The sequence below is a fragment of the Talpa europaea genome, assembly GCF_964194135.1.
Source record: "Talpa europaea genome assembly, chromosome: 6".
Taxonomy (NCBI): Eukaryota; Metazoa; Chordata; class Mammalia; order Eulipotyphla; family Talpidae; genus Talpa; species Talpa europaea.
The window spans coordinates 45,857,121-46,145,478 of NC_140072.1; the positions used below are offsets into that span (position 1 = coordinate 45,857,121).

At 46.5% G+C, this 288,358-nt stretch overlaps 5 protein-coding genes across 5 annotated transcripts; 2 read left to right on the top strand and 3 right to left on the bottom strand.

The window, feature by feature from the left end:
* Positions 1 to 8,742: 8,742 nt before the first annotated feature.
* SH2D6 (SH2 domain containing 6) lies at positions 8,743 to 15,060 on the bottom strand (the record flags this gene model as incomplete). Its single annotated transcript, XM_084234823.1, has 9 exons — positions 8,743 to 8,859; positions 9,451 to 9,609; positions 9,764 to 9,847; positions 10,086 to 10,144; positions 10,590 to 10,614; positions 10,942 to 11,020; positions 12,830 to 12,893; positions 14,214 to 14,346; positions 15,031 to 15,060. 9 exons carry the CDS (start codon positions 15,058 to 15,060, stop codon positions 8,743 to 8,745), a joined length of 750 nt encoding a protein of 249 aa, XP_084090949.1.
* A 24,590-nt stretch (positions 15,061 to 39,650) lies between these two features.
* On the top strand, positions 39,651 to 47,382 carry CAPG (capping actin protein, gelsolin like; the record flags this gene model as incomplete). The annotated part of the gene is made up of 9 exons (XM_084234824.1): positions 39,651 to 39,673; positions 39,865 to 40,037; positions 40,131 to 40,285; positions 40,474 to 40,641; positions 42,560 to 42,709; positions 43,068 to 43,160; positions 43,614 to 43,746; positions 46,570 to 46,658; positions 47,243 to 47,382. 9 exons carry the CDS (start codon positions 39,651 to 39,653, stop codon positions 47,306 to 47,308), a joined length of 1,050 nt encoding a protein of 349 aa, XP_084090950.1. The 3' UTR covers positions 47,309 to 47,382.
* A 2,860-nt stretch (positions 47,383 to 50,242) lies between these two features.
* Positions 50,243 to 65,707, bottom strand: ELMOD3 (ELMO domain containing 3; the record flags this gene model as incomplete). The annotated part of the gene is made up of 11 exons (XM_084235769.1): positions 50,243 to 50,445; positions 51,044 to 51,171; positions 51,377 to 51,453; positions 52,693 to 52,823; positions 55,278 to 55,400; positions 55,644 to 55,767; positions 57,273 to 57,364; positions 58,320 to 58,388; positions 62,193 to 62,262; positions 62,747 to 62,824; positions 65,654 to 65,707. 11 exons carry the CDS (start codon positions 65,705 to 65,707, stop codon positions 50,243 to 50,245), a joined length of 1,149 nt encoding a protein of 382 aa, XP_084091895.1.
* A 2,871-nt stretch (positions 65,708 to 68,578) lies between these two features.
* Positions 68,579 to 79,940, top strand: RETSAT (retinol saturase; the record flags this gene model as incomplete). Its single annotated transcript, XM_084234599.1, has 11 exons — positions 68,579 to 68,756; positions 71,131 to 71,313; positions 71,913 to 72,154; positions 72,666 to 72,867; positions 73,303 to 73,500; positions 74,621 to 74,740; positions 78,554 to 78,692; positions 78,865 to 78,974; positions 79,051 to 79,217; positions 79,423 to 79,582; positions 79,801 to 79,940. 11 exons carry the CDS (start codon positions 68,579 to 68,581, stop codon positions 79,938 to 79,940), a joined length of 1,839 nt encoding a protein of 612 aa, XP_084090725.1.
* A 17,909-nt stretch (positions 79,941 to 97,849) lies between these two features.
* TCF7L1 (transcription factor 7 like 1) lies at positions 97,850 to 242,728 on the bottom strand (the record flags this gene model as incomplete). Its single annotated transcript, XM_084235615.1, has 12 exons — positions 97,850 to 98,769; positions 100,440 to 100,515; positions 101,556 to 101,663; positions 101,740 to 101,899; positions 102,560 to 102,703; positions 103,442 to 103,525; positions 103,821 to 103,923; positions 104,620 to 104,752; positions 115,955 to 116,038; positions 241,994 to 242,121; positions 242,345 to 242,408; positions 242,492 to 242,728. The coding sequence occupies 12 exons, from the start codon at positions 242,726 to 242,728 to the stop codon at positions 98,336 to 98,338; spliced, it is 1,755 nt and encodes a 584-aa protein (XP_084091741.1). The 3' UTR covers positions 97,850 to 98,335.
* Between the last annotated feature and the right edge of the window lie 45,630 nt (positions 242,729 to 288,358).

Here is a 288,358-nt window from a genome sequence, read left to right on the forward strand (position 1 = left end):
TCTTTAAATTTATGGCCCAGTCCTTTGGATGGACATCCCCACATTGAAGTTAAACAGCTGCCCTTCTAATGTGTCCATAAATTAAACCACTCTCCATTTCTCCAATCTCTGCCTCCCTTTACCACCTGAAGGAAACCAGGACTAGCATTAACAATGTTGTCCTTGGTCCTGGGATGTTTGTTTTTCCTAGTGGAATGGGTTACTTTCCCTTGGTTGTCCTTATCTCTGAAGCCTCCCAAAATTCTTCAGAGGTCCCCTCCTGCACTGTCCCTAAAACTGCCTAATTTCTAGCTTGCCCTGTGCCTCACTATGAAACTATCCACAGCCTCTGCAGCACAAGTTCCATCTCCGGCCTATCAAGGGAGCTACCAACATAGCGCAGCAGACCTCTCCTGTCTCACCTGCTGCTCCCCTCAGCAGTGTATTTCAGTCAGTCTGCCTGTTCTGTTCCCCACTCTGTCTCTGGTGAATCCTCTCACCCTCCCACACCTCTGGCCTGTACCCACTTTTTGTATGCATAAATAAATAAATCTTTGGGGGGAAAAAAAGACTCCCAATTCTGACACTTCAACTCTTTGGCCTTCAGCTGCTTCATCTAGGGTCTCCCTATGTCACACCACTGTCACTAGGATCCTCTGAGGCACTAATTAATGAAGAAGACATTTTGTAAAATGAGGCACACATTTACCATGTTTTGTTGCTATTACATGTTATGTCATGATTCTTAAGCTCTTAGTAAATAGATACTGAATGGATCCTCATCCTGAACTGATGATGTCTCAACGACCCTTGAGAGGGTCATAGGGCCTGGCATGGAGGTGACAGGAGGCCAAAGTCTACTCTTCTAAGGGAGACTTCTCAGGATTTTTTTTATCTTTCCCCCAAGCGGAAGGGGACTGGCATGGACAGAGCCTGAGAGTCAAAAGGTGCCCAGGTCCTCCACTTCCACTTCCCAGGTCCTCCACTTCCCCCCTCAGGGCAGGGCTCTGGGTCCCAACACACCTCAAGGCTGTCCTGGCAGGGCAGTGAGGTTCAGTGCTAGCCCAGTTCCCAGCAAGGCCTACTTGCAGATCCTTAAGGGGTCTTGCTCTGCTTCTTGGAACCAGAGACCCAAAGCTACAGACCTAAAGCAGAGGGAGAATGAACTGAACTGGTGTGTTCTCTAGGACGGGGTGGGGTTAAGAAGCGCTGAATGCCAGAGACAGGCTGACCTCACCAACCCCTGGCCTTGCATCAGCTGCAAAGCTGGCTGCCAGTCCCTGGGAATTAAGCAGAAAGATCCCAGGAGCCTCCTGGCCTTGCCTCTTTCTCTCAAAGAGAGGGTGGCAAGGAGCAGGCCCATCTGGGGCTCCACAGGCCCAGCTGTCCCAGCTCCCAGCTTCCCAGGCAGTGAACAGCCTGTGTAATCAAAGGCAGGCAAAGCTGGGGGCCTTGGGAGATCACCCAGGCTGCCCAAGGTCTCTTGCTGGAAGCTTTCCTAAAAGTGACTGTGTCTCCCAAGTAGGTCTGGGGACTTTGGGGTTGGTTTCTCTCTGACCCCTGACATTGCTACCTTAAAAAATGACCCTCCACCAATAGCTGTGGGGGCTCCAGACACGGGCAGGAAGCGTATTCTAGAGTCTTCCAATGTGGACTTTCATCTCATGCTTGACATATAAATGATTCATCTTAGGGTTGACTGTGACAGAAAGCTCACAGGAGAACTCCTGGTTTTGTGTTCAGGATTTATTGCAACTGTAAATATGCCTCCTCTGCCCTTTGATCCTCTTGGAATGCAAAAGCTTCTGTGTGCAAGGGAGAGGAGTTTTTCTAAGTATAAGTGCAATTGCAGCTCCCCTTTGTCTTTCTTCTTCTGGAAACTTCTCAACAAGGAGATGTGGAATTTAGGGGTGCTCTGGAGAGAACCCAATCACTCTCTGACCAGTGATCTGTCAGCTTCCTGCTCCAAGCCTATTGGGCTACTGCCTGCTGGCAGAACTGAGAGCTATAGACAAAGGAAGGAAGACCCTAGAAGATGCCAGAACAGAGAACACAGGATGGGGGGCAAGAACAAAGAGTTCATGGGGCGGGGAGACCTGCAGCCGCCCTAACCTGTAACTTGGGGAAATAGAACACAGCTGCCTATGGCTCCTCACCTCACGTGTTCAGGAATCTCAGCTATCACTGTTCTGTCAGACCGCCCATCTCTTTGGTCTCTTTCCAAGCTCTCCCCACATCTAGCCCCCATCCTGTCGGTTGTTCTTGGGTTTTTGTTCCTCATCTTTGCCCAATCTGTCCTCCTAACCCCCAGGCCCACATGGAGCCTGCACTGATGCTCTCCTTATCTCAGGACAAACTTCAGGCTATTGAAAACCCACGTTTGCCTTTATAAGCTGTTTCTTCTGGGTTATTGTTTAATCCACAGGGCACTGCACAGGGGGTGGATCTCCCCAAGGAGTATCTAGCAGAACTCAGGCAAAGAGGCAAACTTTGTGGGACTGATCAGGGAGGGGCTGGAAGAGGGATGGAGGCAGGTAGAAAGTGTGGGGGGCAGGCCAGGCTGTGAAAGAGGTATAGCCCAGCGCAGGTTGTGCTTGCCCCAGATCCTGACTCTCTTGGAATGTTGGAATTGGGAAGACCCTTGGAGGCTCTCAAGGGTCTTCCCCTCTCATGGGGTCTAGCAAAATCAAGTGACCTGAAAGTATAATTTAATATAAAAAAAAAGGGGGCCTCCCCGGGTGGTGCAGCGGTTGAGCACTGGGCTGCAAAGCTGCCCGCAGCCTCTGTGGCACCGGTTCTATCCCCGGCCACCGCAAGGGTCCCACATGGCGCGCAGATCTCTCCTGCTGCACCCACTGCTCCCCTCAGCAGTGTATTTCGTCATTCTGCCTGCTCTGCTCTCCCCTCTGGCTCTGGTGAATTCTCTCACCCTCTCGTACTTCTGACTGTACCCAGTGCTTGTATAAATAAATACATAAATCTTTTTTTTTTTTTTAAAAAGGAAGACTTTGATGTCCCATTAATGAATGGTCCCTTTAGTGGAATAATTTTGCTTCAGGAGAAACTCAGAGTGGAGTTTCTCTCTCTTTCTCTTTGTCACCAACTGGTAATGTCATCATTGTGGCCCAAGGGTTCTCTGAAGACCAGTTTGGAAACTTTGAGCACCTGAAGTTACTTCTGCTCCTCAACCAGATTTGCAAAGTAGAGAAAGGGAACTTCTGGGAGACTTTAGATAAAAGCACTCTAAACAACGAAGTATCCCCACAAATGGTCACTGTAGCCTAAGGAAAGCAAGCTCACAGTTGCTGAGTGAGGGGTGCAGGAAGGAGCTCTGCCAGGGGGCTCTGAACTGAGGAGAAGATCTACTCCTGCTGAGCAGACTAGGTAGGTAGATAGAAGGGGAGGGAGGAGGAGAGAGGTGGGTGGTTGACTACTCGCACATCTTCGGCACTTGAGGAGAGGTCTGGGAGTACAGATTCTGTGAAGACAGTGAGTGCGCTGGCTGGCCCGTCTTGATAGAGAAGGACTATTTCATGTGTGCTGATTAGAGGTGCTGAGGGACTGGAGTGACAGTAGGTATGGAGACGGAATGGGATACTAGTTTGGTGCCTGGCACATAGAATGTGCTCAATAAATGTGTGGATGAATAACCAGAATGTGGGGTGTAGTTAATGGTGAATCCAGAGCCAGCCAAGCAAGTCTGAATTCTGGTTGTACCACTGCTCTGTTCTTCAGAAACAAAACCTGACATCCCTGAACTTCAAGGACACAGTGTCTGTAGCAGACAGAGCCTTCTTTACAAATCTCAGAAGTCATACTCCCACAAAGTGAAACCAAAAAGAAAATTCATAGCTCACACAGCTAGGAGGTGCCCCACAGGACCCAGTGTCCCCAAGACTTTTTCTTCCTTGTCTTTGTCTGACTTCTGTAGATAGGGAGGCCTATCTTCTGGAGATAAGGTGGTCGTTTGCAGCCCAAGCTCATAGTTAGAAGGAGGGCTTTTCTCTCTCAGCATCAATATACCCATCCCCGAGGAGGCCTGATGAGCCCTGCTTTGGGCCTAGCCAGACCTAGGTTCTATGGTGACAGAATGGGTAATGATCCTAGGACCCGGGCGATGGGAAAGTCAGGTGGGCATACAAAATAACAATCACAGCACCTACAATGCCTAAAGGTTACATGTATTTGTGAAGGCATGATGGGGAAGAGCCCCTGAAAATAGAGCATACAGGTGGGAACAGAATGGGGTTTGGCCTAGTTATAATTAGGATTCCTGTTAGCTATCAATCATTTTGCTCTACTAGAAGCCAGGCTCTGGTCAGGGTAAGTATATGTTACATATATCATTTCTCACGCTCACAACCACGCTTCAATAGGTATTATCAGCCCCATTTCAAAGGTGAAGAGATGGAAGTTAATGTCACCCAGGGAGTTAGTGACTGAGCCAGATTCAAACTTGGGTCCTTGGGGCTCTGAGCCCATATTTTCACCCAAGGTCAGGCTGCCACTTTAGAAGCCAAAAGCTCACCAATGGTTTGTAGTGCACGCTTGGAGCCCCAGCAGGTGCAGTTCAGCCTGGAGGATAGCCGCAGCTCGCATGCCCTTCCCGGCTGCACACTCCCTCTGCTCCCATGTCCCACAGAACCATCGAGGGCAGTGGAGACAAGCAAATCACGCTGTAATTCATGGGCTGCTTCAGCAATGACATTTCTCCAAGATTTGATCCCTCAATTGGTATCCTGCCTGGAATTTCTAGTATCTAACTTGCTGAGTAAGAGGAAATAAAGAAGGGCTGTTTGGAGGGACACTGACATGGTGAAAAACCAAAGGATTTCATCTCTCACCTGAATTTGGGAAATATCTAGAGCCCCTAAATGTTCTCCCTAGGGGCTTCAATGCTGCTGTTCAGCCCAGTAGGGTGATCCTTCCATTGATAAACCATCCTTCCTGCACTGACTGTTCACAGGTTCAAGAGGGTCCCTTTGCCCACAAACATTATGAAGCTCTCACCTCTGCCCCTCATACCTAAAAGAAACTTGGGACAATAGGATAGGGAATGAACCACATGTGGCTATTTAAATTTAAATTATCAAAAAATTCTACTCTTCAGCCACACTAATCACATTTTAAGTACTCAATAATCTCGTGACGAGTGGCTGCAGTAGTGGACAGTGCAGATACAGAATGTTTCAATTATCAGTGAAAGTTCTACTAGATAGCGCTGAGTTGGGCTTTTTTCTTACAAAGGAAGCCCTGATCGGCTTCCCTGGTGGCACAAGGAGTTAAGCACCGCACTATGAAGCAATCTTCAGCCTCTGCAGCACGCATTCGATCCCCGGCCTGCCAGGGAGCAACTCACATGTCTCTCTCCTGTCTCGCCCTGCTGTTCCCCTCAGCAGTGTGTTTCAGTCAGTCTGTTCTGTTCCGCACTCTGTCTCTGGTGAATCCTCTCACCCCACCCCCCACATCTCTGGCCTGTACCCCAGCTGTTGTATGCATAAATAAATCTTTAAAAACAAAAACAAAGAAAGACCTGATCAAGGAATGTTATCAGATTTAGAGGAATCCAGGGTAGACTCAACCCATTCAATGCCTCTTTCCACAAATATTTGGTACCTACTGTATTCTAGGCTCTGAATACACACCAGTGGTAGCAGTTGTTCCTTTCCTGGGAGTGAAGAGGCAATTGCTAAGGAGGGCCTAATCCCCAGTTGGGGATTCAGGAAGGCTTCCTGAAATGGGGAACATCTAAGCACTGACCTGCAGAAGGAGGATGCACTCCCTAAGCTGAATTGCTCCCCAGACTAAGTCCTTTTTGGCCCTGGGTCACTGACTATCCCTGCTGCTAGCTCTGTTTCTCTTCTCTTTTTACCCCAGGGTGGGAAGAACAGAAGCTAGTTCCTTGAAATTAGTCCCCAGCTGGGACCAAGTAGAGACTCCCTGTTAATGCCATTGTAACAGGGTGGTCCCCAGGAAAGGGGGAGGTTCCCTGCCCCACCCAAGGGAGGGTGGAGCTGAGCAGGAAGAGGAGAAGCTGCAGAAGAGACTGAGGAAGGAGCAGGATGGAGCCTAGAGACACGTGAAGAAACTGCGCTTGTCTTTTGGTCGTGGACTGGGTGACACAGATGTGAGTGAGACCCGTGGGAAGGTGACAATGGCAGCTTTTGTCTTGATTTTGATTTTGCTCTTTTCCTTCCGGGCTTGTCTGGTTGTTTCTGGCCCTTTTCTGTGGGTCCCCACTGGAAGATGCTTTAGACTTGTGGCAGGCTTTGGGGCCTTGTTCTGGGCCGATCCATTTGGATGGAGTTTTACCCACGAGGGGATGGGTAACTTTGGGTGCTTCATTTAGAAACTAAATTCTTTGCCTAACCTGTATTGTTTCCTAATTAAAGTTCCTTCCCATTAAAGTCTCCTATGTTTTGTGTTAATGCGGCGGATGGCAGAACCCATTTAGAATAGGCAGGTTTGCGGGGCTTGGGCTGCCCCTCTCCCTGTCCTATAACACCATGAACTCAAGAGCCCTGTGCTATAGGGCCTCTGCATCCCTCCTCTCCCTCTCCCCACACCCCCAACTCCAAGGACATATGGCCTTAGGGCTAGGTGAATTCAGAGCTCATTAAAAACAACAACAACAACAAAAAAAAAAACCGGTCCTAGGGTCTTTGTTGGCACAGGGTGGAGGGCTCCACAAGAGAAGTCAAACCTGCAAATCTGGTAGGGTGTGCAGGAGTATGATTGTATCCTGAGGCCCAACCCAAGGTGAGTTCCCCACCTTCCAGTCCTAGGAGTGTAGAGGAGAAAGAAGGGAGTGTAGAGAAGGGCCATCCCATCCAGGGCCTAGAGGGAGCCAGACAGATTAATAGAGCTGAGGGGGGTTATCTTGGGGTCTCCTATACCCCAGTTTCTGCTAAAGCCCCCAGCAGCTAATCCTTTCTCACATAGCAGCACCCACCCTACTTACCCCACCCTCTGCCAACTGAACCCATCCTGCTGCCTCTTCCTGGTGCCCTGGCCACAACCCTCTGTGATATGAAAGTGGCCATTCCCCTGTATGATCATTTGGGAGAGAGCAGCTAGAGAGCCATCAGTGCCCTCAGGCCCTGCACTGTCTTCTAAGTTTTACAGGGAATGCCCCACTGAAGGCTCCCAACCACCAGCTAACTGCAAGAGGACTATTATCTTCGCCTCTGCTACAGTAATTACGGTTTGGAGAAAGTAACTTGCTGGAGCCAGCAGTGATGGAGTCAACCAGCTCTGGCCAGCGTGTACCAGAAATCATCAGGCTTCGCCCTTGCATTTCAGTGTCCCTGGGGCATGCCCTCCTCGGACACCCCCCCACCCCCATCGCTGCTCTCTCCAGGGCTCCCCCAGCATCAGCCTTCGTAGGCTCGGGCGACTTCCTGCCCCACCAGGGTCTGGGGTCGGATGGGCCGGGGTCTGAGCCAGGGCCCAGGCTGGGGGTAGGGTCCTCCGTGCCAGGCTGAGCTCTAGGAGGCCGCAGAACAGCCCTTTGTTTCTCGGAGCTCGCAGCTTCTGCGGAGTCACGGTCACATGGCGCTTCCGGCACGGGGTGTTCCGGGCGCCCAGCCAGGCCGGGGAGAGGGTGCCGGCAGGGGGACGCTCCGCCCCTCGGCCCAGCCGGGCGCAATTCGCCTTCCTCGCTCTCCCGCGCGCCCGCCCCGCCTGCCTGCAGCGCCGGCCTTCTGGGAGCCCCAGTCCTGGATCCTTGGCCGGGCCTCCCAGGCTACGCCCTGTTGGGCCAATCTGCTTCTTGTGTTCCACTCCACCACGGCGCCGTCCTTAGGTTCTGAGCCTGGGACTTGTGCGTCCAATATCCACTTGTTTCCTGGGGTTCACCTGACTCCCCTGCCCTACACATCCCCCCAGTGCGCAGTCAGGCTCCTCCCGCCCAGGTGGAACACTGTAAGGTAAATTGGCGGTGGATTAAGAACTTAATTAACTCCGTTTTCATCATTTACTGGGGTAGGACAGACAGACAGCATTGAGCCCTCCCTGCCAGGACACCCACAAAGAAAACCAAACCAGCTAGGTCTTCCTTCCAGGGACCCTTTAAGGGCAAAAGGCTCAGTCAGGGGGCATGAATGAGGTTTGCCCTTCCTGCCCTGGTCTGGCCACCTCTGCTCTGCACTTCCATCATGGAAATAGCTTTGGGACATCCTTTTCCCCTTAACACATCTATGCCCTGGGATACTTGAGAAACCTTGGAGCTAAACGCAGGCTACTGCTTCTTGCAGTCGATTCCACAACTCATTCAACGAACATTTATTGAAAGTGATCAACATGCAGGGTGACCAAGTCCCTCCCAGATGCCAATTCTGTTTTAAGCCCCCAAGAGAATGAGAGGATTCTCTCTGTGTGCAGGCAGTGCTGATGCTGTCCCCCTGCCTCTCAGCTGCCTTGAGGAGCTGGCCGCTCTAGGCCACCACTAGGTCTTCCTCCAGAGTGGCTTGGAAGGCTGCTCTAGAAAACAGGGCAGACACAGCCTTTCCTGGAGCCTGGGACTGGGGAACTGGCCTGGAGACGCAGCAGGGCCTGCATTCACCCAGGCTCTGAGTGAACATGGGCTGGGGTCTTGGGGACCCTTTCTGTCTCTGGGCAACTCATACTAATGCCTCCATGGGGGGCTGTGGGGACTGGGGCAGGGGGCGGGATTGGAGGGGCAAAAACGTGGCAGTGGAAAGGAGGAGACAGCCCGAGGAGCAAACTATGGAGCCAGAGTAGCTGTGCACATCCACTGTGCGGTTAGGGCTTAATGGGGAAGAGCAGGCAGGTGAACTGCCGGCTGCCGCTGTGTCTGTCCACCAGGGGCAGGGGGTGCTGCGTGTAGTGCTCAATCATGGCGGCCACGGAGGAGAAAAGCTGGACAGGGAGAGAGGGGATCAGTGAGTTTCCTGAGCCTTATGTGGAGAGAAACTTCCTAGAGCTCTGGCAAGGACAGACATTTTTCTAAATATTTTTTTTTCCCTTTTGCCTCATGAAGCTCCCCTGCCCGACTCTGGGCCTCCTGTGATTTTGCTGTGACTGCAGCCACGGGCATGTTGTAGGCCAGCTTCATACTTCCAAGGCCAGATGGAAATAACTCTGGGGCTGCGCCTCTGCTCTGGTCCTTTAGCTTAGGAAGCTGAGTGTGGGTGACTAGTCTGTTTCTTGTTCTTGGCACAGACAGCAGTCTTCACTACCTGGGCCTCATCGTCCTCCCAAATGGCTTCATTACAGCACAAGTGCCTCCACCTGGGTCCATTCAGCCTGAGCCATGCAGGAGGGGTACTCCCCAGAGCAGACTTCTGAAGGAGTTCAGGCTTCTGAAGGAGTTCAGGATGCTGACTCCTGCCACTTCCACCCACTCCAGAAAAAGAGAGTCTGGATTTTTCCCTTAGTAAGTGCTCCTGGCTCCACCCAAGGTACAGCTGTGTGCACACCCACGACCCTTCAGGCCCCTACAGTACCTACCTCTTCGTGGTTCCTGCCCTCTCGGCCCAGAGCATAATGGCGCCCACCATCCAGCCGCCGGATGGGAACGTTGAAGACCCGGCCATGGAGAAGCACTGCCAGGGTGAGGGTTTGGGAGCCATGTGGCTCTGAGCTAGGGCGCACGGTGTAGGCCCCATCCTGTGAAGGAGACCCCAAGCATCAAGTTTATCTTTCAAGAGACCACCTGACAGCTCTGACCACCCACTTTGCCTGCTGCTCCCTCCCACCCCGCCCCCCAGCCAGCACATAAGCAGAAGTTTCTGAGAAGGCACAAGGGTCTATTGTTGCCCACCTTTTGGAATCGTAGCAGGACATTCTCGACAGCTTGACGGTCGCAGTTCCCGGAGTACCATGGTTGATGCAGCAGACTGCTGTCCTGTGTAGACACACAGCCACTCAGAGACGTGCCAGGGCATGGGGGCGGGGAGTGGAGAACCCCAGGTTGCAGATATACGTGTTCACGTCTGCCTTCCCCAGACTGACTCCTCAGAAGCTGATCAAAGATGCACCCATGCCTGGATTTCAAAACCACGCCTGGTGTCCCCTGCAGTGGTGGACACGGCCCAAGAGAAAATCCCAGGCCTCCTGCCCAGTGTTCTCCCACCCCTCCTCACCTCAGCAGCCGAGGTGCTCCAGGTGGAGGCTATAGAGGAAAGAGAGGATCTCATTCCTGCTGCAAGAAGCAGATCAGAGAGTTAGCATGGAGGGAATTAGGCAGAGGAGGTCTCCAGCCCAGCTGTGGGGGTTCAGAGGGCACAGGCGGGTGCCTACAGGCCTGAAGCCCAAAGTATGGTAGCCAATGCTTTCTCCTCTCCAGGTCTAGGACTCACCAGCGAGGTCACGCACGACCTCCAAACAGGCAGTGTTCTTGAAATGTCGCCTGAGAGTTCCCCGCTTTGGTGAAAACCCTAGAAAATGCCCAAAGAGGTCCCTTCAGGCCTGCTCTTGGCTTAAATCAATGCTGGAGGCTCGCCCTCAGCAAAGTGGGGCCTGAGACTGGGTGGGACTCTGTGGCCTGCAGGGCTGTGAGTCGGGTGGATCCTGTGGCCTGCAGGGCTGTGAGTGGGGTGGACCCTGGCATGACTGCCTGGGTTCATGTTGAGGATGCCTGTACTCACCTTTCGAGGTGGCATTCACTGCTCCCTGGGACACAGGAGGTCTGGTCAGAAAAGACTTGGCCCTGTAGGTCTGCTCCCCTGAGCCTTAAGTCCCACTTTCCCCCCACCTCTTCCTCCCCCACTCCCTTCCTCTCTTCCTCCCTTCCCAGCAAACTTCTCCCCATCCGCCAGCCTCTTACATTCTTATCTTCTTGGAGCTGTACCATGGCCCTGTGGGGAACAAAATGGAGAGTAGAACTTAAGGTGTTATCTCCTCCTCTTCTCCCAGAATCAGGGCTGGGAAAGCCTGAGTTGGTGCTGTCATGCGTGTGCCCTCATGCTCTCTCACACACACACTTGGTGGGTCACTCACCTGGGCATCACTAATGTCCTTGGCATAGTGGCTGGGGGTATCAGAACTGGGGAGCTCGGAGTCCGAGTCAAAGCTGGGACTGAAACAGAGAGGGCAGACTGGTCTAGGTACCAGGCAAAAAAATCCATGTGGGCTTGGGCGGACTGAGGATAGCTGCAGGGTCTGCTAATTCTCTGCAGCTTGGACTTTTTAGGAGTCCATACAACCAGCTGGGAAGCCCACAGAGCCCTTGGTCTAAGGGATTAACTCCCTTGTGGGCACAGTGTGGGCCAACCTGGATCAGAAGTGGAAATGCAGATATCCATGGGGTGTCTGAAGGCAAGTATGTGTTGGTGAGTGTGGAGAGAAGACAAGGGAAGAGGATGGAGCCAGGAAAGGAAGTCAGACTATGGGTAGCTGAGGGCCTTAGGGCAGGATGGATCTGAGGTGGGGGAGGTGTTCACCTGGACTGGGCTCACACTCCAGGTAGATGTCTTCATCGGGTTTCTTTCGAGAGTCTGGCACCTGAAGTAGGGCGGGGTATGTGGTCCCCAGGGTTTGACAAGTGAGTAGGAGAGATGAGGGGCCATCACTTGGGGGCAGGGGAGCTATGGGTACCTCACTCTCCCCTCATAAAGGGTCCTCTTTCTGGGAGCCGGCTGGAAGGATGAAAACTGTTCCTTTGCCTGGGAAGGGCACCTCATGAGCACCTCCCCTTCTTTCTGGGGTGACCATAGGACCCAGCTCTCAGAGAATGTGGGTGTCCAGGAGGAGCTCTGGGTGGCACCTTGGGGAGGACAACTGGCTTACACCCTGGCAGGGGCCTGCGGCAGGCAGAGGGGGCAGGGGTCTGCTTTGGGCCTTTCTTCTTGGTTTCAGGGATATTTCCTGTCCTTCCCACAATGCCCTACCCCCACAACCAGACCAACTTCTTTGCCAGAACCCTAGAGTGTGAGGTGGGGAATGAAGGGCCACTCACCACTTTGGCTGGTGCACCCAGTTCTAGAAGGAAAAATCAAACCACTAGTCATGAGTAGGAAGAAAGGAATCCAGTGACACTTAGGCTGGAAGAGTGGCACATCCTTGGAAGTTATCTGAGGAGATCCTCATAGTCAGGAAAAGGCCATGCTCACCCCTAGTCACCTTACTTCACACCCCCAGTGGTGTTGCCTGTCTTGATTTCATGACTGATTTGCCAGGCATGGCTCCAAATGACTTTGGGCTGTTCCAAAACTCAAAACCACCCTCAAGGTCATGAAGTTTACCAATCACTGAGCGTAATAAAAATGAATGTGCCTCAAGTTAGCTTTTGATCTTGGATTCTTTGATTTAAGGAGGGGCGAAAAGCTCCCCCTTCTAGGTCCATTTCATACAAAAATATGCTGCCTGGGTTCCCTCCCTGTTCCAACATCCTTGGTTATAGTGTCACAGGCCTCATGGCACTTAGCATGGAGGAAGTCTCTGGACAGTGGTGGCAAAAATAACATGGGTGGACTCAGAGGTCCAAAAGGACCCCTTTGATTGGGGATGACACTCGGATGCATTTCAATAGTGAAGGTCCTCCAGGCAGTCCAGGCGGCCCTTCAGACCTGTCCATCCTGGGTGTCCCTCGCCTGACCACAGCTCATGCAGAAGGCACCTGGGAATCAAGAATTCTGCTTCTGTGTGACCTCAGGCAAAGCACTGCATGTCTCTGGGCTTCCTTCTCCTCCTCCCTGCCTTAGGAAGGCTCAGCAGGTAAAAAGTGAGCAAGGGCTGGGAGAGTCAGGGACCAGGGAAAGCTTGAGAGCAAGGAGAGATGCACTCAACACCATCCTGAGCTGCTGGGATTCCCTTCTCAGGCCAAGGAGTGGGTGGGTTTCAGAAAGAGAGTGAGTGGGCCTTAGAAAGAGATGGGACATCCCATCACCTTGCCTCCCAGAGGGCTGTCCAGGCTTCACACGCTCCCTCAGGCTTTGCTGCCTTGTCTTCATCTGTGGGCACAATGGGGCAGTGAGGGAAAACCGGGTTGGGGGTGGGTAGCGGTTATGGAGGGAGAACCGACACAGCAGGTGGGCAAAGATGGTGGGGTGGGAAGCGGTGGCTCTGCTTATATCTATGAGCTTCAACCACCCCCCCAATAGCACCCCACTAAAACACTAGAGTTAATGAACAAAGGAGGCAACTCTTCCGTGACCTCTATTCCACGGCCTCCATTCCGGGACTCTTCCTTTGTCGTATTCTTTCACTGTTTTTCTTTATATTGTAGTAAAATATAAGACAAAAGCGGTAACTTTCCCAGCCCATAACGGGGTCACCGCGAGGGTGAGAGCTGGCAGTGACTGACAGCTGAGAGGGACCTCACTGTAGGCAGAGAGGGGTCTTCTCGCCCAGGGTCCAGGGAGAGGCAGCTGGGCCTGTGCCTCACCCCCACTCACCCACCCCCTTGGGCGACCTGAGCGAGGCTGGGGTGATGCTGCCGGGAGAGGGGTTGGCCAGGGTCAGCAGGTGGGAGGAGCGACAGCTGACAGGGTTCCATCGTCTGACTGGCAGGTAATTTTTCAGCGGCCTTTGGGATGCAGACGGCGGGAGGGGGTGCGGAGCGGGGTTGGGGGGAGGAGCCTTCCTAATGAGGTGCCTCTTAGATTTATTCCCTGGGAATTGGTGGCCTGGGGCAGAGCAGGTAGGGAAGGGGGCACTCATGGGGAGGCTGCTCACCGTTGAGGGCTGTGGTGCTGGTGGTGACCTGGTTGGGCCCAGAGGGCCAGGGAGGTCTGGAAAGAACCCCAACATTGTGGGTCGGTGGGTTTCTCCCACGGAGGTTACCATTTTCCTCCCGCCCCCCACCTAGCCTCTATTTCCTCCTCCCTTCCTCGCTCTCTTCCCCGCCTTCTGGCTTCCCGACCGCCCAGTCTCCATGGCAACTGGAGGCGGCCAGCTTCCCTGCCCCCACCTGGCCGCACCCCAGAGTGTGTTGGTGGGACGCCTGCGGCAGCCCCGCTCTTGCTCTGAGAGGGCTGGGATCTCCGAGTGGGCAGCCAGGCCCTAGGGACCTTGTGGGGCCTTCAGCTTTCCTGCTGTTACCCTGGTTACATCCCCTTCCAGGCGCCTCTCCCCTTCCCACTCTCTCCTAGTCTCTGCTCCTCCTTTTCCCCCCACCCTGTCTTTCCCTCCCTCCTTTACCATCGCATTCTCCTAGGCCTAGAAGCCTCAGCAATGCCAGCTGAGGCCTCCGGTCCCTGCACCAGAGCAGACAGAGATAGGAGAGGTAAGGCCAGCGCCCCCTTCTCTTGTGGGGGCCCTCCTGCCCTCACCCAAGTACAAAGAATCCTCCTCAGTGCCAGGAAGGTGGGCAGGAGCTAGAGTGAATGTCAGGGCCTCACAGGGGGGCAGTTCATATTCATCCTCGTCAGCGTTTTCCTCCTGCTGGTCCTTCTGGAAGGGGTGCTGCGTACGATTATGGAAGAGCTGTGGGACTAGCCCAGTAGTGGTGGCTGCCTCATCCTGCCCCACCCCAGGCTCAGCCGCTGAACTTACCTTTTGTCTCCAGGATCTCTGGCCATGCAGAGGAGATGGGTAGGGGGCATCTTCCTCCCAAGCTGGAGAGTCTGAACAAGAGACTTGAAGAGACTCGCTTCATTTCCTCCCAGCAACGTCCACTTCTACCATGCCTTGCCCCTCTCCGCTAGATACTAACCCATCCACACTCACATATTGGGACTCAATGTTTCATTCATCTCGCAGGGAACATTCATAACGGGAATTTCTAACACTGAAATGCTTAATATTTCTAAGCAGGGCCAGTGAGGTAGACATTTTGGAAACAATGGAGTCTTCCAGCAAGCTGCCTGTTCCACTGAGTCTCCCATCCATGTACCCCTAATTCTGACTACAACAGGTGGAAGACCTAAGCCCCAGTGACTTAGTAGAGCTGAACTACGATGGGCGGGAGGTATCCAGATTACTCGGGAGGGGGGCTCAACTTAGAGGGAACCCCATTCTGTTGGGCCCCTCTTACCCGCTGTGTCACTTACCTACATGTCTGGGGGGTGGAATGGGTGGTGGCCCCAACCTGCAAGCAGACTCTAGTCAACTCTGCCCAAGGGGCCCTTGAGTTTGTGTCAGCCAGACACTGTGCAACTCCAGGATGTCCACATCCATAACGATGTGAATGGCATCCTCTGGAGTGGTGGGACAGACTGGGACCAGGGAAGCCAGTGGTGGGATGGAGGGGTGGGAGGATGTGAAAGGTCTCACCAGGTGGGCAGGGAGGGCTTGGCCTGAGCCAGCAAAGCTCGTAGGATGACTGTGCCCGGGAAAGGAGTGGGGGAGGCAGAGGTAAGAGAGGGAGAGGAAGGCGGAAGGAAAAAGAGCCTCAGTACTCACCAGGGCTTGCTGCCACTGTGCTTGTCCTGGAAGAGAGTCAGAGAAGGGAGTAAGTGGATGGTCAGTGCAGCTGAGCCCCCCAGGAGTGGGCAGTTCTTTGCACCTGGGCTGCCCCAGACCCAGCTCTTACCATGACCACGGTGAAAGAGCTCTGTGTCCTGGAGCCCAAGCTCTGCCACAAATAACCTGGAGACAGGGCCCTATTGTTCCCATCATTTGCATCTCCCAAGCACCAGGAAGGTGGGCCTGTTGTGGCCTCCACCCCCTGACCAGCTTCACTCATAGCAATTCCAGGGTCTAGTCCCAGATCTCCCAACATTGCCTCCCACAGCTTTGGTCTCTAATCCCTCTGTGCACCCCCCTCTCCTTCCCTAGAAAGAAGAGCTCTCCCCTACACATCCAGGCCCAAAAAGCTGCACCAGGGCTCAAAGGTCTCTTTAGCAATCTGATCCATGTCCCCTCTTCCCAGAGACTCAAACTTACCTCAAGACCAGCTAGATCAAGTTCTTTCCCAACTCCCAGAAGACATGACATTAATTAATGGGCAGATGCAATTAAAAACAGGAGCTTGTCCTTGCAGCACTTTTTTTTTTTAAGATTTATTTATTTATGCATAAAAGAGCTAGTGTGTAGGCTGGCAGTGTGGGAGGGTTAGAGGATTCACCAGAGACAGAGTGGGGAGCAGAACAGGCAGATCTACTGACATACACTGCTGAGGGGAGCAGCAGGCGAGACAGAGAGATCTGCTGCGCCATGTGGGTTCCTCCCTGGCTGGGGATTGAACTTGTACTGCAGTGGCTGCTCACAGCTTCATAGTGCTGAGACTTAACCCCGCGTGCCAACAGGGAGGCCCTGCAGACACTTTTCTTAAACTTTTTCTGCCTGCTGTCATTTGCTGGTGAGTGGTGATCAGTTAATGAAGGTTCAGAAATTGCTTTGATGGTTCCTTTTATGATGGATATGTTTATTCATTCAGTAAGTATATGTCGAACATTCACTATATGCCAGACACTGTTCCAGGTGCTGAGATGGCTGTAGGAAATTTAAACAGGCAGGCATTACATGTGTCTTGCCTCACTGGGTTCTAACAATAGCCTTGTGATACAAGTACAGGTATCCTCCACTTTTTTTTTTTTATAAAAGATTTATTTATTTATACAAGAACTGGGGTAGAGGCTAGAGGCGCCAAAGGGTAAGAGAATTCACCAGAGGCAGAGCAGGATGCAGAACAGGCAGATTGACTGAAATACACTCCTAAGGGGAGCAGAGGGCGAGAGAGGAGAGGTCTGCCATGCCATGTGGGTATCTCCCTGGCTGGCTGGGAATCGAACCCATGCTGCAGAGGCTGTGGACAGCTTTACAGTGTGGCGCTCAACCTGCTGTGCCACCGGGGAGGCATTCCCCCACTTTTTGAAAGTTCATTTAGCTACTTTGCTTTTATGAGAGACCTACATTATTAGTACTTGTGTTTGCTAACTGAAAGTAATCCAAAAAGGATTTTTATGGTTAAAAAAAGAAGAGTTCAGTTTCTTTGCTTTAAGGGTAAGCTGAAACACCTTTATAGGAAAACTACTTTCATAGAGTGGGGGAAACCTGTGCTAGCTTTAACCCTGCATTTCAAATGAGAAAACTGACTATATTCATTAGCTCCCATCATAAAATACTACAGACTCAGTGGCTTAAACAATAGAAATTTATTTTTTCACTGTTCCGGAGACTAAAAGTCCAAGATCAAGCTGTTGTCAGGGCTGGTTTCTGGTAAAGCTCTCTTCCTGGCATATAGACAATCAACTTCATGTAGCGTTTCTTCTGAGCAAAGGTGGAGAGAGATCTGTGGTGTCTCTTCATTAAGGACACCAGTCTCACAGAATCAGGGCCCTACCTTATGACCTTGTTTAACTATTTTTTAATATATGTATATATTTATTACATCATACCCGTTTAACTTTATCTCCCTAAAGATCCTATCTCTATGCTTCAACAATACAGGGGTTAGGGTTTCAAAAGAGTTGTGGCCATATTCTCACTGGGGGCCTGAAAAATTGAGTGATTTCTTCCAGATCACATAAGTAGTAAGTGTTGGAGGTAGGGTACTACCTAAGGCCTGCCCAACCCAGAGCCTGTGCACTAATCACTGAGTAGCCTATGCCTCATCTAGGATTGGGTCCTGACCTTTAATGGGTCAGTGACTTCCAGATTCTCTGTTGTTTGAGTGAATTTTGGAACTGTGACCTCTGAGAAGTGCTGTTAAAGAGTTGTTGTTTGTCTGATTAAGCTGAAGAACAAGGGCCTCCCTGGTGGCCCAAGGGGTTAGTCTCAGCACTATGAAGCTATCTGCAGCCACTGAAGCACGAGGTCGATCCCCAGCCAGGGAGCTGACACACATGGCGTAGCAGACCTCTCTTGACTTGCCCGCTGCTCCCCTCAACAGTGTATTTCAGTAAATCTGCCTGTTCTGCTCCCCACTCTGTCTCTGGTGAATCCTCTCACACACCCCACACATACACCTCTGGCCTGTACCCCAGTTCTTATATGCATAAATAAATAAAAATAAATCTTGAAAAAAAGGGGGGTAGGAGCCCATGTGGTGCAGTGGGAAAAACAGAGCCAACAAAAGCAAAGACACAGTCCAGGCCTGGAGTCAGAGCCTGGGTCTACTCCCTGCTCTCTATTCCCTAGCTCACCTTTGTTCCACATAAGGCAGAAAACTTCCTTCACCCAAAGGACCTCCTAGGGGCCAGAATCAGCAAGTCAAAGTCAGCAGGAGGATCTAGACACCACCCTAACTGCAAACCCCAAACTGAGCAGGTCCCCCAGTTCATACTGCCCTTGCCTCAGCCACACCCTCCCTCTGTTCAAGGCTTTGCATAGGCAAATGCCAGGGCAAGGGTAAGCCACAGGGGCCCAGGTAGAGGTGGAATCCATGCCATCTGGGGGGAGGCACTGACCAGGACAGATCAGGGAGAAGGGGAAGGAAGGAGGCCTGCTGCATGGCTCGGTCCCAGCCCAGCCTGCCCTGCAGGACTAGACTTCATGTTAACTGCACAGGCTGATTTGGACATCCTTTCTCCGTCTTCGACACAGGAATGCTTTGTGTGTAACCACAGTCCCTTGGGATGAATTCCTAGAAGAGGAATTACTCAAAACTCATGCTTTGAAGGTATCCGTGCCCCACTGTCTGCATTACCCGATGCCTGTTTTGTAGTCCTTCTACAGCACAAGCGATTCTCTACTTTCCAGATCTCAGCTACCAATCTTCAGTGAGGACATGTCACCATGTACAGGCCCAGGGTAGTCTAAATCCATTCAAATGAAACAAACAACTTGATAGAACAGTGTTTCCCCTGTTTGCATGATCATAAGAATCATTAATGAACTTGTTAAAAGTTAGATTCCAGGGCCTCCCTGGTGGTGCAGGGGTTAAAGTCTCAGCACTATCAAGCTATCACCAGCCAACTGCGGCCTGAGTTTGATCCCTGGCCAGGGAGCTAACCCACATGGCACAGCAGACCTCTCCTGTCTCGCCTGCTGCTCCCCTCAGTAGTGTATATCAGTAGATCTGCCTGTTCTGCTCCCCACTCTGTCTCTGGTGAATACTCTCATCCCCCACACCTCTGGCCTGCACCCCAGCTCTTGTATGCATAAATAAATAAATCTTTTAAAAAATTACAATAGGGGCCTCCCTGATGGTGCAGGTGGTTGAGCGCCGCACTGTGAAGCTGTCTGTAGCCTCTGCAGTGTGGGTTCGATCCCGGCTGGTTGGCGAGAATCCCACGTGGCGAAGCAGACCTCTCCTGTCTCGCCCACTGCTCCCCTCAGCAGTGTATTTCGTCAGTCTGCCTGTTCTGTTCCCCACTCTGTCTCCAGTGAATCCTCTCACCCTCCCGCGCATCTGGCCTGTACCCCGGTTCTTGTATAAAAATAAATAAATCTTTAAAAAAAATACAATAAATAAGTCTGAGATTCCAGGCTTTCCCTATGATCTTAAAAAGTGGATCCTCAAAAAAAAAAAAAAAAAACAGACACACAGATCAATGGAATAGAATGAGGCCCGAGAAATAAATCCACATGTGTATGGACAGTTGATCTATGACAAAAGAGCCAAGAGTATACACTGGAACAAGGGAAGCCTCTTCAATAAATGGTGATGGGAAAACATGACAGCCACTTGCAAAAGATTCAGGCCACTATCTCACACGATACACAAAAATCAATTCAAAATGGATCAAACTTGGGTGTAAGACCCAAAACCATAAAATACATAGAAGAAAACATAGGCAAAACACTTCATGACACAGTCTTCAGTGATGTCTTCGCGTATTCATTTCCAATAGCAAGGAAAACAAAAGAGAAATAAACAATTGGGACTACAGTAAAGCAAAAAGCTTCTGCACAGTGAAAGAAACTAATTAAAATGAAAAGACACCTTACTGAATGGGAGAAAATATTCACATATCATACATGTGACAAGAAGCTGTTATCAAAGATTTACAAAGAATTTATACAACTCAACAAAAAGCAAACAACCCAGTTTAAAAACAGGCAGACGTGTTAAATAACACTTTTACAAAGAAGACATACAGACGCCCTACAGTCACATGAAAACAATGTTCATTGTCACTTATCATGAGGGAAATGCAAGTCAAAACCACCAGACAAAACTTGTGATACCTGGGCCACCCTGGTGGAGCAAGGGGTTAAGCACAGCACTGTGAGATCTCTGCAGCACAAGTTCGATTCCCGGCCAGGGAGCTAACTCACATATGACACAGCAGGCCTCTCCTGTCTCTCCAAGTATTTCAGTAAATCTACCTGTTCTCCTCCCCACTCTGTCTCTGGTGAATCCTCTCAACATCCCACACCTCTGGCCTGTACCCCAGTTCTTCTATGCATACATCTTTAAAAAAAGGTGGGAAGGGAGAATTTTCTAAACATGAAGTTAGAGGCAAGTGGTAGCGGTGACATGTTGGCAGGCATGGCATGAGGGGGAGGGGTGAGAAGACTGGGAGTGGAGATGAAGATCTTGTGGAGGGTAAGGGAGTCCTCAGGACATGTTTAGCTGATCAGGAGGTCTAGGAGAGATCCTCTCCTAGGGGAGAGGCCTGAGGCCACTTAAATTCTGTCTGTGATTGGACAAGGTTCATGACAGGAACAATCTGGAAAGAGGGCAATTGGTGGTAGGGAGAAGGGGCCCTCTGGGCTGACCAGTGAATACTGGGGCTGGTTAGCACAAGCAGGAAAAGACCTCTCTCCTCTTCCTGGGCCTGCTGCCCTTTCCAGCCTGCTGACTCAGCTTATTCTGGTGGCAGCTGTGATGGGTAATGAAGGGCCAACATCAGAGGAACAACTAAGCTTCCTAAGAGGAGTCTCTGGCCGCTGTCCTTTATTGCTGTAGCTTCAGAGGTTTGTGTCAGACCCTCCCTCTACCTCCCACAGAAAGGGAACACAAAGCCTAGGGTGTTATCTCTTGGTCTTTTCTGGAAGACAGATCATTAGCTTTCATCAGATTCTCCACTGGAGACTGACTCCTGAGGGCAGCTTTCTTTGGCCCCTGGCTGGCTCGCCCCTGCCTCCCTGTGGCCCTGCCTGGGTAGTGTGTCTCTGTCCTCCACACCCTGTCCTTCCCTGTTCCCAAAGCTTTGCTCAGAGCTGACCTGGTCATGTCACAGCTCTGCCTGAAACCCTTGAGCAACTCCCCATGACTCCCTGACTGGACACCAAATACCTGCTGTTCTTTGTAGGATCAGGCCCCTCCCTACTTCTTCAGCCCCAGCTCCTCCATGTCCCATTCCCCAATCCCCCACTCACACTCACCTTCTCTCTGGAGTTATGCCATGATGGAGTCCCAGGTCCCAGGTCCCAGGTGGCCTATTTTGCACCATGTTGACTTGAGGAAATTTCAGTTGGGAGAAATTCAGATCTTTCTTCAGCCCTTAGCGAAGATAATAATGAGGTAGGGCGCTCAATGCAGAGCAAAACACAGTTAGGGAAAAAAAGAAGAAGAAAGACAAAGAAAAGGAAAAAGGATTTTTTTCCTGGGCCTCCCCGGTGGCTCAGCAGTTGAGCGCTGGGTTGCGAAGCTGCCCGCGGCCTCTGTGGTGCCGGTTTGATCCCCGGCTGCTCCCAGGCCACCGGAGGAGGGTCCCACCTGGCGCGCAGACCTCTCCTGCCGCCCGCTGCTCCCCTCAGCAGTGTACTTCGGTCCTTCTGCCTGCTCTGCTCCCGCTCTGGCTCTGGTGAATTCTCTCACCCTCCCGTGCTTCTGACTGTACCCAGTGCTTGTATAAACAAAACAAACAAACAAACAAATAAATAAATAAAACATGCCTCTATTAAAAAAAAAAAGGATTTTTTTCCTATGTATGTTATATTCCCAAAAAATTTCCAAAAAGGGCCTCCTTGGTGGCGCAAGGGGTTGAACACTGCACTTTGAAGCAATCCACAGCCTCTGAAGCACGAGTTCAATCCCTGGCCGGCCAGAAAGCAACCCACATCGCACAGCAGACCTCTCCTGTCTTGCCCGCTGCTCCCCTCAGCAGTGTATTTCAGTCAATCTGCCTGTTCTGTTCCCTACTCTGTCTCTGGTGAATCCTCCCAGCCCCTGCACCTCTGGCCTGTATCCCAGTTCTTGTATGAATAAATAAATATTAAAAAAAAAGAGAGAGAGAGAAGTGTTGGGTGGTCTCAGGATAACTGTTACTAGGCATTAAGAAGAGTACTGCCAGGGCCTCCCTGGTGGCGCAAGGGGTTAAGCACCACACTATGAAGTAATCTGCAGCCTCTGCAGCATAAATTCAATCCCCAGCCAGCCAGGGAGCAGCCTACATGGCGCAGCAGACCTCTCCTGTCTTGCCTGCTGCTCCCCTCAGCAGTGTATTTCAGTCAGTCTGCCTATTCTGTTCCCCAGGGCATGGAGGAATCCTCTCACCCTTCAAACCTCAGGCCTGTACCCCAGTTCTTGTATTCATAAATACATCTTTTAAAAAATTGCCCATCCATTCATCTCTGCAACTGGCAAGCTTTCTCCAGCTATGAATGGGGAAAGACACTGCCCAGCCCCCAGGTGCCAGCCCTCCCCGTCCTGGCCAGTTTTATTATGCAGATCACCATAGCTTCCTAGCTGTCTAAACTTGATCCATTAGCCAACTTTGGAGATACTACCCAAGCGAGAACCCAGGAGATGTCATGTTGAGGGGAGCGAGAATAGACTAGAGGAGGCAGGATGGCGGCAAACACATAATGTGACATCGTTTTATCCTCTCCTTCTAGTCTTAGATGGGCTCCTTATCTGGGGGCTGTGCACTTGTGGATCTTCTGCAGGAACACTAGAGCCCCTTCCCTCCCTCTTTCTTTAGGCCACTAACCTCTGCAGGAGTCCCAGACTGGGGCAGTTTCTCCACCCACCCCAGGCTCTCTCTCAGGGTTTTAACCAAAATTAAATCTATAGGTTTATTTCAGAGCTACACTGTAGACTTCCACGCAACTGTAAGTTCTATAAATGAGCAGTGACTGTTTGGTCCCCAAATTCCAAGTGCCTGGCCCACAGCCTGACACATAGCAGGCTCTCAAAAAATATCTGTTGTGGCTGCTTGTTCAAATCTGAATCAAAGCCCCACCTCCCTACAAATATCCTTAGTTTCTCCTCTGTGAAATGCCATGGTTTGTCCCTTTCCTGCCCAACGGGACACCAATCAGCAGGCCTAGACTAAGCAGCCTGAGTTCATGTCCCTATTCATTTGCAGAAAACAAACTCTCCATATGGAGCTGGATTACTAAACTAGGTCTTCTCCAGGTGCTTTGGACTGGCCTTGCCCAGATGAGTGTGGAGAGGGGCATCTACTTCCTCCCTGCTCACTAAAAGTGCCCCAACTAAGCCGGCTTAGGCTTGTTCCTTCAGCTCAAAGCCTCAGAGCCAGACATCTGCTAATCCTACTGCTTCCTGTCTCTTTCTGGTGAGTGGACAGGGTACAGAAATCAAGCCTCGTTTTCCACCACCGCCTTGGGAGAGGCTGGGCAATGCAGCTTGCAGAAGTGTCTCCATCCACACACCCTATTCTTTTCTTGGTGGGAGTAAAGAGCCCTAAGGTCGCCCTTCCCATCTTTACCAATGGAAAAACAGACCAAAGCGGAGATGTATGCTGGGTCTTAGATCAAGGCGAGCTAATTCTATACAGAGGACCAAAGCCAATAGTTTCCCTTCCCCCAGATCCTGGTTGCTACAGGAACTCGAGCAGGAATCCCGCGTGAAAGAGCGACACCTGGTGGTACAGAGAAATACAGCAGCCTGTCTCTCACCCAGGGCAGGCTGACAGGAAGGGAGGGATTGTGGGGGACCTCCAAAACAGGTTTTAATTATCCGGTCACCCATGTAAAGCCCTTGTTTCAAAATATGCAGAAATATGTGAAGTCCTATACAAATCCTTTTTAAAAAAATATGAAGAAACAATAAAACTTAAAAATTCAACCATTAATAGTGTTATTAAAACAAGTAAATTCATTTATGATTTTTAAATGCCAGTTTTAACAAACTTTTACTGAAAATTCATGTGCCACAATATGTGGCCAGTACAGATGCAGATACTTCTACTACATATGCAGATAGGTAGTTACTGAATCCCTACAAGACCCTGAAGGGAAAAGAACCCATTTGGGGGTGCATCTCACCATTAGCCACATTCCCTGTAATGACCTAGTAGCACTGACCTGTGACTGTGCATTCTGTGGGCTGGAATCAGAGATAGGCATTAAATGTTTTTTGGCACATGTACATAGGGCAAGTCACACAGGCTCTTACTGACTCAGGGGTCTAGTGCTAACTCAAAAAAACCAAAAAACAAAAAACCTGGGTGCCTTATTAGAAATACTTGGGAAAACAAGCCTTTGAGAAATTCCCAGGCAGAAGTGGGCATGCTTGGAGACCACCTGACCACTCCTGAGAATGGAATCTGAATGATCAACTTTGAATATCCTCTCTGGAGTTGTTTCGAACTGTTCCAAGATTAAATGGCGATTTCTAGGAAGTAGCTGATTTCCTTCTAACACTGAAGAATGAAATCTCACTGACATTATATGGGCATGGCCATACCTTCATAGGCTAGTATTTTCCTAACTACCTCGATGAAGAACACTCCAGGTAAAACTCCTTCAGAAAGTGTAAACTTTGAAAATGGGGTGGAGACAGAAAGTCCAATTGTGTTGCTGGCCACTGTGGTGTCACTGCTCCCAATACAGGTGTAACCTGAATCCTCACTTGGGAGCCAGAAATCAGCTGAGAAGAGGCCTCAGGGGAGAGACTGCGCTGGCCCCAGGAGTGTGGATCTAGTTGGGCCTCAGCACAGTTCATCCCATCCAGCAGGCTGGACCAAATGAGTTCCTGACTTGCACTGAAGGGTTTGGGTAAGTCCCTTCTGTAGCGCCTCAGCGACTCCTTGCACAATGTGGGAATTTAGGACACGAGTTCTGGCACCTGACCCTAAAGCATGAGCAGAGCACTTGGAGAGAGAGAGCATAGGGAAGGAGAGTGCCCTGGTTGCAGCCTCACTCTGGCCCCAATCTGCGGCCAGAACCGCCTCTGAACGGCTGAACCTACATCCCAGAGCGTGGAAGACCCAGGTCTTCCCTGGGGCTTCTCCATAGACTTGCAGACTACACAGGCGCCCTAACAGGCTTAGTTCTGTGTCACGGTCCGGGCCGCTCCTCCTTTAGGGAAGAGTTCGTTCAGGGTATAGCGGAGGGGTAAAAAAAGAGCACCCGGCATCCCTCCCAGGAGGGGGGCCCAAGGCTCCATCCACCACCCTCTCCCCTGCAGCCCAGCCTAGCTGGGAGGGCGGAACAGGACTCAGATAAGCGGGGGAAGCCTCGGGCCGGCGACTCCACGATCGAACAGTGGGTGCGGGGGGTTGCAGCCAGGGAAGAACCTCCACGGGTTAGAAGCGGAGTCCCGGCTCCTAGATCGCAACCCCACCTGGTCGGGGCTCCCTCCTCTCCAAGGCCCGCCCCGCAGCCCGCTGCCGGCTGGGGTTTGTAGTTCCTAGGGGCGGAGCCAGCACGGCCGGCGCGGCCTGGTGCCGGTGGGTCGGTGGGTGGGTGTGTCCCGACGTGCGCTGGAGCGTCCCGGGCCTCCTGAACTCGCCCCCGAGGGCCCCCGGACCTGGGTTTGCCATAGGGGTCCCAAGCCGCAGCTCGAGAACCCCCGGCACCGCCACCCGCTTGGGCTGGGATTTGTGGTTCCGGCTGAGGCTTGCGCCTGGGCGGGTCGCGGGGTGGAACCCTGGGAGGTTCCTTATTCCACGCTTTACCCTGAAGTATCTGTAGTGGCTAGTGTGGGGCTCAGCTGCCGACGGGCTCCCTTTGCCCTTTCCCGCCTCCTCTGAGATGTGTCTGCAGGCTCCTGGAGGGACAGCCTCTAGTTAGGCAAACAGAGGGGCGAGGGGCGCGCTCTGGCCGGCCCTCCACCGTCTGGGGCCCAGTGGCCAAGTCAGGGCCGAGTGCAGGGCAGGCGGGAGAGTAAAGTTCTGATTGAAGACTTGCCCTGGGAGACCCTGGGCAAGGCTGGGATGGATAGATGAGGGTCCGGGGGCCATTTATTCAATAATTTGTGTCTGCTACTAATGTCTGTTCTTTCAAAATGAACAGACCTGCGAGTAGAAACTGGCCACATAAAAGCAGATTACCTTGCAGGGTTGACAGCTAAGAGCTTTTTACTGACAAATTTGGCAGCCCTGCAAAGGAAGTTCAAGTAGGGAGAAAAGCTCTTGGGGCCCAGAAAACCAAGAAATGGGGCGACCGTGGTCCATGGGGTTGTTTTGAGGATCAAAGAAATGGTCCTTGGGCTTTGTTTGTGGGTGGGGCTGGGGATGTTTTGTAAACAGTAAGTCCCAGGACAAGGGTGAGGTATGAACTGGAAGCCCTGGGGGAAAAAGCTCTGGGCTTTTTCGAGTCTCACTTTAAGGGGGAGCATTGAGGATCTAATGTAGTGACTATATAGTAGAGTCTGTAACATAATAGTGTCAGCAACACTATTATGTAGTTGGATTTTGCTAAGAAAGCAGGACTTAAATGTTCTCACACACATTTTTAATTAAATAAAGGGAAGGTAAACTTACTGTAGTTAAAATGTCCCCATTGAGAAACTGAGAGATAGGTAGGTATATGGAACCTCACTATACTATTTTTTAAAGTAGTTTGCAAACGGGTCAGGGGTGGTATTATCACTCAAAAGCTGCAAAACCCTTTTGATTTCTTTGTTGAAAACTATATTGAGTACACAATGCGATGTTTTTTAAATACATTCAGAGTTGTACAACCAACACTACAATCTAATTTTACAACATTTTCATCACCCCTCCCACCCACCCCTCAAAAAAAACTTGGGCCCTTAAGCAATATCTGAAACCTTCCATCTCCTCTAGCCCCAGGCAACCACTAATCTACTTTGTGTTTCTGTAGATTTGCCAATTCTGTACATTTCAAACAAGTGAAATGGTGTATGTGGTCTTCTGTGACTGCGTTCTCTCACTTAGCGTGGTAATTTAAAAATTCATCTAGATGTTCATCAGTACTCCATACTATTTTTATAACTTCTCCATTTGTCTAAAAAAATTTTTTAAGATATATTTATTTTTGTACAAGAATTGGGGTGCAGGTCAGAGGCGCAGAAGGGTGAGAGAATTCACCAGAGACCAGTGGGGAGCAGAACAGGCAGATGGACCGAAAGCATTGCTGAGAGAAGCAGGGGGGGAGACAGGAGAGGTCTGCCTCACCATGTGAGTATCTCCCTGGCTGGCCAGGAATCGAACCTGCGCTGCAGAGGAAGCGGAGAGCTTCACAGTGCTGTGTTCAACCCGCTGCACCACCAGGGAGGCCCTAAAATGATTCTGAAATAAAAACTTTTTTAAGCATTGTATCTAGAGAGTGAGCAGCGGTAGTCCTTACCAGGACTGACAACTGGCACTGCCATACAATGTACAGCCAGCATGGACCTTGAAAGAGGAGGATGGAGAGCAGGATTGTTTCCTCCCAGCTCCACTTCAGGAGACTTGAAGTGTGGTGAGGGTTGGAAAGGGAAAAATGGAGTCCCACTACCAGGCTCTGCCACTTACTAAGGTGGTTCTGGAGTTAAATTATTTTGACCTCACTTTGCCTCCATTTCTTTATCTGTAAAGTGAGAAAGGGTTAGGTTAACTTTAGCAAGTAAATGGAAGGATTAAACAACAAAATTATAAGAATAGACAGTATAGTGCCAGAATTCAGTTGTGTTAGCAATTTTCATGACCTTACGCAGTGTTCAAGACCCAGTGTGATGCTGGTCTTGAGAGGGAAACAGCTTGTGTTCTCCCTGGGAACCAGTGCCTCTTACCCCAGTCACCCAGAGTCACCCTCTCTACCACAGAATGCTCCACCTGAGCTCCTGGACTGCTTATTCATGTTGTAGTGGACAGATCCACTTCAGCAAAGTGTCACTGTCCTGGATACCTCTGAGGATCCAGCTGTTATTAAAAACACATCAACAAAAATTTTTTTTTGTTTTTTGTTTTAAGATTTATTTATTTATACATACAAGAACTGGGGTACAGGCCAGAGATCTGGGGGTGGGGGTGAGAGGATTCACCAGAGACAGAGTGGGGAACAGAACAGGCAGATCGACCAAAGTACACTGCTGAGGGGAGCAGTGGGTGAGTCAGGAGAGGTCTGCTGCGCCATATGGGTAGCTCCCTGGCCAGCCAGGGATGGAACTCGTGCTGCAGAGGCTTTGGATTGCCTCACAGTGTGGTGCTTAACCCCTTATGCCACCAGGGAGACCCCAATAAATTTTTGAATATTGAGTTTAATTTTCTAAATAAACCATCCAGACCCCTGGCCATTCCTTAGAGTAAGTAAAATCTAGAAAAAAAATTATATAAAGATTAAATTTAAAGATTAAAAGCCTCCTGAGTCAATGCCTTCAAAGAATTACTTTGGGCAATTTTGAAGTGGGAATTTTTAGGCACCACAACAAATCCCCATCAGCATCCCAGGCTGAGGAAATGCAAGAGCTCTCCCTGTACCTCCGGAATGGAATCAGAAAACTGAAGGGACTCCCCATCTAGTGCCTGCATTTTGCAGACATGAATCTGAAGTCCAGGGAGGGCCATATGGCAGGCTAGTTAGAAGCCAGGTCAGGAACTGGGTCGGGGAGAATTCTTTGCAATTTCAGGAAATCCTTAGGTCTGGAAATCAGTCCATAGCCTGGGTCCATGGACCCAGAAGCAGAAAGCTGCCCAGCTTGAATGGCCATAGATGTTGGCCAGAGATTAAGCAGCCACGCCTGGAAATCAGTGTCTGATGTCCACCTACCCTAGTTTCTTTCATCCAGATGTTTCTCATAGAAGTGGAAGATTATTAATAATAATCGTATAACACCTTCCATGTGTGTCCAAGTGTTTATTCTTTACAAAGAGTTTCCCATTGATTCTCTCACTGAATCCTCACAATCCCCCAAGGTAGAAAAGCTGGAATCCTTGTTCTCACTTCACAAGTGAGGCTTAGAAATTGACACAACTTTCCCAAGGTAACAGAGACTAGGTAGTACTAGTAACATTTTTCTTGAGTGCCTATTACCTGCTGTGTGTTGGAGTCACCATGATGACCTGACATAATCCTTAAGGATGAAAGTGCTAACAGCATGGTGGGAGAGGCGCAAGTGGAACACCATAAAGAGTTTGGGTGAGGGACCTTCCTAGGAAGGTGGAAGTTTTTTATACTGAAGATGTGGATTATATAGTTGTTTGCATATTTTGAAACTACGGAACTTGTGATTTGTGCATTTCATGCAAATTTTACCTAAAAAATGGGAATGTTCTAGGAGGACCATGCTTAACAGGGCCTTGAATGGGGCAGAGATCCCAGGAGGGCCAGAGAACAACTAGGTTCTTCATGGATACAATTCCAGCCTTGCTGGTCGGGTGCAGCTGAAGAGTTTTCAGCCTGGAGGTTGTAGACCGGGATGGCCCAGTGGCCTTAATGCCCAGACCACTTGGAGAGCACGGAGGGAGGCAGGGATCACAGTATGTTCCAATGGAGTGATATTTAAGCTGAGTCTGGTGAGCAGTTGGTCAGGGGAGAGTGAACACTGGAAGGAGGGTGTTTTCTAAGCATTCCTCAAGGGAGTGTAGTTGCTTAGCTTTGCCTAGATGGAAAGGGGAAGCAGGCTTTGAATTGCTTCCCTTCCCAATTCAGATTGACTTGGTCACATCAGTGGACCTCAGAGAAACTTATGCCGGTTGGATTTTCCAAAGCAGCTCCCCCTAAAAGGAAAAAGCCTTCTCATCACTGTGTCAGGAGGCTGGGCCTTGATTCTTTTGTCAGATGACCTCTTGCAGGGGGTTTGCCTGACACTCATGTACTCTCCATTCAGAAGACAAGGTGGAAGTGTGGACCATTTGCTGTCTGACACTCTTCCTGAAGACCTGGCCTCCTGGGGTGTAGACTGCTGGCTGGCAGTCTAAATAAAGGAGAGAAGCGTGAGGTGTGGCAGGTTTAGCAAGGGCTTTGAAGCCAGACCAGTCTTGGTTAGAATACTGGTTCTGCTACTGAACTGGCACTGTGACCCTGGACAAGTTACCCTCTCCGAGCCTCCCCCAGACATCTTCATCTATTAAGCAGAGTCATGATGGTAGGTGTGAGTGTTACAGGGCAACCCGGATATGAAATGGGTTGCTAACTCTGGGACAGCCTTTCCCCCTAATATGCTGAATGAATGAGATCAAGGATTTATCAATCGAATGGACTTTGAACTGTTATATTCTCGCCAAGTTTTCCCCGTGCTTAGTTGTGGTTAGCCTCCCCAATACCTGCCCTAATTCTAGGTCTCTTAGGTTGCCGGCGTTTTTCCCAAGAGGGAGAATTTCGAGGGGCCGGCTCAGCAGCGCCCCCAGCCGGCTCAAGCCTGCCGGGCCCCTCCCTCTGACTCACAGCGGGAGGCCTCCACTCACTTCGGGGAGGGGGCGGAGAGCGGACGAGAACCCGCGGAGCTACAGAGCCAGGCGTTAGCAGGTAAGTAGCGCTTTGGGGTCTGAGCACAGGAGCGCCCCGACTCCACCTATGGGGATCGGAGGGGTCCAGCTGGTCCCCGTGAGCTTCTTCGAGCGCCCAGTTCCGCACCTCCAAGTTTCGCTCCGCCTCAGGGGTGCACTGGCGTGTCTAATCATGTCTCCCCGTCCCGTAAGGAAGGGCGGGTCTGTGCTTAAGGAATGCTTAATTTTACAACATTTTGGACAAACTCTGGGCATTCCTGCTGGGGGAGAGAACAGAGGCAGGGGAAAAAATGTGAATGTGGTAAAAACAAATTTTAGGGGCTGGTTACCCAATATCTTTAGTTGAGTTCCTAGGAGCTTGGCTGAGACTCCTAGATCTGATCTTTTGTTTCGCTCTTAATTTGCAAACCTCTTCCCCTCTGAGCGATGGGGCGGCCGTTAGACGGGCGGGGCTCAAGAGTGAAGCACCGAGGCTGCCATTCTTCCCGGTGCCCTCGACTGGCACGCAGAGCCTGGAATCGAACAGACACCCTGGTTCTGCATCGCTGTGACCAGAGTCGTGAGCGTGGGGGGCTGGGCTCAGAGGGGTGATCTGTGGTTTAACTTTCCATTCCCACTTAAACTGTGGGCTTTGCTTCCTGAGATGCTGGGTACATTTACTGGGGTTCCCTAGCAAATTCTCAATATTGGGAAGTGAAGAAGTCAGATTTATTGACTGTCTATTATTTGCTCACTAATATACCACCTTATTTAGTCTTCACATTTATCTTTCTACGCATTTTATAGATCGGTACAGGGAAGCTCCAGGAAGTTATTTGTCAGAGGAAGCACAACTAGTAAGTAATCAATTGGTCCAGCTTTTTCCATGCTACCAGCTTATCAGCCCAGCCTCTGGTTCTTGTAGGGACAGATCCTGCTGGAATTTCAACCCAGATTACCCTATTTTTAAGGCCAGCAGCTGGGTGGTAGAGACCCTCAGATACCAGTCAGAGTTTGTTCTTTAAAGAGAATATTTAACTTCCTCTCTTGCTCCGGTTCAGAAATTTTAACACATGGATTGATTTAGTTCCACTTTCTGACTGTTGCCCCCTGGGTGGGGACTTGACCTGGAAGGTTTATCACTAGCCAGCCTCTTGTCAGCCCGGGACAGGGCAGGCCTGCCCATGTCCAGGACAGGTGGACCAGGGTCCCTCTGAGGAGCCGTGCTTGTGCGACCAGTTTGTCCTTGGGCATATGACTCTGCTTCATCCTTCTGTGTGGATTCAAAAGGGAACAAAGCCTCCCATGGTGTGTGTGACTATGGGCATACCATTTGTGTTCCCAGGGACGCAGAATCCTCTGGAAAGCAAGCAAATATACCAGACTAGCTCTAGGGTCCTATTATGTGATATAGGCAAGATGGTTGCCCCTAGGTTGAGCCAGATCCATGCTTATTTTTATTGTTTTTTAAAAAAGATTTATTTATTTTATGCATACAAGAACTGGGGTACAGACCAGAGGTATGGGGAAGGGTGATAGGGTTCAGCAGAGACAGAATGGGAAACGGGACAGACAGATTGACTGAAATACACTGCTGAGGGGATCAGTGGGTGAGACAGGAGAGGTCTGCTTTGCCATGTAGGTCACCTCCCTGGCTGGGGATTGAACTCCTGCTGCAGTGGCTGCGGGTAGCTTCATAGTGCTGTGTCTTAACCCCTTGGGCCACCAGGAAGGCCCCTTATTTTTATTGTTGTCCCTATGGCACCAAGTGCCCAAGACTGTGTGGCATTAAACATCTCCTGAGTGGGAAGCTGACCAAGAGTAGACTGAGAGGCATTTGACATGTAGGACACAGCAGAGAATGTTTGCTGGGCTTCAGTTCCCCCTTAGCAGTGAACTTAAAAAAAAAAAAATCAAATGTATGCATTCTGGAGAAAGATGAGTCAGGAGGAAGAAAAAGTGGTGCAGAGGTAGTGACCCTACCCAGGAAATGTGACTAATCCAATGAGACCCAGAGCTGGGCAGATGCCTGAGGCTTCTGAGTGGGGAACAGGGCCAATGGAGGCGGTCCTGCAGCTGTCCATGCAGGCCCCAACCTCAGAGATGCTGACTCTGCCCTGCAGCCATCTGAGGCCACTGTGGGAGGGTGGCCTCCAGCCTCCCTGTGGGTGCCTCTGAGGAGCCAGCCTGGCAGCACCCACTGCTGGCCCTCCAGACTTGCCCTCCTCCATGAAGGTCTGCCCAGCCTCCCAGTCCTATCCACTCCTTCCCCCAGGACAGGCCCTCAGCTGGGCTGAGGAAGGAGTCCAGGGGTGGGGCAGAGGGTGGGGCAGCTGCCGTGGAGTCAGAGAGAAGTGAGCTGCTGGGGTGGAGTAGAGGAGAAGGAAACGGAGCCTGAAAAGCAGAAGTGGGAGGAAGAGCTGCAGAAGGTGAAAGTGGGAGGTGACTAGGGCCTGGTGGTCCCTGTGGTGGGCCCCTCTCAGGTGGGCAGGTGAGGGCCTGGCTGCCAGGATCCACAAACAGAGATTCACATTTCTGGAAGCCACTTTGTGCAGGAATAGTCTCCCCCAAGCCCTGTCCTGGCAGCTTGTGTCCTCCTTGGGGACACTGACTGAAGCTGTCAGCTGCCCAGTAGGTGGGTTGTACTGTCATCTGCAGAGGAATTCCTGGGGCAGGGCTTGTCCTGACTTGTGAGAGGTGGGGCCAGACAGACCGTCTAGCAGTGGTCACCACACGGAGTGAACAGACTCCTGAAGGCCCTCAGCCAGCCCGGAGGAGCATTCAAATTTGAGGATGCCCACCCCCAAGACAGGATTCTGTTGTTGTTGGGGTTCAGATGTTGGGGTTCGGTGAGTGGGGTTTTTGGGTCCCTCTGATGAATGATTTAGCAGCATACAGCAAGTTTATTAAGAAAAAGGGAGAGGGGACAGTGAAATGCCTGCATGGACATAGGTGGGCAAAGAGCTGCATTTTCAAAAGGGCAGGGGTGGCCTCATGTATTATTCTTAGGTGGAATTTTTCATTGTTCTTGTGGAATTTCTCACTTTACAGTTAAACTGGTTTGCTGTTAACCATTTTACCCCCACCTCCGGTTCTTCTCCTGGTGTTTTCTGCTGTTGGTTGAAGGCCCACGCTAATCACCCCTCTCTCTAGTCTAGGGACCAGAGTCGGGGTGCTGGCCTTTCCCAGCAGGCTGGCCTCTTCAGCAGTCAGATGTTTCTGATGCCACCACCAGCCCCAGGGGGATGGAGAATTTTGTTAGGGATGTAACACAATTTTCAAGGTTCCAGGAATGCAGTTGGAGCTATTTAATGGTTAATCATGAGGAGTAGGTTCAGGGAGTGTGAGTCAGTGATTTAACAGTTGTCCCTAAAGACGGAATACAATTCAGGGGCCTTCTTAGTTGCACAAGGGGTTTAAGTCTCAGCTCTGTGAAGCTATCTGCAGGCACTGCAGCTGGAGTTTGATCCCTGGCCAGGGAGCTAACCCACATGGTGCAGAAGACCTCTCCTGGCTCACCCGCTGCTCCCCTCTGTCTCTGGCGAATCTCTGGCTTGTACCCCACCTCTGGCCTGTACCCCAGCTCTTCTATAAATAAATGAATAAAATAAATCTTAAAAAAAAGAGGGAATAAAATTCAGTGATTAGAGTTTAATTCTGCTTATGCCTAATTTTTCTTTTTTTGGTTTTAAGATTTATTTATTTATGCATCAAGAGCCAGGGTACAGGCCAGACGTGTGGGAGGTGAAAGGATTCACCAGAGACAGAGTGGGGAACAGAACAGGCAGATTGACGGAAGTACACTGCTGAGGGGAGCAGCGGGTGAGTCAGGAGAGGTCTGCTGCACCAGTGGGTAGCTCTCTGGCCGGCTGGGGATTGAACTCGTGCTGCAGTGGCTGCAGACAGCTTCATAGGTTGTTTCTTAACCCCTTGTGCCAGAAGGGAGGCCCCTATTTCTAAATTTTCTGCTCTAACTTTCCATCACTGTGGTTGTAGATGGTTGAGCAGGAATGATTTGGGGAGAGGGCAGGCCATACCTAGTGTTTAAACTCAAACCCAAGTGATTCAGTCTTATTATTTACAAATTCAGCCAGGCCCTTGCTGAGTGCCCAGTAGGGGACTGGGAGGGAGAATGAAGGTAGAGCAGGGGAAGGGGCAGGAGCCCTACTGGGTGTCAGGGGAAGAACTGGGGGTGGAGTCCCCACCTCTGGACCCAGGTCCTGGGAATGCCCACTCCCTGGCTGGGAGGATCTGGTGTTTCTAGTAAAAATCCACGCTTTATTGTGGAGAGCAGTAGAGGTTATTTTACGTAATACCTAGGGGCCAGTCAGGACTGTCAAGTGAAGGGACCTGTTGGCGACTAGTGAAGCAGGGTCTGAGGAGGGCAAAGATACCACTGAAGGCTTTTGTCATTCTGACAGCTGCCCAAGCATTGCCTTAAAGGTGTGCAAAACAGTGAGCCCACCTGTCCCCGTGTGTCCTCAAAGAAGGCTCCTTCCCATCAGGGGCTTGGGCTGCTCAGCAGGGCCCACATCCCTCTTCCTATCCCAAGTCCTTTGACAGCCTGGTTGGATTTCTTTTTTTTAAGATTTATTTTTATTTATTTATGCATATAAGAACTGGGGTGTAGACCAGAGGTGCGGGGGTTAAGTAGATTCACCAGAGACAAAGTGGGGAACAGAACAGACAGATCTACTGAGATACACTGCTGAGGGGAGCAGCGGGTAAGACAGGAGAGGTCTGCTGTGCCATGAGGGTAGCTCCCTGGCCAGGGATCAAACTCAGGCTGCAGTGGTAATAACATGATAGTGCTGAGCTTAACCTCTTCACCACCAGGGAGCCCCCTGATTGTATTTCTAGCCCTTGCTTTCTACCACTGGGGCTGCTTGGGCATGGCCTAGCCTGTTGAAATCCTGTGCTATCCCTCAGGCTTCTTCTGGTCTATTTGGAGCCTAGCAGGCTCAGTTAATCAAACTGAGCACCCACAAGGTACCAAGCACAGTGAGGGGTTCCAGCTAGTTTCAGAGAGGCAATATACAGTCCCAACCCAGAAGGCCCTTAATCTTTATTTTTTTAATCATTTTTTAAAATTAATTTATTTATTTATACAAGCACTGGGTACAGTCAGAAGCATGGGAGGGTGAGAGAATTCACCAGAGCCAGAGCGGGGAGCAGAACAGGCAGACTGAGGATACACTGCTGAGGGGAGCAGCGGGCAGCAGGAGAGGTCTGCGCACTGGCCCTTAATCTTTAGTAGGGGAGGTGGGCAGGCCTATAACTTACACACTATGTAGAGTGGGAAAAAGCAAAGGTTTTAACATAAGAGGTAGAGAAGAGGCTGCCTTGTGGGGTAGTGAGTTCCCTTTCACCAGAAGCATTCCAGAAGAGATTGGTAAGCAATACCAGTTTTTAAAGATTTATTTTTATTTATTTATGCATATAAGAACTGGGGTGTAGGCCAAAGGTGTGGGGGATGAGAGGGTTCACCAGAGACAGAGTGGGGAGCAGAATGAGCATATCTACTGAAATACACTGCTGAGGGGAGCAGCGTGCAACACCGGAGAGGTCTGCTGTACTATGTGGGTCAGCTCCCTGGCCGGGGATCAAACATATGCTGCAGTGGCTGCTGAGAGCTTCGTAGTGTTAAGACTTAACCCCCTGCACTACCATGGTGGCCCCCAGTAAGGAATACTATTAAAGGGATTTCTGTACTGTGGCTATGTGTCAGGAGGTAAATGAGGAATAGAACTAGACAAGCACTCTGGCTTCTTCTAATGCTGACATCTGTGATTCTGTGACATGCCTCGCCGCAATGAAGACATCTCTGTTTCTATGAGGGCAGCCAGGGTGGAGAGCTAGAGCGATGCAGAGCAGGCAGCGGAGCCTTTCACCAAACCACCACATTGACTGTAACTTCCGTTGTGGGCTGCCTGACCTGAGCTCTTGTATCAGTAACACACACCTAGAATAGTAAAGCTGGCAATTGGCCCTCTTGCTCATGCCTTTTCTTCCCCTTAGCTCTACTCTCTTGGGGCCTGAGTCTCGGCACTTCAGACCTGAGTCACTGTGGCTGCCTGGTGTAGGGGATGTGGGCACAGCATGTGACGCTCTGTGGGATGGAGAAATGTCAAAGGCTCCCTCCCCCAAACTCCTTCACTCGGGAAAGTGTGGTGCCAGAAAATGCCTTCCTCTATTTTGTGGGTTAGGAATGGAAAAGGAGAGTCATAATTCACATGACATCTCTCATCATCCGTTAGCACTGCTCCTGTGTCTCTCACTGCTTCTTACTCAGACTTTACAGTCTCTGCTCTCCCCTCCGTCCCCAAAGATTGTTCTCCCTTCCTGCTTCCTCAGACCCCAAGAATCTTCTTTTCCTCTTCACCCTCAAAGTCTCCTCAAGGACCGTGCCCACCACGGGACTCACCTTACAAAACAATGCTGTTCAGCTACACAGCATGAATTGTGTTGCAATGATTAAGGGTGTGGGCTCTACATTTTAAGCCCAAAAAAAGAAATTCTAGGGCCTCCCTGGTGGCGCAAGGGGTTAAGTCTCAGCACTGTGAAGTATCAGCAGTCACTACAGCATGAGTTCAATCCCCTGCCAGGGAACTAACCCACATAGCACAGCAGACCTCCCCTGTCTCGCCCGCTGCCCCCCTCAGCAGTGTATTTCAGTTGATCTGCCTGTTTTGTTCCCCACTCTGTCTCTGGTGAACCCTCTCACCACCTGCACCTCTGGCCTACACCCCAGCTCTTGTATGCATAAATAAATCTTTAAAAAAAAAAGGAAATTCTACTGCTGGAAACACAAGAAAGAGACGGGGCATGGGGTCTCCCCATTGGCACAGCAGTTGAGCGCTGGGTTGTGAAGCTGCCCGCAGCCTCTGCAGCGCCGGTTCTATCCCGGGCTGCTCCCCGGCCACCAGAGGAGGGTCCCACTTGGCGCGCAGACCTCTCCTGCCGCCCGCCGCTCCCCTCAGCAGTGTACTTCGGTCCTTCTGCCTGCTCTGCTCCCCGCTCTGGCTCTGGTGAATTCTCTCACCCTCCCGCGCTTCTGACTGTACCCAGTGCTTGTATAAATAAATAAATAAAACTTTAAAAAAGAAAAAAAGAAAGTTCCCCTCTCTTCCTAGTTTGTGAAAAGTTTTAAAAAATTAGGAATGGGGCCTCCCTGGTGGTGCAGCGGTTGAGCGCTGGTTTGCGAAGCTGCCCACAGCCTCTGCAGCGCCGGTTTGATCCCCGGCGGCAGGTGAGGTTCCCACATGGCGCGCAGACCTCTCCTGCCGCCCGCTGCTCCCCTCAGCAGTGTACTTCGGTCCTTCTGCCTGCTCTGCTCCCCGCTCTGGCTCTGGTGAATTCTCTCACCCTCCTGCGCTTCTGACTGTACCCAGTGCTTGTATGAATAAATAAAATAAATCTTTAAAAAAAAATCAGGAATGGATATAGAATTTTGTCAAATGTTTTCCTGTATCTGTTGAGATGAATACACACAACACACACAAGCATATATATATATATATTAGTTTGTTACTTGGATACATTGCCTTGACTTCCAGATGTTAAACTAACCTTGCATTGCTGGGATGAATACCACTTGGTTGTCATGTTTTATCCTTGTATATTATTGAATTTTATATACTAAAATTTTATTAATTTTTTTTGGTTTCTATATTCATGAGGGATATTGGTCTATAATTTTCCCCTGTGTGTTATTTATCTGGTTTTGTTATATCTGCTGCCAGCATAGGAAGAATTGGGGTAAATTCCCTCCTATCCTAATTCCTGGAAGAGTTTGAATAGAACTGGTACTATATCTTCTTAAATAGTTGGTAGAATTTACCAGTGAAGGGGCCTCCCTGCTGGTGCAAGGGGGTAAGATGCAGTACTATGACGCCACCGGTAGCCACTGCAACATGAGTTCGATCCCCAGCCAGGGAGATGACCCACATGGCGCAGCAGACCTCTCCTATCTCACCTGCTACTCTCCTCAGCAGTGCATTTCAGTGAATCCTCCTGTTCTGTTTCCCACTCTCTCTCTGGTGAATCCTCTCACCCCACACACCTCTGGCCTGTACCCCAGTTCTTGTATGCACAAAATAAATAAATCTTTTAAAAAAAAAGAATTTACCAGTGAAGCCATCCCGACATGGAAATTTTTTGGGGGGGAGAAGAGAGTATAAATGTATTTTTTTTAATAGATAGTAGACCTATGCAGGTAATCTATTTCTTCATGAAAGAACTTTCATAATTTGTATCTTTGAAAGAATTTGCTCATTCCATACAGTTGTTGAATATGTTGACATAAATTTTCATAATATTCTCTTTATTCTTTTAATATCTACAGAATCTGTAGTAATTTATGTCTTTTCCTTTTCCTAATTAGTTTGTCAAGAGGTTCATAAATTTTACTGATTTTTTTCTAGAAAACCAACTAATTGATCTTATCTACATTTTTTTATTAATTTCTCTCTTGTATTTATTATTCTGATTATTTTGGATTTTTGGTTTTAATTTGCCTTCCCTTTTTTTTATATTGGACTCCTAAATAACTGATTTAGACTTTTCTGATCTAAGTAGTGTTAAGCAACAAAAATCCAACCACATTCATTTAAAGCTGTAATTGGCTATATTAAATGATTCATGAATCAGGCAGCATTCATCTAGCAGGTGGAAAGGAGCTCCAAGGGACTATAAAAATGTGAAGGTTTTTAAAGGCAAGACAAGGAAGTCGTAAACAGAAAAAGATTATTCAGGCCTAGGTAACCTATCTATGGGGAATGACAGGGACCTTCATGACAGATTATCTCATCATTGTTTGAGAAATGGAAAGGATTACTTCAAGGGTGCTGATCAAAAAACTCTATACCAACTGGTTAAGACAACCTTCCTGGGCTCATCTTTATTGGGTGGAGGGGTTAACCTGAGGAGGTTGTAAGTGCAATTAAGTTAGGTGTTAAGTCTTGGTGCACTTAGCCCAACTGACTCCCTTTTAGACCTTTTGTTTCTTTTTAATAGCAGCTATTGCTTAAGAGAGCTACACCCCAGATTCATACAATGCCCAAAGAGACTCCTGAAGTCACAGCAAAGGAAGACACTTGTCCGGGGGGTCAGAGACCTGGCTCCCACCAGCTGCTCACTAGCTGAGACTTTTGAACTTAGTCTCTCAACTTCCCTGCCTGCATAATAGAACCAGGGATAATATCCTCTTGGGTCGCTGGAGATGAAGTTGTTGATGAATTTGAAAGCACGTGGCCACCTGGAAGGTCCTCAGTGTGAAGGGTAGTTGTCATATTTATAATAATAATAATAATAATAATAATAATAATAATAATAATAATAATGTTTTTATCTCTTTCCAGATCCAGAGACAGCATGTACTCACCCACCTCCCCGAGGTAAGCTGTGTACTCCATCCCCTTTTACCTTTCTCCTTCACTTCCATGGTGCCCCTCCTGTACCCCTACCCTGCACTGTCAGGTTTCCATAATACTATAGTCCCCAGACCTGCCCAGGTCTGCCCAGGTCCCTGCACTTGGGTCAACTTCTCATGGACCAGGACCACTGCCAACCCTCTCCTCTTCCACAGTGATTCTCCATTCCCAGCCTCAGTGCAGGATCCTGGCCTGCACGTATGGCGGGTGGAGAAGCTGAAGCCAGTGCCTGTAGCAAGAGAGAAGCAGGGTATCTTTTTTACGGGGGACTCCTACCTTGTGCTGCACAATGGCCCAGAAGAGCTCTCCCACCTGCACCTGTGGATAGGTAAGGGAATTGGGGAGAATGGGGTGGAAGCCTTTCCTGGGCAGGGGCCAGGGCTGCACAGGTTTCATGGGCCTTGCCCTGCCACCTTCCCAGGCCAGCAGTCATCCCGAGACGAGCAGGGGGCCTGTGCCATGCTGGCCGTGCACCTCAATACCTTGCTTGGGGAGCGGCCTGTGCAACATCGAGAGGTGCAGGGCAATGAGTCTGACATCTTCATGAGCTACTTCCCACGTGGCCTCAAGTACCAGGTCAGAGCCCATCTCCCAGCACCCTCACACTGAGGCTTCTCTCTAAGCCCCTACCTTCCAGCTGATTCTTACCCAGGTACCCTTGGGGCTGGGTCCTCCCTGTCTTTCTGCCTGTCTCCCAATGGGATGGGGTGTGCAGGGCTCCATGCCTCCCGTCAGCATACTCACACTGGCTGTCTGTGCTGCAGGAAGGCGGAGTGGAGTCAGCATTTCACAAGACCACCCCAGCGACTGCCCCAGCTGCCATCAGGAAACTCTACCAGGTGAAGGGGAAGAAGAACATCCGTGCCACCGAGCGGGCACTGAGCTGGGACAGCTTCAACACTGGGGACTGCTTCATCCTAGACCTGGGCCAGGTGGGTAGGCAGGTCCAGACCGAGCCTCTGTGTTGGCACTCTCTTTTATTTATTTATTTAAGATTTATTTATTTATGCATACAAGAGCCTGGGTACAGGCCAGAGATGTGGGGTGGGGGTGAGAGGACCCACCAGAGACAGAGTGGGGAACAGAACAGGCAGACTGACGGAAATACACTGCTGAGGGGAGCAGCGGGCAAGTCAGGAGAAGTCTGCTGCACCATGTGGGTTTCTCCCTGGCCCAGGATGGAGCTCATGCTGCAGAGGCTGGGGATTGCTTCATAGTGTGGTGCTTAACCCCTTGCGCCATCAGGGAGGCTTGGCACTCTCTTTTAAAAGGCAGGAACAGGAGGCCAGGGAAGAGAGAGAGCGATGGAAAATCTGAATGCTTATTCCAAGTGGGACCACTTCAGCCATTAGAAATCATTCCTGCACTTGTAAGGGCAGAATCTCCTTGGGCACCCAGCCGTTGTCTAACACTGGAACCTACTGGCTCCTTTTCTTGGTGCCTTTGTAGCTCTGAGTTAACTGCTCATCACTCCAGACCATTCATTAACATATGAATGGTCTCATCCATTCATTCGGTGAATCTATGATGTCTGCTTAGAGCCAGCATGGGGACCACAAAATTGCTCACTCTGGGGAAGCCACCTTGATGACCTGTCACCTGCTGTAAAATGAGGCAGGATGTAACCAGGGTGCTAAGAGTCAAGTGGCTTGTGCTGGGGGAGCTGGGGATAGGGAGGATCCTGCTACTCTGTGCTAAACCCATTGTCCCAGGAAGGTGTCATATGACTAGACCTTTACACAGGGAAATTGTCATTCCAGGTGAGCTGAGTCACTGGGATGGGGAAAGGTGCAGGCATGCCTTTTGAAAATGGAGAAGGGTCTCATTTGATGGGGCCCCGGGGTGGGAACTGGAGCAGTGGGAATGAAAATTGCTGAGGGTGAGATCCAGGTCATGAGAAGACTCACTATCTGAGGAATCTAGATGCATCTTGTCCTGAGGACTTGGGGCAGAAGGTCAACCCAGGACCAGTTTGGAAGGACTGGAAATGGTAAGATGGAGGAAGGAAGATCAGCTCAGGGGAGGCGACCATGTTTGCACCTGGCAGGGGGTGCAGGAATGAGATACAGGACTCAAGGATGGTGTTCACCATTCATTCATTCATTCAATAAATATTTATTTTGTACCTAAATATATGGAATCTGTGCTTTAGCACTAGGCATACAGCAACAAACAAAACAAAGCAAAGCAAAATAGTCATACCCTAATAAAACTTTCTGGTCTAAATTATAAACTAGATGAAGTTTATTTTTTTAATTTATTTTTTATTTTTTTTTAGAGGCATGTTTTATTTATTTGTTTGTTTGTTTGTTTGTTTGTTTGTTTTTGTCTATACATGCACTGGGTACAGTCAGAAACGCGGGAGGGTGAGAGAATTCACCAGAGCCAGAGCGGGGAGCAGAGCAGGCAGAAGGACTGAAGTACACTGCTGAGGGGAGCAGCGGGCGGCAGGAGAGGTCTGCGCGCCATGTGGGACCCTCCTCCGGTGGCCTGGGAGCAGCCGGGGATCGAACCGGCGCCGCAGAGGCCGCGGGCAGCCTCGCAACCCAGCGCTCAACCGCTGCGCCACCGGGAAGGCCCATAGATGAAGTTTAAATATAGGCCATGATGTGGAGAAAAATAAAGCAGAAGAGAGATGGGCTGAGCGGAGAAGTACTCTTGAAAGCACTATCACTGCCATTCTCAGAGAGGCCTCTCCTGCCTTCCTGATTGTCTTGCCTCAGGGGACAGTTCTTTGCCCACCTCCTCCACCCCTCACACACACACACACACACACACACACACACACACACACACACACACAGCCCAACAAGCACTGCCTCTAACCCAAGCCTCCCGACTTCCCTTCAGAACATCTTCGTCTGGTGTGGTGAAAAGTCCAATATCTTGGAGCGCAACAAGGCGCGGGACCTGGCCATGGCCATCCGGGACAGTGAGCGACAGGGCAAGGCCCAGGTGGAGATTGTCACTGATGGAGAAGAGCCTGCTGAGATGACCCAGGTTGAGGGGATGTTGGGGTCGGTGGCTGGGAGTCTCTGATTGGAAGCCCTCAGGGAGCAGCCATCAGCCTGGAGGCGGGGGCATGAGGGTGGTGCTGGAGACATCTGTGGCTCCTGGCTGTGGCTGGCTCATAGGGTATGTTGGTGGATTTAGAGGACAATGCTTCTCTGGGTGGATGGACCAATGGCCTGGCAGGTGAGGCAGGCTGGGCCGAGCCCTCATTCACCTCTGCCCAGTGCCCTTGTGCAGGGCACAGTTTATCCCGCTAGAGGCAGTGGCCCTGGGTATGATGGATTGGTAAGATCTAAGGCAGGTGCTCAGGAACCCCTGGAAACCTGTTCTTCCCTGGCCTCTGCAGGTCCTGGGCAACAAACCCACTCTGAAGGAGGGCAACCCTGAGGAAGACCTCACAGCTGACCGGACAAATGCACAAGCCGCAGCTCTGTATAAGGTGGGTGTCAGGGCCTGCCCTGTCGGGGCAAAGGGTGGGATCCCGGTGCATGTAGGGCTGAAGGGAGAGGAGAAAGCAGTGGGAAGGTTGTGCCAGCACCAGGGCAGTTTATCCAAGACTTAAGGAGAGAGGAGAATGATAAGTGGATGATGTCAGGTGCTTCTGAGGAGATAAATGCCACTTCACAGCTGCCCCATTCTTAGAGATTTGAAGCTGAGGTTTACCTTTTGAATCCTTTGTGTGTATTTATAATTTGGAATTGATTTGGGCTTCTGCGCTGCACTGAGGGTCACGTGAGGTGTGGGTTGTTTCTTCCCTGTTCCCATCTGCTTCTTGGGCCTAGGATAGTGGGTGTGGGGGGGCACGGAGGAGCCCTACTCCTTGGGTGGAGGTTAGGGCTGCATAGGGGGGACCAGGTGGATCTGGCACTGCCCGTTTTCTCATCACCTCCAGGTCTCTGATGCCACTGGACAGATGAACCTCACCAAGGTGGCCGACTCCAGCCCTTTTGCCTTTGAGCTGCTAATATCTGATGACTGCTTTGTGCTGGACAATGGGCTCTGTGGCAAGATCTACATCTGGAAGGGTACGTGTGGCTTCTCCACTCCAGCCCGAGACCCAACGGCTCTTCTGATTTTGACAGGCTTCCTAGGGGAGGGCCCAGGTGTCTTTTCTTTTTTTAAGATTTATTTATTTAAGTATACAAGAGCTGGGGTATAGATCAGAGATGTGGGGGTGAGAGGATCCACCAGAGACAGAGTGGGGAACAGAACAGGCAGACTGACAAAATACCCTGCTGAGGGGAGCAGTGGGCGAGTCAGGAGAGGTCTGCTGCGCCATGTGGGTAGCTCCCTGGCCAGCCGGGGATGGAACTTGTGTTGCAGAGGCTGCGGATTGCTTCATAGTGTGGTGCTTAACCCCTTGCGCCACCAGGGAGGCCCGGGCCCAGCTTTCTTGACTGCTTCAAAGGACAGACTCTGGGAGCCCAGATGCTCTGGAGTCTTGTGACTGATGGTTTTCTCTTTGTTGTCCCCATCCAGTAAATTCTAGACATGCCTCATACTCTAACATGCCTCAGAAGCACCCGAGGGCCTGTTGAAATAGATGGATGATTTCCCCCTCCCCCACATTCTGAATCACTAGGTCTGGGGTGGAGCCCTAGAGTTTCCCTGTCTAACCAGTTCCCAGGACTTGCAGCTGCTCCAGGAACCAACCATATTCTGAGGACCACTGTCCTAGATCCTCCTAGACCTTCAGGGCTGCCTTGTCATTCTCTGCCCATGTCATTGTGCCTTGGGGTGACAGATAAATATTAGATAAATTAAATCTCACTTTCCTTAGTGACTAGTGAACTTGTGGAACTTGTTTTTCCCAGGGATTGTGTTGCTGAAAATAGAAAGACTATTGTACAGGGGCCTGTTGGTTTGGTTTGACTGAAAATGTTCAATCAAAGTTCTGAGTCTCTGAGTGATGGTGGGAACCTGGTTATTTCTCCATGGTTGTCTTTTCTGGATTATGTCAACCTCCCTGTAAAGTATACATTTCTTGAAAGTAGGAACCGTATTGTCTTTGGTGTCTTGATGAAATAGCATTTGTTCAAATAAATATTTGTGGTGTCAACCAAGGCCAAGAAAAATTCCTAGCCTCAGTTTTGTCAGAAAGATAGAGAGCCTCCCTGGTGGTGCAAGGGGTTAAGATGCAACCTATGAAGCTCTCTGCAGCCACTCAGTGCAAGTTCGATCCCCCACCATGGAGCTACCCACATGGTGCGGCAGACCTCTCCTGTCTTGCCCGCTGCTCCCCTCAGCAGTGTATTTCAGTCAATCTGCCTGTTCTGTTCCCTACTCTGTCTCTGGTGAATCCTCTCAGCCCCTGCACCTCTGGCCTGTATCCCAGTTCTTGTATGCATAAATATTTAAAAAAAAAGAGAGAGAGAAGTGTTGGGTGGTCTCAGGATAACTGTTGGTAGGCATTAAGAAGAGTACTGCCAGGGCCTCCCTGGTGGCGCAAGGGGTTAAGCACCACACTATGAAGTAATCCGCAGCCTCTGCAGCATGAGTTCAATCCCCAGCCAGCCAGGGAGCAACCTACATGGCGCAGCAGACCTCTCCTGTCTTGCCCGCTGCTCCCCTCAGCAGTGTATTTCAGTAGATCCGGCTGTTCTCTTCCCCACTCTGTCTCTGGTGAATCCTCTCACCCCCCACATCTCTGGCCTGTCCCCCAGCTCTTGTATGCATAAATAAATAAATCTTTAAAAAAGAAAAAAAGAAGAGTACTGCCTTGGGGAAGGGCTGGAGCAGCAAGGCAGGTTTGTCACAGTTAAAGGGTGTGTGTGTTCTACTGACCGGCCTTTTCCTCCTGTCATGTGACCTTTCCCCATGGAAACCATTTCAAACAGAGGGGGGGATTCCCAGACACCCACGGAAACATACTTTACCCCAGAGAACCAAACTGTGTTGGGAACAGAAACCAGAGGAGAAAACAGGAAACTTGGGAACCGGGCAAATACCCCCAGGGTAGCTCTGTGTCACAATTCATCAGTTAACTGAGCTAACCTGGAAGCAATGGTTTTTCACAGCTTGCCAGGAGAGCAAACCACAGTTCACAGCATTGTTTCCTTGGAAAAAAATGCCTTAAATTGGAGCATAGCTGGCGTTGAAAGGAGAGTCTGTAGGAGAGAATGGGTAGTTGTGGCTTCCTTTCCTAAGCTTAGTGGGCACAACCAGAAGGCTGGCTATCTGGCATTATGAGAGAAAGGTCATAGTAAATTACACCCTTTGGTCCTGTTTTGATTTACAAAGCAGCTTGATAACAGTATAGATGAGATTCAAGAGGCAGGTGTCCTATGTGTGTCTGGGGGCTGCTGGCTTTAGAATCTGATGCCAGGGACGGCACTAATTCTCCCTGATATTCCTGGGGCCTTGGTCTGAGCAAGTTTTGATCATTAGAGAAGGCAGAAGAGCCATTTTTTCATCTGATTTGGAGATGCCGGGCTGGAACTCCTCAAGGGACTACTTTAGACCTCCAAAGACCTAACTCTTCAGCATCCTTAGCACATCCTGGTTCATGTATTTTCAAAGTTGCCAGTTATTCTGCAGATCCCCTTAAATTTCCTTGAGTAAAGAGGGATATAGGCTAGAGAGAGTATCTCCTCTTTTAAAAAAATCTTCCTGGGCCTCCCCGGTGGCGCAGCAGTTGAGCGCTGGGTTGCGAAGCTGCCCACAGCCTCTGCAGCACCGGTTCGATCCCCGGCCGCTGGGCGAGGGTCCCACATGGCGCAATAGACCTCTCCTAACGCGCCTGCTTCTGTTCCCCGCTCTGGTGAATTCTCTCACCCTCCCACGCTTCTGACTGTACCCAGTGCGTGTATAAATAAATAAATAAATAAATAAATCTTCCTTTGATCCAGGGCGAAAAGCGAATGAGAAGGAACGGCAGGCGGCCCTCCAAGTGGCCGAGGGCTTCATCTCCCGCATGAAATATGCCCCAAACACTCAGGTGAGGACACACCCAGAATCCAAGCCCTCCTCTTGGGGCTCCTGCTGTGGTCTGATAAACCCCAGACTGGTCAAGAGGGGCAGGAAAGCCTTGGGGACAGTCAGGAACCATCAGGCCTCCTTGCTAGACCCACCCAGGGTGACTGGCCTCAATTTGGCAAAATTTGAAAAACACTTATTTTTAGAAGGAAGCTGGGCATCACTTCCTTGAAACCTGGGGCTGGGTGTGTCCTTGAATAGTTCATGCTCCTCCTCTGGGCCTCTGTCCCTAGCTCGCACCAGGCCTTCTTGCCCCCAGCACTATTCTCTACAAGCCATTCCAAGGGGAACTGATAAGGCTCATCTCTAATCAGTGCATCTATCCAGCAGAGCACCCTGGTCCTCGGAGCAGCCTGTTTTCTCGGCCAGTGTCTCTGTAGTCTTCTCATCTCTTGGCTCATCCAGAGGACCATCTCTGGCCTGGGCAGCACGAGGACTCAGGCCTGATGCCGAGCACCTTCCTTGTGGCTCCAGCTCTCCCCGTCCTCCCTGACACAGATGGAGGTTGCCGCCGTTGAGCCAGACTTCTCCCCTCTGTTTCTGCAGGTAGAGATCCTGCCCCAAGGCCGCGAAAGTCCTATCTTCAAGCAATTCTTCAAGGACTGGAAATGAGGGCGAGGATCTCCCTGCTCTCACCTCCTATCTACTGGCTCCTCCTTCTCCAGCTGCCCGGTCAGTGCTGAGGAGTCCCCTTCGATGTTCAATAAAAAAGACAAGAGCTTTCCCGGCTCTGCCTGCACTACCTGCTAATTCTCACTGCCTCACCTTTTCGCCTGGGCTCATCCCCGTGCTGGGATGGAGTAGGACACAGATGACAATTCTACAGTCTCCAAGGGGCCAGAGCTAGTTTGTGTGATTGAAGCAGAGGGGACAGGCGTTCCCTCGGACCTGGCAGGTACTGGTGTAAACCCAATAGGGAGGTGGCACAGTGCCAGGTGTCAGGATCGATTTCAGCCAGGGGTTCAGTTCGGTCTCACATTCCCAATGGGGAGATGGTTGTGTGGCAATGGGCTTGGGATGCCTCTCCACTCAAGCCAGTCTTTCCTCAGATGCCCTAATAGATCATTCCAAGGCACTTTCAAATGCTGTATACTTGCTGAGCCAGAGGAGGACGTTTTACTACCATGCAGAAATATGGCTTCTTATTTCCTCGGCATGGTGCCTCACATATTCATCCTACAGCATAGGGCTGTAGGAAATTCACCAACTAGTGTTGAGATTCATGGGGTGTGGTTCTCATTATACCCCAGTTTGATCATGGGCAAATAGTTTTTCTGAGTCTACAGCCTTAGTTCACCTTGTGGAATGGGGTAGTAGATAGCTAATAGGCTAGATAGCTAAATAGGGGGAGAATGGAATAGTCCCAGAGCAGTCCCATCTGGAGAGCATGACTCCAGGGGATCAAAAGCAAGATGGAAGCTGTGTAAACTCGGGCCAGAGCCCCTGAGGCCTGGCTGGGCTGCCGCCATCCTGATCTACCCTTACACTGGAGCTAAGGGCTGTGTGACTTCTCTCTGACACCCTGGATGCTTCCATCCCAAATGAAATTCTGATTGAGAAGATTTTGTGCCAAGATGCATAGAAAAAGAAATCAGAACCTCTGAGTATCCTTCCTTCCCTTTCCTCCAGACTCCTCCTGGCCATTTACCTGACAGTTGCTGAAAGCATCTACTGGATGGCTTTTAAAAGGGGAGAGTAAGAGCTGTACTCAATCCATGGTTCTGACACCTTTAGGGTTGTGAAGAATTTTAAGTGTCCCACAAAAGACCTAAATAGGACTTTCCCAAGAAAAATACAGACTTAGATTTTTGTATCTACTTGCAGAGGGTTCTAACACCCCCACCCCCACCCCAAGCAGTCTATCAGCAGAACCATAGCTGAGTTCTCGGACTGTTGGTGTTAATGTGCCAAGGTCTGAAGCTATGAGCACTGTTGTTGGAGAAAATTACACAGAGAATGACATGGGAAGGCTCTTGCAGAGGCCATTGGCCTCCTCTCCAGCTAGAGATCTGGGTGCATGCTCCCTGGCTGGACTGCAGGATGAGCATTCAGACGGGTCTGATGAGTTAGCCTTTCGTCTCAGAGCAGGGAAAAGGGATCTGTCACTCTGTCACCTCCACGGAGTGGAGGCTGACCTGCAGCCTTTCTCACTGCATCTCCCTGCATTCCAACTCCACTGGAGCAGTCATCTCCCTGCCATCTCTGTTGGTCAGCCAAGGGACCCATCAGAAGGAAGTGGGGTAGACAAAGGATTAGTTCAGTTTGGGTAAAAATGACACAAGGCAAGTTGCAGGATCCACTATCAACACCTTGAGGCATCCTGCTGACAGCAGTTGAGAGTTCCTTTCCATTTTCTGGGTGATCATCTGTTGTCACCACCTCCGTGATGGGTTCAATGGGTCAGACTTGGAGAGGCCCAAAGAAACTAGACAATGGTGTTCCAGGGCGCAGTTCCTCCTGTCAAGAGGACAGGAGAGCCTAACAAGTCTCACCTGCTCCCTGCTCAGCCTATCTGCCTGGAGACCCTTTTGTGACTGGAACAACAAAGTCAGCTTCCCCAGGAGCAAATTGTAGGAAACATCCCATGTGGACACCTCACACGAGTAGATCTTAAGAAGAGCCAGGGCATCTAGCCCATTGGTGAGAATGTCAAGGAGTCTGAGGCTGCTAGGGCAGGATGGTCATAGGGTGAGCCCAGCAGGAGGTTGGCTAGGGCAAAGCACCTTTTCTCCTGGAGCCCAGAACCAGTGCCATCACCCAGTTGCTATGCCTGGCTGTCATCAGGCCCTGGGACAACAGGGTCACAGAGAACTGCAAAGCTTGTCTTGGAGGCAAATACTTAAGATCTTGAACCCAATACAATTTTATTCAAAAACTGCTGGTGTGTGCATATCTGCTTTCCCTCAAGCAGGCCAGAAACCCTAAGGGGAAATGCACAACTTCCATGGGGCAGGAGGACTGGTGAGAGGTGAAGGTGGGATAAACACAAGGTGGGATGGGATCCTGATGCTGGCCCTGTGGATGGAGAAGGCAGGCTCAGCTGCAGTCTCAGTTGGCTTGCTCTGGTTGGTGCTGCCCCCTGCTGGTTGCTGCCTCTACTGCCTTCTTTTAATTTCTAAATACATAGACTGTCCTATAGACATCTGGGGCCTGACAGCCCTGTTGCCCAGGGAGTCAGAATTCTGGTGCCTTTACTTGGAAATATCCTTCAACATAGGGATATATGCAACACCCGGGGGAGGGGGCATGATCCACTTGCTTACTGAGAGGTCCTGGAAGGCAACTCTGTAAGCTACAGTCCAACTAAGATTAGGGCAAAATTCTCCTTGCTCTGGAAGCAAGACTGTGGGGAGTGGATCAGATCACCACCCCCAATGTCTTGTGTATAAGGGTCCGTGGCTCCCCAGACTATGGTCCCTATGTCCCTTCAGCTGAGACAGGAAGGGAGTTGGCCCAGCCAGGGTACTCCTGACATGGTTTGTCCTGTGCCTTCTGAAAGCCCCAGTGGTCCAGCCTTTACGTCTATCAGTCAGCCTCTGGGGTTGGTCATATCAGCCGTGTGCCCTCCGATGAGTGTGGCAGCAGGTCGCACACACCTGTGAACGTGAGGTCCTTGGAGTGAGAGGCTTGTGGCCCATTGCTCTTCTGTGCGCCTAACAAGGAGGCTTGTCCCTTTGATACTCCAGCCAAGTAGATCTCCAGGGTTTTAAGCAGCCGTCTTGGGCTCTTCTTGGCCAACACTTCCAAGTCTAGGACAGAGAGGATGGGGGAACCAAGTGTTTGTCGGGGCTTTGAATTGCAAAATAGTAAGGGTCTAAAATCTAGCAGCTCTAGGGAGCAACCCCAGCCCAGATGCCATGTCACCAGTCAATCCTAACAAGATCCAGGTCTGCCTTGTCCACTGGTGAGAATGTGCAAAGAGTCTGGGCCCACTGGTGCAGGATGGACGAAGGGTGAACCCAATAGCAGTTTGGCCAGGGCAGAGCGCCTTCTCTCCTGGAGTGCTCACCAGAGTGGGAGACTGAGGAACCAGGTGCAGCACAGGGACCACATGCTCACCTTGTTCAGTGGAATCTCAACTTTGACTAATCAATCCAATAGCTAGACCCAGCTTTGGATTCAAAAATACTATCACCAGAAATATAAGTCCAGAGGGAGGAGAGGGGATAGCAGGCTACAGAGGCTGCATGGATGGCAACTTTGGGAAGCTGGAGCTTGACAAAGTGTGCATGGGGGTTAGGCGGGAGGGCACCACAGGCAAAACCAGGCTAGCAACCATGCTGAGATCCTTGAACTTGGGGGCACTAGGAGTTCAGGAGCTAGGCCTCCCCAGAAGAAAAAGCATACCTTTGAGGACAAAGCCTGAGTCGGAGATGGTCTTCTGCTGTGTCCTCCAGACATGTGCCAGACGGAGGAAAGTGGCAGCGTAGAAGCTGTTCACCACCGGGATCACCTTCTGCTGCCGATTACACTCCCTGCGGGACAGGGGAAGGGACTTGCTCAGCAAGGGACCAAGGATGGCCTGGTGGCCTCCCGCCCTATTCCCCCAGGGGAGCCATTTCCCTTCACGTCTGAGGTCAGGGTTGGAGGAGAACTGGGCTGGGACAATGAGGCAGGGTGGGAGAGAACCAGGCTGGGGGGGGGGGCAGGGGCTCTCTAATTAGCAGTGTGGGGGCTTACCTGGAAAGACACTCTTCCCTTAAGGCCTGGATTGCGATGCGGGTGATATTCACAGACATCAAACAGAAAGGGAATTGCTGGAATGGAGGGGGTACTGGGTCAGTGGCAACCCCAGCTCCTGCCTTCTGTGTTTCCTGTCCTATACGACCTAGCAGTACCCATGGGCAATATGGCAACCACAGCACAGAGGCAGCAGCCAATATTATTGATGCTTATAGTTAATTTTTACTATAATCTTCCCATCTTACAGATGAGGAAACGAGCCTCAATGACCAGGATTCCAATGGAGGTTAATTCACTCCAAAGCTGTGCATACCCTCTAATCCTCCAGACCCATTAGCCCTCTATAGCCTACACCAGACCCACCCTGGATGCAGCCCAGGCACCATGTCATTCCCTGGGTTACAGATGAATACAGAGGTGTGAGACTCAGTTATCTAACTCTACAGGTTCTTAGCAGGGCCTCTCTCCTTTTCTAGGTTCCTGATTATTTAACAGCTTGTAAACACTTCTTCCAAAATCAGCCAGGGAAGGTACAAGGGTTCACCCTTGACTTACTGATACTCCCCATCTCTCATTAATACAGAGGCCTGAGAACTGGCCCTGCAGGTCAGACTCCAGATAAGGGGCTGCATGGGGACAAGTAGGGGTGCCTCACAAGCACAGGCCTCAGAATATGGGGTGTGCTGTATAGCTTTATTTTTAGAATAAAAATTGTTCCTCCTTCTTTAATAACAAGAAACCAAGAAATGAAAGGGCTTCTTCCAGGGAATTTGCTGTTGCACATATGCAAGGACACCCACTCAGAGGGACATGGAGATCAATGTGTTCCTTGGTTTAGAACATGTCCGAGTCTATTTATCTCATCTGCTTCCTTATGAGAAGAAAAATCCATCACATTATGATTTAGAACTGTACCTCAGGATGGCAGCAATTCCCCATATTTAGTAATTTGAATTAATTAAACATTAACTAAAATTAAAAATTCATCTCCTCAGTCATTCTAGTCACATTTCAAGAGTTCAACAGCCTCTTGGGCTTAGCAGCTAGTATTGGACAGCGCAGATAGAGAACATTTCCATTACTGTAAAAAGTTCTCTCTGACAGTGCTGGACCAGAAAGAATCTTCTGGCTCTATAAAGATTTTTCAGTCTCCCATGACACTCAGTTCTACAGCATGACCAGACTACCTATTAGTCATGAGTCTCAGCAATCAGAGGTATCTACCCATGAGGCCCTCTGGCTGCTCAGGAGCACTCTGTACCCAGGTCCTAGCCCCACAGCCCTCTCTTCTGGCTTCCCCACGAAGCCCCCACCTGGATATGGTGGTGAGATAGACGGAAAATCTCCTTGGCCATCAGTAAAGTCTTTGAGTCCATCACCAGGTACAGCAGATGCAGGAGGGCAAGGAAGCCTGCCCCTCTCAGATCTGTGCCTGGATTTGCTCCTGTAACAGAAACCATGAGGAAAAGTAGAGTGATGGTGAGAAATCCCAGATGAAGCTCCCATTCCCATGAGCTTCAAGGATTTTGTTACCTTGGTTACTGGCCAAGTGGGGTGCCTAGATTTCCACCCTTCCCTGGTTGTAACAAGGCATTCCTTAGTGCTACCTCAGTAGTGTCAGAGAAATGAGGAGCTGGGACTTTGCCCCTTCCTGGTGCTAAGGAGCTCTCCACCGACTCTGCAGTATCAGTGGACACTCAATGGCTACAATAATGAGGCACCCCTGCCTCTCCCAGGCAGTGGAGGCCAAGTTCTACCCCCATCTGGCATTAATGTAGTGACATCCCCCTTTACCGCTGGCTTGGTGTCAGAAGAGGCTAAAATAGATGATTTAAAGAAGATCTAGAATGTCATTGCATAATACCAAAAATAATCTGGATACAACTGAAAAACCACTTGTTAGTGGGGAGGGAGCACAATGGACTATGGTGGTGGACTAGGGGTGTTTTGGTGGAGGGTGCAGTGTGGTAACACCACCTGAGGGGGGAGATCCTATACTTCTAAAATAAAACAATGATATAAACCAGTGTTCCTCAATTAACAAAAAAAAAAAAAAAATCACTTATTACACCAAGAACTAGGAAAATCTCAATTTAAATGAAAAGAGACAAGTAACATTTCAGAGCATATCAACGCTGAAATAATAAAGGTACTAGATTTATCGACAAGGATTTTAAAGCAGCTGTCATAGGCAGAATAATACCCCCACGTCCCTCAAAGGTGTCCATATTTTAATCCCCAGAACCTATGGATGTTATGTTTCTTGGTAAAAAAGGGAATTAAGATTGCAGATAAAATTTAGATTGCTGATCAGCAAATAGGGATATTATTCTGGGTTTCGTGGGTGGGCCAAACATAATCAGGAGAGTCCTTAAAGGGAAACAGGGCCTCCCTGGTGATGCAAGGGGTTAAGACTCAACCTATGAAGCTAACCACAGCCACTGTAGCACGAGTTCGATCCCCAGCCAGGGAGCTACCCACATGGCGCATCAGACCTCTCCTGATTTGCTTGCTGCTCCCCTCAGCAGTGTGTTTCAGTCTGTTTGCCTATTCTGTTCCCCACTCTGTCTCTGGTGAATCCTCTGACACCCCACACCTTTGGCCTGTATTCCAGTTCTTGTATGCATAAATAAATAAAAAATAAATTAAAAAACCTATTGTAGCTCAAAATGGCTTTGCAAAGTAATTATAAACACACTTAGAAAAAATGCAAAAAATTGAAAACTTCAGTAGAGGAATATCAGATACACAGAAACAAAAAGAAACTTTAGATCTAAAAAAATGTAACAACTAAAATTAAAAACTAACTGGGTGGGCTCAACAGAATAGAAACAGAGGAAAGAAGCAGTGAATATGAAGATTAAGTAATAGAAATGGTCTACTAATCCTCAACAACAGAGAGAAAAAAACAAAATAAAGCTTTAGAAATCTATGGGCTATAAGAAAAATCCCCCCAAAATGGGTAGAGTATCTGGGGCCTGTGGAACAATAATAAACATCTAGCATTTATGTCAAGAGAGCCCCACAAGAGAAAAGAAAGCAGAACTGGAAAAGGTAGTTGAAGTAATAAAGCTGAAGATGAGGGAGTTCAAAGGGATTTAAAGGTGCTGATACTGACAGACTTCTAATTATGAGCACAGTTTGTTTTTCAAATTAAGATTTATTTTCCTATTTTGTATGAGTACAGTTTGTATGACACTGAAAAAAGAGTAGCACAATCCCAAGACAGATGAAATCATTTCACTTCACTCAAAAAATAAAACAAAATTTCCTATTATAAGAGGGAAAAAGAGGGGCTTCCCTGGTGGTGCAAGGAATTAAGACACAGCACTATGAAGCTATCCCCAACTACTGCAGCACAAGTTCAATCCCCGGCTGGCCAGGAAGCTGATCCACATGGCGCAGCAGACCTCTCCTGTCTTGCCCGCTGCTCCTCTCAGCAGTGTATTTTGTCAGTCTGCCTGTTCTGTTCCCCACTCTGTCTCTGGTGAATCCTCTCACCAACCCCGCCCCCGTAAATCCGGCCTGTACCCCAGTTCTTGTGTGCATAAATAATGTTTTTTTTTTTTAAAAAGAGGAAAAAGAAAAAACTAGACTCCAAATCATATCACTCCATTACTGCATCTCACTTACAGCAGATGTTTCACAATGGCCCACAACGCCACAAGTAAGCTTTCCCCCTGTCACACTCTCTCCACTTCAGTTACACCCTGCTGTTTCTCAGAGTAAGCATGCTCTATTTTAGGGGCTTCTGCAATTACTGTATCTTCTTCTGGAAGGAACCTCCAGCCCCTTCCTGTGTTGTGGTGCTGGCATGGCTAGAAGGGGACTGTCTGGACTCTCACTAGAGGCCTGGAATCAGGGCTCAAAGGAAAGATGAGCCATTCCTCTCTCTTACCTTGAAAGCCCAGATCTTCCCAGTGGTCTCCATGGAGGGCACAGTCAAACTTGGAGCCAGTCAGCTTCTTGTAGATGGTCTGGAGGACTTGGCCATGCATTGGGTCTTGGCTATCCAGGCCACCTGCCCCAAAACATACCCACATTCTCTGTACAGTGGCCCCTCTGGGTTCCTCAGAAAATAGATCAACCAAGATAGATGTGTACAGTGTTCAAGGCACCCCATTCTCCCACACTTTTATACCCTTCAGCTCTTGCTCTCCCTCCCACTATGGTACATGCAAGAGACCTGGCTCTGCCTCAGGGTGGGCAAACATGTTCTCTGCCTGGCCGTGCAGCCTGCCTCATGGCAACACCATGTACTCACACTGAGCAATGGTCAGGACCAAGTCCCTTTCCTCACAGAGGCCCTGATGGAGCTTGGGAGGCCCGAAGAGGCGGTGCCGGAGGGCAGCAAGCCCGGTCCTTCGAATAGTTGGCTGGATTCTTTTCTGGGAAGGAAGGTGCAGGTAATGAAAGAGCAGTGTTAGAGTCACCTCTTTGGTGAACTTACTCTTAGGCTCAGTACAGGGATCATTCTTGGGGAAAGTAGTTTCCCCCAACCAACTGGCTTGTCCTGGGCCCGCTGTGAGAGGGCGGAAACTGTGTAGCATCTGCTGCATTTCTGTAGACAAGCTCTTCTAGCTCCCAGGTTCTTTGTAAGTAGAAAAAGATGTCTCCAACGGGCCTCCCTGGTGGTGCAGGTGGTTAAATCTCAGCACCATCAAGCTGTCACCAGCCACTGCGAAATGAGTTCAATCACCGGCCAGAGAGGTGACCCACATGAGCAGACCTCTCCTCTCTCACTTGCTGCTCCCCTCAGCAGTTTCTCTCAGTAGCTCCACCTGTTCTGCTCTCCACTCTGTTTCTGGTGAATCCTTTCACCACCACCCCCCAACCTCTGGCCTACCCCCCAATTCTTATATGCATAAATAAATAAATATTAAAAAAAAAAAAAAGGAAGATGTCTCCAAGCATAGGCCTTATAAACCAGTTTCTGCATTTGGCCCTTTTGGGCTTTTCCAGAACTAGCTAGAACTGACTAGTGACTGACTCCCAAAGAGGCTAGAGATGGCTAGCTTTGAGGACCACCCCCACCAACACCACCATAAAGTCTGACAAAAGCCAGGGCAGGTTTCCCAGGAGGACAGCTTCTACCATTTGTATGTCTGCCTTGTATCTATGTAAAGGACATACATTATAAAGTACAGTAGCCCCCTCAACTTTGAGGGAGAGAGGCAGTGGGGAATCAGAAGATGAGTGAGCATTTTTTGGAAGCTAGGTACCTCTGAGAAGTGGCTGGAGCCTTCTGTCCACACTACAACCGGCATTCCCTAAGCCAGCTCATGCTTCCTTCTCACTGCTTGGGGCTATTACTAAGCTCTTAGAATATTTTGATTTTGGTAGCTGCTGACTCTCTGGGCTGTAGAAACCAAAATGACTCCTATTTTTTAAGCCTCTAGAGTCATGTTTTAGTTTGAATATCCAAAATCACATTCCTCTATATTTACCACTGGTCCCTCAAGATGCCTCAGAAAGCTTGCTAGCTTTTATTCTCCTCAAAATTCCTTCTTTTTCCAACCACACTTATTTTTAAAACTCCCAAATAGCTCTGGTTCCTTGAGAGAATGGAAGATTTCCCCACAGTCATATCAGTCACAATATGATTCCACACCTCTGCCTCCCTAGGAGAGAGGAGCAGGGACAGCCACATGGACCTCTGTATGACAGGGCCACAAAAGGTCTGGCGACACAGTCCCAGAAAGGTCACCAGGGCACTGCATGAAGCATGGGTCCTCGGTCATCCATGTTTCTGTGTCCCCAGATTTCTTAGATGAGAGGGGGCCCTCAACTGGAAGCTTCCATCCTGCTTGCCCACTGTCCCATCTAGTGGGACAGAGACTTAGATCCTGGGAAGGTACTTTGCTTGAGATCCCAAACCTCCCTGCTGTCATACCTTGAAGGAGGAGAGGTCCACTGTCTGGAAATGCTGTAGCGCCTCACTGAAGGAGATCAGCTGTCCAGGCTGGTCTGAGCTTGTCTGATTTCCTGTGGCAAAAGAAAAGACACTCAGGATTTGTAATGGAAGTCATCCTGCCAGCAAATGTTTGCTGAGGGCCTTCTGATTGTCACCTCTATGCCAGACACTAGCTTCCAGCTACAAATATCAGATACCTATAGTCCCAACCAATCCTCTTTGAAGGGGCTGCCATAATCTGCCGGGCTGACTCCATTTTAGATCGGGCTGTCCAGAAACTTGCTAGGCTGACTTTTGCAGTGAGTAGGCACAGCTCTGCCCTGCAGGGTATTCCTAAATTCCACTCTTCTGTGACGGGGCAGGTCACTACCTGGAGTTGGTACCCATGTAGGAGCATGGCACTAGTTTAAGGGCCTGTCCTACCTTCTTCTTTGCCCTTCCTCACACTCTGGGCATGAAATCCTCTCTTCATCTTTTGTTACAATCCACAGGGAATTAAATTATCAGTTAGCAATATGGGTGATGGCTGATATAGTCCACTGTGACACCTCTCTAGAAGCTCAAGTAGGGACTAGACTAGATCTGGCTCCCAGTTCTATCCTTCTATTGCTCCATCCAAACCTCTCAAGAGTGAGAGACAATTTTCAGTCTCAGAGTCTTCTGCTCCTATTACCAGGGACTGTATAATGAACAAGCTACTTAACCTTATGTAGGGGCCCTGGTTCCATGCTTCATCCTAATCTCTTTTCCCCACAGAAGCTGCCCCTGGATAAGGTCCACCTGCCTTCTTTCAGGGTTGGGTAGATGCAGCCCTTTCTCCACGGCATACATTCCAATTTCCTTCAGAGATAGAATACAATCATCTTTGGATTTGGAAAGGAGATTTTATTCCAAATCACATAGCTAAAATAAGAAGACCCAGGAATTCTGTCTCCTAATGCCAGAGTAACAGAAACATCAGCCACACACGTGGATGGTGCCTTTACGCAGCTGGGTGGATGGCGAGAGCTCCATTCCTGCCGTTACCTGTCTCTGGCAGGATGTTGTCCACGGCCTCCCATTCTTCTTGGGCTTTGAGCACCTCTGTACTCACAACTGCAACAGTGAGAAAAGGAGATTCTTTGAGATGTAGGTACATCTGGATCTTTGCTGCAGCCCCCAGCCTTGTCTGCCTACCTTGGGTCTTGTCGCCCTCCAACACCCTCTTCACACAGCTGCCAAGGTGACTTTTTTCTTTTTTTTTTTTTTTAAGATTTATTTATTTATACAAGCACTGGGTACAGTCAGAAGTGTGGGAGGGTGAGAGAATTCACCAGAGCCAGAGCGGGGAACAGAACAGGCAGACTGACGAAATACACGGCTGAGGGGAGCAGCAGGAGAGGTCTGTGCACCATGTGGGACCCTCGCCGGCGGCCGGGGATCGAACTGGCACTGCAGAGGCTGCGGGCAGCTTCGTAGCCCAGCGCTCAACCACTGAGCCACCAGGGTAGGCCCCCAAAGTGACTTTTCAAAAGCAGATCTCATGTCATCCCCCTGCTCAAAACCCTCCAGGGATTTTCCACAACTCTCAAGACAGAGCCCAGACTCTGCAGCATAGCATCTAAGTGCCTCCACAATCTGGGTCCTGCTTCCCTCCCTAGCTCTGCCCTGGGGCATACAGGACAGCTTAAGGTTCTCCTACCTCCAGACCTTCACCAGCTTTGCACAGATAGCACCCCTGGTGCCAGCACCGGGTGCTCTCACCTTCACTTCCAACCCCTCTGCTGCAGGTGCTTCTCGCCCTTCAGTTAACCCTCACCTGGACGCCTCCTCTGAGCTCATTAGTCCAGATTGGGAGCCCCTCCCTCCCAATGCTTATCACAGTGCCTTAACTTCCTTTCCCACTGCATAGCAGTTAACAGGGCAGGTTCTCTGGAACCTAGTGCAGCACATGTTTGATGTGCTCAACAAATGTTTACTGCGTAAACAAAAGCACTCACACAAAAGGAAGGTGAAGATGTAGGGAAAAAAAAAAAAAAGCAACCAGGTAGTTTCTCTAGCAACACATAGCCCTCCTCTCCAAACCACAACCGCCCCTTTTTAGTTCAAACTGCCAGAGGCATATCCTGTCACTGGCTTTTCTGATTCACTACAGAGAAAGAATATCAACAAATTATGAGAAGGATAGAGAGACTTCAGTTTAATGCCAAAACTCGTGACTTCTCAAGCCTCAAAGGAAAAGTATTTTAGGACAGTTGCACTTTGCCTTGCAATCTTGGCTGAGGACATCACATGACAACAAATTGCTTTGAAAGCATACTTGCAAATTCGATGAAATGCCACCCGAAAAACTCATAATACTATGGCTAAAAATGAAGAGAAAGCTGCTGGGAAGCAGTAGAGAACAGTTACTGAAAGCACACTCCAGAAGTTAACTGCTTGTGAACCTCTCATCTCCGCCATTTCTTAGCTGTGGTTTTTTTTGGCAATTATTAACCATCTCTAATCACCATGGCACTGTAATGAACTTGGTGTAATAGTTCATCCTCTTACAGGGCTACAGTGCTCAGAGGTCAGTACTCAATACATGTTGGCTGGACCCCTGTTACTGATACAGGTGTGCACTGGGGTCCAGCAGGGCAGTGGGCAGCTTTTTTTTAGCAGGTGAGTCGGATCTAAGGTCCTAAAGTTTGGGCCTTTAGGAAATTCAATCTCACAAGATCGAAACTCTGGGTGGATAGCAAACACTACACATCAGGGCTTCCAGGATAGATAATTTCAACAGAATACAGAACCCTGACCTTAGAAGAAAATAAAACTTAATTCTAGCATGTTGGACCTTTGGGAGATGAAAAGGAGGGCAGAGCGGCTGAGCGAGGAGTGGAATACACCAGTGAATGCTCATTATGATGCTCAAGAGGAACTCCTCGGCTTTCACCCTCCCACCTACACCAGCTTCACTGATTGGTCACCCTTTAGATGCTCGTTACTAGCCTCTGACTCCATATTTCTTTTTTTTTTTTAAAGATTTATTTATGCATGCAAGAACTGGGGTACAGGCCAGAGGTGTAGGGGGTGAGAAGATTCACCAGAGACAGATGGGGAACAGAACAGGCAGATTGACTGAAATACACTGCTGAGGGGAGCAGCAAGTGAGTCAGGAGAGGTCTGCAGCGCCATGTGGGTAGCTCGCTGGCTGGGGATTGAACTCGTGCTGCAGTGGCTGTGGATAGCTTCATAGGTTGCATCTTAACCCCTTGCACCACCAGGGAGGCCCCCCTGGCTCCATATTTCATCCTCACTGTAGGGTAAGGAAAAATGTCAGGCTTTTCTGCCCTCCCGCCAGCAGGATAGATGATGGATCCTGCGGTCCTGAATGCATGCCTGATGGCGGGCACCTGGAGTAGGGTGTGGGCATAGGTAGATGGGATTCACCTGGACTGAGACTGGGCTTTTAAGGGCGGCGTCACAGGGATGCCAGAAGAAGCCGAGGAGAAGCTGAAAGAGAAGCTGAGAGAGAAGCAAGAGCAGCAGAAGCTGAGAGAAGGCCGGGGAACCCAGAGTGAGGACCTGCTGGGGGCTGGGAGGTCTGCCAGCCTACCGGTCCCCCAGCACCCCTGCTGCCATGTACCTGCTAAATCCCAATAAAAGCCTGCAAAAAGTCACTGAGGACTCTGACTCTTCCTTTACCGGGTCTGCATGGGATCAAAGAAAACCTGCTCAGTGGTCATTCCTGCCTTTATACTCACCTACAAGCAACTTGGTGAGAGACTATGAACCAGGAGATTAACCTCACCAGCTGGGGTAGAGGCACTTGCTGTGACAGCAGGGTAGTCAACAGAGAAGGCCTCAGCAACTAGCAACTGCAAAGTGGTGCCTAAAAACTGGAGACAAACATCCAAACCATATGGAGTGACTTTCCTTCCTTTTGGAACCAGACAGACTCTTCCAACTCCTGAAGATAATCCTGACATAGCTACTAATTTACTCCTGATAAACAGAAGAAATTGCAGACAAAACACAAATCTTTGGGGTAATAAATACAGCTCATATTAGTACCGTTCTTTATTTTTTCCTTTTTTTAACTGCCTCCTTTATTTAGGCTCTCCTCCATTAATGTTATATAACACTGCTGATTTATTTAGTCAGCCTATTAATTAAAATCAGCTGAAAGTATCTGAAAACAATTGACATTGTTTAGTATGATGAAAAATGTCTGGCAAATAAATGTCAGTTGTGTTGAAGTATAAAATATTTTGGCATTTAAGGCAAAATTGCAAAGAAATGTTGAGTTTGTCATCACACAGTAAAGACAAACTTCCATTAAAAGAAACTGCAGGGGGCCTCCCTGGTGGCACAAGGGGTTAAGCTTCAGCACAATGAAGCTATCAGCAGCCACTGCAACAGGAGTTCGATCCCCGGCCAGGGAGGTAACCCACATGGTGCAGACCTCTCCTGACTCACCCGCTGCTTCCCTCAGCAGTGTATTTCAGTCAGTCTGCCTGTTCTGCTCTCCACTCTGTCTCTGGTGAATCCTCTCACCACTACCCCTGTATCTCTGGCCTGCACCCCAGCTCTTGCATGCATAAATAAATCTTTAAAAAAAAAAGGAACTTCATAGGCTTCCAAGTAATTTTTCTACATTAGAGTATTTTTTTAACAAGCCCCATATTTTGGAGATTACCTTTTTAGTGTGCAGAATTTAAAGAGCAATACATTCCAAAGAGCACTCACTGTGACTCACATTCAGAGTGCTAAGCATTTACATTATCTCATTTAATTCTTATAAAATGATAAAGTTACTCTCATACAGATTCTAATACAATCCCTGTTTTATAGATGAGGAGAGTGAGGTTAGAAAGATTAAGTAACTTGTTCAAGGTCATGTATGTTGGGTGAGAGTCCTGAAGGGAACCTTACCGCCTGGCTGCCATCCATTAGCTTTGGTTGTAAGGGCCTGGAGGACACCATGGTTCTTCAACTCTGAGATCTGTAAGGGCAGTTGACCTTTAGTGACAGGGAGGAATCCACATCCCTCCACCCACAAAAACATGACAAACTGTTCTGCAAGTCCCACCTGCCATAATGAATGTCCTTGAAACTGAAAGCCAAAAGGATCTAGTCTTCCCTGTTGGTTGATTAAAGCCAGTCTAAAAAGAAAATCACTTGGAAAACAACTGTGATGTATACTTTGGGGACACGGGGACAAGTGTATGCCCTCCTTGAATAGTAAGCAAAACATACGACTCAATTGAGACTGTGGCACAGTGTGTATATATATATGTATGTGTGTGTATATATATATTCCCCCATTCATTATAACAACTATCTTATTAAACAAAGGTTGTTTTGCATGTTTGTCCCTCGTGCTGAGGCAGGGTGGACACTGGCCAGGGTCCCCAATGCGTGGCACCACACAGCAGCCTGCAATAAGCTTGCAATGCAGGAGGAACTGGGGTGTGGGCAGTACGTACAGGAATTCCTCTGAAAGCCAGAAGAGCACTGTTGTCCTTGTCATATGGTGGAGAGCAAGTGGCAGACATATTTTCAGCCTGTAAGACAAATCAGAGTCAACCTCCCAGGTGCATATCAGCCTCCCAGAGGCAATGACAGCTTAAATGTCACAACTTTTCTAATTAACCAAAAAAAGATGAACCAGAGAAGTGTCAACTGCAAGAAATACTGTAAAGGGATACTTCTGTTTAATCTGATCTTAATAAATACTGTAAAGATTTAATGTTCTGGCCTTCCTTGGTGCACAAGGGGTTAAGTATCAGCACTATGAAGCTATCTGCAGCCACTGAAGCGCAAATTCGATTCCTGGCCAGGGAACTAACCCACATGGCTCAGCAGATCTCTCCTGTCTCACTTGTTGCTCCCCTCAGCAGTGTATTTCAATAGATCACCTGTTCTGTTCCCTGCTCTGTCTCTGGTGAATCCTCTCACCCCCTACATCTCTATCCTACACCCCAGCTCTATGCATAAATAAATAAAAATAAATCTTTGAAAATCAACTAATGTAGGTATCTATGTTAAGGCTCTGGAATTCTAGATTATCCTTTTGTTCTAATTCCTCCTACATATTTTTGCCAAATAATACTCCTTAAACACAGCTGAATGATTTCTCCATACCTGAGACATAGAATGGATGCCTAAACACACCACAGCTGCAAACATCTCCATAACTAACCTCTCAAGGCCAAGCATTATTATTTCCCACTTCAATCAAATAAACACACTTGCTCCTGTTTCTCTTCTCTCTCTTTTTTAAAAAGATTTATTAATTTATGCATACAAGAGCTGGGGTACAGGCCAGAGGTGTGGGGGGCGAGAGAATTCACCAGAGACAGAGTGGGGAGCAGAACAGGCAGAGTGACCGAAGTACACTGCTGAGGGGAGCAGCGGGCGAGACAGGAGGTCTGCTGCACCGTGTGGCTTGTTCCCTGTCTGGCTGGGAATCAAACTCGTGCTGCAGTGGCTGCGGATTGCTTCATAGGTTGCGTCTTAACCTTTGCGCCACCAGGGAGGCCCCTGTTTCTCTTCTTATCTCCATCCCTTGGTTCATGTGGCTTTCCTCCAGAGGTCACCCTCACTCCTCCCCCTTCTCTGTGTCTTCTGGTCCCTTCAAAATAAGTTCCATCTCCTCAAAGTGGCTACCTGACAATGCGGGGCTGCATGGGCCTCCCTTGTGGCCTAGGAGTTAAGTCTCAACGCTATTACTGCTACAGCCTGAGTTCGATTCCCGGCCAGGGAGCTGACCCACATGGCACAGCAGACCTCTCCTATCTTGCCCGCTGCTCCCCTTAGCAGTGCATTTCAGTAAATCTACCTGTTCTGGCCCCCATTGTCTCTGGTAAATCCTTTCACACCCTCACACCTCCTCTAGCCTACACCCCAGTTCTTCTATGGAAAAAACAACAACAAAAAAGCAATGCAGGGCTGCACTAGTCTCTCACTTACTTCTCCAAGCTCCAAAGCCCATGTGGATGTAAAACAAGTTTCTCTGCAAGAGGTCTCTCTCCAATCAGGCTCTGCTGCTTTGAGCATAAGACCTTATATTTCCTACCACCATCAGCATAGTACTAGGCACAAAATGTGTCCCTGTCAGTCGAAAATCATCATGCTGTATGATCATCTCAATGATGGAGGGAAAACATTTTACAAGGCTCTGGAACATGCATTTATGAAAACAACTCTCAATTAAATGGGGATAGAAGGATTATAGCTTAACATAATAAAGCTATATATGACAAACCCACAGCTAACATCATTCAGTAGAAAACGGAAAGCTTTGCCTCTAAGATCAAGTAAAGACAAGGATGTCCACTCTCACCACTACTACCTAATATAGTAGTAGAAGTCCTATCTGGAGCAATTAGGCAAGAGAAAGGAATAAAAAGAATCCATTTTCAGAGGATATGATATTTGCAGAGGGTATGATAATACACAGAAAACCATAAAGACTCCACTAAACTATTAGAAACAATAAATCAGTATAGTAAAGTGCCAGGCTACAGAATTTATATACAGAAGTCTGTTATATCCCTCCTTTACCAAGGAGCTTAGTTTCTTTGATATGATTAGAAATGGGACTGCTTTCTTGATTTCTTTTTCTTCAAGTTCATTCTTTGCACATAGGGATACATCACACAAAAAGATGAAACTAGCCCTATCTCATACCATAAACCTATAGAGTGATGTATCTTAATTATTTAGCAATAAAACTAGAAAACAAAAGATATGTTCTCAAAAATATCTGATGATTGATGTTCTGAACAACTCCCTGCAGGGACTGTGTACACAGGACTCACTTCATCCTTCCTTTCCTCTGCAATTCGGTCCCTCCAGGTGTTCAAAGACTTCCCTCTGGAAGAACAGTTCACCTATCTTAGTACAGTGAAGAAAACCTTTCTGGACTCCCAAAGCAAAACTTCGCCCCATTTCTGGCCACTGATTGTGACAGGCTCCATGTAAGACTATTTGTGGGCAAGGTAGGCAGAAAGTAAGGCTGCCAGGTTGACACAAATTCATGACACTGAACCAAGAGTCCTGAGGATAATCAAGCCAGCGCAGGTATTGGACAAAGAAAGGGCCAGTGATGTAAACAATCCAAATTAATGAATTACAGGTTTCTCATTGAAATTCCCCTCCCATCCAAGCAAATCCAGAATAAAATCCCATGACACACTTAGAAAATAAGCTACTAGGAAAGCAACTGACCCAAAGGTGAACAGAAGCTTCTAACAACAAAAACAACTACAATGAGGGCTTTCCAAACATTTCTAAAGCTCCACATTCTCTTGAAAAATTCTGTCTTATTATTACTGTTAACATATATCTCAAACCAACACATTCTTTCCCAAATAGAAGTGCTTACTTACCTGTCCATTGCTTAATTCTTTCTCCTTACGGAAAGAGCAAGATTCTTCATTCATGACTCAAAATCATTTGTTCAAGTGAGCTTTGTTCTGGGGCTGTTTTGAATAACATCTGAGATCAGGAGCTAAGGGAAGAAGCAGAGCTCTACCTCTGCCTTCCTTCTTGGCAGTTATTCAGACTAAAAGCAAGAAAACAGTCCCTTTGTGCCATCACCAGGGTAAAGAAGGTTTCTATGAGTATTGAAAGAAGTCCCTGAGGTCTCTGAAACCTCAGCCCTGTTTAAAAAAAAAAAAAATTAAAAGAAAGCTGGTTTCATCATTCAGTTCTGGCTTTGTTGAAAAAAACTGACTAAAAATCTTTAGGCATGGGGTCTCCCCGTTGGCACAGCGGTTGAGCGCTAGGTTGCGAAGCTGCCTGCAGCCTCTGCAGCGCCGGTTCTATCCCTGGCTGTTCCCCGGCCACCAGAGGAGGGTCCCACATGGCGCACAGACCTCTCCTGCCGCCCGCTGCTCCCCTCAGCAGTGTACTTCGGTCCTTCTCCCTGCTCTGCTCCCCGCTCTGACTTTGGTGAAGTCTCTCACCCTCCCGCTTCTGACTGTACCCAGTGCTTGTATAAATAAATAAATCTTTAAAAAAAAAATCTTTAGGCAGTTATAACATCATTCTGGCTAGATAAACTAGCTAAATGCCTACCTCTTACTACCCATGTTACTGGATATAAGAAGGGGACCCCGCAGGAGTCCAGAGCTGGAGTCTCAGTGTCTAGAGGACATCAGTACAGGGATGAGGTTAATAGGTGGCACCTAGGTGGCTGATTTTGGCTGACCAGTTCAGTTTTGTTAAATGCAACACAATGCCTTGTCCTCCTCAATTATCGCTAATATTGTACATGTGGCAGTTGTCTCAAATGTTTGGCTAACTCTAAGACTTTTTTTTTTTTTTAAGATTTATTTATTTATGTGAACAAGAGCTGGGGTGTAGGCCAGAGGTGTGGGGGTGAGAGGATTCACCCCAGAGTGGGGAACAGAACAGGCAGACTGACTGAAATACACTGCTGAGGGGAGCAGCGGGCATGAAAGGAGAGGTCTGCTGAGCCATGTGGGTAGCTCCCTGGCTGGGGATCGAACTTGTGCTGCAGTGGCTGCAGATAGCTTCATACTGCTACGACTTAACCCTTTGGGCCACCAGTGAGGCCCTAACTCTAAGTCTTTCATCTCAGGAATCCAACTGAGGAAAAGTACAACTAGACATTACCCTACCATGGAGGACCTGGACAGCACAGATGCCTGTCATAACAACAATCTGGATCATAAGTGGGCAAATGGCCCCCACACAACTACAGTCATACATCACTTAGTTTTCTTAAGGAAACTGAGGAAGGAGGGTGGCCTCTCCATGAAGTGAGCCTTCCATTATGGGAATATGATCTGGATTCCCTAAGAACTGGCCTCCGGTAACAAAATAGTCTTTGTCAGATGTCATGATCCCTCACTCCAAGAGCAGGAACACCTCCTTCTAGCTCACTGTAATTTAGAGGAGAAGGCAGGGACCCTCAATCACGGCACCTAAGAAACTATTTCATTCTCTCACTTCTTTTCAACATCTCCCTTCTTTTCTGTCCCTCCTCATAGAACTCCATAACAGCATACAACAAAATATACATGGGCCAACTTTGGGAAGGTGACAGGCAGACTAACAGCAGAAAGGTTCTTGTATTACTGTGTGTGAAGTGAATCAAGCAGCACAGAAGAGTGAGGGCTTCATGCACCTGTGAGTGTCTCAGTTCTGGCTGGAGAAGCTGGGTCTTCAATAGGGGCGGTTACTCTCTGTATCAGAGAAAGAAAAGAGCAAAAACAGTCGAACAAGCAAGTACTAGAAGTTACGAAGTCACTTCTACCAATTCCTTAGCGTTGCACTTGGAAATGTCTTTCATGTAAAGATGGATCCTTTTCAAACCAAGCATCTATGGTACACCCATTTTAGTCAAGGAGTTACATTAGGGATATGATTTTCCAAGTGCTTGCTGAAGCTTCAACTCGCTGAATAGGTATTTAATCTAGAAACTCGGTTCATAGCTTAACTACAAAAGCACACAAAGGTAGGACAGTCCGTTGACATTTTCCTAAGGCTTCTCGCTGGGCGACTCCCCTTCCTCTCCTAGCCCCGACAGAGGGGATGCCTGGGGGCTCAGTCAAAAAGAGGGGGTGCTACCAGGCCCCCGCTGCAGACAACGCCCCGGGTGGAGGGAGAGTTTAGGGGGGCGCCGCGGCCAGAACGGCTGGCCACTGGGCGGGCTCAGGGCCAGGCGCTGGCCGGCTGTGGGGCGCAGCGGTCTAATCCACCAACATGCCCAGCTCCACGGGGGCTGTGTGGGGGTTCCGGCCCGAAACGTCCTCACGCTCGGTGTGTGAAAGCCACGAAAGCAACTCGCCTCCGGCCATTCGGCGACTCGACCGCAGAGCGCGGACCAGGACCCACGTCTCCCGTCTCCCAGTCGGGATTCTCTCCCAGCCCCGCAACTCTCAGCCTCGCCTCGCTCCAGGGCGATCATTTCCACTCCACATCCGCGTCCCTCTGAACCCCGGTGCTGGCCGGACTGGTCCCCGGAGTTCCGCGACCGCGCTCAAGGAGCGCGGGCCGGCCTCCCCCGCGCATGCGCACGGCGCGCCCCGCGCGGCCGCCCGGCCGGGAGTTACCCCGCCCCCCCCTCCCGGCAGGCAGAGTTCGCGCTGCAGAAGTACGAGGAGCCGGGAGGGTCAATCTGCGCCGGCGTCTAGGCTGCTGGCCAAAAAGCTCTGGCTAACCAGGAGTCAAAGCTGCCTCCCCTTCGCGCATGGGAAGGACAAACTAACTAACATTGCAGAGTTACCGTCCCAGAGCTGGGCGCCGTCGCCGTGCACCCGCTCCCCGGGCCCGCCGCCGGCGCGATGTGCCTTCCGCTGCTGCTGCTGCTGCTGCTGAGCGTGCTGCTCCTGGCGACCCTTTGCAAAGTTTACCTAGGACTCTTTGCAGAGAGCTCCCCCAACCCCTTCTCCGAGGATGTCAAGCGGCCGCCCGCGCCCCTGGTGACCGATAAGGAGGCCAGGAAGAAAATTCTCAAACAAGGTCAGCTGGAGGGACCTTGGGAGTGCGAGGCTGAGGTTGGGCATCCTTGTGGGTTTGTGTGCCCATTCCAGGAGGGGGAGCCGCTGCCGGGCCCCGGCTAGTTTCCCCGTTTGTAAAGTGCAGGGCGGGCTTCCTTGCACGTGAAGATGCCCACTGGATGTCCAACACCGGTGAGAACATTCACCTGGGCAGGTGCTAGGAAGAGTGATTCCGTCCTTAGCATCGTCCTTGGAGTGCGGAGGTCTGGATATAGCCAAATCCCACCAGCCCCAGCGGTTGAATGAGGCCTCGCACCCCTGGAGAAGTAAGAGATGTTTCCCCCACTTGTTTCTAGGACCTTAACTTTTCCATTTGCCCTCCCACGTGGGCTCAGGGACATGGGAACGCTGCACAGAGGGGCATTATGTCCATCAAGTGATGGATGTGGTTGACCCTGGTTGTAAAACTGACTTAACAGGGTGTCTCAGACCCAGAATCCGCTCTTCCATCAAACGGATTACTTCTGCTGTTATCTTTAAAGTTTATTTTCGTCTTCCTTCTGAGCTTTAAGGAAAGTTCTACTGCTTAAAAAAAAAAAAAAAAAAGCCCTTCTTTAATCTTCAGGGTTCCTCTGGTAATTTTATACTTCTGTGTGAAAAGTCTTTGCTATGCAGTGGAAGACCAGTACTTGGGAGATCAGAGTTTTAGTTTGAACTCTATCACTATTTTACTGGAAGCCATTAACAAGTTATTTCACCTATCTGAGGTTATCTGAAAATGAGATGACTAGTTTAACTTTTCAAACTGGTTGTGATCTATTAATGGGTCATGAAATCAGTGCAGTGGATTGTAACTAGCATTTTAAGATGCAGTAAATAGAACACAGCAGGGGCCTCCATTGTGGCACAGGGGTTAAAGACAGCACTATCAAGCTATTGCCAGCCACTGCAGCACAAGTTCAAGCCCTGGCCAGGGAACAATCCACATTATGCAGTAGACCCCTCCTGTATCGCCCGCTGCCCCCCCTCAGCAGTGTATTTCAGTAGATCCGGCTGTTCTCTTCCCCATTCTGTCTCTGGTGAATCCTCTCACCCCCCACACCTCTGGCCTATACCCCATAAATAAATAATGCATAAATAAATAAATCTTTTAAAAATTGTAAAATACATAAACATTTAAAAAATAGAACATAGCAGACTGTATCATGCATAGTTCTGATAGGTATTGAATAGTGAAACTTCTGTTTCAGGCATCTATACTACATACTTATATATGTTCTGGGTTCTGATATAAAATGCCCTTTCTAAAAATGGTTGAAAAGTTAAAATTTTCCAAGTCCTCTTTGCAGCCTGAAAAACTCAAATCTTTGTTTTTTCTGGAGTGCCCTTTAAAGGATGAATCTTGTATTGGACGTGCCCATATGGCACCAGGTGCTGTCCAGTTATATATTGTTTATGTGCTGCCTCCTTAGCCCTGCCTCCAAACTTCCTCTCTGCAAGAACAGGGCTGTGATTTCTCAGAGCAGCAGCCTCTGTCCTGCCCAAGCTTCTGCATCAGGATCTTTTTTTTTTTTTTTAACATGTCCATTCCCACACAAAATTAACTTTTATTGTGTGATAACATGGAAGATCTACTTTCTGAACAGCTTTTAATTTCCACATATAAGTAAAAACATACAAAAGCTTGCATTTTTATAATACTTCACTGTTTTAAAAAGATAGCATTTATTTTTTTTATTTTCATATCAGCACTTTATTTGTTTTTTAATATATTTTATTTTATATAATTCTTACATCATTTTTCATTTTTGCACAATGTTTGTGTTTTCATTTTGGTTATATTCCCCATACGGGTTCCACCCCTCTTATTTTGACCCTAATCCCTTCTCTCTTCCACCCCTACCCCCGTGTGTCTCTGGTTTATACCACCAGGCTGTTCCCCTGCTGCCTGCAAGGGCTGTTTTTTCTGACAGTAGCTTATGGATGGAAAGTCCCTGAGCCAGCGACCTGCCCCATGGCACTCTCCTCCCTTCCCCAACTCCTGTTTTCTCCCTTCCCTAACTGTGTATTTGCACTTAGATTTCTCAGTTTGTATTATTGTCAAGCTTCTGTTTTTGTTCCTCTAGTAATTTACTGATTTCTACTTTCTTTGAAAATTGGGAAAATCCCCAGGTGCCTAGTGGCTTTGGTTAAATCAGTTCAGATCAAACTAAATCTCTGTTTAATCTGCCTGGCTGGTCCTGAATATCTTCCAGGCTAAATGTTTGCAATATTTTTGTTAGCAGCTCTGAACCAGTCTGCTCTAGAGTTTTCTTGCATTATAGAAACTAGGAAAGTCTTCCTTGCTTTTTTGCTGCCCTTGCTTGAGAAGCCCAGCTCTATTCCCTCTGTTGCAGCTTTTTCAGCCAGCCGGGTGCCAGAGAGGCTGGATGCAGTGGTGATTGGCAGTGGTTTTGGGGGCCTGGCAGCAGCAGCAATCCTAGCCAAAGCTGGCAAGAGAGTTCTGGTGCTAGAGCAACATACCAAGGCAGGAGGCTGTTGTCATACCTTTGGACAGGATGGCCTTGAATTTGACACAGGTAAGGTTTATGTGAAAAAGGGACTGGAGGACCTCTCTGATGGCGCAAGGGGTTAAGTCTCAGCATTATGAAGCTATCCGCAGTCACTGCAGCTAGAGTTTGACCCCCAGCCAGGTTGCTGACCCACGTGGTGCAGCAGACTTCTGTCTCATCTGCTATTCCCCTCAGCAGTGTATTTCAGTAGATCTGCCTGTTCTGCTCCCCACTCTGTCTCTGGTGAATCCTCTCACCTTCCCCCCACAGCTCCTCTGATCTGCACCCCAGCTCTTGTATGCATAAATAAATACATCTTTTAAAAAGAAAGAAAGAAAGAAAAGGGACTGGAGCAGCCACTGTGGGCTGCTACTGATCATTCTGTTGTTTGGGAAGCTTCATCTTCTCTCTCAGTACCACTTCCTTTGTCTGACAGCCACACCTGTCAGCTAACCTGGCAGGGATTTAGTGGTGTCTGCTGCCAAACCTCCCTACAGCAAGGGTGATTATCTCCCTTCAGGTGTAGACTTGGCCATGTAGGAACACCTTCCACCTTGCTTCCTTGTCCACCTTTTCAGGGGTCAACCCCCATCCCTATGATGCCTTGTTTTTCTGTTTCCCGACAGGAATCCATTATATTGGGAGCATGGATGAGGGCAGCATTGGTCGTTTTATCTTGGACCAGATCACTGAGGGGCAGTTGGACTGGGCTGCCTTGTCTTCTCCCTTTGACATCATGGTTCTAGAAGGGCCGAGTGGCCGGAAGGAGTTCCCCATGTACAAAGGAAAGAAAGCCTACATTCAAGGCCTCAAGGAGAAATTTCCCCAAGAAGCAGATGCCATTGACAAGTACATAAAGTTGGTTGAGGTAACATGGACATCCTGAGGTGCCCCTGTTTATGACCAACAAGGCTGACCTTCTTCATTTTGGAATGACTGGTGGGAGGCAGAAAGGGAGAAACAACTGGTCAGTCCTGTACTCAGGCCCCACCAGAGCTGACCTGTGTGCCCAGCTGGCTCTTGTCTCTGGAGCCTGGGCTCAGCTGCTGCCATGCTGACTCCAGCCTCCAGGGCTTCACCCTTCTCTCTTCCCAGAGTAGGCTGCCTTCCATGTGGTCAGATCACTCTCATTTTTTTTCTTCATTTGAGATCACATTGGGATTTTTCAAAAGGAATTTGGGCAGAAAAGCAAAAAAAGCACTCATCTGATTACAGAATGGGAAAGACTCAGTGGACAGATTTTTAAATATCTTAACTCAGCAAAGTTCAGCCATCAGTCAGTGTAACTGGGTCCTAGGCTTGCAAGCTGTTGGAATGGTGATTCTGCACAGTGGTGCTTGAGATGAGACCTGTTCTCCCCTGCTTATTTTCTCCCCCAGGTGGTGTCCAGAGGAACCTTCCATTGCATCTTGTTGAAGATGCTCCCGTTGTTTCTGGCTCAGCTTCTCAACAAGTTCGGCTTGCTCACCCGCTTCTCTCCCTTCCTTCGAGCATCCACTCAGAGCGTGGCTGAGGTCCTACACCAGCTGCCTGCCTCCCCAGAGCTGCAGGCGGTGCTCAGCTACATCTTCCCCACTTATGGTGGGTACTGGCTGCTGGAGGACGAGGTGCTGCCGCCCTCCTGACTCTGTCTCTTTCTGAGCCTTCTTGGCTGACTGAAATGGAGCAGCATAAACCCCAGGCCCTCTGAAGCTTATGGATGAGAAGTCTGTCTACCCAGCTGGATTCCCTGGTAGAAATTCCCTTGGCCTTTGCCCTGGATGATTCCTCATTTAAACCAACACTGTCCTCCATGCTATTGGCAGCATGGCTGCTAGAAGGGAGGACATTCTTCCTGGTCCCGACTTCTGTAAGATACCCTATGTTTCAATGGAACAGGCCCTCTGGCTGGCCTGAGTCCTGGGGATCAAATGGGTCCTGAGAGAGGCAGATTCAGGCTGCTTGTTACCTGACAGGGGCCAGGTTACTTTCTGAATAGGGTCGCTCTGCCTCATCATCCTCTTCTTCCTCCTGTAGGTGTCACCCCCAGCCACAGCTCCTTTTCCATGCATGCTCTGCTGGTTGACCACTATCTGAAAGGGGCCTTTTACCCCCGAGGTGGGTCCAGTGAAATCGCCTTCCACACCATCCCGGTGATTCAGCGGGCTGGCGGCGCTGTCTTGACGAGGGCCACTGTGCAGAGTGTGTTGCTGGACTCGGCTGGAAAAGCCTGTGGTGAGAGCCGGGTATCATGTGTCACAGTCCCTGGGTTGCGGTGGGGGAGCCCTGGGTGCAGAGATAAGAAAACACTGAGGGCAGAAAGTATAGACAAACCAACCTCCTCACAGGTGCTCTTTCAAGGCTAGACTCTGCCCCAGGGCAGGAGTCTGGGGGTAGCCATCAGTCTGGAGGCAAAAAGGGAGCAGGAAGTGTAAAGGATTGCTTGGTCTCCAAAGGACAGCATTTAATCATTTATTCAATAGATTAAAATATTCATACAGTAATCTGTGATCTTGTGTGTAGGGCTGTGTCCTTGTCATCTTTATGTTTATAGATCTTAGCAAGTTATAAAGACTAAATGTTTAGTCACTAAGTGACTGGTGAGATGAATGAGTAACCTGGGCACACCATGAGGAAGTGTGCAGGCAGGCAATATGCCCTCCCCTCTGCATGCCAGGAGCTCCTTGCCTGGCTCAGGTTTTTTGCTGTTACCTTTTTTTTTTTTTTAAGATTTATTTATTTATACAAGCACTGGGTACAGTCAGAAGCGCGGGAGGGTGAGAGAATTCACCAGAGCCAGAGCGGGGAGCAGAACAGACAGAAGGACCGAAGTACACTGCTGAGGGGAGCAGCGGGCAGCAGGAGAGGTCTGCGCGCCATGTGGGACCCTCCTCCGGTGGCCGGGGAGCAGCCGGGGATCGAACCAGCGCCGCAGAGGCCGCGGGCAGCCTCGCAACTAGCACTCAACCGCTGCGCTACCGGGGAGGCCCCCCTTGGAGGGTTTTAAAGAGAGTGTTTTGAACTCTGACAGCAGTAAAGCTGGACCTGGATTCCAATGGGAGGCTCTCAGCTCTTGGCTTTGGGCTTCTTGTGGAGGCTGTTGAGTTTGGCTAAAGAAAAGATCTCCCACATGGGGCGGGGAGGAATAAGGAAGGTGAACACAGAGTGTGTCCTGTGGAGCACCTCAGGGAGTTTCACGCTTCAGTTTTGCCTGGGAGCTTCCTCCCTGGCCCTGGCCGACTGGGTGCCCGGGTCTGAGAAAATGAAGCATAGGCTTAGAGAGATGTGTTAGGACTTGGGCTTTTCTCTTCCTCCTGGAGTGCGCAGACCCTCAGTCAAGCTCTTATGCCTGCAGGGGTCAGTGTGAAGAAGGGTCAGGAACTGGTGAACATCTACTGCCCCATCGTGATCTCCGACGCTGGACTGTTCAATACCTATGAGCGCTTGTTGCCAGAGAGTGCCCACTCTCTGCCAGGTAAAGACTGGGCTGCCTGCCCTCTTTCAACTTCCCCAACTTGGGCTCTCTACAGCCAGCGTGCTCAGCCTGCATGAGGCTTTCCCTTTGTCCTTCAGCAGAAAAGGGGAGAACATTGGTGTCACATCAGTTTCCATTAAGGCCTGTGTTTGGCGGGTGGGAGACAACTTCCTTCCGTCTCGTCATCCCCAAAGACCCTTCCATCATTACTTCTTTCATTCTTGGAGTATTTCCCCCTTGTGACCTCACCACTTTTCCTTCCTCTCTTTTAAGTTTCTATTCCTAGTTGCCCATTCTCAGTTGCCCTCGATCAGAGATCATCTTTCTAATAGTTAATGATGGAGGGCAGAGTCCTTCAGGGACATTTCCTTTATGTTCTTTTCATTACGTTTGTGGTATGAAGCTTTTTTCCTTCCTTTCTCACTTCTTTTGAGTAGGGAAGACAGGTCTGACATATCTGTGAGGGGAGCAAATGCTGGCGTGGAGAGGAGAAGCTTGATCTAACTGTTGTGTGCCTTGTTTGGGACCAGGTGATCTTTTTCTGCCTCTTTCAGGAACCAGCACCTTACTGGGGTGGGGCTGCAGGAACACCCTTCTGGCTCGCTTCTATCCTTGAGCCCTGGGCTTGAAATTTGGGACTATGATGGAAATAATCTGCTCTAATAGGCAGTGTCCCAAGAGAAAAACCTGGTTTTGTGGAGGGGGGGGGTAGGCATATTTATTGGGTGCCTTTGGTAAGTGTATATGAGAAGCTTTGCTCTTGCATTGCACTTGAATCCCATAGCCACCTGGGAGAGAGCGCACATTATCCTAATGTTTACGGCTGAGACACTGAAGCCTGTACAGGCAAAGTAACTTTCCACGGCCAACCAGCTCAAAGTGGCAGGCATGAGAACAGGGGTGGATCTGGCCAGAAATCTGGGCTCTCGGCTTCCTGTGCATTTTGACATTGGACCTTCCAGGAAAGGTGTCGCTGAAAGGGTAGGAGAACAGGTTAGCCCACAGAGAACAAAGTGGCTGAACCAAAGATGGGTGAGAAATTACTATTTTGAAATGAACTTTGACTGTCATGTAACTAGAAGCTGCTGGTGTAATCTGAGGAAAGGATCTGACTGGCCAGGATGGCACCAATAATCCAGGAGGGTAAGAGAGGCATCTAGATAAAGACCTCTGGCTGGGGCGGGAGGTGAGAAAGGAGTATGCAAGATGCAGTTGGGATGGGAACCGTGAACTTTAATGGAGGAGACTGGAGAGCTGTGGAAAGAGCTCTAGTCTATCCCAGAGGCCAGCCTGTGGTTTCTCTCTGAGGAGCTGGGGAGGTGGGTGGCAGAGTAGTTTGGGAGAAGAGTGAGGTGCTGGACTTTCTCATGAGAGAGAGGGAGGGGTGGGCAGTTAAGGTATAAGGCATCTTTCAGGAAAAGGTATGAGATGTGTCCAACTGAAAATCAGCCTTCCTGTCCCTTTGCCTCACTTAGCATCTGCTGCCAGCGAAGGCCTCCTCCTCTCCGATTGGGTGTGCTCAGTGGGGTGAGGCAGAGATTGCCCAGTGGCAAGGTAGTGGGCAGGGCTGGGTGGACCAACAGACTTGACCTTTGGCACTGTCCGCCTCCCTCTCTCCCAGGACCTCTGAACCCTGACATTGTTCTCGGGCAGGTCCCGGTGTCCCACCCAGACCTGCCCTCTCCCTGGGCAGCCATGCTACAGAGTCACCTTTCTGTACATTCACCAGAGGAATCTTTTCAAAGCTTACACCTTCCACTGCTGTTATGTCTCCCATCAGGGACCAATTGCCCCCTCCTTCCCCTGCTTATCCCCTTTATTCCCAAGGGTGGGGAGTTAGATGCTGTCCCAGTTGAATCCCAGTGAGACATTACAGGCAGTGGCAGCACTACCACTTAACTCAGAGACCCGAGGTGCTGCCACTCCTGTCTGGAGAGTTCTCATAAATGTGCATACTTCTCAGAGATGGGAACCAGCTATCTGGCTTTTGGGACGGGCAGTGCCAGTTGGGCTTGAGGGTGCAGGTGGGGTGGTCAGGCGGAGGGAGGCCTTGTGAATAAAAGCACCTCTTTAATTCCACTGCTGAGCCTTGATGAGGTTATGGGGGATGGTCTGGAGGAAGTTTTTTGAGTGGGGAAGAACGGTCTGACAATATTGGTGAGGGAAGCTAAAACTGGCAGAGAAAAATCTTGATATCATAGTTGTTGGTTCTCAGGGTGATTTTTCCTGCCAGGTATATAATTCCTGGACTCCTTCCTTCTAGCTAGGGAGAAGGAGAGGTGCTTGTTGGAGGTAATTGCTTTTCTAAGGGGCCTTTGAAGACCTTGGTTTCATTTTTGGGGCCCTGGTTCTCTTTGTACTCGTCTACCCATCCTAGAGGGCGGTGTCAGCAGTGTGATCACACCTGGATGCTGAAACCCAGGTGACAAGGCTTCCTGTGGCTTCTGAGCAGTTCATTTCTTATTTCTTATTTTGGCTGTGAAAACGCACGCTCCCCTTCCCTCCTCAGTGTGCTCTGCTGCCATAGCTGGGTGTTTTCAAATCATATGCCCGCGGTCGCATTATAATTATTATGCCCCCTTTTACTCTCAAAGGCTTGTTTTGGATGATAAACTGTTGATAATTCTGTTCCCCCTGACCTTAGCACTCAGTTCTTTGCAGTCTCTATTCGGGGAGCCACCTTTCAGGGAAATCTCTTTTCCACTAGTCAGGGATCACATCTGACCCCTTGTAATATCCCCAGGGCCTGGCTGAGTGTTCAGCACATAGGCCCTCCATAGGCACCCTCAGGCAGGTGCTGGAGATGGCCCCAGGGATGGGTACAGAGGATGAGACTTTGTGGGAGAAGTTTCCAAAAAACTGGTCTGGGGTCATCGTTGGGAGGTGGGGACCCCTGCTGTTTAGGTCCTGAGGACATCAGGTGTCTCACAGTGGCTGCCTCCCTCCAAGGTGCTGTTCCTCCGTCCTCCCCAGGGCTGAATCTTGAAATGCTCAGTACCAGTAGTGCTCCTTGCATTTGTTTAACTGCATTGTTTACCATTTTGAGGCCTTGCATGGATGGTATGGCACACTAGGCACACTATGTTCACTCATCCAATTGCTTGTATTAAATACTGAAATCAAGGCTTATAAAAAACTACCATTTACATGTGTGGACCTTAGGCATCCACTCATAACTTAAAGGCATTAAGGGGGCCTCCCCAGTGGCGCAGTGGTTGAGCACTGGGTTGCGAAGCCGCCTGCAGCCTCTGCAACACCGGTTCGATCCCCGGCCGCAGGGCGATGGTCCCACATGGCGCGCAGACCTCCCCTGCCGCCCGCTGCTCCCCTCAGCAGTGTACTTTGTCAGTCTGCCTGCTCTGCTCTCCCCTCTGGCTCTGGTGAATTCTCTCACCCTCCCGCGCTTCTGACTGTGCCCAGTGCTTGTATAAATAAATAAATAAATAAACAAACAAACAAATAAATAAATAAATAAATCTTTAAAGGCATTAAGGGAAAGATGACTGCCTGCAAGCACCTGGAGCCAGCTTAGGGAAGCTGGGTGTCATCTGCTTCTAAGGGTAACCAGAGCAGAAGTAGGTGGAGGTGGAAAAGCAGGAGTCTGGGATTTTGTCCTTCACTGGCAGGAGAGTGAAGAGCAGACCCTGCCTGGTCACTGTGGGGAGAACAGCTCTCAGAATGGCTCCAGGGCAGCAAGGCTGCCAGCTGAACTGACAGGCTGCAGATCAAGTGAGGCCTCCGGGTGGCAGCAGATCTCCCAGGACTGGAAGTGGCTGTCTCTGGCCACAGCTCACAGGTGTGACTCTCTGGCAGGTGTGAAGCAGCAGCTGGGGATGGTGCGGCCAGGCTTGAGCATGCTCTCTGTTTTCATCTGCCTACGGGGCACCAAGAAGGACCTGGGTCTGGAATCTACCAACTTCTATGTTTATTTTGACACAGACATGGAAAAGGCATAAGACGTGTTTGTGTGTGTGTGTGTGCGCGCGCACATGTGCGTGCGTGTGAGGGAGGATGTTAGCGTGGGCCAAGAGCCTATGCACCCCTTCTTATCCCCCTAATGCTGGGGGAAAAATAGGAGATGGGGATGGGAGGAAGTGGGTGAGAATTGCTCATTTCACCCTCAGGATGAAGAGTTACCTCTCGATGCCCAGGGAAAAGGCTTTAGCACACATTCCTCTGGTCTTCATTTCTTCCTCATCAGCCAAGGACCCGACATGGGAGGACCGATTTCCAGGTGGGCTTAAGGTGCTGGGAGAGGAGGGTTCAGCAGTAGTGGGGCAGCAGTAGTGACCCCAGGTCTGCATCCCCAGGGCGGTCCACGATGGTCGTGCTGGTGCCCACTTCCTATGCGTGGTTTGAGGAGTGGCAGGAGGAGCCAAAGGGAAAGCGAAGCAGTGACTATGAGACTCTCAAAAACTCCTTTGTTGAAGCCGCGATGTCGGTTGTCATGAAGCTTTTCCCGCAGCTGGAGGGAAAGGTAGGAGGAAGACCGTGGTTGTGGTGATAGCTCTGTTGGTGCCATTGCTACCCTTTCTTTGGGGCAGAGAAATTACCCTGAGGTAACAGCTCCAGGGAAGGGCAGGGACCCGTGCAGGCTTAGTCAAGGACAGTACAAATGGGAGAAGAGACAGGGTCTCACCGTTTCTGTTCTTGTCCCTTGGCTGCTTTTTTTGCCTCCTCAGGTGGACAGTGTGGCTGGAGGATCCCCACTGACCAACCAATTCTATCTGGCTGCTCCCCGGGGTGCCTGCTATGGGGCTGACCATGACCTGGGCCGCATGCATCCTTGCGTGATGGCCTCCATAAGGGCACAAAGCCCCATCCCCAACCTCTACCTGACAGGTACATTGATAATCTCAGACCCTGGGTCTCCTGACACCCAAAGTCTTCTGGCCCTGCTGTCCCTTGCAACCTCCCATACTGAGCTGAGATTTCTGGGCAGGCTAGGGGCCTTGTTTCTGAGCTGTCGTCATCTCTGGGTGACCCTAGTATGGACGGATGAACAGCTCTTGCCCTCCCACGCCCCTCTCCTCACTTGGGTCTCTACTCTTGTCTCTTAGGCCAGGATATCTGCACCTGTGGGCTGATGGGGGCTCTGCAAGGGGCCCTGCTGTGCAGCAGTGCCATTCTGAAGAGGAACTTGTACTCAGATCTTAAGAAGCTTGGCTCGAGGATCCAGGAACAGAAGAAGAAGAATTAGTTCAGTCAGGGATGAGTCAGAGGATTTTGCCCAGTGCTTGTGGGCACAGCCCCTGACTTAACCATAATGTCTTTCTACATTAGTGCCTTGCTCACATAAAGTACTTGTAATTTGGTTTTAATTTCTGAATAGTGGCCTTATACACAAGTCTAGCATAGATCATAGTCCTTAGACTGAAGCTTTCCCACCTGATGAAGGTGATAAACTCACAGTTTTTCAAATATGCCATCCCTACTAAAAGACCCAGGGTGGGCTGCTGATTTAGATAGCCTTAAGGTCTCATCGAGCAGGGCTCTGCATTCCACAGCCACACCTCCTTACTCTGAACAAATACCAGGTGGACAGACCCTTGAAAGTGTTGGCGAGCTGAAGCAGGTTGGTCCAGTTGTCCCAGGACTTCCCTCACTTACTGTTAGGGCTGCGTCACAGGAGTTCTACACTGTTGAAGAGAAAGGGTACCTAGTGAAGTTTCAGTCAAAATGTGGAGATGGTTTTGGTTGTAGTGCCTAGTTTCAGAGGCTTTCAGATCCTGCTTTTGCTGAGTTTAGTGGTTGCTCCAGAGGCTGGAGAAATGCATGACACAATCATTGTGATTGTGGAGGCAACGGAAAGATATTAGTGAGGTATATGTTAGAAGACAAGGACCAGTTCATATACAGCCAGGCCCTAGGTTCATCTTCCTGGTGATCAGTGGCATCAGGTACTCAGCACCCCAGCACCCAGACAGCCTCCATGTCTGACTGCAGGACACATCCACAATATACAGGGAAGGGTGATGGGAGCAGTTTGGGAACAGAACTGGAAAGATGACTTCACTGGGGTAGAAGCTGCTAAAAAAGCATCCCAGACTACAGGTACAGCAGAAGACACATACAGGGAGATAGCAGAGGCCCAGCTACCTCCTGCACCTAGAACACCAGGACTGCCTGGTGGGAAGGAGAAAGAAGAGGGTTAGAAATCAGTTGACATGAGAAAATGGAAAGCAATAGAATATGTGCAAAGCCCTGGAGTGGCATTTTCAGTTTAGTGCTACATTTGGGGATTAGATGGGAAGATGAATGAAGATTGACAGAAAAAATGCCCTTTCACTTACTTTTGGCCTTATTTTAATGCAATATTAATAAATTTGATAACTATAGCTTTAATATTTGAAATTTATTTCGGTTTCTGCAATGATACAAAACTACATCAAGATGGCATTCATGGACGCTCAGTGAAACATTATGTACTGAAAATACTTATCATTAGCCCAAAATAAGCTTTAAAAATTATAGTTAAGTTACAAAAAGCTGAGAATATAAAACACTGCAAAACAGTGGCAATCTAATAACCAGGTAAACAAAAAAGGGAAACAATTTCAACAAGCAATCATTTTGTTAATAGTAGACTTCTACATTAAAGGAATATTTATCGAAGAGTGTGAGGAGACAGATTTTGCAGGCAACCTGAAACCCTATACAGCTCAGACCCAAGGCCTTTACACAGGAACTTCTGAATTGAGATAGTTAAGAAATTCATGTGACTTGTGGAACCTGCTGGGTTAAGATTCTTGGCTCTGGATGTATAGTTAAATTAAACCTGAAAATCTCTTCCCAGGATTTATTTAAGCAAGGGGATACCAAACACAACCTTCCCAGCAAGTTTTCAGAAAACAACTGGCAGAACTACAGGATCTGGGATATAGCACGCTCCTCACTGTTCAAATGCTTCAGAACACATGCAAAAGGCTGGCTTTCGCCACGCAAGCAGCATTATGTATCAAGTTACCCTGTAAAAACAAGGGGTGGGCTTCTGCTTTTTGATTTAAATGACATAAATTGGAGAAGAAAATGAGAATCACCATCAGGGGAATTTTGGAGGTTTACAATTCCATCACTGAATAGTTCATTAAAAGTCACCACGGGAAAAGAAACCTCAGAATATATATAGCTAGTTGTCAAGTCTTTCCGAGTTGTCTTAGCCTTTTAGACAGACTGGCCTTCCACTACCCCAGGGTCCCAAAGTGGACTTTCATGGCTCCCTGTGCACCACTGCCCGCCCCACCCCCGGCTTGCCCAGTGCCAGCACACCCTCATCCACACACAATCTCTAGGAAAACTTGCTATCTTTAAAAAGATAACTACCCAGAAATCAAGTTGTCCTTTGGTATGAGAGATGTCCTTGGTTCACTCTTCAAGTGAAAGGTAAATTCTATTGTACTCTTTCAGCACAGGAAATGATACTTCACAGACACTCAAAAGGTGGAGCTGTGTGGATTCATCAATATTCAGTTCTACTTGGTGCAGACCCTCTTGGTTCCTGAAGTCAATCTTTTTTCTTTTTTAAAGATTTATTTTTTATTTATACAATAGCTGGAGTACAGGCCAGAGGTGTGGGAGGGTGAGAGGATTCACCAGAGACAAAGCAGGGAGCAGAACAGGCAGACAGACCTAAAGCACTGCTGAGGGGAGCAGCGGGCAAGACAGGTGAGGTCTGCAGCGTGCCATGTGGGAATCTCCCTGGCCGGCCAGGAATTGACCCGGTGCTGCAGAGGCTGCGGACAGCTTCATAGCACTGTGCTCAACCCGCTGCACCACCGGGGAGGCCCTGAAGACAATCTTTCTTCCTGCGCTCTTCATGAGCAAAACCTACCAAAAAGGGACCGTAGCCAGCAGCCAGCAAGAGCTGTGTGAGAACTCAATTATGTCACATCCTGATGTCCTCAACAAAGAAAACTTCTTTGCAAGAATAAATTGAACTCCTGAACTACCTAGGAAATGCCACTAGGCTGGGCAGATGCAGAGAGTGCCTGCTAAGGATGCATCCAAAGCAGCTTAGTTTTCTTGGTGAGACCGGACAGAGACATCAGATGCTGATTGCCTTATTATCTGAAGTTCAAAAATGAGTAAGTGGCAAACTACTGGAATAGAATGGAAAGAGCCAAATGGGGTGGGGGAGTTAGGAAGGTACATAGGAAAACTTGAGCTGGGCCCTGAAGAAATAGATTCTGGGAAGGCAAGGCAAAGAGGAAAAGGCAGTGCATTCTAAGCAAACTGCAACCATGGGACACCTGGGACCAGAGGGCATAGCAAGAGCAAAAAGCAGCGGGGTCTAGGTGACACCTGACAGGAGGGCACTCTGGCTTGGCTGGGATACAGAGGAAGACAGGAGAGTGCCAATCTGCAGAGTCCTGAGCACTAAAGCATCTATAAACTGGGTTCTCTAAGCTATGAGAGGTAGTGAAAAAAAACTTTAGATAAGGGCAAGTATTTTTTTTTTTAAAGATTTATTTATTTATACAAGCACTGGGTACAGTCACAAGCGCGGGAGGGTGAGAGAATTCACCAGAGCCAGAGCAGGCAACAGAACAGGCAGACTGATGAAACACACTGCTGAGGGGAGCAGCGGGCAAGGCAGGAGAGGTCTGCGCGCCATGTGGGACCCTCCCCGGTGGCTGGGGATCAAACCGGTGCTGCAGAGGCCACAGGCAGCTTCACAGCCCAGCGCTCAACCGCTGCACCACTGCCGAAGCCCAGGGCAAGTATTTTGAAAAGAGCAATCTGGTCTCTCTGCACACCAGAGATGAGCAGGAGAGCCAATCTGTGGCTCCTTAAAAAAAAAAAAAAAAAAAAAAATCACAAAAAACCCAACACTCAAAAAAGAAGTGACGGGAATGTGGGTATAGGACAGGAAAACAAAGAAAATGGGAAGGAAGGTTGTAGCTGAAGATATTAGAAGAAAAAAATGTATAAGACTTGTAACAAGAGAAAATGATAAAAGCTTGCAGTTTGGAGTTGAGATGATTAAAGAAATGAAGTTGAGAAGGGTGTACAATAGCTGGAAGAAAGAAATCCTGTTTTGGTGACAACAGGACAATCAAACTGAAATAGCACACAGGACTGGATTCTTTGGGATGCAGGTCAAGGATAAAGGCTTGGGAGTTACAATAAAAAACAGATGAGTTTCTGAGGAGACAAAGGAATAGCAAGATCTGCGTTTGATAATATGACGAACAGGATGGTTCTTTCTTCAGACTTCTTCAGTAGCACAGAAAAGGCAAAGAGTTCTTAGAAGCCAGGAAAGTTTGTCAGAGAAACCAGAAGAAGGGAATTTCAATGTGGAGGGTAAGTATGTCTGTCAAGAGTAAGACAAAGCCTTGAAAAGAGCCATTGGATTTGGTGTTCTGAACCTCTGGAAAAACACCACTAGTAGAAAGATAGGAACCAAAGTAGGTTTATGAAGGTTATAAAGAAAATAAATGGCAAGGCAATGGACACAACTTACTGGAAAAGCTGAGCAGTAAAATGATTAACAAACAAGATGGTCAGGAGTGGGGGAAATTTGGGCATGCACGAAGGCAGAAGGAAAGGTGCTGTTGTAGACAGGCACAAATAGAAAACATTAGAAAGGAGGCCAGGGAGAGAAAGGAGACAGAAGGGAAAAAAGCAAAAGGGTCTTCCTCAATGGTAGGAGAATCTGCGAGAAGATTCCCTCCGATTGGAGGAGGTATTAATGGTTGGTGCACAAGTAGAGTGATGGCAAGGACCATTCATTCCTTCATCTCCACAAAAATGTTTATCCTCCCCCAAATGGAAATCTCAACTCAAAGCCATGCGCTGTTTTAAGCAAGGGGGAAGATAATATGACAAACGGATGGACCCTTCTTCAGACTTCTTCAATAGCAGAGAATTCATATTCCCCTCACCGCCTGCATTCCTTGTATTTCCCTGAGATCAGTGATTCTCTTTTATTTTTTTTCCAGAAACCACTTTCACTACGCTCACTGTAACTATGCATGACTAGAACAGATTTAAGACATCAAACAACAGCATTATTCAAGATGCTACTCTGTTATACCTGGGGAACTCTCAATTTCTTGAATTTTAAAAAACCCTGACATGGGATAGGAGGAGAATTTTTACTAATTGTCCTTGGCATTTTATATCATACGAGAGGACCACTCACTAAATTAAGGTAAAACAGTTGGTGAGAAATGTTTTAGAAAAGTCATTCGAAGAAACTGCAAACTCATACCAAAACCCTTCTACAAGTTTTTTGCAAAAAGTTCCTATTACAGTTGCACGTATGGAAGAACATAGCATTTCAATAGTAGTAACTGTATTTTTAAAAATCTGCAATGGGAATAGCGGCTTTACAGCTTTACTCCCACGACCCTCAAGTTCAGTTTTATACTCAGTATACCAAATGGAAGTTGATTCACTTTGTCTTCATGAATATGAAAATATCAGAAAAACTGTGAAGAACATATGCTAGATGGGTTGCAGGCAATAAAGCATTTTTTCCAACTGCCATTTGGTTTACTGCTGAGGCCTTTGGAGAAGTATGTGTTCACAGTGGCCCTCTGCCCATCAGTATTCATCTTCTTTATCATTTGCAAGGCATATCTCCCCAAAGTAAGAGGCCTTGGCAGAAAACACCCCCACTCTTCTCCTGGGCTTTACAGATGTTTTGTGCTGAGTGCAAAACTATTTTCAAGGGTTAACTTTACTACAAGGCCCAAGAGAGGGTGCTCAGCAGTAGTAGCCTACTAGGGCTGGGGTCTCCCTTTGGTCAGAGCTGGGTTCCCACTTGTTCCCTCCACTCACACTCAGAGGTGAAAGGGTGGAAAACACCACCATAAATAAAGGGAACACAAGAGTGCAAGGTCACCAAAGTGCAGGTGCAAAAACCAAAAGTCCCCTGCCTCTGTCACCAAACTCCAGAGGAGGGACTGTCTCTTAGGTCACAGTTTTTACTCTTCATTTCTCTTGATTTAGAAACAAATCAGCAGGCAGGACAAGGTTCTCAAGAACAGAAAGATCAAATCTGAAACGAGAGCAAAATGGTCCATTGGTAAGGTTCATCTTTTTTCAGAGGAATTACTTTAATGCTAATTTGGGATGGGGGAGGAAGGGGGAATACCTTATAGGTACTGCAGTTCAGAGAAAAAACTCAGTATTAAGACAAACTGACCCTCTACCTTATGATCAGTAACTAATAAAAAAAAAGGACAAAAATTATATAAAAACTCATTTTGAAATAAAACAAACACTAGAAAACTAGAAAGTATATATTTGGTGGAGGAGACATGGCAAGCTTGTTTTTTTTTTAAAAGATTTATTTTTATTTTATTTATGCACACAGGTACTGGGGTGTAGGTGTGGGGGGTGTGTGTGTGAGAAGATTCACCAGAGACAGAGGAGGGAGCAGAACAGGCAGATCTACTGAGATACACTGCTAAGGAGAGCAGTGGGTGAGACAGGAGAGGTCTGCTGTGCCACGTAGGTTAGTTTCCTGGCTGGCAGTTGAACTTAGGCCACAGTGGCTGGTGATAGCTTGACAGCTCTGAGACTTTAACCCCTGTGTCACCAGGGAGGCCTGAAACTTGGTTTCTGCTCTCTATCATTCCACATAATTTCAAGTTGTCTACGTGGACTTTTTTTTTTTAAAAAAGATTTATTTATTTATTTATTTATTTATTTATTTATTTATTTATTTATGCAAGAACTGGGGTACAGGCCAGATGCGTGGGAAGGTTCATCAAGACAGAGCTGGGAACAGAACAGGCAGACAGACGAAATACACTGCTGAGGGGAGCAGCTGGCACGACAGGAGAGGTCTGCCGCGCCATGTGGGACCCTTGCTGGCCGGCACTGCACTCAACCACCTGCGCCACCAAGGGAGGCCCACTTTTTTAATCAGAAAAAAATTGTAAGGAGGAAAAGTCCTAAGAGTCATTTATCTAGGAAAGTACTAGGTCAAGGGCTCCATTGTGAAACTAACCTAGTAGGCTGTTAGCAAAGTTCTGACTGCAGTGGCTTACTCTGTAGCTGATAAGAGCTGCACAAGTGATTTGCGTTCCCCACAGGAAGTCTGGGGACAACCCACATTTAGGTAGGTTACTAACTACTCCTTATCAGTGACTTCATTGTCACCGAACAGAAAGGGGAAGGAGAGCATGTGTTGGCAGCAAGGCAGGGGGAAGACACTGTCCCACTTAAGCTGCCTTTGGGAAAAGCTTACTCAGTTCCTGGTGCTACAAGGTGGAAAGGGAGTCTTTACTGTCTGGCAGAGGCCTCAGCTGGCCACACTCAGGAAATCTAGAGCCCAATGCTAAGCAGGGCTGATCCAGGGTGTTGAAGGCCTGTATGTTTCGGGATTTGTTCATTTGTACTACGTGTAGTCTAGTGCTGTGATACAGAAAGTGTGTCAGCAGCAGTGAGCATCATCTGTGTAGATGCACATGCTTTATCCCATGCCTAGAGAAATCAGATTTTGTTTCTTGTCACAATTCCCAAGGTGATGCATATGCCTATTAAAATTCATGAAGTGCTGCGGTAGGACAAAAAGCGCAGAACAGGAGCCTAAGGTGTAGCCATCAGATCTTGATTTTGCCATAAATTTGTAATGGGAACTTAAGAGGAAAAAAATCATGTTCTGGGCCTCAGTTTCCTCATTTGTCAAGAGAGAACTGTTGCAGAATACCCAAAAGTCTACTTTGTGACCTGAAAAAAGCAGGGGCAATGATAGCAGCATCCCCAAATCAGCTGCTGTTGCTATGCCATGCAAGCCCACCACGAAGCCCACATCCCATCTCTTTCCCATGGACCTGGTTCTTCCCTCCTTACCTTCTGGTCCAAACGCTGATAGTCACCAGACTTTGGCCGTCGAGTGACTTTGGATCGTTTTCCTTCCAGAACAAAAGCAATAATCTGGGAAAAGCATAAAGAAAGTGATTAACAAGTGGCTCTCTAATGACCTATTTGTCTCTGAAATATGAGGTGGTCACCTGGTCTACATTTGTTAATGACCCTGAGGGGAAAAAAAACAATTCTCCCTCCCCTTCCCCAAGGACGCCTACTTATAACAATTTTAAGGATGACAGGACCTAGTTACATCAGAATCCCTCATACTGCTAAACAGGAAATGACAGACAGAGAAGGGCTGTTCTGGACACTAGCTTGTGGGAGTCTGTATAATTTACTCCAGGCCACTCAGCTGAAGATCTACAGACTCTTACTCAGGAGCTCCAGGCAAAGATATCTCCTCCCTTACTTATTATAAACATTAAGTACTTTTTTTTTCAAAAGACTTATTTATGCATACAAGATCTGAGGTGTAGGCCAGAGGTGTGTGTGTGTGGGGTGAGAGGATTCACCAGAGATAAAGTGGGGAGCAGAGCGGGTGAGACAGGAGAGGTCTGTTGCACTATCTGGGTCAGCTCCCTGGCCAAGGATTGAACTCATGAGACAGTGGCTGGCGATAGCTTGATAGCACTGTGTCTTTAACCCCTGTGCCACCAGGGAGACCCTGCATAATTACTTCTTATCTGCAGATGTACTTTCACCTCTCACTTTGCTTCATTTTAACTTTACCACTTTCATTCCCCTAAGGTTACTCTCTACGATGAACACTGGATATAGAATAAGGAACACACCAATTAACTCACTCCTCACTGACTATTGTGAAATGAACTCTTCAATTTTAACCAGGCTGGACAAACAGTACACCAAATTCTTAGGTGTCAACAGGACATGACATAATTTTGTCATTAGAGTGATTGCTAAGTGAGAGAGATTACTTCGCAACAAACGCTGCCAATGAAGTAAAAGGTGAGCAGATCCTTACAATTTCTGACTTTTCTTCTAATCAAACTCACTGACTGCAGAAGGCAGTCAGTCCCTGGGTTCTTTGATGTCGTTAAAGACTATGTAACTGAAACAGCTTTCTGCCATTGGAGATGGAAGTTAAAAACTTGGGGAAGGGGCCTCCCTGGTGGCGCAAGGGGTTAAGATGCAAGCTATGAAGCTATCTGCAGCCACTGCAGCACGAGTTCCATCCCCGACCAGGGAGCTACCCACACGGCGCAGCAGATCTCTCCTCACTCGCCTGCTGATTACCTAGCAGTGTATTTCAATCTGCCTGCTCTGTTCCCCACTCTGTCTCTGGTGAATCCTCTCACCCATCACACCTCTGGCCTGTACCCCGGTTCTTGTATGCATAAATAAATCTTTAAAAAAAAAAAAAAAAAACTTGTGAAAGGAAGTGAGAAGCGATGCACTGTTTTGAGAATGGAAATGGGAAAACAAGTGCTCACTGCTTACAAACTGTCAAGTTCTCAGGTTCTCTGAGGCCGTGAAGGATCTAGTTCAGGGATATGGGAGGAAACCCCAATTCAGGTCAGATTATAATAGTGTCCTAACATGGCACCTATGTAGTAGCAGAGGGCACTCAGAGGAAAAAGGTAACATAAAATGAAAGATTTAAAAAAACAAGGGTAGGGCCTGCCTGGTGGCGCAGCGGTTGAGTGCCAGGTTGCGAAGCTGCCTGCAGCCTCTGCAGTGCAGGTTTGATCCCCAGCTGCCGGGCGAGGGTCCCACATGGCGTGCAGACCTCTCCTGCTGCCCGCTGCTCCCCTCAGCAGTGTACTTCATCACTCTGCCTGTTCTGTTGCCTGCTCTGGTGAATTCTCTCACCCTCCTGTGCTTGTGACTGTACCCAGTGCTTGTATAAATAAATAAATCGTAAAATAAATAAATGACCTCAGATTTCTGTAATATATAGTTTCCAGTGTAAATGTGTAATTAAAAATTAAAAAAAAAAACAAGGGTAAAGAACTATAGTAGGGTCTGAGAAAAAACTCGTTTGTTTTAAAAATCTTCTAGCTCATAGGCAGATGGATAATGGATACTGGTCCATATCCATGCTCTCAAGGTGGAGGAAATCCCATTTCTTAAGGCAACATTTTTTCCTTTATTGAGGTAACATTGGTTTAAATGATTCAGGTTAATAGGCTTACACCTCTTCAGATGTATGTTACCACACCACCCCAACCAAAGCAACCATAGCCCTTCTCTGGACTTACCTTGCGTTTGTTGTGATAAGCAATGTAGAGGCCAGCTACGATAATGGCTGCCGTCACCAAGTATGCAAAGAAGTGGCTGCTCTCTGCACTGGCACTTCCAAGATTGTCTTCGTAAACATCATTTTTGTCCATATTCATAGAATTCAAAAGTGTCCCTTCACGGTTCTCACTGGAGGCAGGGTCAGGCTCTGGGTCACCTTCAGTCTCCTTGAATAACACATCTTCAATCGGTTCTGAAGATTTACCTTCTCCCTCATGCTGGAGTGACGTGGAAGAACCCTCTTTTGTGAACTGTTGCTCGGTATCCAAGTTGCCAGGACCATTTTTCAAGGACTGATGCTCCTTAGCCAAAGTACCAGATTTGTCTTCAGTGGTCAGGCGCTGTTCCTTATCTGACTCAGCAGGGTTGTGCTGGGTGGTCTGCTGCGGGTTCTTCCCGGACTCCGCAGGGTTGTGCTGGGTGGCCTGCTGCGGGTTCTGCCCGGACTCGGCAAGGTTGTGCTGGGTGGCCTGCTGTGGGTTCTGCCCGGACTCGGCAGGGTTGTGCTGGGTGTTCTTCTTCGAGTTTTTCCCCGACTCGGCAGGGTTGTGCTGGATGGCCTGCTGCGGGTTCTGCCCGGACTCGGCAGGGTTGTGCTGGGGGGCCTGCTGCGGGTTCTGCCCGGACTCGGCAGGGTTGTGCTGGGTGGTCTGCTGCGGGTTCTTCCCGGACTCCGCAGGGTTGTGCTGGGGGGCCTGCTGCGGGTTCTGCCCGGACTCGGCAGGGTTGTGCTGGGTGTTCTGCTGCGGGTTCTTCCCGGACTCGGTAGGGTTGTGCTGGGTGGTCTGCTGCGGGTTCTGCCCGGACTCGGCAGGGTTGTGCTGGGTGGTCTGCTGCGGGTTCTGCCCGGACTCGGCAGGGTTGTGCTGGGTGTTCTGCTGCGGGTTCTGCCCGGACTCGGCAGGGTTGTGCTGGGTGTTCTGCTGCGGGTTCTGCCCGGACTCGGCAGGGTTGTGCTGGGTGGTCTGCTGCGGGTTCTGCCCCGACTCGGCAGGGTTGTGCTGGGTGTTCTGCTGCGGGTTCTGCCCGGACTCGGCAGGGTTGTGCTGGGTGTTCTGCTGCGGGTTCTGCCCCGACTCGGCAGGGTTGTGCTGGGTGTTCTGCTGCGGGTTCTGCCCCGACTCGGCAGGGTTGTGCTGGGTGGTCTGCTGCGGGTTCTGCCCCGACTCGGCAGGGTTGTGCTGGGTGTTCTGCTGCGGGTTCTGCCCCGACTCGGCAGTGTCGTGCTGGGTGGTCTGCTGCGGGTTCTGCCCCGACTCGGCAGGGTTGTGCTGGGTGTTCTGCTGCGGGTTCTGCCCCGACTCGGCAGGGTTGTGCTGGGTGGTCTGCTGCGGGTTCTGCCCCGACTCGGCAGGGTTGTGCTGGGTGTTCTGCTGCGGGTTCTGCCCCGACTCGGCAGTGTCGTGCTGGGTGGTCTGCTGCGGGTTCTGCCCCGACTCGGCAGGGTTGTGCTGGGTGTTCTGCTGCGGGTTCTGCCCCGACTCGGCAGTGTCGTGCTGGGTGGTCTGCTGCCGGCCCTTATCCGATATGCTGGAGTTGCGATCCGCGGTCAGCTGCTGCGGCTGCTCCTCCAACACGCTAGAGTTTTTCCCAGATTGGTGATTCTCATCTAACTTGGCGGAGTCTCGGGTCTCAGAAGACTGCAAGTTCGAGGTAGACTGGTTGGGATTTCTAACTGAAGGTTCATCTCTCTTCGGCCTGACAATGGGGATCGAAATGTCATGGGCTGAGGTGTTCAATGCGGCTCCTGAAACGGAGAAACCAGTTGGCTCTGGAGAGACGCAGGCTACAAGGAAACCCTCACAGCTAGCAGATACCGAGACGGGCAAACGGGGGTGTGGGCGATGGCGAACGGCGGGGTGTAGGACGGGGAAGAAGCGCGCTCAGGTGGCAATCAGCCACGGCGAGGATGGTGGTTCTGGGGGCGAGAGTGGGATTACTGCGGGGTGTTGTGGGTTTAGGGAGGGGGTTTTACCGGCAGCTCCAAGGCTCAGCAGGACCAACGCAACCAGGAACCGCATCCTGCACAGACTGCGCTTCCGCCCTCTGCAATTCTCGCGAACTGTGCTCGCGGGCTCAGCGCTCTCGGCCCCGCCCCTTCCTGCGTACGTCCCCCTCCCGAGCGGCTCCGTCCGGAAGAAGCCCCGCCCACGCGCGGGGCCGCTGTCGCTTCCCGAGCGGCTCCCTCCGGAAGAGGGGCGGGGCTTGTGGAAGGCCCGCCCACGCGCGGGGGCCGCTGTCCCCTCCCGAGCGGCTCCGTCCGGAAGAGGGGCGGGGCTTGGGGAATGCCCGCCAACGCGGGAGCCATGTCCCCGCAAGCTGTGGCGACCTCGGTGAATGACAGCGCCTTGCGGTTCCCAGTGGAAGGCTGCCTGCCTTTTCCTGGTTTCTTTGCTCCACAACGGGCGCAACAGGCTGTCATTCCCCTTTCATCGTAGAGGCGGGACTTGAGCTCCCCGACCCGCAGGCGGCACCGAGGGGGTGACGTGGCGGGCCGGGCTCCTCTACCTCCCTCCGCCGCTCCCAAGTTTACCTTCTCCTCTTCTCGTGGTTATTTCCCCGCAGCAGCTGCACACAAACACGCTGGGGTCGGTCTTTCCCTTCTGGAAACAGAAACCCGTCACCTTAGTCACAGGAGCCTTCCAATCTCACCTCTTTTCTCTCACGATTTCGCGGGAACTGCCCTCCGAGGTCGCCCAAGAGCTTTTCTAAAAGGCATGCTTTTGTTTGATCATAAAAATGACTCCTGTTCACTTAGAGAACTTAATGAAAGTATACAATAGAAAACAAAATCTATGTCCCACTCTTTAGGGACAGTACTATGTTTTAGTATATGTCTTGCAAACATTTTTTTTGATTGGGTAATACACTCTAATGGTTCAAAAAATGGAACCTATACCTTCAAAAAAAGGTAGAGGTTAGAAAGTTCTTTCTCCCTACCCCTCCACAGGTTGCCACTTAACATTTACTGTGCTTCCATCTGGTGTTTTGTTTTTGTTTTTTAAATAAATACAAATGTCTTGTTTTCCCTTCCTTAATGTATTTTCTTGGTTTTTGTTCTGTGCATATTCATTTGCTCCCAAGTTGAAAACATTGAGTAGTTTCGCATCCCACTGCTTAAAATTACTGTTATATTTATTTGTTAATTGTTGCTTGAAGTCGTTTTATGACCACTTGCTTTATAGACTGTGATTACAGTGATTAAAAAGTGTTAGTCACAAATTTAATGGAACATGCAATTTAGTGGTGCATTCAATCAAATATTTACACAGTTGTGTGCATGTGTGTGGCATTTCCAAGAAATGAAAAGCAAGAAAAGTACAGAAATTATGTGATCTGTTGAGGAACGGCCCTTTATGCTGAGGTTGGGAGGGTGTAGGTATTTCTCAGTGGAGTTTGAAGGAATGATTCCTGGATGAACATATAGCATGTGTTAAGACCTGGAGGTACTTGGAAACCTGGTATTTTGCGTAAATCTGAAGACTAAGGATAGGATTTTGAGATAACAAAGATCAAGGAGAGTGATTGGGGAGCCAGAGGGAGATTACAGAGTAAATGATCAGAGAGTTGTCCATGGAAGGAAGGTGTGAGAACCAGGTTGGGGTGAGCCATAGAAAGTAAATTTGCTTCTGGTCTTGTGTTTTAGATGACACTAAAGTGTAAATGTTGGCAGGGGGTGGGGGGGGCGGGTTACTGAATATGTGAGCATGGAATTCAAAGGTGAAAATAGTAACTATTTTCTAACAAATGTAAATATGTCCAAAAGCATGCTGGTTAATGGTTTAATTAAAAGTATTTTATGAATTGCTCATAAGTGTTTATTTTTTTTTGACAGTTCCATTATTATTAGAGATCTGCATTATTTTTAGCTTTCTACTCTTGGTAACTGCTATTTATTCAGGTAATGACTAGGTACATTTTAAGATGTAAAGAAAGATCAGAAAGATTAAGCAGTTTGCTTAAATTCCTCATGTTATCTTAACCCAACCTTTGATAGCAGTGAGTAGTCATAATCTGCCAATTAGCTAGGAGAAAAATATTTCTTAACTGTTGTATGATATTTAGTACACAAGTAATTCACATGACTGAGGGCAAGTTGCTAAATTGATTTAAGTAGCTTTCTGTGTCTGTAAAGCTGGAAAGATCCCAAACTGTCTGACCTATTGAAGGACTTGGGATCTCATATTCCCAGGTCTTCAATCCTCCAAAACCCCTTAATAAAATGGTTTGAATTCCTCCCCCATTGCTTTAATTATCAGCTCCTTCCTTATGAAATGGGAATAAAAGGATTGAGAAAGAGATAACACATAGAGTATTTAATATAATTCATAGCATAGGATTAAGGCTTTCAAAATTTATTATTATAGTAAATATGTTAATTATAGACAAATTAAAAAAAAAAGACTAGCCAAAATAAGAAAATAAAGCCTGTGGTCCAGAGCTACTACCATGAATATTTTGTTGGATCTTTTTTATAGGCATGTACGTGCATATGATAGATTAACTGAAAATGAAGTAAGTTACAAAACCATATCTATAATTTTTACCTTGCTGATGTCTTTGTAGCATTTAGAATTAAGACTAGGCAAGTGAACTAGAGTCTCCTCTGGGACACTGTCATCTTGTTTTCCATGGTTTCTTTACTCAACATTCTTTGGGGGGGGCTTCCAATTGTTAGAGAACCGAGTTTCTAGAGGGAAAATGTGAAGCCATAGGATCAAATACAGCAGAATGGTGAGAGCAAACTTGGTTGTAGTGAGGTTAAGTAGTGAATGGAAGGTAAGTAGAAACTGCCTCTTCTGCAAGTTTGGAAGGGCATTCCTAATATGGGAGAGAATCAAGTGTTTTTATTGAGGGAAAAAAATCATTAGAGAGCATGACCAAGCTTATCAAACGGAGTTGATTATTGACAGAACAAGGTACCAAAGAAAGAGGGATTGGAGCCTATGGGGGATTAAAGCAGTTGATCTTGGGTTGAATCAGAGTTGACCCTGAATCCTATGGAAAGGCAGTTAATTAGGTAAGGAGGTGGGAGATCAAAATAAGAGATTTCATCTCACCTGAATTTTCTTGATAGTCTTAGAGGTTGGGCAGTCTTTGAAAGGGAGAAGATAGGGATTAAATTGAGGGCTTCCGAATGGTGAAGAGTGGTTGAGGGAACTAGAAGACAGAGTTGACCAAGGACACATGTAGTAAACACTTGAGTAGCAGGTGAGCGGTACTGAAGGCCTGGCTGAGCTTAGGCACCACTTATCTATTGTGGCACCTATTTCAGCTATGTGGGTTTTCTCAGGCAGTACTTCTACCTGGGATGGAAGTAAAGAAAGCAGATGTTAGAACTACACCTAATTTAGATCAATTTTGGTGTAAAGAGATGATAGGAGGTCACTTTAATAAATCCTAAAATATCCTTGTACCTTTTCATGATAAAAACACTCAAGCAACTAGGAAAGAAGAAAACTTCCTCAACCTGAAAGTACAGAAACATCACAGCTGACATTAATGGAAAAAGACATCTGGGTGCTTTCCCAGAAACAGACAGTGATGTTTGCTCTCACCACTTCTATTCACCTTTGTACTGGTATTAGCCAAGATGATTAGGCAAGAAAGAGAATATAGGGCATCCAGATTGGAGGGACAAAATAAAACCTCTATTTTTCAGATGATATGATCTTGTATATAGAAAATCCTAAGGCATTCACTAAAAGTTTATTAGAATGAGTTCAGCAAGTTTGTTAAATGAGATCATAAACAAAAATCAATTTTATGTGGTTATACATTTACAAGGACAATTAAGAAACAATTCCTTTAGCAATAGCACAAATAATAAAATCCTTGGGAATAAATTTAGTAAAAGAAATGAGGGGCATCCCTGGTGGCACAAGGGGTTAAGACACAGCACTATGAAGCTATCCGCAGCCATGGCAGCTCCGCTCCTGGCCAGGGAGGTGACCCACATGGTGCAGCAGACCTCTCCTGTCTCGCCCGCTGCTCCCCTCAGCAGTGTATTTCAGTCGATCTGCCTGTTCTGTCCCCCACTCTGTCCCTGGTGACTCCTCTCACTGCCCCACCACCTCTGGCCTGTATCCCAGTTCTTGTATGCATAAATAAACATATCTTTAAAAAAGAAAAATAAATGCAACATGTATACTCTGTAAACTATACAATATTAAATAAATAAATTAACATACTTTTCAACAAATGGTGTTGGGACAACTGGCTAATAAGTATATGTAGACACGTTCAACATCACTAGTATTAGCTAAGTCAAAATTACAATCATACCTATGTGAGTGGCTATGATGCAAAACCCGTAATAACATGTTGGTGAGGATGTGTACATACTGGAACTCTCACCTATTGCTGGTACAAATGTAAACTGTTGCAGCTGCTATAGAAGAAATTTGGCAATTCCTCAAAAAGTTAAACATAGACATACCATATGACCCAATTCCACTCCCAGGTAGGTACCCCAAAGAATTGAAAACAGGGACTCAAATATTATGCTGATATGTCACTGCTCATAGCAGCATTATTCACAATAGCCCAAGAGCCCAACAGATGAATGGATAAACACAAATGGATTTATACACACAGAGGAATATTATTCAACTCTAAGGGAATTCTGATAAATGCTATTATATGGATCAATCTTGAAAATATGCTAGGAGAAGTAAGCTAGGAAGGAAAGGACAACTCATTCCATTTATATGAAATATTTAGAATAGACAAATTCATAGAAACAGGAAGAAAAGAGGCTGCCAGCAACTGGGGAGAGGGAGAAATGAGGCACCTTTGCTTGATTATTATAGAGATTCTGTTTGGAATAATGAAGTTTTGGAAATAGTGGTGATGGTTGTACGACACTGTGATGTTAATATCATTGAATTATAAAAATAGTTAAAATGGTAAATTTTATCTTTATTTTTACCACCATAAAAAAAGGAATGAATCACTGACAGATACTACAACTGGGTGAACCTTGAATATAATCCGCTAAAAAAGTGAGACTTACAACTTGGATTATTTCATTTACTGGAATGTTCAGAATGACAAATTCAGAAACAAAAAGTAGAGTAGTGGTTGCATAGGGCTGCAAGGGTGGTGGGTAGGGCAGGAGGAAATAAGGGTTACTTTTGAGGTGATGAACATTCTGAAATTGACTATAGTGATAATTCTATGCTAAAAACCATAGAATTTTAACACTTTAAGTGGGTGAATTGTATGTTATGTGAATTACATCTCAAAGCTATCACCAAAAAAAAATTAATTGCATTCTTAGATACCATGCAAAGTAAACACAGGATGCCCCTCACATCTTGGCAATTATTAAAAAAAAATTGAAAATAAAAAAGTTCCTTCCTTTGGATCTCAGTTATCAGGAGTGACTGGTCTATGTACATTTGAGTCTGGAAGCTGGGTTGGGTTTTTCTAATTGCATCAAACATGTATAACACCCTGCTCCAGTAAGTGATGATCTTTTTCTGCCTCTCCACAGAAATCTTTCACAGGGCTTGGCATGAAGTTGGGACTTGATTCAACAAAAGGACTGAAACAATCAGAAAAGGTTTTGCAACTGCAATTTTATTTTCTTGTGTGAAAATAAACAACTGGGAGTTTAAATTGCTCCAAAAAAACCCCATAAAAACAAAAAGAAATACACACAGAAGCATGTGAGGTGGTGGGGAGGAGGGTCTTTAGAACTTTGGCAGATTGTGCTAGCACTTACCCAGGGGACAGGAGCCAGGCCTAGGAGCCCGGTCCCATCTGCCATGCTGGGACCATCAGGGAAAGATCAGATCTCAATTGGTAAGGGGGTGGAACACAGACTTCTTCGAGGAGGAAGTGGCAGGCACACACCTTGAGTCCCTTCAAATGTGGGGAAGAACCATTTCAGAGAACTTCTTTCCCTACTGGAAGCTGGAGACTGGTGGGTCAGGGCTCACTGAGGGGCAGGAGATGCTGGTGGAGAAAAATCAGGCAGAGCTGGCTTTTCACATGGTGACAGCCTTACACTGGGCAGAGGACGAAGGAGGCAAAGAACCGATGGAATTGAGGAAAGGAGAGAAAACTTGGGCGAGATAAAAGTAAATGTCCAGCAGTGGGATCTAGAAGAGGGACAGACAGGAACGGCAGCAGTGGCCAACATGCGCACTGGGCAGGACATGGTGGGCATGGGGAGCGGGGAGGGGGCAGGAGGAACAAGAGGTAGAGAGATGGGTGTCTTCTGCCCAGGTCCATCCACGACAGCACTTAGGGGAGAATAACACACTACTGTTCAGTTCTCTTTCTTTTAAAGAATTTTTTTTGTTTGTTTTGTTTTGTTTTTTTAAAAAAGCCTTAAGATCAGCTACTGGTTACATCTACAAAATGTAAAGTGCTGTTGTTACCAGACACTTTACAGAGCAGTCCAGAGTGGTCAAATATTGACCAATAAAGTTTCTTTTTTTTTCTTCTGAATCATTACTACTCGATGAGTCACTTGTCAGCCTGCGTAGGTCAGGGGGCAGCTTAGTGGGCAGACTTGGTGACCAAGGAAAGAGGCTGGGCCTGGAGTACTGGCAGGGTCTGGTGGGCATGGAGTGTGGCTGGGAAAGTAGGAGGAGAAGTCAGCAGAGCTGTAGGCACGGACCCGATGGGGAGGGGTCGGGAGAGGAGGGGTGGCTGGCTACCCAACTGGCCAGAGGTGGTGGCTGCGGCCTTAGCCGACAGGAAGGCAGCCGAGTGGAGAGCCAGTTGAGCCCGGGTCTCTGGTTTGGTGGTGAGGGAGAGGGGCTGGGCTTGCTCTGAGTGGGTTGCAGCAGGAGCAGCTGGTGAGGCCAGGGCCGCAGAGGGAGTGGCAGGGGAGTCCAGCATGCTGCCATGGGAGGAGGCAGGGCTGTCACAGGGCTTCTCCGGAGGCAGGTACTGAACGCATGGCTTCTTGCTTTTGGAGGCCAGAGTCCCTGGCAGGGGGAAACACAAGAAAGAGTAAGCAGCCAGTAGCTCTGGGTAAGGCAGAGGCTGCAAAAGAGCCCTGGTTACACATATCCTCTAGAAACACCCAGGGAGGGGAGAGATGACTTGAAATACTTCTGAGGCTTTTCAGACTAGGTGACTGCACTCAGAGACCTAGCGTAGAGAAGAGGCACTGCCAAAACGACAATGGGTCTTTGACTTGGGGAAAACAACTCTGTCTAAGGCTCCTCATCCTCCTGCCTTTATCTCATCCTTTGTGGGCTGGGTCTCTATTTGTTTTAAAATTTGGAGTTTGTGGGGGCCTCCCTGGTGGCGTAGGAGGTTGAGTGCAGGCTGTGAAGCTGTCTGCAGCCTCTGCAGTGCGGGTTAGATCCCTGCCGGCCGTGGAGATACCCATATGGCACAGCAGACCTTTCCAGTAGCACCCGCTGCTCCCCTCAGCAGTGTATTTCGGTCAGTCTGCCTGTTCTGCTCCCCACTCTGTCTCTGGTATATCCTCTCACTGCCCGCCCCACCCCCCCGTACCTCTGGCCTGTACCCCAGTTCTTGTATAAATAAATCTTTAAAAAAAAATTGAGGTTTGTTACTATCAGAGAGGGTACAGCACCTGAGTAGGGTGGTACAGATTTTGCATCATATACACATTTTATACATATTTTACTCATGTGCTTATAGGCAAATGAATATATAAATTATATAAATACTGCAAAGAAAGAGACGAGAGTTTCAATGGTATCAGCAGCTCTACGCTCATTCTACATGAGGGCGTGGACCATGAGGGCGTGGACCCCTCCCTTGTCACAGCAAGCCTCTTTGTGCTAGGTGTGATTCTGGTGTAAAAAGATATAGTCCAGGGCCTCATTGATGGCACAGGGGTTAAAGTCTCAGCGCTATCAAGCTATTGCATACTACTGTGGTATAAGTTCATGAGTTTGATACCCAGCCAGGGAGCTACCCACATAGAGCAGCAGACCTCTCCTGTCTTTCTTGCTGCTCCCCTCAGCACTGTATTTCAGTAGAGCTGCCTGTTCTGTTCCCCACTCTGTCTCTGGTGAATCCTCTCATCCCCCACACCTCTGGCCTATACCCCAGTTCTTGTAAGCATAAATAAATGAAAAAATAAAAAAGTCTTAAAAAAAAAAAAAGATATAGTCCACATTTTGGGCACAAAATGCCAAACCTGAACAAACTATTTCTTTTGGTGTTCAGCTGAACAGAATTAGAGGGAAACAATTCTACTGGATTCACTGAGTCTCTAACACCATCTTCCTAAGGGAATTTCAGAGATAATTTCCACTAAATTCAGTTTTTACCGTATGTATTTAGAACCTACCCTCAAATCAGTCACAGCACAACTAAATCAAATAGCACTTAGGCTTCGAGTCAGAAAGTGCTGGAAGAAAATCCTGCCTCTACCATTGACAAGCAGAGTGACTGGGAAAATCCTTTTACTTCTTTGAGTCTCTTAATTTGTTATCTCTAAAAAGGGGGCAATAATAACATCCATCTAAGTATTCATGAAGCTCCCATGAGGCTGCGGTTCTAAAATTGGCGGCTATTACAACACAGTTAAGATCACTCCTGGCCATCAGAGACCCGGGGACAACGTGACAGTGGGAAGGAGCAGCAGAGAGACTTTGTCCCCCTCAAAACTCACCCTCTGCCTCTTGAACTTGCTGCTGGGACTGTGTCTGCGACAGCTGCTTTTCTCTCTTCCTCTTCTTTTTCTTACCCTGAAAAAATACAGCCAAAGGAAGTGGTAACCAAGGACAGAATACCCAGCTTTTCAGGGAGATACCCAGATGGGAAGGTGGGAGACAGGATGTTGCCCACATTCCTTAGCCCTCCCAGGGGAGGGTGGCAGGAGAAAGGAAGCCACCCAGGGACTTTCCCCTCCCCCAGGGGCCTCAGGAGCAGGCAGAGTGAGCTTCCCAGACACACCACTCTCCTTTGCCCAACTGGAGTGTGCGGGGCCTGCTGGGAATGGCCTTGTCTTTTCCCTTTTTCTTTTGATTTGCTTTTCATTTGTTTCCCTGAAACATTGACTCTTGATTTTTTTTTTTTTTTTTTTTGAGGAGACCCAGGGCCAACAGAGAATCTAATGCAGTTATGAATCCTCTTATCAGAACATACTCAAACCTGCCCATTCTCAGAGTTTTTTTTTTTTTTTTTTTTTTTAAAGATTTATTTATTTATTTATACAAGCACTGGGTACAGTCAGAAGCGCGGGAGAGTGAGAGAATTCACCAGAGCCAGAGAGGAGAGCAGAACAGGTAGAAGGACAGACGTACACTGCTGAGGGGAGCAGCGGGTGGCAGGAGAGGTCAGCACGCCATGTGGGACCCTCGCCTGGTAGCCGGGGATCGAACTGGCGCTGCAGAGCTTCACAGCCCAGCACTCAACCACTGCGCCACCGGGGAGGCCCCTTCAGAGTTCTTGATGTTTGCCCTGAGGCCCATGCTTTGGTCTCTGTGCCCCAGATTAAGCACCTGTGGCTACAGACACTCTTACCACCAGTGCTAGCACATGCCTCACGTTGCACCCTGAATTATGGACTCAAAGGCCGGGCCCAGGTCAGTAGGGAGGGGCACGCACTTCAGTCTGTCCTCAGGACACCAAAGGCATTCCTTGCTGACCTGAGAATTAAAGTGCCTTCCTTCTTATAGAGAGACTTATATTATAGACTTCTTCCTGGCCGAAGGGTCCTCTGTAAATGTGGCCACCTTCCTTCTCCCTCTTACAGAAGCTGCCCCTAGGCTGAGCGGGCACTTACATAGTTGTCCCGGGCTGACCAGGTCGGGTAGAGCTGAGAATGAAGTTGCCGCTCCTTGCGGGCCAGTTCGTAATACTTGGCCTGTTCTTCACGGGACAGGTTGTGCCACTGCAGGGGAGAGGGTCAGAGCCATGAGTGCAGGAACGCTGACCACCACGGCCCTCAGGCTAAGGGCAGCTCTTACCTTTCTTCCCAGGATTTGGTTAATGGCTGCACTTTCCTTCAGGGTGCACTCAGCCACCACCTTGGCCCTCATCTCCTTCATATACAACATGAAGGCATTAAGAGGCTTCTTCACGTGGGGTTTCTTTTCTTCTTCCTTTTTCACCGTGACTGGTGATTTCCTGGAAGCCATATGGCTGTAGGTTAGCATGTGTCAGCTGTCACCCCACTCACCACACCTGCCTCCCCAGGAGGCTTTTAGAACCTGAGCATCTTCCACAGGGAGTTCCTAATCTCTCAATTATGCAGGCCAACTTCAGTGGCAAGGTAACTTCCTGACAGAGGAGCAGGGGTGGTGGTGGGAACTGGAGTGCACAGGCCCCAGTTGATAAGGAGGAAGGGGGCAGGGCACTGTCGGCAGAAACAACAGGGGCATTGGCAGGGAGCCCCCTCAGCCATGTGGCACTGATCTGGCTTTCCTGCAGTCTCTATGGCCCAGTGGTCAGAGCACAGGCCTCTCAGCTCTGCTCCTACCACCCCGCCAGCGGCTGCCACGAGACTGGGAGGAAATCCTCCTTTCTGAATCTCATATTTCCATGTGTAATGGCGGGAGAGGGGAGGAGGGAAACTGAAAGCTTTCTTGGTTCTCCCTTTAGCCTCTAAATCCTTGACTATAAAACTTTCTTTAACATGAGAAAAGATGTGTGGGTTTCTGAGAGGACGAGAACAGAGTCAAAGGGAAAAGTTCCCAGAGGACATCACTGAGGGAGGCCGTTGGGCTACCAGCTAAATGCCTGTAGGAGACGCCCCCACTCCCCAAATCCAGGCTGCCCATTACTCACGCGCTCACAGCCGGGCTCAGGCTGGGGGGTGCAGGCTCCTGCTTGACAATAGGTGACACGATGGCGGGGTGGGGGATCCCTGAGGTGGGTAGACCAGGATGGGCTGGAGCCACCATATGAGGGGAGAACCGACTGGAAACCAGGCTAAGTACCGGGTGGAAACAGACGACAGAGCAATTTAGCTAGTGCGTGTCTCCCAGCAGAGGCCATGGGTGGCTCTCCTTAAGGGCAGAGGCCAGCAAACATCCAGCCACGGCAGAGTCTGAGGAACAGAAGGCTGTTTGCTGGCCTCGATGGAACCAGGTTTAGGAATCTCCAACAAATCTCCCCTTCCCCCACAAATGCACAGGGCTCTTCTATCTGATGCTGGAAGTGGTAGGATAGAAAAACACAAAAGTAGGGGTAGTGTGCCAGAGGCTGGGGCACGTGAATGGAAAATAAGGGCTTATGCTGTGGTTTCCCTTCCTTTGTCATTGGAGGTACGGCTGTACCTGTTGGCTGGAGCTGGGCCCTGCAACAGAAAGGCCTTTTTACTGTCCTCTCTCATGACCTCAGTTCAGGAAAACTTAAACTTCCATTCTCTGGCTTGAGCGTGAACGACTCAAAATGCTTCAGTGTCGTGAAGTCTAGCATGTGAGTTGGGGTACATGATGTGGCAGGAGGGTGGAGTGTGAGCGTCTGGAAATTCTTCTCTTAGTGAAGTGAGAAAACAATGAGCCTGTGTCTCCATCCTGAGCCTGGGGCATGCGGAGGCGCCTCAGCAGGGAGAGGTGGGAGGAAAGGTGAGGGCGAGCTGGTTAATGGTGAGAAAAGGGAAGGAGGCTAGAGAAACCACCCCCTGCACTGCTGCCTGGTGCTCACAGCCCCAGTGCCAGGACCCACCTGGACATGGAGGCGTTCATGGCGAGGGCAGGGTAGGGGTGCCGGAAGCCACCGGGAGGAAGGGAGTACATGGGCTGTCCTTGCCTGTAGGGAGCAGGAGCAAGGAAGTCTTGTTAGCATACTGGCCAAAACGGGACTGGTCAGGACAGAGAAGGAGAGGGGGTTGGGGGGGGGAAGATGAGAAACACAGGGCAGGAAGTAGGACGAGTTGGGAGAAAGCTGCCGGCGGAGAGCAGGGGGGTCTGAGTCCTGCTTTGGTGGGAGGTCGCTGCCATGGCATGGGGGTCCGTACCTAGACCCCGGGGTAGCCTGGAGGTACAGAAGGCAGAGCTCAACGTACAGAAGGAAGGAGGATAAGAAAGGTCCAAAGTTTCCTTACTGTGGAACGAGCCAGCCGAGGGGATGGGGGATTTGTCCGACAGCTCCAGGAGAAAGTGGATAGTATGGAGACAGCTCAGATGGGTGAGGGGGCCGGGGGATTCCTGCTTCCAAAGAGAGACATATCAGTTCCCTGGCCCTGCCTTAACACCTGAAAACGTCAAATGGGAGATTCCTTGCCCTGTGTCCCCAGTGTCTTGGGGTCTGGAGACTCTTTCTTTCGTTAGCCCGCCCTCTGTCACCTTCACAGCTCACTGCCAGCTGGTCAGGGACAAATTCAGTGAAGGCAGGACTTGTACAGCTTCTCTCTGGCTACCTGGACCCCATTTCTACAGGTAAGAGTAACTCCCATCTGCTTGTATAGACGTTAGCACCATCCAAGAGGGGACAGGAAATCTTGATGTGAGGGGCACCAGATCCCCCAGAGTTTCTAACTACTACTCTAGAAAACCTGCCTCATTCATAGAGAGATAAACTCCAGCTTTCTAGCCCACATTTGTCCTCCCTATTATCTGTAACATCCACTGACTGATTTCTCTAAAGAAGGTCCCCAGAATACTCTGAGCCATGACTGCTCTGAAAATTTTATGAACTATGGCTCCCCAGGGTGGACAGGTCTGGTGGGTAAGTTAAAAAAAAAAAACCCAATAAAAAAAGCCAAGTCAACCTTCTGCTTTATAACTGTACTTCTAAGACTGGAACTCAGCTCTGCTTGATTCCAGAGCTGTCACGATCCCTGAGAAAAGCCATCCCCCACCCCTGCCCCTGCATGGGGTCCAGCCTGAGGGGCAGAGACTCACCTGTCTTTGGATCGATCTCTGGGGAGAGGTGTGTGGGAGGGGAACCAGGGGAGAAGTGGTCGTTGCTGTAGGTAATGAGGGGCGTCAACGGGTGCATGTGATGTGGGTGCTGAACAACAGGAACCTTATTGGACTGAAAGACAGAGAGAAAATAGGGACCATTGACAAAGTAATAACAGTAAAGCCAGTTATTATTTACGGAGTCGAATATGTGCCAGGTGTTTTCCCTGCAACACCTCAGTCAGTTCTCAGACAGCCCTTGAGAGAAGTGGCAGTCTACACAGCAGACAAAGAACCAGCCAGTTCTTTATAGAGATTATACCCATCCTGTAACATATTCTCTTCAGAACAACCCAGCATCATTTCTTCATATACACAGTATGGTAGTACAGGCCACAGGCTGCTGAATTTTAAACCATGCTCTGTGTAATCACGGGGAGTTTAAAATGGTTCAACACAAGCATTTTCCAAATAAGCTTCCCAGAAAGAGTAGTTCTCAAGCCTGAGTTGAAACGGGGCAGCAGGGGAACTGTCATCACCAGACCGCATCTAATCTATTCTCACATTCAGGTTTTACAGAGACACAGCCCAAGATCACTGAAAACACTTCGCTGACCTAATAACTGCATTCATTTAAAACACCAGTGAATGTAAGGAATACCATTATTTTTATGTAACTACTAAGAAAGATAAAACACTGGCATGTCATTGATACATCCTGGTTTCTGAGATGCTAAAATGGAAAAATACTGCATCTAGAATTGTAAAATGAATTAATGTGTTTTAAGCTAACCTGACTCAGTAAAGATCTTTATAATAAAAAGAACTAGAATGTATTGAGCTATACTGTACTATAAGTACAGGATTATATTACTACCTAGTCCTTATTATAACCTGGTAGAGAAGGTCTAATTATCTTCATTTGAGGGGTGAGGAAACTGAGCTCAAAAAGATTAAGTGATTTAGCATGAAATGCAGAGCTGGTAAATGGCAGACTGGATTCCTGTCAGTATTTACACCTCTAGTAAATCAGAGTACTTTCTCTTATACTACCTGCCTCCCCAAGAGTATATTTAACAGAGATAAGACAGACTTTTTTTATCTTCAAAATAAGGTAAATGAGTTGTAAATGGAGAGAGATTTATTTTAATGAGAGAGGTGTAAAAAGGATGATGATGTGGAAACAGTGCAAGGGCTAGGATTTCAACACTGCTGTCTTCCCATTTTGAATTTTTCATTTCAGATTCCACAAACTTTTTTCCCCTTTCATACGTTGCCTATTTGATGCTTATGATGCAAACTCTGATCTGTATATATCCTAGGTATCTGTGTGCTGACAATAGTGTTGCTCCAGTTTCAGGAGGCAGAAAACTGGCCTCAAAAACGGGTTGCTCCCAGAGCTGCAGATAGGAAGGCTGTTCATGGGCACAACCACCAGGAGGCGCTGGCAAATGGCTGGGACCTGCTGGGGGAAATGACGCAGAGCAACTTCTCATATTCTCCCTGCTGTGGGCTTATTTGATGTACAACCATTTCTAAAAAAAAAAAATTTTTTAAGTTTTCACCTGTTCCTTTGCTAGTTTTTGAAGCTATCTCCACGTACATGAACATCCAGTACAAGTAAGAGTATAAAAATATTTTTAGGTCAGATTTCTGGGAACCAGGTACATTTAAATGATAAATTTGTCTAAAGGGTAATATTTAGTTTCATAAAAGCAATAGGATTATTGCTAAAGTGATAGTAAATGATAAGTGATTTTTTATAACTAAAAAATAAACCATATGACTTAAAAATATAATGAACCCAAATTTTCTAGGAAAGAAATACAAATTGTATTATAAAACATTTAGAAAATAATCACACCAGCCTAACCCAGTCACTATTATTATTTTGGTATATATCCATCCATTCAGACTTCCTTGTTCATTTGTTTCTTAATTATACTTATGTCATTTATAACCATCTTTTAAATTAAACTCTTTTCAGCTTTATTAAGGTATGATTGACAAAATTGTAGGAATTTAAAGAGCACATGACAATTGGACATATGCATCTAGTCATCTTAAAATATGCCCATGTGTTGTTGATTTTAGCCTGCTCAGAAGCTGGCAAACAGCCCTGAATGGGTGGCAGTTAATTATAAAACAGGCAAGTGTGAGTTAAATTTTAAAAATGAAGGTATCTTCACTTAAATGTTCCGGGAGTTTTGTTGATTCCCGTTAGATGGCATCTTTGTGTAGAAAATGGACTGGGAGGTGGTGGGTTCGCAAAGAGAGAAAGGCCAGCTTCCCTGGGCAAACTGGGAAGGTGTGGCCTCTGGGACTTATAAATGAGAACTTTCTTTAGGGATGATCAGGGAAGGTTCTCCTTGGAAGCTAAATCCTAATACAAGCCCCCGCTCTTTCTCCTCACCTGCCCTCAAGGGCGGGATATCTGCCTGTAAACTCAAGCCAAGGGTAGGGACTAGGGATGTAGGGAACATCTCCTCACCTCTGAGTGGATAACCCTGCACAAATAAGACACTAATGAAGGCATGGGTGTTCACCAGGTAAGGCAGCCACGCTGGAATTCATCAAAAGAACATCTAAGAGCCATCTCGGTTCTGAATGTGGTCCAATCACACCAAGCCAGCTGTCCTAGCTCAAATGTTTCCCATCCAAACCAAAGTTCTTAAACTCCTGGCCTTCCAGGAAGCAATGTGTCCTCGCTCCTGCTGTTAAGGACTTGCTTTCAAGCTCAAAGTGGGCCAGGAGCCACATGCCATGACTGCAGCCTGAGCAGCCACCTTTCCACAAACCACCCCCACAAAGCCTGCCTCCCCTAGCCGCTTCTCTGAGCAACTTCTTTGAGATCCTTATAAGGGCTTGTAGCTCAGGTAAAGAGCTTTCACACAGTGGCCTCAATCTTAAAGCGGTCACTGACCAGCTGACATGCTGCCTGGGAAAGATGCTTAGAGTTTTACTGGATCACTAACAGAACCTGATTTTATATATTTAAGAAATTTGTCTTATTCACATTCAACTCTGTTGACTGACAGAAACAATCTTCTGTTATGACACCAAGAACATTCTCAAGAAACAAAGCTTCAATGTGTGGCTTGGGGGAAAAAAGAAACAGAAATTGTTCCTAAAACAATGTCTATAGATGAGATCTAAGGTTCAGAGGTCAGCAGAGAACTTGTTGGCTTAAGGCAGAGATACCTGCCGAGAATGCTCACCTGCAAGGGAAGAGCATCTCCCGGGGGCTTTCTGCCGCCAGCTACAACATTCAATACATGATTTTTTTTTTTTAATAAATTTTTTTGGCTCTCAGAAGTAACATTTTTTTTTTAAAGATTTATTTATTTATTTATACAAGCACTGGGTACAGTCAGAAGCGTGGGAGGGTGAGAGAATTCACCAGAGCCAGAGGGGAGAGCAGAGCAGGCAGAAGGACCGAAGTACACTGCTGAGGGGAGCAAAGGGCAGCAGCAGAGGTCTGCGCGCCATGTGGGACCCTCGCTGGGTAGCCGGGGATTGAACTGGTGCTGCAGAGGTTGCCGGCAGCTTCCCAACCCAGCGCTCAACTGCTGCGCCACCGGGGAGGCCCTCAATACATGATTTTAAAATTTGATTCTAAAATCTGGGACAGGCCAGGCCTTCTAATTTTTTTTTTTTTTATCATGGGGCTCAATAAAGAATGTCAGCTTTGGCAGGTTCATTTTTGTTTGCACTTTTCTTAGCAGTTTTTCCAGTCAAATGTTGCAATCTATTCCAATTTAATACATTTCCTTATGGGTTGTTTTAGTTTAAATCTAAGGAATCTGTAGATCCAAGTAATCTGGTGTCGAGTAAACTGAAGTAGGTGCAAACTTACAACCAAGTGAAGTCCCTAGGGAGTTTCCCTCACATTTCCTAAAGATTAATTTTTTCCTACCCTATATTTTCAGATTAAAACATATACATGTTTTAATGTATATGTGGGTCACTTTTCTCCCCACCCCCACATGTGTGTACCTCAATATAACATCTGTGCCTGCACTCCTCTGAAGATAACCACGTAGATTCATTGCTCAGCTTCTTGGACAGAGAAAACTTTCCCTGCAAGTATCCCATTCCAGGTCCTAGAAATTCTTCTGTATTTTCTCCTTCCTACTGCTGTACATTGACAGACTTATCACTTAGATAAATATTTCCTTTCCCTGATGAAAAGCCATCAAATACTGGAAGAGATGGACCTTGTTTGCAAGGCTTTCTCTTTGTTATTCTCATGCCACCGCTTGGGCCTCTTCACCATTTGTTGGCCCCTGCCTATGAAGCACCCCACGTCTCTCTAACTAGAAGGAGCTGGCTAGTTGTCTGGTATGGAAAATAAGGTTGAAGGGTTTTACATATGACAGAAACAAGGGCAGATAGGAACTTAATTAAAGTTGGGGGGAAGCCCCCCTTTCTTTTTCCACATATGCACACCTCTCTAACAGACACTACTTTAAAGGCAGAATGTATGCTCTCTGTGGATTGTGTCATCCTACTGAGGAAATTGGAACAAATGGCTCATACACAGGCTTTTTCACTTGCTGAAAGAAATGGAAATTCACACTTTTACTTACTGGAAAAATGTCTGTAGAGACTGTCTACATGGCAGGACTGAGTTGGGCAGCCAAAGGGGTAGAGGTTGATAAAAGCAAAGATGGGAAGAACCTGGATCTCCAAGGACATGGCCGAATTGCTGAACTAACTGGTTCAAAACAGATTTTAAGCACAACAAGTAATATTTATGTTGCCACAACTATGATGTGCCAGGTGCTGTTCTAGGTAGGTCTTGTGAATGCCCTAGAGACTTTTGTCTATTTAGATAAAAATACCTACCCTCACAGTATTTGTATTCTAAATGGAGAGACAGACAAAATAAGTAAGTAAATAATAGCTTAGGCAGTGTAAGTGCTAAGGAGGAAAACATCAGTCAGGGACAGTAGAGAAGAAATGTATGGGGGGTGGGTTTTAAGTTGCACAGGTTGACCAGGAAGAAATGACTTTGCGTAAATACCTGAGGGAAGTGGGAGGTGGGATGTGTAGATATGTGGGGCAAGAGCATTTTGGCAGAAGGAACATCAGTGCAGTGACCTTGAGGTGGGCAGCATGCTCGGCACGTTTGAGGAATCCCACGGAGGCCAGTGGACTGGAGCAGAGATAAGAAAATGAGGAGACGAAGAGCTATGTTAATGTATTAACAAATATTTTCTGAGCTTGTGATAACAGGACAAGCAGTGGACTACAGGCTATGAGAGATGTAGAGATAAATCAAGAGTCTGCAGAGCAACAGAAGAGATAAAATGCTCGGGGAATTGGAATGCACTCCAGGTCCTTCTTAGCAGTGGTGCATTTTTGAGGTCTGCAAATTGGAGTGGGCATACAATTCTTGGAATACATTTTTGCTTATCAAAACTTTCCTTTCCCACTGTTTCCTGCATAAAGAGGGCATGGAAGAACCCTGAGGTTACCTTTACTTTTGTCCCTTGGGCACTGCCTGTTTCCTGCATAGATGACTGTAAGGAAAAAAGCCTTGCAATTCAATTTGTTGCCAGAATGTGTCTCGGGGAATGCCAATTTTCATGGAATTCAGGTGAGCTCGTTCAATCTGTCAATTCCAGTTTTTGTTCATAAAGCCCAGCTTAAGTTTCTTTTCTTACTGCCTTTGGTTGTTTTCATTTGTTTGGGTCTCTTCTTCAGAAACACTAGCTGTAGATTAGTTTTTTGGTTCTGCTTCTCTGTATCCATCGTTTTTTTTTTTTTTTCATCAGTGTTGTCATACACAGGTTTCACTGGTCACAATGCCTACTCTGCTCTACACTACGATTAATGAGCGGGGAGATGTAAAAATTTCAAAAGGCCAAACCCCAGTGGCAGAAACTAATGAAAGGAATGATGGCAGGAGATAACCATCAATACCTGCCCAAATTAGTGGGTGAAAGTTTGATAAGAAACAGGACACGTACACAGATTCTAAGCCTTTTCCCAGAGCACCTATTAATTCCAAAGGGAAAAAAAGGTAACCATGCAGTGGAAACACATGGCAGGAACCAGCTTAACCAAGTGATCAAAGCAATATCACCAATATTGGGACAAATGGACATGATAGCTAGGCTATCTCCCAACGGGATGTGCTGAGGACACCACACTGGCGCGGTTGTGATCTCAGTAAACACACACAAGCTGAATCTGACCATGAGGAATCAGCAGACGTAGTCTGCAAAATAGCTGGTCTGTGCTTCTCAAAAAAGGTTGAGGTGAGGAAAGATGAAGCTAAGGAACCCTGCCAGATTAAAGGGACTATAGACAAAGCCGGTAAATGTGACGTGTGATCTGGGCTGCACTTGGCCAGGAAAACAGGGGCTTTAAGGGACTCTATTGGAGCACCTGCCAAACTTTGAATAATATTGTGGTTAGCTAACAATAGGAAAGATAAATTTCTTGATTTTGACAACTACTGTGGTTCGCTTTGTTCTTGAGAAATTCTAAAGTACTTAGAAGTAAAGGTATGGTATCTCCAATGTAACTCTCAAATTGTTATAAAAAACAAGTGTATGTTTGTGTGTGTGTGTGTGTGTGTGTGTGTGTGTGAGAGAGAGAGAGAGAGAGAGGCAGACAAAGCATGGGGCAAATTTTCTGAATTTGAATAGTTTATGGGAGTTCCTAGTATTTTTCATCAATTTTCCATTAAGTTTAAAATTATATCCAAATATCATTTTAGTACAGAAAGTTAATACTGTGTACTAAGATTTGAAATTAATACCGGAAAACAGAGAAACAACAGGCTATATGATGAGTTTTGGGGTTTTCTGGATCTCCCCAGTATACCGTTGAAAAGCTGGAGAGGTGATGTACAATTTTCAAAAGGAAACTCGAATTCCTCAGTTACTTGAGAACTGGCATGCTAGCAAAGTCTGACTTCTTAGCTCAAAGACAGGCAGCAAGATAGCCACTGCTCAGAAAGACAGCTTGTGGGCATGGGCTTCAAGAACAAAGTCATAGGCGACGAAGCCCTGCAATGCACCTCCCAGCGAGGCCGAGTGCTAAACACTACAGCTGCCTATTGGCTGTTATTGAAGGCAGCTTTTGGTCATCATCTAGAAAGCAAGTCACAGATGCGTGCATAAATACACAAGCAGAAAAGAGGGGAATGCAATATAAAAAGGTTTGTGGGGGCCTCCCCTGGTGGCGCAGGCAGTTGAGCGCAGCGCTGTGAAGCTGTCTGCAGCCTCTGCAGCATGAGTTCGATCCGGGCCGGCCAGCGAGATACCCACATGGCGCAGCAGACCTCTCCTGTCTCACCTGCTGCTACCCTCAGCAGTGTATTTCAGTCAGGCTGCCTGTTTTGTTCCCCGCTCTGCCTCTGGTGAATCCACTCACCCTCCCGTACATCTGGCCTGTACCCTGGTTCTTGTATGCATGAATAAATAAATCTTAAAAAAAAACAAACACAAAAACGCTTGTGGATTGTAGGATTATAGGTCTTTTTCTGTGTGCCTTGGTATCTCCCCAAGTATTCAGCGCAACACATGCCTTAATTTTAAGGGTTTTAAAAGAGAGTTTATTAAAAGAAATCCTCGAGTAGAGGGAACAGACCCAAGGGTTAGAGGGACTTAGAAGGGCATCAACCTTTTCCCCATCCATTTATTCTTCCCTGCATTCAACAAATGCTCCCGAGTATCCACTCTGCCAGGCACCGTGACAGGTGCTGCATGAACAAATGTGAACAAACCAGATGTTACTCCTGTCTTCCTTTGGTCATATTCTGGATGTGAATATACTTGTTTTGCAATGCTGGGCATAAAATCCAAGTAATAACACTAACTCCATCCCCGCCCTAGTCCCGTCATGGCCTGTTTATACACACTTCCTTGACATGAGCTTCAACATGACTCATGAAATATCTGCAAGGACGCAGGCTGTTTCCTTCACTTGCCCTTCTTCCAGGCAAACCTCATCTGAAAATATTTTATTCCTGCTTCTACAATAAATTTCATAACCAAGTATTTTCATTTTTCTAATAAAAAAATCTGGTGGCCAAACCTCCATGACTGGTTCTGGTAGCCTGAGTCCTGCTCCTCATACCTCCAGCCTAGAGAAAGTGGCACCCGGTAAACTGGAATGGCCTCCAGCTCCTCCTTCCCCTTTGCTTCTGATTTGCTATTAGGGCAAAGCATCTCAATTCTGGCGGCCCCTGAAAATCTCCTGGGGAGCTTCAAAAACTAAGAGACCAGCCGTACCCCAGACCAGTTAAATCAGAACCTTGGGGGATTAGCTGCTGGGTTCTATGCATTCAGTATCTTTATTACCTTTGCAACCTGTCCATTTGCATTGGCACCTGATTCCAGCCCTCTTCACCTCTAATGAAACATTCCCTCTATTAATAACAGTGTGGTGGCAGTGGTAAGCACACACTTACACGACAATGCAGCAGCTCATTTATTTTCACAACTCTATTGAGGTCAAGTTCTCTTCTCATTCCCAACTTACAGATGAGGAAATCAAGACAAAGAGAGATAAGGTAATTTGTCTGAAGCTGCACAAATAGAAAGAGGCGGCGCTGAGATCCAACCCTCTGCATGACAGAGCCTCCGACACTCGCATCACCCTCCCAGGCATCGCAGGTTTTGTTCCTACATACATGGATCTCAGAAGTTGGAATGAGACGGTTTGACTTGAAAATTTTAAATGGTGCTCTTCTCTCCACTGTAAAATTTCAAGTTAATATTAAGTTTTCCTACCATAAATGTCCCTTAAGCTTTTGAGGCATCTTTTCACTGTTCTATATTAAAAGGCAGTAGGATGCATACAACTTATTAGAAAACTATCTGTTTTTTTTTAAATCTACTAGTATCAGTTGTTCCTGGTTCTCCATTCTCAGACAAAGCAAGGACAGGCTGAGTACCAGGCTGAGTCAGCAGCTGCCCAGCACACATCTGCAGAGGCCCCATGTTTGTCCAGCAGCTGGAGCTCTGGTGTAGAACTTTGTTGAAGGCTTTGAGGGGGAATAGCTGGCTTACTGCAGAAAAGAATCTAGAAAGAAAATGTAAGCTTAGAGAGGATGGAGAATGGACACTGTGCATTCCTGTCCTGGGAGCCAGTGGAAGAAGGATACAGGAAGCAGAGGGTTATAAATAAATAGTGTCGGATGTCACCAGTGTTGAGAAAAAGTAGACTGGATAAGTAATTGGACTTGGGTTTTAGATGCAACTGGATAACTGAGCCAGAAGGTGGAGATATTTCAGCCTAGCTCTTGTGTGAGATCAGCAGTGGCAACCAGAAAGGAAACAGGATGATGCTCATAGGAGGAGGAGGGTGGACAATGGCCCTTTATTTTATTTTTCAGAGATGGATTGCTCTGTGCAACAGGAAGGATGGGAAATTCAAAGAGTACATGGTGCTAGTTTTGAAGGGAACTCGCTTCCTCTAAAAGGAGATGGAGATTTTAGACAATATGCAGGGAGAGGATGCATGGAAGGAAGGAGGGAATGTCCTGCCATTTCGGCTCTCCTGGGGGGACTGTGGGAGGCCACAGGATGGGTGGGGGAAGCAAAGACTTGAAACAGTTAAAGAGAGACAGCTGTGCTGGAGGGGAAAGCAGGTTTGTGGTGGCTGGATGCAGGATGCCACCCCCTCCACCACTAGAGGGCGCCTGCACCCCACGCTCTGCCATCCCAAATGGGAGCCTGCAGAAGCAGAGCCACCAGCGTGGCCTTCTGGGATGCTGTGCCAAGGAGTGCTCAGGCCTTGGGGACCGGCCACAGAACCTCTCAAGGGCAGCCGGCACTGGATGGCTGGCTGGTCGTGCTGCTCACTTTTCCCTACACCGCTCACTTTTCCCTACACAGTCACCGGTCTCTCCCAGAGACTGTTCCAGAGGGGCCATGACAACGATCTGAGAACCTTGCTTGACACTGCTTTGAAAACCACCAGGGCTCTGCCACTGCAAGCTGGTCTCACAATTATCGACAATTTTCCAGCCTCATGTGTATCTCCTCAACGAGACTCTTGAATTTGTAGTGAAAAATCACTACCAGGGCATCTTAAAATGTCCTGAATAATGGGCCTCCCCGGTGGCTCAGCGGTTGAGCGCTGGGTTGCGAAGCTGCCCGCAGCGTCTGCGGCGCCGGTTCGATCCCCCGGCTGCTCCCCGGCCACCGGAGGAGGGTCCCACATGGCGTGCAGACCTCTCCTGCCGCCCGCTGCTCCCCTCAGCAGTGTACTTCGGTCCTTCTGCCTGCTCTGCTCCCTGCTCTGGCTCTGGTGAATTCTCTCACCCTCCCGCGCTTCTGACTGTACCCAGTGCATGTATAAACAAAAACAAACAAACAAATAAATAAAAGCATGCCTCTATAAAAAAATAAAATAAAATAATTAAAAAAAAATGTCCTGAATAAGATGAAGTGCTATCCCTCGGATTTGCCTTAAAATAACCCAGTGTGGTGGGAGGAAACATTTGAAATTTATCATAAGAAAGTTCCAAAATCATAACTATTCCCAGGTCTCCTTGTCCATAAAATGGATAGGCCATGCCAGCTAGGGTGTTTTCTAGCTGCACCCACTACGCATCTGAGTCTTACTCACGCCCCTCCCCCCATGAGCCTGAGAACACCAGTTAGCTTTGGGGAGCGTGGTTTTTAAGGCAAAGGGTTATCCCAAGTTCCCAAAGAAAGTCCAGGGCAGGAGGATGCAAGGTTCTGGAGCGTCTCTCTCATCTGCCTGCGACCTCAGCCTGTTGCACGCCAGAGGCAGGTGAGGAGACCCGTTCAGGACCCACTGCTCCTGCCTCCTAGGGGATCAGACCTTCCTTCTGGCCATGTTGCCACAGGGCTTGGCAGAAAAACTTTGACTGCTGCCCCACAGCGGTTTTGTTTGCATGATTTAATTAATTCTTTCCTATAACATCCTGTACAGAAGAGCCTTTTCAACTGCTGCCTTGACGCTCTGAGGGAAGAGTGGAGGCAATACTGAACAAGCTCCGACAGGAGAGAAGGGCGAACACGCTGCCCAGGTGCTGGGGCCAGAGGAGATCCACAGCAGCAGGAAGGGCCGGCGCTGCCATCTGTGTGGAGCCGGCGTTTCCAATCACACAACATCCTGGGTGGGTGGGTGTTAGTGTGAGAGGTAGGGAAGCGCACGGTAACAACCTACTCACTAGTCAGCAATTGGTAGCTGAATGAACCACCCTCAGATGGACTCTTCCTTGCTGTGCTCGCACATTAAGGCAACACCACCAGACCCCATCAGCTTCTGGAAGGTGGAGGGAAAGCAGTGACATGGAACAAGGTGAGTGTCTCTTCAGCCCCTTCAGGAGAAACAGACTTACCAAGTGTGCTGGGGATGGTGACCTGGTGTCCTTGACTGTGGCGCTGGAGGGGACATCCAGGAGAGGCCATTTCATCTGCAGGTACTGCACAGAGGACAGAAAACACAGAGCTGGTGAGAAGAGGCCTCTAGAGTGCCTGGAATAAGGAGCTCTGGGGTTGGGCTGCTGGGGGTTCATTAACTGCACATGCTCTTTACTACGTCAATGTCCAGCTGATTATCACAAAGTAGAACACACACCTGTGATCACTGCCACCACCAGGAGCCCCCTCTGTCACTTGGGGTGGACAGAAGGGGACACATGACCACACCACCGAACAAAGTATTCAAAGAACTTATCAGTGAGGATCAAGGCCTCTGCTGTAACCACAGAACAAGCAGGGACCAAGGTCCCAGGGGGCAATCCTGCCCCATTTCTTTCCAGAGCTTACAGCATCATTCACAACACTCCCTAAGCAATACCTCTCCAGAAGCATCTGGTGAATGAATGAGAAAACAAACAAAACAGAACAAATCAAAACAAAACTATCTGCCTGACACTCACAGGGTCCATATTCAAGGACACTGAACAATAACCTCCTTATGTTTCTCAATGTGAAAAGATAATCCAGTGCCCTACCTTCTCCCATGCTTATTACAAAAAATCCAAACCAAATGGTAAATCCATGCCCCCCTTAAACAAAAAGCAGATCTGGAGCCAAGTATTCATGGGTTCTGATTCTCACTCTGCTGTGTGACCCTGGACAAGTGTCTTAACGACTCTGGGACTCTTAGCCTTTAAGGCAAGGCTATTATCACTAATTTTACAGGTTGTTAGAAAGATTAGGGACAATGTCAAATGTTGAACTCAGTGCTTTGCATGTGGGAGACATCTGACAAATGGCAGCTATTATTTTCATAAGCAAACCATTAGTCTTTGCCAGGAGCAAAGCACACATGTAGGCTTAGTGTCAACACTGATACGGTGCTGCTGGGCAGCAGACCAACTGCAGCCTCTGGGCAGGATTCTTGAGGCCGCTTTAGAAAATAAAGTTTCTAATAGATGTGGTGGCTCCAGGAAAAATTTCGTAGACAGAAGTTTTTGAATCATCCCTCCCTCTAGTCATTCTGTATCGGGAGGGGAAAAAAAAAAAATCATGATTTAGCCTCCAGTTATGTGCACTAATCAGGGGCTCTTCATCAGCCACAAAAATAAACCAAACAGGGCCTCCCGAGTGGCGCAGTGGCTGAGCGCTGGGTTGCGAAGCTGCCTGCGGCCTCTGCGGCGCTAGTTCAATCCCCGGCTGCTCCCTGGCCACCGGAGGAGGGTCCCACATGGCGCGCAGACCTCTCCTGCCGCCCGCTGCTCCCCTCAGCAGTGTACTTCGGTCCTCTGCCTGCTCTGCTCCCCGCTCTGGCTCTGGTGAATTCTCTCACCCTCCCGTGCTTCTGACTGTACCCAGTGCAAGTATAAACAAACAAACAAACAAACAAACAAACAAATAAATAAAACATGCCTCTATAAAAAAAAAATAAACCAAACAGACAGGGACTGGGCTTACAGAAAGGTGTCCTCAGGCAGCAGTAATCACCCAAGGGCACATCCACCAAGGGCCAGCAGGAGTAAGGGCCAGCAGGTGGGATGAGCCAAGCAGGTCTGGCTGTGGGAGGTGGGAAGAACGGGGTTCTGAGAGCCCCATGAGTGGGGACAGTCTTTCCACTCTGGGCCCGCTTGCACCCTGCACCCCACCCCTCATGTGCACTCTTCCCTGTGTCCCTGACCTCTGCTGATCTTATTTCTTCCTCCCTTCTTTCCCACCGGCACAATCTCCATCCCTACTCAGAGCGCACATTTCCCAAATGAACTAACTGGGATTTAAATCCTTTTGGCAAGTTAAAAGCACTGGACAAATATTAGTGTCATTAGTTAAAATTCATTTCCTCTGTGAATAACACTTGTGGCCCCCAGCAGTTTCCACATCATTTCCATCCACATAACTATCTTTGCAAACACCCTGCTATTGTAAATAAAGGTGTCTGTCCCCAGTTAGCAGATGAGGTAAGGGAGGTAGAAAGAGACTATGGACTTGTCAGCATTCTGAGAGCTGGAACCAGAGCTTTGGTCTTTTGATCCAAACCCTGCATTTTTCATTTAGCATGAGCTGAGGCTTTCCAGGGCGCTCTCTCTGGAACATGCTACTCCCCAGTCCAGCCTCTTCTTTGCTGTGATGGGTTTTCTCCTTCCTTTTCTCCAGCACAGCATGGCCACCCAGAGGCTGACAACACACACATCCCGAGTGCTGCTGGGGTGGCCATGAGGTGACCAGCGCTTACAGTCATGTAAGCATTTACATGATGCGTGTGAACATCACACGCATTTCTCTAGAAGTGACCATGTGATCATTTCTGCTTGTTTTTTTAAAAACTAAACACAATCACAAATATCAGGTGCAAAAGAGAAGTGTCCCCAATTCACCTCCCTAATATTGAACACTATAGAAGGGTTCCTAAATCCATTAACTCTGCCAACATCTGACTCCCTGTTTAGACATGAGACTCATGCTGAACACTCTACATTCATTTTTGTCAGCTTCCCAGGGGTGCTGTGAGATCATATGGGCTGGGGAAGTGAGCTGAGTCCTAGCTGGGGACTGTGCTGACCCTGAGGGTTGTTTGGTGGAGCTGGCTTGGAGGATTCCAGTACAGGGGTTGTCAGCCTCATGGTGGCAGGATGGGCTGGAGAGTGCTTTGTTCTGGGGACTGTCCTGTGCATTATAGATTATTTAACAGCACCCCTGGCCTCTACCTATGAAATGTCATAGGTCTCCTGCCCATTGCTGATGAGTAAAATCATCTCCAGATTTTGTCAAATGTCTCCCAGAGGAACAAAAGTGCTTCCTGGTGAGAACCATGGCTCTAGTGGCTGAAGAACTGTGACCCAATACACTCTGGAGCTGCAGGAGGCTCTGTCTGCCTTGTACTGTGGCTATCAGGTGCAAACACACACATGAACACACACACACACACAAAGTAGGGAAGGGAGGGCTTTTAATAACGGCTGTCATTTTGGTTTGTCTATCATGCTTAGAGTTTTACTCTAAGAGTAAGGAGCCTGGGTATCTAGAGGGAGGAGACCAGACTGACCTCTTCTCCCCTTAGTGTCCACTCTCACTCAACTGGCTTTAACTGAGGCCTGGAAGCTGGGAGGGTGGGTGAAAATCTTCAGCCCTGTTCACCAGTGCAGTCTGGCTCCTTGCAGATCTCTGTCAAACAGGTGGGGAGAGTGGTCCTCCCCTGGCAGCGCAGTGGTTGAGTGCTGGGCTGTGAAGCTGTTCGCAGCCTCTGCAGCGCCGGTTTGATCCCCGGCCACCGGCGAGGGTCCCACATGGTGCACAGACCTCTCCTGCCACACCCGCTGCTCCCCTCAGCAGTGTATTTCGTTGGCCTGCCTGTTCTGTTCCCCACTCTGGCTCTGGTGAATTCTCTCACCCTCCTGCGCTTCTGACTGTACCCAGTGCTTGTATAAATAAATAAATCTTAAAAAAAAAAACTGGGGGGCGGGGGGAGAGATGGTTCTGGAATAGTGTGCATCCTGCCCCAGCCACATGGGGGAGTCTTGGGGGTGCAAAGAGGAATTCATCCTGAAAGGTTGGGGGGGGGAAGGCTGTCCTGTTCCCCTTTCTGCCTTTTTAAGATTTGGAAACAAGTGAGAGGATAGAGGTGAGGGAAGAACTCTAAGACCCTGGAATCCCAATCAGTTTAGCCGTGAAATACCTCTAGACTGCAATTTCAAGGAAAGGAGCATTCTAAGGCACAGTCCAGCTTCCCAGAACCATGAATGAGGGTACAAGGTGCCAGCCACAGCCCTTGAAACCCTCCCTTACCTCAGCACAAGGAATTTGGAGATGGCTAAACAATTCTGAATTCCTGGGTCAGGGCCAGCCCAGTGCTGAGAGGAAATAAAGCCCTTCTTGGCTGTCATTCTCATGTGAGGCCAGCACCATCATCGCCCATGGCTAATCACTCATTGGTGGGAGTGTGTCCTTGGGGATGAAGATGTGTGGCTGGGCCTGGATTCTTTGCATGGTAGTGGCGTGCGGCAGATTAAAGCTGCTGGTTTCTCCAAGCCCAATATGGGCTTCATCCAATTGGCTACAACTGGCTCCTGACCAGTGATGATGGCTGGGCTACAGTCCAGCCACCTCCCTCCCGAGGGATGCACATTGGAATGGAAAACATGGGATTGGGGTGGGGGTGTCAATGCAAATGATGGCCAGGCATAGCGGTAGAACTGACTTATGGGAGGCCGTTTATGGGATAACTGTTCTCTTCTGCTGTTCAACAAGAATAGGAAAAACCAGTCCCGAATGGGGAGAACTACCATCCCCGATTTATAAATGCCACTTAATATACTGTTGTGTGTCGTGACTCTGAGACAGGACAGACAGGCAGAATATAGGAAATGCTTTTTTGGGGGGCTGGGGTTCCACGGACACTTGGGGAAGCTCTGCTACTGTGGTTTGCAGGTGAGGGTGAGGCTACGGTTCAGAACCTGTCTTTCCCTTCTTGAGGAAGGTTGGTTCCACCCCTATTTAAAACGTTTTCACCACAGCAAGAGTGGAATCCTCTCCAGTGCTACCAAAACAGTTCACTTGTCACTGCCTTGCCGCATTCGTGACATGTATATATAGCGACTGATTTTCTTCAACTTGCGCCCCCAGGCTAACCCTGTTTGGCCTTGGTGGCTTGTTCATTCTTGTGCTACACTGTGGAATGCTAATCACCAGTGTTTTAAGGTGCTTTTTTACTTCTACATTTCTAAGTAGGAGTGAACACGTTTTCTTTTTTGTGTGTGATATCGTTATCAAATGTGGCTATCAGTGTTATTTTGACTTGTTTATTTATAAGGGGGCTGCTCCTCTTTTTCTTAATGTTCTAGGTCCCTTTTGACTTCCTGGGCTCCTCTCCACTGCATTCCCAGAGGGATCCCTTGGCCAGGTAGGCTGTTTCCATTGACTGGGGTGGGCCGATGTTGAGAAGGTTCCTCTGAAGGGTGCTCTCACTGGACAGCCAGAGCTCCTTTCCTGCAGGGAGGCGGAGGATTGGTCCTACAGAATCCCCGCTCAGCTCCAAGACTGTGCAGCAGATTAATTGCAGCTGTGCCCTGGAATTTCCCCAACATACAAATCTTCATGATGTAAAACAGCTGGGAGGAAATCCCAGCATGCCCTGGACAGAGGCAGAGCTGCCAATGAGCTACGGAGATTAACCCTCCAACTCCCAGAAGGTAGAGCAGCCCCTCCCCCAGTCATACCCACCCTGTTCCATTTGACTAGGACTCTACAGGGCTCTTGGGAATGGCCACCTTTGCCCCACTCACACCACTCTCACAGAAAACCCTTAAAGCAGGGTGCAAGCAAGAGAAGCCAAGCCATAAGGTACAGAATCAACAGCCATAGTCCCAGCAGCAAGAAGACAAGTCATCTCTAAGTTTCCCAGGTGAAAACAACCCACCCCAATAGAATTCCTTCTGCTTCTCGCTATTGGTGGGAGGGACAGGCCTAGTGCCCTGAGGGAGAAAAAAGGCCCTTTTCTCTAGCTTTCCTTTCTCATGGTTTTTATGCTTCAGCAACCGAAGTTCACCAGTTTAGATGACCAGTTTTTCCTGCCTTTCTGGTCCCCCAGAGCCAAGTCCCTTGAACATATCAGAGAGAGGGTTCCCCACACCTCCCAATCAGTGCGGAGTCAGGTGACTATATGGGCCACACAGCTACTCAGGAAGATAGTTTAGAGATGCAAACCCCACAGTGCAGAGAGCTGTCCACCAGGCAGCAAATATGACCCTGAGCAAAATGCTTTTCACTTCCTTTCAAGGTGATTTTTCTTCACATGAAGAGTGGCATCAAAAATGAAAAATGTGAAGAAGCTATCCATTTTCTCTGAACTCTGCATTCTGTCACAACTGGAGAGGCAATCATTTCTTATCAGAATGACTGCAATGGCTTCCCAAACTTTTAGAGTTCAGACTTGTAAAAACTAACCTATCGGATCACTTTCCTGCTTGACATCCTTCCCTGGTAGGTGACTGAGAGGAAGGGATAAGCCCCCAAAAGCACCAGTTTTTTGAGGCAAACTATCCTTCTATCTTTAAACCCCAAAACCAGCTGCTTGAAGTTCTAACTATCCTCTGAATGTGCCATGTTGCTCAGCGGGTACCTGGCCTGGTATATTCTTTTTTTTTTATTTAAAGATTTATTTATTTATGCACAGAATAAGTGGGGTACAGGCCAGAGTTGCAGGGGGCAGGGGTGAGAGGGTTCACCAGAGACAGAGTGGGGAGCAGAACAGGTGGACTGGCTGAAATGCACTGCTGAGGGGAGCAGTGGGCAAGACAGAAGAAGTCTGTTGCGCCATATGTGTAGCTCCCTGGCCCGTGATCGAACTTATTTTGCAGCAGCTTCAGTCAGCTTCATAGGTTGTGTCTTAACCCCTTGCGCCACCAGGGAGGTTCTGGCCTGGTGTATTCTTCGCACATGGGAAACTCCAACCCCTCCTTCAAAACCCAGCGCCCAGATCACCTTACCGGAAAAATCTCTTCCAGGCCCCCATAAGTCCATCGTTCTCACCTCCATGGCCGAACTGGGCTTGGGGTTCCCAGGACATTCAGCATGCTGTGTTCTTACTATCTATTGGGTTGTTGGAAAAATCACAATGCATTTTTGCATAAAAAAACAGAAAAAATACATCATGACTTTCTGAATAACCAATATTTGCCCATTCTGGCTGTCCTCAGACTGAAAGTTCCTTGAGGGTCACCGCTGCAGCCCCAATTCCTCACCCAGAAGTCAGCAATCATGGGCCTAGACTCTGTTCCTACCTTGAGCTTAAGAAAGTTAATCACCCCTAAAAGCCCTAGTTTTCACACTGTAACACTGGGTTTTCCAGTCTCTTCAGGAATCCTTTAGAGATGTGGGATGCATACAAGAGTTCTTTTCACTCTTGAACGACTGGTTCTCACATTAATTGGTTTAGTATTGCCAGGAATTTGTAAATGTAGCTTGGAGGCCGTGATACCCAACTCTGCCAGTTCCTGGGGCCTGCTTAAGTTCCTCTATCTTCTGTTAAATGAACATAATTGATCTAAGTTTGAAAGTACACGAACATTGAGCAATGAATTCATCGGCAGAGAGACAAAAACTTTCCTAAGTAGGAATAAAAGTTCAGGTTCTAGAAGTCACTGAAGAAGAGAAAATGAAAGTATTAGGGGAACTGGTTCTTAACATGATGGATTAGATAGACAAAGTTCTAGAGCAAAAGTATGGAAAAGTTTACATTCTCATCCCTAATCTTCTTTTCCAAAGATGAGCAGTTTCGTGTCTGCTTAGCGGGCAATGCACTCACGCCAGACACTCGCCCACTCTGTTCTGCTCTAGTGTGGGCGGCTGGGTTCCTTCCTGAGGTTTGGTTGATAGGTGAGTTGTTAAAAATACATCCAATTAATAAATCCCTAACACCCTAAAAGAAGCTACTTTTCCTTAGAAAATTTACTTAACACCACATTTTTGTAGTGTTTGAAACCAGTGAAGTGACTTTTTTTCTCTCCTCCAGAGCCGGTTGCATTTAGTTAACAAATATTTTTGGAGCCCCTCCTGTGCACAGGCAATGGGGGATGCCAAAAATATTCCATGACTGAATGATAAATACAAAAATAAGAATGAGTTGGTTAGGTTTCAGTTTCCCCACCAACACCTACCCTGGATCACCCCCAAATTCCCTAGATGGTCTCAAGCTATTCTCTCCCCTCCCATTTCAGAGTCAGGCAGTTTCCCTATCTGACTTGACCAAAGGTTTGTTTTTAAAGATTGGCATTCCCTCCCATCTGTGAGACTATCTGCCTGGCCCCCACTGTGGCCTCTGCCCTGCGTTTAGACATTGGACCTAGACCCACAATGCAGGGTCATGGCCCAGGTGCGGGTTCCAGGTCTGGCCTGCTGGTTGACCTCGGGACCTGTGCCAGCAAGCTTGGGCAGCGGCCCAGGTTCCAGGTCCTGGTCAGCAAGGTGTTCGACCTTATACTGGACCCACAAGTGAGGAAGGAGACATAGTTTCAGAGTCTGGGTCCTGGCAGCTTTTAGAATTAGGACCCAGGCCCGCAATGCAGAGCCGAGGCCCTGGTGCAGGTTATGGATGTGGCCGGCTCTTGTTCACCTACATGTACTCGATCATCTACACATATCAGAGTTGATTTCATATGGTCAACCAAACAGGATCAACTAAACAGCCTGCAGTCATGCACAGGCCGCTGCTTCCCAATCTTCCACTGCAGTGAGTAGCTGCAGGATATATTTCCAGCTACGAGAGGAACTGCTAGGTTGGGGGTATGCAGATTTAGGTTTTGAGAAGTATTACAAATTTCTCAGTCTACACCATCAACAGCAACACAGGACAGAGCTCGCTTCCCTAACCCTTGCCCACAGTGTTATCAACCTCAGTCATCTGCCAGATGAAAAAAGTAGCTCTGTAGTTTCAACTGGCATTTCTCTCATTTCCCTGTGAGGCAGGGAATTGTCACATGTACAAGGAATGATTTGACTGATAGAAAAAAGGGTGTGTGGCCAAGAAGTGGGTTTACAGGCCTGGCTGAGCCACAGGGGAAGGATCCCAGACACTCCTCATAGGTTCCCAAGACCGTGCAACCTCTACTGCATTGAACAGCAGGTTTGATTAGGAGTTGTGGGCACAGCCTGCGGTGGAGGAGTAGGTGGGAGAGCCCAGAAAGCTGCTGCTGCTGGTGGCCAGGTGAGCAGGGAGCCAGACAGTCCCCTTCTCTACCTCCCTCCTTTTCCTCCCTGTTCTTTACAGAGAGGCCTCCACTTCCTCATCACCTTCTCATTTATTTCTTAGCACGGAAACGTCTGGCTTCTATTCCAGTCTCCCTTGCTGCAAGGCCACTGATGATTTGAGAATGAAAATAAAGGCAATTGATCTTTTATTTGCCAAATCCTCCAGGCAGCTCTCTGGCCTTGGCTTACTTGGCAGCAGTGGGGAAACACCTTGCCTGCCTGGAAGCCCCTTCCTCCCTTGCCGCTACGCCTTCAGGCTGTGCTCGCCCTCTGCTTGATCTGCATTTATTGACCAAACTGTTCAGGGAGAAAAGCCAGTTGGAGAGTTGGGAGGATGGTCATCCAAAGGCTATCACTGGGTTTTACCATTTCAGTCAATTTTCTTTCTTCTTTGTGCTTTTTTGTAAAATTTTATAATGACCATTTATTGTAGCAATAGTGAACAAAGCTATTAAAAGTAACCCTACATTAATTATTTTCATTCCTGAAGCTGTACCTTCAAGTTCCCCAATTAGAACCTCAAAATCTACTTAATGTCTTTAGACTTCATTCTGTGGTCACCAAATTCTGTAGATTCTAAGTATCTTTCTAGATTTTGGGGAGTCAGGTCCCCCCTATTTCATGGCTGGCCACTACAACAACCTTGGACTTCCTCGGGCTCACTAGCCATCAGGCACTGGGACGGAGGCCTGGATTGAAGAGGGCTGGGGGTGGGCTGCAGGTCACTTTACCTCAGATTGACAGAATAGCTGTTGTCCATATCAAAGAACAGGTGGTAGAAAGAAATTGAGGGGCCCCAAATCCTCTTCCAGTGTCACCACCATATCCCCCTCCCTCCCATCTCTTGCAGTTGACTTAGGTTTCTAAAACCTAAGACCTTGTCAGCAGGTGGCTTCATCCTTCCAGAAGTGCCTGCTTATACTTACAGAATTGACTGAGTAGAAATCAGTACTGAGCCATCCATAAATGTTTGCAGTGGCTCTTTATTGTGTTTAATATGCAACAGGGGAGATTCTTTTAAGTAGAAATAACTAGAATGTAAGTAGGCAGATGACAGGTTTAGAGAAGAGAGGGATTGTTGTGGGAAGGATTCTCTTGGCAAAGCTGGAAGTCTTCATATAGGAGGCGGCATGTGAGTTGGGGTACACAGGCAGGATGACTTCGGCAGTCATTTTACTTTTAGAAGCATTTAATATTAGTTATCTCATTTGATTTGATTTTACTAATCCCAAGATACAGATACAGGGGAGATTATCATCTGATTCATATTATAAATGGGGAAACTGAGCCTGCTGGAAGCTTCTGGAATTTTTTTTCTTTTTAATATTTATTTTTGTAGAAGAACTGGGGTGTAGGCTAGAGGTGTAGGGGGTGGGGGAGTGAGAGGATTCACCAGAGACAGTGGGGAGCAAAAAAGGCAGATTTACTGAAATACCCAACGGGCGAGATAGGAGAGGTGTGCTGCACGATGTGGGTTAGTTCCCTGGCCAGGGATCAAACTCAGGTCATGGCAGTGATAGTGCTGAGACTTAACCGTAGACCACCAGGGAGGCCCCTGAAACTCCTGGATTTACCCAAAATCATGAACTAGTTGACATTCGAGTTGGCACTAGAGCTTTATGATATGTCTCAAGGGGTACGAAGACATGCTTTTTGTCCTCTAGAACTTCAGTCTCATATTGAAAACTTAGGATAGCATATACAGGGCTCCAGTGTGCTACCCTGGCCCCCGCAGCGGTCTACTGCAGAGGCTGCTAATAGATTCTGGCCTGTTAATGTTGGGTAAGACTCAAGAATCCTCCACACAGTTCACGGCGCAGTCACTGACAGTGGGTTAAAACTGACGTGGGAGTTGCCGTCTATTTATTCACTTTGACTTAAGCCTGAAGGTAGATACAGCTACTTTGGCTGGTGAGAAAGAATGAAAACTAGTCCTCAGCAACATTTCTCTCCTGGCTGGCACAATGAAGAGCTAAGTTCCTAGACGGAGGTGAAGGAGCCACAAGGAATGTGACCATGACAGCAAAAACAGTAGTGACTTGCAGAAAGCCCATTGACCGAAGGCAGGCCTGGGAATTCTGAAGTTTATGGATTTTCCCCTGTGGGAGGAGAAGCTGGAAGGCATCCCAGGTATTGAGGAGAAAGGAAGCAGGATCTGTGTATAATCAATGGGGAACAGGAAGTGCTTATCTGGGGCCAGTAAAATACACAAAAGAACAGCCAGGCGGCCTGGGGCTTCACGGGCCTCTCCAGAACCCTTCTCTATCACCCCCACAGGCCCAGCCTAGTTTTGTGGGACCAAAGTAAATAACTCCTGGGCACCAGGAAATGGGAAATGTCTGAAGAGGCTGCTCAATAGGTGGGCAGTTCTGGGAGAGATCTCTGACCCCACAGGTGAGAGAAGACTAAGAATAAGGCCACAGTAGTCACTTTTCCATGAGGTCATCTCCTAATTAAGGAACCTAAGGTATCCTAATGTGTGTGCAAATGTGTGTACACGAGGGGGTTAGTCAGTGATAGGGAGCAACAAAATGATTCTTCATATTGACGCGAGGACACAGGAAATTAGGACAATGGAAGGTTTAAAAAATTAATTGCAGATGGTTTTATATATATTATCACAACACCCAAATTTCTGTAAGTACTCTTCATTTCGTGAACGGGTGGTGCAGCTCCTTCCCAATCCCCATCTCAAATCTATTAAAGAACACCTATTTTTTTTTTAGGATTTAAACTATTCATTTTAATAGGCATATATACTTAAGAGGCATATGAGGTACACACACACACACACACAGAGGAAAACTTTTTTCTTGGACATTGTTGCTTACACTGAAGCTCCATTTTTAAAAAGTAGGGGAAATGTGAGACAATTCGAAGAAAAATAGCAAGTAAATAGTATAGGCACAATGTGGCAAAGATGATGCTAAGTAGTTTGAAGAACACTGTTGTAGAATCACACGTGTAAAGTCATCTAGAGGGTACAGCAAATTATGTGGGAGGCTGTCCCTAGAACCAAAAGAGGTTCTCACACAAACCCAAAGTCAAATGTCCTGAGACACACCTCTATTTTCTTTCCAAATGCTTTTCACCCAGACCTACCATCTTCATGCACTTCCGGGCCAAAACTTCAGAAATCTTACCCGCCCTTCCCCACTACTTGCTGGCTAAGCCCTGTCCACTGATCGCCATATTTTTTCCACCTGGCGTCTCGATGGCTCTGTAACTGCTACTCATCTTGACTCAGTCCCTCCATGTCACTCGCCGACCCTGGCCCCCTGACCTTGCTCATAGCTGGCCTCCTGGCCTTCCTCATTTCCCCTAAGCTTCCTGCGTACAGGAACCAAATCTTAGTAGTTCCTTGGGTACCCACAACCTTTGGCACAGCATGTCATTTGTGAGAGGTACTTATTGACTATTGCAGGGTATATTAGAGTAAATTAGTGATGCAAGGGCTTCTCCCTCTAAGTGTTGCTTCCCAGATAACTCTAGATGGAAATGTATCCAAAGGACAGAGGAAACCAGTGATGCTCCTGAGGTTGTCACCAGAAATCCTAATCTCACTGGCCTTGGGTGAGAGTAGTGGTAACACAGCTGTCCAGGAAGGTAATGGGTCAGTGCACTGTCAATACACAGCCTACCAGCCAATGAAGAATGAATACAATCAGACTGATCAAATCAAACATTCACTGACATTATAACTACTTGCCACTATTTTCATATTTCCCCCTATGGTTTATACATTGATTACCAAAAGTAAGCAGACTCGTCCCAGCTCTTCTGTAGTGGGGTGCCATGGGGCTGGGATGGTGAGGCTTAGCCAGCTATGGGATTTAGCATTCCTGAAATTCATATTTTGTTTGATATTAGTATCAAATCAGGCAAACAGATAAGTAGATGCAACAGCTAAGGACAACAATCTGTAGAGCATGGTAAGCAGGTTTCTTTAAAATAATATTCACTGATCAGCTACTTGTGCCGTACAGTATACCAAGTCATCTCCATGTGCCTTTTTTTTTTTTTGTGGGACCCTCGCCAGTGGCCGGGTTCGCCACCATGGGAGGCCCTCCATGTGCTATTTCATTCAACCCATTTAAGAGTCTTCTATGTTGGGCTTCCCTGGTGGCGCAAGGGGTTTAGCACCGTACTATGAAGCAATCCGCAGCCTCTGCATCCCGCCAGCCAGGGAACAGCCCACATGGCGCAGCAGACCTCTCCTGTCTCTCCCACTGCTCCCCGCAGCAGTGTATTTCAGTCAGTCTGCCTGCTCTGCTCCCCACTCTGTCTCTGGTGAGTCCTCTTGCCACCCCCCGCACCCCTCATCTCTGGTCTGTACCCTAGCTTTTGCATGCATAAATAAGTAAATCTTTTTTTAAAAGAGTCTTCTATGTTGACACTATTACATCCCCATTTAACAGATGAAGAGACAAGGTCCAGAGAGGTTATGGGTAAGTAATTTGTCCAAGTCCTGTCTCATTCCTAAGACCACACTCTTAACTCTTTTATTGTAATTCATGCTGGAGGAGAAAAAACCACACCACTGCTTTAGTGGATCCTGGCTTTTCTCAGATAAGGTCACTCTGAGATTAAAACAACTCTCATATCCTAGCTCCCGGTGTAGAAGAGCTAAGACAGAACAAGTTATTTTTTTTTGTAACAAACATATTAATATATATATTTTTATACTTAAAATATATATGCTTAGGGCCTCCCCGGTGGCGCAGTGGTTGAGCGCTGGGTTGCGAAGCTGCCCGCAGCCTCTGCAGCGCCGGTTCGATCCCCAGCTGCTCCCTGGCCACCCCGGAGGAGGGTCCCACATGGCGTGCAGACCTCTCCTGCCGCCCGCTGCTCCCCTCTGCAGTGTACTTCGGTCCTTCTGCCTGCTCTGCTCCCCGCTCTGGCTCTGGTGAATCCTCTCACCCTCCCGCGCTTCTGACTGTACCCAGTGCTTGTATAAATAAATAAATAAATAAATAAATATTAAAAAAAATATATATATGCTTATATATGTATTTACTTTCAAATTGAATTATAGTTGACATGTAACATACTAGTTTCAGGTGTAAACTATGGGGGGAAATATAAAAATGACTGGAGTTTGGAGAGGAAATATTACCCTAAGCAATTCAATATTATGAATGCCAATTGGCAGAAATCATGTAACACACAACCAGAAAAACACAGCAATTGTATTAACCATGATTTCATAGGGAGAAACATTCTGTGTGATCAATGGCTCTACACTGCCCCCTGGTGGTTCTCATGCACACACCGGAAGCGGGCCAGGCCAAAGACTAGCAGGAACAAAGACTGTGGTTAAGTATATTTGTCACATTGGAAACCACATCAGGGAAAGGCCTTACAAATCCCAGAGGCAACGACAGCAAATCCCAGTGTGTCAGGCAGCAAAGAACATCCAGGGCGATGCTCTTCCCCAAGCAGTCGAGGAAAACCTCTGGGCTCCACTTCCATTTGTATACAGAATTGGAGATAAAGAAGTTATAGCTTAGTAACAAGTTAAATACTTTCATTCTGTCAAATAGGCAAAAGTTTTCCCTTCTATAATCAAGAGGGGCACATTTTCATATCTTGTTGCTGGGAGAGTAAATTAGTAAACCTTCCTTATGCAATTTGGAGGTATGTGTCATGTCTTCCAAAGGCTTACCACCCCAAAGAATGTATCCTAAGGAAATAATTAAGGATGTAAGCAAAACAGAGCTGCAAGAATACTCAATGAGGAATTGTTTTAATAGCCGAAAGAGACTGAGCAGTCAAAATACAATTATGACACCTGAATTTATGAAGTTGAATACTTACAGACATGGCAAGGTATTTACTATATACTTTTTTTTTTTGGTGGGACCCTCGCCGGTGGCCAGGGATCGAACCGGCGCTGCAGAGGTGCGGGCAGCCTCGCAACCCAGCGCTCAACCGCTGCGCCACCAGGGGAGGCCCTATTTACTATATACTCTTAAATGAAAAAGCAGGGCACAAAGGAAGTGTAGTTTTCCACTTATGTAAAAGGTAGATCTTTACATGTGTGCTCAGGAGTGATCTGGCAAGATATGAGAGGTGAGCTGGACTTAACTGTGGATGCCAAGATTATGGGTGTTTTTTACGTTTTTGGCTAAATATATATACAAATATATGAAATGGGAATGGCTTAAAATTTTCAGTTGAGGTACAGGTGACATATATTAGTTCAGGTGTACAACATGATGCAGTAAGTCTAGACATCTGCCTCCAGATATAGTTACATAATTTGGGGGAATTACTTTTTCATCAGAAATCTTGAAGACATAAAACCAAACAGGGACAAAAATCTCAATAAAATCTATGTCCTAACCTCCAGTCTCTCCTCTCATTTCTGAACATCTAAGTGCTATATTCCCTTGATTGCTGTTCATTCCTGACAACTCTTCCCCAACTGTCCCTTTTAGGGCCTAAAAGAGCCACTTGGGACTCTAGCTGGTCCCTGTCAACTGTGTGCCTTTCCCCTGCTGGGAATGGGTCCACTCCACAGGACTTGACTTTTGACACACTCCTTCATTTCTTTTCCTCCCTGACTGAGCACAGATGGGGACCCCAGAACAGGAGGATGGTGCCATTTTGACCAGAGGGCAGAGATAGTAGCCATAAACCAATTTGCTGGAGTTGAGGCCTTACTGGACATCAGCGCTGCCTGAACGAGCATTAAAAACAGATTTCAGTCCCCATCCCCATGGTGGCTGAACTGTTCTGGCAGGGGAGGGAGGGCTGAGCATCCATCTGTTTTAAAGCTCCCCAGGTGATGCTAATGTCAGTTCAGTTTCCCCACTCCTCCTCCCCCAGTAACTTTCTGCAGTTTCTACCCACTCCTTGGGCTCCTGGTTCAAAGACGCCCCAAAGACACCCTATCCCTTTTACACTTATTCCCCAGGGCAAGCTGCCACTCACCTACCCATTCAATATTTTTTAGGGCTACTGTATGCCAGGTCCCATGGGCTTGCCCCTGCCTAAACCCTTGCCCAGAACACTTTTTGCAGAGGGATGATTTACATGGATAAGACTGAAAGTGTAAGTTTCTGATAAATATGGAGGACCCACAATCCAAGAACAGCTCTTGCAGGGTTTCATAAATGAGCCACAGGCGGTCAGATAGGAAACACCTGTACCGTGCTTCCTGCTGGGGTTATTGGGCAAATTCACACTGAAACCAGTATTCCCTTAACATTGGTTTTACAGTACATGCCTTATTTCTGGGTTGGGAGAGGGGCTGCCATGCATTCCCCAACCTCTCTAATCAGATGGAGGGCTTGGTCTTTATGGAATGTCAAGCATCTGGGCAAGGCTAGATGGGTTGGGGAGGGGGGCGCATTTCAGAACACAGAAGCCCTGAAAACATTTCTTGACTCTCATGTCATTTCCCGAGTGATCTGGTAGCACACCAACTCTAGGCCTGGCCTGTGCATTAGGCTGGTTAAAGAACTTAACTTTCACAAGCAGCTGTTTGGGGAGCGGGACAAGGCCTGCGTCTGATGACCCCAAGATTCCACTTGGCTGCCACTTCCTTCCTGAGGCCCTGGTTCCTGTCCACTGACTCTGAAAGGCATTCACTGAATTGAGTGACAACTCCATCTCCATGTCCCAGGATCTGTGATGCATAGAGAGCCACACAGGGGAAGTGTGGCTCATCTGAATGCTTTATTTTAAGTTCATTGGCCAAATTCTCTTTTTGACTCACCTTAATTTCCTATGTTGGATTCCCAAATGCCCCAGATTATGTATCAATTCCTTGAGGTCAGGGCAGCGCAGAGTCATTCCAACACACACTGAATTAAACTCAAAGTCACGGTGTGAATGGGTCATTAATGTCTTCCTCCTCAATTTCCATTTTTCTTTCTCAAACAGAGAAAGTCAGCGTGGTTGGCCAGAGTCCCACAGTTGAGTGGATCCCTGTACTGCTGCCATTTCTCCTTATTAGTCTTTTTACAAAACCCAAAAGCACCCTGTTGTCCCTTCAACTCTGTCTGATGCCTTGGCCCATAGCAATCTGGCATCAAGTCACCGACGTGGTTCTTGTTAAGGTCAATACAGACCTAAACACCAAATCCAGTGTCATTTTCAGGTCTTTTTCCCAAAAACCCCCTCAGCTTCGGAGACATCCCTTCAGCTGGTTTTTCAACTTACCCCCTCTTGCACTCCTCAGTGTCTCAGACTAGTCCTCCATGCTGGTGATCCCAACCTCCAGCCCCCTGCAACCTCATCCCCAGCTGCCCACACGGTGAGTGCTCTCATCTCTGCGTCTGGCCCTAACCTCTCTTCTGAATTTCTCACCCCTCGTTTCCAAATCCTCCTTCTCCACCTTGCCACAGGCAACCTAACCCAAACATCCATCAAAACCCAGCACTCATCCTGCTTCCTAATATCCAACACACCAGTATTCTTTTTTTTTTTTTAAAGATTTATTTATTTTATTTATACAAGCACTGGGTACAGTCAGAAGCACGGGAGGGTGAGAGAATTCACCAGAGCCAGAGCGGGGAGCAGAGCAGGCAGAAGGACCGAAGCACACTGCTGAGGGGAGCAGCGGGCGGCAGGAGAGGTCTGTGCGCCATGTGGGACCCTCCTCCGGGGTGGCCAGGGAGCAGCCGGGGATCAAACCGGCGCTGCAGGGGCCGCGGGCAGCCTCACAACCCAGCGCTCAACCTCTGCGCCACCAGGGAGGCCCCACACCAGTATTCTTTTGAAAGTAAAGGGAAACATTTTTCTCTTGTTGACTGAGGTAACGTTAGCTTAAAACCCTGTATATGTTTTAAGGGTATGGACTCGAACCTTTTCCCACACATGTTACCACACAAAGTCCACCACTAAAGCAACACCTACAAAACCCTCTACCACAGTCCTTTGGGTCCCCTCCACCCCTAATAGTCTCAGTTCAACAGTCAAACTCCAGGGATTTATTTTGCTGGGTTTGTCTGTTCTAAAGAAGAACATTTTTAACAATTATACAGGCTGTGGTAGTTAATTTTCACGTGTCAACTTCCCCAGAATATGGTTGCCCAGATATTTGGGCAACATTATTCTGGGTATTTCTCTCAGGGTGTTTATGGATGACATTAACATTTGAATTGGTAATACAGTAAAGCAGACTGTCCTGCCTAAGGTAGGTAGACCCTATCCAGTCAGTTGAAGGACCAAATAGATAAAAGTTGACCCTCTGCTGAGTAAGAAAAAATTCTTCCTGCCTCATGACCTTCAAGGTGGGACACTGGATTTTTCCCCTGTCTTTGGGTACTCAAATTAAAATATCATTTCTTTCTGGATCTCAAGCCTATTGGCCTTCTGGCTCTCCTTGGTCTCACTCTTTGGCCTCACACTGGAATAACACCATCATCTCTTCTGGATTTCCACGTTGTGAACTGACCCTTCTGGTTCTGTTTCTCTGGAGATCCTTAACTAAAATATCAGACAACTGATACAAACCAGGACATACGGCCACCCCAACTATTACACAAACTGAGGGGTAATTTTGCTATATCTCTTTCCCTCACCCCTACATCTGACGGGGGGGGTGGGCAAGGCTTGCTATTCTAACTTTCTAACTCTGAAATGTCTCCAATTGGTCCCCTCCTCTATTCTCACTGGATCTCTGCAAAAACTTCTAGCCAACCTCTGGCCTGCAGCCCTTCCCCAGGCCAGTCAGTGCTTTACGCTACTGAGGGTGTCACTGTGGTACTGAGAGCCCCAGCGGCTCTCCAATGCTGGCAGAATAAAGCCTGCCTGCTCAGTGGGCACTAAGGCCCAGACTACTGTTCCTCTCCAGACACCTGGCCCCAACCCACAGTGCCCTCCATCTACGGTCCAGCCACTCAGCCAGGCTCTTCTGAGCATTTCATTGTCGGTGGCCCTGACTAACTGACTGAGCTTTTTGGCAAAAGGTACGGGCAACCGTCTCCTGAGGAGACCTCAGTTCTTCCCAGTTGCATCTGAAAGGTGTGTGCTTATCCCTATGTACATGAGAGAGACAGAGAGACCCTTCTTGTACAGCAGGCCTCATAGTGCTGGCTGTTATTTTTGGAGTTCCACAGTCACTAGCTGGCCCAGGTCTGGGTGGGGAGAGGATATGTGAAGCCACAGCAGCGGCAATTACTTCGCGTGACTTTGCAGCTCCCCACCCTTGGGAGTAGGGCTTGCTCAGTTCCTGGGTAGTGATCCCGGGAATCAGCTAGAGGACTTCCCTGAGGATGATGTTAGGTACCAACTCTGGGCAACAACCCAGACTTTTTTTAAAAAAAGATTTGTTTTATTCATTTATGCATACAAGAACTGGGGTACAGGCCAGAGGTGTCAGGGGTGAGAGGATTCACCAGAGACAGAGTAAGAACACCCCAGACTATTGCTCTCTAATTGCTTTCAGGATTCTCAAGAGACCCCATGGTTGCCAAGTTCCCCCAGGTATATAATGACTTACTCTTCTGGGTATTTTTTTTTTTTTCTTTTCCCTTTAGTTAATATCTTGGGGAAATAAAATCTTTCTGGGAAACTTCAAACCTGGGTCTTTAACCAGTCCTCGAGGCATACAAGTTCTTTCAGGCTGCTCCTTCCTTACTCCACTAGCTTATCAGAGGCCTGAGGGAACAGAGAGATAGCCTCAGAGGAAGCAGTCCCAAGCTCATACTCTATTCTTTTTAGCATCAACCTCATCTACTTTACTCACTCTGAGAGCTTAGGGAGCTAATGCACATCTGTCCTTCTTACACAACCTGTGAAGACACATGGGTGCTGGTGGAACCATACACCAGCCCCCACGTCACAATGTCCTTCCCTCCTTCAGGGATGCGTCAATGGCTGACCTTTCAGCAAGTTGGCTCCGTGGGCCAGAGCTCATGTGCCTCATCATCACAAACCCACACAACACACCCTTCCCTCAGTGCCTGCAGAGTGGCCACGCCACAGCCGCCGGGAGCCCAGAAGTGCGGCTTGCGTGATAAGGCTCAACCAAATGCCCTCACCTGTGGGCCGGTGGCCCTCTGGTGTTATAGTTCACGTCAATGGTGAGTTTTAGAAGTAAATTTATAGCTTTGCTAATGTAATTCTAGTATTATTAGAAGTAAATTTATAGCTTTAGCTTGGGAATACACATGCATTAGTAATAATTCCTTAAGCAGCTGAGAACGACAATCATGCTCCTGTCTATTTGACTGCTTCACAGGAGCTATAAGCCACAAGCTACTCGTTAGAAATGGCAGAAAGGTTATTGGCAAGAAGGGTCTCAGAAGATGTGTGCAGGGCCTGTCCCAGCAGAGATGATAACTGAAGATGAGCAAATGCTTAGAAATTGTAAGGAGACACCCCGACCCCAACAGAACCACTTCTACGTCCTAGGGTGAAGGCCCACTGTTTTGGATTTTGCTATTGGATAGAAAGGGTTGAGGTGATCCTGAGCTTCCTAAAGGCAAGAGGATTTTTTTGTTTCTTTGCTTTGATTTGTTTATATCTGTCATACAGGTCACAGCACAATATTCAACATTTGTTTGTTACAGGATCCCTGAAACATATTTCAAACAGGTATGAACAAAGGGCGGGGCCCTCATCGGAACTTCACATACAAAGTTTCTTTAGGGCCTCCCAAGTGGCGCAGTGGTTGAGGGGCTGGGTTGCGAAGCTGTCTGCAGCCTCTGCAGTGCCGGTTCAATCCCCCACATGGCGCGCAGACCTCTCTTGCCGCCCCCTGCTCCCCTCAGCAGTGTACTTTGTCAGTCTGCCTGTTCTGCTCCCTGCTCTGGCTCTGGTGCATTCTCTCACCCTCCTGTACTTCTGACTGTACCCAGTGCTTATATAAATAAATAACTCTTAAAAAAAAAAAAAAGTTACTTTAAATGAAGCAGAACATCAATATCTCTTCTTTGGTTTAAATTCTAGCATCCCTACCTGTAAAACGAGGGCAGAGCTAACTACTTGGCCGTGTCTAGGACTACATGTGAACATGTATATGAAGTGCTGGATCCTGTTAGTCCTTGATAGCCACTAGCCATCATCACCATTTCTTCTTGCCTATGTTTTTTTTTTTTTTAAAAAAAAGATTTATTTATGCATATAAGAACTGGGGTACAGACCAGAGGTGTGTGTGTGTGTGTGGCGGGGGGGTGGGGGGAGGAATCACCAGAGACAGAGTGGGGAACAGAACAGTTGAACTGACTGAAATACACTGCTGAGGGGTGCAGCAGGTAAGTCAGGAGAGGTCTGCTGTGCCATGTGGGCATGTCCTTGGCTGGGGATCGAACTCGCGCTGCAGCAGCTGTGGACAGCCTCATAGGTTGCATCTTAGACCTTTGCACCACCAGGGAGGTGCTTCTTGCCCATGGGTTTTTTGTTTTTTGTTTTTTTTTTAAAGATTTATTTATTTATGCATACAAGAGCTGGGTTACAGGCCAGAGATGCAAGGAGGGGTGGTGAGGAGATTCACCAGAGACAGAGTGGGAACAAATAGGCAGACTGATTGAAATACACTGCTGAGGGGAGCAGCAGGCGAGTCAGAGAGGTCTGCTACGCCATGTGGGTTGCTCCCTGGCTGAACGGGGATCGAATTCGTGCTGCAGAGGCTGCAGATTGCTTCATAGTGCAGTGCTTAGCCCTTTGCACCACCAGGGAGACGCTTCTTGCCCATGTTTCTCAACATGGTGGATAGAGCTGTGTTTGTCTTCATGAGCAAGGGTGGGTTTGCAAGACCTGCCCTCAGGGAATGGAGAAGTGAGGAGTCCCTGCAGTTTGGGGCAAGATCTGAAAGCTCTGCTGAGGGTGTGTTGTCCTCCCCGGGCCTTTCTCTCATGCACCTACCTATATGCCTGGTGTCCCGGCCGGTGCTCAGGGTCACTCTTGGCTAACCCTGCCCGCCCCTCTTTTCCTCATTCACCATTCTGGTATTTCATAGCATTTATTGTCCATTGTTCAGGAAAAAAATGAATCAAGTCAGGACTTGAAGCTTGAATTTAACTTAAAAAATTGTATCGTTCTAAAGGTCTCCATCCAAGTTTTTTCCTAAAATATTATTCTCCAAGGGAAAAAAGAAAACAAAGTGGTTACATCTCAAAAATTTTTCAGTCTTCATTATCCCACGGCTCTCTTTACCCCTTGAGACATAACTTTCAATAGTAAACTGGGCTGAAGTTTGAGGGCAAGGCCTAGAGAAGCTGTTTAATTCCTACCAGCAAAGACAAACTCAGATTCTTTCACAATTTTCCCTCAGGCTGGCCTTCTGCTTTAGAGGGCCAAACCACTGAAAGAATAAATGAATGCAAAAAATTTGCCTCAAAGCAGCGAACACTAAGATTTTTCTACAGATACAAATTCCCCAGCAAACCCACCCCAAAGATAATAAAAATGAGGGTTGGGTTTATTGGACTTGTTAAAGGCTGGCTGCCTGATTTTCTTTCGGGTCTGAATATGTTTACATGGGGGTGGGGGTGTGCTTACTGACACAGCAGTTTGAGAAAATCAACACAGGCCCACAGAACACTAATTAGTCTGCAGCAAGCTCACCCTCTCATTCCACAAATACTCACTGTGCATCTAGCGTGCTCAAGCTCTGTGTGAGGTGATGTGTGGGACTGAGAGACAATGTGGCTTGCTTGGGAAGCGGCCTCAGCCTGACAGTGAAGAAGACTTAGGTCTCAAGTGGTAGATGCCACAGAGTTGCGAGTGGGTAGTGAGGGCTATGTAGGTAGGATTTGACCTAGACTTTCAGAATGGAGAGTCCAATTTACACAGGGCAAGGCTCTATTCTAGAACTAATGTACTGGCAATAAATAAAGTTCCGAACTAAAAAGAATCCCGGACAATGTTTCCCTGAAGGCAGCTGGGGGGTGGGGTCTCTCAGAGGTCAGTGATGTCACCTCTGGCAGCAATGGCACAGCAGCAGCAGTCCCTCCTGCAGGACATGGGAGAGTAGGAGGGAAGCCCCCGTGCTGACATATTTAAAAGTTATAGCTCAAACGAGAGAGAGAGAGAGAGAGAGAGAGAGAAAGAAGAGAAGAGAAGAGAAGAGAAGAGAAGAGAAGAGAAGAGAAGAGAAGAGAAGAGAAGAGAAGAGAAGAGAAGAGAAGAGAAGAGAAGAGAAGAGAAGAGAAGAGAAGAGAAGAGAAGAGAAGAGAAGAGAAGAGAAGAGAAGAGAAGAGGAGGGGAGAGAAGAGGAGGGGAGAGAAGAGGAGGGGAGAGAAGAGAAGAGAAGGGGAGGGGAGAGGAGGGGAGGGGAAGGGAAGGGAGGGGAGGGGAGGGGAGGGGAGGGGAGGGGAGGGGAGGGGAGGGGAGGGGAGGGGAGGGGAGGGGAGGGGAGGAAGGAAAAAAGAAGGGAGGGAGGGAGGGAGGACAAACAGTTAAATAAATCCCATACTCCCACCTTCCTAAGGAGACAAAAAGGCGAGGTTCACATTGAGCCCTCCTAGGCTTCTGAATTCTGAGCCAGAATGTGGTGGCGGTGGGACGACCTGACGGGCAGCCCTTCCTTTCTCTCCCAGCTCCGCTTCTTTTCTGCACCATGAGGTCGCAGGACCACATGTGAAACACCTCAGACACCGCACCCACTGGCAAGCAAACAGGTTTTTGGCTCCCCTCAACCTAAGTGCGCACCCCAGGGACCCTGTCCACACCAGGATCACACCCTGGGGAGGTGGCTGTGTAGCCCTGGAGCATCAATTCCATTCCTCGCTCCTGGGCCCTAAGCACTCTGCTTTATGGAGAAGGCCGGGACTGAGGGGGACCCCAGCAGGCCCTCTAAAGCTGGGGTCCTATGCAGGCACCTACCTGCTCCAGGCCTACGGATGACACCGTGTACAGGGAAGGAAGTGGTTTGCTGAACGGTGTCATGTGGTTTTGATTATGATGATGCTGGAGGTCAACCATTATCCCAAACAATGAATATCCCAACATTAGATTAATGTTTGCTTAATCCTTTCATCAAGCTTATGAGTTCAGGATTGTAGTTATTCCCATTTCACATATGAGGAAACTAAGAGTAGAGAGATTTTAGCCAGGAGTGGTAAAGCCAGGATTTGAATGTTACACTGAGTCTCGTGGCCTAAAAATACTCGAAGGAATATCATTTCCTGACCCTGAACCAAGGAATCAGAGCCAGAAGGAACCATGAAATTCATTATGTCAAACCCTCCCAATGGTGATTTGCCAATGGGCAGCGGCAGAGGGAAATCCAGGACTTGCGTGCTGGGCCATCCCCACTGTGCGGTGGGTATAGGCTCCCCAGCGCTAAAGGGTGAAGAAGCCAGTTGGGGGCCAGGCTGCCTAGCAGGCATGTGTGGCCCACAGTTGGCCCCATGGCTCTCTATGAGTTGGGAAGGCAACCTCCCCTCAAGCCGGCCCTGGGGGTTCTTTCCTAAAGCTGCTGCCTTTAATGCTTTCTCGAAGTCCCCACAGCAAAGTGGCGGCTGGGGCAGGGAAGCCTAGAATCTGGCAGCTTCGCAGCTTCGTTCTGTTTCCAAACATCAAAGTGGGTGCTTGGACACCCACCCTGCGGGGGTTAGGAGACGCCTGAGCACCAGGTCAGGGACCCTTGTGTCTCCCTCCCTGTAGCTGTGCTGGCCAGGGAAGGTCTTGCAGGGCAGGAAGGAGGATTTTTTCCTTTTTTTTTTTTTAAGCATTGATTTTTTTTGAAAGCCTTTTAAACATTTATGTAGGTAAGTAGGCAAATCCTGTGCTCAGCTCAAGAATTTTTTAATATGCACATATTATGTACATAAACTGTAAATTGTAGAAGTAACACACAGACACATTGTCCTTGTAAAGCATTAACACATGACATGTAGGTTGACTCCCCTTTGACCCTCCTCCTGACATACACAAGGCTCCACTGTTACAATCCAGTGCATCTGGAAGTGGGGGCTTCCCAGGCCTTTGGGCAAGCCAAGCTGCCTGACCAACCAAACAGGTTTGGGGTCTTTCTCCTTGAACATTCTCTTCTACCTGCCTCTACCCCCAACCCAGTTCCTGCCGATAGTTCCTGTAGACCCCACTGGGGCCAGCACACTATCTTACGAAACTTCTTCCTTCTAGGTGGGTGAGATGAGGGTTTCAGAGAGTTCCCCATTTCTCTCGACTTAAAACAGTTTAACTTGGATCCCTCCAAATGCCAGAGGGTGCAAACAAAGAGCAGGCTTGGGGCGCCTGGGCTGCTGGGCCTACACAAGGTATAGGGGACTGGGGGGAGACTGCAACCTCCAAGAGGTGGGGGCACACTGAAGCCAGAAACTGCCCGAACTGGTTACATTCCAGCAAGATTAGCACAAGGCCTGGGCCTGCTCCTGAGCCCACTCCTCCCTCCTCTCCTGACCATGAATAGGATTTTTAACTATTTCCCTCCTACTTGCTGTCCAGCTTCACAAGCTGACAACACTCCCTGCTGTTTGCACATTAAACTCCCATTTGCCAGGCAGCTTCTCAGGGGCTGTGGATTAACACCCACCAACCCAGACAATGGTCTCCAGGGAGGGATGCATGGGGCTCAGACAAAGGCTCCAGAAGCCAGGCCCAGTCAATCACTGTGCAGTAACCACTGGGTGCCCTGCCCCACTTGGGCCTATTAAAACCCCTAACAAGGGGCTAAGGAATTGGGAAGCTCCCCACGTCCAGTACAATCTGTACCTCTGGCCTTGCGGTGACCAAGCTCTGGCTGAAAAGGAACCCCCAGCTCCTGGGAGAAGATATCTGGGACCCAGTCTCTGGGGAGTCCTGGTTGGGCAGGGCAGACAGACCTAGCCCACCGTGTTTTTAGCTTTTCCTCTTGGTGCTGCAAAACTGAGCTTTGACTGGACCTGGTGGGAAGCAGGTGACTGGCCCCTGCCCCAGGGTTCCCTGGGAAAGCTGTGTGTTCTCTTGGGAAGCCCTGACCGAAGCAACTTGTAAATACTATTCCATGCCCACACCTTACTCTTTGTATAGGTGTGCGCACATGCGTGCACTCAGAAAAGCAGCAGCAGGTCAGAGGACAGGGAAAGGTATGGGAATGGTCCTTAAAAGTCCCAGAGCAGTGGCTTCTTAGTCTAGAATGCATGGTAAAGGCCTGACAGGAATATTTAAAAATCCTCAGTTGATGCTGATGTAACCTTTTCCCAAAGCAGAGCCTCTCAAGGTGAAAGTTCACAGGGATCAGACTGGGATCTCGTTAAAATGCAGATTCTGGGCCAACAGGTTTGGGGCCTGAGACCCTGCTTCAAGGACCAGTACTTGCCACTCAGCACCGGACAGCATGTTCCCCAGGAAGCTGCACCCTCTCTGGACTTCTCCAGCAAGCGGTAGTCTGGCTTCAGCCTCAATCCTCTCAAGACAGCCAGTCCCAGCTGCACACAGCTCTCATGGAGTCCAATCCTTCCTGATATTGAGATGACCCCAAAGGCAATCCAAAGGCCCTTTCTCTTGACCTGGAAGTCTGGGTCCCCATGAGAAAAACTGTTTGGCTTCTACTCCTGCTTCTCCCATGTGCCTGAGCTTCCTAGTAGAGACCATTTCTCTGATCCCCACTCAGTTCATAGCCTAATACTAGAGGGGTAGGTGGGAGCAGGGTGCAGTATGGTCAGGCTATGAGGGGTAGAGGTGGGAATACAGCCCTCAAAGGAAACAGAAACCAGAGTTCCAGTCCTGGGGTGCTTAACATATAAGAAACTTAAGGACAATTAAAAAGCAGCAACCACTGGGCCTCCCCTGGTGGCGCAGCGGTTGAGCGCTGGGCTGCGAAGCTCCCCGTAACCTCTGCAGTGCTGGTTTGATCCCCGGCCTACGGCGAGGGTCCCACAGGGTGCGCAGACCTCTCTCCTGCCGCCCGCTGCTCCCCTCAGCATTGTACTTTGTCAGTCTGCCTGCTCTGATCTCCCTTCTGGCTCTGGTGAATTCTCTCACCCTCCCACGCTTCTGACTGTACCCAGTGCTTGTATAAATAAATAAATAAATCTTTAAAAAAAAAAAAAAAAGCAGCAACCACAACTAATGTGGTTTACACAGGCAGAGCTCATTAGTGAGGGTTGGGGTGCTGGAGTTTACTTACTGGGAAACTCTTTTTCTACAATTGCAAACAAGATGGCAACAGGGATATTTAAAGGGATGTGAAACAAACTTGGAGCCCCCCAGATGCAGGTGAGAGCACCAGTAACCTACAATTGATACACACAGACCCTGGGGCTTAGAAGACGCCCTTTGTCAGTGTGACTTACATTCCTGGTAAAGCTCAGATGCAATGACCTTTGTCCTTTGGGAAAGCTTTGTCACTGTGAAGACTACCTGATTCACACTGACACTCACCCCAAATCTGAATTAACTGTGTTTCCAGGCGGTGCCATGGGGTCCCCACCTATTGCTAAGGGACACACTTCACGGTCACTGCTGCAGAGGAAATCTGAGCAGGGCTTATGGTTGGCAGTGGCAGCAAGTCTACAGAGGATTATCCTAAAAAAGGATGATGTAAGAGCAACCTCAAATAAAGCATGCATCCGGCTGCCTCTGTGCTCAGCAGGCCTTTCTTTTTCTTTTATTAGTTTTTCATTTTTCTTGCATTGTTCATTTTTGTACAGTATCTGATTTCTCCCCTCGGGTGTAGCCCCATAAATATCCCACCACCACTTCACCTGTGAACCATCATCATGGTCCCTTGTGCTCGTCCCATCTATTTCAATGCTTTTTCCTCCCCCCTCCTCTGCTTTAAGCCTCAGATCTATAGTTGCCTACAAGTTTTGTCCTTTTTTTTTTTTTTGACCCTTTGTTCGGTTTCCCTATATTCCTCCTATAAGTGATACCCGATATTTTTCTTTTTTTTCAACCACTATAGAAAATTGTGTGAAGGACCCTCAAATCATTAAAAATGGAGCTACCATATGACCCAGCAATTCCACTCCTAGGAATCTACTCAAAGGACATAAAAACACTAATTTGAAAGGAAATCTGTACTCCTATGTTTATTGCAGCACTATTTACAATAGCTAAGATATAGAAACAACCTAAATACCCCAAAACAGAGGACTGGATCAAGAAGATGTGGTGTATATACACAATGGACACTACTCAGCTATCAAAAAATAGTAATAATAATAAGCTCAAGCCATTTGCAGCAACAAGGATGGAGCTGAAAGGGATTATGCTCAGTGAAGTAAGTGAGCAGCCTTTCTGCCCTCCCTCCTGCTCCAGGCCACAAGCTTTTTGTGGGACTCCTCAAAGCAAGAGCATCCCTAAAAGCTAACCTACCCCAAACACCCCAAGGCTCTGCTGCCACTCTCTGCCCCCACCCCTCGAAAAGTCACACATCAGAAGGGGAGAGGGGGCTGGTCAACTTAGGGTTGAATCCTAATTGCACCCCTTATTAGTTGTGTTACCTCAATCTAAAGTTTCCCTGTCTAAGCTTTGTTTCCCACTTATCAAAAAGATACAAACCTAACTCAGTTTATGTTCCATTGGGCTTAATTGAGTCAATGTTTAGCAAGCATTGGGCATGGACTAGGTAAGCTCGAATAATGGTAATAAAAATTAGGAATTTTTTAAGGTGGGGGAGATGGTTTAAAGTCCCTTCTTCCTTCCTTGAGTATCCAAAGCACATCATTCTTTCTTGGACACTGACCTTTCCCTGCCTGCGGTCAGTTCACCTACTAGCCTTATTGCCCTGAGGCAGACTGAAGACACCTGTATAAGGTCAAGGTCTTACTCATCTTTGAACCTCCTGCCATGCTGAACCCAAAGTTTGCCTAGTCAATCTTTGTTGCACTGATTTCCCTGTATGGACCAGCCAACAAGTTTAAAGCGTGGACCAGGTGGGTCCAGTGGCCAAGCAAACCGGAACTCCTACCCGTGCATGAAGGTTCTGCTTCCTGTCCCGAGGAACAATGTTAAAATAGGAATTGCATTTCTGACTTGGCGCCAAACTTCATAATAATGACCACCAACACCTTATTTTTTGGAAAGCCAAACACTAAATGATATGCCTGCCATGTGATGTGGTCTCAGGGATCTTCAGATTCTTCTTCTTCTTCAGAAACACAGATCCTTAACATTTTTATTCAATGTGATCCAGGCTCACAGCACACTGTTCTATAGTCTTACTGCACTGTCCAGACATCTGACCTTGTTTTTTTTTTTTTTTTTTTTTAAAGATTTATTTATTTATTTATACAAGCACTGGGTACAGTCAGAAGCACAGGAGGGTGAGTGAATTCACCAGAGCCAGAGCGGGGAGCAGAGCAGGCAGAAGGACCGAAGCACACTGCTGAGGGGAGCAGCAGACGGCAGGAGAGGTCCGCGTGCCATGTGGGACCCTCCTCCGGTGGTCTGGGAGCAGCCGGGGATCGAACCGGCGCTGCAGAGGCTGTGGGCATCTTCGCAACCCAGCGCTCAACTGCTGTGCCACCGGGGAGGCCCTGACCTTGTTTTTATGGAAATGGGTCACAAGGTCATGGACCACCTTCTTCCAGGTTGTGACATCCTTCAGCTGGACAGTAATGATGTCTTTTGGGGATGGTGGAGGTCTAATTTTAGGCTTTCTGAAAAACTGCTCTGCTGTTTTTCCTGGGACTTAATTTCCTATAGTGGGTAACAAAGACCAAAGTTTTCAGACTTACTGAGATTTTCAGATTAGGAGCTTCTGTTTCCTTGAGCTGCCATTTATTTAGTCCTTGAATTTGTAGCCTCTCCTTTGCGGCTCCAGAGAAAGATGGGTGCCATCATGAGGAAAGCTTCGCCATGGCGCTGGAGACTAGGGGCTAACATGGGTCTGGGGTGGGACTAGTGTAGAGTAGGCCTGGGCAGAGGATCAGGGACCTGGGGGTAAAGTGGACTCAGGCAGAGGATCAGGGACCTGGAGCAACTGTGGTGCAGGCTGGGCAGGAACACACACCTATTCAGGTGACACCGAGTACAGACATTTCTGGAACTCTTTGGAGATGAGCTATAGGGAACAGTTGCTCCATCACACATACCACTCTTCCTGGTCTTCCCCACCCTCACCCCCTTCTCTTGACTCTGTTCTGCCACTCCCTCCCTGGACCAGAGGTCTACCCTCTCCCACCTTTCCACCCCAGGAAATTTCCACCCCAAATTCCCAGGTAAAGGCACTGGGCAAGGACCTGTTGTAGAGGGGTCTGGCCCGGGGGTCACACTGAGGCTCGCGACATGATGTAACAGGCAGCAGTAGACTGATAGGGCACACACATTCATGTTGTGGGTCTGGAGAGCTGTTTGCGTATATAACTAGGGACAACTGCCTGCACAGTGTAGGCACGTGATCTAGAAGTCCTGGGGCTGCACAGGGCTGTTCCTGCACTAGAAGGCACTCAATGTTTCTAATTGAAAACCACTGGGAAATAGAAGTTCGGGCTAACAGAAGGGGAAGGGCCTTGTTTCCCAAGGTGATCACTCACTTCCCTCAGTCCTTTCGCTATACCTACCTCCTTCCAGCTCTCTTGTCCCTCCCTGCCCCCCATCACATACATAGTATCCCCGGTAGGGAAGCCCCTAGAGTTTCTCTCACTTGCAATCTGAACTAGAATGAGAAACTGTCAGCTAGTTGAAGGGGCAAGTAGAATGTAGCTTCTTATCATGTTGGCTGTCAGTCACTGGGAATAATCAAGAAGCAAAGATTTGCAAGGATGACCCTAAGAGATAAAGGATGAATATTTCATACAAGGCTATTGTTTGATCATCTCCCCTTTAGCTCTATGTCCAGCTAGTCCCTGACCAGGTACTGAAAGAAGGAAAAAGTATCAGGCCTGGGCCACAAACTTGGGTTTGGTCTAACTCTGCCCCGACTAACTGACATGAGGCTTCCCTTGCTGACCTAGCTACTAGAAAAAAAACTTTACTAAAACCGACATGGTTTAGGCATCTACTGTTTATATTATACTATATACTGTGTACAGCAGAAGGCAGACATTTTTTATTTCTTCTCCACAAACCTCTCTGTGTGTGAAGAGGACAGTGCTAGACAATAATACTACCCAGACAGGGGTCACTAAGCAGGGTGATGACCTACCCACTCTGTACACTTGTAACAGGGTGGTGTCCAGAAAAGGGGGAGGTTCCAGGTTTTCTGCCCCACCCAAGGGAGGGTGGAGCTGAGCTGGGAGAGAAGAAGCTGGAGAAGGGACTGAGGAAGGAAGGAAGCAGGATGGAGAGCCAGAAGGAGCCCTGGAGGAGGCACATGGAGCAGAGAGACACGTGAAGAAACTGCGCTTGCCTTTTGGTCATGGTGGACTGGGTGACACAGATGTGGGTGAGAGCCCCGTGGGGAGGTGACATTGGCAGCTTTCACCTTGATTTTGACTTTGCTCTTTTCCTCCCACACTTGTCTGGTTGTTTCTGATCCTTTTCTGTGAGTCCCCACTGAAAGGTGCTTTAGACTCATGTCAGGCTTTCAGGCCTTGCTCTCGGACAATCCCGTTTGGGTGACTTTTACCCATGAGGGGACGGGTAACTTTGGGTGCTTGATTTAGGAACTATATTCTTTGCCTTTCCCGCATTGTTTACTAATTGTATTAAAGTTCCTTCCCACGAAAGTCTCATTTGTTTTGTGTTGATGCATTGGATGGCAGAACCTATTTAGAGCAGGCAGGTTTGCGGGGTCTGGAATGCCCATCTCCCTGCCCTGAAACACACTGACCTATTCTTGGTTACTACCAAACATTTAGACAACATGATAAATCACTTAAATTTTCTTTCCACTCCTAAATTGTTAAATTACACCAAAACCCAAAAATAAACAAACCACATTAGCCTCCTAAATACAAAGTAGGACCGTGATTCTAACATCTGCTTTACTCTGAACAGGGGCTGGTGGCTCTCTCCACCTGATGTGACCTCAGACCTTCTCACGTCTGGCCCCCTAGCTCTTAGCTGTTGTTTACAATCGCCACCTTTCTTGCTGCTCAGATTGAACACTACAGATCTTCCAGATACTCAGCTTTTGCTTTTCCTTTTCTAAGTGGCTCCAAAGATCTCTCAAAAGTTATTTATCTGCCTAAGGGATCAGGAAAAAGGCTAATTATACTAAAGTAAAAATCAAAATCAACAAGCAACTATAAACCAGAGCCATACTGGGGGCGGCGGTGGGGGAGACAAGGGAGTAGGATCAAAACAAAGGGGGTGGGAATTGTACGGGGACTATAACCAAGATGAAAATGCATATATTGTGCAAAAATGAAAAATGAGGTAAAAAATATACAAAAAAAAGTTTTTTATTTGTCCTCCAGAGGTCTTCCCTGCATTCAAGGCCTCCCCTGAAGGAGACAACACAACTCAGGGGCTTAACATACACAGAACACAAAATAGTGTAACACAAATACACCCAGCCTTATTAAAAATCCCACTGTTATGGGCCTCCCTGGTGGCGCAGCAGTTGAGCGCTGGGTTGCCCGCAGCCTCTGCAGCGCCGGTTCGATCTCCAGCTATTCCCAGGCCACCGGAGGAGGGTCCCACATGGCGCGCAGACCTCTCCTGCCGCCCGCTGCTCCCCTCAGCAGTGTACTTCGGTCCTTCTACCTGCTCTGCTCCCCGCTCTGGCTCTGGTGAATTCTCTCACCCTCCTGCTCTTCTGACTGTACCCAGTGCTTATATAAATAAATAAATAAACAAACAAATCAATCAATCAATCAATCAATAAATAAATCTTTAAAAAAAAAAGGAAAAACTCACCATACATTCTTTAAAAAAAAAAAAATCCCACTGTTATTAGATTATGTCTGAGAACTTATCATTGCATGCTTTTTTAAAAGGCCAAACTACGAATGCAAACATGTGGTGGGGGAGAAGGTCAGGGAGGCCGTAGGCCATGTGCACCCTTGTACAGTGCCCCCCAGTGGGGTCCTGGAGCCACCAGCACTGGTATGTTCTTCCTCCTAACTCAGTGCTCAGTGTGGCCGTGTTGGTAGCTTGTAATTGGTCCTTGTGAGAGTACTTAACTGCAGGAAATGACAAACACGACAAACCAGGGTGTCCTGCACCCCTGGGACCAGGTGTTAAACAGCTGGGATCACTAGCTTATAACCTAGTCTCCCACCCCGCCTTTCCCTTTCTACCATTAGTTTAATAGAAGCATGTATTGAACAGTCTGTAGTGTTTTACGCTGGAACCAAAGACAAGCTGAATTAGCTCGTGATACAGAAAAAGGGCAAAATGCCACAACAGCAATCAAGACAGTTAACTTACTCTATGTCCAATATCTCCCTAAGCCTTAACGTATGCAGACTCTATCCTCACAACACTCACTACAGAACTATTGCTATCTCTATTTAGGAGAGAAAATTCAGAGGCCTTCCTCATGCCCCAGAGTTCATGGGTTTATTAACATCCCATGAAAAGGCCTGGGTGGAGGCCCCTGCGCAAAAAAACTTGGAAAATGCTCTACCAGAGCTGAGACTCAAGAGCAAATCATTTTATGGAGGCTTTGTGCCAGCGAGGGTTCTTGGAAGTCACAAAAATTATGTTAGCTCTGAGGAAGGTTCCAGAGACCCCAGGAAAGGCAGCTGAGTGGCAGATCAGGCCAGCTGGAGAAAGGGAGTTTTTGCATACAACAGGCCCCTTGTAACAATCCGGCTTTCTCCTGGCATGCTTTGTCAAGCGAGGGAAACCCCTTCCACTTGGGGAGGAGAGTAAGGGAAGGAGGCACAGTCTGCAATTATGAGAGAACAAATACATCCTTAGATTTTCACAGCTGAACAGCCAGGGAAAAACCTAACCCTCAAACCATCAAGAACCTGGATGTGACCACGGCAAACACCCCACAGTCTCCGCTCACCCTCACAAGGGGAACTGCACAAGAATTAGGCCCACACCAGCTCAGGACAATGAGGGGCTACTTTTTCAAAGTAGTGGTGGTGGCGGTGACAGCTGGTTCTCCTGCTGGATTCCTAGTTGGAAATTCTGGAAAGAACCACTTTCTCCCTTCAGCATCCAAGTAAATAAACTGCAATTAGTGACTAGCAAAAACAAAATTTCTTCATGCTACTTCAGAGGATGAGAATAGTTATATCCTGCAAACCACCACTTTAGGTTGGGCTTATGATACTTAGGAGAGACAGAAAGCTAAGTCTACTCCCCTCTTCCCTACTTCCTCCTGGCTTTTTTTTTTTTTTTCCTTTTTGCTCAGGGAATGAGTCAAGTCAGTCAACAAGTATTTATGGAGCGCCCACAAGATTGCAGAGTCTGGGAGGAGACGTGGGTTGCTGGAAGAAGCCCAGGATAGCTCTCACTTGAGACAGTAAAAGGAAATGTCAATCCTCAGGCCAGGTCTAAACAGGGCAGGAGAACAGACTGCCACCCTGGGTGGGTTTATTCTGGACCAATCACTCACTTCTGGCTGGGCTGTCTCTGTTATCATAAGGCCAAAGTGGGTGGATCGGCCATGATTATGCACATTTTTGGAAAAATACATTCACAATTGTGAACAATCTTGACGCTCTTGAGGGTGGGGGTGGAGGGTTGGCTGAGATGCTCTTCTTCCCCCAACTTCCAAAGGGCCCACAACAATCAAAATTAGTTAAACAAATGTTGTCATATGTTCATTTTGTCCTCTGCCAATGTTAATATGTGTGAGCTGGATGGGCGAGGCTAGGGCTGATGGAAACAGCCTTCTGGGGGCCTGATCTTTCTAGTTTGGAAACTGGTTAGTATTTCTTGGCTCCAGAGCCTTGCTACTTAAGGTGAGCTCCATGGACCAACAGCAGCAGCAGCATCTGTGATTATGTTAGCAATGCAGAGTCTCAGGCCCTGACCCAGACCACCCAAAGAAGATTCTGCCTTTCAGCAGCTCCCCAAGCAATTCCCAGGCACAAGCAAGGTTATGATTTTGAGAAGTACCAATCCAGATATCCAGGCAACTGTTTGTTATTAAGCCCCACAAATCTCCCAACGTTGCATTTGGGGAACACCTGTCCTCCATATTGCAGGGAGTCAGTTAACAGTCTCCCTAGACTTTCTGTTCACAAAAAAGCCTCAAGATTAGTAAAGGCTAAAGATTTGTAAATACAGGAGGCCAAGCCAACGGCATATTTAATCAACACTGGAAGATACCTTCCCGGAACCTAGCAGAACTGAATACCATTCGCCACAGGCACCCTTTCATTTCTGTATTACGCGCAACTACCAGTGCATGCTGGCCTAGATTCTCTACTGTTTTAAATAACCAAGTATGGTTGAATAACCTGTATGGTTACAATTAGGGTCACTGCATCTGGGGAAGTCACCACAAACCTCCCACACATAAATATGGTGATTTTAATAACAAATAACACATTTGGAGACTGGTATATAAGTATACAGGCAGAGGGAGCCACTGAAGAGGTTAATTTGCATGTTCACAAAGGAATAGAATCCAGCTGCAACATTAATACTTAATTCTCAGAGCCACAGGACACATGAACAACCTCACTATGGGGCATACTCTCAATTTAAAGCCGGTTTTCAAACCCTCAAAATTTTCACTAAAATATAAATTCAGCTGCATCAGAACTGTATATTATTTTTTCCTCTGAATCCCGAAACTGTGCAAGCAGAAGAAGTCCATTTGTTTAAGTTTTGCAAGTTGAGCACAAACGCCCCAACAGATCTGAAAATTTCTCAAAATATCTCAAAGTTTTGCAAAATATTCACCTTGGCACAGAAAAAAATGAAAAAAATAATTATTTCATGGGAAGATATTTCTTTTTTTTAAGATTTATTTATTTATGCATACAGGAACTGGGGTACAGGCCAGAGGTTTGGGGGGTGAGAGGATTCACCAGAGACAGAGTGGGGAAGGGAACAGGTAGATTGACTGAAATACACTGAGGGGAGCAGCGGGCGAGTCAGGAGAGGTCTGCTGTGCCATGTGGGTACCTCCCTGGCTGGGGGTCAAATTTGCGCTGCAGAGGCTGCGGATAGCTTCATAGGTTGCGTCTTAACCCCCTGCACCACCAGGGAGGCCTAAGATATTTCTTTTAATAAAGCACTGGAAGTTAAAGAGTAGGTTCTAGGTAAGCTGTTGCTTTCCAGCCTCCTATACTTTCTTCCAGTGTTTAAAGTCAAAGGGGAAAAGCATATGACTTTAAGAAGATAAATCATCTAAACCAGGAGCTACAGGAATGAATGAGCATGGCACACGGAGAGGTTCTTAATAGTGGCCGTGTCACCATATTGTCGTGAACAGCTGTAATTTTCTATGTGTGCTCTGATACACTGTGCAAGAACAGGTAGTGTGTGAATTTGGACGTCTTTAGGGAAGCAAGGTCCTGGGAAGGTTTGTTCATTTCCTCGGTTCCTCCAGGAATATGGAGTCTGTGGAACTGCTGTTGGAATTGCTCAGACATCTACAGGAAGACAGAGAAGGACCTCCTTGGAGGGGCGCAAACCCAGACCTTGGTAAGAACACATAGAACTTGGTAAGAGCATCATCAATTAATTATTTCAAGCATGAAGCTACAAGAGTCTCCCACTCAGATGGCATGGTACCTCAGGAAAGTTGTTGGCATTCACACTTTACAGAGAGTGGTGGCAGCCAGGACCTATGGTGACACATCCATAGGGCAATGCTCCATCCTACAAGTGACCAAGAGGGAAGGAAGGCTGTTAGTCACCCTCATCTACCAAGCAGATGCAGGGCCAACCTTTCTTGGGGGTGTTTGTAGCAGATTATGATCAGACAGCAGGATTTCCCAAGATAAGAAAAAAAAGTCTTGAAATTAAATGGTTGGGAATTTATAGGATTGCAATTCTGCTGAGTCCTTGGCCCATCTGTTACTAATAAATGCCGGTGGCAATACCCATGGATACACTTGTCAAAGAGGTTACTTCCTCTTCCTTACTCCCTGCCCCACCAGCAATGGCCAGATGTGGAAGTCAGGAGTCCTAAATGGAGGGCCTGGCCTTGCCAGGGGCAAATCCGTCACCTTGATAAGCCTCAGCTCATTGTCTATTAAATAGGAGTGATTATAACAGCTTCACTTAATCTTAAAACTATTTTGAGGATCAAATGAGATAATGGATGTTAGTCCTTAGTTCTGTCAATCAGCAATAACCCAAGCATATAAGATATAATCTGGGACAAGCTTGGGCAAGGTTGTGTGCAAAGCATGTGACACTCCTCCTAGTTCCTCTCCCTTCCAGGCCCCAAACAAGCTCGCCTTTAAATTTTAACACATTTAGAACTCATTAAGCAATTAAATCCATTTTGATCTAATTGAGTTTTCCTTTGAGGGCAGCTTAAGGTTCCTCTAAGCCCTTGAAGCTTATGAGTAATTGGAAGCTGAAACTCCACCCCCTCACTTGTGTTGAGATGTCCATCATCAATTTTCTTCTGATGCATGATTTAAGCTCCCGGGATGGCTTCCTTACATCTGGGGGCCAGAACCAAGCCAATCTCTGCCACTATTGGCAGCAAAAAACATAACTGCGTTGAGTCAGCAGTGTGATGTCCTGCCCTAAGCCCCTAGTCAGAAGGACACCAGACTGCTGTTCTGACAAAGCCCTCTCAGTGTATGGACAACGGTTGATTCATTTTTAAGAGGCCCCTGGACCTGATCCTGGAGTTCACAGCCCAAATCATTGTGATTCCTAGTCTCCCATCCCCAGCTTCTCGTTTGCATTGTGGCAAATCGGAAGCCTTTTCACCCACTCACCCCATCGGAGTAAGGAGGCAGAGGGGATGATGACGGAGGCCTGGGAGCTCTCCCCTCTGAGGAGGGATACTCTAGAATCCAAGCTCCTAAGTGAGTCCTGACATGGACAGCCCCAACCGGTTATCTGTGGGGACCTGGCAGTGACCCACTGATTACAGTTTCCTCAGAGCCACCTGTCACCCCATCCACTCTACTCCTGTCACTGTTTCCCTTGCTTCTTCGAACAAGTCACACACCATCCTGCCTAAAGGAGGAAGAGAATCCTGCCTCTTCCTCCACATGTCTAGACTGTTGGCTCCCTTTGGTCTTTATTGAAAAGTGACTTCCCGGGCCTCGGTTGAGCGCTGGGTTGCGAAGCTGTCTGTGGCCTCTGCGCGATCCCCGGCTGCTCCCCGGCCACCGGAGGAGGGTCCCACATGGCGCGCAGACCTCTCCTGCCGCCCGCTGCTCCCCTCAGCAGTGTACTTCGGTCCTTCTGCCTGCTCTGCTCCTCGCTCTGGCTCTGGTGAATTCTCTCACCCTCCCGCGCTTCTGACTGTACCCAGTGCTGGTATAAATAAATAAATAAATCTTTTTTTAAAAGAAAAGAAAAGTGGCTGCCCAACAATCTCTTTGAAAAATATTTGTTAAATGAAGGAACAAATAATCTGGGGGCTTTCTCCTGAACCCTCACTTGTGGACACAAACTAATGATTTGCCTTGTCTCATTAGTTCCTTTCCTGGGGCTGGATTCTGAACCCCGCCCACCACTTCTCCCACCACTTCACACCAGGGTGCTGTTCACACTTGTTCATGAGTGGCAGGGGGTCTCTCACTGTCCTGGCCAGTACTCTCCATGAGAACAGGGACATTTATATCTTGTGCATTACAATACGTGTATCTGGCTCCTCATATGGCACAGGGCACAAGTGGAACCATGAATGACTGAGTGAACCCGACACTGCCTCACCTTTCACAATGAACAAGGATCCTGTTCTCTGAGACCCCAAGACCTGTGCCTTGGACCTGCCTCTCTGGTCAGGTAGATCTCCTCTCCCCATCACCTCCCAGCCATCTCCCTCTACATCTCTCCTACCCACTCCCTTCCTTCCTTGCTAAGCTTCCAGCACCTAGTTTGCTGTTCACAGACAATGGTTTCACAGGAGACACAGGATGCCTTTCCATTCAGGTTTTAAAAACTGAACAACATGTAAACACAGCTTCCCTAGATAGTATCCTCAAACCTCTACAGAGGTGGACTCTGGGTCACATAATGCTCTTCATGAGTAAGATAAAAAATAGCCCTTTAAGAACTCAAAGTGAGGGTCTCCCTGGTGGTGCAAGCGGTTGAGCGCCGCACTGTGAAGCTGTCTGCAGCCTCTGCAGCGCGGGTTCGATCCCCGCCAGCTGGAGAGAATCCCACATGGCGAAGCAGACCTCTCCTGTCTCGTCAGTCTGCCTGTTCTGTTCCCCACTCTGTCTCTGATGAATCCTCTCACCCTCCCGCACACCTGGCCTGTACCCCGGTTCTTGTATAAATAAATAAATCTTTTAAACAAAAAGAACTCAAAATGAGGGTGCCCCATCTGAAAAACCTGCACTCAGCAGCCCCCTTTTCTTACAATAAGCCCCAATTGCCAAATCTTCTGCCCGTGGGTACCTGCCCCTCTGTGTTTGCTTTCATCAAAACAGAGACAGTGGCGAGGAGATCCCAGGCATTTAATGATGCTGAGGAGGAGCCACAAAATGCTATTGAATTAGCTTTTTTGAAACAGCATATCAACTGATTATTAATAAACCACAAAAATAAGTTGAAGGTGGATAACTGGTGCTGAAGGCATACCAAGTTTGCACATGTTAACCAAGATACATGAAGTTCAACGAGAAACCAGATCAAGCTACTCATTGTCTAATAACTACTGTGCCCTGATATTTTGGCGCATGAAGCTGTGCGACTTGTAGGAGGCTCCACTTAAGGGCCCTGTAATCTAAATTGGGAAAGGGAAGAAAAACATGCCCCTTCATTTAAGTTTTTAAAAAAAAAAAAAAAATATGCAGCAGCATACCAGGGAAGTCTCAGGCAAAATGGCTGCTTCTAAATAGAGAGACAGAGAAAGAGGTGGCAATGGAGGCATCAGGGGGAAATTTCTTGAAGGACACAAGAAAACTAGAGATTTGTGAAGAGAAGAAATGGAAGGAAACAACACATCTCACATGAAAGGGGAGATGCCTGACCGGAAGGGCTGCTCAGGCAAACAGGAGCCTCAAAGGACCATGTCATGGGGTGTGAGCCTGGAGATGGGTAAGGTTCACCTGACCTTCTGCACACTGTTTGCTAAAAACTGCAAAGGAGGAGGAGCCTATAGACAAACCCCAGTGACTGCCTCCTAGAGGAAAAGTGGACCCAAGGAAGAGTGCAGGTCTAGAGAGACAGCATTTGGGTTCATAATGTCATAATGGCCATGATCAGGTTTCGATGCAAAAATTAGGCCAACAAAACCTCAAGCCGATCTAGGATCACTCTTTCTATGACTGAAGTTAATTAAAGGAACTACTAAGTGCCATGTGGTCACACAGTGTGGATCTTGCTACACGTGGGTTTTATACCAGGCAAGGGCTTTCTCTGGCATGGATTCTGTGTTGGCAGTTGGTAGCCCAGGGTTAGCTGCGGAGGCCAGTGGTCAAAAGGCTTCCTGCTTCATGGAACCCAAAGAAGAGATCATAAATGTCAGAGATGGAAAAAGACCTACTAGGTGACATCTTAGTCTCCTTTCCTGTAATTCTACAGGTAAATGCTTGGTTCAGTTTGAAGTGATCCAGATAGTAGAAGAAGTTGTTGAGCAGCTTCTTAAACCGTTTTTACGCTGTTTTTAAACTCTGGGTAATTAAAAAAATTCCCTTACCATAAAAAAGAAAAGAAGAAGAAAAAGAATCGGAAAGGAATATCTATGGAGAAATAAAAACAAGTTATTCCTAGCCCCGTGTAGTTTCCAGCCCCTAAAGAAGAACAAATCGAGTCCTAATGAGAGTTTAGTTGAAATTCTAAAAATAAATAGTGGCTGTATTTAATTTCTTTTTAAAAGTTTCTAAGGGAGCCACTAAAATAAAAATATACCTGGGAGTGGAATTATTTCACATGAAAAAGGACTACTTAAAATGCATTCAGTCCTTTGGGCCAAAAAAAAAAAAAAAAAAAAAAAAAAAACAGAGAGAGAGAGAGAAAGAAAAGGAAGAACAATGTTCCTTCTCCTAAAGGCATGATCTGTGGGTCAATCAACAAACATCCGTGGAGTGCCATCTCGTAGAAGGCACTGAAAATGGGGCAGTTGCAAAATCAAGTGAGGAAACTTCAGTGTTCTAACTTCTGTTCCCACACTGGGGGAAAAAAAAAAAAAAGAGAGAGAGAGAGCAAAAAATGCTGAGCTCTAAAAGACAAGCTGTGTAAAAATATTACAAAAGAAGACAAACCCTTTAAAAGGGTGACCTTGGGTGTGCCCTTCCCAATCAAGTTAAATGTCACTACTCTGAGAACTTGTACTTTCTGATTTCCTGATTTTGCAGAATCCAAAGCTAGCATAACGAATTTAAACCCTCCAGCTTCCTTCCTTTCTCCATTTCCTTAAAAACAAAAACAAAAGCCACAAATTTAATATTTCCATTAAAATACAACTTAACAAAAAGCACCCCACACTTTTACTATAACTGTGCTGGTGATGGGGGGGATATTTTTCTCTCTCCTTTTTTTGCTGCAATATTACTTTTTCTAAATTCAATGAAACTAAATTCCGATCTCCTCCCCCATGATTTAGTCCATAAGGATATGCACTATTTTAGGCAATTTATGGTTTTAATTGTCGGTGTATGTTATGTCTCTCGATTGTAACGTGGTAACTGTCAGAATCAGGAGGGGAATTCCCACAGCAGCCCTTTTATTTTTTCTCCAGTTTTCTCATCCAGACCTTCTGGGATGGCAGTCTAAGGTTTATAACATCCTAAATGCCCATGGCATCCTGTGGCTTCCTCTGGCTCAGCCTTGAGGGGAGGGAAGTGCACAGGACAGTCTCATCTCCATTGTGCAGCTGAGGACAGGCAGGCTCTCCACTCTGCTGTGTGGTGCAGTGGCCACACACCCCCGGGCAGCTTGACATGACACCTGGACATGTGTGTAACTCCCATGTTGAAAACTTCATATGGAAAACTGTTAAGTGCCTCAGCAATATATTTTTACATAGATTACAAACTGAAATGATAATAGTGTTGATATATTGGGTTAAATAAAACACACTATTAAAGTGAACTTATTTCCTTTAATGCTTTTTTATTGTGGCTACAAGAACATTTAAAATTACCACGACAGCTCACATTACATTTTTGTTGGACAGCATTGCCTTAGAGGGGTCGGTGCAAAGTTATCTCTCAGGGCCAGGGCCAGACCTGGTCCAAATCCACTGCTCCTGTGTTTGGGGGGCACAGGGCTTGAAGAGCTGGGGAAAACTTTGCACATGGGTATGAAATGGCCTGCACTGTGCCAGGAGGGAGGGGCATGAGGCTGCCTGTGTCAAAGCAGAGCACCAACCCTCACAGCAACGGGGGCGGGGGGAGGGGCATGGCCAGCAATGAAGGCAGGTACATGTGTCCCTCCAAAATAAGCACCTCCTATGGATCCAACTCCTGTTTCTCCCTTTTCTTTCTTTCTTTCTTTTTTTTTTTTTTTAATTAGCCACATGTGGCTGGTGACCACTTTTCAAAAAAAATTTATTTATGTATACAAGGTCTGGGGTGTAGGCCAGAGGTGTGGGGGGGGTGTGTGTGAGAAGATTCTCAGGTACAGAGTGGGGAGCAGAACAGGTGGACTGACTGAAATACACTGCTGAGGGGAGCAGCAGGTGAGACAGGAGAGGTCTGCTGCGCCATGTGGGTCAGCTCCCTGGCCTGGGATCAAACTCATGCTGCAGTGATTGCTTTTAGCTTTCTAGGGCTGAGACTTAACCCCTTGCATCACCAGGGAGGCCCCTTTCTCCCTTTTCTACACAGTAGTCAGAGAGTTATTTTAAAATTGACACCAGTTAAAGCTATACAAAGCTATATACCTCTGCTTAAAATCTTCCAATCAATTTCTCAGCACTTAGAATAAAAACCAAACTCTACAGCTCTGCCAGGCCTCTGTCCTCTTCTCTGAGTGCACCTCCTCCTTCTACCCCCATCCCAGGGCCGTTTTAATTGCTCTCTCTGACCAGGGACACCCTCCTGCTGGATCTCCTCCCGGTTTCCTGCCACTCCCATCTCAACTTTCCTTCTCTACCTCCACAGCTTCCCTAAAGAATCTAAAAGACACCTCAGACACAACCACGCTGCCCTGCCTCAGCTGTCTGAATAGCATTATCTCCACTGCGGTGTTTCATTCGTTAGACATCTGTCGCCCCTCAGCAGAATTCCATGTCCCTGAGGGCTGAGACCTACCCTGTCTGGTTTTCTGCCCTGACCTCATATCCTAGAACACAGCCGGGTCTACGTGGCATCCATAAATGCTGATGTCGAATGAATGAAGGAACCTGAGGCGGTGCACGAAGTTGTCCTACATGTGCAGTGTACTTGGTAAGAGGTTTCATTTAATTCCCCACCTCAAGGGCTGCCACCATTACCTATATTTCAAAAAAAAAAAAAAAAAAAAAAAGGGAGATTCCAGCTCACATAGTGTCTAGGGAGAGCTGCGGTTCAATTAGGACTCTGGCTCCAATGCCACATACCTCCCTCCACCACCATTGTTCTCAGCCTTTTGGCTCTGGCCCTTCCTCCAATACCTGGCAGACATGCCCCAGCCAAAGCTCCAAGCCCTCCTCCCGTTGCAAGTGCTCACACTGGGCTTACTTCATGTCTCCGCCCCTTCCTCCGAAACCCTCCCGGGACACAAAGGCCCGAGGACTGGAGCCATTTGTATGCTCCCCTTTCTTCCCCGCGGCTTATGAACTCTTTGTGAATAGGGCCCATGTCCTACAACTGAATCTCTACACTGGCACCCCCTGCCCCCACCACTGCAGCAGAGCAGTTCTAAGTATACAGCAGGAACATAATAATCACATGCTGAGTAAACAAATAGCAGAGTCAAGAAAGCGAGCCTCTCCTCATGTTGACTCCGAGGGTGCAGAGCCTATAAAGGGTGGAAGAAGCTCTCAGGTGCAACTGATCTTCCCTGGCCCTCCAGCATCACCACCTTCTTGCATCACATTCTCATTCTGTTTTCCTTCAGGCAAGTGGCCCAGACTGTTTACCTTTTGCATTACCCCTACCTTCCTGCAAGTGTGTGAAAAACCTGGGAGCCTTAAGTACCTGGATGTAAGCCTCCTCCTCTTGCCCACCCCTCCCCCACCCTGGCTCAGAGCCTTCTGAGGGCCCCCATGGAGGCTCCTTGATTGGGCAGCCCCTGCACACAGCACCCTCCCTCCTCCCCCATTATCCTTAGCTTAGGGCAGTCTCCCCCTGGACTGTTTACACAGCTGCAGAATGAAGGGACTCTCGGTTCGCCCCTCCACAAGTCCAGGGTTAACATATGTGTGTTTCCGGCTCCCCACAACTTGGGGCAATGGGAATGCTACCCCAACCCAATTTCCTGTAAATAGTCCGTATGCTGATAATGGCACTTTCTGGGAATGGAAAGGCATGTTGAATCACTTACAGTAAATGATTTTGTGGATGCCTTCTGCAGCTCAAGACAGCAGCAGCTGTTTGTTGCACACCATAAAGTAGGCAATTGAAAGGTGGCCACACCGCAGACTTTTAGAAGAACTAACTTCCAACTAGGAATTACAATGGGCATCTTTGATTTGAGTTATTGTAGAATCCCAGATTTAACCAAATACTGTGGGCAAATTTCAGGATATTTAAAAAATTATCCCTACTAGCCAAAATGTCCATTTCAACAAATAGCTTAGAACTCTGAGAACCTGAAACTATTTTGAGCCTCTACCATCCTAAAAGGTGCCCCCAGGTGATCGATTACCTCCTTGATGAGGCCAGATGGGAAAATCAAACTAGGTATGTCTGTAAAATACCATTTACAGCCCATGAAAGCAATGGAGTTAGCCTAGACTAATGTGGTTTATACTAGATCAGTGTGAGTGAAAGAACTTACTCTGTGACTTGATGAAATCAATGCTCAGAACCCTCAAGGTGGTCAACAGGTTTGTGGAACAAAGCATTTGGGTCTTCACCACAGTAAATGTCCCCTGCAAACCCTCCTACCCTCCCCCCTGCAATTCCTGGCAAGCCATGGATTTTGAGGTTTTCATCTCTTAAGGAGGAATTATTACTTCGCATTCTGACTTTCTGGGAGGAACTCAGACTAAGGCTGTTACTGCTTATGTTCCTACTGACCCCAGCACACCAGACTGTCAAAGGGATGGATACATATAGCCAAGCCTCCACACATCCCCACCAGTGCAGGCCTTAGCACTGCAGGAAACAAGAGTCACTTTCCTATCTCACTTATGGGCTGAAAAATTTTCCTTCCCAAAAGATGACCTGTCTTATGAGGTGGCCCCAGCCAGGAACCTGGCCAGCCCAGCACTCGTCTGTCAGCTTTCTCTTGAAACACACACAACATCAGCACGTTTACACTATCCCATCCAGACACACACCTAGAAGAGTCCCCCGGAGTCTGGCACAGTTCAGGGGTCACTCTGTAGAGAAACCTGGGGAAGACAAAGCTGATTTGGTGGCGTCCTCATGGGTTCAGGGACAACTGTGATGACCTAAGTCCACTCAGGGCAAGGGATGGAGTCCAGAAATAAATCTGCTTGTACAGAGACAGTGCAGGAGGTAATAAAATACTTGCCGACACAGGCAGGGCCTGAGTTGAGTAATCACTTGGGGGTTGTCAAAGCCATCTTGGCTGACATGTGAGGTTGTTATATGCCCAAGGTTTTGTTTTATCATCTCCCAAACAGGGTACCATTTACCCTAGTCGTGGAGATCCTAATACCTTGATTAGTGGGAAGCCTTGATTAGTGGCTGTGGCCACATCTTTCAGCTGAGTTCATAGGGTTCTGCCATTGCACAGATGCAGCACTGTGCCCATGGTCACACCACAGTGACTCCCAGGCCAGGGGCCACCCCTTAGGAGCTACACTCTCAGGCATCTCCAGAGAGTGATGATAAACCAATCGTGCCACACATGGCTGAGTTCTGCATCACAGGAGAAGGAAAAGGCTCGGGGGAGAGTAGGGGAGGACAGGCAGCATCCATAATGAAATTAAACCCATAACATCCAAGTGCTTTGGACTAATATTGATGTGTTATTTCTACTTAGTGTGGACCCAGGCCTTAACTAAGGGAAAATGAAAACAGCTTTGACAGCCATTTCCTTGCTTTCTTTCTCCACCCAAGAGGCACCAGTGGTTAACAGTATGGTGGCAACAAGTGGGTCAAAGGTCAGCCCCTCAGCCAGCACTGGTTTCCATGGAGATGGGGCCTATTCATCCAGTACACAGAGCCTCTTCACAGCCACTTACACACAATTGAGCTATTACTGAGAGCCCAGGAGAGCAGTGTCTGGAGCACAGAGCACTAGACAGGGCAGGGTTTAATGGAGCTGATTAAATGGTAGTTGGGGAATTATCCCAGAGCAGGATTTGGGAATGCCCTTTAGAAACAAGTTAAATCCCCAAACCTCACCCCATTCCCAACACTCCTCCCTTGTACGAGGATAATGCCAGCATCCATGCACTCCGATCACCTCACCTTTCTTCCCACATGTCCAAAGCTGAGAGGCCAAACTCTTGTCCAGAGATTCCTGGACCGCTGGCATCTTCATCATTTGCTCAGCATTGTAATGCTTTTGTGATTTAGAAAGATAACAACCCAAAGACGAAGAATGAAAACAAGTGGGGGATCCACTTCAGCTATAAAATAAATTCCAGTGGATGGGCAAAGTGGTTCAAAACCAATCCTTTTTAGAAGTGAGAAATTCTTTGGCATTTGTTTGAAATGCTTAACCACCCCCCTTTATTTTTACAAAAAATGGTGACATTCCTTCAAAAGATGCATCACCATCTGTAATTTACCAGAACAGAGATTCTACCAAAATTCCCACAGCTTTTAAATTCAAGTGGAACAATAGAGGTGAAAAATAAAATTACTAAAAAAGCAAAACATTGTATTAAAAGATTCTCTCACATAAAAACTGGAGGTGAGGGCCTCCCCTGGTGGTGCAGCGGTTGAGCGCTGGGCTGCGAGGCTGCCCGCAGCCTCTGCAGCACTGGTTCGTTCCCCGGCCGCCGGTGAGGGTCCCACAAAAAAAAAAAAAAAAAAAAAATGGAGGTGAATGCTTTATACATAAGCACCCAAAACTGGAAACAATTCAAATGTTTTTCCACAGATGAATCAAGAAGCAAACACGGGCTTACCCACACAGTGGAATAGTATTCAGTAATGAAAAGGAGCTACTGCTTCATGCAATGACATGTTGTCTTCCAATATTCAGGTGCTGGGCCTCTCCTGGTGGCACAGGCGGCTGAGAGCTGCGGCGCTATGAAGCTGTCCCCAGGCTCTGGCAGTGTGGGTTCAATCCCGGCTGCCCACGTGTGGCGAGAAACCCACGTAGCATGGCAGACCTCTCCTGTCTCACCCGCTGCTCCCTTCAGCAGTGTATTTCCTTAGTCTGCCCATTCTGTTCCTCACTCTGTCTCTGGCAAATCCTCTCACCCTCCCACACATCTGACCTGTATCCTGGTTCTTGTATACATGAATAAATAAATCTTTTTTAAAAAAAATATTCAGGTGCTGTTCAAAGTAATTGACTAATGAACTCTATCTTTACCCCACCATCTGAGGTGGGAGTTGTTAGAGTCCCATTTTACAGATGAGAAAACTGAGGCACAGGGAGCTATCTAACTCAGGGTGGATCTGAATCTCCCCTGATCTAAGCATCTACATACATCATCCTTAAACCTCTTTGGAAAAATGGATTAAACCACAAAGACAAAGGTTAACAGAGGTAAAGTCCTGCCCCCACAGACATCCCACAGATTGGGATAGGAGATGGTGTGTAAGGGGGATATGCCTGAACCGAGAGCTGCACACATGATGATAATAGTTGGAGTTAATTCTGCCCATTGGTGCCAGAAAAGGAAGCTGCCTCGTGGCTGACACCCTCCATGGTGCCCATAGATTGGTGTTCTGATCTTCTAAGGTCAGATTGGAACAGAGCTGAGGATGTTCAAAACTGTATTGTCTGGAGACTTATTGCACGAAGAGAAGATAACACAACACAATAAGGCAGTCTTTAGAAAAGAAAAGGGTGTCATGTGGACAAGGAGGAATTTCATTCACTCTGGCCTGGCCTCATCACCACAGGTGTGTCCAGCAGAGGCTGACAACAAATTGCTGGACCAAATCTCGGCCAACGATTAATTATTCTCAGATGCAACATGATTCTTAGGTCTCCAAGGGCGAGTTGGGAATAGAAAAGCCCAGTTGCTACTCAAAGAAACACAAACAGAGCTGCTAGGAGGAAGCATCAGACAGCAGAGAAGAGATGCTCATCATGGCTGGGTCAGGCTGCTAGCCTACGTCCCAGGCAGCCCAAGAGACCTGAGCTCCCCAGAGTGGGTCCATCCAAGCCCCCAAACCGAGCTATTCCATCCTGCTGAGCAACCCCAAGCATTAGGCAAGATATCCGCAGAAATTTCAAAAGGTTTCCAATACCTATAGTAATACTTCATGGTCTTCCTCCCTAAACAGAATTTCAATCCTGAGGGAACCAAGATTTCATAAGTCAAGGGAGGGATCTATCCAAGTTTAGACTAATTTTTGGAAAGCTGAAGACATTTGTTCCTTTATGACAAAATAACAGCAAATTAAAGGCCACATCCACCCATCCCTTCAGACTTTTCCTTTGGCAACACAATCAAGCCTCAGGACTTCACGTCGGGCTTAGGAAAAAGTGACAACTTGAAGCTCTTTTCTTCCTTTTTTAAGGATGTGTAACCTACTGATTCTGCTCCCACAGAAAAGAGAGTGTCATGTTGGGGTGCAGGGGAAATGGGTAGTCCTGGATATAAACTGGTTCAGCCCATTGCAAGAAAATTTGGCAATATGATGAAGATCTTTAAAGTGCTCCACACCTGTCATTCAGACTTCAAGTCTGAGAATCTACTCAGGGTAATACAATCCTAAATTCAGAAAAGGCTTTATACATAAATGACATGTATGGTACTATTGTTTATGAGAGGAATACCAGAAAAACATTTCTAAAAATAGGAGAATAATTAAGTATGTCAATTGGAGACAACACTTACGACAAAATATTATGTGGAAAATGCAAGACCTCAAATTGTACATCAATATGAAGACAATGATATTTGAAAAAGAGAAAAAGTACAAAACTTCCACAGCAGAAAAAAGTTCTGGCAGAAACTGGACCAATATATTTCAGGGGTTTTATTTAGGTGACAAGGTTAAGTGACATTAAAAACAACAAACTAGGGCCTCCCTGGTGGCGCAGCGCGTTGAGCGCAGCACTGTGAAGCTGTCTGCAGCCTCTGCAGCATAGGTTCGATTCCTGGCCAACCAGGGAGATTCCCACATAGCATGGCAGACCTCTCCTGTCTCACCCACTGCTCCCCTCAGCAGTGTATTTCGGTTGTCTGCCTGTTCTGCTCCCCACTCTGGCTCTGGTGAATCCTCTCACCCTCCCGCGCCTCTGGCCTGTACCCCAGTTCTTGTATAAAAATAAATAAATCTTAAAAAAATAACAGCAACAGGGCCTCCCCGGTGGCGCAGCGGTTGAGCGCTGGGTTGCGAAGCTGCCCGCAGCCTCTGCAGTGCCGGTTCGATCCCCGGCTGCTCCCCGGCCACCAGAGGAGGGTCCCACATGGCGCGCAGACCTCTCCTGCCGCCCGCTGCTCCCCTCAGCAGTGTACTTCGGTCCTTCTGCCTGTTCTGCTCCCCACTCTGGCTCTGGTGAATTCTCTCACCCTCCCGCGCTTCTGACTGTACCCAGTGCTTGTATGCATGTATGTATAAATCAATCAATCAATCAAAATAAATAAATTAATTAATTAAAAAAAACAGCAACAAACAACTTCCTTCAACCTTCAAATTTTCTTAAATAAACATGCTTTCCTTTCCTTTATCTCCTAATAGCTCAATTAACACAAGGAAATACTCCCTCTCTGGGTGTTTCCCCCTAGGTTGATGTGACTCTTCCTTGTCTCCCTTCAAAAACATACTTGACATAAAAAAGTACATGTGCATGTTTTCATTTTTCTGTTTCTTTCTTCCTTTTTTCTTTTTGAAATATTTATTCATTTATGCATGCAAGGATGGGATACAGGCCAGAGGTGTGGAGAGTGAGAGGATTCACCAGAGACAGAGTTGGGGAACAGAACAGGCAGATTGACTGAAATACACTACTGAGGGAAGCAGCAGGCGAGTCAGGAGAGGTCTGCTGTGCCACCTTCCTGGCCGGGGATGGAACTTGTGCTGCAGTGGCTGAGGAAAGCTTCATAGTGCTGCATCTTAACCCCTTGCGCCACCAGAGGGAGGGCCCCTCTTTCTTCCCTTTTTCTTTGTTACAAAATGGGGGTCTATGACATTCATTGGGCTCCTCCGTTTCCTTCCCAAATCAGCCCTAATTTCTAAGAATAGCTACGAAGGAACTCTTAAGAGTTGATGATCTCTGTGTCTCACAGACCATATTTCAACATCTTCCTTGCTTCCTCTGATTAAATCCAAACCACTGAGAATTCCTTGGGGGCCCCAAGTCAAGCTTGAGACCTTACAGGGGGACAACCCACTCTTCCCCTTCCTTCCAGGCTCCCCAAGGGGTCAGGCTGCATTCTGTTACTCTGTAGCCAAGGGCCTTACCCCAAACTGTACTCCCCCACTTGAAATGCAGCCCCTCCAAGCCAGGGACCCTAACTTTTTTATATCGCAGTCCCTAAGACATTGCCAGGCTGCTAGGAGCTGCTTCATGATTATTTGTTGAATGAAAAACAAATACATAAATACAGAATTGTTTGTGTCCGGTATTAAACGAACAAAATGTCAAATTTTCTTTTCTTTTTTTAAAGTTTTTTTTTTTTTTTAAGATTTATTTATTTATTCTTACAAGCACTGGTACAGTCAGAAGCACGGGAGGGTGACAGAATTCACCAGAGCCAGAGAGGGGAACAGAACAGGCAGAAGGACCGAAGTACACTGCTGAGGGGAGCAGCGGGCGGCAGGAAAAGTCTGCGTGCCATGTGAGACCTTCGCCAGTGGCCGGGGATCGAACCGGCGCTGCAGAGGCTGCGGGCAGCTTTGCAACCCAACGCTCAACCGCTGAGCCACCAGGGGAGGCCCAAAATATCAAATTTTCAAAGAAAATGTTCTCAATAGACTTATTTTGAGAGCCCAAAGCGCTTATAACAAGGACAAAAAATAAAGCATTTATACATTCAAAGATATGGCAGGCATTGGGCAGTTCCTGTCAAAATGGTAGAAACCAGGAAACTTTTTCCTAGAGTTAAATTTAAACACAAGATTATTTAGTCGATGGATTTTTGGAGAGTTCTTATCAGGCAGGTGTTGGATAAAAAGCAGCGCAGCTTAGGAGTGAAACTTAAGCACTAACTCACTTTGGGGTCGATACCTTGTGTACATTTACCCCACATTTGACCATCTCAAAGTCCCCATTTTGCAGAGCGGAGACTAAGGATACGACCCAGGGTGCAAGAGAGGCAGAGTGGTATGTGAAGCCAGGGCTGCCTCTCTAACCTTTGCACTCACTGACAAGAAGAGAGACTCCCGTGTTTATTATTCTGTGGCTAATGAGGAGGTTTTTGTTTTTGTTGTTGTTTGTTAAAGATTTACTTCTATTTATTTATGCATACAAGAACTGGGGTGTAGGCCAGAGGTGTGCAGTGAGTGAGAGGATTCACCAGAGACAGAGTGGGGAACAGAACAGGCAGATCTACTGAAATACACTGCTGAGGGGAGCAGCGGGCGAGTCAGGAGAGGTCTGCTGCACCAAGGAGGCTTGTTAAGTAGGACAGTGATGTGAAGAAAGTGGTGATTAGGAGGCTTTTTTAAAAAATGGAGATAATCAGAAAAAGGAAGAGCTGGTTCACCACTACAGTGAACCAGGCCTAAAGGTCACAGATTGTCCTCTGGGGTGGCTCTGGGATTAGATGCCACTTCCAGAGAATCAACAGGACCTGGGGGGACTGAGGGGTGATTGTGGAGCAGGAGGGAAAAGCAGAGCAGAGGTCAGTGAGCCCACCTGAACAGGGGATGGGAAGTCAGGCAGGACAAGAAGTGGGGAAGGAGACTGTTTCAGTCCTAGTGGAAGTGGCACTGACATAGAGAAGGGCAGCAGAGCTCAGGGGTTAGAAACCCAGATTCTGGGTTTGACCAGGTTCAAGTCCTGGCCTTGCCACTTACTTAAGTGTAAACTCAAACATGTTATTTATGTCTGATTTTCATCGAGTGTAAAACAGGGATAGAGAACAGCATGTGCCTCCTCAGGAATTGCTTCAAGGACTAGATGACAGATTTGTAAAGCTTTAGAAAGTATGGCACACCACCTCCCAGATTTCGTCATTGGTGGTCTCTTGGCATATTTCCCTAGGCTTTGCTCCCGTCTCACTGTCAACACTCCACAATTTAGTTTTACCTGGGGAAACCCACACCCATGTGTCTGCTTCTTAGAGAGCCTTCTGCAGAGCCGGCCCTGGCCTTCCCCAGCTGGCCCCTCTCTTCTCTCCTTGTTTGCTGGTCCTGCTCAAATACTCAACCATTCTGGATCTCTCTAGGTGAATACAAATGAAATATTTAAAACTTTTTATTTTGGATATTTTCAAACATGTACTAAGTAGATAAAATAATATAATGCACCTGGTTAAGCCCTTACCCAGGTTTCATGGCTTAGTTCATGGCTGATATCAGTCATCGTCCCCCCCCACCTATTGTACAACTTGCCCAACACGCTGAGCCCCAACCCACTATAAAGCAGGTCCCCAGGTAACTTATCATTTTGTTGGTATTTGAGTGTACGTCTCTAGAACACCGTATTTTTTTTTAAAGATTTGTTTATTTATTTATTTGTTTGTTTATTTATTTATTTATATAAGAACCGGAGTACAGTCCAGATGAGTGGGAAGGTGAGAAGACTCACCAGAGACAGAGCAGGGAACAGAACAGGCAGACTGACTAAATACACTGCTGAGGGGAGCAGCGGGCGCAACAGGAGAGGTCTCCCGCAACATGTGGGACCCTCGCCAGCTGGGATGGAACCTGTGCTGCAGAGGCTGCGGACAGCTTCACAGCACGGCGCTCAACCGCCTGTGCCACCAGGGGAGGCCCAAGACCGGAATTTTTAAAACTCCTAAACAATGATTGTCATGTTTTTTAACAATTTAACAATATGATTTAATATGCATAAAAAGGAATATCCAATTACAGTTTTATATTTTCCTGGTTGTCTTATAAATGATACCCCTGCCACCAACTACAATCAGTTCATTTAAAATCAGATTTAATCTAACAAAAGAGGTAAAGGACCTATACAAAGAAAACTATAAAACACTGTTAAAAGAAATAGAAGAAGACATAAAGGAATGGAAAGACATCCCCTGCTCATGGATTGGAAGAATAAACATTATTAAAATGGCCATCCTACCAAAAGCAATATACAGATTCAATGCTATTCCAATAAAAATTTCAATGTCATTCTTCAAAGAAATAGAACAATTATTGATGAAATTCATATGGAATCACCAAAAACCCTGAATTGCCAAAGCTCTCCTGGAAAAAAAAAAGAAGGGAATGGAGGCATCACACTCCCAGACTTCAAACTATACTACAAAAGCCATAATCATCAAAACTGTATGGTATTGGAACAAGAACAGACACACAGACCAATGGAATTGAATAGAAAATCGAGAAATTAACCCACAGATTTATGGTCAACTAATCTTTGACAAAGGAGCAAAGAATATGCATTGGAGCAAAGAAAGTTTGTTCAATAAATGGTGCTGGGAAAACTGGGTTGCTCCATGCAAAAGAATGAAGCTTGACCTAACACCATGCACAAAAACCAACTCAAAATGGATTAAAGAACTAGACATAAGAACTGAAACCATAAAATACATAGAAGGAAATATAGGTGAAACACTACATGACATGCACATCAAAGACATCTTTACGGACACATCACCCAAAGCAGTGATAGTGAAGGCAAAGATAAACAGCTGGGACTACATCAAATTAAAGAGCTTCTGCACAGCAAAAGAGACAATAACAAAAACAAAAAGAAACCCCACCGACTGGGAGAACATTTTTGCACACAACACTAATGATAAAGGACTGATCACAAAAATCTACAAAGAGCTAATGAGACTCAACAAAAACAAAGAAAATAATCCAGTCAAAAAATGGGCAGAAGATGGGCCTCCCTGGTGGCGCAGCGGTTGAGCGCTGGGTTGCGAAACTGCCCGCAGCCTCAGCGGCACCGGTTCAATCCCCGGCTGCTCCCCGGCCACCGGAGGAGGGTCCCACATGGTGCGCAGACCTCTCCTGCCACCCGCTGCTCCCCTCAGCAGTGTACTTCGGTCCTTCTGCCTGCTCTGTTCTCCACTCTGGCTCTGGTGAATTCTCTCACCCTCCCGTGCTTCTGACTGTACCCAGTGCATGTATAAACAAAAAAAACAAACAAACAAACAAATAAATAAATAAATAAACATGCCTCTATAAAAAAAAAAAAAAATGGGCAGAAGAGCTAAAAAGAAACTTCTCTGAAGAGGAAATGCAAATGGCCAACAGGCATATGAAAAAATGTTCAACATCACTTGTAATCAGGGAAATGCAAATCAAACTGCAATGAGATACCATCTCACACCAGTGAAAATGACACATATTAAAAAAAACTAGCAACAACAAGGTTGTGGAGAAAAAGGAACTCTCCTGCACTGCTGGTGGGAGTGCAAACTGGTCCAACCACTATGGAGAGCTGTGTGGAGATTTCTTGACCTACTAAACATAGAGCTTCCATATGATCCAGCAATTCCACTCCTAGGTATTTACCCAAAGGACACAGAAACATCAATTCCAAAGAGCACCTGCACGCCTATGTTTATAGTGGCACTATTTACAATAGCTAAGCTTTGGAAATAACTCAAATGCCCAAAAATAGATGACTGGATCAAGAAGATGTGGTACATATGCACCATGGAATATTACTCAGCATTCAAAAAAGATAAACACATGCAATTTGCAGCAACATGGATGGAGCTAGAAGGGATCATGCTCAGTGAAATAAGCCAGAACGAAAAAGAAAAATACCGGATGGTCTCACTCATAGCAGGAATCTAGAAAACTTAAATAAGGGACCAGGAAAAAGAATAACTATAAGAAAGAAAATATCAAAATCAACAAACAAATATGAACCAGAGACACTCTATGGGCGGGGGGGGGGGATTGGGGTCAAAATAAGGGGGTTGTAATTGTATGGGGAATATAAAAATAAAATTTAAATTAAAAAAACCACCACATTAAAAAAATAAAATAAAATAGAGGGTAATATAAAAAAATCAGATTTAAATGTGGTTCATACATAGCTATGTATGAATGAATCAGTCAAAATCTTTCTTATTCCAGACTTTAACCTTTGTTAGCTTTTTAATCATTCAGTGGTCTCTCACTTACCCTCTTTTCTTCCTCTCCATCTCTCTGTATTATTTGTGGAAGAAAAGAGATTATTGAACCTATAGAGGTTTCCACTGTCTGGATATTGCTAATCACAACCTAGTAATTAGTTCTAGAGAATTTAGGGGAAATTTTACGATATTTAGGGGACAGGGAAACAGGCTATTTTCTTCTTCCTTTATTAGCTGTGATACTTCTGTAAAGAAAAACTTTACCAACTACTATTTGGTAGTCTGGAGAGAGACAGCACATGGCAGAGGACAAAAGTCTGTTCTTTCCCTTTACTGACCAGGTTTAAAATAACAACTCAGCTCTCTGTTGTCTGCCAAAGGAGGCTAGTGTTGTTGTATGTTGGTTTTGCTTTTAGTGTTGCTGTAAGCTTAAAGGATTAAATGAATGTAATTTATTATCGATGGCCATTTTATCTTTTCCCTTATATTCAGGTTGGCTCCTGAGTCCTTTTGACCTAGTAGTCCTAGTACCTGAGTTCATAACAGTAGTACAGTAGTCCCAAGCCTGTTAAACATCTATCCTGGGCATATCTTATACAACAAAGCATCTATTTCTCCCAGGAGCATTGATTTAAGTGGGAAATAGTATTAAGAGAACACAATCTGATCACTAGAGTGGGTCACTGCTACTGAGATGATTGTTCTCAGGCCATTTCAATGGATAGTTAGAATAGATTATCTTTCTATCACACACGCACGTGCACACAAATGTTGTGAATTTATAATGGCCCTTTTGCATTCAGGGCTCCAAAATCTTTATCTTAGCTTCACTGATCTAATTATATGTCCATCCTTACTTCCACATTGAAAATCCTTGTTCTTAACGAAACCAATGATTCCTTTGCTCCATTCCAAATATACAGCCAATCAGAATACCACCACCACTGCCATGATCAATACCAACAGCTTAGTTTCTCTTTTGTTACTTCTCTTGGTCCTTATGTGAGAGCCAACTAGGGAGATACAAATAATTGTTTGTACAGCTGGGTTCTGCTAGGTCTCCTGACTGGTCGGGTTCTGTCCTTGGGAATTAAGCCTGTGCAGCCTTTACCTGGGAGGGCAATACCTACTCCTGGCCAGCTCCACTCCAGCGGTGCAACTGCTGTAAAAGGAGAAGAACCACAGGGACGCCTGACTGCAGGGATGCCTGACTGCCGACTTTGCTCCTTTGGGAACTTTCAGGGCACAGAATTTGTGAATTGGGATGAGACCTGATTACTGGCTTGCCTTATCGACAGGGATCTGGTGGGTGACTGGTCCCCAGAGGGCCAGGCCTTAAGTTGACTGCAGTGCTGCTTACCACTATCTTACTCTGGAACCTCTAAAATCCCAGCATGCTGTGAGAGCACCCCCAGGAGAGTACCTGAACCCCTGAGGCCCCAGGGGGCAGGGGGCTTTATCACTCCACAACCCTTCAAGTACCAACATACTTTCTACTAACTTTTAATCTAAAACTAAAACCCAATCACTTAATTATTTCCCTGTATGGAATTTAGTTATGGAACTTTCTATAAAACTCTATATACATATTTTTAAAAGTGGAGAAAATATGTGAAAACACAAATATAACCATTACCCATATTGAAGGGTTTAACATTTATTTTCTCATATTGGTCTCAGAGTTCCTCCCCAAAATAAAACAAAAGTGTTACTGATACAGCAAAAGTTATCCAATCTCAGTCATCCATTTCCCTGCCCTCCCTAGAAGTAACTATTGTTTAAACATGCTGTTTACATGTGTATTAGCCATGATTTATAGACAATTGGGAGTTTTCTCTCACAATTTATTTTAAAAAATGCCAAATTTGCAGGAAAGTTGTAAAGTACAGTGAAAGCCCATGTGTCCTTTAACCAGATTTAACATTAACAAGTTTTCAGATCTGCTTTATGTTTATTTACCTCTCTTCCCTTTATTTGTGCACATGCACACACACTTCTATTTTTGTGGAATCAATCTGAAAGTAAACTTCAGACTTCATGACCCCATACTCTCCTATTCCTCAGCATGAATCTCCTAAGCACTGGGACATTCTGTGTAACCACAGTACAATTATCATTCTCTGACACCACATTTAAAATATCCTTTGGCAACGTCTTTCAATCAACATAGACTTTTGGAATTTATCCATATTAAAATACACAGATCTGGTAGAGTCAATGTATTCTATGACAACGATTTATTTATTTATTTCATATATTGATGGTTACATATGTTTTTCCAGTGTATGCTGCTGCAAACAGTGCAGCCATGATTCTTCTTGTTCATGGCCCAGTGCCACCAGGAAATCGGCTGTGTTACAAGCTATGTGTCTTCAATTTTACTAAATAGTGGCAAATTATTCCTCAAAGTGGTTATTCTAACTTAAGCATCATGTATTAACCTCATCCTTGCCCTCATCGGTATTCTCAGACTTTAATATTTGCCATCTAGTTGTTGTTTTAATTAGCACCTCTCAGATCCTGTTTCTTCCCTTTAAACAGAAAGCAGAGAACACATTTAACATTTTCTGAACACTGATGTCACCATCATGACCCTCTATTACAAAGCACCCTTCCATATTATTACTTCACATCTTTCCTTTTGACTAGATGATCAGCTACAACTTACTCTGCAGTTAACTAGGCTGTCTGATAACCCAATACTGCTCCTGCATCAATCTGGCAGATCCTGGGTAAAGGCCCAGGAGCCCCACCTCTAGACTCAAGATCCACAACTGCAGTAAAGGACAACATGACAAAAATTTCTGCAGGACAAGAGACGACTTTAAGTGTTTCCTACTTCTTGATTTTAATATAGATGTTTGAAAGCATTAGAAGTGTACTATCTAGATAATTAGCACTGATTTCCAAGTCTAAGAACTAGCAAAACCAGACAAGATGGGTCAGAGAGTTCACTGCCTCCCCTCAACAGAAAGGTGTGCAGCCCCCAGCCCTGGTGGAAGCAGCCTCATTTCAATTACATAGGAGATGGGGGTGCAAAAAGAAGAGATGGGCAGAGGGCCTGTGAGGTTAGGGAAAACATCCAGATGGAAGTCAGATCTGGCTGCTGCTGGTTCCAGTTCGTTTTCCTGGCCTGTAACAAGAGATCAACTTAAAACTTTCTTTCTTTCAACCCAAACATTTAATGACTCTACAATACTATAAAAGCCTGTAAAATTCATTTTCTTTCAGCCGTATTCAAAACTGGGTTCCTAAGCTGATCCTAAGTCATTGAGAACAAGATAAAATGAAAGGGAACAAAAAAGATTCTTTGCTATTTAAGGTGTTAGAAGAGAGTAGAATGCATTTTTGAATATATTCCCCAAAATGGTTAATATCAATGTTAGCATTTTGAAAAGGGAGTATTTATTGTCTGGAAAACCAAGTCTTCAGGGCCAAAGACATATGTTTGAAATTTTTGCCCCATTAGACACAAACATAGTGAACACCATTTCTGATCCCAAAGAAATCATGATCTAATGCAGACAAATAAGAAAGAAAACAACTGCTTTAATACAAACCTATTGGTGCTAATTAAGTGCTAGCATAGGGTATTGAGGGAGGGGCACAGAGGATCCTGATCAAGAACAGAGTTCACTGGGCTTATTGGGTCAAGTTATTTATTAACATTTGCTGCTAAGTGAAATGTTCCTAAGGCATAAGCCTGTTCTAAGTTAAGATGTCAGTGTCCGGTCATGGTGAGGACTGGCGTCTACACTGTGCGCCATGCTCCACGTACGTGGATTTCACTTTCTTTTTTTTTTAAAGATCCATTTATTTATGCATACAAGAACTGGGGTACAGGCCAGAGGTGTGTGTGAGAGGATTCACTAGAGACAGAGTGGGGAACAGAACAGGCAGAGTGACCGAAGTACACAGCTAAGGGGAGCAGCAGGCGAGACAGGAGAGGTCTGCTGCACCATGTGAGTTGTTCCCTGGCCGGGGCTAGAACTCATGCTGCAGTGGCTGTGGATAGCTTCAAAGGTTGTGTCTTAACCCCCTGTGCCACCAGGGAGGCCCTTTCTGAATGGAAGATGATCAGCCTTGAACACTTATGGCGAATCTCTTCCTTATTTATCACATCCTTATAGGGACAAAGGGTCTTTAAAAAGGTATAACTCTCTCCCTTTCCCAAGGGGGCTTCCACCCGGCAGGACCAGAACAGAAGCCCTAGGCTACTATTAGAACTGATGCTGGGGTTCTCTGTAACACCTCCTCTCCTCCTGCCTCCCCTCCCCAGGCTTGCACTTCTCCTTGTTCTCAGGTATTTCAGGTGTCATTTTATTCTGCTTTGTTAGCCATTGTCATGTGAATCCTAAAGACTGCTTTTCCTGTTCCTCTGCATTTTAAGCTCCTGAGGGCCAGGACCCTATCATATTCAACTTGGTAACCACAGAAGGTGTTTGGCAATTGCTAAATGGATGGATGGATGCATGTGCACCAGGCATTCTTCCAAGGCAGGCAGACAGGCAGGCAGGCAGGGAGGAGGTTGATAATGTTGGTCTGATTAATTTCACAACATGTACAAATTCTAGAAGCAAAAGAAAGCATGGAAAATGTTTGTGGGCTGGTAGGTTAGTTTGTTTTATTTTCTGGGTAGGATGAACTGCGTTCACTTAACATCTCTAACCACTCACTCAAAGCTTTTTGGAGTCCATGGTTCCGGAAAACTTCGAGCACAGCAGGGTGTGAGGTTCCAGATGGCAAGTGGGCTGTCGGGTCTTCACGGGCAACGGAAACGGGCAAATTGCATTTTGCACAGTTACATATCTTTCAACAGAACTCAACTATTGTTTCTGCACCAGTAAAATGATTCTGGGGGGAAGGGATGGGCAGATAAAAGGTGCCCATTGCCAGGGTGAGGGGAAGACCGGCAGAAAGGGCCCAAACTTGCCCATACTTTGTTAGCTTCCTTTCATCCCTTTTGAATAAAATCTGCATTCCTTTTCTTGAACAAGGGCAGCCCTGCTCCCTACCTAACACAGAACTGAATGTGGTGGACTCGATACCCCCCAAGCCAAACTCCAAAAGGAAGCTGAACCCAGGCCAGTGTTAGCACAGAAGAGAAAAGGAGATTGGCCCCCTTACTCAGCTCAAACATTTCATTCTCTTTCTAGGCCTCAAAACCCTAATTTGACCACAAAAACCTGGCCTCTAGTGTTTCTGTTATGAGTATCAGATTCCTTCGGCTGAACTTGGCTGTTCACTGCCTGAACAAATTACATTAACAATACAGAGAAATGTATACAGGGCCTTAAAAACACTGCTGAGCAGGGACCAAAACAAAGACAGTGGTGTCCTAGCAACAAACCTCACCGACCCCCCCACCCCCACCCCTCTCTCCCCCCAAGCAGCCTCAGGCCCTGCCAGGGATTGTAAGCCATTGAGCTCCTCTCTTCTCTGCAAACAATTAGGGACAGAGAAGTCACAATTACAGATGGGATTTACAGCCAGAGGAGCAATCTATAAATCACAGAGCTCCCACCCCCAGCCATTCCCAGCCAGATAATCAGAGCCAGATGTTCGCCACAGCTGCTTCAACGTGGGTACACTGTTGTCCAACTCAACCACGCTCCTGCTCTGAGAACCAGCAGAGGCTCCAGCCAAAGAATCCTGCCAAGCCAGAGGGGGCCTCTGCACCCTGGAACCGGCCCAACTGTATGAAAAGTTGGGTCGTGTGGGAACTGTTTGTCAGAGCAACTGAAGAGGTGCAAGGCCTATAACTAGGGAGCCTTGTGGCTCCAGGAGTTCCCTCAAACCTTGCACAACTCAGTGATCGTGGCCACAATCAGCAGCAGTTAACATCCATTGATCACTTGCTATGTACTAAGCTGAGCTGGGTGATTTGCAGAGACTCCCTCGCTGAAGAACACTCTAAACAGTGGTTCATCTGATTCACAGGCAAAGAAACCTAGCCTGAGAACAGGCAGAGGCTTTCTGAAAGGTCCCAGAGCTAGTAAGTGGCAGAGCAGCAATCCAAAAGCTGGGTCAGCTTGACCTCGGTGCCCCGATAATCTCATTCATTGGCGGGGTGATGGGGAGACTCTGATTGGAGATGTATGGCTGGCAGTTTCTGAATTATTCACCTGACAGTCAAACTTGGAAGAGACCTGCTGTTACTTTATTTCTGCATAGGTGACTGGCATTTTAAATTTCTAAACGAAATCAAGTCAGATTTTTAGAACCTGGAGCCATGGAACAGCAAATTCTGTGTGGTAAAAGCTAGACTGCTCAAGTGTTGCCACGATGTTTCTCCTCTCAGACATTTTCATATGTACACGTTTTTCTTTATTTTTTTTACTTATTTATTGATACAACATACAGATGTTAATGTGCACACATCTTAAGTGGACAGCTCAATTAACCTTTACTTACATATAAACCCATATAACACCACTAGATGAAGAAACAGAACATTTTAGAATCCATCCTAGAAGGTTTTCATCTCCCCACCCAGTCCATATATTTCTGCTCTCAAAGTAGCTACAATTCTGACCTTTATCACAAAGATAGCTTTGCTTGTTTTTGGATAAATGGGATCATTCAGTATCTCTTTGGTGTAAAGACACAACTTTTGCGCACTTTTGGTTACTCTTAATACTCTCAGGGTCAAACCCAGGATCCCAATCCAAAACTAACAACTATGGAGATCTGAGAAAATACAACAGTCCTGTTGATGACATTGCCTTTATAAAATGATTCTATGACATTGTAGCTTCTTCCCCAAGACCCAGTTCTAGGTGACTAAGACGTTCTGCCCTCAAGTGCTGGCCGCTAGCCTTCAAGCACTGCCAGGTAACTGTATCTGGTAGTAACAAGCTGTGCTCACCCCACTTGTCACCCGGCATCCTCTTCCCACTGACAGCCACCATCTTTCACTTCTCAGGAAGCGCAGCAGGGCAAGGAAGATTGGCGGAGGCTCTTCTCAGAGCAGGGGGATTATGGGCTGGAATGCCTGGGCTAGAGGGCTCGCCAGGCTCTGCTGCCGAGTGCTCCCCAGTTACCCTTCACTCCTCTCGCCACCCCGGAGGCCCTTGGTGGGAGAACCCCATCGGGATGAGAAGAGGCAGCCCACTCACCACCCACACAGTGCCCCCACTCCTGCTGGGTCAGGCCTTTCACTCAGATATCTGGGCAGAAAACTGTACAGGATGGGAGTGGGTTAGGTTGGAGTTGCAAGAAGTTCCCCTTGAGATGATGCAGAAAAGCCTGCACACCAGAAACAGATTCTGAGTAATGCGAGCACCCCTGGGCGCTGGGGCAGGATTTCCTTTCCTGGCTTTCTCCCTGCAGTCTTGACCTCCCCCTAAGTGCAGTGCAGCTCACCCTACTTCTCGGCACTGCCCAAGGTTACTTCCCAGGGTGGTTATTTTTAGCTGCACTGAACACCTGTTTGTTTCCATGACTGTTTTAAAATTTTAACTCTGTTGGCATATTATGACATAGGACGCTTCCGAAGGAGCTAATGCTATCAGCCGGAAGTGGCAAATCCTTTGGAATTCAAACTCTCATTCAAGTATTTATGGCTGACACATAAATACAGTGACCCTAACTTCCAAATAAAACATGGGGGTATGAGATTCCACAAAGGATATTTTTGGGTATTACTTCTAGATGTGGGAGACAATTGAAGAGATGTCATTTGGATGTGGAAATGGTGGAAATACAGCACATTCTAAGTTTGTGGGGACTATGTCTAACCATTTGTGATGAGGACTGTTAGAAAATTTCAGAACTTGAAATTGATGTAACTACAGGCCACTTCCAAGTGCATCATTTCAAAGCTGGGTGCAGACTCCTCTCACTGCAGCTAGGGTCCAAAGAGGAGCAGGGGTCTATTCATACTCCGGGCCTAAACGCATTCCCCTGCCCCAGCACTTACAGAAATTGGAGGTTTTCCTTCCTTCTCTTTGTTTTCCCACTCAAGGCATCTTCTGAGCTTCCCTTGAGTAACCCCACTTTCCTACCTCCCACCCCACCAACTTCCAGATGCCCCCATTCAAAGTGATTCTCTTCTGCGAGAGGAGTTTTGTCCTATTCTAGTCCTGGAGCTATTCTAATTGCTGGTCCACTTCCTAATCCTGAAACTGGCACAGAACACCTCATCCTTCCCATGGCTTGCCCGGACCTCACAGTGACCCTGACCACAGCTCGCTCAGCAGATTAGTGCTGTGGTCCAGAGGAGGCCCACGCAAGCCCAACCTGTGAGCAAGCACATCCTCACTCAGGGGAGAAGAGACTGAGGTTCCCCTAGGCCGAAACCTATCTGCAACTCACATGGAAACATGAAAAAATGCTCTGCGGAGAGGAAAGAAGACTACATGTTTGCAGCCACGTAAAGTAGCATGCACTTTCCTGCCTGCAAACTGCCTGGCATCCTCTTCTCATGCTCCCCATCAGGCTCACTTCAAAAGGCGGCTTTTTGAAAAACACAATCAAGAGCCTTCCCTCCTTGGAACCACAGGTCAAACCGTGAATGCTTTCCAGGGCCAGGAAGACAGGAGCCCAGACAACCATCGCAGCCACAATAATCATTATGGGTGTTTACTAAGAGCAGGCCCTGTGTCCTGTGCCCATGGAGTCCCCACAAGCATACAAAGTGGGCACTACTGCTCCCAGACACACGGAGGGCAGGTCCCCTGCTCCAGGTCATGCTCCCTGCTAAGTGGAGAGGCTGGGGTTGAAGCCAGGCCTGCTCTTAACCCTGACACAAGCAGCAATACAGGAGGAATGGGTAAGCCGGTTGGAGTTGAATGTTACCGCACAGGAATTTGAACTCTCTGCACTGATTTTTCCGGAGGTGCCAGAAGTTGATTTTAAAATGACATTTTTAAACTTTGTAAAATCACGGTTTTAGCCCCAAACCATATGTGAAAGGGAAGCAGGCCAGTGGGCATAGGTCACACCTGCTACAATCAACGCATCAGGCACCTGGCCAGGCACTGCTGTGTGAGGTCACCCCTTCCGTGACCTCATGCCCCCCTGGGAAACACAGAGGAGCAGCTTACCTTCACAGAGACCCTACTATGTGCCAGTGCTGCTCTAGACCCTTCCATGAACAGTTCATTTAGCCTTCATGATGACCTGTTGAGCTCGGTGATCCTAACTTAGCCTTTTCTCCTTAAATGAATGACGATGGTAAATTTCCCATTCAGTGGCAGCACCATGCACGCTCCACTCAGCTCACAAAACAGATGTCAATAATTATTGGTAGCTCTATCTCAGTGGTTCCAGGCAGGGAAATCAAATCCTAAATTAATTAATGAGGGAACAGTTTATATTTGAAAGGTTCTCATTTGAGACATGCCAGGCCCTCAGTAAATAAATAAAGCACTTAGATCCCCGGACACCTACATTCTCAGAGCTCTCAGGGCCAGGTTGTCTGCTCTGAAGCGTGAACACGAGCCTGGAGATAAGGCTCATTCAATGATATTTACTAAGTCCCTACTATGGGGGCCCGGGGAGGTTCTCAATGTGAAAAGGCAAAGCTGTCACCATGGGTGATAAGAGGCGCTGGGTGTGGCCCTGCTACTCAGGAGTTATATGACTTGGAACAGTTTCCCCACTACTCTGCATTTTGGCTTCCCTACCTAAAAGGGGGGTGATATGGATGGTACAAACAGCAATCACTATCTCTGAGGACTGCTGTGAGGATTGAATTAGTTGACATCTATGTTTAGAATCATGTCTGGCACGTGGCAAACATTCCAGAAGTGCTAAGTGCTATTATTTAGAACTCAGGTCACTGTTCCTTTGTACCCAGCATGGAAGGAATGGACCACGACAAGGTCAGGAACAACCAAGATGGATCCAGTCCTCCGCACTGCCATCTGACCTTCCTCTGATGACCTGGTGAATCAAAACTCTTCGTTCTCTGAACAACTTTCGGCTGTCTCACTGTCAATGGTGGGTTTTTACTCAGTCTTCTTGGGTTTTCCACATAGACAATCTGCAAACTGATCATTTTCTTTCTTCTTTTCCAATCTCTACTGTATTGGCTACTGTACCAATGGAGCCCCTGCTCCCCCTTTTCCTCAAAGAAAAAGGCCCACTGCCTTATCTAGCTGGCAATGATCCTGGGAATTGCTAGAAATAGCTGCCAAGGAGAGAAACTGAAGAGTTCCAGCCAAGGTCCAGGACTATGCTAGGCCTAAGACCTTCCCTGGGGGCAGGCAGCCCCAGGAAAAGCTGTGATGCTCCATGTCTGTGTAGCAGGGACCAAGCAGGAGAGGATCTCTAAGAGGTGGCAAAGGGAAAAGGACAGTTGACATCACAGTAAAGAACCACATTGGTCATTGCCTGGGAATGTCCCCCATAGGGCCTGACAAAGGGCTGGGACCCAGGACTGTTGAAGCAACACTGTGAAGATTCTGTCCTGTCCTTATGGTCACAACCTAGGAGAGCCCTTCTAGATCCTCCAGGAGCTGAGGTACCAGAAATCCAAATGCCTTATTTTCTTCCCAAGAGAGACCATGTCTCAAATCGAGAGACCTTCAACAATGGTCCTAATTCATTAACATCCAACTGATTGCCCATCTGGAGTCCCCCAGGTATACTAAATTAGACTCCCTGTGAATGGTCATATCGGTTATAGTAGGGGGGGAGATTATCTCAATTTGGAGATGTAATACTTGCAGCAATAGGTTTCTGTGTAAAGGTGCTGCTCCCTGTTAACTAGGCCTATTCCCCACGTTAACTCTGGGGGTAGCCCTTTGGTCTCAATGTTTCTCCTCTGCATGACCCTGGAATCTGCAATTCAGCAAGGACTCAGGATGACTCTAAAGCAGAGAGATCTGTAGACCATACTTCAGTTCCGTAGGCTGGAAGCCTCTGAGCATCCTCCCTGTGATTCCTCATTCTTTCCTCTGACCCAAGAGGCCCCTCTGCACATTCAGGGTTTGGGCGGCTCCTCTTAGAAGCAGAGGCAGTGGAGACTACAGGAAAAAAAAGCAGACGTGCTGGCAACTTCTGGCACTGCTGCTTCTCACCCTTTCTCCCCACTTCCCATCAACTACAGAGGAGGAAAGAGCTGCAGGACATCTATTGAGCCCTCACACCTCATTCGTTTATCCAAACAGGACATGTGTGACATAGCCCATGTGTACTTGTGCTCACAGTCTCGAATGAAGGAAAGTGAAGAGACCATTTGGGTTTCTGAGCCTTTGTGGGTCCTATATTGAAGACCACAGTCACCTTCCTCCTTTGGGCTGCTGCCTGGGGATTAATCTTATTCACATTCTAGTCCCTTCCTGGTGGACTTGTCTGCTATGTGAACCGGATGTGCACATTCATCTGTTCCAATTGGAAAAGACTCTCATAATGAGAGTACCCTATTTTAACATAGTACCTTTAAGATTATGGAAAATCTTTGACCTTTTTATTCAATGGTGCCTATAAAATTCTATGAACAGTGTGGAGGAGAAAGGAATCAATGATATATGAAAGAGACTGAATCTGACATGCCCAAAATATTTTGAAAAATAACTTTGTTCTTATTAATTTCATATTGACTCCCAAGGGAAAGAAAAATTTCAATTCCCTACGATCCACTACTTCCTCAAGAAACTTAAAAAATGAACTAAAAAGGTAAAAGTAGTTCATAAACATTATTTTTTTTCTTCTAGGAATTGTCCCTTCTCCCAAAAAAGGGACAACTCCTATTGTCCCTGGGGCTCTCCCTCCACTGGGTTTTTGAGGATTCAGCCATGGATGTGAGTGTGGCAGACTTAAAACTTTGAGTGTGACAAGTTAAACATATACCTAAAAATCACTTTGAAAACTGTAAATGGTGGGCCTCCCTGGTGGCGCAAGGGTTTAAGCACTGCACTGTGAAGCAATCCGCAGTCTCTGCAGCACGAGTTCAATCCCCGGCTGGCCAGCGAGCTACCCACATGGCATAACAGACCTCTCCTGACTCGCCTGCTGCTCCCCTCAGCAGTGTATTTCAGTCGATCTGCCTGTTCTGTTCCCCACTCTGTCTACAGTGAATCCTCTCACCCTCCGCATCTCTGGCCTGTACCCCAGCTCTTGTACACATAAATAAATCTTAAAAAAAAAAAAAAACAGTAAATGCAAAGAATTTGGTTTTTCTGCTATGAATTAGATGTGGCTGGCTCCCTCACTTCCTGCAGGTCTCTGAAGGAAGGCCTTTCCTGACAGCCCTCCTCCTGACCTTTACTCTATGCACCTTGCTCTGCTCTATTTTCAGCACCACCTAGCACACTGCTGTTCACTGACTTCTCTTCCCAAACAGAAGGAAGCAACTTGAGATGACATTTTATTCATTGCTACATAGCCATTAACTAGAAAGCGACTTCCACGTCACTGTATCAAGTATTTGTTCAGTGAAGGAACCTATCCATCTGCCCATCTGCCCATCTGTCCACCTGCTTACCCAGCTATCTATCTACCATTGAGTAAAGGTCAACCATGACCTCGACATCAGAATGGGTGTCTGGAGTGGGGGAAGAGAACAGACATGGCTTTTGCTCTTAGACAGATACCAGTAGATGTGTTACAGGAATACAATGCTATGCTGGAGATTAAGTGCCCATGGAGAATGGGCAGGGTGCCATGAGAAAGAAGGAAGATGGTAAGTCAGGGAAGATATCTCAAAGAAGACACATTTAAGGTAAAACCTGGAGGGTGAATGGAATGAAGAGTGGATGAGCATGTGAAAGAGCCAGGTGGGAAAAGCTGGATGGCTGTGAATGAGGAAAGGGGGGCATGAAAGACAGGGGTCAGACAACACGGCCTCCTATCTCCTTTCGTGGTACACATGTCAGGCAGACCGGGGAAACCTGGCACTGAACCAATCAGAAAAGAGCAAGCCTCAAGTTTGCATACACCGATTATAATGGAGCACTAAAGTTAATGACTAAATTGTGAGTTGAAATCCCTACTTGTTTTGGCATCAATGAAGAAGACTCTTAAACGTCTGCGGAAATTCCAGCAGGTTTTATAGTATAGTTAAATGTAGCTATTAATAAAATATATTTTTGGTGATAAACTACCAGGCAGCTCCTTTATGACATGATTAAGCATAACATTTCTGACTAGAAGCTGGGTCAGCCTTCATGGTCAGAGAACTGGATTCAATGTTCCCTTTTTTGTTTTTTAAAGATTTATTTATTTATGCATACAAGAACTGGGGTACAGGCCAGAAGTGTGGGGAGTGAGAAGAATCACCAGAGATAGAGTGGGGAACAGAACAGGCAGATTAACTGAAATACACTGCTGAAGGGAATAGTGGGTAGGCGAATCAGGAGAGGTCTGCTGAGCCATGTGGGTAACTCCCTGGCTGGGGAACGAACTTGTGCTGCACAGGCTGCAGATAATTTCACAGGTTGTGACTTAACCCTTTGCGCCACCAGGGAGGCCCTTAATGCTCCCTTTCTAAAGACAAATCTTTAGATGACCAAATTATCTATGGCAATGTATCTTGTCTAAATTGTGTCCTGGGGTTTATTTTTCCTCCTGAAACTCAACACTTGCAACAAATTCTTGTTGCATAAAATAAGTGACAGTCTCTTTACTGAACTATAAACTCCTTGAAGGGAGGCTGATCTCTTGGTGTAGCACCAAGAACAGCAAGTACCTCGCCCATAATAGGTACTTGAAACAAGCTTCCTAAAAAGAGACGGCCTCAGTTTAAAGATTTTGCTAGACCTACTTAGCACAGTGCCACTCTCAGTCCAATGTCTGACACATGCCAGCAGTAGGATTACAGGCTATGAATTGGACTTTTCTAAAAATCAACGAAATGGGGGCCTCCCCGGTGGCGCAGCGGTTGAGCGCTGGGTTGCAAAGCTGCTCGCGGCCTCTGCGGCGCCCGTTTGATCCCCGGCTGCTCCCCGGCCACCGGAGGAGGAGGGTCCCATGTGGCGCTCAGACCTCTCCTGCTGCCGGCTGCTCCCCTCAGCAGTGTACTTCGTCAGTCTGTCTGTTCTGCTCTCCGCTCTGGCTCTGGTGAATTCTCTCACCCTCCCGCGCTTCTGACTGTACCCAGTACATGTATAAACAAAACAAACAAAGAAATTAATTAACGAAATGATCACTTAGAAAGTGTAGCCCTCCCAAGGGCTGAGACTTGGCGGTCAGTCAACAAGTGACAGGGATTACCACTTTGTGCCTAAATGAAGTCGCTTTTGCAGAACTGCCAACCTCCTAAATCATTCTGTGGCTACACAGTCCCAGGGAGTAAAGGAGAACTGCAGAGCCTCTCTGGTCAAAAACCAGTGCAAAAGCTCTCAGTGATAAAAGAGTGACCAACAAAACAAGGTCAGTTGTTTAGGTGGAAGAATGGCCACTAACCTTCCACCAAGGTGGATTTTCTCAACAGAAAAGTTACAGGAACTTCCCTTAGGCCACAGGCCTTATTTTCTACCATGGCCACTAACCAAAACCCCTCCAGGAGAGATATGGAAGCTCATAGAAGGGAGTTAATGTCCCCAGGTGGCTGCACCTTCCACTTGGAACAATCTGTCAATAATAAAAGATCGAGGGCCTCCCCTGGTGGCACAGGCAGTTGAGCGCCATGCTGTGAGGCTGTCCACAGCTTCTGCAGCGCCGGTTCAATCCCAGCCGGCCGGCGAGGGTCCCACATGGCGAGGCAGACCTCTCCTGTCTCACCCGCTGCTCCCCTCAGCAGTCTATTTCATCAGTCTGCCTGTTCTGTTCCCTGCTCTGTCTCTAGTGAATTCTCTCACCCTCCCGCACATCTGGCCTCTACCCCGGTTCTTGCATAAATAAATAAATCTTTAAAAAAAAAATAAAAGATTGATTTGTGAATTACAAATGGACATCATACTAGAAAAAGAACTGCCAGCCAATTTTTTGAAATATTTATTTATGCATAGAAGAACTGGCGTGTAGGCCAGAGGTACAGGGGGATGCACCAGAGACAGTGGGGAGGAGAACAGGCAGATCTACTGACATACACTACAGATGGGAGCAGCAGGTGCGACAGGATAGGCCTGTGCTGCACCATGTGGGTTAGCTCTGGGCCAGGGATTGAACTCAGGCCATAGCAGTGATAGTGCTGTGACTTAGCCCCTAGGCCAGCAGGGCCTGCTCTGCCAATTCTTGATAGCAAGACTCTAAGAAATTATCCAAGAAGATGACAGTCTTTATCAATGATTTATCAATCCCCAGTGTCCAAATAATGTGGTAACACTGAATTTTTATGTAACATTCACTTGTTTTAAAAATGCATGGAAGTGGAGAAACCACAAGGAAATGATTATATGAACAAACTAAAATAAAGGGTAGGAGCTGCCAAGGCCACTCTGCCTACCCCCAAATTCTTCTACCACTGTATCAATCAATCCAGAGAGCAGGTGCACACAAATCCATCATTTTGAGACTAAAAATATACAACCTTTAATTGACAATAGGTACTAAAGAGGTATAAGCACCTTTATTGCAGGAAAACAGAACTTTTAACACACACTTCACCTCACCTTGCTGCCCTCAACACCAGGTCTGCTCTCTACCAGGAGAAATAATGCCAGCACTTTTCAATTTATACCAGAAACCTCTCTCTCTCTCCCTCTCTCTCTCCTTATCCTAATCCTACCCTGTTCTACCCTATCCTATTCTTTTCATTGAGATTGCATTAATTTATGGGTTCCAGGAGTATATGTTCTCGCCTCAGAAACTATATATATCTTTCCATGTCCTCCACCAGAGATAACCAGTCCCCACCTACCACCAACCAATTCCTCCCCACCCATTTTCTCCCCCTCTTAAAGGTTTCTTAATCTTTCTCCTTAGTTCATTTGCTCTTTAAAATTTTTACAGGGCCTCCCCTGGTGGTGCAGTGGTTAAGCGATGGGCTGCAAAGCTGCCCGCAGCCTCTGCAGCACAGGTTTGATCCCCGGCGACCAACGAGGGTCCCACTTGGCGGGCAGACCTCTCCTGCCGCCGGCTGCTCCCCTCAACAGTGTATTTCATCAGTCTGCCTATTCTGTTCCCCACTCTGGTTCTGGTGAATTCTCTCACCCTTCCGTGCTTCTGACTGTACCCAGTGCTTGTATAAATAAATAAATAAATCCTTTTTAAAATAAATAAATAAATAAAATAAATTGTTTGCATTCTACACATGAGTGAAATCAGATGGTGTTTTTCTTTCTCTTGCTGACTTATTTCGTTTAGCATAATCCCGTCAAAGTCCATCCATGGTATTGCAAATGGCCAGTTTCGTCGTTCTTATGGCTGTGTGGATGTGCAGGTGTGTGGCACACATCCTTATTGATTCATCTGCTACCAGACACTTGAGCTGCTTTTCTGTCTTGTCTATTGTAACTAGTGCTGCAATGAACACCGGGGTTCATATTATCTTTTAGAGTTAGTGTTTCCATATTTTGCAGGTAAATACCCAGAAATGGGATTAATAGATTACATGGTAGTTCAATTTTTAATCTTTTGGGCTGCCACACTTTTTTCCATAAAGGCTGTACCAATTTACATTCCTACAAATAGCGCACAAGAGTTCCTTTTTCTCCACAGACTCACCAACGTTTTTTTTCTTGAGTTTTTGATAGTAGCCATTCTAATGGGTATAAGGTGGAATTTCATTGTGGTTTTGATTTGCAGTTCTCTAATGATAAGAAATGTAGAACATATTTTCATTCATCTGTTGTCCATTTGTATCTCTTTTGGTAAATACCTATTTAGATTTTCCTCCCATTTTCTAATTGGTTATATGGTTTTTGGGTTTTATTTATTTTAGGTATTGATTTCTTATCTAATATATATGGTTTGCACTTTTAGGGGGGCGGGGGCGGGAGGGGAGGGATTGGGGTCAGAATGGGGGGGGGCTGCAATTGTATGGGGAATATAAAAATAAAATTTATTATTTATAAAAAAAATAATAATAATATATATGGTTTGCAAATACCTTCTCCAATTCAATAGGCTGCTTTTATGTTTCAATGGCTTTTTTTTTTTTTTTTTTTTTTTTTTTTTTTTTTTTTGCTATGGAGAAGATTTTTTTGCTTGATGTGTCCTATGTGTTTATATTCTTTTGATTATCTTGCTGTTGGAAACAAATCCACAAAGACATCACTAAAACTGAAGTCAAGAGCTTATTACCTATGTTTTCTTTCTATTTAATTTATGGTTTCAGGGCCTCCCTGGTGGTGCAGGCGGTTGAGTGTCAGGCTGTGCAGCTGTCTGCAGCCTCCGCGGCTGGGTTTGATCCTGGCCGGCTGGCCAGCCGGCGAGGATCCCACATGGCATGGCAGACCTCTCCTGTCTCACCTGCTGCTCCCCTCAGCAATGTATTTCTTCAATCTGCCCGTTCTGTTCCCCGCTCTATCTCCGGTGAATCCTCTTGACCTCCCATGCATCTGGCCTGTGCCCCGGTTCTTGTATAAAAATAAATAAATCTTTAAATAATAATAATAATAATTTATGGTTTCACAACTTACATTCAAGCCTTTAATCCATTTTGAATTGATTTTAGTATATGATGTAAGATAGCAGTCTGTTTTCATTCTGCATGTGGCTGATCCAATTTTTCCAGGACCATTTACTGAAGAGAATTCTTGGCTCCTTTGTCAAAAATTAGTTGCCCATCTATATGTGGTTTTATTTTTGGGGTCTCTATTCCATTCATCTGTGTTTCCTGTTTTTTATTTCAACGCTGGATTGTTTTTGATTACTGCAGCTTTGCAGTATAGTTTGAAGTCGGAGAGCATGATACCTCCATTTTTGTTCTTTTTTCTCCAAAATGTTTTGGTTTTTGGAGGTCTCTGTAGTTCAGTATAAACAGTAGGGGTTTTTGCTACTTTTCAATGAAGAATAACATTAGGATCTTATATGGATTGCGCTGAATCTGTGTATTGCTTTAAGTAATTGACTATTGTGACAATATTGATTCTTCTGAACTATGAGCACAGATCATATGCTTTTTGCTATGTGGCTTTTTCAATTTCTTTCAGCAGTGTTTTTATAGCTTTTGGTATACAGGTCCTTCACTTCCTTGGTTAAATTTATTCCTAGGTATTTTATTTTTACCTTACTTGTTGAAAGACCATTGGTTTATAATACTGTCTAGTTTAGGGAAATAGGTTCATTCCTTCTCAGATGTATGTCAACACACCACAACCATCAACCAAAGCACTCACAGTCTTTACCATACACTATTGGGTCATCCTCCCTCTCCCCCTTTAGTTCCTACCTCCACCTTGTACCTTTCCTGCCCCCTTCCTAGGTATTTTTCTCTTTTTGCTATGATTGTAAATGACATCATTCTCATCACTTCTCTTTCTGCTAGTTAATTGTGTATAGAAATACAACAGGATTTTTGCATATTAATTTTGTGCCTGTACCATACTCATTTATTATTTCCCATAATTTCTGGTGGTCTTCAGAGCTTTCTATATACAATATACTTTTATTTGCATACAATGACAGTATTCATTATTTTAAAATAACCCAAAATTTTATACAAATTTAGAAAATGAAAAATTCTCCTAATTCCATTTTACATCCAGGTAATTTTCCACACACAGATTAGAGGGAAAACCTTAATAATATCTTCTACAAAGATTTTTTTCTGCTTATAGAGAGAATCAAAAAGTGAGGTATAGCGCCTCCCCGGTGGCGCAGTGGTTGAGCGCTGGGTTGCGAAGCTGCCCGCGGCCTCTGCGGCGCCGGTTCGATCCCCAGCCCTCCCCAGCCACCGGAGGAGGGTCCCACATGGCGTGCAGACCTCTCCTGCCGCCCGCTGCTCCCCTCAGCAGTGTACTTCGGTCCTTCTGCCTGCTCTGCTCCCCGCTCTGGCTCTGGTGAATTCTCTCACCCTCCCGCGCTTCTGACTGTACCCAGTGCACGTATAAAAACAAAACAAACAAACAAACAAATAAATAAATAAATAAAACGTGCCTCTAAAAAAAAAAAAAGTGAGGTATAATTTCTGCTCACTGGATTAGTTTAAAGAGTCAGTGAGGATATGGAAAGTCATTCTCATACTGTCACTATAAATACAATTTCAGAAAGACTTTTTATGGGTGGTATTTTTTGCAGAATTTTCCCTTTAGTTTAAGCCTGATGTATCTGTAATCTAAATTTGCATTTCAAGTACTCTTGATCATCTGTCTATTCCAGGATGAATATCTTTAAAAATTTGATACTGAGTTGACATTTCATTTGTGATATTTCATGCAGTGTTCTGGTCATTTTAGTTAATGTGGTATTAAGGCAAAAATAGTACTTCAGAGGCAAATTCTATCTTTCAACAAGGAATGCTATTAAAATTCACTGAAACTATGGAGAATACACTTTAACTTTTCTTTTTTTTTAAAGATTTATTTATGTATGTGTACAAGAACTGGGGTGTAGACCACAGTTGGGGTGGTGAGAGGATTCACCAGAGAGGGGGGGGGAGCAGAACAGGCAAATCCACTGAAATACACTGCTGAGGGGAGCAGCAGGCGTGGCAGTTGAGACAGGAGAGGTCTGCTGCGGCATGTGGGTTGCTCCGGGCCAAGCTGGAGCAAACTCATGCTGCAGTAACTGGCAACACCTTAACAGTGTTGTGTCTTTAACCCCTGCGCCACCGGGGAGGCCCTATACTCTATCTTTTCATAAGAGTCAGGAAGCATTTTAGGTTCCTAGAGGAACCTATATGAGTCTGGATTTACCCCTCAATTGAAACCACACAGTATCACATGTTCCTTACCATTACAGAAAGGGGTAGAGCCCTCCAAATCCCATGACCTGTTCTAATCTAAGACAGTCAAATTACCTCATAGAGAGGTTGGATGCTTAACTTTGGGGGGGGGGGCAGTGGGGGGAATGATGAAACCTATTTACATTACATATAAAAAATATCTCAAAATTCACCGAAGACCTAAAACATAAGGGTGAAAATAAAACTCTTGGAAGAAAGCATGGACATACATTTCGTGACTAGGATTAGGCAGTGATTTCTTAGTAAGAAAATATAGACAAATTGGGCCTCATCAAAATTTTAAAATTCTGAGCCTCAAAGGTTACTATGAAGAAAGTGAAAATACTGTACACAAAATGGAAAGTATTTACAAACCATCTTACCTAATAAAAATCTAGTATTCAGAATACATAATTAACTACTATAACTCAACAAGAAGGAAATTAAGAACCCAATTTTAAAAGGTCAGAAGATTTGAATAGGCATTTTTCTAAAGGACTCATACCAATGACCTATAAACATTATGTAGAACATCATTAGCTATCAGAAAAAAAGCAAATCAAAACCACAACGAGATATACATCACACCCCCTAGGATAGCTAAAATAAAAGACAATAGTAAGTGTTGACGAAGATGTTAAGAAACTGGAATCCTCACACACTGCTAGTGGCAAGATAAAATGGTACACCCACTTGAGAAAACAGCCTGGCAGTGCCTCAAGTGTCAAAATACAGAGTCACCATTTGACTTAACGATTCCACTCCCAGGTATATATCCAGTAATTGAAAGTGTATGTCTAAACAAAAACTTGCACATGAATGTTCACAGTGGCACTATTCATAATAGCCAAAAATGTGGAAACAACCCAAACGTACATTAACTAATGAATAGATATACAAAATGTGATATATTCACACAATGGAATATTTTTCATTAAATATGAATTATTCATTCATAAAAAGGAACATATAGTCATTCACACTGCAATATGAATAAACCTTGAAAACTTTTGCTAATTTAAAGAGGCCAATCACAAAGGACCGCATGTTGCATGATTCCATTTCTATGAAATATCCAGAAGAGACAACTCCATAGAGACAGAAAGTACATTTGTGACTGCCAGGAGCTGAAGGGAGGAGATAAGTGAGAGTGACCTCTAATGGCTAACGGTTTCTTTTTGGAATGATAAAAATGTTCTGGAATTATATAGTGGTGATAGTTGCACAACTCTGTGGATATTCTAAAACCAGTGATCGTTCACTAATAAATAAGTGAGTTTTCGGGTATATGAATTATATCAATAGAATAAATAAACTAGGCTATATTTTTAAACTATTAAAGAAATGAAAGGAAAAAAATCCTTGCACAATATTTCTGGAAATAAGCCTAAATCTTTATATCTAACTGGCATAGCTCAAACTATGGTTCCCAATCCTGGCTGCATTAGAATCACCCAGGGAACTTTTAAAAATACACAGATGCTTGGACCTCCTTCCCAGAGATTATGATTTAATTGCTTGGGGTGGGGTTTGGGGACTAGTGTTTTTCAAAAGTTCCCCAGTTGATTTTAATGTGCAGCCAGAATTGAGAACCACTGCCCTAGAATTTGAGCTTTTCAAAGAGTCCCTGGTGTTGGTTTAGATATCTATTATTTTATCCTTTCTCATAAACATGAGACAAACAAAATTTTAAATGGCTCCAGTTTCTGGTTTTTAAAACTGGGATTTTATTTTATTGTCTCTTACACGTTTTTGTTGTTGTTGTTGTTGTTGTTGTTTTTCAAAGACCAGTAGGTTGCCATTTTATAGACAAGAGAATGTGAAGTACAAAATGGCTAAGATACTTACTGATGTCACCATAGTGAGTTGGGGTGGAGACTGAATTAGTCCTTGGGAACCTAACTGAAATTCTTTTTCTAGTTACTGCAATTTGAACCATTAGGAACACCCATTCAGAACCAGTGGTAGGGACAGGCTGTACCCATCACCCGCACAATAGAAATAAAAGCAGGATGGAGCCTCAGTCTAGGAAAATGACACACTCTTAAGTTCCCTATCTTCACCCTTGATTTGGTAAAATGAAATGACCCTTCGGCTCCTTGTACCCTCTCCCCAAACAAACCTGTCTTCCTTACAAGACCGGCAAGGTAAGGTTTATTTCATCTCATCTCAGGTTAGTTGCCCCAAGTGCACGCTTATCGGGAACCCTGATTTGTCTGATTTTCATTATTTCCCCATAAGGTGGTGAAACCCATGTCGGGTCTGCATTAGGCTGCATGTTCATTTCATGGCAAAGTCACGGCTAGGGCATGTTGTTCATTAGTGTATTTGTGGGAGGCTGTCCAGGCCCTTTCCCAGCCGGTGCCCATGGGAAATTCCTTCCAGATCAGAGGACCTTCCAGGCCAGAGACCAGAGAAAAGGGAGCTACCTACACGCCTCCCTCGGCTGCTGCTCGAGCCCCCTTCCCGCTCCCACAGAACACACACAGTGCTTGTTTGGGTTCTGATTTTGTGAGTAATCTCTCAGCGATTTCTATGTGGTTCCCTGGCTCCTCCATCCCACTTTCTCTCTCACTCAGCTGTTTTATAAACTGAATTCTAATCTGGGTTTCTTCACAATGTCGCCTTTGACTAAAAGCTAATAAAACCTCAAATGGGAAATTCAGGAGTAATGGAGCTGCCATGTGACTGTAACCTAAGGTTGTTGGTCAACTTGATTTGGTTTTCCAGCTTGTATACCATCTGGGGGCTTCAGTCCCCCACCCGCCTTTGCGGCAATAAAGAAGGTCTTTGTTTTCCCTCTTACTGAATATGAGGTCTGAACCTTCCTGAGGAGTCAGAGACGGCCTGACATAGCTCTGGAACCACCGCCTGCCCTCGCTAGTCTGCCACTTGCCCAACGCCCTGGGCAATGCTCCCCAAGGGCTGGTGACCAACTAACTGCCCAGGCCACAGGCAGGCTCTCATGGAGCTCTGCTTCATACCTGCCACCTAACCTAAAAGGGCCTGTGCTCCCAGAAGACTGTGTGAATCCTCAGCAGTGGGACCCTTTTTATTAATGTGATGCCAAAGTGTGTCCAAAAAAATCAGACAAATCAGTAAGAACGATCAAGGTATTTTACTGCATCTTGAAAGCCATGATATTCTGGTTGAAAGTTGCCTTATATCAGTCACAGCCCTCAGTAATTTATTTGTGAATTTTGTTTTTAACTGCAGAGAACTGAGAAAATCTTTATTTTCACAGTAAGTTGACAGTAAATGCTAATAGGCTTTCAGGGGACTGCCTTTTCATCTTCGGTGAGTCTTTAGTTAAATCAGTGTTTCTCTGCCTTTCTTTCATTATTGCCCCAAGGAGGCTTGGTAAAAATTTTGCCTAATTGCACACCACACCCCCCCAACCCCATGAAATCTTAATACATATTTATGTATCTGGCTTTGTACAGAGACCATCTAGAAGGCCACGCACCATTGTCTTAGGTAGATTTTTTTTTACCCCCTTGGGGCAATTTCACTCTGATCCAAAGCTTGAAAGAGTGCTAGACAATTCTTATTGCAAAATAGAACAATTAAAATAACATTGTTTCTAATATTCTTACATGGTGAATATTATTTGCCAGACACTATTTTAAGCACATTACCTATTTAAGCCTGCAATGCCATTATTATTACTACCCTCGCTTAACAGATGAAGAAAACGAAAACAGAGAGGTTGGATGAGTGGTCAGGGCCCGCAGGGGCCTCTGCCACGAGGCAGAGGGGAATCATGGGCAGCTCCACATGAGGCTGATGTGCTCGGGCTACTAGCATTCCTCATGACTCAACAACTGTTCTTTTCCTTGTCACAAATATAAAATTCAAGCAAGATGCACCCAAAACTCGCAATAAGCCTGAAACTACCCATCACGAGACAGTTCCACAGAGCAACACACAACACATTAGTGAACTGGTCACTGAGCCGCAAAGCCACCCCAAGTCAAGCCCACCAAGGGCATGAGTGAACATCTGGATAATGGCAGGAGAGACTATTCATGCCTGAATTTTTAACAAAACTGGTGCTCAGCTACAAGCTTCCTAACCAAAGCCACATTTGCAAGGAATTCCAATGGAGACAGAAAGTGGCAGGGGACTTACTCACCCCAATGTGAGCCACCCTGGCAGCCCCAGTTAGTATGTCGGTGGTCTCCGGGATGATGAAATGTGGGGTATTTCATCAGGCATGCTTTATTTTGCTTGCATATTTTACATGATGAAAATGGAATTTAAAGAAAAAAAATCAAGGGGGCCCCCCTGGTGGCGCAGGGGTTAAGCGTCAGGACTATGAAGCTATCAGCAGCCACTACAGCACGAGTTCGAGCCCTGGCCAGTGAGGGGACCCACATGGCACAGCAGATCTCTACTGTCTCACCCGCTGCTCCCCTCAGCAGTGTATTTCAGTCAGTCTGCCTGTTCTGTTCCCCATTCTGTCTCTGGTGAATCCTCTCACCCCCACACCTCTGGCTTGTACCCAAGTTCTTGCATGCATGCATAAATAAATCTTTTCTTTTTTTTTAAAGAAAAAAATCAAGACCAGGGTTTGAAAAACGCCCAAAGCACTGGGTCCATAACTGTTGGCACCACCCAGGGACTGGAGGAGGATCCAGCCCAAATCTCTTTTTTTTTTTTTTTTAAGATTTATTTATTTATATGAGAACTGGGGTACAGGCCAGATGTGCAGGACACTGATAGGACCCACCAAAGACAGAGTGGGGAACAGAACGGGCAGACTGAAATACACTGCTGAGGGGAGCAGCAGGCGAGTCAGGAGAGGTCTGCTTGCCTCGCCAGCGGGGATTGAACTGGCACTGCAGAGGCTTCACGGCACTGAGCTCAAACCGCTGGATCTCTGTGATGATCCAGTCTCAGGGAATCTACTGTCATGTGGCACACACAGCCAGGTTTGGAAACCACACCTGGGCTTAGAATTCTACAGCTTGACTGGCCCCTGTCATCCTCCAAGCATCTGACCTATCCATCCACCACCTGTCCATTCCTCCTGCCTCTTCTCTTACAACCTTCACTCTCAAAATCCAAATAAGAGCTACTTTTTCTGGCAGCTTTGGTTTTCTCCTAACCTTTCTGTGCAATGATTTTCCAAGAGTTGTACCACCTTTTATTGATGCAAAGACACCATGTGGGTTCAGGGGCCTTCCCTTTCTCCTCTCTTCACTCAGATGCTCTTCACCCCCACTCCAGACAGTCACAGTCCTGGCTTCCCACCCTTATTCTGTAATCACCCACTTCCAACACTGGGACAAAGCTTTCCAGCAACAATGCCTTGATCACAAGACTATTCTGCATAACTCTGACAACCAGGTTCATAACCAATAACCATGGTAATTTTATTTTTATTTATTTTTTTATTTTATATAATTCTTACAACATTTTTCACTTTTGTACAATGAATGCATTTTCATTTGGTTATATTCCCCATATAATTCCCACCCCCCTTATTTTGGCCATAATCCCTCCTCTCTTCCTCCCGCCATCCAGTAGTATATCTCTGGTTTATAGTTCCTTAGCCCAGTAAATTCTCAATAAATGGAAGATTCTCCTCTTTCTTCTGCTGCTACTTCAACGGCTTGGGCTGTAATCATCAAACACAATTCTGGCAAAGCCAGGAACACAAAGGCTCCTTGGTGTCTTGGTCTGTGCTTTTCATTCTTTGGTGTTCTCACCAGGGGCCTAGGGCGTGTGAGCCATGGCGAGGACACACGCCAGAGCTGAGAGCCAGAGGCTTTGAGGGTGTTGGCTGCCAAATGGTACAAGCCACAGGGAGTCAGTTAAGGCCAGGTTCCCAAGCCCACATCTACCACCAACTGGCTCCATGTCAGTCCTAGTACTCCCCCTTCCTGCAACCAGGCCCAAGACCAGCCTGTGTAGAGGCCTAGGTGCCCCTAGACCACATTTCAAATTGAGAGCAGGCCCCCGGCTCTCAAAAGGTACTTCTCTATGGCCCCTTTCCAGCTTGTAATGTCCTTTGTCCCTTCAGAGACTTAAATCTACTGTCACATCTACATGAGGTGAGCCAATTCTTTCAGTAGGTTATCCACAGCCCCAGACAGAGCAAACCGTAGCCTCTTCAAAGAACAGTCAGTGGAGGGCATGGGTGCAGCCCGGGCTGGGATAGAAGGTGCACAATTGAGTTTGCTCATTCAACAGGTACTTATTGGGTGCAGCAAGGCTCTGAAGATAAAAAAGACAAGGTCTCTGCTCTTAAACGGGGATCAGATGGATAGTACACAAAGATAAATGCTGAAGGTCAGAGCCAAAGATAAACTCAAGTAGGCAGTGCTTGCACATTCCTCCTTCCTACAAGGTATTGCCACTCCTCCCCTTCCAGAGCCAAGAATGAATGGGTCCCAAATGGCTGTCCAACCGCACCCCTTTGGGCGCACTCCTGGGCCCCGGGCTCCACTGAACAATCAGGGCCTTCTGGAGGCAGGCCGAGCGGGCACATTCTCCTGCGCGGGCCCCGAAGCTCCTCTCTCAGCTGATTGTGTCCAGGCAGCCGGGGTCTCCGAGGCGCATGAATGCCCCTGAATGGGCTCATTCAGGCTGATGGACAGGAGCTGAAAGCTGCACACACACAAAAGCCACTGGGCAGCCGGAGGGCTCCAGCCCCGGGGTTTGCCCACGGGAAGGGAGGCCATCCCACCACAAAGAGCAGTGTGAAGACTCCTTTACGTTTTAAATGGCATCCTCTGGAAGCCAACTGTACAGCACCCCCCCCTACCCCAAAGGGGGTAACAGCAGCAGAGGATGCTGCTACATAAGAAGGCTGAAAGAAATAAGGCTGAGGCAGACAGCAAAACCTAACAAACAAAAAATAAATAGAATACCCTTTTCTTTAATAGCAGGATGGGGCTCTGGGCCGGAGCTGAAGGGCACTGCTATCTCGTGCCTTGGGTAGGGCAGCATGCTTGACACCCACAGCGACCTTTAAGGACTCAGCTGACCTGAGATTGTTTAACATGTCACCAAGAAAAATGATCTAGAAGGAAATGACCAATATTTAAATGAGGATTGAAGAGACATGGTTCCATTCTTGTGTCACTAATTTGGTGTTTTCCAGGAAAAAAAAAAAATCTCTGAAATGACTTTTGTATTTCAAACAGGACCAGGAAGGGTGAAGCACCCACCTGGAATTTTTTTAACTGTTGCAAGAAGAGGGCAGGTCTACCAGTCAGAGGAGCAGTCTATTTACACTGTTGCACACAAATATTTTCAGCTCAGTCAGGTGGTCACTTTGGAAAGGATGATTCTCAGCTCAAGAGATCATATTACTTTAGAAACAAGCCCCCCCAAAAGATAATTAAAAGGAAGCTCCTCCTCATAATGCAGTGCTATAGCGAGCAATTAAAATTAAATTAGCTTGTCATAATAAAAAAGATAGATTATGTTCTTTCCAACCCCGAGTTAGTAATTCATGGGAAGAAGTGTGTGGTTGAGTAGAGGTTTGACTAAGGAAATATTAAATATTCAGACCAATTGTGTAAACAGTTTTAGATAACATGGAGATAAATACCCAGGCACATACAAATTTTGATATTTATTTTATTTTTTAAATAATGCAAAATTTATTTTATTTTTTAAAATAATGGAACAATTCAAACATAGCAAAAAAGGACAGAGAAAAACATAAGCATCAGGAAACCCATCACCCCGTATTCACAAATGTTAACATTTGTGACTTCAAATTCTGTTGTTGCTATTAAGAAAAAAAATATTATAGAACCAGAGGAAGCCACTTGCCCTCCTGCAGAGATAACCACCAGTCTGTACAGGTTACTGATACAAAATAAAGAGCATGAACATTGTTTCATGTGTTTTTTAACTTTTTATACTGAAATAACTATAGGTTCATAGAAAATTGAAAATAAATATATGAAGAGGTTCCAGGCACTCTTCACCCAGTCTTCCCCAATGTTACTGTCTTGAATAAATAACTAAACAATGTTAAAACCAGGATATTGGCATTGGCACAAACCACAGAAATTATTCATATTTTACCAGTTTTATAAGAATTTGCATGTGCATATACAATTTTATCACTTGTATAGTTTTGTGTAACCACCACAATCAAGAGGCTAAACTACCATCCCCCTCATATTACCCCTTTATAAGAACTATTCCTTATCAGTCCCTAACCACTGACAACCATCTGATCCCATCTCTCTAATTTTATTATTTCAAGAACATTATGCAAATGGAATAGTGTGGTTTATAGCCTTTGTAAGATAGGCTTTTTCTTTTAATCAGCATAATTCCCGAGTCTTCTGTGTAGCTGCATATATTGATAATTTGTTCCTTTTTATTGCTAAGTAGTATTCCACAGTATAGATGTGCTAGTTTGTTCAACCATTTACCATTGAAGCACAATTTGCATAGTTTCCAATTTGTGGTTATTTTAAATAACAATGCTATAACATCGTGTGTTTCTCTGTGAACATAAGGTCCTAAAAGAGCCTAAATAATTTTGAAAAAGAATAAAAGACTCCCCAAATTAAGGATTACTACAGAGGTACAGTAATTGTGGCAGCCTGCTATTGGTAGAGGGATAGACAGGGATAGAACAGATTAGAGAACTCACAACTAATCCCACACAAATACCCTAGATGTGATGAATTCAGCAGTGCAAGCTTAGTTTTTTCAATAAATGGTGCTGGAGCACTGGATATCCACAAAAAGTGGGGGGTGGGGGCAGGGATTAGCATCAGCTTCAAATTCACACCTTATACAAAAAATAATTCAAAATGGATCACTCCACAAGTCTCCACAACATAAAACTTTTAGGAAAAAAACAAGACAGATGGAGATACTTGAGTTCTGCAATTCACTGAACATGAGGATGACCTTCTTAACACACATACTCTGTCCAGATGGCTGAAATTCCACTATTAGAGAGTCATACTTGTGGCTTAGGGGCTCATTCAAAAAATTTCTTTTGGAGAGATAAGATACAAGCTTTAAACCTAGGGGTAAATCAGAGTATCAAGAACTCTCCACCTGCTAGCTAAGAGGAGCCTCTGAAAAGAAGTAAAATGCAAAAGGTACTAAGCATTTGGAGAATAAAAGAGAGTGAAACATAATTACAGGGAAAACATGACATTCTGACAAGTTCTACCAACTTAGCATTGCCAGCGTCAGTTCTTCCAAAATTTCTATTGGGTTCAGCATCACTGGTGGTGGTGGTGGTGGTGGTGGTGGTGGTGGTGGTGGTGGTGGCGGTGGCGGTGGTAATGAAGATGGATTTTCACCAAACTACAACATAAGCAAACATTCGTACTGGGTATCTGCCAACATACATGCAAAGAAAAGGCGTGTGTAGAGACAGGAGGATGGAGTTGTTGATGTTCCCTCATTAGTATCACACAAATCTAGCTCAAGACAAATCATTTATATTCCAGGCAGGATAACAGTATAGAAAATGTATTTTTTTTTTTATTTTGAAGGAAAGCCAATTGCATGTTTTGTTTTTTTTTTATAGAGGCATGTTTTATTTATTTGTTTGTTTGTTTATACATGCACTGGGTACAGTAAGAAGCGCGGGAGGGTGAGAGAATTCACCAGAGCCAGAGCAGGGAGCAGAGCAGGCAGAAGGACCGAAGTACACTGCTGAGGGGAGCAGCGGGCGGCAGGAGAGGTCTGCGCGCCATGTGGGACCCTCCTCTGGTGGCCGGGGAGCAGCCGGGGATCGAACCGGTGCTGCAGAGGCCGCGGGCAGCTTCGCAACCCAGCGCTCAACCGCTGCGCCACCGGGGAGGCCCTAGAAAATGTATTTATTATCTATATCTTTTACAGGAATTTTTTAGGAACTATTCAGGCAAATGCCTTCTGGTAACTTGTTCTTGAAATAATCTAGTAACAAATATATTGGGCGTCCAAAGAATGAAAACCAATCAAGAGCCTTTAACTCTCAAACTTTATAGAAAAAACTTTTTCATAGGTGCTAATTCATATGTTTGTGCAATTTAATTTAAAGAATAAGCATTATGGAAACAATAGAAATAAAAATTTTAAATCTAAGAAGTGTGAGCCTATAACTATGGTTGCCACTGCCTGCTTTCCCCTTTCATTTGGGAAGTGTTCAGAGAGGAGGCATCAAGTCTCCACAGCACCCCGTAGGACCAGGAGGAGCCACAGCAGTTGAGTGGGCACCATAAGTTTTTTATGTCACTTTTTTTAAAAAGAGTTTTTTTTTAAAGATTTATTTTTTTTAAAAGATTGATTGATTGATTGATTGATTGACTGATTGATTTATACAAGTACTGAATACAGTCAGAAGTGCAGGAGGGTGAGAGAATTCACCAAAGCCAGAGCAGGAAGCAGAACAGGCAGACTGACAAAACACACTGCTGAGGGGAGCAGCGGGCACGGCAGGGGAGGTCTGCGCGCCATGCGGGGCCCTCGCAGGCCAGGATCAAACCCGCGCTGCAGAGGCTGCAGACAGCTTCACAGTGCAACCCTCAACTGCCTGCGCCACCGGGGAGGTCCCTTTTATGTCACTTTTGAATGGACCCTAAAAACACTTCCCCTATATTATCTCCTAACCACGCTGCTTACAGGTTATGATTCTCAAGTTAACATGAGGCAGCAAGACATACAAATAGACCAGGAGGCAGGTCAGAACACTTCAACTAATGAGATACAATGAGGACCCTCCATGTTCTAACAATCTCCTCTCTCAGGTAGTCACACAAACCCACCACAGGCCTGAGATACCACAACCTTCACGCAGTGCAGCACCTCAGGCTGAGATAAATCATTCCCCCACTCAGGTGCAGTGTCCTAAGAAAACTCACAAGCTGGACAACCCTCTCCAGAGTCAAGCCTACTCTGAGCCAACTGAGCTCTGGTGAGATACCTTGCATGTTCCAAGGTCAAGTGTAAGGGATATAATGTCTGGCCCTCTTGCAACTGGGCAACCCACTTCACCTTTTCATGTCTCAGTTTCCTCATCTGTTAAATACTGTGCTTCACTTGTGAGTCAAAATGCAGGTCTGACCCAGAGTAGACCCTTAGCATAGGCTGGTTATTATGACTTCACTTATCATTCCTAGTGTGCAGTGGCCTAGCGCTAATTTCATAGGCATCTCTTAGTTCCTGAAAGTCACATGCTTAAGGAACCTGAGACTCTTCATCCAGGACTATTAAAGATCCTGAACACTGGAGAAAGCTCCAGATGTGCAGTGATAGAACTGGTACACAGGTAGAACCAGTCACTCCACTTCAGTGGAATACCTTGGGGCAGCCCCTTGACCTCTGTGAGATGGTAGGTCTCAGCCTTGCAGAAGTGCTATGTGGGTCAGGAGTAACTCATGTGAGAGTCCCCACACCTGGTCATAACAGGACCCTGTGGGCCAAATCTAAATGCAAAGGCCCAGTTTCCTGCCATAGACAGGCCCAAGAGGAAGAGCACAGACCTGGGAAGCACAGTCATTGAGCCTCCCATGCCCTGTCCCACCCACAAACCCACGGGTAGGAAGCATCAGCTGGGCCACCCTCTCAGTTCAAGCAAAGCAGCACCCGTCAGAAGAAGTCCCAGTACTATGGTCTTGTGCTTACGCATAGCAAGGACAGGCCAAGAAAAGGATGGGCTGATGAGATCCTCCCCTCTGGACTCTGCAGGTAAGGAGCTTGGCCTCTAACCTCACACTCTGATTATGAGGAGGAAGCGTCTTCATAAGCACCATCATGCAGATTCTAGAGCTACCAAGGATTATAGAACATTTTCCTGCAAAATAACTCTAAATTTGCCCCTTGTCCCGTTTCTCACCAACAATCAATGTGGGCTCTTGCCAACAAACTTCTAAAGCCACCTCCAACTCACTTTCACCCTAGAAGACCCCACAGTCCTCAGTCAGACTCCATTTTACAGGTTCAATGTACCCCTCTCCCTGGTACAGGTGCCTGCTCTCTGTTGTACCCCATGCTCAGTGCCTCTCTGCTGACCAGAATGCCTACCCCTCCTTTTCCTGCACTCCCCCAATTTTATTGAGATATAACTGACATACATCATCATGACGTGATGCATCCATATATTGAGAAACTCTCCCCTCCTCCTAGCCACTCAGATCCCGCTGGTCTTTATAGCTCAACTGAAGACATGCTCCATGGAAAAGGTTATTCCAGATTTTGAGCCCACACAGATGCTTTGTTTCTCTTCTACTCAAATTTCTCTCCCAAAAACATCACCTTAATGTGGATCTGCCAACCTGCACACGAACAGTTCTGGAGCAGAGCACTGTGCTTCCAAACTGTCACAATGGTTCAAAAGCCTCCTTCCACACCCAAGTCAAAGATCTACCTCCCTCCATCTAACTCCCACTTAGCTCAAGTTCTCTCCCTGGAAACACTCATTCCCGTGACTCTCTTTTCCCACAACCATTAGTATAACTTCACAAAGGTCATGATAGTCGACATACCCCATTGCGCTCCCTCTTCTTCCGCAGGGCTGCCCACACCCCCTCACTATCATCTGTCTGGCTAAGAACTGCTGAACTGCAGCTCCCAGAACTAAACATGAAGCTCCAGGAGGAGGGTGGGCAGGCCCTTCCCCACCTGACCCAGGGCTCCACAGATGTTGAATGCTGGCCATACACTTTCAGTTCTCTCTTATTTTATTTGGGTTGTCTTGGCCTCTACAACTAGATAAGTTTACGGAAATGGTCTGTAGTCGTGTTATCTTGCAGCCTCCTGGGTGTTGGGCAAAGGCAGGCAAAGGACTTATCTGCTGATTCACACATTGATTTTTGCCCCAAATCAGACCTGCGCTACAAATATTTCTATGACTAATGATGGGGTTAGAGGTTACATCCCAATAAACCCACTATAAGTTAATTTAAGATAATTGTAAGCCAAAAATGCATTGAATACACCAAAGCTACCAAAAATCATAGCTTAGCCTAGCCTGCCTTATGTGTGCTCAGAACACTTCCATTAACCCACAGCTGGGCAAAATCATCTAACACAAAGCCTAGTTTGTGATGAAGTGTTGACTATCTCAGACACAAAGGGGCATTTTATAGACATGATGGGAGGCAAAACCACAAAATATGATATCCGAAAAACGCTGACAACACAGCACACTGAGGGATATGGATGGTTTATTCTCGTGATGGAGAGGCCAGCAAGAAGTTGCCCAGCGCCAAGGCAGAGTATCATCCTGCAGATCACTAGCCTGAGGAAAGATCAAAATCCAATGTACAGTTTCTACTGATGTGGATTGCTGTTGCACCAGCATAAAGTAAAAAATCTTAAGTTGAACCATCGCACATCAGGGACCATCTACGCTGTACATGCCTATCCCCCTTGGCTGAGTCAGACTAAACTACTACTGGAGAGAGCAGGGTCAGAGGCTTGAGAATCATCGTGACACAAAGATCCCAGTTCTAAAGAGGAACTGGGAACATCAAAGCAAAGCCCATCATGTACTACAATTATTTGCAGCATTCTCCCCTAGACCTGAAAATAAGGTTGGATTAGGGACTCCACAGACGGCCCATCATAGGAGACTGAGGTTCAAATGACTCCCATTTGTACCAGCATGGCAGGACTAGTTGGAAATTGAATAAAGAGTTGCAGGTAGGCTCTGAATTCTTGAAAGACACCAGTGCCGTCAGTAGGCAGAAATCTTGCTTGACTTCTCTACATATTTAAATGCCTACGGAAACTAGTATCTCAGGCAGAGAGCAGATGCAATCAGCATGTGTGCTGCCCTTTTTAACTGTGGCAGACAGTGCCATCTTATTTTCCTCCTGGGACCCTGGAAGTCTATGTTTCTCTGGCTCCTTTGGGGTCACGTAGACTCACAGCAACTGATGACTGCTTTCTCTCCCTCACCTGGATATACACAGGTAGAAAGCTTGGGAGTCCCACAACAGTGGTTATTATATCTAAATGCAGTACTTGAACCCGTGGCAGCAAATGCAACTTGTTAGAAATGTGAGTTCCCAGGTCACCATTGTGGGAGTGGTGCTCAGCAATGTGTGTTTCGAGTGGTTCTGATATACACTCACTGTTGTATCACACCACTGCTCCAGAAGATGGCAGAGCTCTTAGATGGAAAGATCTGGATTCCTGAGTAAAGTATAGGGATACATATTTGCACTGGAGATAGAAATAACTTCCACGGTGGTAAGGCATTTGGGGGGTTATTTTGTAAAGCAGGTGTTCTGTCCCAACCAGAACACTAACCGTCACTGGCCTTCAGGTCTAGTCTACTCAGTAAGCCATTTTCCACCTGGGGCTGCCCAATGTTAAGGCTGGCAGGGCACGCTCTCTGGAGAACAACAATATCTCCCACAGTGATAGCATGTCCAGGAACCCTTTCTACCCACTCATTCATTCGTTCACAGTCTGTTGGTATGTTAACAATGGGGGAAGAGGAAGTCACTGCTGGCCAGGATCAGATAGCAGCCAGCTGCTAGTGTTAACACATTCCTGCTGCCTTCTAGCTCTCCCGCCTGCACAGGCTGCTGCCACCTCAGGCCACAACCTAGCTGCTTGTCAGTTAACAGCATCCAGAGTCTGTATCTGGCCCTGATTCACAGAGTCTGAGCACCAGGGACCCTGTGTCTGCAGCTCCTGTGGCCCAGCAGCGTAGCTGCAAAACCAACCAGGTCTCAGGCCACCCTGCAAGGCTGGATGTGCCCTTTCCACCTGGGACAGGCAGGTTCAGTTTCAAGGTCTTGCCAGCTTTCCCTTTCTTCTCCAATGAAACCCCATTTATTCCTCAACATCTCTCACATATCCTGACTCTTCTACAATTCCACGGACTGCTCCCTTTTCTGGTGTCCTTCATCACAAGGGCCCACCAAGAGGTTTGACTACTTTACACAAAGTCCTGTGTCTTCCCACTAAAACAGTTTGTGAGGGTGATGCCTGTGTTTGGCTTGTGACTCTTGTCATCCCACCTGCAGTACCAGTGAACTGTGGTTTAAGATACAGATATTAGTTTGCCTTGCTGGAGGCACACTCTGGCCCAGACTTCCTCCTCTAAGCAGAGTTCCCTCCCTCTTCATTAAGTCTCTGGTTCTGGCCCAATGATTATTCAATTCCTCTGCTGTTTTGAACTCTCTCTCTCCACCAGATTCTTTTTTTCACATGCTATTTTATCCCCTTTGCTGCTGTCCCAGCAGACTGGGCACAGGCTCAGCACAGAAGCATATCTAACTCTGGGAGTCTCCCATACTCCTTTTACCTTCCGAAGCAGCACCATTTTCCACAAGAAGCTTTAAAGGATGTGGCCAACTTACTCATACTGAGTTTCTGGACAAGGAATGCATTCCCTCCACACACACCCCATACCCCCAAGGCATGCTGGCCACTCCTGTTAGGCAGGTCTGCTCACTAGGTGATCCAGCCATTTCTCTGGTGCCTCTTGCTCACTGTACCTCCCTCATTTGTAAACCTCTCTCCTAACCCCCCAAGAGAAGTAACTTAGTACTAACCTTCTAAGGCCTCCACACAGAATGACATGAGGGAATATATATATAGACACTTGGAACCATGCCTGATGCATAGGAAACACTCCACAGGGGTCAGCTCTGACTCTTATTATGGTTATTTCTTTAAGCCTCACTTTAGAAGGTCACTAACCTCTGAGGGATGTGAAAGGCAGGAGGGAGTTCATAACCACAGAACCTTCCAGGGACCACGACCTCCACAGAACAGCATCTGAAAAACTGGATGGAGTTTTTGACTATGATCTTGGCTGGAGCTCAATCCTTTCAAATCCCTCACTAACTAAGGAACTAGGTGGGATATTGGTTGACTAAGCTCTGGCAGTGATGACCGGACATTTAGAAGTCATTTTTGATTAAACATTAAATTAATCACTTATTCATTTCAATTTTGCAGGTTTCTTTATTCTGAAAAATAATGTGTGTATATTCATATGTCTATGTATTTTTGAGCTTGCAAATATTTTTCACTGATGTGCATCTAGATGCTAAAGAATGTTAGTCCAAGAGAAGCCCTGTGACCTCTCCCCTTCGTGGGGCCACAGAAAGAGGGTGTCAGGGAAGGCCTTTGAAGACAGCAATGAGCTTCTAGCATAAAACCCTTCACATTGTTGGTATGCACAAAAACATGGGGCTTCTGTAGCAGAAAGAACAGAGGAGGAATCCAGACTGAGGAAACAGTGAGAGTAAAGGCTGAATGGTGTGGTGTGTTCAAAAAGCAGGAAAGAGTCTAGGGTGGCCAGAACATGGAAGAGGCAGCAGGAAAGATCAGGGCATTATATCAGCTCATGGGCTCAGTAAGCACAATTCTTGAGTTCCTACTGTGTGGCAGGCACTGGGATGCAATGATAAACTTGATGGGCAGGTCTCTGCCATGCTGTGGACCAGCTGCCTGGGCCTTGCCCCCAGAAGATGCCAATTCAACAAGTCTAGAGGCAAGTCCCCACACAGTGAATATTTTGAAAGTACCCCATCTAATTCTGACACACATTTGGGAAACACCTATGTGGATCCCTGTAGCTATAAAGAAGGCCTGAATCCCTTCAACTACGCCCCTCCTTGAACTTGAATCTCTCCAGAAGGAAGCTCCACTATCTCCCATGCAAATGCTTTACAAACTGTAAAGTGCCCTTCAAAAATAAGCTATTATTATTGATGCTGGATTATTGTCACGCCTTTGGAAAAATCTGACCTTAATGTTGGTTTTTCTCAGAGCACCAAATTTGCACCATGACACCTTTCACTGTCCGAGGTTCGATTCTTATACCTTCCCTCTCTTCCATCTTGCAGAGCTCAGCAAAGAAGTACCTTCTCTGTAAGGCTCAGAACCCCATGACACTCTGACCCCTGCCTGTCTCCAAGCTCCAGTTTTTGAGGTCGGGACCACAACACTAACCTAGTATTTCCTCAGGTGCTCTGCCTAGGCAGGAGAACACTCTGGCAGCCCCTCCTGGACCCTAATCAAGATCCTCCCTGTGCTGTTTCAGTTTCTCACCTTACCACAGGCTTTGGGAAGTTCTGAGATTCTCGGTGAAAATAACCATTATGGATCCCAAGCATTAGGAACACCATGTTTCAACTTACTCAAAACAAAACTAAAAAGCCCACCTACTAGTCTCCAGTGATGTATTTCAGGCCTCAACTCATTTTGGAGCCCTACCTTGCAGACCGGCCTCCTAAGGGTTAGGGTCTCACCACACACCTAGGGGCCCCAGAACAAGTACCACAGGAATAGACATTAGAGGCTCCCATGCCTCTTCATCTTCTCCCTACTGAGGGTCTTCTGCATCAGCTGGGGTATTTCTTAGCCAGGCTCAGAGACATCTGTTCTTCAAGACTGGATTCTTCTCCCTGGATTCCTCCTATTGCTCCATGCCATGGCCTCTTTCCCCACGTCACTAGTCTCCTGCTCCTTCTCATTTGAGTCAGAGCAGCAAATCTCTGTTGGCTGTCATCTGGCCAGTGAGCAGTTTGTCAAATGCTCTCCTATCAGAAGTGCCCAGAAGCTACCATCAAAGGCCCTTGCAAGCATCCAAGTCTTACGCTGGCCAAACTGATGTATCCATAAGGCAAAGCTCTGATGCCAAGGAAGGGGATGCATCCACTCCACAATCAATGCCCCTTTTGGCCCACTGAGTCATGGAGCTGTTCCTGGGGCCTTGCTGGGTGGAGTCCTGAGCAGTGACATCCTTCCCAGGAGAGTAAAATTCCCCACACATTTTTTTTTTTTAATAGAGGCATGTTTTATTTATTTATTTGTTTGTTTGTCTGTTTGTTTTTTGTTTATACATGCACTGGGTACAGTCAGAAACGCAGGAGGGTGAGAGAATTCACCAGAGCCAGAGCGGGGAGCAGAGCAGGCAGAAGGACCGAAGTACACTGCTGAGGGGAGCAGCGGGCGGCAGGCGAGGTCTGCGCGCCATGCGGGACCCTCCTCCGGTGGCCAGGGAGCAGCCGGGGATCGAACCGGCGCCGCGGAGGCCGCGGGCAGCTTCGCAACCCAGCGCTGAACCGCTGCACCACCGGGGAGGCCCTCCCCACACATTTGAAGCCATTAAAATGAGCTCCAGAGTTGATGGAGGGCTAGTCAGAGACAATTGTTTAAAAGAACCGAGCATTAAACAGTCTTTTTTCCCCTTGGATATCTAACAACAGTTACGACTTGAGAGAAAGATTGTATTTTTTTCAAAAAAGGATGAAAAATCTTTTTTATGCCTTACCATGGAAAGTGCTTAGCTCATCAAATTCCACATGCTGGAAGGTACTGAACCAACTATGCAGCAAGCCCTTCTCAGCATAAGGTAGCTTACTCAGCTCCGTCTAATTCCTACATTTGCACAGGGAAGGGAAGAGAGGCAGGGGCGTGCATAGGACATGATGGCAGGTTAGCCCCAGGCCTTAGCCCATCTGACTCCTGTATGTTGAAAAGAAAGCAAATCTTCTTCCAGACAATGGCTGCCTAGCACACTCACTGTGTTGGTTTGGGGGCTGAAGGTGGGAACAAAAAAACCTGAATCTAAGAGAAGCCCCAGTAAGGAGTTTCTCAAAGTATGGTTCTGGACCAGCAGCATCTTGTAATAACTTGTAAGAAATGCATATTCTCAGGCTGCCACCCCTCATCGACCCAATCAAACACTCTGGAGTTTGGGTCCAGTAATGCGTGTTAATTAATTAATGTGTTAATTTCTCTGTGGAGAATTCGGATGCATTTGAGAACCATGCCAAGAAAAGCGAGAAACTGGTCTGTACCCAACTGATGGGAAACAAGCAGTAGGTATTCTCAATTTCATTTGTAAGGCCAACATCATTTTAAGTTCAAGGTGAGTAGCTCACTCAATTTCACCATGGCAGTAAGGTCATGCCAACCTCTGATTCTAATGATTCAGTTGGGCCTCAATTTCCCTATCTCTATAATGGGGAAATAAATCTTGTAAGTGCTTGTTAAATGTCAGTATTCCTGACCTGGAAAGAGGGAGCCCTTGGGAAAATAGGCGAACACATTAGATGTTAGGATTCTGGAACCCAACCCTCCCACACAGCTACTCCTCTCCCTCAGCCCCCACCACTATACCTGTTCTGGAATTCTGAGTGCAAAGCAAGAGCTTGAAAATGGGAGAGAACTGAGGTCAGAGAAATGGAAGAAAAGGCCGTGGTGAATGGATGACTCAGGCAAAGGCAGAATTGATCAGTGATGGTATCTGATGAGGAAGGAAGCTGCTAACAAAACAAAATGTTTAATGCTATACAGTACCCAGCTAATATGAAACAGGAAATTTTGAAAAGTCTTCAAGTACAATTTTCTTTTTAAGATTAAATGGTTCACATATTTAATCCTCTCCTCTCTAAGGAGCTCACTGTCTTACATATGAAGATGCTTCAGAGAGCACCAGAATGTGGTTGAAGCTCACACTCCCTCTTTCCCCCTCAGCAGCCCCCCTGCTCTCTCAGAGTAGGGGTTGTGGCATCAAGACACTTCTAGGCAGTGTCACTGGTTCATAAATAATCCTGTATCTGTTTCACAGAATGAAGTGCAGTCACCCCAATACTTATAATAGCTGCAAGATGTCTTTGTCCTTAGTCTTCTGGTGCCTAGAACAGTGGGGGAAATTATTGTACAGTGAATGAAGAAACCACCAAAATTGTGTATACACATATATGTGTGTGATGGGATTATTAGGTGATGGGATTAGAGTCTTTTTTCTCTTTCATGCCATGTGGTAGATATTGACTTTCACTTAAAAGATGTTTTAATGTATATGATAGATATATCAGGCTTCTAGAATCCACTGATCTTCCTTTGCAACATGTAACTTGCAGGAAGTTATTATTGTGCCTGGATGGTGAAGGGTGAAAAGGGCACCACATATGTAAGGACCAATTACCTGAGATACCAAGGCCTGACAGTCAGGGATATGGACGAGGGTCCAACCTACCACAGGGGGCCCCAGAGAGAGGACTGAAGGAGAAAACAAAAGCTGAATATAAGGAAGAAACACCCCAGCCCCACCCCAAGAGGAGCTGTCCAGCATTGGAAGTAATTGCTGACCTGGGGTCTCTGTATTTGGGGGGAATCTTCCCCCCTGAATAATCATCATCTACCTGCAGGAAGTGGGGGGGTGAGGGAGAGAGGAGGTTCAAGTGCTTCCAGATGGCTCTTTTTACCTGCTACAAGGTTAACATGCAGTCACTGGAAGAAGGGAGCCTCAGGCCCAGATCTCCCAGATCACCCGCTCCAATTTCTAGTCCACTGAAGTTTTCTGGCCTCCCAGCTGGCCGGGATAGGCCTGCCCTAGGCCTTGAGGAAGGTCCTAAGCCCAAAGTCTCCAGCCTTTTCGCTTATCCCAGTATGCACAACAACCATCATTTCACACCCTTGCCGTGAAGGGGAAAGGTTGAGAGTGCCTCTCACCACAGCACAGAGGAAGATGTCGCTTCTGATAAAAGCTAGTAAATATTTCATCAGAAGGAAGACTGCCTTCTCTGGAATTGTAACTTCTCACCATCCACAGTCTCTGATTTTTAAGAGATCCATCCGATCATCTCTCTTTCTATTTTAAAACAACAGCCGAAAAAAGAGAGACTGACTTAAACATGTCTGATAACAGTGAGTCAGAGAGATGAGCCAACTAAAATGAAAACGCTGGGGGCCTGCATGGAGACAGCCAAAAGGACTTGGTCACGCTTCCATATCCTGACTTAAATTACAGCCAACTTTTGTTGACTGGCCTACAGATTCTCTTCCTGCCCTCCCCAGCTTCCTACTTTAATTTTCTTCTTTCTCTGTGCACTATTATCCCAGCAGACAATGAACACAGACAACAGAGAAGCAGTGAAAAAAATTGAACTGAGTTACCTGCTAATGTTGATTACCTGATCCCTGGGAAAACAGAGAATGACAAGCAGACAAAGAATCGGGTGCACCTCATTGTCATCAATTTGCTTATCTCCAGTCACCCCACCCCCAATCCTAACAGCAAATACTTGCGTGTGTCGCCAGTAAGGAAGGGAACCATTTGCCCCAGCTGCTCATCACAGCAGGGGGGTTATCAAAGGTCTCACTGAATGGTGGCCAGGTACTGGTTGCTATTCTGTAGAATTTACACAGATGGACAAAGTCAGAAAGAAAATCCAAAGTTTGAGTTTTGGTTACTTTTCAGCCTGTTCAGCCATGCACTTTCAGAAACGAACAATGGGAGGTTAAAGCAGGATTTGATATGATTTAAACCTGATCTCCCCGCCAAAGACCATTGTACAACCGAGCAGGTGCCTCCATTCACACCTTCCACCCTCTCCAGTTACATGGCAAAGGGCTTGCAACTCCCAGACACCAAGCCGGCCAGCATTCACATAGGGCCCACTATAAGCTGCACCGGAGGCCTGGGACAAGGACCACGCAGGACATTGTGCTGTGCTGTGATGTAGTGATGGTTGGTTGATGTAGGACTGTCCAAAAGGCCTCAGGATTTGGCCTAATATAAGGGTACTGAAGAGGAAAGTGGTGATTGGGCAGAAACTTGAAGAGACTGTAGAAGCTGAGATGCCCCAGTTGGGCAAAGAACAGTGAAAGCTAAGGAAATCTGGAGGCCCTGGGAGCAGACTGGGAAGAAACCAGTTGGGGAGGAGTTGAGATTGGAGGGAAGAGGTGGAGACAGAAGGTTTTCAAGTATCAGGCTGCTGAGTTCAGCTTTGACTCACAGGTCAAAAGACAGGAACACTTTGATAACCTCACATATCCTACACCAGCATGGAAAGACCACAGATGCAGGGAAGCACTTTCATAGTGCCCCAACCATCCAGTGAAACGTATACACCTTGAGGATCCTCATACCCACCTGGAAAATGGACTTTGCCCCCATTTTAAAGGGGTTTGCCCCCAAACCCCTTTAAACATTAAGCTTTCCTTATAGTATAAAATGGTTCAGTGGTAGCCAAAAAGTTGACAGACCCCAATGGTCATCAATGGATGAATGGATAAACAAAAAGTGGTATATCCATGTAATGGAATAGTATTCGGTCATAAAAAGGACTGAAGTGCAAGTACATGTTATACCATGAATGAACTTTTAAAACATATTATATGAAAGAAACCAGCCATAATAACCACATTATTGCATGATTCCATTGATATGAAATGCCCAGCACACAAAGAAAGAAAACAAATTAGTGGCTGCCAAGGGCTGGGAAAGAAGAGAAAAATGGAGACTATTTATTAGATGATAAAAATGTCCTGAATTTAGAGAATGGTGATGGTTGCACAACTCTGTGCGTATACGAAAACCACTGAATTATATACCCTTTTAGAAGGATGAATTTTAGGCTCTGGGAATTATATCTCAATAAAGCTGTTATTAAAAAAACTTATTGATGTTTTCCTAAATATATTTGCTATGAGTCCTCCACATTATATATTAGACATATTTGGTTCAATCTAATTTTTACTAAAAATTCAAGGTCATTGTTTTAATCAGCAAACTATGGGTACCATATGCTATCATTAAATAAAATGCCCCCCCCAACTGTTCCTAAACAGCCAGTTGGTACCCTTTTATTGCTTGTGTCTCCTGCCTCCCACCTCACTGTCAGGCCACCAGCCAACACCTGCAGCAGCGGGGATCCCCCCCACCCTGTACCTCAGCTGTGCAGGAGCAGGTCTGTGCTTGCGTCCTGCTCAGGACAGTTTCAAGCAGGCACCTGGGTGAGTGCCCTCCACTGAGACTGAGTAGGAAAGGGTGGGGGGAGATCACCTCGTTACCTTCATTTTCCTTTTGAAAGGAAGATTTCTTTGACAAGTTTTAATTTTTCTCTGAAAACAATGTTGGGAAAGGTGGGCAAATTTGGATCTTTTTAAAAAGTGCTGTCGGCCTCCCTGGTGGCGCAAGGGGTTAAGCATTGCACTGTGAAGCAATCCGCAGCCTCCGCAGCCTCTGCAGCACGAGTTCAATCCCCTGGCTGGCCAGGGAGAAACCCACATGGCACAGCAGACCTCTGCTGACTCACCTGCTGCTCCCCTCAGCAGTGTATTTCAGTCAGTCTGCCTGTTCTGCTCCTCACTCCGTCTCTGGTGAGTCCTCTCACCGCTCCCCACACCCCAGCACCTCTGGCCTATATTCCAGCTCGTGTATGCATAAATAAATAAATCTTTTAAAAAATAAAATAAAATAAAATAAAAGTGCTGTCACTTACATTAATAAAAATTGTTTATTAATGTTCAGGTCCGGAGACACAGCAGTGAACAAGCCCTGTGGGGCTGACATTCTAGAGTGAGACGGCCAATGACAAGGGCAGTGGTGGGCCTGCAGGGGGTTAACGAGGGCTAAGGGAAAGAACAATGTAATTTTTTTTTTAAGATTTATTTATTTATGCATACAAGAGCTGGGGTACAGGCCAGAGGTGCGAGGGAGGGCGTGGGGTGAGAGGATTCACCAGAAACAGAGTGGAGAACAGAAAGAACAGGCAAAATGACCGGAGTACACTGCTGAGGGGAACAGTGTGCAAGTCAGGAGAGGTCTGTTGTGCCATGTGGGTTGCTCCCTGGCTGGCCAGGAATCTAACTCGTGCTGCAGTGGTTGCAGACAGCTTCATAGGTTGCGTCTTAAACCCTTGCGCCTCCAGGGAGGTCCAGCAATGTAACTTTTAATCAGGTGGTCAGGGAAGGCCTTGCTGAGGGATTACAATATAACCCAAAGGAGGCGCAGAGCCAGGCCATTATAGGGGAAAATGTTCTAAGTGAAGGGAGCACAGAACAAGTGCAAAGGCCAAGTGGGTTTGGGGACAAGAAATACGGATTGAACAAAGGTGAGGAAAGGGAGGCCAGAGGGGACACAGGGGTTGGTCCAGGTAGACCTCTGTTCTCTGGGAGGATGATTTATCTCTTTATTACCTCAACATCAGCTCATCACCACAGTGTCACTTCCTGGTGCCTTGTCATATAACCCTGCTCGGTGCACTTAGCTGGAGTATCACTTTTTTCCTGCCCAAACTGACTTAATTCTCTAGTCAGAGACTGCTCACTCTATTGAAAATGGAGAAGTGATGCTTTTGAAAATGAGGTCCACCGTGGAAGACATGGTCACTGCCCCAAACCCTAAGACACACCAGCAGAGCCATGTCAGCTCCTCTCTCCACACCCAAAGGAAGGCAGTATAGACATTTGAACTCTCTGGGCCAAGGGAGCCCTTCCAGAAAATTAGCAAACTGCTGGTCCTTGGGATCTCCTCCTTCTCCTCTGAAATACCTAATCTGCAAGTCAACCTTGTCATACTCTAGACTCGGATTTGCAGAAAGCAAATTATCAGCTACTTCAAGTTTTAAGTACAAGAAAATATTGTTCTTTCCCCTCCCCCCATTTCAATCTATCACAGTTACCCCAAAATGAGTTTAATTGGCTGTCTTTCATCAGTAAAATCTGAACATTTGCTAAAATACCCTCTTTGCCAGGCAACCGCAGTCCAGGCTAATGAGCCTAAAACAAGGAGCCTATAGTTACAAATTCTGGGCTGTTTTGGAAAAGCCTGCACTTTCTTTTTTTTAAGATTTATTTATTTATGCATACAAGAACTGGGGTACAGGCCAGTGGTGTATGTAGTGGGTAAGAGGATTCACCAGAGACAGAGTAGGGGCAGAACAGGCAGAATGACTGAAATACTGCTGAAGGAGCAGTGGGCGAGACAGGAGAGGTCTGCTGCGCCATGTGGGTTGCTCCCTGGCCAGCGGGGGATTGAACTCGTGCTGCAGAGGCTTCAGATTGCTTCATAGTGAGGTGCTTAACAACTTGCGCCACCAGGGAGGCCCTATTTTTCTTTTTCCTTCTGACTTATTTCCATGAGCATAATCCCTTCCAGTCCCATCCATGTTGCTGCAAATGGCATGAGTTTATTATCTTTTGTGATTGCTGAATAGTAGTCCATTGTGTCTATATACCACATCTTCTTGATCAGTCATCTGTTTTTGGGCATTTAGGTTGTTTCCATATCATAGCTATTGTAAATAGCATTGCAATACATAACAATGCAGAAAACCACCTTAATTTTGAAGTAATGATGAGGAAAATACTTGGAGACAGCTATTAAATGACTAAACCATTGTGGGGGGGAGATCTCTGCAATTCTTAGTGGCGGCAGTATAAGTACTGTAGTATCACTGTAGTTTCTTGTCTGCATTCATAATAAAAGAAAATACAAAATTTCACTTAGTGAAAATAAAGTGTCTTTTTTTCCCCTTCTAAGTTTTTGGAGTCTCCCTGAATTCTGCATGTGGGTGGACTCATGGAATAAGCAGTTGATATGTGTGACATCCATAGGAGTAAATACTTTCTCCCTCCCCACACCCCATCACTCATCCACTGTTTACCAAAAATGCACCACCACCAACACAGGCCTTCTCCTCCAAGGAGTTTTCACTCATCTGCTCAAAACTATGCTTAACATCGGCCCCTGACTCTGGCTTCTATCTGGGGCAGGGGAGGCCCACTCCTCTAGCTTCCTTTCAGCCTCTCGGCTGCTCCTGCCACTGTGAGGCCATCAGAGGAATGATATCCTTGTCTGGGGGAGCCTGAGGAAAACCATCATCCTCCAACAGCACCCAGGCCCAGATGTCAGACAGTCGGCAGCTATGCTGGGTGCTAATAAGAACCAGTCCTGGGCTCTATGCTCTGAGTGTTAAGGGTGGGATGGGAATTTAAAAAATTATTAAATGTGGCTCTACTCACTATAAGCTGCAGTTGAGGGGCAAAGCTTGAATGGATCAGTGATAGGCTGATTTGTATGTCCTCAAAAAAAAGATGTATTGAAGTCCTAGGATTCAGTACCTCAGAATGTGACCTAATTTATATGAGACAAGGTCTTTACAGAAGGAATCAAGTTAAGAAGAGGTACGACCCAGTACGAAGGGTGTTCTTATAAAGGGGAAAGTTTGGTCATAGACACACAGAGAGAAGATGTGAAGAGGTACAGGGAGAAGGGGACCATCTACAATCAGGGGAGAGAAAAGACCCTCCCACACAGGACTCAGGAGGAACTACCCCTGCTTGATTTCAGACTTTTAGTCTCCAGCTCTGTGAGATAATACATTTCTGTTGTTTAAGCCACCCAGTAGTGGTGCTTTGTTACAGCAGCTCTAGCAAACTAATATAATATTCAAGTCAAATTTATGATCTTAAAGATGGAGCTCCTCGTGGAGAGCCCATGACACCATTTTCTCATATTTGCCACTGATCAGTTTGAAATTAGATTCTATTCAGCATCTGCTTCCGGCCTCTGGGCCAGAGTGGTCCAAGGTCAAGTCTGCTGGATGGCAGAGCTGGAGGATGGAGGGGCTTTGGGAATCCAGGGGGCACTGCTGTCGACTCTACAGCCAGCACATGGCGATACTACAGGCCTGTCCTTTTAATCTTTCTTTCAAAGATTCAGTGAGGAGCGCTCGACTAGAGCAGTGGTTCACAAACTTGGCTGTATATAGAAGCCCTTGGGAGCTTTAAGAAAATTCCACCAAAGCCTGAGCCCCACCCCGGACCAGCTGAATCAAAATCTCTAGATGTGGGGGCTGGGCATGAGCATTTGTTAAGAGCTCCCCAGATGATTCTAATGCGCAGCTAGGGTTGAGAGCCACTGGACCTTGTGACCTTTGAGGACCTTCCTTCTCAGAATTCGGCGAGAGTGCATTTTGTGTTTATTTTGGTGGTTTTCAGGAGCACGCTGGGGGCTGCCTTGGATCTGGTTCCTGACAGGTCCAGTTTACAGCGGCCTCTATTGGATACAGTGGAAGAGTAAGTCCCATAAACAGGGGGAATGTGGCAAGAGGCAGCGGGGGTGAAAAACGGCGGTTGGCCCTTTCATGAAAACATTAATGCAATTAGCTTTTGTTACAAAGCTTCTAATGTGCCAGGAACACAAAGATAAAACAGAAAAAAAAATACCTAGACCTACAGAAGCTCCGTCTCATTCCAGAAACAATTTGACAGCTGTTAAAGTGAGGAGGACCACAAACCTAGGTACTTAGCGAAGCAAGAGGGTCAAGCCACCATCCCCAAGGCAAAAGAGGGTGAGCCCAGAGATGAGCTTATAAGAGAAAGTAGAATGTCTCCTGTGAAAACAAACGAACAAGGGAAGGCCTGACCCGTGATGGAGGGAGATGTTAGAGAGAGAAGCTGGATCAAGAAAATGGAGCCAGTGCTCTGTGAACCTGCTGTCCAGCAAGCAACGACCTGGCTTGGGAAGACAGCCTGACTGCTGTTCTGACTTTTCATCTGGGCCTGGCTTCTTCCTCTATTCACAGAGTGGCTGAGGAAGGGTTCTCAAGCCCAGCAATGCACATTCACAAAGGGAACGTCTAAAAGTACACATTCTGCCCACAGTTTGAGCACGGAGGTCAGGCAGGCATACTTAAAAAGAACCACAGGCTCCAGGGAATTCTAATGGGCCAGTAATTCTCAACTTTTGGAGCACCTCACCGCTTTGATCTCTAACCCTCTGTTCTGAGAGCCGTCTGCCTGGCCTGTGGTCTGCCGCTGGTTTGCCTTGCTGGGCCTGCCTGGTTAGATCCCCAGCCGCGGCCTCCTGAGTGGGAATGTACACTGGGCCCCCAGCCTGGGCTCAGACTGACCACGGGAGCCTGGGCCCATCTCCTTCCAGCTTTGGTCCCTGGCACTAACCTACCCAAGGGGCCATCCCCAGAGTGCTGTTCCCCTATGAGTTCAATGCCACAAGTCCTCAGTCCACAGCTTGCACATGCACTGAATACACACCAGAGTATAAACAGGGACTTCTTTTATATCCCATGGGCCTCACATGCCAACCTGGCTCCCCAGACCTTAGACCACCACCAAAGAGTGCATTCCTCCTCACACAGAAGTCATTACCTTCCCGCCAGTCAACCACCGGTAGCTCCCAGGAGGCAGGAGGGGCAAACCCTGAGCAAAGGGACAGAGGGCAAGTTCAGAGTCAGAGAAGCAGCCCCACCCACCTGGCATTCCTCCCTTCCCTCACAGCTCAGAACCCAGCTTCTCCCCCAGCTTCGGGAAAACTACAGCCCACAGACTAACTTCTGTTCCCCTTGCACAAGGGCCAATCACTTCAAGCTCTGGCACCAAAAACCAAGCAATCAAATCACATCTTATAGACTTTATTATTTACCCTAAAAAATATCCCAAGTTCACTCATGCCTCCAAAGTACCACAGAATTTGAAAATTTACCAGGAATTGGACAACTGCAACTCATCCTGGAGCCTCAGGCATCCACACGTCATTAAATGAGAAGAATCTCTCTCAAGAGACAAAGCTGTGACAGTACAGGGGGGAGACTTTTCCCAGAGGGCAAATGTGGGCTAGAAGGACACTGGGCAATCTGGTGACGGCCTCCATTTATCTGTGGCAATGGATTATATCTCTGGGCCTGATTCTCCCACACGGACAAGGGGAGCCAGACAGACACCGGCCACCACCTCGTCTTATTCCAACTAAATAGGAATGATTTGTGGGTGCTCACTGACATCTGCAAAGAGCTTACAGAACAACATTAAGCCTCTTAACTTTTTCTAATGGTGTACCAAGACTTCAAAAATAAAATAGAGACTCAAATTCACCATCAAGAGTTTCAGTGCACTTTCAACTTATCTCTCTCCTTTGAGCACTCTTCATTCCTTCAAACTTAGAATTCATCTATTTTTTCTTGTAACACATATTTTTGAAGCAGTGGGCTAGAAGAAATATTTTTACTAAGAGTAGGAAAACAGGGATGGAATAGATGAAAATGCTAAACCATGGACACAGCTGAGGGTGGGGAGCTGGTTGATCTGATGAGGCTGAGACAGGGACAAGCTCAGCACAGTGAAATGAGGGGCAGAGGAAAGGGGAGGTTCTTAGGAGAGTGGACTTGCTTTTCATGTTTGTATTGACTTACACATCTAAGTACCAATGAAATTTCTGGGAAAATGCTCACAAGATGGCCAACAACTCTTTAGGGAGAGTGTTGAGGATAGGACAGGCTGCAGGGTTAAGAGGTGAGAGGACACGTAACCACGAAGGGGTAGCACAAGCACAGGGACTTGGAACTGCAGTAAGGGTTTTATAAGTCTTTATGTGCTAAACCTAATAAAACTGTGCACCAAAGAGTCAATTTTTCCATATGCTAATTTCTTTTTATATTTGGAAAGAAAGAAAAACCAACAAAGTCATTAGGAGAAAAAGTATGGCTGGAGATGAGCATGGTGGCCCCCTCCCACACTCCCCGGCAGTATTCCAGGCAACTGCTCCTCGGGCTGATGGGCTCTGAAGCCCAGAGAACCAAGTGACCATCAGGCCAAGCGCCTGGGGATGGCTGAGCCAAGACAAAAGGAAAGCAATAGAGACACCCTGGGAGGAAGCTGGGACCCCTAAGCAGCAGACAGAGAAAGCGAGCAAGAAGAGCTCTGTGAGGGGTGGAAGGAAGCTGGCAGGGCCAGGCAGGATGAGGCTGCCAGGGCAACAGGGCCGCCAGCACACTCGTCCGGGAGCAGGCATGCTGCATGGGTCCTTGAAGAGCCAGATGTCACTCTGTTCTCTAAGCATCTCCTTACCAAGTTTCCTGTGGGTCTTGGGCCAAAAAGACCAGAGGTTTCTCCCACCTCTGATGCCCAAGGATCTATACCCCAAAACAGCCAGAGGGCTGGCAGAGATGTGGGAAGCAGTAGGAACAGCCAAACCTACCTCCGGTCACAGCCCACCAGGTCTTCCACAGTGCAGGCGGTCATATATGCCCTTCGCAGTCTCCAGAATTCATGCGGGAGAGGGCACCGCTACAGATAATGCCCACAACATAAGAATTAAAAAAAAAAAAAAAAATGCCAAAGGCATGGCAGGCTATTGCCTAACTGGTTCCCAAGAAACTCAGAGCAACCAACAGCTAAGCCTCCAGAGGCTGCGGGTTGCCCTTACAAAGGACAAAGTGCATCTCACTGGACCACAGAAAGCCAGCGATCATTTGGACCCTAAGGATTCTCGAGGGTCAGTCGTTGGTCCAAGATGCCCAGGAGTCAGAAGAGCTCAGTCAGTCCACCCAGAGGAAAACAAAGGCTCCAGGGCTGCCCAGAGAGGGTACAAAAGAACAAGCCTGGAAGAAGCTGCAAAGGCTGCAGAAACACCAGGAAGAGTTTCCTGTCTTAAGCACCAGTCTCTCCTGTTCCAGGAATCCCCTCTTCCTGAAGCTGAGCCTGCTGCTATTTATTTATACAAGGCTGAACCCCACCTTCAAGAGCACTGCAAAGCCCTCTTCCACCACAAAGCCCGATTGTGCTTCACATCCTCACAGCCAAGTCTGAGACAGAAACTTGCCTGAGGGAAGACAATTTGTACCAGAGATGGAAAGCAGTCAGATTTAAAGGCGCGGTTCTTCAATAACAGAGATCTTTGTTAGGGTGGAGAACAAACTTCTACAGACGATGGAAAGGCCTGGCGGGGTTCCGGCTCGGAGGCCCTTCAGCAGGTGAGCTGTGGGTATTTGGTTCTGGATCATCTCCAAAGAACCAGGCCTCACTTCAGGCCTGGCTGAGAGATGAATTAGTACGCTACTCTGCTCAATTATCCACTTACAGAGAGGCCTAATAACAGTTTATTAAAGGAGAACACACAGATGAAAGATACATCAACAGTAGAAAAACCCAGAATTTTTTTCCCGAAAGGAGATAGGAAATTTTATCAGCCCCAAAACTAATCTGGCCAAGTGGTTTTGGCAATTCAAACACAAAGATTTTTCTCAGGACTTTCAATGTGAGCTTTCTCTCTGTCCCCCAAACTCTCTCAACAAAAGGTTTGGTCAGATACTATTTTTCAGTGTTGCATATTTCCCCACAACAGACTACACGTAAAAAGAACTATAACGGTCCATAGGAAGGTTGGAAACTTGGAGTTTCAGACAGGTTTCAGCTTCACAAGGAATCATGTAGCAGATCCCTTGGACACCAAGCCCAAAAGGATTGAGGGGCCCGATACAAAAGAAATTAGGTTGTCAAAGTACCAAAGCGCCTATGTCAGGGGGGCAAGGAAACAAGATGAAGTCTATTCACTGGTCAGCTCTGGGCCAATGTCAGAGGCTGTACCCTGCTACCATCAGCAATATCAGCTGCTGCCCGTCTCGTGTCCACACCATCAGCACTTCCATGGCTGTGTGCTGGGTTCCTCCTTTATATGTGGGTGTATCTGCAGCTGACCTCCCTAGGAGGCACTATCAACTTCCCCTCCTTCCCGTGGAATATGTGCTTCCATGTGGTCCTCCATGCACACTCTGACAAGAGTGCCCCAGCCTCTCTCTGTCCCAAAAGCTACCTCTAAAAGCCATGTCCCCTGTCTGCACGAATCATGAGTAACTACCACTAATTGTCCCTCACCTCCCACTAACCCCAAGAACTCTCCTAAGCAGGGAAGTAAGGTGACAGGAGGGAAAGGCAAGAAAGCTAGCCAGGGTCTCTCTCATCCTGCCCCCTCTCTCCAGCTCCCCAGGTCCCACGCAACCAATTTGCCAACATTGCTCCTGCTCTCCACCCAAGGCCTCCTCAGCAAGAGATGCAGCAGAAGGCAGTGGGGCCAAAAACTGCAGGCTCTATAGTTCAGGGTTTCTTAGAGACAAAATTCAGGCATTAATGACCCTTTCCAAATGCAAGCTTCAAAATATAACTACTGGAAGAAACCTCACATCACCGATACTGTTTCCTCACAATACAGGTCATGTCCCTCAAGCTCACACAAACCAGCAGCGTGGTCCAGAAAGAGGTGGTGCCACAGGCAGGAGCTGGAAAAATTGGGTTTTAAACCAGTGTCTGCCCCTGGATTGCTGAGTGGCCTCAAACAAGGCTCTCAACCTCTCTGCGCCTGGATTTCCTCTACAGCAAAAGCAGGAATAACCACTGTCCCCACTTGCAGGGTCATTCCGAGGATTAAAACAGTTAATGTATGCAACACTCCTGGGGGACACAGAGAATGCCCCAAAGAATGAAAATATTATCACAGCAAAAAGTGCTGGGAATAGGGGGGCCTCGCTGGTGATGCAAGGGTTAAGATGCAACCTATGAAGCTATCATCGGCAGTCTCTGCAACACAAGTTTGATCCCCGGCCAGGGAGCTACCCACATGGCACAGCAGACCTCTCCGTCTCGCCCGCTGCTCCCCTCAGAAGTGTATTTCGGTCAATCTGCCTGTTCTGATCCCTGCTGTCTCTGGTGAATCCTCTCACACACACACCCCACCTTTGGCCTTTACTCCAGCTCTTGTATGCATAAATAAATAAATTAAAAAAAAAAAGTACTGGGAGTAGGAAGAAAAATTCCAATAGCAGTCCCTCTATGTTCCCCTCTAGCGCCATAAGGCTAGGCGCTCTCTTCACTGCTCTAGGCCTCAACTATTGCTAAAATCCAGCTGGCATCTGTAAGATCCCTTCTCTACACTTTCACACACACACACACACACACACACACACACACACACACACACGGTGTGCATGTGTGCCTGTCAACCACAGCTCCACGGACACCCACAGCAAGATAATTTTGGTTGTCAGGGACCACCCTGTGTTAAGGTGCTGAGCAACACCCTTGGCCTCCACCCGCAAAGTGCTAGTAGTGTGCACCCCTTCCCAAGAGGACAATGAAAAAATGTCTCCAGAGGTTGCCAAATGTCCCCAGAGGGCAATACTGGCCCCCACTGAGAACCTGCCACGGAGACCTACAGACACACGCATGCCCACGGAGTGATACAAAGCACACTCTGAGAGTGGAGAGGTAAGCAGGCAGGACAGAGGACCAAGGTCTCCAAATAGAGCCCATGCAATGTTCTCATGGGAACTTTACCGGCATGGAGACAACACACACATAACACCTCTGAGCTTCTTTACTTCTGTACTGCGGTTCCTGGCTGGTGAAGGCTGCCTGCACTGTGGCTTTTCCCTACTTGCCAGACCCCAGAGCTCCCAGTCCCAGTCATTAATGTGCTGGGGAAGTGGGCCTGGAGAACACAGGGGGGCTCTGTGCGCACCCCCCACTCGCCTTGAGCACAAGGAAGCCGGGTGGGGTAGCAGCCCCACATGGGTCATTCCTAGGAAGAGGGCATTTTGCCAATGAGTGACACCTTTTGACTTGACCCATTAGTGGATTTACCAAACTGTTATTTCCCTGGTTCAGAAAAGCTAGTGGCTTGGTGAGCAAGGCTTGTGCACAGTGATGTGAGCTCACCTGTACGCATCTACCTACCTTGCTAACTTCCATAAAAGTGAACAGGAATCCTAAGGATGGAGCCTGAGGTCAAGTGGAGGAGGGGAGGTAAATGTCTGCTTTAGAGAGGTCTGTTTACCCCAAGTGTTTAAAAACAAGAATTCTGAACTCCCTTTCTACCTCATTATGACTTCTTTAACATTTGTTTTTAATTTATCCAAGATCATAATCTTTGCTGAAGACCACATATGAGCCAAACTTGAGCCTGAAAACCAAGCTGGGTCTTTTGTTCTGCCTGCGTTAATTAGTGTACAAAGGGGCATCTGATTTCTCCCTCCCCCTACAGCCTGAAACACTAGTTCCTATTTATGTAACTAACAATGTTAGAATGGGCTGCAGCCAGGCCTGTGGGGAATGGGCGTTAGGACAGGTATCAGGAAACCACGGTTCTAATCCAGGCCGATTCACTATTAGCCAAGGAGACAAGTTATTTCAAGCACTGAGCCTCACCTTTAAATATACTGACCGGCCCCTGCTAGCTGGATGTGCTCAGTAAGTTTACTAGATTTCTGAAGAGCTGCATATGGAAGAGTAAGTACCTACAGTGGCATCACAGACTGATTTGAGGTTCCCAAAGTCTATTTTGGGGCACACTATTCCCATGAGCTACTAATGGAAACGAAGGGTTCTATGGTTGCTTCATTCATTGACAAATATTTGCTGAGGGCCTTCTGTAAATCTGGTGTAGAGAATACAAAAGCGAACAGAACAAACCCACTCTCTGCCTTCTTCAGTGAGTTTAGGATCCAGAAGAGATAAGCACGTGTCAGATAATAATTGGACCAGGTATTTACCAACCGTGAAATGTGCTCAAGGACAGAGAGCTGAGAATTACAGCAGGGAACTAACTACATGTAAGGCTGAGATGCAGAAAGTATGAGTTGAGTTACATACTGAGTGGAGGGGTGTGTGGGGAAGGGTAGTATTCCAAGCATAAGGAAAGCTTTGGTCAAATAAGCATGCAAGCAATCTTGCATAACATGCTCCCCTCTAACAGAGTCAGGGGGCAGCCTGCATATTAAAGGCTTGAAAAGTCCTGCAGAAATGAAGCCCGGCAAGTCCTACCTATTAACATCCAGAGGATGTTACTCTGGGAAACGCTGATAGAAGCACTATTGTTCTGCAGCATATAAGAAACTTGAGTATAAAACAAAAGCTCTTGTTCATCTAACTGGAAAACTATCATATGTGCTCTCAGAACAGCCCAAATACCTTGGAGTCGCTAATGTAATTCTAAAGTATTTTCCTTGGCTCAGGCCTGTAAAAACATATGGCTTCCACAACTGCTAACATACTCCAGTATCATAGAAAAGTCCAGAGCTACAAGCCAGAGGGCCAGACTTGAAGTTCTACCTCCAGCACGGACATTTGCTTTATGTTTAAAAAGTTGTGTAGCCTCAGTACTGGGATGAATTGAGAAAACTTACATAAAAAAAGTGAAGTACAAAAATGATCAGCCGCCAATGTTCAACTTATCAAAGATTATACCCGGAAAGACACCAGAAGGCAATGATTTCCCTCATTAATCTAAAAATGCCCAGAAGACAGCTTTTGCTGTTTATTTTTTGCACTAAAAGAGGCAAATGGGGTGATGGGAAAGGTAGAGCAGGAATAAACGAACGAATAAAAAGAGGGAAATATAAATAAATAATAAATATTCACACACAAGCAGATTTTGTGTGCAAGGCAGTGTTCAAAAGGGAGCAGACCTGGGCCTCCTTGGTGGCGCAAGAGGTCAAGACGCAACCTATGAAGCGATCTGCAGCCACCGCAGCACGAGCTCGACTTCCGGCCAGGGAAGCTACCCACATGGAGCAGCAGACCTCTCCTGACTTACCCGCTGCTCCCCTCAGCAGTGTATTTCAGTCAATCTGCCTGTTCTGTTCCCCACTCCATCTCTGGTGAATCCTCTCACATCCCCCCCTCTGGCCTGTGCCCCAGTTCTTGTATGCATAAATAAATAAATCTTTAAAAAAAGGGGGGGGGTGAACAGACCTATCATAGCCAGGGTCCTTAAGAATATGGATTCTAGGGCTCCCTGGTGGTGCAAGCTATCTCCAACCACTGCAGCACAAGTTCGATCCCCAGCTAGCCAGGGAGCTGACCCACATAGCACAGCAGACCTCTTCTGCCTCATCTGCTACTCCCCTCAGCAGTGTATTTCAGTCAATTTGCCTGTCCTGCTCCCCAATCTTTCTGGAGAATCCTCTCACCCCCCACACCTCTGGCTTACACCCCAGTTCTTATATGCATAAATAAATAAATCTTTAAAAAATAATAAACAATATGTATTCTAGAAACCAGTAATCCAAAACTGAATATAAGCACCCAGGGAATAGTGTAGCATAGAAACTAAATTTTATAAGGGATAGGGAGTTCCTGAAAATCCAGGACAACTAATTATCCAGGACAATAATGAGTTTACCTTAAGGAAGCCCTTACTATGTGCCAGGCATTGTTCTACAATGTTTGTATACAACCTTATTTTTAATCTTTGCAACTACGAAGCAGCCCCAGAAATACTTCAAAACACAGAAATACATCAAAACGTGGCCTGGTCTCAGCATTCAACGGCAATTTGTTATTATGTTTTAGCTCCAATCTTCAAAAGGCTTAAACATTTTGTCTGATCAAAGATTATATGGTCACATAAGGATCAACCTACATAATTAATCTAACACTGTAGGAAATACGGAAAAGAAGCAGGTTTAGCTTTTTGTCATTATTTGAACATGACCTTTCAAGAACAGGGAAGTATTCTAAATGCAACTTGGGTGGAAATCTTACGAACTTTATCTGTGGAAAAGCAACGAGTGGCAGAATACATATATATAGGGCCTCCCTGGTGGCTCATGGGGTTAAGCATCACACTATGAAGCAATCGTAGCCTCTGTAACACGAGTTCAATCCCCGGCCTGCCAGGGAGCAACCCACATGGCAAAGCTGACCTCTCCTGTCTCACTCCTGTCTCTGCTCCCCCCAGCAGTGTGTTTCTGTCAGTCTGCCTGTTCTGTTCCCCACTCTGTCTCTGGTGAGACCTCTTACCTCCCCTGTACCCCAGCTGGGGCACTGGCCTGTACCCCAGCTCTTGTATGCATAAATAAATAAATCTTAAAAAAATAAAGAATACATACATATTTATTTAAAGGATAAAATATAAGCATGAAAGATTAATTTTATAAACAACTATAATGTACAACTACAATTATGAACTAGATAAGAGGATAATTAATAACTTGGTAATATTACAATTATATTTAAAAGGATATTATATGCTTTTAAAGCAAATGAGTGCTTATTAAATATTTTCAAATTAGAACAGGCACACTATTCTACTTTTAAACTATGGAATTGCTTGGTGTGCTATTAACATTAAACAGACTAACATTATTACCTTTCTATTCAGTCTATGGCCTCTAAATAACACATTTCACTAAAAGGAACCACAGTTCCTTCTAGAAATGGCTGGCTCAGGTCTGGGACAGGAAATGCACATGTTGAGCCTATAAAAACGTGCCACACCAATAAACAGGAAAGCATCAAGACTAATAGGAATATGTCCAAAGGACACTGGAGTCCTTGAAGAGACTCCCACTGGCTAAAGATGGGGCAATTGGAGAAGTGATAAGGATAATAACTGTAAATGGATTGAAATACAAATAGATAACAATCAAAGAATCCATAATGATATTTTAAAAAATAGCTTCATTGGTCACCTTTGCAGGATGAAAGGGAAGTCAACTGAAAACTGGCAAATAAAAGGAAAGAATTAAGCATTTAAATGCTTTTCCATATGCTCTAGAGCAGGGCTCAGGAAACTTTTTCTGTAATAAGCAAGACCTTTTAGGTCTGTGGGCTACATTATGGCTTCAAAGGCAACTTGTAGTGCAAAAGCAGCCCTTGTAGTGCAAGAGGAGCCAAAGACAATGAATAAGCATAGCTGTGTTCTAATAAAACTTTATTTACAAAAAATAAGAAGTGGGCCTTCCTGGACAAAAAATAAGAAGTGGGCCTCCCTGGTGGCGCAAGGGGTTAAGACGCAACCTATGAAGCTATCTGCAGCCACTGCAGCACGAGTTCGATCCCCAGCCAAGGAGCTACCCACATGGCACAGCAGACCTCTCCTATCTCGCCTGCTGCTCCCTTCATTAGTGTATTTCAGTACAGCTGCCTGTTCTGTTCCCTGCTCTGTCTCTGGTGAGTCCTCTCACCCCCCACACCTCTGGCCTATACCCCAGTTCTTGTATGCATAAATAAATCTTTTTTTTAAAAAAAAGAAGTAAGTTGGTTTTAGCCTGTGGGCCTTAATTTACTGACTTCTGATCTAAGATAATAGTGCACATTGTGTAGTTTCTTTTTAAAAAAAATTGTAGCTCATAAATGAAGGAGTGGTATAAACAGACTATCACCTGTTTTGAAGTTGCTAATGAAGAAATGGATCTCCTGACAAAAGAACATTCATGAAAGAATAGAGGAAAAACAAATTTAAAAAGTGATGTGGAGGAGGGAGAGGTAGAGAGTGGGGAAGAGAAGGCAGAGAGAGAGAACCCTGAAACATGATCAAAAATAAACCAAACTAACAATTTTCAATAACTACAGGGGACAGAAAAATTTGTTAAAAGACATCACAGAGCTGCATTTAACAAAATTCACACTTTGAGAAACACCATAGGAGTCATCAGATGAAAACCTAATGAGGAAGTTTTTTATATCCTATGAAGAATACAGAACAAATTTCAACTTGGCTACTTCAATATTTCACAAAATTCTCACATCATGTACCATAAGTTCTTGATAAATTATCTTTAATCCAGACACAATAAAGAATATAAAAACTATGAAAAGAAACTTTTTTTAATGAAGGACAAAAAAGTCTTCATCATAATTTGACAATCTAACAACTTAGACAACTGAAAATTATTGTTCTTGCCCTACAATGTTCAACTTTATAGATTTCACCATCAGCTTGACCATTACCACAGTAACAATTGTTTCTGTCAAGAAATATCAATGGAGGACCTCCTTGGTGGTGCAAGAAGTTAAGTCTCAGCACTATGAAGCTATCAGCATGAGTTCGATCCCCAGCGGGGACTGACCCACATATGGAGCAGCAGACCTCTCCTGTCTTGCCCATTGCTCCCCTCAGCAGTGTATTTTAGTAGATCTGCCTGTTCTGCTCCTTACTCTGTCTTTGGTGAATCCTCTCACCCCCAGGCCCCCACACCACTGGCCTATACCCCCAGCTCGTGTATGCATAAATAAATAAATCTTTTTTTAAAAAAGAGAAAGAAATATCAATGGATACCAAATAAATCCAGTGGATACCAAACGATACCAATGGATACCAAAACCAATGGGTAAAAGTTTGGTGTAAAATGGGTATTTGCATAGTTTCAGAGTATCCCCTCACAAGACACTCAATAATTACAAAAAGTAAAAGTTGTAACTTTCCTAGAGAAACCCAAGTGATCAAGATTAACATTGCCTATAATGATAAAAATAGATGGCATCCTCTGAAGAGAAATATTGAAGATACTGCATCAACTCTATAGTGTTCTTGCCAACAATTTACAACCTCAATAAACTCATGAAGAAACATCAGAAAATAATTCAAGGTCCTTCTACAAAAGTCTTCAAGAAGACAAGAGATACACATAAAAGAACTGTTCTAGATTGAAGGATGTTAAAAAGACAGCCCAGCATATAGCTCATGTCACTGAACTCTTCCTGGACACCTTCTGCTACATCCCTCCAAATTTTTTTTTTAAAATAAGAAAGACATTAGGAAAATAACTGGCAGAGCAAGAATCCAGTGCGTAGAGAAGACAGCAGCACCATCTCTATGCTAATTTTCTGATTTCTACAAGTAAAGTGTTTGAAAGTTCTGGATTTTAGGAAATGCACAAGAAGCTATTTGGAGTAAAGGGGCATTGTGTCTGCAAATTACTCTCAATCAAATGATTCAGAAAAAAAAATTGAAAGAAACATCAAGAAAATGTAGTAAACATTGACATTTAAGGAAATGTAGGGGGGGGAGATACGTGGAAATTCTTTGCTCTATTTTCCACCTTCTTCTCTGAAATTATGCCAAGTAAAAAGTTTCAAAAATATAAAAACATATATTCTATATCTATGAATTAATTGTATATATATCATCTTGTTGATAACTACTTGAGTAAAAGCTCACATAACCTGACAATTCTGTTAGTGATTTGTCTTTGCAAAGAATATTAACATCATGTAAATTCAAAACCTGCAAAAAGTACTAAAGTTGATACACTAATTACTTTTAAGCATTTCTAGTTTTCCCCTGACTATACCATTTGATTCTTTCCTATAAAATATTTTTGAATACTGCAAGAAAATATCCACTTGTTAAAATAGTGGTTAAAAATTTTGGCCACTAAAAATCTTAATAAAGCTGTAATAATACTATAAATTATTTTGATGACATTTCTCATTTCTTTTTATAGCCCAGGGATTCATTCTATAATGTTGACATTTCATTTTAGCATTGGACAAATCCAGGTTTTAAAATGCAGTCCATTCACCCAGAATGTTAATTCAGTGACCCTCAAATACTACCATTATCCTCGTTTTGCCGAAGAGGACCCTGGGGCACAGAGGCACAGAGCCAGGCAGTGGCCGGGCTGGGATTCAAGGCCAGGCTGGCTGCAGCCAACCTGCGTTCCCTTAGCCACACTGCCTCCCCTGTCAGGGGAGGGTGCTTCTTTGTCCCTCAAGCCTTGGGCTTCTCTCCACTCAAGTTCCTCTCTCCTCTCCTCAGTGCGAGGTCAAAGGAACAGCTTACTGGGAGAGAGTTTGCTCTCCCAAACACCAGGCTCTTTCTCACCACCTCTGCACTAACTCTCTTCAGGTGGGCCTGGCACACATGTGAGGCTTATCCATTCCCCACTTCAGAGCTTCCATTGCCACTCTCCCCAACATGGACTTTCTAACAAAAATGCTTTCGTTGAAAAGTAAAAATACAAGGCCTCCCTGGCGGCACAAGGGGTTAAGACGCAACCTATGAAGCTATCCACAGCTACTGCAGCACGAATTCGATCCCTGGCCAGGGAGCTACCCACGTGGTGCAGCAGACCTCTCCTGACTCACCCGCTGCTCCCCTCAGCAGTGTATTTCAGTCTGTCTGCCTGTTCTGTTCCCCACTCTATCTCTGGTGAATCCTCTCACTCACCACACTTCTGGCCTATACCCCAGTACTTGTATGCATAAATAAATAAATCTTTAAAAAAAATAAAGTAGAAATACAGAGTATTTTCAACTCACATATCTCTAATTATTCTCCCTATGCATCTCTTCTATGCATCCCACCTAGAAAAGTTTAAATAGATACTATAATTAATGAGTAATGATTATATCCAACTTACATATAAAATAATTTGCAGGGCCTCCCCTGGTGGCGCAGCAGTTGAGTGCTGGGCTACGAAGCTGCCCGCAGCCTTTGCAGCGCCGGTTCGATCCCCCAGCGGCCGGCGAGGGTCCCACATGGCGCGCAGACCTCTCCTGCCGCGCCCGCTGCTCCCCTCAGCATGAATTTCGTCGGTCTGCCTGTTCTGTTCCCCGCTCTGGCTCTGATGAATTCTCTCACCCTCCCGCACTTCTGACTATGTCCAGTGCTTGTGTGGATAAATAAATAAATCTTAAAAAAATAATAGCAATAATTTGCAGACATGTGCAAGAAAAAGGGGTTGGTCAGGGGTAGGAAGTAGGCAAAGTACCAATAGACCAAGCAGACAGATACACATAACAGTATCACATATCATGATATCTAAGGAACCAGGTTAACCACCTCTCCATGCCAGAAGGAAGACACAAGGGCAATGGCGGGAAGGCCATGCAGCTGTAGAGACAGAAAAGCTAAGAAAGCAGTGAATACCAGCTCTGAAACTATAAAAAAAAACCAGCCTTTAAAGGCTCTGATTCTACCCCAGGCAGAGGTAGTGATTCAAAGTGCCTCCTAAGTGAAAAGAGCTGGAAATACCACCAAAAAGAATGAATGCAAAGAAATGTGAGTCATTACTCATCTTTTACTCAGACACACCATTTCTTTGTATCTTACTCCAACTAGCATTTCCACATCAATTTGCCTGTCAACTTTCAGTAAGGAAAATTACAGCATTGTGGGTAGAATGCTAGCTTTCCCACCTTCTAGAGAGGTGACTCTGGACTCCTGACTTACTGCTCTCTCAGTCTCAGCTTCCTCCTATGCATACAACAGAGATTATGTTAGATGTACTGGAGTTCAAGGTGGTAGCAGTTGAAAATGGTGTGCTATCGTGCCCTGGAACTCTGCAGGTGCCTACAAAGCTTTTTCTTTCTTTTTTTTTTTTTTTTTTTTGTTCCCATATTGATGATTAAACATTCATACTGTTGGGCCTCCCCTGGTGGTGCAGGCGGCTGAGCGCAGTGCTGTGAAGCTGTCCGCAGCCTCTGCAGCACCGGTTCGATCCTGGCCAGCCGACGAGGGTCCCACATGGCACGGCAGACCTCTCCTGTCGCGCCCCGCTGCTCCCCTCAGCAGTGTATTTTATCAGTCTGCCTGTTCTGTCCCTCGCCCTGTCTCTGTTGAATCCTCTCACCCGCCCGCACATCTGGCCTGTCCCCCGGTTCTTGTATAAATAAATAAATCAATCTTTAAAAAATAATAAAAAATATTCATACTGTCAACATTCAACAAATGTGTATGAATCACTCATCGCAGGTCAGGTGTAACAGTTTAATCAGGAATATTTTGTAAAGTAGAAATACAAGGCCTCCCTGGCGGCGCAAGGGGTTAAGACGAACCTATGAAACTATCCACAGCTACTGCAGCACGAGTTCAATCCCTGGCCAGGGAGCTACCCATGTGGTGCAGCAGACCTGAAGCACTGCTTTCTGCAGGGCATACTGCAGATCTCCCTGAGTGGTTAAAAAGCTTTCATGAATGCAGCGAGCTCCAGACCTGCTTCTTCATAATAGTTTGATCCTGGGCAAGTCCACAGCCTTCAAGTGCATTCTCCTGGCCCAAAACGTAGACCGGATAGTTCCTGCCAGCTCAGAGGCTACAGGTTATCCATGCAGGGTTCCTGAATAAGACTCTCAGGAAAGAACACCCGAACCACCCTAGATGGGCTGTGTTATAAATCCAACTGATTTTACATGCCCTGATACAGCCTTTTTGGAATTTATGGACAACAGTGTACTCCTGAACATCAGGAGTTGATTTGCCAACAAATCTGGACTTGTAAATTGATCAGCTTTTGGTTCTTTGGGTTTTCATTCTCATCATCAGATCCATCTATTTCTTAATCACCATCAGAATGTCTCAGACTTATGCCTTAGTATCACCATTAGTATCTCTCATATTTATATTTGCTTTTCTACATGTTTTCTAGTCACTCCTTCAAATAAGAGCCCCATTTACTTTATGAGGTACAAGATACGCTTATCTCACTAGGATGTAGTGTCTTGCAATCCCAAATCTTCAGAGCTGAGTCAGGACCCCAAGTGTCTCTCCAACTCTATCCATCATACTCTGAAGCTCTCCTATTAATCTTTCCACCGGGTTGTTTTCAGAAAAAGACTACCTGGAAGATAACAAATCAAGCTCTGGTGAACCAAGCATGCAAATATTATTTGGGAAGTGGAAGGAAAAGCACTGAATTACCCAGCTCATAATTTCAAACTATCTTCTATACATTCACTCTCTCAATCGCTCCCTCTTTCTTTTCCCCTCACCCCTACAAAGATCAGAGGCAGGCAAAGAAGAGAAATATATTCTCTGCAATTTCCAGAATAACTTGTGTAAATGTTTTGTGCTTATTTATTTATTAGTCAATTTACTGCAACAGTTATAGATGATTGAGACTGATGTTTAACTTACAGATCAAATTTTTAAAAGCAACCAAATTTATAAAATATTTTATAAAATGAACAATAAGGAAATAGCATTTGCACACTTAGTTCACCAGAGCTTGGCTTGTTAACTCAAACATGCTTGCTAATTCAACTATGCTGTAATCCAACTCGAAGCGGTAGCGAGTATATACTCCTCTGCCTTCTTCCAAAGACTCACTTGTGTATTCTTCCAAACCTCACTAGTTTCAACAGAGAAAAAAGTTCAAATATTAGTGGAGAACCACTTTTTTCTCTGAAAGAGGGTAATGTGCTGGTGAAGTTTCTGGGGCAGCCCACGAAAGCCTATTTATCCCCTGCAGAGCACGGTCCTGGTGGGGCAACTTGAGCACCGCCACTTCTCACTGGGACAACTGTTTATTTGGGAGGGGACATTCCCAGGTCCAATTTGTGAAGTCAGAACAAATCTCCCTACCCACCACCCCAGCTGATAACTCACACCAGGATTTCTGAACTGGGAAACAAAGGTCAGCTTTCCTTTTCCCAAGAGGAGGCGGTGCTATTATATCAGATCTGTAGTAGAATCCGTAGTGAAATGGGAAGATGTAGGCTTTGGACTCGCAACCCAGTTCAAATCTTGGCACTGCCAATTACCAGGAGTGTGACCTTGGAAAAGACACTTGACTTCTACAAGTCTGTTTGCACAGCAGCAAATAAGAATAAGTATCTACTTCCTAGCAGGTCTGAAGCTATGACAAATATTAAGGTTTAGTGACCATTGCCAAGTGCTTTCCAAATGAGATGGAGCTATTTACACATTTCAAGAACAGGAAAAGATAGCACCTGGCATTTTCTGACTACCTTGGAGGTTGCATATAGTATCACATATTTACTAGTTACCTACAGTTTTTTTTTATGAAGTTTATGCTTATATTTATTTCATGCTTTTTTTTCCTACAATGAAGGTAAAAATGTGGGGCTTTATTCCTCCTCTTGAATAAAACAGATTTCTAAAATGCTATCACACAACTGGAGACTAGGAGTGTTAGTACATCTCTCCTGAGGAGCCCATGGAACTAGAGTTGTCACCCCTATCACATCACAGAGAGTCTTGGAAAAGGTCATGTTTAGTCTAACATTTTTTTTTTCAAACTCTGAAGTGTATGTCTAAGCTAAATGTTCATTTTCCCACAAAAACCTCTAGGTTGTATACATAATAAAAAGGAAGAATTTAGGATTCTAAAATTCATCTTATAACCTTAAAGTTATCTGTCAGTTGAAGTGACTCAGAGCATCTCCAACACCTTGGGTCACAGATGGAGCTTGTACACAGCCCAGGGCTTCACTGGTGAAAGTTCATGTTCCACTCACTCCTAAATGCTGAGGTATGAAAGATGGGTTTATTTAGTCTTTCCCTAAATCCAGCCCAGTTTGGGAGAAGATAATACAAAACAGGGCCTCTCTGGTGGCACAGGGGTTAAAGACAGGACTGTGAGGCTCTCACCAGCCACTGCAGCATGAGTTGGATCCCCCACCAGCCAGGGAGATACCCACTTGGCACAGCAGACCTCTCCTGTCTCACCCGCTGCTCCCCTCAGCAGCGTATTTCAGTCAATCTGCCTATTCTGTTCCCCACTCTGTCTCTGGTGAATCCTCTCACCCCCAGCACCTCTGGCCCACACCCCAGTTCTCATATGCATAAAACAAATAAATCTGGAAAAAAAAAAGATAACACAAAACATAAGACACATAAAAATCTCCAAAAGTACATTAGATTAGCCCATACAGGGCAATTTTCTTAAAAGTCATCAGTCCTTCCTCCTCCCAATATCTGCCACTGACTGCCACAGAGTTGTATTTTGATTCCATCTCTACCCTCTTTCAAAATCAGCCAACTCTAGACAACAAAAAGAAGGAAACTGTCCCAGATGTGTCCTATCTTTCACCCAAACCTAAACATAATTTAACAAACAATTAAAAAGTTCCCAACATTTTCAGCTTTATAATGGGGTGCAGGAGAAGGTCAGTGCAGAGGAGGGGGTCAGTAGTCTCCCTTCTGCTAACAAAATTCCAGAACCCCCACTCCTGCCTTTGGATATACTGAGAAGATCAAAGCTACAATGCACTCCCCTCTCAATTGCTGTCAATTCCGCCTCTGCGTTTTTCTACATCCTCATCTTCAACTCTCAGTCTTGTCTGCAAAATTGGGAGAACAAACAACTACTAAGAAGCATCCGCCATTGATGAAGGAAGAACACAGCCTTCTTCCTAAAGTTCTTGGTCTTCTGTCTTCCTCCCTATTCATCCACCACCCTTCCCTGCTGTCTTACAAGTTGCCACTCTAGCATCCCAAATACTCTCTCCAAAGCCTATGGTTCTTCGTTTCCCCTTCTTGCCACAGCCAAACTTTTACAAAGAGTTGTCTAGAGTCTGACTCTCCAACAGTGGACAGAAAGTGCAACACATGTGTGAGATTTGCAGGGACAGAGATGAGGCTGCTCCCACCTGTGGCATCTGGTCTGCGGTGCCAGCTGAGGAAAGAGGGATGAGTCACACCCAAGGAAGACAGTCCTGGCACAGCGCTTAGACACCCTATTGGGAACCCCTAAGCCAATGTCACTCCTCCCTTATTTTTATCACCACTTTCCTCCACGGACACCAATAATGTAATTGCTGAATTCCCAAGCTCCTCTTGACAACTCCATCTTCTTCCCCCTCGCTGTGACATCTAACACTGAAGGCCACGCCTCCTCCTTCTTCCCCTCCAGATCCCAAGTCACAGCTGGTACCAAAGCTCTTCTCCCACCCTGATAAGTGCATCTTCCTCTCCGTCAGCTCACTGAAGGACAGCACCTCTCTCCCTTCTCTCCTCCTCCCTCCTACACCATCCAGCTGCAGCAGTTCCAACTATCCCTCAACATCCCCTCACACCCAAAGTCTCCAACGAAACTCAGCAGTTCCCCCCAAATGAGAGGCTCTCACAGACCTTCGTGATTGCCAAAATATTCATGAGCATCTGTCCAGCCCTGGGGAGGCCAGGAGGGAAGGCAGGGGCAAGACATTGTTCCCCCAGTCACCCAGGCTCAGACACCAAGAGTAAACCATGACATCAGTCACTTTCTGCCTCCAGGACCCCTCCTCCCAGCACAACCATTCTCTTCCATCCTACTTTTCCTTTCCATTTGGATACTAGTAAACACCTCCCCACTGGACGCCTGTGAGTCTTCTCGCTGTTCTAGCTTCACCTCTCCAATCATTAGTATCTTTCTAAGCACATGTATGAGTCACATCACTTCCCAGTATAACTTTTGAGGATTCTCAGTTACTTCCTAAATAAGACCAGGTACTTTACTGGCATTCAAAGCACTCCAAGCCCCAACCCCTTCCCCTTCCATGCAAATGGAATAACTTGTATCACCCCAAATATCCCTTAACTTTTCATTTTGCAATTGTGATGCTGGTTTCTACTCCGTAATGGGAATGAACCAAAAAAAAAAAAAAAGGACTTCCATTTTTCACCCTAAGAACCTCTGTATTGTTTAATTTTTTATAATTAACAAGAATTCTTTTGAATGAAAGAATGACTGAGTTTCAGGGACTAGCTTAAAACAAGTTCCTCTACTTGCCTTCTTAATCAAGTCAGTCCAGAGCCATTTTTATAGTCTCTTTATTCTGAAAATTCTTCTCTGGACATTAATGACGCCTAACAAAGACTTCCTATTATAGAGCTTTGTGCTAAAACTAAGTCTTCCTAATTCAATTTTTAAATCCTTTAGGGCAAAGCTGGGTCTGATTCATCCTATCTTGCACAGTCCTTTTAGCCACTGCCTATGACAGAGCCTCAAGTAAACATCAAATGAAGTGAGATCTTAATCTTAAGGATGCCAATCTGAATTCCCCCAGTTCAGCAATTGAAAGCTGTCTTCAAATTGTAGTATAAACAAGATCTTTGCACTTTAGACTTTTCAACAATTTAATCACTGAAATTCTTTTTTTATCCCACTTTTTTGGGTAACTTTTCATATCATGGTAAAGACTGAAACATTCAACATTTACAGCAGATTGTGTGTGCATTACAACTTTCCAAAATGACAACAAAGTCAGGAATTCCCTGACAGATTCATCCACCAAAGATAAAAGACTGTCAGGGAATTGTCCCTCCACAGTTTGTCACTAACGGTCACACCAGCAATACAAGTGCCAAAACTTCAGCCACAGAGACAGAGACCTCACAAAAGCTCATTCCATGTGAAAAGCCCTCATTAAACCCTGAGTTATATTTAGAAAAAAAATGGAACAGAAGTTATATTTAGATGAAATGGCTTAAAAGAATTTTACCAAAAGCAGCATGTTTATACTGATCTTCCCAAAGAAAAGGCTTTACTTAGCTTTTACATGTAACTTGTAAAAATTTCTCTGTGGGTTTCTCTATGTAAAAAAAATTCTCTATGTACAAAAATTTCTGCTTGGGTTTCTTTATGTCGAGAAAAAATAGGAATACCCAGTATATTGGCAAGACTGCTCATGGAAACAGTGGGATATGATGGACTTAAAAATAAGTACATAGGGCCTCTGGTGGTGCAAGGGGTTAAGCACCGCACTATGAAGCAATCCACAGCCTTTGCAGCACAAGTTGGATCCCCCGCCAGCCAGGGAGAAACCCACATGGCACAGCAGACCTCTCCTGACTCGCCTGCTGCTCCCCTCAGCAGTGTATTTCAGCCAGTCTGCCTGTTCTGTTCTCCACTTTGTCTCTGGTGAATCTTCTCACCACCCCACCCCCACCCCGCATCTCTGGCAGTAATACCCTAGCTCTTGTCTGCATAAATAAATAAATCTTTAAAAAAAAAAATAAGTACACATTTGAAGAGCAGAACAATTTCATGTAGAAATGTGAGACAAGATGGTTAAAGAAAGGTGCAAGCACTGAGCGATTGTGCAGCAGTGGCTCCTAAATTTATAAGCTGGACACAAAAACCATAGACTCCCTTTATAACTCTACTGAGATGTGTCCTTTTCCAAAACGTCATTAACTCTCCTGTTGTGGTCACAGTCAAACCATCTCTATCACTTTGTAGGTAGCTCACTGAACCACATTCAACATTTTCTCTTCAGAGAAAATTAACCTTAAAGTATTTTTGACCTTCACTTTCTTCTGTGTTGACTTATATTTTCCTAACAAAATTTTAATCAACAGCACCGAGGTCATTTGGTCAACTTATGAAGACTTTTCATGAATGAACGTATCATTTTGGGGTGACTATTTGTACTGAGAAACGGCGTGTGGGTGTTATTCCTCTCTGCATAGGCCACAGTCCTCAGGGCTCCAATGAGAATGAATCACAGCACAGAGGCTTGGCACACACCCCAGGTTAAGGGGAACCTCTTCTCTAAAGAGCCTCAGGAAGAGGCCACTTCCCAGCCTCCCAGCCAAACCAGAGTGGAGGGCAAAGGTAATACACTGGGAAGAGATGGCTGGACTCTAAGACTGGCTAGCCCCCAGGTGTCCCTGCCGGAATTATGCCAGCGGATGAGGGTGCTACAGTTCAGTTACTTGCCATTCCTAGGGTCAATTAACACCCTGAAAACATCCCAGTCAATCCCTACTTTCACTTCTGGCTTGTATTTCCAGAAAGTGCGTTAGTGCAGCACTGACAGGTCTGCGAGCCGCAAAATCTACATTTGTAAAATATGGAAGTAAAATAAAAGAAGACCGAGTATACCAAATGAGCAACCAGCCCCTTTATTCCAGGTATCACCCCACTCCACAGAACCCTTCAGCCACCTCCACTCCATATGTACATTCATTTTACCAGGCTAAAAAGCCAACAGAGGGCCCCTTTGTGTCTAACGTTTGCCTACAGTGAGAATCACATTAATTATATAAATATAATCATGCAGAGGAAAAGCATCATCTCAACTCTACAATCTAGACAATCAGGTGCTTAGTCCTAGCTGCCCGTGATGATCAAGGAGAGTATCTAATTAGCAGGTTCTTATATCAATGAACTTTGTAACCAGGCAGGACTTACACAATGATAGACACATAAGGGGCACAGAAACAATGGGGAAATTGAACTTAATTCTGTAAGGGTAATTCATCAGGGACACAAGGGAGTGAGACAAGGCATGTTAAGTCTCTTACAAAGGGTCGACAACAAGAGTGACTATCCTTGGAGGCTACTCAGGCCTGAGCAGAGAACAGCTGCAGGGAGGAGCAGGGACTGTCAGATGCATGCAGAAGGTAAAGGCTGCCCCCCCCCCCCCCCCCCCCCGCCAGGAGAACTCCAAAAATCCCACATATCCTGGATTTGGTTATCAGGACTCCCCACCACCAGCAAGAAAAAGGCTTTGGAAGTTCCTAGGCAAAAGAACAGGCAAGGTGGCAAAAGGGAGGAAAGATGGTAGAAGGACGGAAGGCGGGGATTGTCCTACTTGGACTTTCCCCAAGGAGTGACAGATGAAAACAGGCACTTATCAGAGTCAGCATTCAGAGGAAGAATCAAAATGCCCTAAAGAAAAATGGGTAGATAGAAGGAATAGTCCTCTTGAGGAAATTAACTGGTCAATTTTGGGACTTTTCTCATGCCCTTTATCTGCACCAGGACCTGGCTCAGGGCTGACACAGATGTTAATGCCTCCCAGACTGCTCTTTCCAGACATCTAATGGTAAATGGAAATGGTAAATGCATCATCCTCTCTCACACAGTTACAGGAAACTTACCAAGACTTTCAGAGATAAAATACACCTGCAGACATGAAAGTGAATCAGTGAAAACCTAAGCAAGGTCAGAGCTTGTTTTGCACAACTTTCATCTTTTTTTTCCCTTAAAATACGAAGGAGAAAAGTAACAGGCAGATAGATGCCCACATCCAGCTTCTATTCAGGACTTGCTGGGGCGTTCCAAGCAGGGACAAAGTTTCAGGGTCTTCCCGGCTAGAAAGGAACATGTGGCCTGTGTGGTCCCACAACTCTCCCCCTTGGTCACAGCCCCTGTTCTCCACTCGCACAAACCAGGTTGCCTGCCAGGAGAGCACCACAGATGCCTCCGCTCTGCTCCAACCGCAGTACCCTGACAGCAGAGACCGCCCATCCAGCGCCGCGCGTTTTCAGGAGGCCTTTTAATTAGGGCATTATTTAAGACCAACTTGAGCATAAAGTGATTTTGCCAGGCTGCTCCTAAGACGACAACACCTCCCGCCCGGAAACCAAAGGCACTGGCAGGCACCGGGAAGCTGGGCGGGAAGCAGAGAGGACCACTGCCCGCGATGCCGCGCGCAGACAGCCTGGCACGCAGTGGGTGGGAAGGCACCCGCCCCCGAGCGACCGGCGGACCTGGCACCTGGGCAGAGGCCCTGAGGTGGGGTGGCGGCTCCGAGGACACAAAGGCCTCGCCGGCCCCGGGCTGCGCCTCTCGCGACGCGGGGGGCGGGAGTTTAGAGCCAGGGAGGGGGCGCAGGAATCCACCCTCATTTGCACGTCGTCTGGGGCCCGGTCAATTTGCTTAATCACGGCTCTAAATGCCAGCGCGCAGCACACAATGCGCGCCCATTAACAGGTTTAAAGTGTCGCAGCGCTCGCTTTAAATGAGAAAAGCCGGCAACAAAGGGGGAAAAAGCCAAGTTCCTCAACTTGAAGAATGCCTCGGGTCGCCCTCGAAATCATCTCGGCCAGTTTAAAATCCCGAGCTCCGCTGAAAAGTTGAGGCCCCCGCGCGAGGGCTGGGGGCGGGGAGAGGGGGCTGCGAACAACCCGCCACAAATACCAGGTTTCTTAGGGACCGAGTCGCAGCAGCCCAGGGAGACAGGAGTCCGGGCGATGTCGCCAGCCCGGCTCCCCCAGCCCATTACCCAGCTGCCAGGGAGAGCCCACCGAGATCCAGGAAGGAAACCGGGACCCTCCCCCCGAAAAGGCCGGCACCCATCCAAGTTCTCCTTTAAAGCGAGCCAGGACTCCTGGAGGCCAAGAAAGACCCCAGGAGCGGACACCAAATTCTCTCCCCAGCAGAAAGGGAGAATCAGGGGGAACTTCACTCTCCCGCGGGCGCGGGCCGGAGCAGCTCAACTTCGCAAACAAGTTCTGCCCGGGAACCTCACGGGCTCCCCATCCCCCACCCCGTGGAGAGCCCAGGGGCGCATCCCGCCCGCCGCGCCTCCCACCAGCCACGACGCAACGCGAAAGGCACTCACCGTGCGCGCTCCTCCAGGAGAAAGGGGTCCGTTGGGGAGGTACGGGCTGCTCAGGTCCGGGATCATCAGGAAGGGGTACCCGGGGTACGGGGGGCCCTTAAAGAACGCGCCGTCTTGGGGCCTTCTCACTGCGGGCGAGAGCGAGGCGGGGTGAGGTCCTGGCCCCCGGGACGGCGCCGCGACAGTGGCCTCCGGCCCCGAGCGCCCCCCACGCGCGCCCCAGGACGGCCGCGGCCAGGCGGGGCGGAGAGCGGGGCGCGGCCCCGGGGGCCGGGGGGCCGGGGCGGCCCGAGCGGAGCCGCCCAGTGCGCCGGGGTCCGGGGGTGGGGGCCGCCCGGGGCCGGCACGTACCTTCGGCGAAATAGTCCCGCGGCTTCTGGAAGGAGTCCCGGGCGGGCTGCGGGCGCCTCTCCGCCTGCGGAGGAGACACAAAGGCGAGGGCGGGTGAGCGGGCGCCGGGCCGGGGTCCCCCGGGATCCGCCGCGGGCGCCCCCTTACCTCCGAGTCCGAGCTGCTGCTCTGGTTCTCCGACTCGTTGACCAGGGACGACTTGACCTCGTCCAGGTCTCGCTGCGCCGAGGCGCTGTCGCTGCTCGGCTCCTGCTCCTCGCCCCCCTCGTCCTGGAAGGGGATCAGCTCGTCGTTCGCCCCGAGGTCGTCCCCGCCGCCGGCCGCCCCGGCGCCCGCCGCGCCGCCGCCGCCCCCCGCTCCGCCGCCGCCGCCGAGCTGGGGCATGGTGGGGCCGCGGGCCGGGGCCGCCGCGCTCGGCGCCCCTCGCCGCCCGGCCCGGCCCGGCGCCCCTCCCGCCCGCGCGCTCGCCGGGCCCGCTCGGCTCGCCGCCGCGGCGGCTGCAGCAACAAAGTTTGACAGGGCGTGGCCCGGCGGGAAGCGGAGCCGGCTCGGCCGGGCCGGGGCGGGGGCGGCTCCGCTCGGGCCCCTCGGGCAGGACCGAGCCCAGGGCTCCCCAACTCGCCGCCGCCGCCTGCTCCGCCGGGGCGTCCCAGCGCCTGGCCCGCCAGGGAGGGGCGAGCGGAGAAGGAAGGAGGGACCGCCGGGCTGGGCAGGGGGGCCGGAGGGAGGAGCCCCGGCTGCAAGCTGACACCCGCGCCTCGCAGCTCCCGGAGCGCCGCGGCGCGCACACACACTCACTTTCTCGCCCGCGCCGCCCGCTCGCACCTTCCCGGGGCTGCGCCCCCCGCAGCGGGCGCCGCGCGGACCCCCGACTCGCCCCGGCCCCCTCCGCTGCGCCTCACCCCGCGCCCCGGCGGCCCGCTCCCACCCTCGGGCGAGCCGCTGGAGACCGCCCCCAACCCCGAGGCATCCCCTAACTTTCTTCCAACCAGCCCCCAGAACTCTGCAGCGGCTGCTCGCCTCCCACCGCGGCGGCGACGGGCGGGCGGCACTGCCCCCTTGCGGGCGCTCTCGGGGCGCACAGCCCCGCTTTGGAGAGCGGGATCCCGCGGGGTCCCGGGGCCCTCGCGGGAGGGCAGGGGAGTAGAGGTTTGGGGGAAATTTATGACATCCTGTGATGCTGAGCGCCCTTCCGCGCTGCGTCCCTGCGGGGCTCCCGCGCCCCCCACGCCACCGCGCCCGAGCTGAGGCTTTCGACCTAGTCCAGGTGTTCGGGATGACCCCACCTTCGAAATCCAAAAAGATCACCTTCGCCCCAGAGTTCCAAACCCCCCTCCCCATGCAAGCCAAGTCTTTAATCGAATAGTTAGTTCACTGTCGGATTCAGGAAAGATTTGGATGGGTTTGGTTCGTTGCGAAGGTAAATTGCCTGCCCGGTGACCTCTGAAGCCGGTCACGAAGCTGCCGCGGTAGCCAATGAGCACAGGAGAAAAACCCAGCCCGCCTGTGAAGTTCACCTTAGATATCATCCCTCTCCAGGTTTGAAAAAGTGGACCTTGTATCGGCCACAGCGGGGAAGTGTTGGTGAGAGTATACATTTTAAAAGCAGGCTGGAATAACGAAACACAACTCACCGTTCACCTCTGGGCAAAGTCACAAATGCAAGGAACTTCAGAACAGCAGGACGTTGGTAAAATGAGTTTTAGTCTCATTTTACTTAGGGTTATTTCATTCTGGTTTTTCTTTCTAGTCTCTGCAGCAACGAGCTCAGTAGAATGAGACTCCTACATAGGTGGAGCCTAGAATGATTTTGGAGAAACACACCTAAATGAAAGGTCAGTGCATTCATTCTTCAAGTTTTGTGTTTTGTGTCAAAAATCACATATATTTGTTTGTGCAAAAAAGTTTAAGAAGATATCCACCAAATTATTATTTTTAAAAAAAAAGTAGTTCTGATCAGGGATATGTAAAAGGAGAGGGACAGTTTTGCTTTCTACTTGCTACACATTTTATTGATTACAACAAGCACGTATGCCTTATCTGTTCTTTTTACACAATTAATAAATGAATACAGTCTCATAAAACTTTTTCAAACTATAGATCTATTTCAAGTAGTATCTTGAATAAAAGACATTTCCCGGGCCTCCCTGGTGGCGCAAAGGGTTAAAGCACTGCACTATGAAGCAATCCTCAGCCTTGGCAGCAAGAGTTCAATCCTCCGCCCGCCAGAAACCAACCCACATGGTGCAGCAGACCTCTCCTGACTTGCCGGTTGCTCCCCTCAGCAGTGTATTTCAGTCAGTCTGCCTTTTATGTTCCCCACTCTGTCTCTGGTGAATCCTCTCACCCCCTGCATCTCTGGCCTGCACCCCAGCTCTTGTATGCATAAATATATAAATCTTAAAAAAAAAAAAAGACATTTCCCCTCAGGACACAGGATCCTTCCCACATGTCCCTCCAGATGACCACTGTTACTGTCTTGGTGTATAAACTTCCAGACACTTTCCTAGACACTAATACACAGGTTAGCATATTTACAAATATTCAGTTTTACTTTTACATAAATAGAATTGTTCATTCTATTGTGTGATAGTTCACTTTCATACATATTTAAGTCATAAGGTTTTTCTTGTGGTCCATTAATATATATATAAAGCCTATTGCATTAGTTCCATGGTTACTCTAACAAATCACCACAAACTTGGTAGCTCAAAACACCAGAAATGCATTCTCTCGCTGTTCTAAAAGCTGGAAGTCTGAAGTGATTTTCATTAAATCAAAATCAAAGCATTGGCAGGACCACATTCCCTCCTAAAGGGCTAGAAAGACTATATTCCTTGCCTTTTCCAGCTTCTGGAGGCTGCCACCACTCCAGTTTTCTGCCTCTGTGGTCATATTGCCTTCTCATTCGTGTCAAATCTCTCTCGCTCCTTCTTTAAGGAAGGACACTTATGTCATTTATAGTCCACCCAAATAATCCTGTATAATCTACCCAGGTCAAGATCCTTAACTTAATTACATCTGCAAAGAACCCTTTTCCTTGGCAGGTAACATTCACAGCTTCCTGGGATTAGTACAGTGGATTTATGTTTGGAAGTGAGCCATTATCAGCCTACCACACCTATCAGCCTGGAAGAAATGCATATTGAATCTGAGTAGAGATACCATTTTTATATATCAGATTGGCAAAGGTAGAAAAGAACAGCAACACTCAGCATTGGCCTTTATGCTGAGAAACATACAACTGCTAGGCATGCCATTGTATGAAATTCGTGAGGGGAAGTTTGGCAGTACCCACAAAAAGCATTTAAAAGTGTAAACGCTTTGACTCATCTATGTACTTCTAAGATTTTTTACTAAGGAAATAACCAGGTCCACAAGTAAACCTGTAGAAGTATGTCGCTCACAGTGAAAAGCTTGAAAACAGTCTCAATGTCCTCAAATAGGGAGTTGTTAAATAGAATCATGATGCATTCATTCAGAGGAATGCCATGACATGGTGGAAGTATGTGTGTCAGCGTGCAAAGAGGTCATGAGAGTGAATGAATGTAACAGATTAAAATTAATATATAGCACTTCTGCTTCCCGTTCTGATGAAGTATTGATGTCAGAATGACACTTCTATAGAGAATAAATATAAATACTGGATAAAATACCAAAGGAGAAAAAAAAATAAAGAATTCATGGGACAGGGCCTCCCCTGGTGGCGCAGCAGTAGAGCGCTGGGCTGTGAAGCTGCCCGCAGCCTCTGCAGCACCAGTTCCATCCCCGGCTGCCAGCGAGGGTCCCACGTGGTGCAACAGACCTCTCCTGCCTCTTGCTGCTCCCCTCAGCCCTCAGCAGTGTATTTCGTCAGTCTGCCTGTTCTGTTCCCCGCTCTGGGTCTGGTGAATTCTCTCACCCTCCCGCGCTTCTGACTGTACCAAGTGCTTGTATAAATAAATTAATTAATTTTTAAAAAAATTCATGGGACAAGCAAAAACATTAAGATGATAGGTTAAAATCAAATGTATAGGGCCTCCCTGGTGGTGCAGGGGTTAAAGACACAGCGCTATCAGCTATCACCAGCCACTGCAGCACAAGTTCGATCCCTGGCCAGGGAGATGACCCACATGGCACAGCAGACCTCTCCTGTCTCCCCTGCTTGCTCCCCTCAGCAGTGTATTTCAGTCAATCTGCCTGTTCTGCTCCCCACTCTGTCTCTGGTGAATCCTCTCACCCTCGCCCCCACATCTCTGGCCTGCACCCCAGCTCTTATATGCATAAATAAATAAAATAAATCTTTTTTAAAACCAAATGTATCAGTAATTATATATATTTTAAGATTTATTTATTTATGCATGCAAGAACTGGGGTACAGGCCACAGGCGTGAGGGGTGAGAAGATTCACCAGAGACAGAGTGGGGAATAGAACAGGCAGACTGACTGAAATACACTACTGAGAGAAGCAGCGGATGAGTAAGGAGAGGTCTGCTGCGTCATGTGGGTTGCTCTTTGGCCGGGGATCAAACTCGTGCTGCAGTGGCTACGGATAGCTTCACAGGTTGCGTCTTAACCCCTTGCACCACCAGGGAGGCCCCAGACAATGTATTTTTAAGGAGAGTAAAGAACAGTATAACAAAGAGGAAGCACCAGATATTACACATGTTAGCATTTAATAAGTAAATGACATGAACAACAGTGCTAACAAATTTGAAAATTTATTTTTTAAAGATATAGTTATGGGCCTCCCTGGTGGCACAGCGGTTGAGCACTGGGTTGCGAAGCTGCCTGCAGCCTCTGAAGTGCCGGTTCGATCCCCGGCTGCTCCCTGGCCACCGGAGGAGGGTCCCACATGGCGCGCAGACCTCTCCTGCCGCCCACTGCTCCCCTCAGCAGTGTACTTCAGTCCTTATGTCTGCTCTGCTCCCCGCTCTGGCTCGGTGAATTCTCTTACCCTCCCGTGCTTCTAACTGTACCCAGTGCTTGTATAAATACATAAATCTTTAAAAAAAAAAAAACAGTTATAAAAAAAAGATATATTTATTTATGCATACAAGAACAGGGGTACAAGCCAGAGGTGTAGGGGATGAGAGGATTTGCCAGAGACAGAGTGGGGAGCAGAACAGGCAGATCTACTGAAATACACTGTTGAGGGGAGCAGCCAGCACGTCAGGAAAGGTCTTCTGCTCTATGTGGATCAGCTCCCTGGCAGGGATTGAACTCATGCATGCAGTGGCTGCAGGCAGCTTCACAGTGCTGAAGTCTTAACCCCTTGCTCTATCAGGGAGGCCCAAATTTGAAAATTTAGATAAAGGGGAAAACTCCTTGAAAAACTCAACTTCCATATGATCCAGCAATTCCATTCCTAGGTATTTACCCAAAGGACACAGAAACATCAATTCCAAAGAGCACCTGCACCCCTGTGTTTATAGCAGCACTGTTTACAATAGTTAAGTTTTGGAAACAACCCAAATGCCCAAAAATAGATGACTGGATCAAGAAGATGTGGTACAGGGCTTCCCCGGTGGCGCAGCGGTTGAGCGCTGGGTTGCGCTGCAGCGTCGGTTCGGAGGAGGGTCCCACATGGCGCGCAGACCTCTCCTGCTCCCCTCAGCAGTGTACTTCGGTCCCTCTGCCTGCTCTGCTCCCCTTTCTGACTCTGGTGAATTCTCTCACCCTCCCGCGTTTCTGACTGTACCCAGTGCGTGTATAAATAAATAAATAAATAAATAAATAAATAAATAAATAAATAGCAAAGTCTGCGAAAAACAACATTTAAAAAAAAGAAAGAAGAAGATATGGTACATATACACCATGGAATATTACTCAGCATTCAAAAAAGAGAAACACATGCAATTTGCAGTAACATGGATGGCGCTGGAAGGGATCATGCTCAGCGAAATAAGCCAGAAAGAAAAAGAAAAATACCGGATGGTCTCACTCATAGCAGGAATCTAGAAAACTTAAATAAGGGACCAGGAAAATGAATAACTATAAGAAAGAAAATATCAAAATCAACAAACAACTATGAACCAGAGACGCTCTATGGGGGATGGGGAACAGGGAGGGGAGGGATTGTGGTCAAAATAAGGGGGTCGCAATTGTATGGGGAATATAAAAATTAAAAAAAATTATATTAAAAAAAAAAGAAAAACTCAACTTACCAAAACTGACACAAGAAATGAAAACTCTGAAGAGTTCTATTTTTATGAAAGAGTGGAACCAATAATTTAAAATTTTCCCACAATATAACTCCCAGCCCAGTTGCATTCACAGATTAATTCTTACAGAATTTTAAGGAATAAACACAACCTATTATGAGTTAATTTGTGATACCCCCCCAAAAGGACATGTTAAAGTTCTAACCCCCAGTATTTCAGAACATAATTTCATATGGAAATAAAATTTCTGTTCTGAAATGACATCACAAAAGAGTAAGAAGGCAAACAGTAGCCTAGAAAACAATATTTCATTACACATATGACAAGACTCCAATCCAGAATATATAGAGAACTCATACAATTCCATAAAAAGACAGATAACGCAAGAGAAAAATAGACAAAAGGCTTGAATAGTTACTTCATGAAAGAGTATATCTGAATAACCAAGAAGCATTTGAAAGGTAGCCAACACAATTAGTCATCGGGAAAATATAAATTAAAACCATAATGAGTTACTAATATACGCCCACCAGAATGACTAAAGTTATTAAAATATATATTAGCAATAGCAGATATGGTTATGAATGTGGCGCAATGGAACTATTGTATACTACTGGGATGTTGGGGGTGGGAGTTATAAATTTGTATGACCATTTTGGAAAACTAATTGGAATTATCTACTGAAGCCCATGACCCAGCAATTACATTCTTAGGAATGGAGTGAGCAAGTTCTCAAAGAATAGAGAGCAGTGTTCCAAGCAGCGTTGTTTGTACTAGCCAAAAACGTGAAGCCAACCAAGTATCCCTTGACCAAAGAACAGATACATACAATGTGATATAGTATCACAGAGCAATTCAAAAATTTTAAAAAATATTGCTACATGCAAAGACAATGATGGATCGCACAGAAATAATGGAAAACAAAAGAAGCCAGACAGATCAGAGTACAAACCATATGATTCCCTTCATATGAAATTCAAAAACAGACAAAGCTAATCTTGGTATCAGACTAGGAAGAACACGGTTTGTTCTTAGTGCGTTCAGTTTGTAAAAAGCTATCGGGCTGTGCGCTGACACTCTTGCACTTTTGAATATGTTTGCCTTCAATAAAAAATTTACTTATATAACCATGTTTCCTCCTCTCTGTTTTCTGTTTCTGGATGATGCACAGTTCTCTCAATTGCCATTGGCTGCAAACTTCAGTCATTTTGATGATTTCCCTTTCCTCAGTATGCAAGTTCTCCTGCACTCGAAAATCTTAGAGCCCCTAATCCTTCTCTTCAATGATTCCCTTTGCCCCCCGCAATTCAGATCAAGCCAAAACAACTGCTTTAGCCCTTTAACTACTTCCCTCCCTCTAGTCACTCCCGGCCAATCTATTCTGCAAGTCAACTCAGTGTAAGATTTTGCCCTCGGACAATGCATACATGTATTTAAATGTGACTCCCAGCTCAACATAGTGTATTGATGCCAAGTTATTGATACAGACATGGAGGCAAGAGTTTAGAGGTGCTCAGTAAATACTTCCCCTACTATGATGTAAGTTCCACGAGAATGGGGTGTCTTGTTTTACTTTTTTTGTTCATTGCTGTTTCCAGTGCCTCCTGGCCCATAGTAGGTACACAATAAATACTTGGTGAATAAACAAATGAATGACAATAGCACCCATTGTTATTATTTCCATGATTCTATAATGCCTGAAAACTTTCTCCAAGGCATAAGTTCATTTATACATTTGCTCATTAATTCAACAGCTATTGACAGAGTGCTAAGTACGCACAGGACTTGATCTGTGCCCTGGGGAATTTGCAATCTGTCAGGGAGGTAAATCAGGGAGAGTGGTGTCTACTGTGGTGGTGCTCAAGGACAGCACCAGCTGCTTCTCATTCTTATCTTCCCGTGACCCCATCTGGTTAAACTGCAGATCCCAGGGAGGACTCTGGGCTCCACTTCTGCCATTACTGCCATTCCTCACCCCTGACTTCTTGGGCCCTGTGTCTCCCTGACTTTCATGGCCTAGAAGGGAAAAGTTCACTTCAATGAGGTCAGGTGGAAATTTCCTGAAAAGAACTTTATTAGGAAATCAAGGTACAATGCTAACAACAAAAACACTGAAAAGACAAAAGCATAGAAATAGATGGATTTATAAAGCCTAGACTTTTCACCCCAAAATGCTGCCACCATGGTGGTCTTGAAAGATTTTAAATGCTTAGTGATACCAGATAGTTACAATTATACCTCATGAATGAAGTCTTCAAGGAAAATGAAAATGAAAATGTTTGTGTGGCAGTGGCAGGGGAAGTAGGTGATTTCCCTTTCTTTTTTTTCAAAATGTCCTTTGTGGGCCTCCCTGGTGGCGCAAGGGTTTAAGCACTGCACTGTGAAGCAATCTGCAGCCACTGCAGCATGAGTTTGATCCCCCAGCCGGCCAGAGAGCTACCCACATGGTGCAGTAGACCTCTCCTGACTCATCCGCTGCTCCCCTCAGCAGTGTATTTCAGTCAGTCTGCCTGATCTGTTCACCACTCTGTCTCTGGTGAATCCTCTCACCCCCCATATCTCTGGCCTATGCCCCAGCTCTTGTATGCATAAATAAATAAATCTTAAAAAAAAAAGACCTTTATTATTCTCTTGATGACATTAAGGCAATACTTAATAATAGTAACACAAAAACCCACAGAGCATGAACATAGTGGGAATGAAAACTTAGAAACTGCTCCCAAGTCCAATTTGATGTTATATTTGATAAATGTAAAATTAGAGTTACGTTCTAGTAAGTATGTGTATATATAGTTATACTAGAAAGTAAATATGTATATATACATACTTATATAAGTATATATATACTTATATGTGTAAGTATATATATGTATATGTGCATATGTGTAATATATACACATATACACATATATATACACACACACATAGATATACTAAGTTTAAATTTGTATTTCTTTTTGTTCATTTTAGCATCATTTGCAAACTAACAAATTATAAGGCACACCAATGTTATTATTCTAATCTGGGATAACTTCCTGATAATATACCATGAAAGGAAGTAGTGAGGGTAGTGCGGGCATGGAGATTTGTTCTGTTTGGTGATTGAATTTTTTTTTTTTTTTTTTTTAGCCTTGGCGTCCTCTCACAGAACATTAATTACCTAGAGAGAGTTTTTCCCAGCTTGCATGTTTTGGGTAACCACTTTTGAGGAAATCAGTATTTCTTCCAGGGACCCAAAAGTTTCCTGGCATAACACCAACTTAGTATGGAAGTCTACATTTGAAGTTCTGTTCGCAACTATTTACGACAAATCTGCTACAGTTGTGATGAATTTTTCCATTTATGTCATTTAGACTTTCTGCAAATATGAAGTTAAATCACTCAATGGATGGGTTAAGATATGAGCAATAGTACACAGCCTACTCATCCTATGAGTGAAAGAATTTTCCCATCTATAAAAATCCTATGATTCATCCCAATAAATGGTTACTAAACATTCTTTGGGTTTTAAAAATAAAGTTGTGCAATAAACCCATCCTTCCTGTTGTTCTCAGGATGGGGAACATGGTCAATCAAAAGTTATGAGGATTTGAGTTTGCCTTTGGGTTCTGCTCATCACTGGATAAGTCAACTTAATAAGTTGAAACCTTGATTCCCTCATCTATGAAACAGGAACAGAACAAAACCTGTCTGGTCTTAATGATGCAGAAAAAAAAAGATGTAAAGGATACTTTTGGTCCAATTGGAGAAATTTGAATATGTTTGCGATCTAAAGAAGATGACAATTAATCAAAGTAATACTTACTAGTTAATACATTCCTGCACAAAGTTAATTTTCCTGATCAATTTGTGTTTTTGGCAAAACTGTATGTTTCATTTCTTTTTCTTTGATTTTGAAAGAGAAGATGTCACTCTTGTACTTTCCTTTAATCGCCCTTAAAAATGATTCCAGTAACTTGAAGTGAGATACTCCTCACCACACACACACACCCCTAGTTTTAATAAAGAGAATTAGATTTTGTTGCTCTATAATTAACCAAATCTGGTATTAAGTCTCCAATCTCATTTCTTGTCATCTTTTGGTTTTTAAATAGCATTCATTAATTATTATTCTTCCAAATTATGAAAGTAATATTGGCCAGATTAAAAAAAAATAACATCTGAAGCAATACCCACCAAGCAGTGAGCAATGCTATTTTCTGGAGATGAGCTAATAAATAACTACTTACCTGTAATATACATACATTTATTAGGTTCATCAACAAGATTTCACATATTGAAAAACATTTGTCCTTATTATAGAAAATGGAAAACTCATAACATGTAGAAAGAAGAATGAAAGATAAAAAAATATGTTGCAGAATTGATCTGCACAAGACAAGTTGGCCATGGTTGGTAGTAGACATCACAGGATTTACCTCACACATTATTGACCCAAAACACTGGCCAGGGTAGCTGCCATGCCTCCTAAGGGGACCCCACCAAGCTGCAGCCACAAGTGTACCCCAGAGCAGGTGCCATACTCCTGCTTCTTTGCATCATTAACTCCTGACTCAAAGTCCACAGTGGCTATGTCTCTTGGTCAAAGTCTACTCATACATCTTGTATCACAGCTGCAAAGGAGACTGGGAGAGTGAATGCTACAAGAGCAGTCTTAGGTCAGACTCCTAGAAACAAGAGTCTGAGATTTGTGTGCAAATTTGTTGGGTAATAGTCTCAGGAACAACATCTGTAAGAGAGCAAAAGAGACTGGGTTGGGTTAGATGGAAAAGTTGAACTGCAAAGTGGTTGCAACAGAAGACTAAGTCTATCCCCCAGAGAAAGATTGGAGCTGGAATATTCCTTTAGACTTGCCCCAAATTGAGGCAGGAGCCAGACCTTTGACCTGGATTGACTAGACATTGAACATGGGCTGCCATCAGAGTAGGGGCACAATTTTGCCAAGGCAGCTCTTTTTTGCCCAGAGTATCTTCTAGAGAAAGATTCAGCTGTGAGTCATTGGCAGTCAACACTCGTGGCAGTGAGGAAATAAGTGTCTCAGTCCTATTAGGGGAATTCTGTGTGGCATAGCATAGCACAATATTCCTTGCAATAATTGGACTTGCTTTCTTTGTTCACCCCATTGGGGAACAGGTTAGAGGTTCTAAATGATCATTCCTGGGAAAACTTTTGAGAGGAAGGTTGTTAGTAGGACAAACTGCAGACCTCACCTCCTCAACTGGTTTTGAGGCACAATATCCCTCCTTTAATACATGTCCTATTCTGGAATTCTAGATTTCGCTCATCTTCAATACAGATGTGTGGAGACACTCATTACTAAGTGGTGTGAGCCCATGGTCAGTGTGCCCTTAGCATGTGACCACTGTCCTTGTCTTTACCACAAATAATGGGCAGGACGTACTAAGACATTTCTCAGTGAATCACTTGGGTGCAGAATGCATCTTTCCCTAACTCCACTGAGTGACAGAAAGCCTATCTTGATCACCATGAGTTAGTTACCCACAACAGTATGGTGATTCCTTTTCTTTCTTGCTAGTCTCCTGGCACAAGTTGCCCAAGGTGACTGGGCAGTAACTATAGGGAACTCTTACTATGTCTCTTGGCAGAAGTATTCCTCTCTGGGAACCAGTATCTTCAGAACTTAAAATTTCTCAGGTTTTATTTGCTGAAAATCTCTAGAACAGAAAAAAAAAAAAAAAGCTCAAGGGGACCAATGGGAGTGATGGACAATGGGGTTACTCTTATTTAAGTTCTTTGGTTTCTTTTTTTTTTAAAGATTTATTTATTTATGCATACAAGAACTGGGGTGCAGGCCAGAGGTGTGGGGGGGTGAGATTATTCACCAGAGACAGAGTGGGGAACAGAACAGGCAGACTGACTGAAATACACTGCTGAGGGGAGCAGCGGGCAAGACAGGAGAGGTCTGCTCCACCATGTGGGTAGCTCCCTGGTGGGGAATTGAACTCGTGCTGCAGTGGCTGTGGACAGCTTCACAGGTTTCGTCTTAATCCCTTGCACCACCAGGGAGGCCCCTATGTTCTTTGGCTTCGAAACTCATAGTGTGTCCATTCTGGACACAATACCATAGAATGGTCATTGATTTAGGCTGTATCAATATATTGCACACAGAGGATGATGCCCTGCTCCTGTTGAGTATCATCTCTAAGGTACTACCTCAGCTATGCCTACGAAAGGCTCCCCATCCTTTATTAATACAGAAGCTTCTGAGTGATGTGGCGTGTGATAGGATTAATGGATCCCAGTGTTATGTGGCCATTACCACACCTCCCTTGCTGCAAGCTGGGTTTCTGTTCAGAGGTGATGTTATAACTCTGTATCACTTGTTGATCAGTCTGTAAGTTTGTCATATGGCGTGTTGTCCAAGCAAGACTAGATCTACAACATCTACGAAATCTACTTAAGATGTAGCAATGTTCTTCCCAGATTGGAAGGGGCTGATAATCAGCTTGGCACTAAGTGGTTGGTTGATCTCCCTGAGGAATGACACTGTTGGGGACCCAGCATCACTTGCTGCTTCTGGTACATTGGTAGCAGCTAGATCAGCCTTGGTGGATGGGAGCTCATGATGCTAAGCCTGTTCATAACCTCCATCCCTGCCATGGTGACTCTTCCTTTCCTTAGCTGATTGCGCCAGCCTCCGCCGGGTGGGCCGTAACAGAGGCTGGTTGACATCAGCTGCCTGAGTCATTCTATTTGGTTGTCTGGTGGCTTTTCAGTAGGTGGATACTCTCATGTGTCATTGAAATGCAGTTCAGAGATATGCACACATTAAAAAAAAAAGATTTATTTATTTTTGCATACAAGAGCTGGGGTGCAGGTCAAAAGTGCGGGGGGTGAGAGGACTCACCAGAGACAGAGTGGGGAGTGGAACAGGATGGCCTGCTAAAATACACTGCTGAGAGGAGCAGCCGGGGAGACAGCAGCAGCGCCATGTGTATCACGTGGCTCTGGCTGGGGATGGAACTCATGCTGCAATGGCTGTGGATAGCTTCATAGTGCTGAGACTTAACACCTTGTGCCACCAAGGAGGCCCGATATTGACACTTTTTGCCCACTTCTTTAGCTCCCTCAGTACCAGGAGTTGGCAAACTAAATCCCACAGTCCAAATCCACCCACTGCCTGTTTTGTAAATAAAGTTTTATGGGAACGAAGTCATGCTCATTTATTTTCATATTGTCTATAGCTGCTTTTTTTTTTAAGATTTATTTATTTGTTTATTTATTAAAGATTTATTTATTTATACAAGCACTGGGTACAATCAGAAGCGCAGGAGGGTGAGAGAATTCACCAGAGCCAGAGCGGGGAGCAGAGCAGGCAGAAGGACCGAAGTACACTGCTGAGGGGAGCAGCGGGCGGCAGGAGAGGTCTGCGCGCCATGTGGGACCCTCCTCTGGTGGCCGGGAGCAGCCGGGAATCGAACCAGCGCTGCAGAGGCTGCGGGCAGCTTCGCAACCCAGCGCTCAACTGCTGCGCCACTGGGGAGGCCCATATAGCTGCTTTTGACTACAATAAAAAAAGAGGAGTATTTGCAACAGCAATCATATAGGCTGTAAGACTAAAATATTTGTTCTGAACTTTTACAAAAAACCTTGCAGACTCTTGATCTATGTGCTTCTTTCCACTATTTCTTGCCCTCAATCTCTCAATCTTTTTCCTTTCAGGTCCTTGATCAATTAAGTCATTTGCCACTGCCTTCAAGTCTGTCTATTTTTACCTTGGGCCATTTCTCTTTCCACACAAAGTAGATGACCAGATGTCCCACCTACAGCTCTGGTCACTGGGAGGCTTTCTCCTTAACACTCTTTCCTTCTTTTTTTTTTTTTTTTAAAGATTTATTTATTTTTATACATGAACCAGGGCACAGGGCAGAGGCGCCGGAGAGTGAGAGGATTCACCAGTGACAGAGCAGGGAACAGTTCGAACAGGCAGACTGACTGAAATACACTGCTGAGGGGAGGTCTGCTGCGCCATGTGGGTTTCTCCCTGGCTGGCCAGGAATTGAACTCGCACTGCAGAGGCTGCGGACAGCTCCACAAACGCTGCGCTTAACCCGCTGCGCCACCGGGAAGGCCCTTAACACTCTTTCAGGGTCACTGCTGATGAGAAAGTCTGTATTAACAGTCCACTTTTGACTTATACCCACATATCAAGGCCATTCATTCAGAATCAGCCTTGGCCTTTTGTCTCCTTCATTAGTAATTCCAGACAAATACATGTGGTCTAGTCTACTTGCTCATGTAGCTTACTTTAGCTTCTAGCTTTACGTGATATGTCCTCCTTCCATTTCATAATAATTGCCGATGGGCTCTCTCAGCCTTATGACTGTATGGGTCTGATAGAAACCAGCTCATGATGGCAGTTCAGGCCATGTGACTTCCTGATGGCCCATAGATGTGTGTCTTGTCTCAATTATGGCCCAAGAGCAAGCCAGGAGCTGTTGACTGAATAGCATACAGTTGTCTTGGGTTAGCATTCTCTCCTAACAGGTCTTTTTTCACCATAGAATTCTCTACTATCACAGTCTCCTGGATTACATGGCTAAAATGGCACAGACCAGGTACAGAGCTGTTTCTTGGTATGGGCCTTCCTCAAAAGTGTTAGCTTTCCATGTTAGACCAGATAGAATTAAACATACTATCTCCAGAACCCAACAGGCTATCAAATACCATTCTTATTTCTCAAGGGGTTCTGGTAGGTCCCAGAATTCTCTTAGAAACAAGAGTCTAAATCCTAATCTCTTAGGATTTATCTCTCATTCTTTAGATAGCATGTATGACACACTTGCCATTTCTTGCTCACATGACCCAATTAGCACGATTTATTGATGTAATGGACCAATGTGATATTTTCAGGAAGTTTAAATAGTCCAAACCCATTTGTACTATATTGTGATTGTGTCCTGGATTATTAAAATATGCCCACAAATTCTTTAACATTCTTTTTTTTAAAAAGATTTATTTATGCATATAAGAACTGGGGTACAGGCCAGAGGTGTTGGGGTGTGTGTGAAAGGATTTACCAGAGACAGAGTGGGGAGCAGAACAGGCGGATCCACTGAAATACACTGCTGAGGGGAGCAACGGGCAAGACAGGAGAGGTCTGCTGCTCCATGTGAGTCCCTTCCCTGGCAGGGGATCAAACTCATGTTGCAGTGGATGCTAATAGTTTCATAGTGCTGAAACTTAACCCCCTGCACCACCAAGGAGGCCCCAATTCTTTCATATTCTTTACTTCAAGTAGTGGAGCCTAATTTCTCACCCCACGTAGATCACATGTTCTTGGGGAAATTAGCTACCATATTATAAGGACAATCAAGCAACCAAGGGAGAGGCCCATGTGATGAGGGACTGGGGCTTTTGTCAATACCCTTGGGATGGTCTCACTCATAGCAGGAATTTAGAAAACCTAAATAAGGGACCAGGAAAAAAACTAATTATAATAAAGTAAAAATGAAAATCAACAAGCAACTATAAACCAGAGACACTTTGGCAGTGGGGGGCGGGGGGTGGGACTTGTATATGGACTATAACCAAGATGAAAATGCATACATTGTGCAAAAATGAAAATGATGTAAAAAATATATAAAATAAAATAAAAATAAAAAAAAAATACCCTTGGTAATGAGCCATCTTGAAAGTGAATCTTCCAGCCCTCATTAATCCTTCAAACAACTGCGGGTCCTGGGGACATGCACCATCCAGCTAAGTTACTTCTGCATTTCTGACCTAGAGAAACTGACATATTATTGTCTATTCCAGATCTTCTGTGACATGGTGGCAAGGGACACCTACGTTCACATATGTGCAACCCTGAGTGTGAGGGATCTTGATCCATGGGAAATAAAAGATAAACATGTTTTTGCAAGCGAGAAAACATTAAAATTGTTTAAGGACCAATTGACAAACTGTGAAAAGATAACATAACACAAAGGTCTAGTATTTCTAACATGAAAAGTTCCTGACTTTTAAGTGGGAAAAAAAATATGAACACATAGTAGAAAAAGAAATGCAAATGGGGGCCTCCCTGGTGGCTCAAGGGGTTAAGACACAGCACTATGGAGCTGTCTGCAGCCACCGCAGCAGGAGTTGGATTCCCTGGGCAGCCTGGAAGGTGACCCACATGGCGCAGTGGACCTCTCCTGACTCGCCTGCCTCAGCAGTGTGTTTCAGTCGATCTGCCTGTTCTGTTCCCCACTCTGTCTCTGGTGATTCCTCTCACCTCCCGCATCTCTGGCCTGTACTCCAGCTCTTGTATGCATAAATAAATAAATCTTAAAAAAAAAAAAGAAATGCAAATGGCAAAGATATTCACTCTTTTTCACAATAAGGGAAGTGCAAATTAAAATGACTCTAAGATAATGTTTCTCCTCTATCAGATTGGCAGAAATTCAAAAGTTTGACATTCTCTGATGGTGAGATGCAGGGAGTCAGATTTAGTGTTGTTTGTGGAATGCAAAGTGATACAATCTTTATGGAAGGCAATTTGGCAATATATAGCAAAATTATGTATGTATTTATCCTTTGATTTAGCAATCCTACTTGTAGGAATCTATCCCAAAGATTCATTGATAAAACTATGAAACAAGATACAAATGAGGAGATTTATTGCAGCACTATTTGTAATAATAAAGAGTGTGAAAAATCCAACTGCTCACCAATAAGGGACTGATTGAATATTACATTCACACAATGGATATTATATCTTTGCAATAAGCAATATGAAGAAGCTCTATTGCCTATGAACTGATTGTATTTCCTTAAAATTCATCTATGAAATCCTACCCCCCATTGGGGTGGTATTTGAGGATGAGGTGATTTGAGAGGTAGTTAGGCTTAGATGAGACCATGGAGGGAAGCCGTCATGATGGGATTAGTACATTTATAAGACACCAGGGATCTTATGCTCTCTCCTCACCATAGGAGAACATAGCCAGTAGTTGGCCATCCACAAGCCAGAAAGAGAGCCCTCACCGGAAACCCACTGGGATGGCATTTTGATCTTAGACTCCCAGCCTGCAGAACTGTGAGAAAATTAATATCTGTTGGCATAAGGCAGCCAGTCTATGGCAATTTGCAGTGGCAGCCTATACTGCCTAAGACACTGACCTAAACTGGGTCGCTACATGCAAAAGAATGAAGCTTGACCACCACCTCACACCATACACAAAAATCAACTCAAAATGGATTAAAGAACTAGACATAAGACCTGAAACCATAAAATATATAGAAGGAAATATAGGCGAAACACTACGTGATTTGCACATCAAAGACATCTTTACAGACACATCACCCAAAGCAGTGATAGTGAAGGCAAAGATAAACAGCTGGGACTACATCAAATTAAAGAGCTTCTGCACAGCAAAAGAGACAATAACAAAAACAAAGAGAAACCCCACCAACTGGGAGAACATTTTTGCACCCAACACTAATGATAAAGGACTGATCACAAAAATCTGCAAAGAGCTGATGAGACTCAGCAACAACAAAGAAAATAATCCAGTCAAAAAATGGGTAGAAGAGCTAAAAAGAAACTTCTCTGAAGAGGAAATGCAAATGGCCAACAGACATATGAAAAAATGTTCAACATCACTTGTAATCAGGGAAATGCAAATCAAAACTACCATGAGATACCATCTCACACCAGTGAGAATGGCACATATTAAAAAAACTAGCAACAACAAATGTTGGCGAGGGTGTGGAGAAAAAGGAACTCTTCTGCACTGTTGGTGGGAGTGCAAACTGGTCCAACCACTGTGGAGAGCTGTGTGGAGATTTCTGGACCTACTAAACATAGAGCTTCCATATGATCCAGCAATTCCACTCCTAGGTATTAACCCAAAGGACACAGAAACATCAATTCCAAAGAGCACCTGCACCCCTATGTTTATAGCAGCACTGTTTACAATAGCTAAGCTTTGGAAACAACCCAAATGCCCAAAAATAGATGACTGGATCAAGAAGATGTGGTGCATATATACCATGGAATATTACTCAGCATTCAAAAAAAATAAACACATGCAATTTGCAGCAACATGGATGGTGTTGGAAGGGATCATGCTCAGCGAAATAAGCCAAAAAGAAAAAGAAAAATACCGGATGGTCTCACTCATAGCAGGAATCTAGAGAACTTAAATAAGGGACCAGGAAAATGAATATAAGAAAGTGAAAATCAAAATCAACAGAAAACTATGAACCAGAGACACTTTTTGGGGGGTGGGGGGCGGGAGGGGAAGGATTGGGGTCAGAATGGGGCGTTTGCAATTGTATGGGGGAATATAAAAATAAAATTTATTATTTAAAAAAAAAAAAAGACACTGACCTACCTCGATAGAGTGATTCCAGGGTATATTGCTAAATAGAAAAAAAGCAAGGTACAAAATAATGCAGAGCGGGCTGTGCTTTCGGTAAAAAAAAGTACGGCAATAGCATATATGAATGTAATTGCTGGTATTTCCATAAAGAAAAAAAGTGAAAATATAAATAGTTCCTACAGAGTAGTTTTTACTAATCTTTCTATTCCAGAGGAATTTTGAAATGATTCTTAGGTCTCAGGGAAACCTTGCACAAAAAGTATAATTGCAGTTCATGGTACATTAGCATGATCAGTAAGATGTAGGCAGAACCATCCAATAACCAACAATGTTCTCTTGAGTAGAGAATGCTGGTTTTTTTCCCTATGAATTATGCATTTTGCTTAATTTATTAGCACACTCTTTTTGTGTGGTTCCTCCAATCCACAAAGGATATCAACTTCAAATCAAGTGTGTCAGTTAGGTAAGGAAACCTTCAGTTTTTCCTTAACACAAATTTTTTTGCTTCTTTGAGAACTCACCAAATAGTGGCTGAGGCTGGTGCTGCGGGAGGGCCCAGAGGCCAGTGGGGGTGGGGGCATGGATGGACTCTGCCCTGGTGGGGCAGGAGCTCTTGCAGGCAAAGCCTAGGACTAGGAGTGCAGCCCTTCATGAAGTCAAGCTGCTTGGTCAAGGAGATCAAGTTCCTGGAGATCAGTCTCTTCTTTGCCTATCAAGGAATTGGAGATTACTGTTTTTTTTCCCCTTGAGACCATCCCTCAAGCATGAAGATTATGAGTGTGCAAAAGCAGATCCAAACTGAGCAGGTGACCAGGTCAAGACCTTCACAATGGGGATTATTAGGCAAACATGTTGATCTGGGTGTTAAGAGCTCCAAAGATGTAGCCGCTGCCATCCAAAGGGCTGTGATCCTGGTCAAGCACTCTGCAGTTCCAGTGCAGCAAGGCTCTGGGGGAATGAGAATGGCAAACCCCACACCTATCCCCTCAAGGTGACCGTCCAGGGGCTCTGTGCTGGTTGTACTGCCCCAGGAGCACAGCATCTCAGCCCACGAAGCTGTGCTGCTAGCAGGTCTAGATCACTGCTAGCCTCAGCCAGGGCTATTGATGCACCGCCACCCTGGGTAGCTTTGCTAAGCTCACCTCCATGCCATGTCCAAGACTGACTCATGTCCGACTTCTAGAGAGAGAGCGTGCTCACCCCCATCAGGAGCTTACTCACCATCCTGTAAAGACCCACACCAGAGCAGAGTCTTGGTGCAAAAGACCCACCTGCTCCAGCTGTGGCCACCTCATAGTTTTTATACAAGACAAAACAAAGTGAACTAAGCCTATTTTAAAAATAAAAGAAATCAAAACATTTTAATCCTGCCTGTTTATTTTATATTATCCAAGAAGATCTAAAGTCTTATTACAAATTTCTCCTTTATGGTATGTGGTACATGTGGGTTTTTCCCACACTGAAAATGAAAAATCACTTTGTAGCTAAAGTTTCTCTTTTTTTTTTAAGATTTACTTTAATTATTTATGCATATAAGAACTGGGGTACAGGCCGGAGGTATGGAGCAGGGGGTGAGAGGATTCGCCAGAGACAGAGTGGGAAATAGAACAGACAGACTGACTGAAAAATACCGCTGAGGGGAACAGCAGGTGAGGCAGGAGAGGTCTACTGCGCCATGTGGGTTGCTCCCTGGCATAAGCAGGGGATCAAACTCATGCTGCAGAGGCTTTGGATAGCTTCACAGTGCTGTGTTTAAGCCCTTGCACAACCAGGGAGGCCCTGTAGCTAAAGTTTCTTGAAAAAAAAAAATGTAGTGAACCCTAGTTATCTTTCTTGAAATTAGTTGATTTTTATTCTTTGCATAATTTTTAAAAACAGCTTAATTGAGATATAATTCACATAGCATTAATGTGCAAGTTGTTCACCACGAACGATGAACAAAGGAACAAAGCAGGGCCTGCCTGGTGGTGCAAGGAGTTAAGCTATGAAGCTATCGCCAGCCTCTGCAGCATGAGTTCGATCCCTGGCCAGGGAGGTGACCCACATGGGCAGCAGACCTCTCCTGCCTCGACCCACTGCTCCCCTCAGCAGTGTATTTCAGTCAATCCTCCTGTTCTGCTCCCCACTCTGTCTCTGGTGAATCCTCTCACACCCCACTCCCCACGTCTGGCTGCACACAACTCTAGTATGCATAAATAAATAAATCTTTAAAAAAAAAAAAGAAAGAATTCATATTCAAGATAAAAGAACTTTAGAAAAGACTGATACATGAAGTTATTACCACTGGGAAATAGGTTGTTAACACTGAACTGTCCTTCTAGGCTGTTCGCATTCCTATTTGCAAACCCTGGCCTCTCCAGGCATGCTCAGGGGTGTCATTAACTACTGTTAAGTAAACACAGTGTTCTGTACTCACTGGGGAGCCACACCTCATGGTTTCCTCTGCAATTTGGAGGCTCGGCCTGGGCACTGTGGTTTTGGAGCACATGTCTGAAACCAGTTTGTGTTTTGGGTTTTATTTTTTTCCCCTGTGTCAAAAGTAAATTTGGGCAGGTCCCTTCTGACCTTCACACACACGTCTTTCCTTGACCTTGCTCAGTGGCCTATCTCAGCACAGTCACACCATAAAGGGAACTGTGAGTCTGCTGTAAACCTGCATTTGAAAGCAGCCCATCCTAAAGCCACCCCACACACTTGGAGAGACTCTCTCCCTCTTTTTTATATTATTATGTAATAAGAAGACTGCACTTTTTGTTTTATTTATGACAAGATCGGGAGCATTCAGGGTGGTATGGCCGTAGACAACTTTGGTTTAATTTATATAAAACCTACTTATTCCGCTTTACATATTCTGGAAGTATTTTACGTGCCAATATACTTTATAAAGTGATTTTTAGTGTTGGCATAATTTTCTGAAGTCTGCATGTTATGTATTCAAATTATTTCCCACAACATTTTTCACAGCTCAACACAGCACAGTAATAGGTGGTCATTTAAATAAACCTCCTCCTACCGCTCCATTTTCTTAGGAGGGATTCCTAGAAATGAAATTACTGAGTCTAGGCACTGGTGCATTTAAAATCTCCTCGTGTGCATTTAAAACTCCTCATGTAATATTTGAAAATGTCAATGAGATAGGTGAAAAATAGCATCTTCCTTTGATCTGCTCTTTGATTACTAGTGAAACTAGAGAAGGGGTTTAATGATTTGAAGGAAAGGTCAGAAGACATAAAGAGAGAAAAGGAAGCAGAAGTCTCTCTTTCAAGAGATGATACCTTCGCTGTGTGCCTCACTTGCTTGGGCAGCTGGTAGAGGTGAGTGGCAGAGCCATCGAACTAGGTGGACTTGAGCTTGAAGTCTAGCACCTTCGTGGTATGACCGTGGGCAGGATTTGTGTCCATCTCTTCACCTGTCAGGATGGAGTCTTGGAAGTATACTCACCTTGTTTCTTGTGGCAATCTGACCAGGAAATCCTTGCCAGTCTCAGTTTTAGCCTGAGCTGGAGTAAACACTCAACACTGTCACTGTCAGCCTCAGGACAAGTACACTCACCTGGCTGTGTTCCAAAATGTTAAAAGAGATTATTACTGGATGGTAGAATATGTGTGATTTTTGGTGGTTCTTTTTCTTTGTAACCTTGTTCCATATTTTTGAAGTTTTTTAATAATGATCATGAGCTACTTTAATGAATTCAAAAGGCTTTTAAAAATGTTTTTTAAAATGCAGCACCTCCCAGCTTACTCCCCAACGGCTTCAGCACTAAGCCGGCCCCCCAGACAGCTGACCCCCCACCACCCGCAGCTGCCTGCCCCATGTCTGCAGGGGTCTGCGGGGATCAGTGTCTTGGGGCCGCCTGCCAGGTGCACAGCTGTGACCCCTTACAGCTTGCGCTGCTCTTGCCGCAGTGAATTGAAAGCCCGGCTGGCCAGGAAGAGGGTCCTGCTGGAGTTGAGCAGAGATGAGGGAGCCAAGAACTGCTGTGGTAGCCCCAGCCCATCCGGTACCACCATCTGTGCTTCTGGCCTGGCAGTCTCCAGAAGGCCTTGGAGTATTTTTAGAATTGACAGAGGCCCTCCAGATCACCTAGCTTGTGGTTCAGCCTTGGGGGCTCATGAGGATCATTCAGAAAGCATCTTGACACAAATGGCTGCTAAGGTTCCACTCCAGACCTGTTAGATCAGGCTCACCGGAGGTGGACCCTGCCATGGGCAGCTGATTCTGATGGGCAGACAGGGTTCAGGACCACTGAGTTCAAATTCTACATTTTCCAATCAGAGAAGCTAAGGCTAAGTAGCATCACAAGGTACACTGTAGGACTTGAATACACCCCTCAGGTGATAATGCAGCACAACTCATCGGCGTTCTCCTGTACATACTGAGAGGGCTGGGCCATTTATAAAGATTTCTTCAAACATCATCTCAATTAGGCCACATAAGGTGGGGTGAGGAAGGAAGGGAGGTAGTATCACTGCTTTGAAGACCAGTAAGCGGAGGTCCAGGAGGATGAAGTGGTTGTAAGTCTCAGATAGAGCCAGAGCTGTAGTCTTATTTAATTCCCAAGTCACCCCTAGGCAGGACTCTGTGGCAAGGCAGCCACTCATGTGACAGGCTGAGGAAGGCCTGTATCCCTCACCCCAGACCACTGAATCTGCCTGTCAGGCCATGGGAGAGAATGTGTGCAGCTTATCCTGGGGGGTTATGGTGGACAATGAAGTTTGAAAATCATTTCAAGTGCTTCCACTGTGGTGACATGAGGCTAAATAACAATAATATATGCCTATTTAAAGTTCAATTTCATTTACTGGCAGAAAGGCTTCCAAGTTCAAGATGACTGAACAAAAGAAAACCTCAAAGAAATTGTAATTGACATTCAAAGAGAGGAGTCTCCCTGGTGGCACAAGAGTTAAGCATCAGCACTATGAAGCTATCCACAGCTACTGCAGCACCAGTTTGATTCCCGGCCAGGGAGGTGACACACAGGGTACAGCAGACCTCTTTTATCTCTCACACTGCTCCCCTCAGCAATGTATTTCAGTAGATCCGCCTGTTCTGCTCCCCACTCTGTCTCTGGTGAATGCTCTCACCTCCCCCCACCTCTGGCCTGTACCCCAGTTCTTGTATGCATAAATAAGTAAATCTTTAAAAAAAATTCTCAGAGAGTTAAGATACGGCATTCATTAAATTAGAACACAGTGCTATTTCATTTTTAAAAGAAATAACTACATTGAAATATAAAAAGCAACAGAAATAGTTTACAGAATTCTGAATGATAGTGTTTTTTTTTTTAAAGATTTGTTTATTTATGCATACAAGAACTAGGGTAGAGGAGAGAGGTTTTGGGGAGAGGATTCACCAGAGACAGAGTGGGGAACAGAACAGGCAGACTGACTGAAATACACTGCTGAGGGGAGCAACCGGCAAGTCAGGAGAGGTCTTCTGCGCCAGGTGAGTCACCTCCCTGGCCAGCAATCGAAATTGTGATGCAGTGGCTGTGGACAGCTTCATAGTGCTGTGTCTTATCCCCTTGCACCACCAGGGAGTCCCCTGAGTGATAGTGTTTTTTTAATCCAACAAATCTAGTCTAGTCAAATTATCAATTAAGTGTACATTGAAAAATAAAGACATTTTCAAGGCCTCCAAGGTGGCGCAGTGGTTGAGAGCTGGGTTGTGAAGCTGCCTGCAGCCTCTGCAGCACCGGTTCGATCCCCCCACGCTGGGCGAGGGTCCCACATGGCGCCCGCTGCTCCCCTCAGCAGTGTACTTCATCGGTCTGCCTGTTCTGTCCCCCACTCTGGCTGTGGTGATTTCTTTCACCCTCCGGCGCTTCTGACTGTACCCATTGCTTGTATAAATAAATAAATAAATCTTTTAAAAAAATCCTTATTAAAAAAAAAGAAAAAAAGAAAAAGAAAGACATTTTCAGATCTGCAAGGTAAAAAATGAAACGCACAGCAAATAAGCAAATAAAATTATGTTTCCTTTCTTAGAAAGTTACTGTTTGTCACATCTAGAAATCAGCTAATTTATTTTTTTAAATAAGTTTCATTCTTATTTTTAAAAAAAGATTTATGTATTTATGCATATAAGAACTGGGGTACGGGCCAGAGATTCGGGAGAGGATTCACCAGAGACAGAGTAGGGAGCAGAACAGGCAGATTGACTGAAATACACTGCTGAGGGGAGCAGCAGGTGAGTTAAGAGAGGTCTGCTGCACCATGTGGGTCACCTCCCTGGCTGGGGATCAAACTTATGCTTCAGTAGATGCCAATAGCTTCATAGTGCTGAGACTTAACCCTTTGTACTACCAGCGAGGTCCAAAATCAGCTAGATTAAATTTGAGCCAGAGAACAGAGATATCTAGGTAGGATAACACAGGGTAAACAATGATGGGATACAGTTGGGCCTATCAGAAATCATACTGAGAAGCACTGAAAAGGACTTTTGAAATGTAGGAGAAGAGTTGATCAGAAATTTGGATAAAGCATAACAAGCAAGGAAGAAGGAGACAAACACAAAAAGTTATCTTAGAAAAGGCCTCTCCGGTGGTGCAGCAGGTTGAACGCAGCACTGTGAAGCTGTCTGCAGTCTCTGCAGCATGGGTTCAATTCCTGGCTGGCCAGGGAGATACCCACATGGCGAAGCAGACCTCTCCTGTCTTGCCCACTGCTCCCCTCAGCAGTGTTTTCGTTCGTCTGCCTGTTCTGCTCCCTGCTCTGTCTCTGGTGAATCCTCTCACCCTCCCACACCTCTGGCATGTACCCCAGTTCTTGTATAAATAAATCTTTGTAAAAAAATTTTTTAAAAAAAATGTTATCTTAGAAAGTAAATGTAATCATAATACTCCACCTGGCTTAGCTCTGAACAGTGACTTACAGGTATAATAATGGAAACACTGATTATTGATTTCGCCAAAATTGGGAGATATTTAAAGGACAGAAGAATGAGGGAAAGGTGGGTTTGTGGCAGTTAATGTCTTTTTTTCCACAATGGGAAATCAGTCAATAATGACTGAATAATGAATAAGACTGATCATTAAAAGTTGGCAGAACATGTATGTTATTTAAAAACAAAGAGGGGGCCTCCCCTGGTGGCAGAGCGGTTGAGCGCTGGGTTGTGAGGCTGCCTGCAGCCTCTGCATGCAGCGCCAGTTCAATTCCCCGGCCACCGGCGAGGGTCCCACCAAAAAAAAAAAAAAAAAAAGAGGTAAATGCTAACAAAAAATAAAAACAATTGATAGTGATTGCCTCTAGAGAATTGGAAAAGGGAAAGAGAGAGGAACCACCAGATTAATGATCTTCTCGTAAATTTTAGCCTTTGTTTGACTTTTTAAAAATGTATGCGTGTATTACCTTGATTTAAAAAAAAAAAAAAAAAAAAAAAATCCCATAGCCTCCAAAGGTGATTCCAAAACTGCTTGACCCAATAGCATCATTGCGTGGTTCAGAAATGAAGAAGCTATTTTTTGGCCTATCTATCCAATTAAAGATTTGTAGGGTGGGGCCTCTCCGGTGGCGCAGCGGTTGAGCGCTGGGTTGCGAAGCTGCCCGCGGCCTCTGCGGCGCCGGTTCGATCCTCGGCTGCTCCCAGGCCACCAGAGGCGGGTCCCACATGGCGCACAGACCTCTCCTGCCGCCCGCTGCTCCCCTCAGCAGTGTACTTCGGTCCTTCTGCCTGCTCTGCTCCCTGCTCTGGCTCTGGTGAATTCTCTCACCCTCCCGCGCTTCTGACTGTACCCAGTGCTTGTATAAACAAAACGAACAAATAAATAAATAAATAAAAAACATGCCTCTATTAAAAAAAAAAAAAAAAAAAAAAAAGATTTGTAGGGAGAGTGTGTAAAGAACTCCTACACATACATAAGGGGAAGGGAGTTGAATCCAAAAGAAAATTGGGCAAGAGATATAATCAAGAATTTATAAACTGGGGGCCTCCCTGGTGGCGCAGGGGTTAAAGTCTCACCATTATGAAACTATCGGCAGCCACTGCAGCACGAGTTCGATCCCCTGCTAGGTAGCTGACCCACATGGCACAGCAGACCTCTCCTCACTTGCCCACTGCTTCCCTCAGCAGTGTACTTTGGTCACTCTGCCTGTTCTATTCCCCACTCTGTCTCTGGTGAATCCTCTCACCCCCCACACCACCTGCCTACACTCCAGTTGTTTTTTTTTTTTTTTGGTGGGACACTCGCTGGCGGCCAGGGAATGAACCGGCGCCCCAGAGGCTGCAGGCAGCCTCGCAGCCGAGAGTTCAACTGCTGCGCCACCAGGGGAGGCCCTACACCCCAGTTCTTGTATGTATAAATAAATTAAAAGAAAATTAAAAGAAAAAAATTAAAGGAAAAAAATCTATAAATTGGTCACAAATACATGAAAATTTCACCTGAAATCAGGGAGATACAACTTGAAAGCCCAGTGAAATACTATCTCCTTTTCCTTTTTTGTCTTTTAAAAATAATGATTTTTGTGTTTCTATTTATTTTTAAATTTTTATTGAACTGGGCCGCCCCGGTGGCACAGCGGTTGAGTGCTGGGTTGCGAAGCTGCCCGCGGCCTCTGCGGCGCCGGTTCGATCCCCGGCTGCTCCCCGGCCACCAGAGGAGGGTCCCACATGGCGCGCAGACCTCTCCTGCCGCCCGCTGCTCCCCTCAGCAGTGTACTTCGGTCCTTCTGCCTGCTCTGCTCCCTGCTCTGGCTCTGGTGAATTCTCTCACCCTCCCGCGCTTCTGACTGTACTCAGTGCATGTACAAACAAACAAACAAATAAATAAATAAAAATACATGCCTCTTTAAAAAAAAAATTAAAAAAATTACCTTTAAAAAAAAAAAAAAAATTTTTATTGAACTGCTTTTTTTCCTCTGTCCTCCTTGCTTCCCGCCAGTGGCTATGCTGGCTGCAGTGCTGCAGTCCCACAAGTCTTGCAAAATTGAAGAAATGAAGGGCTTCCTGCTCACAGCCCAGAGACGGGATGCCAAATCCATCAGGATCAAGAAAAACAAGGATAACATGAAGCTTAAAGTCCAAAGCAGCAGATAGTTTGGACATTACAGACAATGAGCAGGCAGAAAACTGAAGCAGACCTGTCCCCAGATTTGACAGTAAAGGAGCTGAAATGAACAAGCCATGCTGGTTTGAACTGTATTAAAAATTAAAAAATTTAAAATAAGTTATTGAACTAACATTGGTTTAGGACAGCATTGTAAATCAACATCTATATATGTTATATTATGTGTACCATACATTATATATACACCACCAAAAGACCAGTTTCTGTCCTTCACCCAAAACAATGATTTTTAAATTTTGGTTTCTTATTCTATTTTTCCCTTTGGCTACTATGGAAGTTATACATACTTTTTTTTAGTCTCTTGGTAGCTACCTTTAAAAAGTCACCAGGTATACTTAAGAAAGGCTGAATTTAGTATCTTAACACTCCTGAAAAAACCCAAGGATTTTATGTATTTGTTCAGTATTTTAGTTTTGTGGTTTTTAACAGTACCAGTTAGGTTTTATTATTATTTGTAACAGTCAACGCTTTTCAGATTTCCTTCTATTTACACATTACCTTGCTCTCCATTTCTTTTTACACCTCAGGTCATTTTCCTTCTTCCTGAAGTATAGTAGCGAACACTGCAGGTGCCACCCCCCCATCTCCTTCCCCTTGACCTTCATCCCCAACAGCTGTGAGGGCTGCCTGCTAAAAGCTCACAGCTGCATCCTGCTCTAGAGAATTATTTTAAGACAAGGAGGAGCAACCCCACCTGAGGAGACCTGGGAAATGATACCCCCTTTAGGGCCCATAGTTAGAGACAACCCACCAATGATGGGAGAAGATGGCACACAGTAGGCTCTGCCCCTGGCTTCAAGGTGGTCCTCTCTGCCATTTGTGCTTCAGAGCTCCCCTGGGATTAGGCTGGCCCCAGACTTAGCTGGAACTCTCTTTGCTGTCCTGCCCCATCTCACTTCCCTCACTTCCTCACAGGCTTCTGAGTGCAGTACAATATATCACTGTGTAAGAACCCCATCACAGGCTCTGTTCTGAGGGATTCTGATCTAGGGCATCATCCTTTAGAAGTTCCTTTGTGTGGGTCTATTATTTATGACTTGTTTTGTTTTATATATCTGAAACTAACGATTTCCTCTTTATTCCTAAAAGGTAGCTTTTTAAGGTAAACAGTTTTAGATTGACATGTATTTTCTTCTCAGCACTTTAAAGAGATCATTTCAAAAATTTCAAAGTAGAGTTATCATATGAATTAGCAATTCCTTAATAGATATTAACCAAGAGAAATTAAAACACTTGTTCACACAAAAATTGTATATGTTCATAGTAGCATCATTCATAATGGCCAAAATGGAAACAATTGCTCATACACAAGTGAATTGATAACAAACTGGGGTATAGCCATATAATTATATATTAATATAATAATATAATTCCACTTAATAAATAAGAAGAAAGAAATGAACTACTGACATATGCCACAACAGAGATGAATCTTAAAAAGAGGCTAACTGATTGCAGCAACATGGATGGAGCTGGAAGGGATCATGCTCAGGGAAATAAGTCAGAAGAAAAAGAAAAATACCGGATGGTCTCACTCATAGCAGGAATTTAGAAAACCTAAATAAGGGACCAGGAAAAAGACTAATTAATACAAAGTAAAAATCAAAATCAACAAGCAACTATAAACCAGAGACATACTACAGGGGGGAGGGGGAGAGAAGAAGGATTAGGGTCAAAATAAGGGGGTGCAATTGTGTGGGGAATATAACCAAAATGAAAATGCATACATTGTGCAAAAATGAAAAATGATGTAAGAATTATATAATATAAAACATTAAAAAAAAGAGGCTAACTGAAAGAAGTCAGACACAAAACCACATATTTTATGATTCCACTAACATGAAATGTTCAGAATAGGCAAATCTATACAGACAGAAAGCAGATTGGTAATTGCTTTGTTCTGGGGTGTGAAAAGGGGGGTAAAGGGGGAGTGACAGCTAAATGAGTACAGAGTTCTTTTTAGGGGGGATGAAAATGTTCTAAAATTGATTGTGTTGACAGTTGAGCAACCTTGTGAGTAAGCTAAAAACATTGATTTGTGTACTATAAATGGGTGAATCGTGGCATGTGAATTTTGTTTCAATAAAGTTATTTTTAAAAAGCTATCAACTCAGCAATTGAGTTCCTTGGCATTTATTCCCAAATTAAAAGCTTACAGTCATACAAAACCCACAGAAGGATGTTTACAGCAGTTTTATTCATAATTGCTAAAATTCAAACTCAAGTGAGAGGTCCTTCAGTGAGTAAATGAATAAATAAACTGGCACATCCAGAGAGTGGGAAATTATTCAATGCTAAAGAGAAATGAGCTACCTAGCCATGAAAGGCACAGGAGAAACTTAGATTCATATTACTGAGTGAAAGAAGCCAGTCTTAAAATGCCACATACTGGGTGTCTCCCTGTGGCCTAAGCGTTAAGTCTCAGTACTGTCACCACTATGGTTTGAGTTCGATCCCCAGCCAGGGAGCTGACCCACATGTGGCGCAGCAGACCTGTCCTGTCTGCCCTGCTGCTCCCCTCAGCAGTGTATTTCAGTAGATCTGCCTGTTCTACTCCCCCGTCTCTGGTGAATCCTCTCACCCCCTGCACCTCTGGTCTACACTCCAGCTCTTATATGCATAAATAAATAAATCTTTAAAAAAAAAACCCACAACATAGTGTGAGCAGCTCTCCTTCTTGCTTGTGACTCTCAGGTGTTTCTCTTCAAATTTCTCTCTTTGCAAAGTGGCAGAGGCAGCTCTTCCCAACCCTGCCCGCCTGTGACTACAGAGTCCTCTCTTTTCACAAACCTGTCCCTTTCGGGGGCAGCTCTTTCTGCCTGCTTGTGTCTGTGCAAGTGTCCTTTACTTTCTTTCTCTTTTTATAATAAACTGTCCTTTTGGATAGAAAAGAAGAAGAAGAAATAGTGTGGAAATCTCCCGTGTTCTCATACCTGGCTTCCTACAGTGACCACCTCTCACATACTTGTAGTACAGTCTCATGACTGGCGTGGACATGGTGAAGATGCAGAACATTCCATCACTCAAGGAAGCTCAAGTTGCAACTTCCTTCCCACCTCTACTCCTTCTTTTTTAAAAAAATATTTTATTTATTTATTTATTTATTTATACAAGAACCGGGGTACAGGCCAGATGCGCGGGAGGGTGAGAGGATTCACCAGAGACAGAGCGGGGAACAGAACAGGCAGACTGACGAAATACGCTGCTGAGGGAGCAGTGGGTGAGACAGGAATGGTCTGCATGCCATGTGGGACCCTCGCTGGCTGGCCAGGATCAAACCTGCGCTGCAGAGGCTGCGGGCAGCTTCACAGCGTGGCTCTCAACCACCTGCACCACGTGGGGAGGGTTCCCCCTTTTTAAAAAAATATTTATTTATGCATACAAAAGCTGAGGTACAGGCCAAAAGTACGGGGTTGAGGGTGAGAGGATTCACCAGAGACAGAGTGGGGAACAGAACGGGCCAATTGACTGAAACACACTGCTGAGGGGAGCAGCAGGCGAAGCAGGAGCAGTCTGCTGAGCCATGTGGGTAGCTCCCTGGCTGGGATAGAATTCAGGCCTTAGCGGTGATAACTAACCCCTAGGCCACCAGGGATGCCCCCTGATCTTTTAATATTGAACCTTGCATACCTGGTACTCCACTTAGTCAGGGGGTATAATTCTTTTATTGTTGAATTCTATTTGCTAATGTTTGTTAAGGACCTTTACATCTATATTCATGAGGATGGTTTGTCTGTTTTTATTGCAACAATTATGTTTAAATTTTTAAACATTCCTTTCAGTTTGCTTTAAAATTTGTCTTATTGACAGTCTGTAGCTTTCTCATTTCTGGGTTTCTAGCCTTGTTTCGTTGGTGATAATAGATTGTGAACTCATATTTGGTTTCTCTAACTCTGGGGGGATTCCAAGGGATTATATTAGGGATGATCTCCTTAAAATAGAATTTGCATTTCTTCCTGCTGGGAACCAGAGAGCCTGTCTCCTGAGGCCACTTCTACCCCTTTCACCCCACCCCCTTCAGAGTCTTAGTCCCACTCCCCAACCCAGCCCTTTGCTGCTGGCCTAAGGCTGAATTTCCCAAGCAAAGGGCTTCTGTCCAGTTGATTTTGCTTCTCAGGACTTTTCCACCTTGGAGATTTCCCTCTATTTGTTGCAAATCCAGCCAAACAATACAAACAATGGTTTTTGTTTTTGTGGGAGGTTGTCTAAGAATATCTACTCCACCACAGTGCTGGCAGCAGAATGAGATTCCATTTCACATCTACCAGAATCCTATTCATTGCTGACCGGAGCATAAATTGGAAGAACCACTTTAGGGAGGCAGTTGTTATTATCTAGAAAAAATTGAGATACAGGAGTAGCTAGAGCTACTCCTGGCACACGCTAGACAAACTTCCACACATGTCCTAATAAGCATGCAGAAAAATAGTCATCATGCATTATTTACAAGAGAACTCATTGGAAGCAGATTGAATGTTCATTAGGAGCATATGTTGTGGTATATTTATACAACGGAACAGTATGCAGCAATGAAATTAAATATATGTATTTTAAAATCATATTTACTTTTGTTTTGCATTTAATAAGAATATGAAGAACTGCCTGATAGCATTCAACAGCAAGCTCACAACAGCAGTTGCCTCTGAAGAGACGGGGAGGGAAGTAAATGGAGAAGGTGGCTCAGGGCTTCAACTGAATTAAGAGCACTTAAATTTCTTAAACTGGGTGCTACATACAAGGTGATTAAATGACATATTCACCTAACCTATTCTTTGTACATTTTCCTAAGTCTTTTTTTTAATTTATTTATTTATGCATACAAGAACAGGGGTACAGGCCAGAGGTGTGGGGGTGAGAGGATTCACCAGTGGGGAACAGAACAGGCAGACGGACTGAAGACACTGCTGAGGGGAGCAGCAGGAGAATCAGGAAAGTTCTGCCGCGCCATGTGGGTTGCTCCTTGGCTGGCCAGGGATCGAACTTGTGCTGCAGTGGCTATGGATAGCTTCACAGATTGTGTCTTACCCCTCGTGCTACCAAGGAGGCCCTATTTTCCTAAGTCTTACCTTGTCATCTACTAAGATTGCTACCTCTGAGTGCTTCTAATGGAGTGAACCCCAGAATCACCTACACAACGAGATTAAATTCAGTCAGGGAGACCTGTGATGTGAGAAAAGACAGCAAAGTGTCAGAGGTGCCTGGTTTCTTCTTGCTGTCATAGTAAAATGCAGGGAGAGATAAATGAAAGAAAACCCACAGAGTTTTGGAGAAAATTATAGAAACAGAAATATTGCCAGCTTGGACCAAAAGGTACAGAGTTGACAAAAATGAACACCAGACTGTTGGACCTCCAGGCCGTCAGGAAGGAAGCCGCTCAGAGCCATCCAGGTGCCTGCGCGAGGGCTGCCTTTCTAGATACAGGAAGGATGGGCGCGGCCTGGCCCGTGGCTTCACGCCGCCTCCGGGCTGTCTTTGGTAAACCCGGGAGATGACCACGTGGTCTGTCCTGAGCCCTCAACTCAGCCCAACCCAGAACCTCACACTCAGGGGGACCCTAGGAGGAAAGTAGTTTTGGCTCCTTGGAAGTGTCAGGGCAGGAAAACAGCCTGATTGTTCAGGGGCTTGGCTTCTCCTTGGTGCCCAGGATTGTCATCCCCCAGGGGGCAGGGGAGGCACCAGCCCCTCCACCACACCACGTGGTGGGCTAGTCGCTGCTCTCCCTGCTAGACCTGCTGCTGCCAGATCTGCCATCTTTGCCCATCAGTCTCTTCCTAATAGAAGTTGTCCTGGGAGCCGGCTGATTGACAGCTGGAGTTCCTCTGGGGCTCATTAAGGGATGCTGGGTGGGGGATCTCAGAGCTGGCGCTCCCCTGCGGCCCCCAGGCCCAGGCAGTGGGCTGGCAGCAGGGAGGAGATGGGTCAAATCCTCCTGGACCAGATGTCCTCTGCATCCTGCCAGCTCAAAGCCCAACCATACCCACTGTTGAAGGGGAGTTTCTGCTCCTGAGGCCAACAGACAGCATGGAATATTCATAAGAGCCAACGCTCCATGCCTGGGCCTGTGGGTCTCCTCAGAGCCCCGGCACATGCCCTTCACTGCCTCCCATTCTAGAGACCTCCACCACTACGCGGCCCATTCCCACCCAACCCTGTTCCCCTCTGAGAGCTCTCCTTGCCCAGCTCCCCAGTCCTGTGACACCCTGGCCCTGGCTGTCATCATTTTGATTTGCTGTTTTAATTTCCACAGAGCCAGTTAGGATATACAGTGCTAAAAGCTAGATATCGTCTCTTTGTCTACATCTCTCTGTTTAAGCATTGGCTAGTTTTCTGTTTATCCCTTTTATGTTGTTCAAATATTTTTATATTTAGTTACTTTCAAAACTAGGAAAAACAATAGATATTTCCAGTGTCGAGAAGGAAAAGGATTATTATTTTTTTAAGGATTATTAATTTCTCTCTGACTGATCAAGAACAAAGACCTGGGAGCCAGGCTAACAGTATTTATGTCCCTATCCTGGGTGACCTTGTACAAGATATTTAAACTCTCTGTGCTTTAGTGTTTTTAGTGGAATTAATGAACTTTGCTCCCTCCGAGGGTTGTTGTGAAAATGAAATGAGTTAATGTATAAAGTGCTTTCTGATAGAGAGTAAGTCCTAAATAAATATTTGTTATATAAAATTTAAAATTCAGTTCAGCTGCCTGGGAAAGGCAGGCTCCGATGGCTTCCATCTCAGTTCCTGCTCCTGACTCTTCCTACCCACGTCTGGCCCTTCCTTCCCAGGATCCAGATGTCAAAATTTGTGTTTGTTGCAGTTGCTACTCCAGCTGTTGGTCCAGGACACTCTGCAGCCCCAGACCCCTGGCACATCCTGTGCCACCTCTCTTCTCTCTTCTCTCTTCTCTCTCTTCTTCAAAGCTCCACCCTTTGGCTCATCGGGGCTCATGGACCAGCCACCCACACCCCAGCCAACTTCCCGATGTCACTGAATCCCTCCCTGTCCCTCCCTGGGGCCCTAGGTTGTCCTGCCCAAACCCTAACTGCAACTGCCCTGTCTTCCATCTGCACCACACCAGGCCCACTGGCCAGGCACCCCCTCATCAGGGGGCATGGTTTGGGGAGAAGCTCCTGCGCCCCAGCCTCCCTGCCTGTGGGTGTGAAGGCCTCAGGTTATCAAAATCAACTAGGAGTCTGTGGCCAATTGTCCTCAAATGTTTCTGTATATTCCCATCTCTAATGCCAATTACCCAAGCAAATCGACAGAAGACCATAGAATCAGTACCGTGTTTAATTACAGTGTCCTGGGGTCCTTCCCTCTGGCGCTCCAGCCACTTCTTCAGTGGTCGGGGATTCTTTGTGAAAGCTGGGTCAGCAGAGACACTGGGCAAAGAGATGGGATTTATAGGAGCAACCGCCCTGGGCTTTACCATCATCATCCTTGATTTCTTTTGATGGTTCGACTTGGTTAGTGTCCTCGTTGGCCACCCAAATATTTGCCTGTGGTCATGCCAAGTTTTATGAATCAGTTCTGCTCTGACCCCGCCAGCTGCCGTCCCAGCCTTGCTGCTCTCTGTGACCATTGCACCCCCCTTCACCCCAGCAGTGCGGCGACTCCACCTGCCTTCTATTGCCCTGAAGTCCTGTCTGACCCTTCGCTGACTGGGCCTTTGCAGAGAAGGAAACAAGACCCATCCATGAGGGTAAATAACTTCCCTGAGGTCACACGGGCGGTGAACGATGGAGGCAGTTTCGATCCCAAGTAGTCTGGTTCCCCAACACCTGTACACCAAATTCCGCTACTGCCTGAGAAACTGTTAAGTGAACGTTAAAACCAAACTCTTGGAGACCTGGGAGGGATGCTAGGGATGCTGTTGGGCAAGGGGTTGCCATTTTATGTTGACATACTGCCCTCAGGTGGCCACATCCTGAACTTCACCCTGTTTATTGTGGAGCAGACTCCCCAGATTTTTTTTTTTTAAGATTTATTTATTTATGCATACAAAAGCTGGGGTACAGGCCAGAGATGCCGGGTGGGGGGTGAGAGGATTCACCAGAGACAGAGTGGGGAACAGAACAGGCAGACTGACTGAAACACACTGCTGAAGGGAGCAGCGGGCAAGACAGGAGAGGTCTGCTGCGCCATGTGGGTTGCTCTGGGGATTGCTCCGTAGTGCCGTGCTTAACCCCTTGCACCACCAGGGAGACCCTTCCCAGATTCTATCCCTGCTGCAAAGACCCTCTGATTTCACCAGGCCAGGTAACACAACCAGCCAGCTGCTTGATAGGGGGCAGGTTACTTAACCCTCCTGGATTTCTACTCCATCCTTTCTAAAATGAGGTAATGATAGAGAATTAAATGAGATGATGAAGTGAAATGTAACCAAGTTTCAGGACCAAATTTAAGGCCCAACAAGCATTGGCTATGATGCCATAGCACTCAGCTTCCTTTCTCTCTAAAAAAGCGGTGACAACAGTCATCTTCACACGTTTGCTGCAATCAGTGAGATTCAAACTGCAAATATTAGAAACTGGAATTCAACACGGGCCACCCCCTTTCCAAGACTCCTGGAAAAATGCTTCACTCAACCAGCATGGTTCTCACTGGCTTGACTCATATCACAGTGGAGTAAAAGGTCCAGAAGTCATTGAAATGTGGACATCTGGTCAAATCTGTCATTTTGAGACTGCCTGTTCAGGGGAAGCGCCTCCCCAGGCAATGTGCCACTGCCCTTAGAGCTGGGAGGACAGATTTCTGCTCCATGGGGGTCATGGACATGTGCATATCCAGTGTGAGACTGCCAGGTTCCTTCTCAGACATGCTGTCTCCCCCTGGACATAGCCACCCTGTGAGGAAGCACAGGGCTCCGGGAGTCACAGAGCAGGAGAGCTGGACCCGGAGTGAAGGGGCTGTTCTCTCCTCACATAGCCAGCCTGGGAATCAGTCCCAGACCTGACACTTCTCAGGCTCGGCCCCATGTCGTTACACAGGGCCTCCCTACCCCTATCGACATGGAGCCCTTGCACCATGCAGCCTTACAGGCCAAAGGTAAGAGCACTGCCACTGCCCGCGTCCCCCATCATTACTGAGGTGGTCTCCTCAACCACAAGCACACACTTCTCAGGATCTGCTGCCTCTCATTCCTAGGGAATCAGCCAAGTTTGTCCATAGAAGAGCAGACAAGGCAGCTGGAAGATGGGTGTGGTAGTTAAAAGGCCTAGGTGGGGCCTCCCCAGTGGCACAGCGGTTGAGCTCTGGGTTGCGAGGCTGCCCGCAGCCTCTGCAGCGCCGGTTCAATCTCCGGCTGCTCCCCGGCCACGGGAGGAGGGTCCCGCATGGCACGCAGACCTCTCCTGCCGCCCGCTGCTCCCCTCAGCAGTGTGCTTCGGTCCTTCTGCCTGCTCTGCTCCCCGCTCTGGCTCTGGTGAATTCTCTCGCCCTCCTGCGCTTCTGACTGTACCCAGTGCTTGTATAAATAAATAAATAAATAAATAAATAAATAAATAAATAAATAAACAAACAAACAAACAAATCTTTAATAAATAAATAAATAAATAAATAAAAATAAAAGGCCTAGGTGAGGGGCCATGACTGAGAAGTTACTGATGGGTGGGGTACACCTTTAGGTACCACAGTGGCAATTGTGGACATGATATTCAAATACAGCAGGAAGGCCACCAATAATTTCTAATCCTGGGAATGAAATTTATGTGTGTCCCAAGCCAGTGTTTCTAAAATTTATGAAGTGACTTTAAGTGTCCCATCCAAAAATTTTCTCAAAGATATTGTTTAAATGTTCCTGGAGAGACATTTCTAAGTTCCTTGACTCTTCTGGATTTTTTGTTCTAAAGATAAGGCAGACATTTGAAGAGAGGGAGAAGAACAAATTATCTTGCATTCTCCAGAATTGTCCTTATTTTAATTTGCTGCCCTATCAGACAGCTCACCATATGGAATTTACTTTGTCTGCTTGGAGTCAGACCACCCAGGTCAGCATCTTGGTGCCAGCAGTGGTGGAACCTGGGAAAATTTACTTCAGCTCTGCATCTTAGTGTCTAGCTTTCCCACAGCAGCGGTGCAGTGGCCAAAGGGGCTGTGAAGACACCACTTCAGCTGCTGGGATGACGGACTACACGTTCGTACACTGGGCTGGAAAGAGACATTGAACCCACGTGGATTCAGAGAGGATATTGCCCACATCAAAAGCAAAAGCAAGATGACTGTCAGTTCCTCGAGTCCCTTGTCCTTCAGGGTGACACTGAGCTGGAGGTCCAGGTGACAGATGGCATGGGCAGTGGGTCGCTGGCTGTGCTGGAGCCAACTCTCAGCTTTAGCCAAGTAGTTTTATGCACTTTTGCAACGGCCTGTAGATGAATCCTTATGGGAATGGGGGAGACAGTGGAAAATGCTGCACTGAATGGAGATGGGAGATGGATGAGAAATGGCCTTGTGAGGGGCCTGCAAGATAAAGAAACAGGTGAGAAAAGGGGGAAGTGAAACTCCTGTTGTCCAGGAGGAACCACAGGGCATTTGGTCAGGCCTTGCCTCTGTAGAGTGCAAGGTTGCTGGCACCAGGGCAGAGCTGCATCCTCAACTCTGCTTCATCATCTGTAAGATGGGAAATGAAGACTATCTAGCATATATATGTACATATCTGAGATAAAGTTCACATCGAACTCACTATTTTAAAATACTATTCAGTGGTTTTTAATTGTATTCAGAATTGTGCAACCATTGCCACAATCTAATTCTAGAACATTCCATCATTCCAAAAAGAGATCCCACAGCCACCAGCAGTTGCTTTTCACTCCCACCACCCCTGCTCCTGGCACCCATGAATCTACTCTATCTCTGGATTTGCCTCTCCTAGTCGTTTCATATCCATGGAATCACATAATAGGTGGCCTTTCTGCCTGCCTTCTTCACTTTGCATGTTTTCCAGGCTCAGTCGAGTCCCAGCACGTAGCAACAGTTGCCGCCTCTTCACGCTCAGGTGCTCTTCCATCATCAGCAGCTCGAGTTTTGCTTTTCCCTTCATTCGCTGACAGACATTTGGATCCTTTCCACTTTCAGTTGTTATGTACAATGCGGCCACAAAGATTCCTGTATGATCCTTGTGTGGACAGATGTACTTAATTCTCCTGGATATACACCTAGGAGTGGAGTTGCTGAGTCATATGGTAACTATATGTAATTTAAAAACATTTATTTATTTAAGAATGATTTATTTATTTGTTTGTTTGTTTGTTTGTTTATACTAGCACTGGGTACAGTCAGAAGTGTGGGAGGGTGAGAATACTCACCAGAGCCAGAATGGGGAACAGAACAGGCAGACCAACAAAGTATACTGCTGAGGGGAGCAGCGGGCGGCAGGAGGTCTGAGCTCCATGTGGGACCCTCGCCCGGTGACCGGGGATCAAACCAGCGCTGCAGAGGCTGCGGGCAGCTTCGCAACCCAGTGCTCTACCGCTGTGCCACCGGGGAGGCCCTAAATAATTTTTTTAAAGATTTATTTATTTATGAATACAAGAGCTGGGGTACAGGCTAGAGATGTGGGGTCGGGAGTGAGAGAATTCACCAGAGAGAATGGGGAACAGAACAGGCAGACTGATTGAAATGCACTGCAGTGCATTTGAGGGGAGCAGTGAGCGAGTCAAGAGAGGTCTACTGCACCATTTGGCTGCTCCCTGGCCGGCCGGGGATCGAACTGGCACTGCAGAGGCCGCAGGCAGCTTCTCAGCCCAGCACTCAACCGCTGCGCCACTGGGGAGGCCCTGTACTTTTTTTTTTTAAGATTTATTTATTTATGCATACAAGAACAGGGGTACAGACCAGAGGTGCAAGGGGTGAGAGGATTCACCAGAGACAGAGGGGAACAGGAGAGGCCGGGGCTCAAACTCATGCTGCAGTGGCTGCAGTAAGCTTCATAGGTTGTGTCTTAACCCCTTGTGCCACCAGGGAGGCCCCCTGGTATGTACTTTTAAAACAATAAAAACCCCTCTTAGCAGATCCTGGCCCAAAATATTTATTCTTTCATCCCATGAATATTTAAAAAGTAGCTACTAGTGCTACACATAGGAATACAATGGTGAGTAATAGAAAGCTGGCATCTGTGGGGGGAGGGGGTCAGATAGTGCTATGAGTTATTGTTTTATGGAGAAGCAATTAAGCAAGGAAGGGGGCCAGGGAATTCTGGGCAGGAGTCACTGTTTTAGCTTTTTAACTGGAGTATAGTTGCAAGATTATTATAATAGTTTCAGGTGCTCAGAGTTGCTGGTTTTAATTGGACAGTCAGGGACAAAGAGGTGAGCAAACATGAACTCTCCAGGAAAAGGGGACTGTAAAGGCCACAGCCCCAAAGCTGTGATGTGCTTGGAACCACCAGGCAGCCAGTGAGGCTGGGTGGAGGGAACAGACCTGCAGGGGCTGAGCATGGAAGACAGAGAACAAAGCACAAGACCTGTGTGGAGCAAACCAACCTTCTGATTTATTGAAGGGTGACTTTGCACCATGTACTGTATTATACATTATTTAATATTATCATGAATTTCATTAATATTGAGGAAATAGACACATTGTTTAATTAAGGTTAACTGGAGAAGATCACACCGCTAGGAAATGGTAGCTCCAGAACTGAAACCTGTGCCTGCTTGGTGTAACCACTGCGTTTTATCTTCTCCCTGTTCTGGGGTGGAGGTCACTTACTAGGAGTGTTTCCATGGCAACACCTAAATTCAGCCAGCAATTGGATCTTCCCAACTCAAATTCCAAAGCTCCACTCTCCAAGCTTTTCCTAAAGTTCACTTTTAACTCACCTTGCCATTGAGCCCCAGCCACTGGCCTGGGTACAAAAGTATGCATCTCTTACTCCTTGCCATGAACTTCAAATTCTACCAGTTCATCAGGGAACACCATCTTCATCCCTCTTCCTCCCATGGAGCTGACAATGGAAGTAATCCAGGGAGTTCTGCATATTTCAGAGTTAAGAATTAAAAGACTTTTACGGGGCCTCCCCGGTGGTGCAGCGGTTGAGCGCTGGGTTGCGAAGCTGCCCGCGGCCTCAGTGACGCCGGTTCGATCCCCGGCTGCTCCCTGGCCACCGGAGGATGGTCCCACATGGCGCACAGACCTCTCCTGCCGCCCGCTGCTCCCCTCAGCAGTGTACTTCGGTCCTTCTGCCTGCTCTGCTCCCTGCTTTGGCTCTGGTGAATTCTCTCACCCTCCCGCGCTTCTGACTGTACCCAGTGCATGTATAAACAAAAACAAACAAACAAACAAACAAATAATGCCTTTATAAAAAAAAATAAAAAAAAATAAAAGACTTTTATGGTAAAATTTCTTTTAAAATACACCGCACTCTTCTTCCAGAAACCCCCACTTCAGGGTCTCACCCCCTAGAACTCCAGGCTAAAGCAAAAGGCTCTTGCTTAGGCTTTAGATGCTAAAATTCTGTTAACTTTCTTCATTTCTTTTAACCCTACTATTGAGTGGAGGCAGCTGGTCCTCACAAAGCTGAAAAACAGGACCTCCCTGGTGGCACGAGGGGTTAAGACGCAGCACTATGAAGCTGTCCGCAGCCACTGCAGCACGAGATCAATCCCTGGCCAGGGAGCTACCCACATGGCGCAGCAGACCTCTCCTGGCTTGCCTGCTGCTCCCTTCAGCAGTGTATTTCGGTTACCTGTTCTGCTTCCCACTCTGTCTCTGGTGACTCCTCCAACCCCCCACTCCCTGCATCTCTGGCCTGTGCCCCAGCTCTTGTGTGCATAAATAAATAAATCTTTAAAAAAAAAAAAAAAAAGCTGAAAACCGAGAACCAAAAAGCCAACAGGGGGCCTGAAAAAGAAAAAAAGATAAAGAGCCAGCCTGGACCCCTCTCTGGTCCTCGCTGGTAGGCGCTCATGCCCAGCAGGTGAAGTCCTGGGGACCCCTCCCCAATTCCTGCTTTCTATTCTCATTTGTCCAGTGAGGCTGTAAATTAAGTATTCCTAAGTACTTTCCTGGCCTGAGGACATAGGCCACACCTCAACCTGACTGAGCACACTCTATGGTCAGCCCTGACCGTGTGGGTCCTGAAACATCTGTAAGCAAATGGAGCTACACCTTCAAGTTTCAATGGGAACATGAATGAAACACAGATACAGGCAGAAAGCACAATAGGAATGGAAGCAGGGAGGCACATAAATACGATATTCGGAACTCCCTGTTGGTGCAAGGGGTTAACACGCAAACTATGAAGCTTCCACAGCCTCTGCGGCACAAGTTCGATCCTCTTGCAGGCCAGGGAGCTACCCACATGGCGCAGCAGACCTCTCCTGACTTGCCTGCTGCTCCCCTCAGCAGTGTACTTTAGTCAATCTGCCTGCTCTGTTCCCCACTCTGTCTCTGGTGAATCCGCTCACCCCCCATACCTCTGCCCTGTACCCCAGCTCTTGTATGCATAAATCTTTTAAAAAAAAGAAATATGATATTTATGGGGAGTTTAAAACTACAGAAATTCCCTGTAGAATAGCTAAGGCACTGGTAAAATTGATGCCCAAGGCTGCTATGTATTACTTAAATCTTAAGGCGATGCAACACAGCTATCCAAGTCAAGCTCTGTTACCTACATGAAGGAAATGGAATGTGATGTGTAGGACACAGTGTGTGTACCTCAGAATATGTTCAAATCAGAAAACAGGTAAGCTGGTGGTCAATTGGACAATGTTTTAATAATCTATATGTGTTCAGTAGAAATTAGTCTGGGAGCCTGTTATGAAGTGTGGGAGCCTGCACACTTGATGTGATGTATTTCCAAGGTAAGTTTTATTTATTTAAAATTTATTTATTTATTTATGCAAGCACTGGGTACAGTCAGAAGCGCGGGAGGGTGAGAGAATTCACCAGAGCCAGAGCAGGGAGCAGAGCAGGCAGAAGGACCGAAGCACACTGCTGAGGGGAGCAGCAGGCAAGTCAGGAGAGGTCTGGGAGCAGCCGGGGATCAAACCGGTGCCGCAGAGGCTGTGGGCAGCTTCGCAACCCAGCGCTCAACCGCTGCACCACCGGGGAGGCCCTCCAAAGTGTTTTAATTCTTACTCATCGGGTAACAGTGGCTGCCATCTGGTTGGGCCAAGCTTCAAAACAAGCTCTTTTTGCAATCAAAAACTGAGCTTTTACTGGTGAAACTAGAGTCTTGTTAATTTTCCCGAGATTCTCAAAAATGAAATTGGCATTCAAGACCAGCTATCATTGGTTAGCCCCTAGGGACCATGGCCAAGGCACACTTCTTAGTTGGTTCAGTATTTAGGAATATTGTTGCTTCTATTGCACATAAACCTTGTTTGGTCAGAATATCTAAAGGGAGAGAGCTAGGACTTCATCCAGCTTATAGAATAGGCTATAGCAACTGTTTCATTGTTTTTTTTAAAAGATTTATTTATTTATGCATACAAGAACTGGGGTGTAGGCCAGAGGTGCAGGGGATGAGAGGATTCACCAGAGAAAAAGTGGGAAACAGAACAGGTGGATCTACTGAAATACACTGCTGAGGGGAGCAGATGATCAGACAGGTCTACTGCGCCATGTGGGTAGCTCCCTGGTCAGGGATCGAACTTGTCCTGCAGTGACTAGTTGTAGCTTAATAGCGCTATCTTTAACCCTTCCACCACCAGGGAGGCCCCCTATAGCAATTGTTTATGTGTCAGCTTTTCTATTAAGTGCAGACTGACGTTTTAAACACTCTCAAATCTGGTGATGAGATCTAAAGTAGTCCACTCACTTCTTCAGTGTGGTCTACCAAATGCTACAGGCTCAGTGGTCTTTGAAAACACTTCCTGTTGGACAAGGCTCATGTAGGACACTGAAGAATTCTCTTATGCGGAATGTCTGCAAAAATCCCAAGTTGCAAATGATGTTTGAAGTTTAGACCAAAACTCTACCTAAAGGGAGCTCAAAAGTACATGAATGAGAGAGGACAGGGGTGATGATTTATATGACAGAGGAACCACAAATCACAGGTCATGCCCACTGTCTACCCAGGAAACATTAAGGCTAGTTCCTAGTGGTTAGTTAAGACCTTGAAGAAAACCATGGGTCTAGTCCTGAGGAAAGCAGCCCCAGGGCTTTGTATACACACAGCTCACAGGAATTTCATATCAAGGATGCTCCATCATCAATGTCTATACACAATCTCTACACCCAGGAATTGCTGGTGTTTCTTGTTGATCTTTTACTAGCTGCTGTAAAATACAACTGACATAAAATGGAGGGATTGAGAGGAGCACCCTACTCTTTGATTGAGGAACCTGACGAAAGCATGACTCACCTGACAGTCACTGACTAAAATGCCATGTGGATTTAAGGTTCAGGACTAGTTTTTCTGAGATGGAGACAAGGCTGCAGCTGCCATGTCTGAGGATGAGAACTGCTTTGGGGAAGTGTCTAGTGGAGCTGTTAAAAAGTACAAACATGACCTTTTTACTAGCATTAATAGCAACTTTGGTGTATAACTGTGGGAAAACTCATCTAGTGTCTTATCACTGCACATGGAATCAGTTTTGTGTGTGCTTCAAAAACTCTGCATGAAGATTTGCAAACACAACATATACCCTGTATAATAAATACCACTTTGGGGACCTTTTCCTAAAATATTTTTGTCAAGGGGCAGTTAGCACCTACTAATCTGTTACACTTGCTTCACTGGGCTGTATTAGCTAAATAAGATGCTGATATCAAAGTAACTTCTTACTGAACACTGGCAGAGTTCCCATCCAGGGAATTTTTTTTTCCTCTAACCACCTCCTCCCACTACCTTTCCTCTCCTGTTTCCTTATTTGTCCCTAAGTAGAGTTACGAATTACTGAGGTTTGTGCAGATTCCAGGAGTCATGGAATAAAATATAGAAGGGGAATGGTGTGAAAGACCATTAAGAATTCCTAACCTGTGAACCTCGCTGGTGGCCTAGGGGTTGTCTCAGCTCCATCACCACCACAGCCTGAGTTAGATGCCCAGCGAGGGAGCTAACTAGCCCACATAATGTGCAGCAGACCTCTTCTGTCTTGCCTGCTGCTCCCCTCAGCAGTGTATTTCAGTGGATATGCCAGTTGTGCTCCCTACTCTGTCTCTGGTGACTCCTCGCCCCCTGCACTGTGGCCTACACCCAGTTCTATGCATAAAAATCTTAACAACAAAAAAACCCTAATCTGTTGTACTTAATTGTGTCTCTCAGACCAGAAAAAAAATGCAGTAGGCTTAGTGAATATTTAACATTATCAGTATTAAAAAATCAAATATTGAGAGGGAAAAAATTGTGGAGGGGATGAGAATAATGGGATTTTTTTTTTTTTGGTGTAACTTTTCTTATAGTGAAATCTTTAACCCTAAACTACATTTAAGGACCATTGGGAGAGGGGCTTTTCCTTATTTACCTATGCGCTTAAGAATCATGAATGACAAATTCAGGTTCCAATTCTGTGTATTTTAAAAAATAAAACGATCTAAATATAAATTCCTGTTTCACTGTGGGCAACCACAGGAATTATGTGACTGCAGCTATAAAGGCACAGGTATTTCTATTTGTTCAAAGTTGAAACGTTCTAGGAAACTCAATGAATAAAAAACAACCAGAAGTTATGAGGTAGAGTCTATTTCAAAATCTAAATTCAACTAATCTCTGCAATTAAACGTCCAGGAGTGTGATGCCCCTGGATATCTTACAGAGTTTTACCTAGCAGGAATTTGGGATGCTTATATACATCGCATAGTCTATTCTCTAAGTTACACTAAGTAGACACAGATATAGTTTCATTCTTTGTAGTTCTTCCTCTTCACTATAAATTGGGGGAGGGAGGAATTCTCAGTGAGTTGCGACATTAAACTTCTAGAATACTTTGAGCAGAAATATTTAAACTACTTTCAAACAGGAAGACAAGCATTGTTGAACATTTACAAACCTATGCCCCATACTCAACAAAGACCTTTCAAAACTCAGGATCTTAGAAATGTGAACGTATAGCCAAAATGAGCAAGGATAGATTGATTTTGTCTCCTCTGCAACGCTCTGCCATTATTTTTATTCAATAATTCCAATAGCATGATTGTTCAATCAGAAACTAAAGAAAAAGGACACAAGAATTTGAAGGGCTTAAATATATATTTTATATTGATAGTCTGTGTCTTTCTACCCTAAAATAATACATTATTATTGATTACATACAGGATGAGGTGAGGTATTTGTAAAATATCTGGTAAAAAATAATTAATATACAGTATTCTACATGAGATGGACCTTATGAACCTTTACGTCTTCTAAAGTGTTAAAGTGATCATTTAAATTAAACTGCCCTGAATGGATTTACAGTTGTTCCCTCAAAACATGTTAAAAAAGGAAGGATCATACATTTCCCCAGAATCTGTGCAGAAAGGGAAAGCACATAATTGGCAGTTTCTTATTTCACATCTTAATGCATTCCTACAAAATCAAGGTCGCTGAGTGTAGCAT